Source organism: Pelobates fuscus, chromosome 11, assembly GCF_036172605.1.
Source record: "Pelobates fuscus isolate aPelFus1 chromosome 11, aPelFus1.pri, whole genome shotgun sequence".
In the NCBI taxonomy this organism is placed as follows: Eukaryota; Metazoa; Chordata; class Amphibia; order Anura; family Pelobatidae; genus Pelobates; species Pelobates fuscus.
Window position 1 is genome coordinate 98980871 of NC_086327.1, and position 238202 is coordinate 99219072.

The window sequence follows — 238202 nt, forward strand, 5'->3', positions numbered from 1 at the left end:
TCCAGGAGAGGACATTCTGATCCCTGGTGGCCCAATGTGCTGGGTGTCATAGTGTAGGGAGCCTCTGGTCTGCACCACCACCGGTAACATGGTATCAAACAGTATTGCTCTGAATGGCAGAGGTGCAGAGGCCAGGAATCTCTCCAACTGTCATCACTACAGGACAGCATGAGTGGAGGGGCACAGCATCTGATGGCAAACTGGCCATGCCACCCCTCCTCCTCCCTTTGTTGGACCCTTTGTCCATAACTGAGTCCCCAATATTTCATTGCACTCCTGACCAGCCCCACCAGCCCCACTTAGTGTTGCCCATGCAACACTACACAAAGTTTTGTTTGTTTGTTTTTTGCCAGAACAATTACCTGGGTCACTTGGGCAGCTCTTCACAGATATTGTTAAAGCAGAAGCAATATATCAATTTGGTCCAGCTTTGGATGAAATTCATTGACTGAGGAGTTTCAGGTCACACTCACAAATGCAGAAACAGGTTTCAGTAATATCTGTGAATATGGGCTTGACTGCAAATTCCCAGTGGACCCAGGTAAGTTTCAGATCTTTTCAAAACGGTTGGCTGCTAATGTAACACACTATAGTGGTTATGGTTATTTAAGTGTCCCTTTAATTTAAAAAAAAAAAACCTTTAAAAAATAGTACAGCACTTGTAAGTATACCATAAAGGAAGCATATGGAAGCACGCAACATTAGAAGCCTTACATACATGCAATACAGGAGGGACCTTTAATTATACAAAATATTAGTGACACTTTACATCACTTTACTCCACAGCCTGCAGTGATGCTAGTAAGTGGTACTATTTCACAACAAAAGTAGTAGATACATGGAAGAGCCTTCCAGCTGCCATCCAGACATTTAACATCATTAAGGACCATTGAATGCATTTAATTTAGACATGGCTGTCCTGAACACCAATTCATATTACAAACATCTTGTATAGTCTGTCCCTAATAAACCTGTCATATAACAGTTTTCAATGCATGGTGTGTGGAATCCCAGGTGTGTTCTGTATTTCTGCCTGCCTGGAATAGGCTGTACCAGGATTAATGAAAGGACCATAAAGACTAGCTCAGCAGACACCCATCATCAGACTGGCAAGGAAGACAGTGCAGTGATGTCAGCAGCACACATACCTCCCCCACCACTACACAGCCAGAAGGAAAGAGATGTGTATGCAAGCTAGATGGGAAGGATGCAGCAGTATCTGCCTGGGGAACCCTGCTTAGCCTTATCCATGCAGTAACTGATCACATGGACAGAATGCCCCTTCATCTAAAGTCACAGGTAAAATATAACTGTATGTGTTCCAGCCTCCCTTCCATCCTGGGATTTATTCATCAGGTACTTGTTTACCCATAATATGAATGATTGGTGTTTTTATTGTCTATTGTCTATTGTTCTCTTTCATTTATATGACAAGCATCCTGCTACAATATTACAGATAATGTATACAATGTACCATCTGGCTGAAGCATTGTCTGTTTGGAGGGGTTGTAGACAGAGAAACTGTGCATGTGTTTCTGTTAGTGTCAATGCAGCAGAGGCAGGTTAAACAATGTATATACTGAGTGTGATGCATGCTGTAACAGAGGATGTCTGGATATGTTACCTCTAACATGAAATCTGCCATGTGCTCAGAATTAGGTGTAATTCACATCATGTATGATTGTATTATTAGTGTTACTGAAATATGACCAAGGTTACACATTACATATTACATAACAGTGTGGATTTTATTTTCCATTTTATATTTATTCACAGGCCAGCAATCAGTTTTTATGGCAATGCATAATGCATTATAAGATATTAATTATATACAGTATATCAGAAATAATAATGTGAGTTATATATTTTTTTTATATATATATATATATATATATATATATATATATATATATATATATATATATATATATATATATAAATTGTGTCCTTAGCTTGCAGCCCAAAGACTATTTTCCTCAGTTTTATTTCTGCAATGCAGTAGGACCATCACATCTTTGATACTTTTAGTTCCTCTCCATTCTGATATCTGGCTATAAAAATAAAGATTCTTTATTTGTATTGGGCCGGTTGATTTATTTAAGCATTATCATTGACCGTAAATTCATGCATACTGACAAAAGGCCCAATTTTTCATGATGGGTTTTGAAGTCAGGCCTAGGTGTACTTGTGTTTGCTGACTCAGCTTGTGGTTGATCATGAGATGAATGTTTTATTGATTGAAGTCGGATGTAGTCAACTAAATTCATCCTCAGTTTGCAGAACCTACCATTTAACATCCTACTTATTTGTGGGTTAGCTTCCTATTAATGCTGATAATATAGTTTTTCACAGTTTACGTATGGAAGCACATAGAACAATTGTTACATTTTATTAATGTCATTCTGTGCAAATACATTTTTAATCATATTAATGAACAAGAATATACCTATTTCTTTGTTGGTAATCAGGGCTGTGAGGGGTTATTTTTTGAAAGCCAATGGTCATATTGGTGGAACAGGGCAGATTGTAGAAAACAATGTGTATATTGGATATGAGTAATACGATGGTGTCAAAGCTTTAATCAAAAATAAGAACAAGAAACATTCTAATAAGTGAAATCAGGTTATCGTAATGTCCAGACAAAAATGGACAATGTAGATATCCTGGCAAGTGCACAGAGACCTTGCTTCTAGTTACACTGTTGAGGAACAGAGAATAAATTAAAAGTTAGTCATCAGGTCAGATGGGTTTAAGCAGTGTCCACCAAAAGTCCACATTTTAAAAGTAAACCATTGAAACAAAATTGAGTAAACCCAAATTCTCTATATATGTGTTAGCTTTGAGAATTGGCCTTGAGAACCTTGGGTTAGAGTGTGTGAGTGGTGATTTAGAGGAAAGATGAAAATGTGAAAGGAATTGAAATACACTGGAAATTGTAATTCTTATTTTTCTTATTATTTTTACCCTATGTGTTTGTGGTCCCATGCAAATGTAATATGCTACAATAGGTATTTTTAGGGCCAAGTGGCACAATAGATATTTTTAAGAATTAGATGGACACGCTTTCCATTTCACAATCTCTGCTTTCTTATAAACTTTTGACTGTACTGAGGGAGGTGGGAATTAATCACAGATTTTAGATACATTTACTCATTAAGTATTCTCATGGGATCTGTTGAGCACTCTTGAAAATTCTATTTGGGTCACATATGGACCATGACTTGGTCGACTTTGGTCTAAATAGGTCAACATTTTAAGTTTTGTATTATTTACGTAAATAATTTTATTTGTAAAAAAAATACCAGTATAGTAATTGTATTTATTTTTCATTACAGGATTAAAAGTACTATTCATAATGTCTTCATCTGTAATGTCCCCACCTACGGAAACTTTACTTCCTAACTTGGTTTCTCAAGAGTTCTGGAGATCCCAAGTATGTGGCTACAGTACATCTGTTGCGGGGCATATCAGTCACCGGGCAAACAATTTCAAAAGACATCCAAAGAGAAGGAAATTAATTCGTCCATCCCCTCCCCCACCACCAAATACTCCATGTCCTCTTGATTTGATCGATTTTGTGGATCTTTATCCTCGGAGATCATTCTTGGAACTTCTGTTTAATGGCTGCATCTTGTTTGGGATTGAATTTTGTTATGCAATGGAAACCGCTTATGTTACTCCAGTATTGCTGCAGATGGGTCTTCCAGACGAGTTCTATAGTATGGTGTGGTTTATCAGCCCAATTTTAGGTAATTTGTTTTATACAACTTTTTCCAAATACATTGTATTATAAGATGTAATTTAGTTTAAAACATTGTCAATTTCATCTGCATTGTGGTTTGTTCATATGGTGTTTTGGAGAATGGCCAGACTTGCCCACCGGGATACAAGGAATTTCTTGGTGGGCCATGGCACCTGGGGCTGGCAGTGCAGCACATTACATGTAACCATATGTTGGGGGGCTGGTACAATGCAGACAGTTAACTATGTAGCCACATTGAGGATACCAGCAGCCTGTATACCGGCAAAAGAAGGAGCAGTGGGGAGGAGTGAGAGAGCACTGTAAGTTTTTTTTCACAAATGCTTCTTCACCTTTTCCAGTGTAGCATGGCCACATGGCTCTGGCAGTAGCCAACCCTTGCACTGGAGCTCTGCCCACCAGCCTTAAACATCTGACTTTGCAGATAATAAGTGACAGTAATTTGCAGGTTTGCCCAGCATCACTGATGTGGTTGTGTGTATGTGTGTGCTTACCTCTAGGAGTGGTAGAAGCAATAAAGGTATCTACAGGACAGAACTATTAGGGGGTAACCCTTAGAGATAAATTGGAAACAGGAAGAAGATATTCTGTCCGAAGGCCTATAATAAAATGTAAATGTAACTTTTAATAAATAGTTTAAGAGGCTAGAATGTCACGACTAGTAATGTGGTCCAGCACGCAGAAACTATGTAAACATATACATAAGTAAGAAAAGGAAAATAATAGGATAGAGCGTAAACCGGACCTTAGAATGGCCGGACTAATACGCTAGAGACAGAGAATGGTCAAAGGGAAAGCCGAGGTCAAGGAAGCCAGAAAATACTCAATACCGATTAAACAAGCCAAGTCAGGGAAACCAGAGATCAGAATAACCAGGGAAACGCCAAGGATCAGGATACCAGGAAATCAGAAACACAGAATTAGCACTTTCAGGAAACCAGGAAACTGAAACCACGACATGGCAAAGTAATGGGGAAAGCTAGGGGTTTATATACCCCTCTCTAGGCTATGATTGGTCAGAGGGCGACCTCTGACCCCAAAACGTGCGTGTGCGTTGACGTCGTGACGTCACGCACACGTTAGTATAATTTTCGGGGGCGGAGCTACTCTTAGGCGCGACCACGTGGTCGGCGCCATGTTTGATGCCCGGAAGAACGGAAGGAGCGGTTCCCGGCTCGCCGACGAGCAGGTAAGCTCGTGTTGTCGGCGTGGCCGTGCCGGTCGGGCACGGCCGTGAGGCTCGGCGGGCCGGTAACCGCAACATAGAAAGGAATCTAGCTTTAATAAGATCACACAAAGAAAAGTCAAAACCAAACAAGGGGTGAGGGGGTGGGGGGGAGGGTATTGGTAGCTAAATACGGGATAGAGGTAAGGAAAAATCCGTACACAATATAACAGCTGGTAATTCATCTGAGAAATTACCTACAACAGAAGTATAAAAGCTGGTGATTCGTCAAAAGTATTAACTAGAACAGGGGTAGGCAACCTTTTAGCAGCACTGTGCCGATATAGGATTGTGATGTCCCGTAGTGTGCCGATCCTATTTTTTTTTAATTGAGGTCTGTATGCTGCCGTATTCTGTTTGTGTTATTTATACTGTAATTGCTTTGTATCATTGTATTTGTGCGTATATGAGCTATTATATTGTATATGTTCAGGAGTAGTTTATGGTATCATGATACATATGAATGTGGGCTGTGTATGAGGGCTGCTTGTGAAATTGTGTGTGGATGGATATGTCAAATTGTGTGTTTGGTAGTGTGTGGGGGCTGTTTGGGGTATTGCATGTGAGAGGCTGCATGTGGGGTTGTGTGCTTGTATGTGGATTGTTAATGGTGTTGCATTTGTGGGGATTGCATGTGTGTGTGGGCTGTTCATATTATTTGTATGAGGGGAGGGTTATTCTGCATGTCTGTGTATTTTTGTTCCAGTGGGGACCAGGCTGGCCAGGTACAGGTCAAGAACAGGAGTTGTGATAGCTGTCGAGGGCTGCTCTACTACAGTGTGGATTCCCATTCACAAGTGCTGGGAGGAAGTGATCTGAGATCACTTCCTCTATGTGCTACAATGCATAAATTGAGGATTGTCCTTCACCACCTCTTCGTATTAGCAGATATCTGAAGTTTTACTGGGACTCCTGATAGGCCAGAGTGTGTTTGGCTCTAGCAGCCTTGAGTGCCGTGCAAAGACACCTCGAGTGCCGTGCATGGCACTAGTGCCGTAGGTTGCCTACCCCTGAACTAGAACAAGCTCTGGTTTAACTGTAACAATGTTACCACAGACATGTTAGGTGGCAGCTGGTAGAAAAATGAGGTACAATGTTGCAGTCACTCCACTGAACTAGTCAAGTGGAGACAGAGTATCTCTATAGTCTGCTATTGCAGAGAGCCTGAAGTCTCTCAATAGTGTTGAATGAAAATGCCACAGTGAGGAGACCACTTGCCACAATGCTATCTATAGTACCGATAGCTAAAGGATACTACTGTGGGCTACCCAAGGGTACAAGAGCCGAGGGAGCCAGAGTATAGTATTGTAATAGAATGTCACTGAACTGTACCTCAAAATCACATAATAATAGGAACCCAGAGAATTAACCAAAATATAGCTAGTGCCAGTGCATAGATCCTAAGTGTCTACTGATGCACCTAACATTACTGAAAAGGATCTGTGCCTTCAAGGGCACCTAAGCCAAAGTACAAGATCTCTAGTCCTAGCTAAAAAATAAAAAGGACAATTACTAGTGATAAATAACAGTGCCCGGTGGTTAGACCATAGAATCTTGCCGGAATATCACTGTAGGTTGCGTATATAAAATATCACTATATCAACTGCAGCAAAATAGCTAAAGGGGATGCAGAGAGCCTAAGTGCCTACACAAGCATCTAGCCTAGATGAGCGAAGCTGTGCCTTCAAGGGCACCTAAGTCATCTGCTACACTCACTAAAGGTACCCCCGAAGAGCCGTACACACTGGCAAAAAGCGCGTTGGGGCTCGTCTATGTAGCTGTAAACTGCATACATCTGATCAGTTGACTTTAATCGAGACTGGGCTATTATGTCAGGGTACCTGTAGTCTCTACCCCTGAGACGGGTAGAGACTTAGACGTTTTTCCATCCAGACGGCATGATTCTCCCGTTCCTCGCGGTCCCCTCGCGCATGTAAACGCCGGCCGCGAGAGAGCTATGCCTTTTTGTAACGTGACGCTCAATAGTCGACGTCATGACGCTATTCTAGCCCGACCTGTCAGTCAAATCCCGGACACGAATCAGGTCTCGGCGGAGGCGTGATTAGTCTCTAGAACCAGGGTATTTAAGGGAGCTCTCAGCATTTGCTCATTGCCCTGTCGTGGTTCTAGCCAGCCTAGTCACACAGTGCTCTTGTATTCTCTTGTCTTTTGGTTCTGACCCGGCTTTGTTATTACTTACCTGTCTTCTCTGTTATCCTTGACCCGGCTTGTCTCTCGCTTACCTGTCTTCTCGTTCCCTCGACCTCGGCTTGTCCCTGACCATCCTATACGTAGTATTACGTTAAGTCCGGCCATTCTAAGGTCCGGTATACGTATCTGCTACTCTTTGTACTCTGCGTGTTGGATCCCTGTCCCGATCCTGACATTACGACAGGGCCAATGGATCATGCAGGTACAAACTGTCAGCTTGGTTCTCCTGATCCTAGGTTTGACGCCATGGAGCATAGAATGGATCAGATGGCACTAGCACTACAGGCGTTACTATCACGTCCTAATAATCCACCTGAGGAGATGCGTAATACTTCTATTCCTCCTGTGAGTTCAGGGCTAGAGGTAGCCACTGTAGGTGCTTCTTCCCGAGTTACCCCACCTGTACGTTATGCTGGTTCTCCTGAAAGGTGTCGTGTCTTTTTGAACCAGATCAGTATCCATTTCGAGCTACAACCCCGTTCCTACCCTACTGATAGGGCAAAGGTGGGATTTATTATCACCTTACTCATTGAGAAGGCTCTGAGATGGGCTAATCCGTTGTGGGAGAATGATAATCCATTAGTCTATAACTATAATGCCTTTGTAGCTGCTTTTAAAAGAACTTTTGACCCCCCTGGCAGAAAGGTCAATGCAGCTAGATCACTGTTGCGCCTTAGACAAGAGAACCGAACACTTGTGGATTACGCACTAGAGTTCAGGTCTTTGGCGGCAGAGGTTAAGTGGAATGAACAGGCTTATATAGACGTATTTTTAAACGGATTATACGAGGTGATACTTGACGAGGTAGCGACGAGAGAGCTTCCCGAGAATTTGGAGGACTTAATTTCCTTTATCTCTCGCATTGACGAACGTCTAAGAGAGAGGCAGAACACTCGAGATAGAACCGCTAGACCTTCCTTTAGACTAGCTCCATCATTTCAAAGCCCTGAAACCAAAACGCCACGGTTTCCAGAACCTATGCAGATAGGCCTTACTCACCTCTCAGAAGAGGAGAGACAGTACAGGAGAAGGGAGGGACTGTGTATGTATTGTGGAGTCAGAGGTCACTTACGTTTGAATTGTCCCAATCGCCCGGGAAACGCTCGCACCTAAGTTTCTCTAGAGGACAGGCCTTGGGTGTTTCTATTTTGTCCTCTACTCTTAACTACAAAGAACACAGGCTTCTATTACCCGTCTCTTTAACTTGGGAGAAGGGAACTTTAGAGACTATGGCATTGATAGACACCGGAGCTGCTGAGAGCTTTATCGACCAAGTTTTTCTCACCAAACACGCTATCCCATCCCAGTTAAGGAAGACACCCTTGGCTGTTGAGGCCATAGATGGTAGACCTTTAGTTGAGCCTGTGATTTTCCGGGAAACCACACCTCTTAACTTAACTACTGGTATTCTACACAAGGAGGAGATATCTCTACTACTCATTTCATCTCCTTCTGTTCCCATAGTCCTGGGATACTCCTGGCTGAAGAGACATAACCCCATTATAGATTGGAAGTCAGGGGAAATAGTCTCGTGGGGTCAGGGTTGTCAAGAGAGATGTTTAAAGAGAGTGTCACCCCTTTGTATTGTTAACACACTTAATAACTCTACCGACTCTACTAAAGTACAGATACCATCCTTGTATCTAAATTTAAAGGCGGTATTTGACAAAGGAAAGGCTGATACCTTACCACCACACAGGCCTTTTGATTGCAAAATTAATTTACTTCCTGGTACTATGCCTCCCAGGGGCCATGTATACCCTTTGTCTACGAATGAGAACTTAGTCTTAGAAGAGTATATTCGGGAAAACCTAGATAAAGGGTTCATCAGGAGATCCTCCTCTCCTGCTGGGGCTGGATTTTTTTTTGTTAAAAAGAAGGATGGTTCTTTAAGACCTTGCATTGACTACCGAGGTTTGAACAAGATAACCATTAGGAATGCCTATCCGATCCCCTTGATCACCGAGCTTTTTGATCGATTAAAGGGTTCCAAGATTTTCACTAAGTTAGACCTCAGAGGTGCTTATAACTTGGTGAGAATTCAGCGGGGACACGAGTGGATGACTGCGTTCAATACTCGTTATGGGCACTATGAGTATACTGTAATGCCTTTTGGTCTCTGTAATGCCCCGGCGGTATTTCAGGATCTAATTAATGAAGTTCTTAGGGAGTTTCAACATGACTGTGTTATTGTATACCTCGATGATATACTTATACATTCCAGGGATATTGAGACTCACCACGGACAGGTCGGAAGGGTTTTGCACAAACTTCTTCAACATGGCTTGTACTGCAAATTAGAGAAATGTAGCTTTGACCAATCCCAGACTATCTTTCTTGGTTACGTGATTTCTGGAGAGGGGTTTGAAATGGATCCGGAGAAACTCCAATCCAATTTAGATTGGCCTTTACCTAAAGGTCTTCAGAGATTTATTGGTTTCTCTAATTATTACAGACGTTTCATTAAGGGTTACTCCTCTATTATTGCTCCTATCACCAATATGACCAGACAAGGGGCTGACACTAAGAATTGGTCTACTGAAGCACTTCTGGCTTTTAAGACTCTCAAGGAGCTGTTTGCTTCCGCACCAATTTTAGTTCACCCTGATACTACTCTGCCTTTCCTACTCGAAGTTGACGCTTCTGAGACGGGTATAGGTGCCATCCTGTCCCAAAGGTTGGGTGTGGATAAACCATTACATCCATGTGGGTATTTTTCCAAAAAATTATCGGGTACTGAGAGCAGATATGATATTGGTGACAGGGAACTCCTAGCGGTTATCATGGCTTTAAAGGAGTGGAGACATCTATTGGAGGGGACTTTTCATCCTGTTACCATTTTGACGGATCATAAAAACTTATCCTATATTGGGGAGGCTAAACGATTATCATCGAGACAGGCCCGTTGGTCTATATTCCTCACTCACTTCAATTACATACTCACATATAGGCCTGGTTCTAAGAATTCTAAAGCTGATGCCTTGTCTCGCCAATATGAACCTTCTGCCATATCTGAGCCGGTTTTATCCTCTATAGTACCTAAGTGTAATATTATCGCTAACACAACTCTCAAAATCCATTCTCCGCTTCTTGATCAGATCAGGAGGTTGCAGCATCTGGCACCTAGACTGACTCCTGCGTCTAGACACTTCGTTCCTCCTGAACTCCAACTGGAGCTCTTACAGTGTCTTCACGAGAGTAAGGTGGCTGGCCATCCGGGCGTTCGCAAAACATATTCCTTGATCTCTAAGGATTTCTGGTGGCCTTCTTTACGGAAGGATGTTAAGGATTTTATCGGAGCTTGTGAGGTCTGTACTAAGACTAAACTACCTCATTCGCTTCCTTGTGGTCTCTTACATCCCCTGGAAGTTCCAGAGAAACCTTGGTCCTGTCTGGCGATGGATTTTATTGTGGATTTGCCTGTTTCGAAAAAGCACACTGTTATTCTCACAGTGGTGGATAGGTTTACCAAGATGGCTCATTTCGTGCCTTTACCTAAACTTCCGACTTCACCTGAATTAGCGGAGATTTTTGCTAAAGAGATCTTTCGCTTACATGGGATACCTTCCGAGATTACCTCTGATAGAGGTTCCCAGTTTGTTTCACGTTTCTGGAGATCATTCTGTTCTCAACTAGGCATTAAACTGAATTTTTCTTCTGCTTATCACCCTCAGTCTAACGGAGCCGCTGAACGTACCAATCAAAAGATTGAGCAATATCTGCGTTGTTTTGTTTCTGAACACCAGGACGATTGGGTCGGTCTGATTCCTTGGGCAGAGTTCGCACACAATAATCTTGTTTGCGATTCAACTCGCTCTAGCCCCTTTTTCATGAATTATGGTTTTCATCCTTCCATTCTTCCCTCGGTTCCTTCTTCCCAGGGGGTACCGTCGGTTGATACTCATGTTGCCAATCTGAAGAAGTTGTGGGATCAGACTCGACAAATTCTCCTACATAATTCTATACTGTATAAAAAACACGCTGACAAACGCAGAAGGCCGGCTCCTAGTTTTGTACCTGGTGATAGGGTATGGTTGAGTACTAGAAACATTCGTTTGAAAGTACCATCTATGAAATTCGCTCCTCGCTACATTGGACCCTATAGGATTCTGAATCGAATTAATCCTGTTGCGTATCGCCTAGCGCTTCCCTCTGCCTTACGTATTCCTAATTCCTTTCATGTTTCATTGCTAAAACCCCTGATCTGTAACAGATTCTCCTCCAAGGTCTCCTCTCCTCACTCTGTTCAGGTTGAGGGTCAGGAGGAGTACGAAATCAACTCCATCATCGATTCTCGAATCTCCCGGGGGAAAATCCAATACCTGGTTGACTGGAAGGGATATGGTCCAGAAGAGAGGACCTGGGTACCACAGGAGGATGTCCATGCTCCTCGTCTTCGCAGGGCTTTTCATTCCCGCTTTCCATCTCGTCCCGGTTCCTTCCGCCCGGTGGGCGTTTCTGAGAGGGGGGTACTGTCAGGGTACCTGTAGTCTCTACCCCTGAGACGGGTAGAGACTTAGACGTTTTTCCATCCAGACGGCATGATTCTCCCGTTCCTCGCGGTCCCCTCGCGCATGTAAACGCCGGCCGCGAGAGAGCTATGCCTTTTTGTAACGTGACGCTCAATAGTCGACGTCATGACGCTATTCTAGCCCGACCTGTCAGTCAAATCCCAGACACGAATCAGGTCTCGGCGGAGGCGTGATTAGTCTCTAGAACCAGGGTATTTAAGGGAGCTCTCAGCATTTGCTCATTGCCCTGTCGTGGTTCTAGCCAGCCTAGTCACACAGTGCTCTTGTATTCTCTTGTCTTTTGGTTCTGACCCGGCTTTGTTATTACTTACCTGTCTTCTCTGTTATCCTTGACCCGGCTTGTCTCTCGCTTACCTGTCTTCTCGTTCCCTCGACCTCGGCTTGTCCCTGACCATCCTATACGTAGTATTACGTTAAGTCCGGCCATTCTAAGGTCCGGTATACGTATCTGCTACTCTTTGTACTCTGCGTGTTGGATCCCTGTCCCGATCCTGACATATTAGACCCTACTACTTATGCAGTACTCTACTTAGACTTATTGTCCGGTTGGATTCCAATAATCTAACTACCGGATGACGTTTATCACTATTTTCATCGTTCCTGTCATCACCTTTAGGGAGTATAGCAGATTACGTTTTGGCTTAGGTGCCCTTGAAGGCACAGCTTCGCCCATCTAGGCTAGATGCTACCAATACACTCCCCCGCCCAGCCCCCCCTTGTTTGGTTTTGACTTTTCTTTGTGTGATCTTATTAGAGCTAGATTCCTTTCTAGCCTATTAAACTATTTATTAAAAGTTACACTTAAATTTTATTATAGGCCTTCAGACACAATATCTCCTTCCTGTTTCCTGCTTACTACTAAGCATGTCTGTAGTGAGCTTGTTTGTCTTTGTGTCACTGAGTCTGTCTGTAGTAAGCTTGTGTGTTTTTATGTCAGTGAAGTAGTCTGTAGAGACATTGTGTGAGTCTGTGTGGCAGTGAGTTTGTCTGTAGTCAGATTGTATGTGTTTGTGTAAGTGATTTTGTCTGTAGTGAACTTGTGTGTGTGTCGGTGATCGTGTGTGTCAGTAAACTTGCCTATAGTGAGCTTGTGTGTGCTTGTGTCATTAAGCATGTTTGTGTCTGTGAGCTTGTCTGAAGTGAACTTGTATATGTTTTCAAATGAGTTTGTATGTAGAAAACCTGTGTGTATGTGTGTCAGTGAACTTGTCTGTAGTGAGCTTGTGCATGTGTTTATCAGTGAGCTAGTCTGAAGTGAGCTTTTATGTATGTGTCGGTGAGCTTGTGTGGGTCAGAGAGCTTATGTGTGTTAGGGAACTTGCCTGTAGTCAGCTTGTGTGTGTATACCATTGGAGTTTGTCTGTGAGTCAGAGAGCTTGGCTGTAATAAGTTTGTGTGTGAGCGCCAGGGAACTTGCCTGTGTGTGTCAGTGAGCTTGTGTGATTTACTCTTGGGGGACATGCTTTTATATATATATATATATATATATATATGCGGCAATGATACCATTGGCGCACTGATGCCGATATGCTGTCGGCATGAGCATGGAGTATTGCCCTGTTTAGGGAAGTCCCCCCGAGCAAGACCAATCACAAAAAAAAAGTGGGTGCATATAAAAAGCATATAAATAGCAAGACATACACACTATGTGACACGATGAATTATAGGGCTGGAATAAAAAAAATTCCATGCCTTGTTTGTGATGTCAGTCCGGCCCTGTTTTGCAGTTAATGAATTCAAATGATTCACAGATCTTTCAAAATTCAGGCAAATTTTGATTTATTGGAAGCCACATGCACAGCCTAGTTTTTACTTTAAGGGATTCTATAGTGCCAGGAAAACAATGCAGTTTTTCTGGCACTATAGATTTCTAAGGTGCTCCCTCCCTCGCACCCCCTCTCCCACCCACCCCCTCTCACCCCCTCTTCTCACACCTCCCCTCCTGCAGCGGTGAAGGGGTTAAAACCCCTTCAGTAACTTATCTGAATCCAGTGCCAATGTCCCTCATTGCTTGGTCAGGCTCTGTCCACGCTCATCCCCCGCCGGCGTCAGCCAGCGCGGGAGACCTAATGCGCATAAGCGGCAATCGGTGCGCTCATATTATGATTTCCCCATAATCAATATAGGAAAAAATCTGACACTGGAGGTCCTCATACAGAGCGTGAGGATGTCCAGCGTCAGATAATGGACCAAAGGTCCATTTCGATTCCGGAAACTGTGGCTGTCTGGTAGTGCTTTACATTGCAGCACTAAGTGAAAGAGGGATACAGCACCCAGACGACTTCAATAAGCTAAAGTGGTCTGGGAGCCTATAGTGTCCCTTTAATAGCAAGTTTTGGTGAATTGTCAACTGACTTCTTAAGTGCAAACCAAATAGACCAGGTGAAAGAAAGTTTCGAATTCACGACTTGAAGACTATGCCAACGCAACAATTATGTTCTACTTTTTCTAAGATGGATGTCAACTCACCAAAACTCTATTCGTAGTTAAAAAAAATATTTTAAGTGATACTTAAAATGCCTATAGCTGTTTCAGAGTTTGAAAAATATACATGAATGAAAATTTCATATTATTGCAGCGTTCAGCAATTTTAAGCATGATGGGAGTTGCAAGGCACGGCAGAAGATATTTAAAATGTGTTTTATAAAACCTTCTATAACCATAATGTTGATTCCTGGCTTATATGTCAAACTCATTTTTTAAACTGTTGTTGCATACCATTTTTATTTGTATAAGATAAATGTTTATTTTTTGTTTTTGTTTTTCAGGTTTTATGTTTCAGCCTTTATTGGGGGCATGGAGTGACACTTGTTCATCACGATTTGGGAGAAGGCGTCCATTTATACTTGTGCTAGCCATAGGTGGGTTTACGAACTGAACTCAATTCATATGTCACAAATTCTAAAGTTTCCATTTTTTATATAAAATCATATTGTTAGAAATATTCAGAGTCTCAAAACTTCCCCGAACATAGTTGTTTTACTCGTGAATGGAATACCGCAAATCTGGTTTATTTTCTGGGGATGTCTTACTTTCGGGGAAACACGGTCGCAAACCCACTTGACTTCTTCTGTTCTCTTAAGCAGTTCCGAGTCAGCTAAATAATGAAATATTCACCTGGGGTTCTAGCCATTCCCACGTGCAGAGTGGCTGCAAATGTTATCATCTCATCTTACCCCGTGCAGAAGCATGAATTGCTCAATGTATACAGTGTTGCTGGATAGCAGCCAATAGTTGAAGGTACTAGAAATGCTTTAGGTACCATGTAGGAGAAAAAATGGTCTTTGCATATTATAAAATACCATACACCATATACTACCTCTTGCTTTATATGTGACAATATGTCTGCACACGACAAATTAATAAATGGAAAAGATAACTACTTAGAATTCACATAATTGTAAATTACATTCTCCTCACAAATATGCAGGCTCTGGTATATCAGATACAATGGGTACTGACATATATGTTGTTTGTTGCTGAGTTCCAATTCAGTTCCATTGTACTATACGATACTTAAAAACATCTCTTTCACAGATTATTAAACAAAAAATCTCAAGTAAAAACATTATCCAAACCTCTGGAAAATATATACATGGCTAATAAAGTGCTCAGAATCTCTATGTGCAGAGATATTAATTGATGCTAGTGAAGGTTTAACTCAACCTTCCGCAGCTTCAAAATGTACAGCCCGAAAGTAGTGATCTTGTGTGCCCAGCTACCCAATCATCTGGATATATCAAAAATGTCCAGACCCCCTTGTTCTCATTGTTTCCTTTAATACTTATTCCCCTTCTTTTTGTTTTGTTTTTTGCCCAACCTCCTTGTTAAATTTTCCTTTTCTCCATTTTCATGTTTCTCTTCCTGCAACAAAGCTTTTTTTTACACCATCTTATTCTCAATATAGAGTTAGTCCCCTAAATATTAATCTTCACTCTCAGTCCCTCCTCCAGATCTTCTAAACCTCCCTGTAGAAGCTCATTCCACACACCCCCATTTCAGTTCTCTTTATGTTCCCACACCATCTAATTACTCTCTGCCCCTCTCTGTTTAATCTCTAATTGGGAAAATCCCTAAGTATTAAAAACCATTGTTTGAGGAATATTTGTTTTCATTCTAGGAGCCTTATTGGGACTAACATTTCTACTCAATGGACGAGATATCGGGCTGTCCGCCACTGACACAGTCAATGATCACAAATGGGGACTTATCCTCACAATCTGTGGAGTTGTACTCATGGATTTCAGCGCAGATTCCGCAGATAATCCTAGCCATGCTTATATGATGGATGTATGCACTCCAGAAGATCAAGATCGTGGCCTGAATATCCATGCCCTGCTTGCAGGTAGCTGTTTCTTTGTTAACATGAGTTTAATGATTCCCATCATCATTCTTAATCGATAAAGAAGAAGTCAGCATCATAGATAAAAAAAAAAAGAAAAGAAAATGATCAAGGGTGCTCAAGAAATATTAGTGCAACATTATACATTGGGGGGACATTGTTAGCACTATAACCATTTCATCTCATTAAATTGGTTATAGTGCCTGGAGTCCCCTGTAACTCCATTCAGTGTAAAACCATTATCAGCGAGCAGTCTGCAAATGAATAAGGTCCCTGGCTTTCCATAGCTCCGCCTCTACTGGAGGTGTAGCTAATGCAGAGATCACACACTTCCTTCTTGACATACAAGTTCATATTTGAAAAGGTGCTGTGATAGGCTGAAAGCAGTCAGCTGACACTCTCAGCCAATTACCCATTGTGGCTCAAGCTAATGCTTCCTCATAAACCTAAGCAGCACGGAGGATATGAGATGCTGGGGACTCGTATATAGTGCATAGCTTCAAAATTTTTTAAATATTTACGCAATGAATTGAGTATGGCAACAGGGGACTCAATACACTGTAGTCACTTCAATAAGAAGCCGTTTAAGCCTGGTGGTTTGATTCCCCTTGTAACAGAGTACAAAATTAAGCGCAAGCTTGCATTCATAAAGTATTTAAGTACATTAAAAAGGAGTTTGAATGTGTTTTATCAATATGTTGGATAATTAGTGCAACCCAAAATATCCTTATATATAATGCAAGTAGTGAAGTCATAAACAAGTAATAATAGTTACTAATGTGCCACATGTACCTATCACAGTCAGTGACATTCAGTAAGTAAATAAAACTATATATTCAAAAGAGCACCATAACATTGGAAATCAATGATATCCAAAAGGCAGATTTTGGCTGAGATTATTGCTATATAAATGTATGGGCTATATAAAATCAAGGTGTCTTTTAAGGTTGTCAATTGGCATCTCCCACTGTGTAAGTCCTGCACTGCTAGACATGCTTAAAGGTTATTCACCACTGCAAGTCTTGAGGGTTAATGTCACACTCACAGGGTAGACATTTCACTCGCCAATAGTTAGTGGGCGAGTGGACATTTTGAGTGCTGGCTGAGGGTTTTCTTCACATTACTCATATTGAGTTTACAGAATGTAGGCCAATAAGAAAAAGTCCTAATCTGAAACAGTAATAACTACACAACAAGACAAATTACAAATACATTTTAAAATAGCAAAAGCAAAATATAAACAGAAGTTAATAAGTAATTGTGTTATGATAGAAACACAATTGACAGTATGAGTTTAAATAAGAGTCTGGCTGCCATTTAATTTGTTTTGTTATATTTTGATTTATTTGCTATCATGCAAGCAATGATCCTATGTTCTTGTAATTCCACAGGACTTGGAGGTGGTTTTGGTTATGTTGTTGGTGGAATTAACTGGAATAAGACACGTTTTGGAAAATCTATGGGAGGACAGCTGAGAGTCATCTATTTCTTCACTTCGGTAACATTGACCATAACAACTATCTTAACCCTGATTAGTATTCCAGAAAGGCCTATCCAATCATTCAACAAGAAGAAGAAAGTCATGAAAAGTCCAAGTCTACCTCTGCCTCCATCCCCTCCTGTATTTTTTGAAGAAACCGAGAATCGAACTCATAATACCCATAACTCAAATCACTTATATGCTAGCTTTACTAGCCCAATATCCCCTTTCAGTCCACTCACCCCAAAGTATGGCAGTTTAATCAGTAGGGACAATTCCTTAACAGGAATTAATGAATTTGCTTCTTCGTTTGGAACCACAAATATTGACAGTGTTCTCATAGACTGTTTCACGGGAGGTAATGAGAATTTTTCTGCTCCCTCTAGCAGCTTGTCAAGACAAGCTAGTAGTCTTCCTCGAGTACCCGAAAGCCTATATTGTGGTGGACACAGAGACTCAGCAGAAAATATTACAAGTCCTGGAGCTGAAAGGAATCATTTAAGAGTTGGATCTCTTGATGCATCGAAGGCAAGAGCTTCAGGAATTCTGAAAAGGCCTCAGACGTTAGCTATTCCGGATATTGTTACAGCAACTTGCCCTGAGAGCAGCAGAAGAAGAAATGTGACATTCAGCCAACAGGTAAATGTAAACATTAATATAATTCACATTGTTCTATTGCGACTGTTAATGGGGTTTTATTTCCAAATGCATGTTTATGTTTTGGAGTAATATACATTCACCTTTTTGTGAAAGATATTGCACAATAAAGCAGAATTAAAAACTTATATCCACTCCTGAAATTAATAAAATACTAAGTGAAAAACGTATGTAAAATATGCAGATAAATTATCTTACCTCGAACAATATTTGGGTAAGTAGAGTTATTCACCAGTATAACATGACAAATACAAACAGAGAGGACACATAGCGCAGTTTTTTTTTCGGAGTGGCATATTTAAAATAATATTAGAAATCCACTCACATTAGATTAGAGCCTGCAATTATTGTTCAGTTAGTTGCACAGTTGTGCTCTCTAGGCAGCACCACACCTTGCTTCTGGGAGATTCGTATCTCAAGATGAATAAAAGTAAAGCACAAATAGTGTAATATGTAAAGCTAGGGCAAAATAAGTGGGCATATGTTGTTGAGCTCACGTTATTCAGAGCACCATAATTCCCTGGCTCTGAGGTTTTAAAGGCTTGGTGTCAAATATGGGGTGACACTCACCCACAGACAACTTCCTGGAACTGGAAATCAGTGTGGACACAAGTAATGCTAAATTAACATTTATTTAATTTGAAGCAGTGACCTAAAACAATAAATAATTAATAATATTGCACAAGCATCCCATATAGTTCTATGTGTCAAGCTTTAAGTAGCTTCCTCAATCGACCGACACTCTGTGATTTGTGTCAGTGATAATTTTGAAGGCAAATTTCCAGTTAGTTATAGTGATAGTCTTTTAACTAAAAAGCCGTTTTAGTTTTAGTCGTATATTAGTTATCTTAATTGTTTTAGTTTTAGTCGTCTAAATTTCCAGCAGATTTTAGTTGACACAACTAAAATCTAATGGGTTTAGTTATAGCCTCTATCAGTCTCTTTTGCCCTTCCTGAGCCCCTCTGTGTCTCTTTGTGTCCTCCAAGCCCCTTTCGGTGTCTCCCGCCCCAAGCCCATGTCTGTCTCTTTTGCCCCTTCCCTAGCCCCTTTGTGTGTCTCTTTCTCTCAACAGCCCCATTTGTGTGGCTCCCGCCTCAAGCTCCTCTCTGTCTCTTTTGCCCCTTCCCTAGCCACTCTGTTTGTCTCTTTCTCTCAACAGCCCCATTTGTGTTGTTTCTCTTCCCCATCAGCACCTTGTCTCTTTCTCCCCCAGTCGCTCTATGTCGCGTTGTGTCCCCCAGCCCCTCCATGCATCTCATCTCTCCCACATGTTTCATTCCCCTCAGCCCCTATTCCTCCCTCGGACCCTCCACATGTGCCATTCCCACCAGTCCCCTCCAACGTCTCATTCCCCCAACCACCCCATGTGTCTCAATCCCCCAGCTTCCCATGTGTCTCATTCCCTCAGCCCCACATATGTGTCATTTTCTCTCCTCCCTCCCCATGTGTCTTACCTGCGAGGGTTAATTTTGGTGGCAAATTTATATTTAGTTTTAGTCATAGTCTTTTGACTACAAAGCCATTTTAGTTTAAGTCACCTGAATAGTTTTAAATTTAGATTAAATCTGATGAAAATTGTCAACGAAATAACACTATTACTTGTTCAACTGGACTATTTTCCAAAATAGGAATGATTTTGCTATACATGGGATTTACAGGAGGTATGCTATCTTCTATAATAATTTATGGATGTTTCTTGGTGGATTGTCCACAAACGAAGGCCTTAATTTCATATATTTTGATAAGCGTTTCAATTTAATATTATTTGAAATTCTGTAATATTTTGAATAATATTTTAATAATTTTATATTTATTGATTCATTTTTTAACAAATATATTTATTTTTTAGTTTTATTTTGAAAAAAAATGTTACATTTAATGCTAAGAATTTGTTCACAGATTTTCATGTAAATTGTCTAATAGACTGGTATTTTTTTCTGTTATGGAATCTGGAATTTGGGAATATATTTTTTAAGCTGTCAGTTGTGATGCATTCACAACTACATTCAAAAAGCTTGCCAAAATCTGTTAGGTAGAGAAATTGTTGCAAATCTGCTACTTTTACCTTCATTCTGCACATAATATTTAATGCAATCCACTGTTTAGTGAATGACCCGATTGGAAATGTTAAAAGGACACTCCATACCCCTAAAGGATTTCAGCTGGCTGAAGTTCTTTATGTGTGAATAGTGTGTCTCCCTTTTTTTTTGCAGATTTCAACAGAAACTGGAACTGTTACATATTAACCCTGTTACACCCCTCTGGCTGTCAATCAGACAACCGGTCCTTTTACTTCCTAGTTTGGTTATCTCAATGGAGCTAAACTGAAGAGGGAGGCAATTTCCCAAAGCACCTGCCCTGCAAGGACTTCTCATTGAGTTGCATTGGGAAGTCTGTGATTGGATAGCCACAAGTCTGGGATGGGGAAGAACGGGAAGGCTGCAAAGGCTGTAGAAAAGACAACTGCAGCTTTTTTCAAGATATTTTTAGATATATCCCCAATAGAAAAATGCATAAATGCATTCATGTGTTCATTGGAGGTATATCTACTAAATGTTGATTTTTATGTATTTTTTTTTTGGTCAGTGGAGTGTCCCTTTAACACAAGAATGGAAAGGTGCATGTTGCAGTTACTGAAGAGCATTCTGTAACATTGCAATTGCTTTTCTTGCCATTTTCATTCTGTGAAGGTAATTCTGCATGACCTAATGTTACATGGTTTGATTTCTAGGGTTTCTGTATTGTATGCTGATATGGAGTTCTTGTGGTGCAGGTGGCTAATATTTTGCTGAATGGTGTAAAGTATGAGAGCGAACTCAATGGATCCACCGAGATGTGCCATCAACCACTTTCAATGAAGTTGCTGTGTTCATCCATCTGGCACATGCCTAAGGCACTGCGCAACCTCTGTATCAATCACTTTCTAGGTAACGTCTCTGTTCTGTTTACTTATGTTTTCACATCTAATGCTAAATTTGCGTAGTATTGGGTCAGGGGTTATGATGCTAAGAGGGAGTCTTTGTGTCTAGACACCTAAAATGCAATAATGCATCAGATCACCAAGAGGTTTATTCACAAAATTGATTTGCTCTGAACTTAAATCTAAATAGCACCATTTAGAAAAAATAACTGATCTGGAAAAAATTCAAGGTTTGCTGGTAAAGTCACAACTTATTTTTGCCTGAATGTCGCCATGTGGATTTCAGTTTGCTGTAATGTATGTTTAGTAAATAGATTCCTATGTCACATGATGACTTATTTACACAAAAAATACCAAAACATATAAAGGGACCCTATAGGCTCCCAGACCAATTGATGTTATTGCAGTGGTCTGGGTGCAGTGTTCCTGTCCCCTTAACCCTGCAATTTTAGAGAAACTGCAATGTTTACATTGCAGGGTTAAAGGGAAACTCCAGTGCCAGGAAAACAATCTGTTTTCCTGGCACTGGATGGTCCCTCTCCCTCCTACCCCCCAATCCCCAGTTACTGAAGGGGTAAAAACCCCTTCAGTCACTTACATGAGGCAGCGGCGATGTCCCTCGTCGCTGTCTCCTCCTCCGCCACCGCTCCTCCCTGTGACTCTGTCGGCCGGTGGGCGAGACTGATCCCGCCCACCGGCCGAGGAGACCTAATGCGCATGACAGAACTCGGGCACCCCCTAATTTACATTTGCCCCACCCCTTCCTGTGAATAACACACCTCTTCCTGTTAAAGACTAAGACACACACTTAGACTGACAAACACACACTCTCAGATACACTGACATACACACACACACACACTGATTTGACAAAATCTGACAGGCACACATAATCACTGACTCACTCACAGACACACACTGACAGACACACACAATCACTGACATACACACACAATAACGCAGACACACACACTCACTCACAGACACACACACACTCACAGACACACACACTGACAGGCATACACAATCACTCAGACACACACACATTCACTGACAGACACACACAATCACTCAGACACACAGGCTCCCTCACAGACACACACATTCACAGACACACTTACAGACAGACACACACACACACACACACAAGCACCCTCACAGACACACAAAATCACTCAGACACATGGGCTCCCTCACAGACACACTCACTCACAGACGCAAACACTCACTCACAGACACACACAATCACTCAGACACACACTGACAGACATATACTCACTCACAGAAACACACTGACAGACATACAGACACACTGACAGCCACACACACACACACACACACTGCCAGCCAGCCAGATACAGACACACACATTATCGCCCCCTCCCCCCCAACACTGACAGATTATTTTTTTATTTTAATTTAAATCCACACAGCTTCCCAACCTTTTGGAGAGCTGGGTGGATTTTTTTACCTGGGATCCAGTGGGGGTGCTGGCCGGGCTGCTTCGACAAGGAGGGAGGCAGTTGGGCGGCTAGCTGAATTCCAAGGCGGAGCCAAGCGGAGGGAGCGCTGATTTGTGAGCTCGCTCTGCTCAGCGCGCCGCAGATTGATGCCAGGAGCCGGAATATGACATCAGGCTAACAAGGTAAGCCAGGCTAACAAGGTAATTGCCTGGGCATTTGGGGGCGGCTTTTTTTGCTCCCCCATGGAAAGTGCTGCCCAAGGCAAATGCCTTGTTTGCCTCGTGGCAAATACGTCACTGGTTATACTATAGTGTTCATTTAGTTTGCTCTTTTTTTTGCATTTTACAAAAAGTGCAGATTTCAATACAAAATTTACACTTTTATAAATTAACCTGGTTACACCCGTACCTCCCCCTGGCAACAGATCCTGCTACTTCCTGGTTGTTTAGCTCAGTGGAGCTAAGTTCAAGAGGCAAACAAATGCTCAGAGCACCTGCCTTGCAAAGACTTTGGAAGTCTGTGATTGGATAGCCACAGAAAGTCTGGGTGGGGTTAGAAAGGGAGGGATTGCAAAGGTTGCTGACAAGAGAAGCTTTTGTAAACTGGTTTTAGATATTCCACCAATGAACAAAAATGCATAATTTAATTAATGCCTGTCTTCACTGGGGGCTCTATTCACTAAATAGTGATTTTTTTTTGTATGTATTTATTTTTTATTTGAGCATGTTTCTTTAATCCTTAGTGGCACTTGCAGTCCTTGCATTCACTGTTAAACAGTTTTTAATGTTTTAATTCTAAACGAGAGTCCCCACCAGCTTATATAATCTAATAATATAATGAGGAGCAGCAGTGGGTGGCTGTGATTGGCTAAAGGTATTACTTGACCACTTTTAGTCTTTCACAGCGCCCATTGCAGGTATTAGTTGGTACGGCTAGCAGGAAGTGTGTAATCTCTGCCTTAGTCACGCCTCCAGTAGGGGCTGGGCTGTGGGTGGCCTGGGAACATTATTTAGTTTTAAACTGCTTGAAAATGTCTTAATACTGAATGGAGGGAATGCACCAAGAGACTTCAGGCACTATAACCAATTCGATTAGATGAAATATAGTGCCTACAGTGTCACTGTTACATCTTTCACTTCTTTAAGAATGTATCATCTATTTATTTTATTTATTTATTATTGCCATTTATATAGCGCCAACAGATTCCGTAGCGCTTTACAATATTATGAGAGGGGGATTTAACTATAAATAGGACAATTACAAATAAACTTACAGGAACAATAGGTTGAAGAGGACCCTGCTCAAACGAGCTTACATTCTATAGGAGGTGGGGTGTAAAACACATTAGGACAGGAATTTACAATCAAATAAGGTGGGCTGCCCTTTAGGAGAGGGCAAGAGACAGGTATGTGAGGTAAGGGTTAGTCTTGGAGGCCATAAGCTTTCCTAAAGAGATGGGTTTTAAGGCACTTCTTAAAAGATGCAAGACTAGGGGAGAGTCTGATGGCGGTAGGCAGGCTATTCCATAGGAAGGGAGCCGCCCGCGAGAAGTCCTGCAAGCGCGAGTTGGCCGTACGAGTGCGGACAACGGACAGGAGGTGGTCACGGGCAGAACGGAGAGACCGAGAAGGGACATACCTATGGATCTGTGAGGAGATATAAGAGGGGCTAGAGTTGTTCAGTGCTTTATAGGTGTGAGTTAGTACCTTGAATTGACTCCTATAGCATACAGGAAGCCAATGTAAGGACTGGCAGAGGGGTGAGGTGTGAGAGAAACGACTAGAGAGGAAAATCAATCTAGCAGCAGCATTCATTACGGACTGTAAGGGTGCAGTACGGCTATTGGGGAGACCAATCAGGAGAGGGTTACAATAATCCATGCGGGAAATTACTAGAGCATGGACAAGCTCCTTGGTAGTATCTGGTGCAAGAAAGGGGCGGATGCGGGCTATGTTTTTAAGATGGAATCTACAGGATTTGGCAACATGCTGGATGTGAGGCTCAAAGGTGAGACCAGAGTCAAGTATGACGCCAAGACAGCGCGCTTGCAAGGATGGACTGATGTTGGTACCACAAACTTGGAGGGAGAGCGAAAGAGGATGATCAGTATTAGGAGGAGGAAAGACAAGGAGCTCAGTTTTTGAGAGATTGAGTTTCAGAAAGCGGGAGGACATCCAGTCAGAGATGGAAGAAAGGCAAGCAGTGACACGTTGCAGGACGGCAGGGGAGAGGTCCGGGGAGGAGAGATATAGCTGGGTGTCATCAGCGTACAGGTGGTAGTGAAATCCAAAAGAGGTAATAAGTTTGCCAAGAGAGGCAGTATAAAGAGAAAATAGAAGGGGACCAAGGACGGAGCCTTGGGGAACTCCAACTGAGACAGGGCAAGGGGAGGAGGTATCATTAGAAAAGGAGACACTGAATGAGCGTTGGGAGAGATAAGAGGAAAACCATGAGAGGACAGAGTCACAGAGACCAAGCGATTGAAGAGTTTGAAGAAGGAGAGCATGATCAACGGTGTCAAAGGCCGCTGAGAGGTCAAGAAGAATTAGTATGGAGTAGTGGCCTTTGGATTTAGCTGCGATTAGGTCGTTAGTAACTTTGATAAGGGCAGTCTCTGTAGAGTGGAGAGGGCGGAAGCCAGATTGAAGAGGGTCAAGGAGAGAGTTGGAATTGAGGAAATGAGACACACGGGTAAAGACAAGTCTTTCCAGAAGCTTTGAGGAAAAAGGGAGCAGGGATATGGGACGGTAGTTAGAGGGGGTGGATGGGTCGAGGGATGGTTTTTTTAGTATAGGTACTACAGTGGCATGTTTAAGGTCAGCAGGGACGATGCCAGAGGAAAGCGAGCAGTTGAAGATGTGTGTTAGAGAAGGCACGAGACAAGTGGAGAGAGATCTAATAAGGTGAGATGGGACAGGATCGAGCGGGCAAGTGGTGGGGCGAGAGGAGCAAAGAAGAGCAGCCACCTCTTGGTCAGTAGCTGGGGAGAATGTCTGAAGGGTAGGAAAGGCATGATCTATGTGTGATTGAGAAACAGAAAGGCAAGGAGGGGAGAATTCTTTCCTTAGCTGTTCAATCTTGTCAGTGAAGTAACATGCGAAGTTATCAGCAGTAAGGTTAGTTTTGGGGGTGGCCACAGCAGGGCGAAGAAGAGAATTAAAGGTGTGAAAGAGACGCCTGGGGTTGCAGGAACATGAACTAATGAGAGTGGAAAAATAGGACTGTTTGGCAAGGGCAAGGGCTGCACTGTATGAACACAATATGAATCTATAATGGAGAAAGTCTGATTGTGTACGAGACTTCCTCCAGGAGCGTTCAGCACAACGGGAGCATCTTTGCAGGTAGCGCGTTGATCTAGACATGCCAGGTGATGGTATTGCTTATTATTATATTAATGGAATGAATTTAAACAAAAAATAAATCCGCAACTGATTTAAGTGTTCTCGTGTCTTACAGGATGGCTGTCATTTGAAGGGATGCTGCTATTCTATACTGATTTCATGGGAGAAGTAGTATTTCAGGGGGATCCAAAAGCCCCACACAATTCTGAAGAATATCATAAATATAATGCTGGAGTGACCATGGGATGCTGGGGCATGTGTATATATGCATTCAGTGCGGCCTTTTATTCTGGTAACTTCATGGTTTTTGTTTGCGTTGATAGGGTACAGACGACACCGACAATTAGTATCCATTTAAAAAGGTGCCATCTAAATAACATGGTTAAAATGTCATACTTTCTAAGAGTAGTAAAATTAGAGGGGCTGAAGGAACATGTGCTCTAGGCGTTGGTTAAAGAGGGGGGCCACCACTCCAGAAGAAGCACAGAGCTTCAATGGGCTGATCAGGAGATCAAAAATCTCATCTGATCGGCCCCACACTCCTCACACAGTGTTCCCTCATTTTAGATAAATAAAAGGGGCTCGTGTTGGATCCATGCTGCACTGCAGGATATTCTAGCTTGCAACAGTCATCCCCTTCTGAAGCTGAACCACTGCCGTGCACCGGAGGGAGAGGTTTATAGGCCAGAAAGTATGTACAGAGTCGAAGAGAGTGGTGTACTGAGGATGGCAAGGGGTTAGAGAATTATATAATAAGCATGGGAGAGGTAGAGATCATGGGTCTGAGTGTAGGAAGAGGGAGAGAGTGGGTTAATTAACATGGGAGGGGAGAGAGAACGTAGTAATGATCTTAGTGGGAGAAAGAATGGGGTAATGATCATGGGGAAGAGAGAGAATGGGGTAATGATCATGGGGGAGAGAGAGGATGTAGTAATGATCATAGTGGGAGAAAGAATGGGGTAGTGATCATAGTGGGAGAAAGAATGGGGTAATGATCATGGGGAGAGAGAGAATGGGATAATTATCATGGGGAGAGAGAGAATGGGATAATTATCATGGGGAGAGAGAGAATGGGGTAATGATCATGGGGGAGAGAGAGAATGGGGTAATGATCATGAGGGAAAAAGAGAATGGGGTAATCATCATGGGGAGAGAGAGAATGGGATAATGGTTATGAGGGAGATAGAAAATGGGGTAATGATCAGGGGAAAGAGAGAGAATGGGTTAATGATCAGGGGGAAAGAGAGAGAACGGGTTAATGATCAGGGGGAAAGAGAGAGAATGGTGTAATGATCATGGGGAGAGAGAGTATGGGTTAATGATCAGGGGAAAGAGAGAGAATGGGTTAATGATCAGGGGGAAAGAGAGAGAACGGGTTAATGATCAGGGGGAAAGAGAGAGAATGGTGTAATGATCATGGGGAGAGAGAGTATGGGTTAATGATCAGGGGAAAGAGAGAGAATGGGTTAATGATCAGGGGGAAAGAGAGAGAATGGGGTAATGGTTATGAGGGAGATAGAAAATGGGGTAATGATCAGGGGAAAGAGAGAGAATGGTGTAATGATCAGGGGGAAAGAGAGAGAATGGTGTAATGATCAGGGGGAAAGAGAGAGAATGGTGTAATGATCATGGGGAGAGAGATAATGGTGTAAGGATCATGGGGAGAGAGAGAATGGGGTAATGATCATGATCATGATCATGGGGGAGAGAGAATGGGGTAATGATCATGGGGAGAGAGAGAATTGGGTAATGGTCATGGGAGGGAGGGAGAGAATGTAGTACTGATCATGGCAAGGGGGAGAGAGAATGGAGTAATGATCATGGGAGGAAAGAGAATGGGGTAATTATCATGGGGAGAGAGAGAATGGATTAATGAGAGAGAGAATGGAGTAATGGTCATGGGGAGAGAGATAATGGACTAATGATGATGGGAGAGGGAGTGAGAATTGATTAATGACACAGGATGGCAGGGGGAGAAAGAATAGATTAATGATCATGGCAGGGGGAGAGAGAATGGAGTAATGATCATGGCAGGGGGAGAGAGAATGGAGTAATGATCATGGCAGGGGGAGAGAGAATGGAGTAATGATCATGGCAGGGGGAGAGAGAATGGAGTAATGATCATGGCAGGGGGAGAGAGAATGGAGTAATGATCATGGCAGGGGGAGAGAGAATGGAGTAATGATCATGGCAGGGGGAGAGAGAAGGGAGTAATGATCATGGCAAGGGGAGAGAGAATGAAGTAATGATCATGGCAGGGGGAGAGAGAAGGGAGTAATGATCATGGCAGGGGGAGAGAGAAGGGAGTAATGATCATGGCAGGGGGAGAGAGAACGGAGTAATGATCATGGCAGGGGGAGAAAGAATAGAGTAATGATCATGGCAGGGGGAGAGAGAATGGAGTAATGATCATGGCAGGGGGAGAGAGAATGGAGTAATGATCATGGCAGGGGGAGAGAGAATGGAGTAATGATCATGGCAGGGGAGAGAGAGAATGGAGTAATGATCATGGCAGGGGGAGAAAGAATAGAGTAATGATCATGGCAGGGGGGGAGAGAATGGAGTAATGATCATGGCAGGGGGAGAGAGAATGGAGTAATGATCATGGCAGGGGGAGAGAGAATGGAGTAATGATCATGGCAGGGGGAGAGAGAATGGAGTAATGATCATGGCAGGGGAGAGAGAGAATGGAGTAATGATCATGGCAGGGGGAGAGAGAATGGAGTAATGATCATGGCAGGGGAGAGAGAGAAGGGAGTAATGATCATGGCAGGGGGAGAGAGAATGGAGTAATGATCATGGCAGGGGAGAGAGAGAATGGAGTAATGATCATGGCAGGGGGAGAGAGAATGGAGTAATGATCATGGCAGGGGGAGAGAGAAGGGAGTAATGATCATGGCAGGGGGAGAGAGAAGGGAGTAATGATCATGGCAGGGGGAGAGAGAAGGGAGTAATGATCATGGCAGGGGGAGAGATAAGGGAGTAATGATCATGGCAGGGGGAGAGAGAATGGAGTAATGATCATGGCAGGGGAGAGAGAAGGGAGTAATTATCATCGCAGGGGGGGAGAGAATGGAGTAATGATCATGGCAGGGGGAGAGAGAATGGAGTAATGATCATGGCAGGGGGAGAGAGAATTCAGTAATGATCATGAGAGTAATAGCCCAGTACGTGATGCTGGGAACTCACTGATCCCAGCATGTACCTGCTGGCTGCTGCTGATAGGCTAGGCTAAAAGCAATCGCTTTAGAAGCTGCTAGCGAGTGAAATTTATCCCTTGACGAGAAGGAATTCACCCCTGAAGTGTACACTATGGTTTGCAGTGGCGAATAACTTTTGAAGCCTGACTACAATTGTAAGCCCTGCCATATTGATAGTGAATCCTGGAATGTATGTGTGTTCTATGATAAAAAATATGGAGAAATTCGTAACGGACAATCTAACATTTTTATTTTCTTAATTTAGCTATTCTAGAAAAGTTGGAGGATTATTTTAGCATCCGGACACTATTCTTCATTGCATACCTTGCATTTGGCTTGGGCACCGGTTTGGCTACACTATCCAGCAATTTGTATATTATTTTATCCCTGTGTGTTACACATGGCATCCTGTTTTCCACTCTTTGCATATTGCCATACTCACTACTCTGTGACTACTATCAGAACAAAAAGGTAAGTCAACTTCATGTAGGCATCAACTTACCCGCGTAATACATTTTTGTTCAGCTACATACTGATTTTATAGAACTGTTTTTGTTTTAACTCTATATCAATGTAAGCAAAAATATAAATGGTAAAAACATTTTGATTTTGTTTTTCTAGACATACTGTTAAAAAAAAAAGACATTGGATTTTTTTATTAAAATCAAATTAATTTACATACTTTTGTCTGCTAGTTTAGTTGCTTAATTAATGTATTTACTTTAATCAGGAAGGAAACTGAACTAGGGTACCACACAATTGTGTCTGCCAGTTTTTTTTAACAAAAGTGTAAAAGGAGCTGTCAGTATGCTGATAGCAGCTTTGGTAGCATCGCTATCAGCTAATGCAGTCAGTAGTTCCATTCTGCTCCACTGAAAATGAGAGAATCCGAACGATTGAGTAACTTCCTGAGCTGGGTAGAGCTCACTGCAGAGGCTGCAAATCCTGGAGATTAAATGTTGGTAATCTGTGATCTATATGATTAAAATAGTGGTCACATCCAGCCTAATTTCACTCCTGTGACCTATTAATGATATATACTGTTGAGAGTGCTCTACATTAAGTATCCATATGTGTCTTGCAAAAACATGACCATCTGGCAATCCTGGAGATGGGGGATAAAAGGGTTATGGATTCACTCACAAATGCAATCAATAGTGTACATGTGACTTTTAAACGTAAAATAAGCAAATGACTCAGGAAAGGTTAATTGACAAAATGCTGGCCCCTGAAACAGTTGAATATAATGTTGTATGTATAAAGCCAAAATAAACTCTTAGACAACGTTCACCACGGAAACCAATGCAATATCCATGTGATTGCTGATCCATTGCATTTATTGGTCTTGGGCAAATGTAGGCATTGACCACTGTTGCTAAGAAATACCAACATGTATCGTTTTTATTCAGACCACAGATTTTTCAATATAATTTCTTTTTTTTATCAGTTTATAGGTTCCAGTTCAGATGGCACTAAACGTGGAATGGGAGTTGATATCTCTCTCCTGAGTTGTCAGTATTTTCTTGCACAGATCATTGTATCTATTGTAATGGGACCTTTAACTTCAGCTGTTGGAAGTGCCAATGGCGTGATGTACTTTTCCAGCGTCATGTCATTTGTTGGCTGTTTTTATTCATCCTTGTTTGTTATCTACGACATGCCACCAAGTGGAGACTACGAAGAAGAACAGCAACCCCTTTTGCTCAACATCTAGAGTAATGATCCACTTTGTAATGTGCAATTTTAATTCTATTACTTTTATTTGGCCAGAAGTTCTGATAAAACACCTTGAAATCTGAATTTGTGACACAATGGCTCAAAATAAAGAATTATTAATACCACTAAATTTGCCTTGAACTGTAAGTGTAATATGCACAAATAAGGGAACGAAGGCAGGAAAAAAGGCCTGTATGGAAGGCCATCAAGAAGTAAGGCAGGAAGGAAAGAAGGTAATATTAATGTATGAGTAGGTTTAATGGAACACTAAAGTATAGTCAAATTTACGATGAGCGATATACAAACATCTAATAAACAACTAGCAGCACTCAGATGGTGAATACAATATCAATACTAAAGATCAGTGGTTCCCAAACTAGTCCTCATGGCCCACCAACAATCCAGTATTTCCCTGTTTTATTCCAATGGAGATACTGCCAAAACCTGGACTGTTGATGAGTCTTGAGGACTGATTTGAGAAACAATGCTGAAGATTAATTGTAAAAACTCAACAAACATATATTTAATTCAGAAACAGTATTACTTATAAGGATACTGGTACCAACAACCACTGATACAATTTGTAACAGAGTTTATAAAATTCCTGCATGCAGATAGTCCACTATATACTGTGATCCCTAAGAGCAATATTGGCACACTTCAAAGTGACTCCCCTCAGATTTACAGTACAAATGCCTGTAAGTGACCCATGCAACACTACATAGTGTAAAACCATAGATTTATTATTTCAATAAGGTGAAAATAAGGTGAAAATAAAATACTTACACTGTGAGATGGTGAGGCTAATTCACAGACTCACTAATATCGCCCAAAACATAAGAAGTCTGTTACTACTCGTCTACGGCCCTCCCCGTTCTCCGAGCGCACTGACCACCAGCGGGCATCCAGACAGATGTGTTTGTTTCATGATTTGATAAGACACACATTGTGTTGAAACATTGCCTGTCCTTTAGGTTGGCTGAAGAACACACGTTGCATCTGAAATTACAGAGTGCTGGGCCTTTATTTCTTTGAGTTACGTCTGGAACCTTAAAGCAGGAACCTTTCTCACAGCACAGCTACCTAAAATCTTGGAGCTTGGGTAGTGCCCCTCCTATGTACTTAGTATTTCAAGGGAAGTGCTTTTTCTGGTTTGTGCAGCTTTCATTTTTTATACATATTCATTGTATTTACTAAGTTAATTATTTATATTTTATTGCACTTTCTATTTCCTTTTTAGATTTCAATGTACAAAAATCTTGTTAACTTTCCATTTCTTGTGAGGCATTGCCACAAGTCCATAGTTTGTGTGTCATTTCACGCCATGAGCACCATTAAAGGGATTCCTTGCTATTATCATGGATAGTGCGTCACATGGGTTCAGGGGCGGACTGAGAACCCTCAGTGCCCACGTGCAAAATAAATCAAGGGCCCCCTTACAGGCCCCACCCATGCTCCGCAGCAAGCCCCACTGTTGTCCCGCCTCCAGCCACACCCTACACAATCTTTAGACACAAGGAACAAAAGTGCAATAATTCCCTCGAGGCCCCAGTAGAGACTACAATTGAGGGCTAATGGGCTTGGAAGGGGGTCTTTCTAGCAGAGGCCATCTCAGCGTCCATTAGATAGCCTCTGCTGGAAACAGTCGCCTCCAGGCTCCAGTAGAGACTACAATTGAGGGCTAATGGGCCATGGAGGGGAGGTCTTTCTAGAAGAGGCTATCTCAGTGTCCTTTAGAGAGTGTTAGAAAGAATCTACTCCAGGCCCCATTAGAGACTACAATTGAGACTAATGGGGGCCTGGAGGGGGTCTCTCTAACACTCTGGTTCCTATTTACAATATAGCAACACAACATAGCTTTTTGATACCTAGGCCAAGTTGGCTCCTCTTACCTTAATTACTGTTGCTGGCTGGCAGTCTGTGGGCTTGCTGGCTGCGGCTGGCAGGCTGTGGCTTCCCGGCAGGCTGTGGGCATGCTGGCTACTGCCGGCAGGCTGTGGGCTTGCTGGCTACTGCCTGCAGGCTGTGGGCTTGCTGGCTACTGCCGGCAGGCTGTGGGCTTGCTGGCTACTGCCGGCAGGCTGTGGGCTTGCTGGCTACTGCCGGCAGGCTGTGGGCTTGCTGGCTACTGCCGGCAGGCTGTGGGCTTGCTGGCTGCGTCTGGCAGGCTGTGGGCTTGCTGGCTACGACTGGCAGGCTGTGGGCTTGCTGGCTGTAAGCCTGTGGCCTGCTGTTGGTCTGTGGGCTGGCTACTGGCCTGGCTGGCCATTGGGCTGGCTAACTGGTGGCCTATGGGCCAACTGGTGGCCTGGTTGGCCTGTGGGCTGGCTGGCCGGCCTGTGGGCTGGCTGGCTGGCTCGGGGGCACTTTTAAAGAAATAATCCATGCACAATAACCACTGCTGCTCTGTGTAGTGGTTATGGTGCCAGGAGGGCCGGGACCCCCTCCCAGAGTAAGTAGTCAAACCGTTTAAGAAAAGTTTGAAAACTTACCTTGGTCTGCGGGGATATGGGGCTGTAGTAGGGTATAGGAGCAGTGGTGCAATGTGTGAGGGGTGCAGTGTGTGTGAAAGGTTCAGTGTGTGTGTGTGTGAGGGGGGGTGTAGTGTGTGAATGTGTAGGGTGTGTGTGGCAATGTTAGTATGGGGGCTGTGTATGGGGGTCTGTGTGTGTATGGGGGTCTGTGTGTGTATGGGTGGGCAGTGTATGTGTGTGTGTGAGACAATGTGTGTAAATGTGTATGGTGTGTGTGGGGACAGTGTGTGTGTATGGGGGGCAGTGAGTGAATGTGTATGGTGTGTGTGTGGGGCGGTGTGTGTGTGTGGGGGCAGTGTGTGTATGGGGCTAGAGTTCACTCTCACTTCTGCGACCACCAGGAATCCCTGGTGGTCGCAGTGTTGAGAGTGAACTCTAGCCCATAGCTCCAGGGCTAGAGCTCACTCTTGCGAGAGCCGGAGTGTTGCCGTGGTAACCTCAACGCTCTGTGCTCGCGTAAGAAGAACCTAGAGGAGCTAAGCTCCCGGGTCCTCTCTTCTTCCCTCCCCTGCCGGCTGCCCGCAAGGTGCCTGCAGACCGGGGAGAGAGATTGGCTGGGGGGACCCACCAATGATATCTACAGCCCCTCTGTGTGCCTTTTTGTCTCCCCCAGTCCCTCTGTATGTTTCTTTCTCCCCCTCACTGCTCCTCTGTGTCCATGTCTCCCCTCTCCTTCCCAGTCTCTCATCCCCTCTGCCTCTTTCTCCCCCTCCCCTTGTGTGTCTCTCTCCTTTCTCCCTGTGTCTCTCGTCCCCTCTGTCTCTTTCTCCCCCCTTTCCCTGTGTCTCTCTCTACCCCACATCTCTCGTCCCCTCTGTCTCTTTCTCCCCCTTTCCCTGTGTCTCTCTCTACCCCACATCTGTCGTCCCCTCTGTCTCTTTCTCCCCCTTTCCCTGTGTCTCTCTCTACCCCACATCTCTCGTCCCTTCTGTCTCTTTCTCCCCCCTTTCCCTGTGTCTCTCTCTACCCCATATCTCTCTTCCCCTCTGTCTCTTTCTCCCCCTTTTCCCTGTGTCTCTCTCTACCCCCCTGTCTCTTTCTCCCTCCTTTCCCTGTGTCTCTCTCTACCCCACATCTCTCTTCCCCCCTGTCTCTTTCTCCCTCCTTTCCCTGTGTCTCTCTCTACCCCACATCTCTCTTCCCCTCTGTCTCTTTCTCCCCCCTCCACCATCTCTCTATTCCCCTTCTTTCTCCCCCTGTGTCTCACTCTTCCCCCCTGTCTCTTTCTCCCTCCTTTCCCTGTGTCACTCTCTCCCCCACTCTGTCTCTTTCCTTCCCCTCCCCCTGTCTCTCTATTTTCCCACTGTCTGTTTCTTCCCCTGCCTCTATCTATTCCCCCTCTCTGTTTTATTCCCCCCCTCCCATTTACCGCTTGAAGACAAGTAACTGCTATTCAATCTATAACAGTGAAAAAAGTTTTTTGGTTTTAAATGCACGCTATTGTGACACCAGATATGAGTGGCAATGTGCACTTGCAGAGGTTGGCAGAGTACACGCTGTAGTCCTGACATACCCGCTTGAAGACAAGTAGCTGTTATTCAATCTATAACAGTGAAAAAAGTTTTGGGGTTTTAAAATCACGCTATTGTGACACCAGATATGAGTGGCAATGTGCACTTGCAGAGGTTGGCAGTGTACACGCTGTAGGCCTGACACACCCGCTTGAAGACAAGTAACTGCTATTCAATCTATAACATTGAAAAAAGTTTTTGGGTTTTAAATGCACACTATTGTGACACCCGATATTAGTGGCAATGTGCACTTGCAGAGGTTGGCAGAGTACATGCGGTAGGCCTGACACACCCGCTTGAAGACAACTAACTGCTATTCAATCTATAACAGTGAAAACGTTTTTGGGTTTTAAATGCACGCTATTGTGACACCAGATATGAGTGGCAATGTGCACTTGCAGAGGTTGGAAGAGTACACGCTGTAGGCCTGACACCCGCTTGAAGACATTTAACTGCTATTCAATCTATAACAGTGAAAAAAGTTTTTTGGTTTTAAATGCACGCTATTGTGACACCAGATATGAGTGGCAATGTGCACTTGCAGAGGTTGGCAGAGTACACGCTGTAGGTCTGACACACCCGCTTGAAGACAACTAACTGCTATTCAATCTATAACAGTGAAAAAAGTTTTTTGGTTTTAAATGCACGCTATTGTGACACCAGATATGAGTTGCACTGTGCACTGGCAGAGGTTGGCTGAGTACACGCTGTAGGCCTGACACACAGACGCTTGTAGACAATAACTGCTATTCAATCTATTACAGTGGAAAAAAAATGTTTTGTTTTTTAAATGCAAGCTATTGTGACACCAGATATGAGTGGTGGCACTGGGCAAGTGGGCACAGTATCCACTGTGAGCCTGACACAGAAGCTGGCAGGCAGGCAACTGCAATTAGATTACACACAAAAAAAAGAAAAAAAAAAGCAGACTGATGTTCTAGCCCTAAAAAGGGCTTTTTGGGGTGCTGTCCTTACAGCAGAGATCAGATGAGTCCTTCAGGGCTGTAGTGGACAGGGGCGGGCTGGGCCGGGGGGCAGGGAGGCAATTGCCCCCCAGGCCGCCCCAAACCATTTTAAGACCGGCTGCTGCAGGGCCGGCCCTTTAACCCCTTAAGGACACATGACATGTGTGACATGTCATGATTCCCTTTTATTCCAGAAGTTTGGTCCTTAAGGGGTTAAATGCTGCAGCCGCTTGAGCGCTCTGTTAAGAGGCTCAGGCGGCTGCAGCACATCTTCTCCCCTCCCCTGTAGCGTGGCCGAGCTCCTCTCCGGTGCGGTGGCCGGCCGGAGTGATAGGAAATTGCACACTTAGTGTGCACCTTCCTGTCAGTCCGGCCGGTTACAGGAAACAGAAACTCCTGTTCCGCGCGGAACAGGAGTTTCTGTTTCCTGTAACCGGCCGGACTGACAGGAAGGTGCACACTGAGTGTGCACCTTCCTATGACTCCGGCCGGCCACCGCACCGGAGGGGAGGTGGGGGGAGAATTAAGAAGAAGGGGGAGGGGTGGGGAATTAAGAAGAAGGAGGGAGGGTGGGGGATTAATAAGAAGAGGGGGGGAATTAAGAAGAAAGAGGGAGGGGTGGGGAATTAAGAAGAAGGAGGGAGGGTGGGGGATTAATAAGAAGGGGGGGGGAATTAAGAAGAAGGAGGGAGGGTTGGGGAATTAAGAAGAAGGAGGGAGGGTGGGGGATTAATAAGAAGAGGGGGGAATTAAGAAGAAGGGGGGAGGGGTGGGGAATTAAGAAGAAGGAGGGAGGGGTGGGGAATTAAGAAGAAGGAGGGAGGGTGGGGGATTAATAAGAAGAGGGGGGAATTAAGAAGAAGGAGGGAGGGGTGGGGAATTAAGAAGAAGGAGGGAGGGTGGGGGATTAATAAGAAGAGGGGGGGAATTAAGAAGAAGGAGGGAGGGTTGGGGAATTAAGAAGAAGGAGGGAGGGTGGGGGATTAATAAGAAGAGGGGGGAATTAAGAAGAAGGGGGAGGGGTGGGGGATTAAGAAGAAGGGGGAGGGATTAAGAAGAAGGGGGAGGGGTGGGGAATTAGAAGAAGGAGGGAGAGTGGGGGATTAATAAGAAGAAGGGGGAGGGTGGGGGATTAAGAAGAAGAGGGGGGAATTAAGAAGAAGGGGGAGAGATTAAGAAGAAGGGGGAGGGGTGGGAGATTAAGAAGAAGGGTGATTAAGAAGAAGGGGGAGGGTGGGGGATTAATAAGAAAAGGGGGGAATTAAGAAGAAGGGGGAGAGGTGGGGGATTAAGAAGGGGGAGGGTGGGGGATTAAGAAGAAGGGGGGAGGGTGGGGGATTAAGAAGAAGGGGGAGGGGTGGGAGATTAATAAGAAGAGGGGTGATTAAGAAGGAGGGGTGGGTGGGATTAAGAAGAAGGAGGGTTGGGGGTATTAAGAAGAACAGTGGGGGAGGGTGGGGGGATTAAGAAGAACAGGGGGATCAAGAAGAACGGGGGGTGATTAAGAAGAACAGGGAGGGGTGATTAAGAAGAACAGGGAGGGGTGATTAAGAAGAACAGGGGGGGTGGGGGGATTAAGACGAACAGGGGGAGTGGGGAGATTAAGAAGAACAGGGGGAGTGGGGAGATTAAGAAGAACAGGGGAGTGGGGAGATTAAGAAGAAGAACAGGGGGTGGGGGATTAAGAAGAACAGGGGGGAATTAAGAAGAACAGGGGGATTAAGAAGAATGGGGGGAGTAAGAAGAACACAGGGGGTAAGAAGAACACAGAGAGGAGGGGGGAGAGTAAGAAGAACACAGGGAGGATGGGGGAGTGAGAAGAACACAGGGAGGGTGGGGGAGTAGGAGGGAACACAGGGAGGTTGGGGGAGTGAGAAGAACACAGGGAGGGTGGGGGGAGTGAGTAGAAAACTGGGGGGGAGTGAGTAAGATCACATGGGGGGAGGTGAGGAGAACGGGAGGGGAGTGAGGAGAACACATGGAGGGGGGGAGTGAGAAGAACACAGGGAGGGAGGGGGTGAAAAGAACACCGGAGGTTTGGGGGGGGGGTGAGAAGAGCACAGGGAGGGTGGATGAGTGTGAGAAGTGACTGCTAGGGGAGAGGGGGGGGTGGAGAGACCACTAAGGGGCAGGGGAGAGCTCTATAGGACAGGGGGCAGGACAGGGAGCTCTTTCACACTACGCGCACACACACACACAATGCATCCCTATACGTACACAGAAACACACAATGCATCCCTACACACACAGAAACACAACATGCTTCCCTTACACACAGAGAAACACAATGCATCCATTACACACAAAGACAATGCATCCTTTGCACACATACACAGAAACACACAATGCAAACCCTTACACACACATGCAAACACACACACTGCTTCTCTTACATATACACAGAAACACAATGCATTTCTTACACACACTCAATGCACACACTTACAGACACACACCTTGCATCCCTTATGCATACAAACACAGATTCACACAATACATCCCTTATATACAAATACACACTGCTTCCACTACAAACAAATACACTGCATTACCTACACAAACTGGTATCCCTATACACTACCTACCATAAGCACACACATTAGATCCTCTACAATAACACATAACACATCCCCTACACACTCCACTCCCTGTGAGCGAACTCATGGGTGGAACATGTAGGTGGGCCTTATGGGCATACTCATAGTCAGGCCCTGGGGCCCAGACCTTGAGCTGTGTAAGGGGCCCAAAAAAAATGGAGCTGCTTCCCATTCTACTAGAACTTTGAATTTTGTGACTACAGTTACAAGCAGCCACCAGAGATCCTGTTCTACACCAGACCAGTGGAGCCAAACTGCAGCCCATCACCATCCTCATCTGATTGTAAGTAGGCAATCCAGGATATTATTAGTGACACTAATCTATAATTTACCTCACATTAAAGGGACACTATAGTCCCCAGAACCACTTCAGCTTAATGAAGTGGTTCTGGTGTCTAAAGCCTGTCCCTGCAGGCTTTTTAATGTAAACACACACTGTGTGCAGCATTGGCATTAGTTCATATGGCAGATCATATAGGTGGGGCATTGTGATGTCACATGGGGGGGGCGGCAAATTTTTCTTTTGCCTAGGGCGGCAAAAATCCTGGGCAGGTGCATCAGTCTACTGGCGACCCACAGGAGGGGAGTGCACTGATTGCACAGCACTCTCTTCCTGCCCAGATCCGTTTTTACCGCAGTACAAGTGCCCTCTGCCCCTAATTTACAGTGGCTCAAACTCACAGCAAGCAGTGCCTGGAGCCCTTTGCATAGACGGGAACCAGGCCCGGACTGGCCATCGGGCACACCGGGCAAATGCCCGGTGGGCCGCGGTGGCCATGGGCCGAGGCCGGCAGGGGAAGTCCCAGGATCTCCCCTGCCGGTCTATGCAGGGCCGGCACTATCTGAGCGCCGGCCCCGCTGTTTTCAATGAAGGGCCGGTGAGGAGATCAAAGATCTCCCTCACCGGCCCACTTGGAGAGACATGCGGCTGGGGAGGGAGGGAGAGGACCCGGCGGAGCTCTATCTTGCAGCTCCGCCGGGTTCCTCTCGCGAGATCCGGCGCGTTGCCATGGCAACGACCGGATCTCGCGAGAGTGAACTCTAGCCTCGCAGGCTAGAGTTCACTCACCCACTGGACCGCCAGGGAAGATACCAGCATGCCGGTCCCCCCCTCTCACTCACCAGCGTGCCGGTCCCCCCTCTCACTCACCAGCGTGCCGGTACCCCCCACCTCCCAGGCTACAGGTAAGAAGGGAGGGGGGGGCATAATGCTACATTTTATTTTACCCCCCCAACACTCAATCCCTTCTAACATTCACACACAGTACACACAGCACTCTCACTCCCATCACACACAGCACTCTCACTCCCATCACACACAGCACTCTCACTCCCATCACTCTCACTCCCATCACTCTCACTCCCATCACACACAGCACTCTCACTCCCATCACTCTCACTCCCATCACACACAGCACTCTCACTCCCATCACACACAGCACTCTCACTCCCATCACTCTCACACACTGCACTCCCACTCCCATCCCTCTCACTCCCATCACTCTCACTCCCATCACACACAGCACTCTCACTCCCATCACTCTCACTCCCATCACACACAGCACTCTCAAACCCATCACAGCACTTTCACACACAGCACTCTCACACACATTACACTCAGCACTCACACACATCATCCACAGCACTATCACACTCAGCACTCTCACACACAGCACTCTCACACACATCACTCTCAGGACTCACACACACATCACACTCAGCACTATCACAAAACACATCACACTCAGCACTATCACAAAACACATCATACACAGCACTATCACACACATCACACTCAGCACTCACGCACATCATACACAGCACTATCACACTCAGCACTCTCACACACATCACACTCAGGACTCACACACACATCACACTCAGCACTCTCACACACATCACACTCAGGACTCACACACACATCACACTCAGCACTATCACAAAACACATCATACACAGCACTCTCACACACATCACACTCAGCACTTACGCACATCATCCACAGCACTATCACACTCGGCACTCTCACACGCATTACCCTCAACACTCACACACATCATCCACAGCACGATCACACTCGGCACTCTCACACGCATTACCCTCAGCACTCACACACATCATCCACAGCACTATCACACTCAGGACTCACACACATCACACTCAGCACCCTCACACACATCATACACAGCATCCATCACACACACATACTGCACCCCTCACATACACACAGAACCTCCCCCAACACACATACACAATACTTCCAAACATACACACACACACACACACATATATATATATATATATATATATATATATATATATATATATATATATATATACACACACACACACACACACTCTGGATCCCCTATACACACACTAGATTCCTTGTAAGCAAACGCATACTACACCCCTAAACACACACTCTCTACAAACACTACATCACATATATACACACACTATAGCCTGTATGCACACACTTGCTACATCCCCTATACACACATTCTCTACAGCCCCTAGCCACATATGCATTACATTACACCACAAACACAACACGACTAAAACCGACCTTATTACACAATACCACACCACAATCAGCTCACACTATACACACACACAATCCCACAAGCAAGCTCCAAACACATGCACAATACTCTTTACTGGCATTTTTGTCTCCTGGTATCCATTTATAGAGACACCAGAGACAAGTTGCAAGGAAACACAGTGCAAGCATGTTATTAAATTTGCTTGCACTGTGCAGAACAAATACAGGGCTTTTTTCTCATGCTAGAGATCTTTAGCAGAGCTCTGCGCATGGTCTGCCCTGGCCTGCACTTTGAGAAGGGGGCGTGTTTGTCGTTAGTGACGACAAAACACACCCTCTCTGCCCCGCCCCTTCTTAGTGGGCCGCTCTGATAAAAAAATGCCCGGGCCGAAATTTTTATCCCAGTCCGGCCCTGACGGGAACTAAGAGGTTCTGCAGCAGCTGGCCGTCCTGCAAGCATTACATTAAACAGCTGTTCCCCATACAGCCACAGGTGACGTTGTGCTGGGAGACTGTGATTACTCTTCACTTCCTCCCAGCCTACAGAGCAGCGCATGGGAGAGAGTGAGGAGGAGGCAAGATTTAATCTTACAATAAATCCTCTAAGAAAAACCTTTATAAATTTGGAGGGATCAGCTCTGTTTCCACAGTTTATTGGTGTTTACTCTGATGTCTGTATTAATATTGAGGGATGTCTAAGTAGTAACGTCAGTGTGTGTCAGCAGGGCCAGCCGTTGGGGTGGGCAAGCTGTGCGGTCACGCAGGGTGCCATGACAACAGAGGCGCCCGGTAGCCAACACAGCTCACAAGTTGGGTACACCAGCATATTCAATTGAAACGATTCGCTGGTGGTCCACTGGTGCGCACCAGCAGTAGGTGCAGTCAGATCATATCCTCTCCCTCGTGGTTCCGGCGCTCAGTTAATAAGTCAGAGCACAGGCTCAGAGATTCTCAGCCTGTGCTCTGACAACATTGAAAGTCAGAGCCGTGAAGGAGTGGGTATGGCAAAGAGCTACTGATTAGCATAACATCAATATCCGTTATAAAACCAGGAAAAGGTGGGCATGGATGGTGAACTGATTTGGTGGTGCAATGGGCCACTTGACTGGTTTTGCCCCCCAGGTCTAAGGCTGCCAGCCCTCCTCTGGTAGTGGACACCGAATACACTAGCCTAGCTATACATTTCCCTATCAAATGAGCAGCAGCTACACTTTCCCTCCTCTATCTAAGAATGCAGCTTCAGAATGAATATAAAATGGATGCTGTACAGGAGGTGGGAGGGTCTGGAAGGGAGGGTCTGCTGCTGATTGGCTGGAATGTGTCTGCTGACTGTGAGGCACAGGGTAAAAGTTTAGTCAATGATGACGAATAGGGGGCGGATCGAACCGCGCATGTGTTCGCCCGCAGTGGCGAACGCGAACACGCTATGTTCGCCAGGAACTATTCGCCAGCGAACAGTTCGGTACATCCCTAGTTGTCATTAGCCAACCCAGAACAAGAGTTCCAGGCTGGCTAGTGTACATTCTGTGTATTTTGGACATCTGTCGTCAGCACACTAAACATTCTGTCTCCAAATGACCAATGACGGCAAGACCACCACCTCTGTGCTGCTAAAGTCTTCACCTCAGTCTGTCCTTACTGACATCCTTCCACCTCCAGCAAGGAGTGATGTAATGAGAGGAGGATAGGGTTGCGGAGAGAACTTGGTTTTAGCACAGCAAGCAAGTTTTCCATTTATTCTTTATTTTTTTCTTAGTGAGGGGGGATTTAAGACAGTAAGAGTTATTGTGACCCAAAACAGTATTTAGCCTTTAACATTTTTATTATACATTTTACTGGGAATATATCTAATGTAATGTGTCTTGTGAGCCACAAGGTGGTGCTCTTGAGAAACATTAAAATAAGGAATATGTATTTTATTTAAACCAATGCAATAAAAACTAAATACGAAAAATTTAATATAAATTAGTTTCTATAGCCAGTACTTTCAATACCATGAAATTCTTAGCTTATGTCCAAGAAATTGGCTTCTAAAATAAAAAAAAAGGCTTATTACTAATAAATACAGGCGCGTATGAAAATAATTCAAACCCCATTGTGTGAGGCCAGTGGCGGGGCTGTTCTGAGACATTTTAGGTGACTTACTATTAACAATTTATAGAACTACAATGTAATATAGAACAAGAGCAATATATCTATTTACACAGACTGATTTCTTCTTTTTTTTTATTTTTTTTATTTATTTTTTTTTTGCATAAAATAAGTATTTATTCCAGTAAATATTTGTATTACAATTCAAAACCTTTTGGTCCTATTAGGGAAGCAATAGACTAAAACTCCAAAAACATGCCCCCTTCTCCCTCCAAAGTATGAGAAACCTGTGAGGTTGATTAGGAACCTCTGAAGGATGCTATACCTGAATGAAAAAATTAATTCTAGGATTATTAACCCCTTTTGCCATAGTTACATTGTTATTTTTATTTTTTAGGGACGTACTATAACACTGGATCATTGCTTGCAGCATTTCATTTCTACTGAGTTGGTTAAGGATGTTGTCTGTGACACAGACTGATTTCTAAACACGTTTATTATAGTTTAAAGACACATTACTTGGAGTATTATTGTTGTGGAGCTCTGTTATACACTCAAACACACCAGTTTATGGAGCTTCTAGAAAACAGAGACATTAGAAAAGCGGGATAGAGGAATTTGGTGCCAAAATAGGGACTGTCTCCTAAATCAAAGCCTTCGTGATATGATATAGTATATTATTGAATACAAGGGACACAAGGGAGGTATGTAGAAAGGCTATATGTGTATTCCTCAAAGACTTCCATGTCTCATTGTTTCACATCCTGATAAGTTGGATGAAACGTAAAGAGTGAAATTAATACAGCATTGCATGGAGTTTACAAATAGGAGTTTATTTAAAACACAGACTCATTTCGAGATTTGCTGTCACTGTGTTTCATGTACCATGATGGAACACATCTCATTCAGAGCAGTACAGTGTTAAACATGTACAGTTTGCATTTTACCAAACCTTGGATTCATGCCAGATCTTCTCTGGAACCAAGCAAATCTATAAAATAGATTCCCAAGGTTTTTTCAGGTGAATCTATTAAAATCTGGACAATTTGCCTGCAGCACTACCAGTCAGCAGGCATATAATGAATTCCGAGTCCAGACATTGATTAATAGTGTGGCCAATGTCTGGGTTTTGGTAGTTTAAATGTGAATAGGAATAGGAATAAATGTAGCTTATAGTTCAGTTTCCAATAAATGTTCACTTTTTATTTAAACAACGTGTGCACACCCTCATAAAACCTCTGTACATGCCTATGTATTTGATGCTTTAACCACTATCTCACTATTCCCAGAAATAATAAATAGTAACTTTGTCATATACAAAATATGCCACAGGCAGCATCAGGTGGAGATACATATTGGATTTATACACTGTAACGGTGAAATCACCGGCAAAAATATACATTAACCATTTAATCTCATTGAATTGGTTAGAGCCACTGAAGGTGTGGCTAAGGATTACACACTTCCTTCTAATCACACTTTGTAGTCATACCCATTCATACTCTCTCAGCCTATTACAGACGCCCATTGTTGTCAGCCAATCACAGACGCCCATTGTTGCTCGGACTAATGCTTCTTCATTAGTACAAACAGCACAAAGGTATTAACTTCTGGGAACTCACATGTAACATTAAAACATTAAAAGTTATTTAACACTGAGTGGAAAGACAGCGCTAGGGCTCTCCAAACACTGTAACCACTTCAATGAGACAAAGCCATTGTGGTGTTTATAGTGGTTTACTTTTGTAAACTTCACAATTGTCTCCATCAAGATGGCCTTCACAATGGAATCCGAGAAGACATATGTGCTCCCAACCAAAGCAGCCATATATGTGTTCCTAATACCACAAATTTGCTGAAAACTGAAATGGCAGTAATAATATGACAGTATTGTAACAGTTATATTTACTGTCATATAATTAACCATGTCCATTTAGCAGAAAGCTCTATTTACATAAACAAATTAGATAATGAAATTGTTCTTAGAATAGGACTCTTCTGACATTATGACAGAAAAATGGGGCAGAGGTGTAGCAGACTCTGGTTAACGTGACTGGTTACCTCCGCTAGTTCTCCTCTCAGCCAGACTGGAACCGTTTTGTGATTAAGCTCACTCCTCCCCCCCCCCCCCCCCCCCCAACCCCCCCTCCCCTGTAACTAGACGAGACATAGTTCTGGGAGTCATCTGGTTTATTCAGGCCAAACTCTCTCAATTAATACACAGACCCCCAGCAGGTAGTCTCCATACAGAAATATAGCAAGCCACTCCCTGGCATCCCTGTGTCTGGGAGATAATTGAGTCAGAAACTATAACTCAGTTATGTCTCAGTTACAGGGAAACATACATAATATTTATACAATACCCCAAAAGTACTCCCAATGTTAACAGGAACCCCACAAGTCATATCCCCAGATAGCCCTGATCTGACCGCCCAACTTGGCCAAATAGGGCTCAAATCCATTTGGTAGAATAGAATCGCCACCAGGGTAAAGTTCTGACCGGCCAGCCTCGAGGTGAAAGCCCAAAGCAGTTCCAGGAAAATGGGTGCAACGGCCAGTCTCCATTCCGGTGTTCCTGTACGAACACCATATTTCCTTGGTTAGATATTCTCAAGATATTCCCTTGGTTTCAGGGAGCGAATGCTCCCCCCAGTTGGCAGTTCCTATGTCCTGAATGTTGTTCATATAGCTGGTCGGGAAGTGGGACAGGCAGCGGTACAATCTGTGCCGTGGTTTGTGCGAGTGCATAGCCGTAAAGAGTTCCAGGCACTCGACGACCAAGTACCGCTGCCTGCGTTCGGGAGACAAAAAGGCCGCCATCCTTTTGTCGACCATGTGCGTTCGGTTACACAAAATGGCGACCACCCAGGGGAAGCACTCATTAATTATTTCCCTTCGGTTTCGCACTTATGTTAACTGATGTTAAGGTTCTAATGAGGTACAGGGGTGGTCCTCGTTCGGGAGTAAAACAAAGTGGGTTTGAGTACAATAACTCCCGATCGTATAAAAGGAGAAAATAGTGAAAAGGAATGGTACATTCCGCCACAAGAGGAATTTGAATTACAAAATAGGGACTGTCCCTCCTAAATAGGGACACTTGGGTGGTAAAGAATTATGCATAGACAGGCTTTGTTTATGTAATTTTAGTGACTTGTATCTTTACGTTTACATGCATGCATTTATATACAAATTCTCCATTGTAATGACAAAGATGTTCAATTGTGAATTGTTATGGATTTTAAAGTGAATATCAAATGCTAGGCCGAAATAGCTGAACTGTAACTAAAGCTGACTTAGAGATTTTTCCACGTCTGCTGTAAAGTTTGGAATTCACTTTGACTTAAAGGAGCACACCAGACACGTGCAGAAGTGTTTTATGTGTCTGTACTATGTCATGTTTGTGACAGTTTCTAAAATTGCAGATTTCAATATAAATAAGCACTTTTTATAGATGTTGGTAGAAACGCCTCCCTGGCTGTCACTCAGACAACCAGGGAGGTTTTATTCCTCTTCCCACAGAACTAACTGAAGTGGACAGCACACTGTGCTAGATCCCGCTGCCTTCCCCCCTTCTCCACGAGGTCCGCTACAGCTCTTAGAGAAGGTCAGCAAAGCCATCATTGCGTGACTCTGCACTCGCTGCTCAAGCACAGAGGGTTCTAAATGAGAAGCCTCTGATTGGTATATTCTCCAGAATACAGCTAAAGGAGCCACGTGCACACACAAAAAAAATAAAGTTTGACATTTTACAAGGCTACTCAAAATCACCTATCTTAGCAAACAAATATGGGGATTCAGTTCCACCGGGGCATGCATGCCAAGTAGCAATGCTTACAGCTTACACTACTTCCAGGGACTCCTCAATGCATGCTTGTCTGTGATCACCTCTAAAGGGGAAATGATAGTGTATAGGTGGGATACTCAGCCAAATAGAAATCTGGTCTGGATTCCAAGTCTATAGATTTCTATTGGGCTGAGCACCCCACCTATCCACTAGTGGTGTCCCTTTGGAGGTGAGATTTTATCTTTATGAAATACTCACTTTGCAGGGGGGGCTGACCGCGCTGCTTTAAAAGCAGTGGATTCCAATTAAAAATAGAACAGTAATTCAAGACTTCAGGACACATGGATACAAATACGAGTTTTACATTGCATACCATGTTTGTTTGTTTTTGTTTCTGTGAAAAAAAGGTGAAAAATTATTTGTTTCAAAATGTAAAGAAAATTTCAGATTTGTATTTCTTAGTAGAATTCTTACTTCCATGCATGAATGAATGAATGACTGTTTTTTAAGTCAAAAGTACTTAACATGAAGATTTAACATTAATTAAAGTAACATACTAACTGGACAAGCATTACAATGCACATATCATTAACATGTTGATGAGAAAAAAGTACTCTTTATATCCCCATTACCATGTTAAAAAAAGTCCAGAGTTCAATTAAACATCTGCTCCACTACAGTAAATAGCTCAGTACCAAGGTTTTTTTTTATGATGAAGGAGTGTCTATTGCCTCCCTAAAGAGGAAGAGTTGCCTGAAGCAGACTCCCAAGTGAGAGAAACAAAAGATTTTTCAAAGACAGAACTGAGATGATAGATCAGTCTTCTTGGATTACCCAGCCTTACTTGTTTGGCTCTAGGCTCTATTTTAGAGGAAGGGCAATACTAAAACACAATTCAGTCTCTTAAACCTCAGATTATGCATGACTATTCTGAGGACTAAAAATTTGCAGTTTGTATTTTATTTTTTTTCGCGTCAAATTAATTCTAACTCGACATTGTAAACTCGTTCGAGCAGGATCCTCACCAATCTATCGTTCCTGTCAATATCTATTTTAGTTTGTCTTATTTGTTACTAAAATCCCCCACTGAAATATTGTAAAGTGCTGTGGAATAAATTGGCGCCAAATTAATAACAATAATAATTATAATGACCCGTGATCATGTGATAAGACTTGCAAAGTTTTCTTACTACAGATTAGACTGGTGCAAATATTTGTTCTAGCCAATCGAGTAAAACAGAACAGGTAGGCGGAAAGTGGTGCGACAAACATGCAGGCAAGCCTCTATATAGGGATTACTCCCCAAATCACCCAATACAAAAGTGTTCAAGTATAATCACACAGGATATACATAAAATAGGGCACCACAATCACAATGGTGTGACAATAGTTACCACTCAGATGATGAATCCATATATAAAAGGAAATGAAAAGAATATAATCATAGTATAGTAATTTATTAACAACAAATAGTCTTGTAAAATAGTTAAAATCACACTCACAAAAGACATAGCACAATTAGAAATACTCATAAATTGAGCAAAAGAGCTTGCAAGCCACTAAATGGGCTAAGATCCCTGGTGTAGCCTATGGTACCTCATGACACAAACAGTCTCACTTTCTTAGATGTCCAATTTATACTTGGGGGTCCATAAAAGTTCCTCTGATGGAGGTAAAGGCTGTATAAATCCTTTCGGGGAACAGCTCTTATGGTTGCCGCTGAGCTATGTCTTTTGTGAGTGTGATTTTAACTAATTTATAAGATTATTTGTTGTTAATAAAATACTTTTCCTTTTATATATTGATTCATCATCTGAGTGGTAACTATTGTCACACCATTGTCGCCCCATTTTTTGTATATCCTGTGTGATTATAGTTGAACACTAGCCAATCGAGACATATCAAATGCCTTTAATCCACATCCATGATGTAAATCTTGGACATTTGTTCAGTCTGGATGGGCCGGAACAATTTTTTGCCCAAGTCTTCTACAGAAGTGACAAAAAAAAAAATAACCTAAAACAAGTATGTGGAGCTCTGTTCGTACAACTCTATTATATTTAACACTTTTAAACTAAATACAGTATTACACTACAGTCCGCTGTGAGTGAATAGTCAAAATATTTCAGACAGGTCCAAAATGGTTTGAAAATTCCTTTGGTAGGGAGCCAGAGCAATAACGGACCCACAACCACTACAGAAGGCTGTAGTTGTTATGGTGCCTGGAGTGCTTCGTTAAAGGGACCTTCAAGGATACATTTAATTGAGCTGATTATTTCAGAATTCTTTTCAAGAAAAGACCAATAGGAATATTCACTAAACTGTAAATTGTCATGAATTATAAAAAATAACCCTAAATAAACGTATGCTGGATATAAATGTTTAGTGACGACAGTAAAACATTTAATTTTAAAGGACCACTAAAGTCTCTCAGACCACTTCATCTAAATGCCAAGTCAAACTTAGTCCTGCAATCAAATGCTTACTCGTAGTAGCATTTGATCGGAGGAGCACAGCGTTTGGATGCGCATGTATATCTTGTCCACCAATGCTTCTCATAGAGAAGCATTCAATTGGACAATTTAATGAAAGACCAGTATCAGAAAGAGAATCCAGGCACTCCAAGGTCTTCAGGCACGTTTATTGGAACATGTTGGACACCGCAACATTTCTACCCCAGACAGCGTTGTCGCCAACCTTGACAAAGACGCTATCTGCGGTAGAAACGTTGCAGTGTCCCACATGTTCCGATAAACGTGCCTGAAGTCATTGGAGTGCCTGGATCCCTTTTTCTGCTACTGGTATCTATTTCTCTTGGGCTAGTGCTGGTCCATGGTCCAGTTAAGCACCCTTTACTTTATGCAAATTAAGTGCAGTTCCCTTTTCCATTTTTGCAATATCATGGAAGACAGCAGCAGGTATGCTGATGTCTTTGGAGGCAGAGTCTCAGTGCTGAAAAGAATTGAGTAATCTTTACTTAACTTTAATTTGTATTAGCTTAATTATCACATGGTGGTCCTATCCATGTACTCCCCATGGCTCTAACAAGACCCTTAGTGCCGATGCCACCCTGGTGAAATATTTTCTAAAAATGTGCATTCATAGAAACATAGAATGTGACGGCAGATAAGAACCATTCGGCCAGTCTAGTCTGCCCAATTTTCTAAATACTTTCATTAGTCCCTGGCCTTATCTTATAGTTAGGATAGCCTTATGCCTATCCCACGCATGTGTCAGGATCGGGACAGGGATCCAACACGCAGAGTACAAACAGGTACAGGATATGTATACCGGACCTTAGAATGGCCGGATTAACGTACGGAGAATATAGAGAATGGTCAGAGACAAGCCGAGGTCGAGGGAACGAGAGGACAGGTAAGCGAGGAACAAGCCGGGTCAAGGATAACAGAGGTAAACAGAGTAAGTCAAACAAGCCGGGTCGGAACCAAAGGGATAACTGAAAATACCAGAGCACTGTGTGACTAGGCAGGCTAGAACCACGACAGGGCAATGAGCAAATGAGAGAAGCACTGTTAAATACCCTGGCTCAGAAGGGTAGACATGCCTCCGACGAGTCCTGATTAGTCTCCAAACAATTGAGTGACAGGTCGTTCCGGGTTGGCGTCATGACGTCGACTTCCGGACGTCATGCTACAAAAGGAAGTGACTCCCTCGCGGCCGGCGTTTATGTGACCGGGTGGACCGCGAGGAACATGGGAAACAGACCGTCCGGATGGATAGACGTCTAAGTCTCTACCTCTCCCAGAGGTAGAGACCTCAGGTACCCTGACAGTACCCCCCCTCTCAGATACGCCCACCGGGCGGAATGAACCGGGACGAGATGGGAAGCGGAAGTGAAACGCCCTGCGGAGACGAGGAGCATGAACATCCTCTTGAGGCACCCAACTCCTCTCCTCAGGACCATATCCCTTCCAATCGACCAGATATTGTACTCTCCCCCGGGAGATTCGAGAATCGATGATAGCGTTAACCTCATACTCCTCCTGACCCTCCACCTGAACAGGGCGAGGGGAGGAGACCGTGGAGGAAAATCTGTTACAGACTAGTGGTTTCAGCAATGAAACATGAAATGAGTTAGGGATGCGTAAGGCAGATGGAAGAGCTAGACGATTCGCAACTGGGTTAATTCGAGTCAGCACCCTGTAAGGTCCAATATAACGAGGAGCGAACTTCATGGAAGGTACTTTTAAACGAATGTTTCTTGTACTCAACCATACTCTATCACCTGGAACAAACACCGGAGCCGCCCTTCTACGTTTATCAGCGTGTTTCTTAACCAGCATAGAATTGTGCAGAAGAATTTGTCGAGTCTGATCCCACAACTTCCTCAAATTGGCAACATGAACATCAACCGACGGTAACCCTTGGGAAGGAGAAGCCGAGGGAAGAATAGATGGATGAAAGCCATAATTCATGAAGAAGGGGCTTGAATGAGTAGAATCACAAACGAGATTGTTGTGTGCAAACTCCGCCCAAGGAATCAAACCAACCCAATCGTCCTGGTGTTCAGAAACAAAACAACGTAAATATTGTTCAATCTTTTGGTTGGTGCGTTCAGCAGCTCCGTTAGACTGAGGATGATAGGCAGAAGAGAAATTCAAATTGATACCCAGTTGAGAGCAGAAGGACCTCCAAAAACGGGAAACAAATTGGGAACCTCTGTCAGACACAATTTGGGAGGGTATCCCATGTAAACGAAAAATCTCCCTTGCGAATATCTCTGCCAATTCGGGGGAAGACGGGAGTTTAGGCAGAGGAACGAAGTGAGCCATCTTGGTGAATCTGTCAACCACGGTGAGGATAACAGTTTGTTTTTTAGAGATAGGTAAATCGACAATGAAGTCCATAGCCAAACAGGACCATGGCTTCTCTGGAACCTCTAAGGGATGCAAAAATCCACATGGGAGCGTATGAGGTTGCTTAGTCTTAGTACATGTCAGGATCGGGACAGGGATCCAACACGCAGAGTACAAAGAGTGGAAAGGTACGTATACCGGGCCTTAGAATGGCCGGACTAACGTACCGAGAGTAATAGAGAATAGTCAGAGACAAGCCGAGGTCGAGGGAACGGGAAGACAGATAAGCGAGAGACAAGCCGGGTCAAGGGAGAACAGAGAAGCAGGGTAGTACAACAAGCCGAGTCAAAACCAAATAGAGTAAACTAGAATACCAGAGCACTGAGTGACTAGACAAGCTAGAACCACGACAGGGCAATGAGCTGAAGTAAGGAGTAAGCTTAAATACCCTGGCTCTGGATGGAAATCACGCCTCTGACAAGTACCGATTGGATATCGGACAGTTGAGTGACAGATTGCTCGTGCTAGCGTCATGACGTCACGTATTGAGCGTCCTGCTAGAAAAGGACGTGGATTCCTCGCGGCCGGTGTTTAAGTGACTGGATGAACCGCGAGGAACGGAGGAAACAGCTCGCCTGGACGGATACACCACCAAGTCTCTACCTCCCTTAGAGGTAGAGGCCTCAGGTACCCTGACAGTACCCCCCCTCTCAGATACGCCCACCGGGCGGAATGAACCGGGGCGAGATGGGAAGCGAAGGTGAAATGCTCTGCGAAGGCGAGAAGCATGGACATCCTCCTGAGGTACCCAACTCCTCTCCTCAGGACCATATCCCTTCCAGTTGACCAGATATTGCAATTTTCCCCTTGAAATTCTGGAGTCAATGATGGAGTTGACCTCGTACTCCTCCCGACCCTCCACCTGAACAGGACGAGGCGAGGGGACCTTAGAGGAGAATTTGTTGCAAATGAGGGGTTTCAACAAGGAGACATGAAAAGAGTTAGGAATGCGTAAGGCAGGTGGCAGAGCAAGGCGATACGCAACCGGATTGATACGAGTGAGAATCCTGTAAGGACCTATGTAACGAGGAGCAAATTTCATGGACGGAACTTTTAGGCGAATATTCTTAGTACTCAACCATACCCTATCCCCAGGAACAAAAACAGGAGCCGCTCTTCTATGTTTGTCAGCGTGTTTCTTGAACAGCGAGGAACTATGTAATAGAATTTGTCGAGTCTGATCCCATAATTTCTTCAGGTTGGCGACATGATCATCAACCGACGGTATCCCCTGAGAAGAGGAAACCGAAGGAAAAATCGAAGGATGAAAGCCATAATTCATGAAGAAAGGGCTAGAGCGAGTTGAATCGCAAACAAGGTTATTGTGTGCAAACTCCGCCCAAGGAATCAGACCGACCCAATCGTCCTGGTGTTCGGAAACAAAGCAACGCAGATACTGTTCGATCTTTTGATTAGTACGTTCAGCAGCTCCGTTAGACTGAGGGTGATAGGCAGAGGAAAAGTTCAATTTGATGCCCATTTGAGAACAAAAGGATCTCCAGAAACGTGAGACAAATTGAGAACCTCTATCAGAAACAATCTCTGAAGGGATCCCATGTAGACGAAAAACTTCTCTCGCAAAAATCTCCGCCAATTCAGGAGAAGTCGGAAGTTTAGGTAATGGCACGAAATGGGCCATCTTGGTAAATCTATCCACCACCGTGAGAATAACAGTCTGTCTTTTGGAAGCAGGCAAATCAACGATAAAGTCAATGGACAAACAGGACCAAGGTTTCTCAGGAATGTCCAAGGGGTGTAACAGGCCACATGGGGATGCATGAGATAGTTTAGTCTTGGCACAAGTCTCACAAGCTGCGACGAACTCCTCAATATCCTTACGAAGTGAAGGCCACCAGAAATCCTTGGATATCAGAGAGTACGTCTTGCGAATACCAGGATGACCAGCTATTTTACTTTCATGAAAACATTGTAAGAGCTCCAGTTGAAGTTCAGGGGGAACAAAGTTTCTTCCCTCAGGAGTGTTTCCGGGAGCTAGATGTTGTGACTTCAAGATCTGGTCAAGTAGCGGGGAATGAATTTTGAGACTGGTATTAGCAATAATATTGCATTTGGGTACAATGGAAGACAAAAGTGGTTCAACTGAAGCAGAGGGTTCATATTGGCGGGATAGCGCATCGGCTTTGGAATTCTTTGACCCAGGTCTGTAAGTCAGAACGTAATTGAAATGGGTAAGAAACAACGACCAACGAGCCTGCCTGGAGGACAGACGCTTGGCCTCTCCGATATAGGACAAGTTTTTGTGGTCTGTCAGGATGGTAACAGGATGTAATGTACCTTCCAATAAATGTCTCCATTCTTTCAAAGCCTTGATAACCGCTAGTAATTCTCTGTCACCAATGTCATACCTGCTTTCAGTACCGGTCAATTTTTTAGAGAAAAATCCACATGGATGTAATGGTTTATCAACACCCAACCTTTGAGATAGAACAGCACCTAAACCAGTCTCTGATGCGTCTACCTCGAGCAAAAATGGCAGAGAAGTGTCAGGGTGAACTAAAATTGGAGCGGAAGCGAAAAGCTCCTTGAGAGTCTTGAACGCAAGGAGAGCTTCAGTAGTCCAATTCTTAGTGTCAGCCCCCTGTTTGGTCATGTTAGTGATGGGTGCAATAATGGAAGAGTAGCCCTTAATAAAGCGCCTATAATAATTGGAAAAACCAATAAATCTCTGTATGGCTTTAAGACCTGTGGGTAAAGGCCACTCTAGAATGGATTGGAGCTTATCCGGATCCATCTTAAATCCCTCCCCAGAGATCACATAGCCGAGAAAGGTTACCTGGGTTTGATCAAAGCTACATTTCTCCAACTTGCAGTACAAGCCATGCTGGAGAAGCTTGTGCAAAACCCTCCTGACTTGTTTGTGATGAATCTCAATGTCACTAGAATGAATGAGTATATCATCTAGGTATACAATGACGCACTCTTGCTGAAATTCCCTAAGAACCTCATTGATCAGATCTTGGAATACTGCTGGCGCATTGCATAGCCCAAAAGGCATGACAGTATATTCATAGTGGCCATATCGAATATTGAATGCCGTCATCCACTCATGTCCCTGCTGGATTCTCACCAAGTTATATGCCCCTCTGAGGTCTAACTTGGTGAAAATTGTAGAGCCCTTCAAACGATCGAAGAGTTCGGTGATCAAGGGAATCGGGTAGGCATTTTTAATGGTTATCTTATTCAAACCTCGATAATCAATACAAGGTCTCAAAGAACCATCTTTCTTTTTAACAAAAAAAAATCCAGCCCCGGCAGGGGAGGAGGACCTCCTGATGAATCCCTTGTCTAAATTTTCGTGAATATATTCCTCTAGGACTGAGTTCTCCTTTATAGATAATGGGTATACATGACCTCTGGGAGGCATGGTACCAGGGAGTAGGTTAATTTTGCAATCAAAGGGCCTGTGTGGGGGTAAGGTATCGGCTTTCTTTTTGTCAAATACTGCCTTTAAATCTAGATACTGAGACGGAATTTGTGTCTCTGTAGGATTGTCAGAGGTATTCGATGTATTAGTTAATCCAAGAGGTAAGACCTTCCGCAAGCATTTTTCTTGACAATTCTCTCCCCACGAAACTATCTCCCCTGATTCCCAATTAATAATAGGGTTGTGTCTCCTCAGCCAGGAGTACCCCAGAACTATGGGAATAGACGGAGAAGAAATGAGCATCAAGGATATATCCTCTTTATGCAAGATGCCAACAGTCAAGTTAATCGGTATGGTCTCATGAAAAATAACAGGCTCAAGTAACGGTCTACCATCGATGGCCTCAACAGCCAGAGGTGTCTCTTTTAACTGGGATGGAATAGAATGCTTGGCAGCAAAACCCTGATCTATAAAGCTCTCAGCAGCTCCAGAATCGATTAGTGCCATAGTCTTAACTACTCCCTTCTCCCACTCTAAAGAAACGGGTAACACAAGCCTGAGCTCCTTGTAGTTGTGAATAGAGGACAAAGTAGAAACACCCAAGGCCTGTCCTCTAGAGGAACTTAGGTGCGAGCGTTTCCCGAACGATTGGGACAATTTAGGCGTAAATGACCCCTGACTCCACAATACATACATAAACCCTCCCTTCTCCTGTACTGTCTCTCCCTTTCAGTGAGATGAGTACTGCCTATCTGCATAGGTTCAGGAATACGTAAGTCTTCGAACTCAGAGATTTGAAAGGTAGGCGCTAGTTTAAAGGAGGGTCTACGGGTCCTATCTCGAGTGTTCTGCCTCTCTCTTAAGCGTTCATCAATACGAGATATAAAAGAAATTAAATCCTCCAAATTTTCAGGGAGTTCTCTAGTAGCGACCTCGTCAAGAATTACATCTGATAACCCATTCAGAAACACATCTATATAAGCCTGTTCGTTCCACTTAACTTCTGCCGCCAAGGATCTGAACTCTAGTGCATAATCCACAAGTGTTCGATTGTCCTGTTTAAGGCGCAACATTAATCTAGCTGCATTGACCTTTCTGCCAGGAGGGTCAAAAGTTCTTCTAAACGCAGCTACAAAGGCATTATAATTATAGACGAGTGGATTATCATTCTCCCATAAAGGATTGGCCCATCTCAAAGCTTTTTCAATGAGCAGAGTAATAATAAATCCAACCTTTGCTCTATCTGTAGGATAAGAGCGGGGTTGTAGTTCGAAATGGATGCTAATCTGGTTTAGAAAGCCACGACACTTCTCCGGTGACCCGCCATAACGTACTGGTGGGGTAATACGGGAAGAAGCACCTACAGTGGCTACCTCTAGACCTGAGACTGCAGGAGAGATAGAAGGAGTACGTGTCTCCTCAGGTGGATTACTAGCACGAGACAAAAGTGCCTGTAGTGCCAAAGCCATCTGATCCATCCTATGTTCCATGGCGTCAAACCTGGGATCCGAAGAACCAAGCTGACTGTTTGTACCTGCAGGATCCATTGGCCCTGTCGTAATGTCAGGATCGGGACAGGGATCCAACACGCAGAGTACAAAGAGTGGAAAGGTACGTATACCGGGCCTTAGAATGGCCGGACTAACGTACCGAGAGTAATAGAGAATAGTCAGAGACAAGCCGAGGTCGAGGGAACGGGAAGACAGATAAGCGAGAGACAAGCCGGGTCAAGGGAGAACAGAGAAGCAGGGTAGTACAACAAGCCGAGTCAAAACCAAATAGAGTAAACTAGAATACCAGAGCACTGAGTGACTAGACAAGCTAGAACCACGACAGGGCAATGAGCTGAAGTAAGGAGTAAGCTTAAATACCCTGGCTCTGGATGGAAATCACGCCTCTGACAAGTACCGATTGGATATCGGACAGTTGAGTGACAGATTGCTCGTGCTAGCGTCATGACGTCACGTATTGAGCGTCCTGCTAGAAAAGGACGTGGATTCCTCGCGGCCGGTGTTTAAGTGACTGGATGAACCGCGAGGAACGGAGGAAACAGCTCGCCTGGACGGATACACCACCAAGTCTCTACCTCCCTTAGAGGTAGAGGCCTCAGGTACCCTGACAGTACAGACCTCACACGTACCGATGAAATCCTTAACATCCTTACGTAAAGCAGGCCACCAGAAATCTTTGGAGATTAAAGCATACGTCTTGCGAATGCCAGGATGCCCAGCTACCTTGCTGTTGTGGAAACACCGTAACACTTCCAGTTGGAGAGCAGGAGGAACGAAGTGTCTATCCCCAGGAGTCTGTTTAGGAGCTAGATGTTGTAACTTCATGATCTCAGCAAGCAACGGAGAATGAATCCTGAGATTCGTGTTAGCGATGATATTACATTTAGGAACTATCGAGGAAAGAACTGGCTCAGCTATAGTGGACGGTTCATATTGGCGAGATAAAGCATCGGCTTTAGAGTTCTTAGAACCAGGTCTATAAGTAAGCACATAATTGAAGTGAGTCAGGAATAAGGACCAGCGAGCTTGCCTGGCGGATAGGCGCTTAGCCTCCCCAATATAGGACAAGTTCTTGTGGTCCGTTAGAATCGTAACAGGATGTAAGGTCCCTTCTAATAAATGTCTCCACTCCTTTAGAGCCATAATGACCGCTAACAGTTCCCTGTCACCGATGTCATATCTGCTTTCAGGGCCAGATAGTTTCTTAGAGAAAAAACCACAAGGGTGTAACGGTTTGTCCACCCCTAACCTTTGTGACAGAACAGCACCTACTCCCGTCTCAGAGGCATCGACCTCGAGTAGGAACGGCAGAGTCGTATCAGGATGGACTAAAATTGGGGCAGAAGCAAAAAGTTCTTTGAGAGTCTTGAAAGCAACAAGGACCTCAGTAGACCAGGTCTTAGTATCAGCCCCTTGTTTGGTCATATTGGTAATAGGCGCAATAATAGAAGAGTATCCCTTAATAAAGCGCCTATAATAATTAGAGAAACCAATAAACCTCTGAATCGCCTTGAGTCCCTTAGGCAATGGCCAATCTAAAATAGATTGGAGTTTGTCAGGATCCATCTTAAAGCCTTCCCCAGAAATCACGTAACCAAGAAAGTCTATCTGAGACTGGTCAAAACTGCATTTCTCCAATTTACAGTATAAGCCATGTTGCAGAAGTTTGTGCAATACCTTTCTGACTTGTCTGTGGTGGGTCTCAATGTCCCTAGAGTGTATAAGTATGTCATCCAGGTATACAATAACACAATCATGTTGAAACTCCCTAAGAACTTCATTAATCAAATCCTGAAATACTGCCGGAGCATTACAAAGACCAAATGGCATAACCGTGTATTCATAGTGACCATAACGGGTATTGAACGCTGTCATCCACTCGTGTCCATGCTGGATTCTCACCAAGTTATACGCCCCTCTGAGATCTAACTTGGTGAAAATTTTAGAGCCCTTTAAACGATCAAACAGCTCGGTAATCAAAGGAATCGGATAGGCATTTCTGATGGTTATCTTATTCAAACCTCGGTAATCAATACAAGGTCTGAGAGTACCATCCTTCTTTTTAACGAAAAAAAAACCAGCCCCGGCGGGAGAAGAGGATCTCCTAATGAATCCTTTTTCTAGATTCTCACGAATATATTCCTCTAGAACTGAGTTCTCCTGAGTGGATAGAGGATATACATTGCCCCTCGGAGGCATAGTACCAGGTAGAAGCTTAATTTTACAATCAAATGACCTGTGTGGAGGTAAGGTATCAGCATTCTTCTTGTCGAATACTGCTTTTAAGTCCTGGTAGAGAGACGGTATCTGTCTCTCTGTAGACTGAGTGGAAGTACCTGGTGTGTTTATTACAGCCAATGGAGAAACCCTGCGTAAACACCTCTCCTGGCAGCCCTGACCCCATGAGAGTATCTCCCCTAACTCCCAATCGATAATAGGGTTATGTCTTTTTAACCAAGGGTACCCCAGGACTATGGGGACAGAAGGGGACGAAATGAGCATAAGTGATAACTTTTCCTCGTGTAAGATACCAACAGTTAAGTTAACGGGTATGGTCTCATGGGAGATAACAGGCTCAAGTAAAGGTCTACCATCTATGGCCTCAACGGCCAAGGGTGTATCCCTTAACTGGGATGGGATAGTGTGTTTAGTAGCAAAGGCTTGGTCGATAAAATTCTCAGCAGCTCCGGAATCTATCAAAGCCATAGTCTTTAGTACTCCCTTCTCCCAAGTTAAAGAAACTGGTAGCAGAAGCCTGTGATCTTTATAATTATGAGTAGAGGACAAAATAGAAACACCCAAGGCCTGTCCTCTAGAGAAACTTAGGTGCGAGTGTTTCCCGAGCGATTAGGACAATTCAGGCGTAAGTGACCTCTGACTCCACAATACATGCATAATCCCTCTCTTCTCCTGTACTGTCTCTCTTCTTCTGAGAGGCGAGTATTGCCTATCTGCATAGGTTCAGGAAACAGTGAGGTAGTGGAATCAGGACTTTGAAATGCGGGAGCTAATTTAAAGGAAGGTCTAAGGTTCCTCTCTCGAGTGTTTTGTCTCTCTCTTAAACGCTCATCAATACGAGAAATGAACGAAATTAAATCCTCCAAATTTTCAGGGAGTTCTCTAGTAGCAACCTCATCAAGGATTACGTCTGATAGCCCGTTCAAAAATACATCTATATAAGCCTGCTCATTCCACTTAACTTCTGACGCCAGAGACCTGAACTCTAGTGCATAATCCACAAGTGTTCGGTTCTCCTGTCTCAGGTGCAACAGTAATCTGGCTGCATTGACCTTTCTACCAGGGGGGTCAAAAGTTCTTCTAAAGGCAGCTACAAAGGCATTATAATTATATACTAACGGGTTATCGTTCTCCCATAGTGGGTTGGCCCATCTCAGAGCTTTCTCAATGAGTAAGGTGATAATAAATCCAACCTTTGCCCTATCTGTAGGATAGGAACGAGGTTGCAATTCAAAGTGGATACTAATCTGGTTTAAAAAACCACGACACTTCTCAGGTGAACCACCATAACGTACTGGTGGGGTAATGCGGGAGGAGGCACCTACAGTGGCTACCTCTAGGCCAGAACTTACAGGGGAGATAGAAGTAGTACGTGTCTCCTCTGGTGGATTATTGGCACGAGATAATAACGCCTGTAGCGCTAGGGCCATTTGATCCATTCTGTGTTCCATGGCTTCGAACCTAGGATCAGAGGGACCAAGCTGACTGTTTGTACTTGCAGGATCCATTGGCCCTGTCGTAATGTCAGGATCGGGACAGGGATCCAACACGCAGAGTACAAACAGGTACAGGATACGTATACCGGACCTTAGAATGGCCGGACTAACGTACGGAGAATATAGAGAATGGTCAGAGACAAGCCGAGGTCGAGGGAACGAGAGGACAGGTAAGCGAGGAACAAGCCGGGTCAAGGATAACAGAGGTAAACAGAGTAAGTCAAACAAGCCGGGTCGGAACCAAAGGGATAACTGAAAATACCAGAGCACTGTGTGACTAGGCAGGCTAGAACCACGACAGGGCAATGAGCAAATGAGAGAAGCACTGTTAAATACCCTGGCTCAGAAGGGTAGACACGCCTCCGACGAGTCCTGATTAGTCTCCAAACAATTGAGTGACAGGTCGTTCCGGGTTGGCGTCATGACGTCGACTTCCGGACGTCATGCTACAAAAGGAAGTGACTCCCTCGCGGCCGGCGTTTATGTGACCGGGTGGACCCGCGAGGAACATGGGAAACAGACCGTCCGGATGGATAGACGTCTAAGTCTCTACCTCTCCCAGAGGTAGAGACCTCAGGTACCCTGACAGCATGCTTAAACTCCTTTGCTGTGTTAACCTCTACCACTTCAGCTAGAAGGCTATTGCATGCATCCACTACCCTCTCAGTAAAAAAAATTATATAAATAAATACACTCATCTACTTTGGTAAGCGGGCAAGATCTAATCTGTGCACTTTTCCCCATTGTGTGTCTTATACCTCCTTTGTGTATCTCTTACAATCCTCCTTTGTGTGTCTTACTCCCCCCAGACCCTTTGTGTGTCTCCTTCTCTCCCAGCCCCTTTATGTCTTTTACTCTTTTCAGCTCCTTTGTGTATTTCTCTTTCACCACCAGCCCATCTTTTTCCCCCCAACCCCTGTGTCTCTTTTCCCGCTTCTCCAGCCCCTCTGTGTCTCTTTCACCCCCAGCCTCTTTGTATCTCCGTCCCCAGGCCCTTCTGTGTGTCGCTTTCATCCCCAACCCCACTATGCATCTTTCTCATCCCAAGGCCCATCTGTGTGTCTTTCTCCCCCCTCATGTCCCTCTGCGTGTCTTTCTCCCCACTCAGGTCCCCCTGTGTGCCACTCTCCCCTCTATGTCCCTTAGGGTTCCTCTCTCCTCCATGTCCATTAGTTGTTCTCTCCCCTCCCCTTCCTGTCCATTAGTGGGCCTCTTCCCTGTCCCTTAGTGTTCCTCTCCCCTCCATGTCCTTCTCCCCTCCCTTCCCTGTACCTTAGTGTTCCTCTCCAGTCCCTCCCCTGTCCCTTAGTGTTCTTCTCCCCTCCCCTGTCCCTTAGTGTTCTTCTCCCCTCCCCTGTCCCTTAGTGTTCTTCTCCCCTCCCCTGTCCCTTAGTGTTCCTCTCCCCTCCATGTCCTTCTCTTCTCCCTTAGTGTTCCTCTCCCCTCCCCTGTCCCTTAGTAATCCTATCCATGTCTTTTAGTTTTAATCTCTCCTCCCTTCCCTGCCCCTTAGTGTTCCTCTCCCCCCCCCCCCCCTTGCCCCTCTCCTCCCTTACCTGTCTCTGGATGCCATGCACTGCCCCTATCCTGTAAAGCCTCCAGGCTGCTTTTGCTTGTTTCCGAGTTTCAGTGTGGGCTGAACATATCAACCTACACATTGCCTGCCAACAATATTCCCTACCCCTGTCTCTCATTTATGCTGAATATTTGCTTTATGCACAGGTTACTTTTACCTGATCTGTAATAGAGGAAAGCACCTGAGTTACGATTTCGCAGTTATACTTATGATGTGTTTCCATTCTTGCTCAGCCATTACGACTATTAGAGTTTATTCTGCATAGTTAACTATTGTTGTAATATATAAAATGAGGCTGTTCTACGCACGAGTTTATGTACCGGCGCTGTCTACTCCATACCATATGTACCATGTCATAACTTCCTGCTTTACATTCTGTATTGATTTATCTCGTCTCAATAAAATAAAGATTGACATATAAATAAAAGTTATTCTGTCATAGCATATTTAAAAATTTCGCACCCAGGCTTCTGAAATTCAGATCAATAACTCAATGTGTGTTTGAAAAAATATATATTTTACTGGTAATATTAACAAACGGTAGTAAATTCAATATGGATTTGGCTGATGAGCCCAAAAGGAGAGATGTAGAACAAGTAAATCAGTCTGAGAAAGACTACAGTCCTAAATGCTGAAATTGTCAGGTCTCTTTTGGCGCTGCAACTTACCCCCCAAATCTATAGATGGGTGTACTGCTGTACATACGTTGTACAAATGTAATACATTGTTTTGTAAAGCAGTTTTGTATTGGGTGAGCTGAAGTGCATCTATAACTGCCAGAAAAATTATTGAGAAACCCAGACATGTGAGGCAATCCCATAATCAGGACAATCAGGTTTGAGCTATTACTCGTTACAAATTATTCTAAAAACTGAAAAGTATTTTGTTTTTATATTGCAGCTGCTATAATTTTACCCATAGCTGTTTCACTGGTTAGTAGACCAGTCGTGGTACACAGAGTTGAACAAAATTTACATCAGGCAACATGAACAGCTGCCTAATTGACAGCTCTGAGTTGAAGCTGTGTAATTTCTACAAATTGCTGCAGGTCTACGCCAGTCCCAGGATTAGGAGTAGATGCACAGTGCTTTAGACACATTTTTACAATAATGCAATCACAATGGTGCATAGAATGGCCCTTTAAGCAATTAGCATTTAAATTACAAATCATAGAAAACAACGTTATTGGGTCCAGCCTCAAGGGGGCAGTAGTGAGTTTGAATTTTAATATGTAGGCACCACCTAGGCTTGTTAAAGAAAACCAGAAAATCTGTATGCATCTCACACAATTGTTTATGGCAAGACGTAACACTACTGCTCTAATGTTTTAGCATCACTATCATATTGGATATTGAGAAAGAGTTAAGCAAGCATCATAGGAAAAAAAAAAATCAACATTGGGAAATAGCCAACATAAAAACCTTACTGACTGGCATGATTTTAACTCATAAATAAATACAAAAGGTAGTGTGCATAAATATCATCAACCCCACGCCCTAAAAAGATAATAAAATGAATACTTCTACATAGCCAAGCAGATTCTTCTATCTCATTTATCAATTTTGAACATGATAAATAAATGTGCGTACTGTATACTGTGTTGCATCACACAATAATACCAAAAAACAGTCCTTCGGTCTTTTGTGCATTGTATTGCATAACAAAGTAGAAATGCATTTTTATTATAGACGTGTGGAAGAATAATCTTTTGGGGCAAAATATTTAAGCCCAAATCCATGTGTTTTTTGTGAGTATGTTAGAGCACAATGTATTAATTGCAGAATTTGACACTGATGATTTGTTCATATGAGCCCCAAACTGCACCTTTTACATGAACTTAACCCATCCCTACCTAAAAACAGGTGAATGTACAGGCAGTTATTAGTTTTGTGTCACTTAAAGGGACACTATAGTCACCAGAACAACTACAGCTTAATGTAGTTGTTCTGGTGAGTACAATAGCTCCCATCAGGCATTTTCATGTAAACACTGCCTTTTTAGAGAAAGGGCAGTGTTTACATTGCCCATAGGGACACCTCCAAGTGACTTCCTGGCTCAGGGCTGCACAGTAAGCAGCCCTGCCGTTCAGCGTCCCCACACTCTGCGTGAAGATGCTGAATTTTCCCTCATAGAGATGCATTGAGTCAATGCATCTCTATGAGGTCCTGATTGACCAAAACGGCATTTGGCCCTGCCCCCCGTGCCGATTTGAGCCAATCCAATGCAATCGGCCATTTTGATGATGTCACTAAGGGGACGGAGAGCCAGCACCAGCAGACCCGCTCTGCAAATAAGGCCAGTTTTAAACTTTTATTGGGAGGCTAAGGGGGAGAGGGGGCAAGCCACCTATATGGTGGGTTTAGCACTATAGGGTCAGGAATAAATGTTAGTGTTCATGACCCTATAATGATCCTTTAACTAACTACAATCTTAGAACAGGGGACCCAAGTGTTCAGGTGAAGCAGCAAAATCCCTAAACTAGCATGCACCCACACCCTATTTGAAAAGAGGAGGAAGCAATCTTCATGTATGTGTAACTTTTATGTGCAAAGATTGGATAAATAGGTACCTGCAAGGTGAAAGGTCATTCTACACAATTTGTGGATGACAGGTTCTTATTAACAGACCTTATTAGGGTTTAGGCTATCACGTTATTTTAAAGCCTGCAGCTACATGGATCATTCTGTGCAGACAATTCCAAAATACTCATCGCATAAATTCTCAAGTTATTTCTTGCACAGCTAAAATGCACTTCACATTTTCAAGGAAAAAAAAAAAAACACTTTATCTTTTGATAGCTATTGTGGCTCAATAATAAATGCCTACCACTTTATTGAAGGTAATAAACTGGATTGATTTATGGCGCTATATACTTGTTAGAGATCTACGGCATAACAGACTGTAGATGCTTTGTGTTTACTCCTGCTGGTAACTTTTTATAACAGGTTGGATTTCAAGATAGCTGCAGGCACACACATGCTATGTGCAATGTAGTTATAGTTTGAGACTTTTATTAAGTTGGCCCTTTTTCTATGAATTTTGCTCCATAAGCCCACCCTTTCCGTCTCTCAAACAGCAATAAATACTCTGCAGTACATGTCATGCATTTCAATGTGAATGTTCATCTAGAACAGACAATAGGTCTGCCAATTTTAAAATGATGTGGTTAATTTATATGAAGCTACATGTCTCACTATGATGTACATGTATGCATTGTGCAAATAACCAAAGATTTTCACGTTTTATAGAGAATAATAATAAAATAAAAAATATTAAGGACGTCATTTGCAATGTCACAGAAGAAAATGTAAAAGCAGTGCATATGTTATTGGTGAAATAAGCACAAAATTAGTCATTTTTTTTATAAAAGAAAGATTTATTTATAGTACTTAACCTGAATATACAAAGTAGTGCTCGAGCATCAACTAATGAGGTATAGTTTGTATAACCTAGTCATAAAATGGTATGGAGACTAACCCTCAATGCCTCAAAATTTCAGCAGAATAACACACTTTGACAGCACATTAGAGATAGAGAAATTTACACATTGAACCTTGCAATTTTCAAACTTTGCCTGCACCACAACTATATTCTCAACAGCAACAAATTTGAATCCAAAGATCTATACAGAATGCCCCAGGTAAGGTTATTCCCTGGCTAAATAAGACCCACATCTTTGGCCTTCATTGCATATGAACTTTCCTATCCTAACACCATTATATTACAGGAAGGTAGCTTTACTTTAGAATACACACGGCTGCACTAGCATGAGTGCCCTGTGTTTCAAAGATGTACAAAAGCAAAGCTAAACCGCCATAAAACAAAAGTTAAGATCTTTTATTGTAGCAGTCAAACCAGTACAAACAAGCACCAATAAATAACATTTTACAAAAAAACCTTAGCTATCTTGTTGTGATGTTACAGGTCTCTAGTGCATGTGGGTTTTACATTATATAAAAAGTCGTTCTGTAAAATGTACAGATATAAAGCACATTCTCTACAATTTAAAGTCAACCATGTCACTTAAGCTATAAAATGTCCGGAAAGGGATTTAGGCAGATTCTTTAACTTCTGTGGATTCTCCATTTTCTGTTTTTTGCTTTTTAGTTTCCGTTTTTGTTTCAGATTCCTCCTGAAAAACAAGAAACACGTTGACTTTGTCAGATCAGGGTTTTAAATGTATCCTATCATGTAAAGATACTGTACTTGTTAATATCTCAGCTAAAAAAAAAAAGAAAACAAAACGTCTATCATCAAGACCCATGAGAGAATTTCAGAATGTCTAAGATGGGTGGTAACCATTGTACAATGTGTGACATAGGCGAATACTTGCAATGCTAATAAGTATAATGCCAATAGAATGTCAACATAGGAGATAAATCACCCCTGTGTATCTGTGTTAGATTTACAGTAAGCTTAACTCACCTCATCCTCTACTGGGCGCTTTACAGGATGGTCATCTTTTTCAGTCTCTTCTGCTTTACCTTTCTCCTCCTCTTCTTCATCTTCACCCTCTCCTTCTCCCTCACCCTCTACTATTAAAAAGAATCATTAGGTTAAGGAAACTGAGAATTAAGTAACAATGAAAAAAAAATGCATTGCTGTTTTTCATTCAAATACCTTCATCCTCCTCTTCAGGGTCTTCTGTGTTTTCCTCACTGTGGTCTGCACCATTTTCCTCCTTTGGAAAAAAAAAAAGAGCTTTAGTAGGTCTAATCACCTGTAAGAATGGGGTAAACTAGGCTACAGAAAAGGATTATTAATAAGCCACAAGCAATACGTACTGTTCCATTAGATGGAGCATCTCCTTTTCCATTCTCAGCCTTCTCTGCTTTCTCTACTTTTTCTACTTTCTCTTCTACAACTTCTTTCTTTTCCTTAAGATCCTAAAATATAAAAAAAGAAAGAAGAAAATTCAAATATAACATCGTTGCACGTGTATAGTAATATATTCAAATACACACGCTTGCTTTTGTCATTTCTATATAACTAGTATGTGTGTGTACGTGTACAAGCATTGTCTCCAGTAGCCTCTTTTTATTTGTAAAAACTTTTTTAATTTATAATAAATGTTTTTAATATACACAACAATCCACATCGTAAGAACACAAACACGAGATAAAAATTAATATTTGTAGTAAAAGAATAAAGTAATATTATTCTATAGTATCGTGTTAATTAGCATTCAGTAATACAGTAAGGTTATGGAGGAATAATAAGCCACTCTGTGAAATGATTGGGGTAATAAGGTCGGGGAAAAAAAAACATCGCTGACTAAAGCGCGTGAACGGGCGCACATCGAACATCTGCCATGCGCGCTCCCGCTAGCGACGAGCGCGCGAAGGACAAAGGAAAGTCCCCGCGCCCTTTCCTCCCGCCGTGCACTAGCAGCTGGCCGCGCGCCCACTCTCCCCCCCCCCCCATCGGCTCGCGCTGTCTCCAGAGTCTCCCGCACTTTCTATGGGCTGCTCGCGCGCGCCCCCTTCCCGCCGATTCCCCCGATGCGTTTGAACTGAGCGCTTCACAGGAGGAAGGAAAAGAATAAATAGCTCGGTTTGGACGGCAGCCAGCGCAGGTGGCAGGACTCCGGGAGGAGGGGGGGAAAGGGGACACGGCGAGATTTATCCCCCACACACAGTCTGACTACCGAACCCCACACATAACGACACAGCGAGATGTATCACCACACGATATCAGACTACCAAAACAGACATAGCGGGATGTATCACCACACGATATCAGACTACCGAAACACACACAGCGAGATATATCACCACACGATATCAGACTACCGAAACAGACACAGCGAGATATATCACCACACGATACCAGACTACCAAAACAGACATAGCGGGATGTATCACCACACGATATCAGACTACCGAAACACACACAGCGAGATATATCACCACACGATATCAGACTACCGAAACAGACACAGCGAGATATATCACCACACGATATCAGACTACCGAAACAGACATAGCGAGATGTATCACCACACGATATCAGACTACCGAAACAGACATGGCGAGATGTATCACCACATGATATCGAGAATAGCGAATCCCACACATACGGACACAGCGAGATATATCACCACACGGTTTTAAACTACCGAAACCCACACATACAGACGCGGTAAGGTATCTCCGACAGAGCCCCGGCCGGCTCACTCACTACAATAGACCCGGCATCTCCGCACGGACCCGGCTACAGACTGAACATGGACCGAGCGGGCGATACGTGAGGCGAGTCCTAGGCAGCATAGAAAGGACCCCTCCAGGTATAACCGGGTCCGCGGACATCACACAGTGAGAACCGCGCATCCCCTGAGGTAAACCTGCAGCAGACACCAATAACAATGACTAATACCGGGTGCCTCGGTAATTACTAACATATCGCGGGGGAAGGAGGGGGGCAGCTCACAACATCGCCAGGACCCCCCCATTGAAAGTTCTCACAGAGTCCCCAAGTGCTCCCCCGATAAATCCGTCAGACCGCGTGTTCACCGAGGACAACAAAGAAACCCGCCACTAACAATAGCACCCAGCGTGCGGGGGGGCCGCGATTACCTTGGCAACGGGGACCTCGGTGCTGGTGGTGTCAACGACATCTGCCATCTTCGTGAGAGAAAGAGAGGATTCCTAGAGCTGGAGAATGGAATAAAGGGGCTTACGGTCTGAAGGGGAGAGAGAATAATACACAGGAGGATGGAGGAGGCAGACAGACGGTGTGGAGAGGAATGAAACAACTGGACCACAAGCAGAGAATTAAATACGAACTACTGCTGGGCGGGAGCACAGTTCTTCAAGCTTTCTTACTGGTTGAAAGGGCAGCCCTGGTGGCTTCTCATTGGTCCCGAACCCTGTCTATTATCAGTCAAAGCCACGCCCACTACTGTTGCCAAGGTTCCCTTGTTGTTATTGGTTGAAGATGCAGCGCTATGGCCAGCCCTTTAATATGCTAATAGCGCATGCTGAGGTTGCACAGATGCTGACGAGAGTCTATTGGTCGGTGCTGCAAAAGGCACAAACCTAGCTCCCTCCACCCCCTCTTTGTCATTATATGGATGATTGTTAGTGGCTGGTACAGCCGTCCGTCCTTGTTTCCAGGATCTGGGCTACCATTGGTTTTAGCCTAGGAGTGTTATTGGACCAGTAGGCTGGGTTTTGCACAGGGGGGGGGGGGGGGGGGCTTGCTTTTTGTTTTCTTGGGGAAACCAGGAGTTTTAAAACTAATGTTTCCGGTGTTGCCATGTGTGGGTTGTTACAGTCAGGATTTTTCACAGGATAATGTGGCTCAAAGCCATATTTTGCACTTGGTTGTCATTTATTTCTTGGGAGTTTTGAGTTCTCCACGTAGAAATCCAGCTGTTCTGATCTAGGTTTCCTTTGATGTTCAGTCTCCTTTTGAATTATGCGATGCATCTTGGGACACGTAGTCCACAGCAAACAGAAGTGCATTGATCGAATGAGTCAGAAGTTAGGCATGGTTGCACCATGCTTAGGTTTTACCTGTGTCAGTGGTGCATAACCTTTGCAGCTTAAAAATATATATAAATTAACTTAATTTCCAGTGATGACCTGTACACCAAGTTTGAGTACCAAGGTTAGCAGTCACTGACCTGTGTCACTTTAGTGGGCAATTATCATTATGAGTGAAACTGGGGCTTTTAGTATCATGTAGCCAGTATGATAATTTAAGTATAATGCTTTGTTTATGCCGTTTGGTTATCTGATAAATGACTCACTGATGGCATATTGGTGATTTGAATACTCACCAATAATTTCAGTATATATTTACAAGAATATAGATGTGCTATTTTTTTGTTACAAAGTTCAGTGTACTTGGTACTCAGTACAGCAAGGAAACATAACTTACTAACCAAACCTACACAACACATGTTCTGTGCAGCTATTCAAAATGCAGATTTCTGAGGTCTGGCAGCATTGCTTCAATTTCCAAAGCAGTATAGCCACCACCAATGTAGGTGTTACAGTCTAAAGACTAAATCCTTGACATTCTGAACGTATTATAGTGGAAACTGCTGGAGATAGAACTGAAAACATGAAAATAATTAACAGCTCTATCAAAAAAACACACACATCTGAAGTTTTATGCTCACGATATCTAAATGGCCAACTTTAAACCGGTAAAACATGTTACATGTAAAACAAACAAATTAAACCTAGTTAATTAATTTACCCTAAGTTTGTCAGAGTAGATCAGGAATTGATCAGTACATTAACTGCTGAACTAGCTTCAAAAAATAAATAATTTGTCTCCTTTTCACCTGAGGTCGTGGTAGGCACTATTAGTGCCTGGTGTTCTGGCCCCTTTTTTGGCACTTTATCTTAGAAATATTAGCACTATTCGTGACAAAGTTTGTAAGTACTGCCTTGGCAATGTACTTGAGGATGAGCTCCTAATGCATTGGAGGTGAAACCTATCTTCAGAACATATATATATATATAAAGTGCATCCTTTCCATTAGGTTACCCACCCTCTATTTATGATGTATGTAGGTTTTTGGCTGCCTTAGGCCCAACCACGTATGTTTAAAATATATCCATATATACAACTAGCCATTCACCTTGCATTCCTCACACGTACATCAACACAAGTAATCACATATACAGGCACACATTCACATGCATAAACACACAATAACATACATACACAGTCACACATTGTCACACAGAGATAGACAGTCATGTATACATACACACACATATTGCCACATACATAGGTATAGTGTTTCATAAAACACAAATTTTTGTTGTAGTAACCCCCCCCCCCATGACCAAACACCAAAATTTGTTTTAAAAATGCATCCACATCAGCCCTCAGAGCCAGGCCCCCTCCCAGGCATCCAATGCTGAAGCAGCGCAAGGGCGCTTCAATTGCTCGATCTCGCCTCTTCCCCTGTACGTGGGGGCAAGTGGGCAGAAGGGTGGGGTTGAGACAGGAAGTGATGGGCCACCAGGCGCAGGCAACCTAGGAACAGCAATGGAGGTAAGATGTGTGTTAGAGAATGTGTGTTAGTTTGCTTCAGTCAGTATCTTTGTGTATGTCAGTCTGTATGGGTCGGTGTGTGTACTTATGGGTTGGTGTGTGTCTGTATAGGTCATTGTGTGTCTGCATGGGTCAGTGTCTGTCTGCATGGGTCATTGTGTGTGTGTATGGGTTATTGTATGTCTGCATGGGTCACTGTGTGTCCTTTTGGGTCAGTGTCTGTCTGTGTAGGTCATCGTGTGTCTGCATGTGTCATTGTGTGTGTCTGCATGGGTTAGTGTGTGTTTGCATGGATCAGTGTGTGTCTGTATAGGTCATTGTGTGTCTGCATGGGTCAGTGTATGTGTCTGCATGGGTCAGTGTGTGTTTGCATGGATCAGTGTGTGTCTGGATAGGTCATTGTGTGTCTGCATGGGTCAGTGTATGTGTCTGCATGGGTCAGTGTATGTGTCTGCATGGGTCAGTGTGTGTGTTTGCATGGGTCAGTGTTTGTGTCTGCATTTCTTCATGGTGTGTGTCTGCATGGGTCAGTTTGTGTCTATATGTGTGTCACTGCATGGATCAGTGTGTGTATATGGGTCAATATGTGTGCGTTAGTTTGCATGGATCAGTGTTTGTTTATACCTGAGTCAGCGTGTGGGTTAGTCTGCATGAATGGAGGCGGCAAAAATGCTTGCACTGGCCCTGCCACACCCAGTAACGCCACACCCAGTATAGCACTTAAACCAGGTCCTGGGACAGCAAGCTGTTAATTAGCTGCCCAGGACCTGAATTAAGTACTGGGGCATTGTGGATGTAGGCATGGTAGAACAGGGCAGTAGTAAAATACACCATTGTAATTTTTCCATACTTTTAAATTTCTAATAGTTTTCAAATTGGGCCACACCCTGCATTGTTCATTGATTGCTATGCTAGGTCTAGTCCTTAATACATTTCTGCAGTGTATAGTTCAGGGCAACTTCCCCTATAGTTTCCATTAGGATTGGAACAGAATATAGTGAAATGTACTTGTCAAATCTTCCCCACAAATTGAATGTGCTTTGTGCTGAAATGTTTATTTTTCAGCAGACACAATTTGCCACAAATCAAATATATACATTTGGTTCCATTACCCAAGTTCTACCTCTACCTCAGCGCTGAGTGTAAGCTCTCCCTGCAGTGATACCGGGAGCCGGAATATGACGTAATTTCGGCTAACAGCATCACTGCGGCGCGCAAAGGAGCTGAGCAGGGAGAGCTTACACCCAGCGCTCCCTCACTGCCTGTCCGCCCCCTGCCTCCCAGCAGCCCCCCAGGTAAGAAACCAACCCAGGCTGTGTGTATGGCTATGTGTGTGTGTGTCTGTCTGTGTGTATAGGTGTATGGCTTTCTGTGTGTATAGGTGTATGGCTGTCTGTGTGTATAGGTTTATGGCTGTGTATGTGTCTGAGTGTATAAGTGTATGGCTATGGGTGTATGGCTGTCTGCGTGTATAGGTGTCTGTCTGCGTGCATGGCTGTGTGTGTGTGTGTCTGTCAGTGAGTCTGTGTGTCTGTCAGTGAATGTGTGTGTCGGAGTGATTCTGTGTGTCTGTCAGTGTGTGTGTATGTCTGTCAGTGAGTGTGTGTGTGTGAGGGTTTCAAGGAGTAACCAGAGGATCCTCTTTTCTAAGGTGCGAATGGGGCCATTGGTGATAAGGCAGAGGCCGGACTCCGGACACTGCTTGTTGGCAGTTTTTTTTATTTTATTTATTATTTATTTATTTTTAAACAGCGGCAGTGTTTAGTAGACGGGGGGGGGGGGGGGGGGGGCTTAGGCTTGAATTTAGTAGATATTGGGGGGGGCTGGGGTTTAGTAGGGGGGGGGGTGAAAATTTACGTTTGTTTTTTTTTTTGCATCCCACATAAACTTAAAGCTTGTTTATTTGGCCCTTGCTAGCCTTTGAGTTGACATGCTTGTTCTACATGGATTGCTATTTATTTATTGACTGATTTTTATCCAATTTGACTACCTATAGCACAATTTCCAGTGTATGTACTAATAAAGATCTTATCCCTTCAAATATTAATCTAATAGTCCACTATTGATTCCAGTGATATTATCAAAATTAAAGGACCACTAAAGTTACCCCATTCACTTCATCTCAATGAAGTGGTCTGGGTGCAGGGGTCCTGTACTTTTAAACTGTTAATGTAAAATATTGCCGTTATGCATGTCTCCCTGACAGCCACCAGAGGCTTTTCCATCTCCATAATTTATTCAAACTTGGTCCTGAAATCAAATGCTGCTGAAAGTATTTGACCGGACAAGCATTGCCTTTTGCCCTCTCCTATCCAATGCTTCTCTAAGAGGAAATGTCTGCACTGCACAAATGAAATGCTCTCTAAGATCAACATTTGACCAAGACTTGAGCATGACTCAGTTCTCACAGGCGAAGCGCCTCTATTGGCTGCCAGGAAGACAGTCACTAGAGGCGTCCTTAACCCTGCAACAGAAACATTGCAGTTCCTACAAAACTGGGAGCTTTGCAGGGAAGCATTAGGATGCATAATTTATGTGGAATAATTGCCAATCTGGGCTTTCAGTGCTCCTTGTAGAAAAGCATTGAACCCAGTGCTTCTGTATGAAAAACGTCAAAATAGCAACCACTGGTTGTTTGATTGACAGCATGGAGAGTGCAATCCAGAAGCTCTACAAAAGTGCCAATTTCTATGGAAATCAGCATGCTTTAGAGGCTTGGAGTGTTAATTTACACCAAGCTTTGCTTTTTATATAGAAAATGCTGTTCTGTAGAGTGTTGTCTTTGTTCCTGTTAAAGGGCTATTCCAAGCACCATAACCCCTTCAGTGATTTGAAATGGTCTTGGTGCCTGATGTCTGTATATGTAGCATTTCACCTGCATTGGGATGTCATCAGTCAGCCTGAAACAAGAATGCCAGGCTGGCTAATGTCAATTTTGTGCATGTTTCTATGCACAGATTCTCATTCACTGGCTGAGTGATCAGAAGACAATCTCAGCCAATGAATGAGTGGCAGGATCAGTGTATGGCTTCTGCAGCTCTACGGAAGCCAATGTCATAAACCTGCCTACAGAGGAGATCTGGTGGCCCAGGTAAGAGTGCAAACAGTGGGCAAACTACAGTTGGCTGTAGTGTTTATGATGGTTGGAGATACCCTTCCTTTCGTACAAGAATTCAGTAAACTACACTGTCAAGATGTATTCCCTCATTTTAATATGACACCATGCCTTTGTTTTTTAAGTACTGATTTTAATTTTATTTGAGTCTCTCTCTTGTGTTTAGAATATATCAATGAATATCCCCAAACTGCACTTCCTGATTGGCTGCTCTTGCAGAATCTATTTAAAATCACTGTAACTTGTTTTGTAACTACTGCAGGCATCAGAAGAGGTTAGATATCCACCCACATTGCCTCCAGCATATAGAGATGTGTGTCAACCAGGCAGGTGGAAATGTATTACTAGAAATATCTTCAAAATTGTTCAACCGGTTCAAAATCTGTTTACATAACACAAGGAGAGTTGTTTTATTCTCAATTGATTATTGCAAAGTATTATTTTGGTTAATGAAAGTTCTTTCTTAAAGGGGAAGTAGAGCCAATGTTTGCTAGTCATTATGGAAATTTTAAAGAAAAGGCTTATAGCAAAAATGCCTCAGACCAGAGCATGTGTCCAATCACTGTCTCTTACATCCAAGGCGTGAGGCAATAGAGTAGAGCTAGGCCATTCTCTCTCTCTCTCTTTGTGTTTTATATTGCTGGAAATGGACAACATTGCATATTAAATAAAACTCAAGCATGTTGTATTGCCATGAGATATGACATGTAATTAATCTTTCCAGGTGCCTGGATTCAGGTGTAATTGATTAACTTGCTCTTACTTATTCTGTTTAGTAAATGATCAATGGTGATGAATGCCCAATGCCTGATAATATAATGGTTTTAGAATGAATCTGAATAAGTTGGACTTACCAGATGTTCATAAAGAGGAGTTTAACCCCTTAAGGACCAAACTTCTGGAATAAAAGGGAATCATGACATGTCATCATGACAGGGGTTAATGTTTGCTTTTTGAATAAGAGTTCTCGGTTTTGGATCTCGCAAGTGTTAGTAGGGTATGTATGATATATTTAGAGTGAATAGAATTTGTGACCTGTACATAGGCTTCATAGGCAGCATTAAAAAATCAGAACCCATGATATGATCACATACCACCTTGTTTACCAATCAATGCACCGAAACTAAGATTTCCTTTGTGTCACTGGCAATGTAAAATTGACGCAATGTACACTTATACCCTGTTTTGACTTTATAAAAATGATATATGGAAGAAAAAAAAAATCAGAACCCATTAGGAGTCAGTAATGGAATGTGCCTGCAGGTTCCACTGGTTACCATAGTGATTGTCCTACGTTTAATATTTTAAATCTCTTTTTAGAACAGAACACTGTGATATCTCTCTTTGTTTACAGGTTAAACTCATCTTCTTGCTCATCACCTCTTTAAGCTTATCACCTCACTCATCATCTCTTTTTCAGTTCTAGGCAAATTCTTTTGTTGAAGTTATTTGTATGCTTTGTTAAAGGTACATAGGCACCCAGACCACATCACCTCATTGAAATGGTCTGGGTGCAGTTTCTGTATCCCATTAATCCTACATTGTAAAATATTGCAGTTTCAGAGAAACTACAAGGTTTCTATTGCAGGGTGAAGACACCAGTAGAGGCGTTTCCTGCATTCTCATGGTGTTTAACTCTGTGAAATGATGGGGAATATCCTCAGGCTTTTCATGAAGATGTCCAGTGTCTTTAAATCTCCATAGGATAGGCTGCCCCATTGGCTTGATGACACTGAAGGAAGAAACTGATCCAGCGCCAAGAGACCTAGACGCTAGAAAGTGGTAAAGGAAAAATGGGGTTTTAAGGTGGGGGCAGTAAATGCACAAAGGACACTATAGCATTAAGAATACTCTTTTGTATTCCTAACTCTTGTTGTTCAACTCTATACCTCCCAACTCCACACAGATTTGGTATGGTATGGGAGTTGTACTAGTGATGTGTGCTGCATCAAGAGAATCATAACAGCACTATTTCACTGACTTAATGGGGGCATTGAAAATATGCTTTTAAACTTGAAAAGGAAAATGTAAAATTTCCAATCAAAATAGATGAAAAGCAAAAGTCAGTGACATTTATACACTAAACCAGCAGTTCCCAAACTGTGTGCCGCGGCACCCCTGGGGCACACAGGCACACAGGAGCGCTGTGAGATAATTTCCCAGGCTGGCTCTGCAGGACCGGAGGGGAGATCAGAGATAGCACTCTGCTGACATCCTGCAGGGGAGGGAGAGAGGACCTGGGGGAGCTCTAACATGCAGCTCCGCCGGGTTCTCCTCTCGCAAGCTCGGAGTGTTGATGCGGTTACCACGGCAACACTCCAAATCTCGCGAGTGAACTCTAGCAGGCTGCTAGAGTTCACTGTCACCACTAGCACCCCCAGGGCTTCCCCACCGGACCACCAGGAATTGCAGGAAGTGTCCCCACTCCCAGGCAAAGATAAGCAGGGAGGGGGGGGATATAATTTTTATTTTTAATAAAAAAATGAAAGTATATATTTATTAATTTGCCCTCCTACTCCCACAGACCCCAAACCACACAATAACTCCCCCCATGCGCACACTGCACCCCCATACACACACACTACCCGCCATACACACACTGCCCGCCATACACACAATTATCCCCTTATACACACACACTGCCCCATACACACAATTACCCCCATACACACTGCCCCCATACACACTGCCCCCCATACACACACACTGTACCCCTCACACATTCCACCCCCCACACACACCGCACCCTCGCACACACACTGCACCCCCCACACAAACATTGTTCCTCTCACACAACCTGCCCCCCCACACACACTGTACCCCTCATGTGTAAACTGCCCCACACACATACACAATCCAACCCTCACACACACACACACACACGCACACATATTGCACGCCTCACATACACACACACACAAAACAGCCCCTATCCCGGCAGACCCCAGGTAAGTTGTCAAACTGTTCTTAAACAGTTTGACTACTTACCCTAGGAGGGCATTACGGCACTACTGGAACCATAACCACTACAACGTAACGTAGTGGTTATTGTACCTGGATTGTTTCTTTAAAAAATCAGTTCCACTCTCAAGATTAGATTAGATTAGCAGATTCTCTGTCTGTGCCTGAACGGCAAGCATTTCTGCCAAACAGGGGCCCAGCATATGCCGCAGCGCTGTACATATATACAACCTAGAAAATTGTTTTGACTTGAGGTGCCTTAGAAAAATATTAAAATATTAAGGGCGTCTTGAACCCAAAAAGTTTGGGAACCAATGCACTTAACTAAACTACAAACTGTTGCAAATTAAATATAAACTGCAAAATCCAGAGGTGCCTAGAGCTGAGTTGGAGGCAGAGTTTTTCCAGATCAAGATAAAAGTTGCTATTTGGATTCCTATTTGCTGCAATTCATAGTATAGTGATATGCTGAATGAGTTTGATGATTTCCAATTCAGGTGATTTGGGATTAAATTTGCTATTTTGTCAATTCTCCTTTTAGTTAACCCATAAGAACCATAATAATTAAGGATAAAGACAATGATACTAGTCCATTATTCTAATTCATGAGTAAAATGTAAAAATACAGTCTGATCAGATTGCCTTCCTACTTTCTGTCCTCTCGGGGGAGCTCCAAGGGATATTCCTTTCATTTACTGTTCTGAGTTCTGAATCCAAACAAAAGCCATACACATTCACATGGTTATTTACTGAAGTGAGAATTCAAAATTTATTTCAAATTTTAACTGAAAACAAAATTGAAATTTTCTTGTTCGGCTAGTCCAACCTTAAATTTTAAATCCACTTAGAATTCTCTTAGATCCACAAATTTTAAATCCACTTAGAATGCTATTTATAAAGCGCCAACAAATTCTGTAGCGCATCACATTATGAGAGGGGGATTTAACTATAAATAGGACAATTACAAGAAAACTTACAGGAACGATAGGTTGAAGAGGACCCTGCTCAAATGAGCTTACAGTCTATAGGAGGTGGGGTATAAAACACATTAGGACAGGAAAGTGAATTTTCAAAAGTTTAGGCATAATTAGCTGAATCAGAAATATTCTCCACGTCAGTTCAATTTTCCATTTGTCCCTATATATGGAAATCAATTTGAATTCTCAGCAATTCTCACTTCAGTGAATAGTCCAGTTTGTATTGCATAACACTGAACACTGTTATTACAATAATAGTTTGTTTTATTTCTAAAATGTTTTATATTGTGTGCTATGCTGCTTAGTGTAGTTAATAACAGAATAACAGAATTGCAAAAATTGGCGAGCAGTGACTACAGCTGAATTTTAGAATATTTCCAAAATGTTCTCTTTTCATTTCACTACAATTATTCTACCTTATAGTTAGACATAATTAACTTTCTTTTTACAATTTGCTTTAAAATTTCTTAGAATTCTGTATTTAGTAAAAAAACAAAAAACAAAAAAAAAAAAACCTGATTTATTCACTAACCTAAAAATCACAGAGAACTGGCAAGAAAATTGTAAAGATGCCAAAATAGTCAAAGAAAATACTCCAGTTTGACATTTTTTGGCTTAAAAGTTGCAACTTTCTTGTCAACATTCCATGATTCCTTTTAATAGAATACATTCCTGTACTGTATCCAATGCTGGCCTGGAGTAATATTATAAATAATAATAAAAATATATTTAATATACCATATACACATTTATAAATAATGAATTAATAAGCTTGGTAGTCACCCTAAACAGCATTGGTGCATGTACATTTTGAATACATTGCTACATATGTATATATTCCTGTTTGTAATATGACAAGACTTCCCCTTTTTAGGCTGTGAGATTGTGCAGTGGCAATGTGTCCCTTAAAATATATTTGAGTGCACACACACCTACTGTACTATAATGCATCCCCCACTTTCATTCATTCACTCCAGGTCCTGTGTACAGCAGTTCAGTGCCCCTTGTATTATCCAACAATAACGTGTCAAATGAATTTTACTGTTATGGGAACAGGTTTCTTGCACAACAAAACCATCATGCAGAGTAAATCCTTGCTCATTCTCCTCAGTCTTGTATTCTAAATGAGATATTGGTCCATTTTTCTTGCCTTTGGCCTTTTTTTTTAATTCCCTTTGAAAAAAAAATTCTCATTGTATATGCATCCTCCAACCCCCACTGTTGTCTCATCTGCTGTCCATCCCCCACAAAGACACAGGCAAATCCTTCCCCCTCCACAGCATACCTTACAATCATTCTACATGCAAAGCCCAATTCACAAATACATCTGCCATTTCAACTGTCCATTCATTGTTTCAATTTTCAGTGGCTGGTGTTATGCCATCAACCAGGGTGGCTTAATGGCTTATAGGCATTCAGATGTGAGATTTCACTTTATACACACCCTTCCCTTTTTATAATGATCATTTAATACTAAAACAAAGTATAGACAATTTGTTTATTTTGTTTACATAAAAGTCTACTTATATGATATAAACAAAACACTCCACCCATCCCATCACAGACATGTACAGCGCTACGGAACTTGCTGGCGCTATATAAATAATAAAATAATAGTAATAATAATAATGTAAACACTAATCCAAAGACATGGCCACACTTATGGATATAGCGACATACTCACAGACACTTATATAACAAGATACAAAAAAAAAAAGGTGTAAATTAACAGGGTTATTATTTCTTTAAAGGGAACGTCTAAACTTCCTCTCAATTTAATTTTCAAATGGTATAACACTAAATGAGGGTCTTGACATCTCCATCCTCACTGGAGGTATGGCTAATGTGGTTAGACCGAGCAGAGCATTAGTCATACCCAGCCATGCCAGCAATATGCACCAGTAATAGGCTAGGAGCAGTCAGTTGATGTTCCCAGCCTATCACTGATGTTCATCGCTTACCAGAATCATTGCCAAATGTGGACGAATTAGATTGCACAGCATAGAAGACTCCATTTTCCATAACCCTTCAAGGAGGTGAAATGTTTTGGAGCCTAGATTGTGTTTTTAATGTCCCAGGCTTCCTTCTTGCATTGGTTCATAACAGGGAAATTGTCAAGTTGACCACGTTATTTAATCAGGACGTGCTGTATATATTGGCATGTTAGGAGAGCTATCTAGATAATCTAAAGAACCCACCGATGAATACATCTATTATCATTATGTGCTATTTATAAACAAGCTCACAAAAGTTTTTTTGTCCCGCTCTACATAAATAAATATTTCAGTTGTGATATAGTCTGTTCGTTTACAAACGTGTTAATTTTAGTTCAACAAATTTGTCAAATTCTGATTCTGATCATTTTTAAAAGCAGGTTTAAAGTCAACATAATTCTCAATTAGGTTTATTAATTAAAATGGAAATAGCTGAGAATTGGCCAAGGATCTTGTAAAATATACCAAAATAGTCATGCTGGCAATAATAGCAAAGATGGAAAATGTTTACAATATGGAAATGTTTCCTCAATTTTCAATTTAGTCTGTAACCTAAACCTAACAGATTTTGTAGCTCTTTACCATTTGTGGCCAGTAGATGGCCCTGCTGAACATACTAATGTACGTGTTATTGAATACAATCACCTCTTTCAAACTGTAGAACAAACACAAAACCACCTAAATAATCTTTGCAAACTGCCTCAGATAATTTAGTGGTTAATGAATCACGGTGGTATTGCTTTTCACTTTGGCAGATTTGGTTCTAGATCATTCATTTTTTTTCTTCATGTACAATTTATGTTGAATCACACTGTGCACCTTTGTGATTTTTCAAATATTTTTGCTCCTGTATACAGAAGCATGTGTGGCAAAAATGAGTGCTCGGTCTAGAAAGGCCTGTAGGTTGACTCAATCTAGAGTTGGGTCAAGTGATGTTCCATAACAATCTGAAAATTATCATCACTGGTCTTCAATACAGTGAGCTCTGATACGGAGTGTTTCTGAACTCACTGATATCAATAGAAAATTAAGGATATTATGTTTGCTGATAGTTAGTAACATGTTCAGCCTGAAGCTTAATATTAAGGATAGGGTAAATTCAGCTGAGCAATTTTCTGGAGTTGATGTAAAATTCTGAGAACAATCGAACTCTAATACGTGATTTGTGTCCTAATAGCATATGCTTTCTCTAACATAATCCCTTATTTCTTAGTGGTAGTTTATCCTGCAGAACAGAAGTGATTTGGGACAGGGGTATTGCAAGGTTCTGGAAACGCCTGGTGTTTGAGATCAAAAGAAAACTTGGTGACCCCTCCACTAACAGTGAGGCAGGAATTTGTCATGACATATTATCGCCGTTTCTATGTTATGCCACCTCCTGTCTAATCATGAACAATGTATTGCTAATTCTCTCCAGGATCTCACTGAAAACAGACCAAAAAAGCACATACTGCACAGTCAGGAATTCAATTTGATCCCACCATGCTACCTAATTAATAGAGGGGTGTGCAAAGCTCTGTTCTCCAACGTCCCCTCCTGATAGTCAAATGGGGCACAACACCCTCCCACTAATTAGCCAAATAGAGCACTATACTACCGATTTTTCTTTTTATAATAAGTAAACTTGTGCAGAGTGGAAACATAAGCTGAATTGATTCGTACAAAAAAATTACATTTGTTTGACTAGACCGATATTCGTACATTTGTCAGTTCAGCTCGTCTGGACATTGCCTATGCAAAATATTCAGGAAAATGCTTTAAACAGAAATAGGCCAATCAGTGTACTGCAATATATAAATATTCTGTATATAATTTCAAGCACACCAATAGGCACATTTCCACACCGTTTGATTCACAGATGAAATGAGAAAAGTTAAAGTAACACTATAGGGTCAGGAACACAAACATGTATTTCTGACCCTATAGTGTTAAACCACCATCTAGCCCCCCTGACCCTCTTTTTCCTCCCTAAATATAGTAAAATCTTACTTGTATACACGTCTGCAGGTGCTGCCTCTGACTCTGCCTCTGACCTGCTTGCTCTCTGCTGACATCATCAGAAGGGTTGTTCTGAGTCAATCATTATGCTTCCCCATAGGATTGGCTGAGACTGTCAAGGAGGCAGATCAGGGCAGAGCCAGCACAAGTCAAACACAGCCCTGGCCAATCTGCATCTCCTCATAGAGATGAATTGAATCAATGCATCTCTATGAGGAAAGTTCAGTGTCTGCATGCAGATGGTGGACACCATGATTTGCAGTGCTGCACACTAGGAAGCACTGCACCAGGAAGCACCTCTATCAGTCATCTGAGGAGGGGCCAGTGGAGTCATCACTAGGCTGTAATGTAAACACTGCATTTGCTCTGAAAATACATTGTTTACAGAAAAAAGCCTGAAGGGAATGATTTTACTCACCAGAACAAATACAATAAGCTGTAGTTGTTCTCGTGACTATAGTGTCCCTTTAACTAATAGAGGGGAAAATGGCGGAACAGTAAAGAAATTTGTACTTATATGCCTATATATTTATTAAATATATAATTTAAAAATAAATACACATATATATATATATATATATTACTGCTCATTTCTTCTGTCTATTAGTCACTTCACATTTGATTTGTGAATAAAACCTCAGCTCTTTTGAAACCAAATGCACAAGCATAATAATAGGCAGCTGCTTTAAAGGACCACTCTAGGCACCCAGACCACTTCAGCTTAATGAAGTGGTCTGGGTGCCAGGTCCTTCTAGGGTTAACCCATTTTTTCATAAACATAGCAGTTTCAGAGAAACTGCTATGTTTATGAATGGGTTAAGCCTTCCCCCTATGTCCTCTAGTGGCTGTCTCATTGACAGCCGCTAGAGGCGCTTGCGTGATTCTCACTGTGAAAATCACAGTGAGAGCACGCAAGCGTCCATAGGAAAGCATTATGAATGCTTTCCTATGTGACCGGCTGAATGCGCGCGCAGCTCTTGCTGCGCGTGCGCATTCAGCCGACGGGGAGGAGAAGAGGAGGATCGGAGGAGGAGAGCAGGAGGAGATCTCTCCGCCCAGCGCTGGAAAAAGGTAAGATTTAACCCCTTTCCCCTTTCCAGAGCCGGGCGGGAGTGGGTCCCTGAGGGTGGGGGCACCCTCAGGGCACTCTAGTGCCAGGAAAACGAGTATGTTTTCCTGGCACTAGAGTGGTCCTTTAAGAAGCAGCTGCCTGATGTAAAATTATAAATAAAAACTAATTGTAATAAACACACACTAGTATCCTTCTGTTCTGATCTACACCAACTGTGTAGATCCAGAGCTAAAGAGCCCCCCAAGTACGTCCATTGGAATGTCTACGGGAATGAGCAGTCGCTTGGTTCTACCCATAGGGCCAGAATGTACCCAATTCTTCTAGCCTAATTCTAAATTTAAACCCTCTATGTCAACCCCTCTTAAAATGCACTTTCCAACCACAAAATGCAAAATCAACCAAACACATTGCAGTATCAGGTCCTTTGCTAGAGTTGCCTTCTCCCCTCTCCCCATGATCCAGATGGTGGGATTTCACTGCTCTAAAACATATTTTACTTTATGTTTTAAAATGTATTTTATCCTTTCAGCTCCACTAAAGAAACAATATAGTTGTCTGACTGTGGGTGCTGTGTTTCCCAAAAATCTGGAAGAAGGCTGTACATATGGCATGGATGCATATAGGAGAACCTACCTCCTGCCAGAGAATGTTTCTGACCTTTCAGAGGAAGAGGGTGAATCTGACCTCTATGAAGAACCTGTTCACACCAGAGGGTGTTCATAAAGGGGGGGTACTGTCACGGTTCTCACCGTGACATCCAGACAAGGTCACCCCAGAAGGGCCCAACAGGGGATTTGAACCTGAGGCCTTATGCATCCCAAGTCTGCATTACTATTCAGTTCATGTTGCTGCCTATGTCCTATCCTACCTTGTCTGCAGCACTAGGGGGCTGGACTTCACCAGTGACTCTCACCTGAAGCTGATGGCCCAATTAGCCAGGTATAAGACACTGTCTCTCCCTGTCTGGTTCCTGTTTTTGTGTATCTAGATCGTTTTTTGCTCCTGACCTTGGCTTATTTGCATTGTGTATCCTGACTTTGGCTTACCCTCAACGATTCTTCTGCTTGAGTCCTTACCTGTACTGCGACTTGGAGCAATATCCTGCACAGCCCCCGTGCACAGACTCACAGGCCAGGTGAATTCTTTCCTGACCACCTCTGCCTGTGTTTAATTGCAAGGGTGAGCATTAATCTCTGCCTACCGGACTCCCAACTAAGGTAAGCCATGGCAACCATTCAAGTGGTATCCCTCAATGTTCGGGGACTGAATTCCCCTGAAAAAAGAACACCAGCGCTGTCAGAAATTCACAAATTAAAAGCAGACACGGCTTTCTTCCAAAAAAACACTTTTGGGGAGGGTCAGCCCTAACACTCCGAAACCACAGATTCCCAGAGGGTTACTTTAATAACTACACCGACTCCAAATCCAGAGGTGTGCCATACTGCTTGCAGTACACTTACCCTGCACCTACAAAGCTCATGAATCTGATGACACGGGCAGATTTTATTATGGTTCTGGGTCAAGTTAGAAGGACAATGGTTACCCTATATTTACCAAATAGAAAACAATGCAGGTCCTTACGCAAATATCTCAGTCGAGTGGACGAGTTTGCCGAAGGGATACTAATACTAGCGGGCGACTTAAATACCACACTGGACACTGCTCTCGACTTGACCTCTCCAACACACTCCTATCAATCATCTACAAGGAGGCGACTCAATGATCTACTTAATAAAGCGCAACTATATGATAGTTGGCGCCCGCTGCACCCCTCCAAGCGAGACTATTCTTTTTATTCCCCGGCAGCAAACTCCTAATTGCGTATCGATATGCTATTTATGCCCCACAGATTTTTACATTTGATAGAATCTAGCTCATATGGACCAATTATGTGGTCTGATCATGCACCCCTGTCTCTTGCTGTTTTCATCCTGACCCTGCTGACTACATTGATTCAGTGGAAGCTGAATGACACGCTCCTCAATGACCCAGATGTTCTGAGCTCACTTAGAGACACTAGTCACCACTACATCACAGACAACTCTACTTCCTCCACCACTCCTACCATAACTTGGGAAGCACATAAATGCGTTGTGCAGGGAGTCCTGGTAGCATTAGCATCCAAAAAGACAAAAACAGAGTAGCTGAAGTAAAACGGCTCCATATGCAGGGGTTGTGGCAGCAGGCATACAGCAGGACCCAGGTAAATTGCTATACTGTGCTAAAACAGTTTGACATTTTACCATGGTATAGTGCCATGGCATCTTGGTGCCATAAATACTACAGTTGTCTGTAGTGGTTATGGTGCTTGGAGGGCTCACTTAAGTACTTGATTTGCAACAATATGTAGTGATTATAAAAGTTTTCATAAAACAAACAATTTCTCCTAATATATCAACTCACAAAGGACACACTGACTAAATCCATGTATTGATGTATTGTCTTCATATGAAAAGACGGAAGCTCATTTGTTGAAAGAGTACGATCATGAGTTTAATTCACTATGTAGTGAGTTATGGCACATTACCAACAGATTTATAAAATATACTGCAAATAGATAAGTTGTAAATTATTTTCCAGCTCAGCGATTTTAGTCTATAGTTTGGAAATTATGTCTTAATATGTCAGAAGTCACTATTCATAGTGGAGAATGTACCCCAGAGGAGAATGTATATTTTAAGAACACATGGAGAAAACAAAATCAAGGTAGCATAAAGACAAGATTGCACAATATGCAAAAAAATAAAACATGTATATCCTCAGAGGATATATATCCAGCTATGTTATATGTTTATATGAGTAAGCAGCATTTATCAGTTACTATATAGCACATGAAGCAAAAGTCACATTTAAAATAAAACAAACACATAAAATATCTAAGGACATAAGTGGAGTTAAAATGTAATAATTAATCATTTTGACAAATGGAAAAAAAAAAACACATCTTTGTGCGCTGACTGTCCACTGTGAAATTTTTGCCAACATTTTTGGCATGTAGAACTAATCTCAATTCTCTACTGAAACACATGATCCCAATCACCATCCTCCTTGCTTACAGCTAATGAAAATTTTTGCAAAAATACTGTGTTAGCTCAAAGACACAACAGGGCTAGAACATCCTATCCTGAAAAATGGGGGTGCCATTATTATTATATTATTTATAGAGCGCCATTAAATTCCGCAGCGCTTTACAATGGGTGGACGAACAGACATGTAGTTGTAACCAGACAAGTTGGACACACAGGAACAGAGGGGTTGAGGGCCCTGCTCAATGAGCTTACATGCTAGAGGGAGTGGGGTGAAATGACACAAAAGGTAAGGATAGTATTAGACTAGTGACAGTTGCAGAAGAGGAATCAGTTGGGAGCTATTAAGAGTTTAATTGATACGCTTTTATGAAGAAGTGGGGTTTTAATGATTTTTTGAAGGAGTGGAGGAGGGAAGCGAGTTCCACAGGAACGGTGCAGCCCTCGAGAAGTCTTGAAGGCTAACATCAGAGGTGGGAGTACAGACAGAAGATGTAAGACGTAAGTAAGTCTTCAGCAGATCGTAAGGGCCTAGACGGGACATACTTGTGAATAAGGGAGGATAGATAGGTGGGAGCAGCATTATGTAGACATTTGAAAGCAAGAACCAGAATTTTAAATTGAGCTCTATATTTTATAGGAAGCCAATGTAGGGACTGACAGAAGGGTGAGGCATGGGAGGTGCGGGCGGACAGGAAGATGAGCTTTGCCGCCGCATTCATTATGGACTGTAACGGCGCAAGTTGGGAGCACGTAAGACCACTGAGAAGCGGATTACAGTAGTCAAGGCGAGAAAGTACAGTGGAATGGACCAACACCTTAGTCGCATCTGGCGTTAAGTAGGGGCGGATGCGCGCAATGTTTTTGAGATGGAAATGACAGGATTTGGGATAGAGTGAACATGAGGCTTGAAGGAGAGGTCGGAGTCAAAGAGAACACCTAGGCAGCGAGCCTGCGTGGTGGAGCTGATGGTAGCACCATTGACTTGGAGGGAGACAGACACAGGAGTAACAACACTTGAGGGAGGAAAGACCAGAATTTCAGTTTTGGTCAAGTTTAGTTTAAGGAAGTGGGCAGCCATCCAGTTAGAAACAGCAGAGAGGCAGTCAGAGACACTAGTCAAGAGGGACGGGGAGAGATCAGGAGAAGACAGGTAGATTTGAGTGTCATCTGCATAGAAATGATATTGGAAGCCAAAGGAGCTAATGAGTTTACCAAGGGAGGCAGTATAGATGGAGAACAGTAGGGGACCAAGGACTGAACCTTGAGGGACACCAACAGAGAGGAGTTGGGGAGAAGAAGCAGAGCCAGAGAAAGAAACACTGAAAGAGCGCTGGGAGAGGTAGGAGGAGCACCAGGAGAGAGCAATATCTTGTAGGCCATTTAACGTACACAAACACCCCATACTAATGAATATATTTCAACCCCAGGCTTCCACACCCCAAACGGCAACGTCACCTTTGAAGGTCTTTGGAAAAATGCAAAAACTCCTGAAGGTTACGGAGTTGCTTTTACTCCTGATCCAATTAGATAATGCTCACTGTTTAACAGCATAACCTATAGCTATACATATTTAGGAAATATCATCACTTTAAAGTGATCGAACTCCCCTTCCTGATGTTTAAATCAATGATATCCTAGTAGGAAGGACAATAGGCAAGCTTGTCTTTTAGGACATCCAGGATCTAAAGGCCCAAGGCAAAACCAAAAGTTGATGTCAGAAATATTATGAGAAGACTGTCAGGATTGGGACAGGGATCCAACACGCAGAGTACAGACAGTAGAGAGGTACGTATACTGGACCTTAGAATGGCCGGACTAACGTACGGAGATAGAGAGAATGGTCAAAGGCAAGCCGAGGTCGAGGGAACGAGAAGACAGGTAAGCGAGGAACAAGCCGAGTCAAAGGGTAACAGAGATAAGCAGAGAAATACAAACAAGCCGGGACGGAACCAAAAGGATAACTGGAATACAAGAGCACTGAGTGACTAGACAGGCTAGAACCACGACAGGGCAATGAGCAAATGGAAGAAGCACTGTTAAATACCCAGGCTCAGGAGAGTAGACACGCCTCCGACGAGTCCTGATTAGTTTCCAGACAACTGAGTGACAGGTCGGTCCGGGTTGGCGTCATGACGTCGACTGTTGAGCGTCGTGTTACAAAAGGAAGTGGATCCCTCGCGGCCGGCGTGTAAATGACCGGAAGGACCGCGAGGGACGGAGGAAACAGCCCTTCTGGACGGATAAACTTCTAAGTCTCTACCTCTCTCAGAGGTAGAGACTTCAGGTACCCTGACAGTACCCCCCCTCTCAGATACGCCCACCGGGCGGAAGGAACCGGGGCGAGATGGGAAGCGGGAGTGAAACGCCCTGCGGAGGCGAGGAGCATGAACATCCTCTTGAGGTACCCAACTCCTCTCTTCAGGGCCATATCCTTTCCAGTCGACCAGATATTGTACTCTCCCCCGGGAGATTCGAGAATCGATGATAGAGTTGACCTCATACTCCTCCTGACCCTCCACCTGAACAGAGCGGGGAGAGGATACCGTGGAGGAAAATCTGTTGCAGACTAGCGGTTTCAGCAATGAAACATGAAAGGAGTTAGGGATGCGTAAGGCAGATGGAAGAGCTAGACGATACGCAACTGGATTAATTCGAGTCAGAACCCTGTAAGGTCCAATATATCGAGGAGCGAACTTCATGGAAGGCACTTTTAAACGAATGTTTCTAGTACTCAACCATACTCTATCGCCTGGAACAAAAACTGGAGCCGACCTTCTACGTTTATCAGCGTGTTTCTTAACCAGCATAGAATTGTGCAGAAGAATTTGTCGAGTCTGATCCCACAACTTCCTCAAATTGGCAACATGAACATCAACCGACGGTACCCCTTGGGAAGGAGAAACCGAGGGAAGAATGGATGGATGAAAGCCATAATTCATGAAGAAGGGGCTTGAATGAGTAGAATCACAAACGAGATTGTTGTGCGCGAACTCCGCCCAAGGAATCAAACCGACCCAATCGTCCTGGTGTTCGGAAACAAAACAACGTAAATATTGTTCAATCTTTTGGTTGGTGCGTTCAGCAGCTCCGTTAGACTGAGGATGATAGGCGGAAGAGAAATTCAATTTGATGCCCAGTTGAGAACAGAAGGATCTCCAAAAACGAGAAACAAATTGGGAACCTCTGTCAGATACAATTTGGGAGGGTATCCCATGTAAACGAAAAATCTCCCTAGCGAATATCTCTGCCAACTCGGGAGAAGATGGAAGTTTAGGCAGGGGAACGAAGTGAGCCATCTTGGTGAATCTGTCAACCACGGTGAGGATAACAGTTTGTTTCTTAGATATAGGCAAATCGACAATAAAGTCCATAGCCAAACAGGACCATGGCTTTTCTGGAACCTCTAAGGGATGCAGAAATCCACATGGAAGCGTATGAGGTTGCTTGGTCTTAGTACAAACCTCACACGCACCGATGAAATCTTTAATATCCCTACGTAAAGCAGGCCACCAGAAGTCTTTAGAGATCAAAGCGCACGTCTTGCGAATGCCAGGATGTCCAGCCACCTTGCTGTTGTGGAAACATCGTAACAGTTCCAGTTGAAGAGCAGGAGGAACGAAATGTCGACCCCCGGGAGTCTGTTTAGGGGCTAGATGTTGCAGCTTTAAGATCTCGGCAAGTAACGGAGAGTGAATCCTGAGATTCGTGTTAGCGATAATATTGCATTTCGGAACTATAGAGGAAAGAACAGGTTCAGATATAGTAGAAGGTTCATATTGGCGAGACAAAGCATCGGCTTTAGAGTTCTTAGAACCAGGTCTATAAGTAAGCACATAATTGAAGTGGGTCAGGAACAAGGACCAACAAGCTTGTCTGGCGGACAGTCGCTTAGCCTCCCCAATATAGGACAAGTTCTTGTGATCCGTTAAAATGGTAACAGGATGTAAGGTCCCCTCCAATAAATGTCTCCACTCTTTTAAAGCCATAATGACCGTTAATAATTCCCTGTCACCGATGTCATATCTGCTCTCAGGCCCAGACAGTTTCTTGGAAAAAAAACCACAAGGGTGTAGTGGTTTGTCCACCCCTAACCTTTGTGACAGAATAGCACCTACGCCTGTCTCAGAGGCATCGACCTCGAGTAGGAACGGCAAAGTCGTATCAGGATGGACTAAAATTGGAGCAGAAGCAGAAAGTTCTTTGAGAGTCTTGAAAGCAAGGAGAGCTTCAGTAGACCAAGTCTTAGTGTCAGCCCCCTGTCTGGTCATATTGGTAATAGGCGCAATAATAGAAGAGTATCCCTTAATGAAGCGCCTATAATAATTGGAGAAACCAATAAACCTCTGAATAGCCTTGAGTCCCTTAGGCAATGGCCAATCTAAAATAGACTGGAGTTTGTCAGGGTCCATCTTAAAGCCTTCCCCAGAAATCACGTAACCAAGAAAGTCTATCTGAGACTGGTCAAAACTACATTTCTCCAATTTGCAGTATAAGCCATGTTGAAGAAGTTTGTGTAATACCTTTCTGACTTGTCTGTGGTGGGTCTCAATCTCTCTAGAGTGTATAAGTATGTCGTCCAGGTACACAATAACACAATCATGTTGAAATTCCCTAAGAACTTCATTAATCAAATCCTGAAATACTGCCGGTGCGTTACAAAGACCAAAAGGCATGACCGTGTATTCATAATGCCCATAACGGGTATTGAACGCTGTCATCCACTCGTGTCCTTGCTGGATTCTCACCAAGTTATATGCCCCTCTGAGATCCAACTTGGTGAAAATTTTAGAGCCCTTTATCAAACAGCTCGGTAATCAAGGGGATAGGATAGGCATTTCTGATGGTTATTTTATTCAAACCTCGGTAATCAATGCAAGGTCTTAGGGAACCATCCTTCTTTTTAACAAAAAAAAAACCAGCCCCGGCAGGAGAAGAAGATCTCCTAATGAATCCTTTGTCTAGATTCTCCCGAATATATTCCTCTAGAACTGAATTCTCTTTGGTGGATAGAGGATATACATTGCCCCTCGGAGGCATGGTACCAGGTAGTAGATTAATTTTACAATCAAAAGTCCTGTGTGGAGGTAGAGTATCAGCATTCCTTTTGTCGAATACTGCTTTTAAATCCAGGTACAGAGGCGGTATCCGTATATCTGTAGACTGGGTAGAACTACCTGGTGTGTTAATTACACCCAATGGAGAAACCCTCTGTAAACACTTTTCCTGGCAACCCTGGCCCCATGAGAGTATCTCCCCTAACTCCCAATCAATAATAGGGTTATGTCTCTTTAACCATGGGTAACCCAGGACTATGGGAACAGAAGGGGACGAAATAAGCATAAGCGATAAGTTTTCCTTGTGTAAGATACCAACAGTTAAGTTAACGGGTATGGTTTCACGAAAGATAACAGGCTCAAGTAAAGGTCTACCATCTATGGCCTCAACGGCCAAGGGTGTATCCCTTAACTGGGATGGGATAGTGTGTTTAGTAGCAAAGGGCTGGTCGATAAAATTCTCAGCAGCTCCGGAATCTATCAAAGCCATGGTCTTTAGTACTCCCTTCTCCCAAGTTAAAGAAACTGGTAGCAGAAGCCTGTGATCTTTATAATTATGAGTAGAGGACAAAATAGAAACACCCAAGGCCTGTCCTCTAAAGAAACTTAGGTGCGGGCGTTTCCCGAGCGATTAGGACAATTCAGGCGTAAGTGACCTCTGACTCCACAATACATACACAATCCCTCCCTTCTCCTGTACTGTCTTTCCTCTTCTGAGAGGCGAGTATTGCCTATCTGCATAGGTTCAGGAAACAGTGAGGTAGTGGAATCAGGACTTTGAAATGCGGGAGCTAATTTAAAGGAAGGTCTAAAGTTCCTCTCTCGAATGTTCTGTCTCTCTCTTAGACGCTCATCAATACGAGAAATGAACGTAATTAAATCCTCCAAACTTTCAGGAAGCTCTCTAGTAGCAACCTCGTCAAGGATTACATCTGATAGCCCGTTCAAAAAGACATCTATATAAGCCTGCTCATTCCATTTAACTTCTGCCGCCAAAGACCTGAACTCTAGTGCATAATCCACAAATGTTCGGTTCTCTTGTCTCAGGCGCAAAAGTAATCTAGCTGCATTGACCCTTCTACCAGGAGGGTCGAAAGTTCTTCTAAAGGCAGCTACAAAGGCATTATAATTATATACTAACGGGTTATCATTCTCCCATAATGGGTTGGCCCATCTCAGAGCTCTCTCAATGAGTAAGGTGATAATAAATCCAACCTTCGCCCTATCTGTAGGATAGGAGCGAGGTTGTAATTCAAAGTGGATACTGATCTGGTTTAAAAAACCACGACACTTCTCAGGTGAACCACCATAACGTACTGGTGGGGTAATACGGGAAGAGGCACCTACAGTGGCTACCTCTAGGCCTGGACTCACAGGGGAAATAGAAGTAGTACGCGTCTCCTCTGGTGGGTTATTAGCACGAGATAATAACGCCTGTAGTGCTAGGACCATCTGATCCATTCTGTGTTCCATGGCTTCAAACCTAGGATCGGAAGGACCAAGCTGACTGTTTGTACTTGCAGGATCCATTGGCCCTGTCGTAATGTCAGGATCGGGACAGGGATCCAACACGCAGAGTACAGACAGTAGAGAGGTACGTATACCGGACCTTAGAATGGCCGGACTAACGTACGGAGATAGAGAGAATGGTCAAAGGCAAGCCGAGGTCGAGGGAACGAGAAGACAGGTAATCGAGGAACAAGCCGAGTCAAAGGGTAACAGAGATAAGCAGAGAAATACAAACAAGCCGGGACGGAACCAAAAGGATAACGGGAATACAAGAGCACTGAGTGACTAGACAGGCTAGAACCATGACAGGGCAATGAGCAAATGGAAGAAGCACTGTTAAATACCCTGGCTCAGGAGAGTAGACACGAGTCCTGATTAGTTTCCAGACAACTTAGTGACAGGTCGGTCCCGGTTGGCGTCATGATGTCGACTGTTGAGCGTCGTGTTACAAAAGGAAGTGGATCCCTCGCGGCCGGCGTGTAAATGACCGGAAGGACCGCGAGGGACGGAGAAAACAGCCCTTCTGGACGGATAAACTTCTAAGTCTCTACCTCTCTCAGAGGTAGAGACTTCAGGTACCCTGACAAAGACTAGGCATGGCCTCAAAATCTTGGTGTAATTGGTAGCTCAGCCTCTCAGCAGCATCTCCAATCATGCAGGGTTTGGGTCGAAGAAACTGCAGAACAAATCATGGTAGACTCAGGTTTCCATGCTAACCATTCTAATAGATTTTCTTTTTAATAAGATCAAAAACAGTGTGTGGGAGGTGGGTTACCCCACTTGCACTTGGGTTAGACTACATTAATGCCTGTCCAAAAGCTTGTACCAGGTATCTACTCACACAGTTGAATGCCTATCCTTTGACACACTGATACATGCACTTGTACCTGCATTGAACCCTCTGATATGCCCACAAATAAATATGTAAAGGTTCCATTGCACCTTCCACACATTGACATCCAGTTACCCACCTTCTCCTTCTGACAGTGACATCTTCTTCTATACATATTTGCAAAAAGAAAAATATATCTTCTATACATAAACTTATTCAAACACTTTACACATTCTGACACATAGGCACACAGTTGGATGCTTACAAAGAATTATGGTACAACATTTCCCATGGCTTCTCTTAACTCTCATACAGCACCGTGGAGCATGGATCATCAAAAAAGACATGGATGGAGAGCAACACAGTCCCCTGCCAAGGTCTACACTCCAGATAAGGAGGGGCCAATTGTGAGACTCACAAATGGTAGGGGAATGGTGTGGAAAAACACATTAGAGACAGAGCAGGCATTGGGAGGCACATTAAAGATGGGGTATGAAGAAACACATGGGGACATACTAGAGGACTGTTAATGAAAAATGTGGGTGTAGAATGTAGAAGCAGCTGCAGAGAAGCACAATTTGGAAAGATAGAACTCCTCAATGTCTCATGGCACAACATACCATTAAGGAAATGCAGGCTCTAGAGTAAAACTCTCCTACTCCATGTTGCCATGTTATTAGGTATATTAGACGTTTGCCTTAACTGCACTACTACCACTCAACACTTTTACCTGAATTCAATAACCTCCTCAAATTCTACCATCTACTAAGAAAAAACCAAACAATTATCACTACAAGTCAGTTGGGTAAACTTTCATCTTGACTACCATGTGTCTTTCTATGGCAACTACCCTCTACCACATTGTCCTCTCAAGTAAACTACATACGATATGTATTCTAAATGCCCACCCTGTCCATCAGATGAAAGGCCTACCCTGGCATACCAAATAACCACAATACCTCCAAAAGTGCTAGATGGTGGCAAAACATTACAGGAGCAAGTCTTGTAGTATGGTCTTCCCGGGCCAAACATTTATGTTATGTTCATACACCTGCTCCCTTTATGACCAAAAAAACTTCAACTCCCTTGTCTCTACCTTCTTGCATGACCCAAATGCCACTTGTAAACTTTCAATTCACTAATACACCCCATATCACCTCTGACAACTACTATTCTCACTGCTGTCAATTTTGCATCCCACCTCACATAAAAACTCAACATCTGAAAAGAAAAGGCTTGTCTCACTACTTCTCTCTACTGTCCAACACTTCCTATTGCCTTCTCCTCTACATTTAGTTTCTTCCCTCCTGTTTCTAGAAAGAAGGTTTCAGCATTTTTTCTTTCTACCTGACCTACCAAGTTCCCAGTTGACCCAATTCCCTCACACCATACTCACACTCTCTCATCTGCAACTGCCCCATCCTTGACTAAAATCTTTTATCTCTCACTTTCCTCTGGCATTTCCCCTTATCCTTGAAATATGCACTGGTCATGCCCATACTAAAAAAGCAATTTCTTGACCCAGATGCTGTCTAGCTTTTGTCCTATCTCTTTCATTTACTTTGCCTGCAAGCTCCTTGAAAGACTTGTTTACACTTGTCTTAAGGACTATCTGAACTCCAGTTCTTTATTCGACCCTCTACTGTCTGGCTTCCACTCCCAACAGAGACTGCCCTGACCAAGGTGACTTATAATTTATTGAAGGCTAAATCCAAAGGCTGTTTGTCACGGTTCTCGCCGCGACATCCAGACTGCAAGACGAGGTCGCCCCAGAAGTGCCCAACAAGGGATTTGCTCCAAGTCTGGTACCATAAAATCCCAGGACGTAAAAGGACTCGGCTCTGGATACCTGAATTATAAAGACTACCTCAGTGATACTGAGACCAAAGATGAGGAGTATGATTTTCAAGCAGAGCCTGTTCATGCCTGGAGGTCGTTCTTGACGGGAGGGTACTGTCACGGTTCTCACCGCGACATCCAGACTGCAAGACGAGGTCGCCCCAGAAGTGCCCAACAAGAGATTTGAACCTGGGTACTTTGCGGTCCTGGGCCTGTTGTTTCTCCTCAGAGCCACCTTACAGTTCTAGTATTGCCCATAGTCCAATCTTGCCTTGTATCCAGCACTGGGGGCTGGCCGTTATCTGTGGCTGCTCCAATATTCTCGCACACCTGAAGCTGATGGCCGTTAGCCAGGTATATAACACTGCCTCTCCCAGAAGGCAGTGTCAGTTCATTGACTCTGGTTCCTGTTATTTCGAGTTCCTGTTGTCCTGTTAGTTTTCGACTTCTGACCTGGGCTTTGTTCTTGTTTATCCTGAATTCTGGCATCCTCTGACCACTGGCTTACCCACGACTATTCTCCTGCTCTAGTCCTTGTCTGTACTTCGACCTGGTTATCCTGAACAGCCCCCGTGCACAGACTCACAGGCCAGGTGAGTTCTTCCCTGACCACCTTGGCCTGTGTTTAATTGCAAGGGTGAGCATATCTCTGCACACTGGACTCCCACCAAGGTAAGCCGTGACACTGTTATTCACTACTTATTATTCTTGATCTTTCTGCTGCTTTCAACACTGTTGGCAACCCACTTCTCATGCTTACCCTTCACAACCTCAACCTATCTTTCCTGTTCTCTTCCTCTCTGACAGTTACTTCCATGTTTCCTTCTCTTTTTTTTTTTTTCGCCTCCTTTTCTGTACCTCTCAGTTGGTGTTAGTTTGGAGTTTGTTCTACATTGCCACTCCTGGAGACCTAATATCAGGGGGTGACAACCATGATGGTTGTCATGAGCCGGTGACCCTGGGGTGCCTCGCTGCCTGGGCCCCACATTCCCCATCTGTAGCAGCGGAACTTCCGCCAGTGCAGCTAAACCAGGGCCTGCAGCTGATGAGGTCCATCGGGTGGCCCATGCACTTAGGGCAGCCCAATGGGCACGTGTTCAGGGGCCCGGTGAGCGCTGCGGCAGTGCATAGTGTGACCAGGCCCCTTTAAAAATGCCAGATGCAAGTACTGCTGGGAGGAAATGACGACCTGTCTATCTGTATGTCAGTATGTGTGTATGTCTCTGTGTGTATTTATGTGTATGTCTGTCCATCTGCATGTCTGTATGTCAGTATGTACGTCTGTCTGTATGTCAGTAGGTACGTGTGTCTGCATGTATGTCAGTATGTGTGTATTTGTGTGTCAGTATGTATGTCAGGAATGTGTGTGTGTATTGTGTCAATGTGTATGAGTGTCTGTATCTGTGTTGGTATATGTGTGTGTGTAACTAGGTGTCATTGTGTGTTTGTGTGTCTGTATCTGTGTGTAAGTGTATACACTGCACACAAATGCATGCCTATATTCAAACTCCAACCACACACATATGTTATGGTACTTTTTGAAAGTAAACCAAAATGTTCAAAAGTCTATCTGTTCCTGTCCAAATCAATAAAATTAAATTGCGTATATACGCTGAAGTAATTAAGTCTGACACACAAGGTTCAGGTTAAAATAACTTCGAGAAAGTTTATTGGCAAGTGAAGAAAAAGCGGGCGCGCAGGCCCTTTTAAGAGGCATTTTACGTCATCATTGATTATTAGAATATCAGCAAATAAACATCATCAATTGGATTAATTGTTAAGTGTCGGTGTTAGTGTCTTACCTATTGGTTCAAAAAATTAAGAGGTTAGTCCCGTGTCCACCCACCAGAGGTGGGATTATTCTGGACACGGGTGGGGACAAGGGGGTCCTAAGCGTCATTTTACACGGTCAATGATATCAGACTTCATGTCCAGGTGCAAGGTCTCTTATGAATAGAACATTTCATTACTACTGTGTTCTGTGGCCTTCAAACTATACTATCTTACGAATTCTAAGGAGTAGCCAGCAAGTCTTAAGGAGTAGCCAGCACCTCCTGGTACTTGTCCTTGCAGGAAAACACAGTCTTTGTCTATTGTGCTAATTGGGTTGAGAAGTTCAGTCACGTAATGTAGTTTTAAAACGGACAAGTTAAGTCATGAGGACAAAATGGAGGATTGAAGAAGTTAGGTTAGGAGGACAAAATGGAGGATCATCACAGTATAAGGTTAAAATGGAGTTAATACAATAATTCAATACAAATACAATAAGGATTTTTAATAATCCCACATCAGTCCCCCCTATGAAATGTTAGATTCTAAGAGATAAAAAAAACTTTATTATGTTAGTATTAGAAGACGTGTTAGCCCAAAGGCACAGAAACCCCGTGGCCGCTAGCTAGGTGTTAATGCAAAGTGCAAGTCTGTCCCTAGAGCTGACCCTAATAGGCTAACTCATCCATCAGTATGGCTCTCGAACACTTCACACCCATGGGTGTCCCATGGCAGCTAACCCACCACTTCTCCGCACGGGGCCTTTACCATTCACTGACAGATGCTGTCCCTAAGCTAGTCCCTTCCTAGAATTCCTGCACTTTATCAACAAAAGGGATTGTTTGCAGCGGCAGACAGGGTGAGTTGACGTCTTGGAAATCTTGGTCATCAACTTCGAGATGGGTGAAAGTGGGTGCCGCTTGGTCAACAGTCTTCATGAGGGATTTTCTCAGACATGGGAGGATACAACAAAAGAGAAGAGCAAAAATAAAAAGAAATTAGTATAGCCATACCAATCTGCATTAAAGCCTTTTGCCATCCTGTCATCCAACCAAACCATCTTTCCCAGGGATCTTTCACCCCAGAATTCCTCTTTAATTCTTCAGACAGGTCATTTAATTTTTCTATGGCTAATGTAACTTTACCATTAGGGCCTGTGTTTTCTGGGATATAGGTACAACATGTCATGGTGTCGGGTAAAATTTTACAAACCCCTCCTTTTTCGGCTAAGATCATATCTAGGGCCATTCTATTCTGGAAAGCCATTTGGGATGTGGCCTGCAGCTGTTCGGCCAACCCCTGGAGGGCGTCTCTGGTGTAATTAACAAAACGCTGTTGATTATAATAAATGTAATTTATCCAATTTAAATTCTTATTTGCGGTAACTATGGTAAAAATTGACTCAAATCCTGCGGCAACTTCATCCCTTGCTTTAAACTCGTTGGGCACCCCCCTAGGCACTCCAATGGCATCAATATACACATGAGGATCAAAACTTCCTTTCACTGGGGCGTCACGCTTAACCTTAGTGTGTTTGGACCCATGGGTGACGAGGTGTGTGTCAGAGATGATATGTATAGGCATAATAGCTTTAGCCAAAGTACACTCCCCCCACCACTGTTTGTCCATTCTGGATCTTAGCTGTAAATCCCCACACAACCAGTAAATATCCCCTAATGACCTGGTGTGAAACTGCAACAAGTCCATAGAGACATTTCTGTAGGTAGCACAATACCCCTTGGAGAAGTTACCCAAGAATTTACCTATTCCATCGTAATTAGCATAACAAGTGTAATTACCTTTATACACGGTAATACCATCTGGGGGTTTGACATCCTGGGTTAGGAGAGGATACTCCTTTGTCCATGCAATACATATGGACCTGTTAAAATTATAGTGATAGGCAAAAAGGCTTAAAACACATTCTTCTATGTCTACTGGTAGGATTAAAGGTACGGTACCCAGGTGAGGCCGGGCACCGCCACACACATAACATGCAGTTCTATTATGCTTATTAGCATTATATTTCATCCATTCTAACCATAGATTTACATCATTAAACCCTGTTTCAGCGGCCATGGTATCTTCAAAAGTGGGGTTAGCAATGGCCATCATGTCTTGAAAGGTCTGGATATGAGGTTTTAATGGGTTAGGGACCATATGGGTGGCCCCTTGCCACTCAGAAGAGTTGCACATATCTTTAAGGTAGAAATGCCCTAACTTTTTATAGGAACCCTTTTTCCAATACATTCCCATCACATACTGGTCCGCATCTGTTGGGCTTGGATGCTCAATGTTAAGAATTAATTTCATTGGTGTACTCCCCCCAGGCTTTCTCAAAGTCATTCTCTGGAGGAGGGATCTACCATGATCATCTACTTTAGATACGGCACTTCTTGGTTTGTAACCCCAGGCAGGCCCGGCATTCCATCCCGCCGCCCCCCAATGGTCACAATTGTGCCCCCATTGCTTGTCAACTACACAAACATATGGGTCTTTCGAATGAGGGATATCTCTATAGATGCTCTGGATTTGTGGTGTGGGAAATGGGCATTCTACAATATCACAGTAGTCAAAGGTATAAGTAGCCACCTGGGTGCACGATGAATTATACCAGAAGGTGTACCCACTAATATCTTTGGTAATGGCTACTTGCTGGGCCTTTATAAGGCTAATTAGGGAGAAGATGTACCAGAGATACATGTTTGTGCGATATTCGCTTCCTCTGGGGCAGGAGATTTCTTGCAGTGGGAAGCGTGGATCCAATTTGGCCTACCGGCCAATTTGACGGAGGTTGCGGTAATCAGGAGAACTTGGAATGGACCGTCAAATCTCGGTTCTAGGGTATTTTTCCGCACAAACTTCTTGACCAGGACCCAATCTCCGGGAAGTAGGTTATGGGAACCTGTATCCAATTCGGGATCTGGAATTGAAGAGAAAACTTGGGCATGTATTTTGTTTAGGACACTTGCAAGTTCAGTTACATAGTCTACTAAAACATCTGATTGGAGTTGCAACTGCTGCGGATAATAACAACCTAGCCTGGGTGCTGTCCCAAATAGAACCTCATATGGGGACAGTGAATGCTTCCCTCTAGGTGTGTGCCTAACACTAAATAAAGCTATTGGTAGGCTTTCTGGCCAGGGCATCTTTGTTTCTTGTGACATTTTTAACATTCTGGTTTTTAGAGTGCCATTCATGCGCTCCACTTTACCACTACTTTGTGGGTGGTAAGGGGTATGGAAGGCTAGAGTCACCCCTAGAGCAGTCCAAATTTCTTTAGTCACTGTTGCTGTAAAGGCTGGGCCTTGATCACTCTCAATGACTTCTAGGAGTCCGAATCTACATACAATATCTGTAAGTAGGCGCCTTGCGGTTGTTTTTGCAGTGATATTGGCCACTGGGTAGGCTTCTGGCCAGCCTGAGAACATGTCCACTATTACTAGTGCATATTCATGGGGCCCACTCTTGGGCATTTGGATGTGGTCAATTTGAATTCGCTGGAAGGGGTACATGGGCTTTGCCAGGTGTTTCGCAGGCACCTTAATTGGTCTTCCTGGATTGCATTTTGCACAAATGACACAGGCTTTGCAGAAGTTATTGATCAATGTTGTGATTCCAGGTGCTTCATAATACTTCTGTATGAGGGCGGCCATCAGTTCTTTTGACAGGTGTGCAGGCCCATGTGCCCATTGGACAACTGCTGGATATAGATTTCTGGGAAGACAAAATTTGAAGTTGTTGTAATATATTCCGTCCTTTTGGACAGCTCCTTTCTTTTTCCATTTCTGGATTTCTTCAGGAGTGACTGCAGCTTGCTGTTCTTGTAAAATTCGCAAATCAGTAGGAAGAGTTTGCAGAGCAAAAATAGGGACTTCTTCTTCTTCTTGTCCGGACACTTCTTCATCCACTTCCTGCAGATCCCTGGCAGCTAGCTTAGCAGCCTGATCAGCTAAATGGTTGCCCTTTGCTTCATCTGTATCCAATTTCCCATGGGCCTTGACTTTCAAAACGGCCACTTCTTCGGGAAGTAGGAGGGCATCCATTAGCTCCTTGATTGCAGTGCTGTGTTTGACTGGTGTACCGGCGGTGGTAAGAAATCCTCTTGTCTTCCAAATTAGGCCGAAGTCATGTGCCACACCCAGAGCATATCTTGAATCTGTATAGATGTTGGCACGTTTTCCTTTGGAAATTTTGCATGCTGAAGTCAGAGCCTGTAATTCAGCTTCTTGCGCAGACATTGCTGGCGGTAAGGATGATGATTTGATGACTTCGTCTGTTGTGGTTACGGCATATCCTGTGTGATATGTTCCTCCTTCATCGGCATATCTTGATCCGTCCACAAACAGGGTAAAATCCGGATCTGGTAATGGATTCTCATGCACAGTTGGTAAGTGCACTGTTTCCATTTTCATCTGTTCAAAACAGTCATGAGGTGTTTCTGGGTCATAATCATTCTTTATGACCAAGTCTTGAAATTCCTTTTCCAGGAAATGGCGTGGCCATGCTTCTAGAAGGTCAGTTGTTGAGTATTTGGCAATACCATTTTCCTGTAGCTGTTCTTCATTCATGGTGGCCCATAGTTTTGCCATGGGCCCAAGGTCATTCCATGACCTTGTCTTCAACTTGGTAACAGGAATATGTGGGATAGCGGTATCCCAATGGCGGTAGAGGTAGTTGAGTTGTTGAGGTAGCTGGACCAAGACCATGCTATTACCTTCAGAGTCACAATAGAAGTTTTGTGCAGTGAGCTTTACATCGGTCCAGTGGTAAAGCTCATCTTCATAGCAAGGTTCGGGGGAAATGTTTGGCTTGTACCACATGGTGCAGAAGGCGTAATCCGGGCCTTCACAAAGAGGTGTCTCATCTTCATAAAATGACAAGTGTGGATGCATGACTTTCTTGATACATCCACAGAGCAGGTAGATGTAGGTTTAATCTGTGATAAATCCATAATAGATACCCCCCTCAGGGAGTGGAAGAAGAGTGGACGGATTAAGCACTTGACATCTTTGGATGGAAATGTTGTCAGGCAAAAGAAGATGACACTGTAGGCGCAGGTGTCTGGCTGGAGACACGTGCTTGAGCTGGACTTGGTTGATAATAGCAGAAATGTCATGAGGGCCCAAAACAACCAGAGGGTGGCCAAGGACCAGGTCCGAGGTTCTTTCTATGAGCTCTCTTGCAGCAAAAACAGCCCTGAGACAGGAAGGAGTCCCTCTGGCCACAATGTCTAGTTGACATGAGAAATATCCAATAGGCCTCTGGCGGCCTCTTAAGTCATTCGTTTGGGTGAGAACTCCTGTTGCGTGGCCTTGTCTTTCAGAGACAAATAATTTGAAGGGTTTGGAGTAGTCAGGTAGGCCCAAGGCAGGAGCAGAAGCGATGGCACGTTTTAGAGCATCGAAATTGTCCAGAGCTTCATTGGTCAGACAGAACGGGTATGATTTAAGGGTATCATAGAGAGGTTGCATAAGCAGAGAGGCTTCTGGGATCCATGCTCTGCAATAGGAAATGAGGCCTAGGAAGGCATGAAGAGACTTTGAAGTCCTTGGGGGTGGAATGTCCAGAACAGCTCTTACCCGGTCTCGAGTAAGATGTCTGGTACCTTGAGATAGGCAATGTCCAAGGAAGATCACTGAAGATTGACAGAATTGTAGCTTGATGAGTGAAGCTTTGCATCCCTGTTCTGCCAAATAGGAAAGAAGACTAATTGAACACCTTTCAGTAGTGGGTATATCATCTCCACACAGCAGTAGATCATCCACATACTGAAGCAAGACAACTTCTGGGTGCTCAGCTTGCCATGGGTCAAGGATGGTACCCATGGCCTTTGCAAATTGACTTGGAGAATTTTGTGCCCCTTGGGGCATGACAGTCCAGGTATACTGTTGCATCTCATGAGTGAAAGCAAACAGGTATTGACAGGATGGGTCCAGTGGGACACTGAAAAAGGCATTGGCCAGGTCAATAACTGTGAAGAATTTTGCAGATGGTGGGACTCCAGAGAGCAGAGTATGGGGATTTGGTACAAGAGGGGTGTCCAGGACGGTAGCTTCATTGACAGCACGGAGATCCTGAACCATCCTGTACTTCTCTGGCTCACCCTTTGGAGTTTTCTTTTTCACAGGGAATAACGGGGTGTTGCATTCAGATTTACATTTTACCAGGGCACCCTTCTCCAAGAGTGCCTTGATGTGGACAGAAATTGCAGCAGACTGTGCTGGTTTTAATGGATATTGTGGTTTTCTTGGTAACTTAGCTCCTGGAATAAGCTTTACCACCACAGGGGGAACATTTAGGTGACCTATATCCTCTGGGCCTGAGGACCATAACTTGGCGGGCACCTGTGTTTTTAATTCCTCTGGGAAATTGGACCTTAATTCTGCTGCTTCCTCACGGGGCTTTTCTAAATGCAACATCAGAGGCAAGGAGCACAGGGCTGAGGTGTCTGATACAGATAGAGGTGTGAACATTTCTACTTGCCCGTCTGGGGTGAAGGTGATGGATGCTTGCAGGCGTGAGAGGACATCAGCACCTAACAGGTTAATTGGGCATGTGGAGGATACCACAAAGCGAGCGAGCAGGCTAGAACCAACTCGTAGTGGAGTTGTTAGAGGGCTATGTCTCGGCTGGCCATCCAATCCAACACAAGAGACATCAATATTTGACAGAAAAGATGGGTCTGGCAGGTCTTGTTCTCGCAGAACACTACGGGCTGCACCTGTGTCAACAAGGAATGTGGTAGGGTGGCCTTCAATGGGCAAAGTCACTGTGGCAAGTGGCCCCCCTTTATCCCCTGTAGACACTGCCATTACAGGGGTTACAGACACAGGCTTGCCAGTTTCCTAATCATCTGGTTCTTCAACAATTGGAACCTTTTTCACGGTCTTGGGGCCTGGGGCAGGCTTGGAGAACTTTTTGGGTGCCCCTGGTTCCCTTTTAGGTTCCGGACAATCACTTCTGTAGTGTCCCTGAGCCCCACAATTAAAACAAAGTACATCCTCTAATTTGACTCCCTTGGTGCCAGAGGTGATGGGGGTAGCGCGGGCCACCATGAGGGGAGCTGGATTGGGTCTCCTTGGGGTTTGAACAGATTCCAAACCTCTAGCAACTAAAAGCAGGGTATCCAAGGGAACAACCTTATATTCAGGGCGTGCAGCAATGATTCCCTTACGTATAGAGTCTTTAACACCTTGGACAAACGCACCTGACAGCATTTGTGAATGAATTTTGTCAGTAAGATCAAATCCTAAATCTGTGAACATTTGATACAGTCTTGCATGGAATCTTTCTACTGATTCTCCTTTATCTTGAATAACATCAGTGAGGCCAGCAGCCTGATCTGCAAGTTTGTCTTTAGCCCATTCTCTTAATTGGGTGCAAAAGGTTACCCCGGAGGGGTAATCAACATCACTGGAAAGCAGATCTGTACTGAGGTGACGGGCCATGCTCGGCCAGTATGCATCCCCTGCTTTAATAGCACAAATGCTCAGCAAATCACGCCATGCGGCGGAATAGGTCTTTTGTATTTGAACTATCCCTCGGTAAAAAGGCATAGGCTGTTTTTCTGGGTCGGGGAGCGATTTCATTAATGCACTAGCTTGAGTGGGGTTAAAAGCAACATATTTAGGAGGGGCCCGCTCTCCCCGACCCTTGTGTCCAAAGGGGTCATCAATAGAACGATGGGTTGAGGCTCCTGCAGCGGCTCCTGCAGCCTCCAACGAGTCCTGGGATAACCTATCCTCTTCGCCCTCATCTAGTTCTATGATCTGAGCTCTTTTACGGGCAGGGCCCGAGTAAGGTGACAGGACCGGGGGATGAGAGGGGGTCCCAGATGCAGGGGTGGCTAGCGGATCATAACCAGATAGGTAGTCACCGGGAATTACCGGCATCAGGGCTGTACTGGGGGCCGCCATATTGGTGGCCGGAAAAGGTACTGCATTAGGATTAAGGGAAGAAGTGGCGGCCATATTGGGTGAGGGCACATCCGGGGCAGACTGTGCCGGACTGGGCATGACCGGAACCTGGGGAGTGGCTTGGGGAAGGGGTAGTGGATATCCGGGATAGGGCAGGGTCATGGGATATGGGAAGGGGTAGGGCCAGGCTGGGGAGGGGAAGGAGGTGGGGTATTGGACTGGGGTGGAGATGGGAGGGGACGGAGAGGGATTGGTAGGGGTGGGTGTAGAGGGAGGAGCCGGGGCAAGGGTGGAAGAGGTGGTTAGCTGGGCGGATGAAGAGGGGAGGGGATCATTAACGGAGAGAGAGCGTAGGGAAGGAATGGCAGATGAAATGTTAGGGAGAGGTACAGCAGGTAGCGTAGGGATGGATGAGGATGATGGGAATGTTAGGGACGGGGAGGGGGAAAAGAAAGATCCATCAGAATTCAGGACCGGGCAGACAGGGGAGGTGACGGGATGGGTGTTAGGAGGATTGGGAGTGGGGAACATTGTCAGCTGGCTATCACCTACTGCTGACTGAACCTTGGGGATAGACGTCCCCTGGGCGCCACTTTGGGGCGCTGGCTGAGGGTAAACCCCAGTAACACAATTATTATGATACACAAACAATTTCACACCTTTGTGATTTATTTCTTCCTCAACCCAACCTTCTAACTGAATAGCCTTCGCTACTCTGTACCATGCTTCAGCAGTCTTTAATAAACCATTATCTGTAAGCTTGCCTTTCATTTCTGCCAGTAACTTACGCCAACTTTCTGGTTGCAATCTTCCACCCGTTGGTACAGTAATTTTACATACTTTTGCAATCTTTACAACACCTTTAACCATCTCCTCACCCTCTCTGTTTTCTACCAAATCACATGCTAACCAGCCCTTACTGGGCTTACCTAAATCCTGCCCCATAATCCCCCTATCCCTATACCAGCGTCCTAGATATAGAGAGAGAGAGAGAGAGAGAACTGAACAAGAACGTCTACAATGCTGGACTGCCACCTGAGAACCGTGGGACTTTCTCAGATGCGTCTTCCCAAAACGTAGACTAGTCACTGAATCCGCCTACCCGGGGTGGTAGACACGGATTGGAGCGAGGTGAGAAGTGTGTGACCAATCACTTCTCTTTTAAGAGGAATGGGAGTGGATAGTATAATAATATAGGAAGTACAGAAAAGATGAAAGGCAGGGAAAATCCTTAGAGACAGACACAGGAGTTCATGAGACTCCTAATTAAACAAACAAGACAACAATACAATTGAAATACAGTGCATGCATCACAGTTCGAATGAAATCAACAATAATCCCTTTCCTTTTACATGTGCTTACTCCAAAGTCACCTCCCTCAACCTCGTAGTGTCCCCGCTCGGAGAATGACTTCCTCAAGTCTCACTACCACATTAAATAATCAGTGGACCTTCAACTCAACTAGAGCCGAAGGGTCCGGGTCAGGACGTCCCCAACTCAACTAGAGCTGGATGGTCCGGGTCAGGCGGGTCAGGACGTCCCCAACTCAACTAGAGCTGGGTGGTCCGGGTCAGGCGGGTCAGGACGTCCCCAACTCAACTAGAGCTGGGTGGTCCGGGTCAGGACGTCCCCAACTCAACTAGAGCTGGATGGTCCGGGTCAGGACGTCCCCAACTCAACTAGAGCTGGATGGTCCGGGTCAGGACGTCCCCAACTCAACTAGAGCTGGATGGTCCGAAAGCGCACAGTGAAGCTAGCTAGGCTATCAAAGTGACACAAAATTGGATCACAGGAAACTATGATTCTACACAGATCCCACAGTTCCACAAACTTCTTTTTCCCTACAGCCCCAGCCACGAGGCTCCTAAAAGAGTTAAACAGGAAAAGATGACCCCCAGGAACACATCCACAGGTCAACCCCCCTTTTTCCCTACAACCACAGCACCGTGGTTCCTAAAAGGAGTAAAACAGGTAACAGAAGACCCAGGCAAATCCCCTCAGGTCCACCCCCCTTTTATCTCAAAATGGGGAAACAGGCAAACAATTCAAACACACCCAGGCAACAGACTAAAATGCAGGTAAACAAGTGAGTAACGAGGCACCGGGCAAGATATTACCTGTCTTTGATGTCCTCCCGGGAAGCAGTCACAGACACGTGGATGGGTCAATCAAAGGGGCCGGAACATACCGGTGGCTCTGCAGAAGTCTCTACCGTGTACCTGGAGGTGATCAATCTCCTTTCCTTCCCCCCGGATTCCTCCGTCCACCCTTGTCTTCCTTAGGACGGCTCACCGGCCGGACATAGCCCGATGCCCCACGTTGGGCGCCAAGTTGTTATGGTACTTTTTGAAAGTAAACCAAAATGTTCAAAAGTCTATCTGTTCCTGTCCAAATCAATAAAATTAAATTGCGTATATACGCTGAAGTAATTAAGTCTGACACACAAGGTTCAGGTTAAAATAACTTCGAGAAAGTTTATTGGCAAGTGAAGAAAAAGCGGGCGCGCAGGCCCTTTTAAGAGGCATTTTACGTCATCATTGATTATTAGAATATCAGCAAATAAACATCATCAATTGGATTAATTGTTAAGTGTCGGTGTTAGTGTCTTACCTATTGGTTCAAAAAATTAAGAGGTTAGTCCCGTGTCCACCCACCAGAGGTGGGATTATTCTGGACACGGGTGGGGACAAGGGGGTCCTAAGCGTCATTTTACACGGTCAATGATATCAGACTTCATGTCCAGGTGCAAGGTCTCTTATGAATAGAACATTTCATTACTACTGTGTTCTGTGGCCTTCAAACTATACTATCTTACGAATTCTAAGGAGTAGCCAGCAAGTCTTAAGGAGTAGCCAGCACCTCCTGGTACTTGTCCTTGCAGGAAAACACAGTCTTTGTCTATTGTGCTAATTGGGTTGAGAAGTTCAGTCACGTAATGTAGTTTTAAAACGGACAAGTTAAGTCATGAGGACAAAATGGAGGATTGAAGAAGTTAGGTTAGGAGGACAAAATGGAGGATCATCACAGTATAAGGTTAAAATGGAGTTAATACAATAATTCAATACAAATACAATAAGGATTTTTAATAATCCCACATCACATACTCCATACAAAAACATGCTTACATTCAAACACAAATTGTGTTTGTATACATATATACGCATACACACACTGCATCCACTACACATGCAGTAACACACACCGTGTCCACTTTACACACACTGCATCCAATACACAAACACACCCTATATCCACTTTACACACACTGCATCCCTGTGAGTGGGCTTGGAGGTGAGCCCTGAGGGATTGCTCAACATCATCAGCAAATAACAGCATCTGTCAGCCTTGCAGCTACAAATATTTGAAGGAATCTCTTTTAGTTTTTCTTGAACTATATATTTTTTGCAGATTTTCCATGCATTATCTATTCTATATAGTTCATTAAGAATAGGCAGACATAATTGTAACAATAGTTTTCATTTAAACCTGGCATCAACATTAACCTTGTCACTGATGAGGCACTTCGTTCATTTTAGAGGTCCCAACAAGCTATTTTTGTTAGCACTAATGCATTGGAAAGATACATTAGACTAGCATCTGTTTCAGGAGGGAAAACAAACAAACAAACAAAAAAGATTTTTTGGGGGGAACTTTCCCTTTAATATACGAATGTCTAGACTACAGTCAGACCGTTGTCAAATAATACATCTCATTCTACTTTGGCTTCACAGAAGAATTAAGTTAATAGTCATGTTGTGAGCAGAATTCCATTTTTTCAAGCAGACATCACGAGAACTTGTGCTTCAGAGTGAACCGGTTATAATTTAAGGAGTGGCTTCGGCAGTCATTGCTTGATAAGACTGCTTAAACTACACCTCCTTTCCCCTGTGTCTGTTACACTGCTCATCTTACTCCTCAGTGACAGGTCAGCTAAGGAGGCTTTTGCCCCAACATGGCTTTTCCCAAATTCTTCGATTTTTTCAAATCAATTCGTCAACGAGACAGTCCGGTGGCTCAGGTAATGGTTTGTTTACATGAAACCGGATATGGAATGTACTGTTGGCAAATGTCTTGTATGTTTTGGGAGAGTGTCTGGAGTCCCTTGTTTTCATACAGACTGCATATTCTAAAATATGTGTGTATAAATATATAGATTTAGAAAGAATGGTTAACAATTTTTGAGAACTGCTTTTTTTAGTTTGTTAGTTTTGTTAAAATTGTGTGTAGCAAATACTAGAAGTAACAGTTTCTTAATGGATCGTTTTCAGGTTCATTTTGACCATTCCCTTTTAATGCTTACATTGAAATCTATCGTTAACTTTTTTGATTTTTTTTTCCCCACTTCCTACAAATACCCATGAATTGCAGTGGGTCTAAACAGTCAATCTTGATCTGTCTGTTATTTTCAATTGGGGATTGTGGTCCTGCTGTTGAGAAGGCTTTCATTCATAGAACAATTATGCATGCAGATAATTTGGCAGGTTCCTTAATTGTAATTTTTGAAATTTTTATTCTGGCTTAAGTTATTTATTTTATGTTTCAGAGATTTTATTCAGAAATAAAGAATACAAATACTAAAGTAAAAATGGAGTACATAGAGCTGTGATTAATTCGAGGGATACATTGTTAGTTATATGAAAGGATGCCCACATCATGAATTGTGTTACTAGGGTAAATATACAGTGTTGCACTATCTAGTGCCAGTTTTGCCACTAGTCAGAGTAGGCAGCTGCCTATGGGTGTCTTTTAGGAGTGTCTACCCTGTTTGCCAATGTACTGTTTTCCATTTTAGTTATGTTTTGATATACGTTTTCATGTTGCGGCATGATAATTGCATTTTTATTTTAAATTTGCCGAAGGAGGGCATGAAGCATACATTTCCCACGTCTCTCGTGCAAACTCCAAATCATAGAGCCGGCTTCCCCAAACTCTGGCCCTCCAGATGTTGCTGAACTACAACTCCCATGATTCTATGAATGAAATAGGCTGAGAATCATTGGAGTTGTAGTTCATCAACATCTGGAGGGCCGGAGTTTGGGGAAGCCTGTCATAGAGAGAGCAATGGTATTGGACTGCATATTTTTTCAACTTTTATTAAAGAAACAGTCAAAGCACCATAACCACTACAGCAGTCTGCAGTGTTTATGGTGCCAGGAGTGTCCTAGCCCCCTTCCATATTTAGATGCCAAATTGTTTTTAGCGTGATTTGACAACTTACGTGGGTCCCATCTGATACTCGCAATGAATCCAGCATAGATGATAGACCGTGCTCATTGCTCGAGAGCGCTCATCTGATGCTCTGAGTCCTGAGTGTGGTCCTGCATTATTCTGCTTTGTCGTATGGAGCTGTAAAGAACAGCGATCGGCGGGATTCAGGCAAGTTGTCAAACCATGTTAAAATGGTTTGTCTTATAAAAGAAGATCCTGCGCACTCCTTTATCCACTAAACAGCAACTTCAGTGCTGACAGATTTTGTTAGTTGGTTTGTCTTCTCATGGGATGGAGCCAGGGAATTCCTGTTTAATGTCTTTAATATGTAATGTTTCCAGGTTTTTTTGTTTATTTTTTCCTCCCTTATTACGGTCTACGAGACCTAGTTTATCTTTATTTTCTCTCATTCTTTTCTGTCTGTATCAACCTCTTGGCCACCATAATTTCACGTATCTCTCTTTCAGTTTCCATTTTATGTCTCTCTCATGGTCTTTCTGAGCTCACATCATTTCTTACTCTCCGTGTGCCTGTTGTTAAATCCCTCGACAGTCTCCCTCATTCTACTTGACTATTTATTTCTCCCCCGCCAAATAAATAAGTCAGCCTTTCTATACAGCTATTAAGAAATCCTATATATTTTACTTTGAAAAAGCCCCCTCCTACTTGTCTAGAACTGGGTCAGGTAATATAGCTACAGGTGAAATCAAATTCTCATCAAAGGATACTTCCCCCTCAGTGGCTTTATTTAATTGAGAGTAATATTATGTGTTTATATTAAATCTCTGTGTAGCCAGGATCTGGTCGTTTTGATTTTTGTGTTTTTGTTTTTATTGTGCTTATTGTTGTGGTTATAGTGTTACTGATTTTTGTCAAACCAGTTTTAATCTGTTTGACATGAACTACAGTAATCTTCTAAAACCCAAAGCCCACCCAGTTAATGTGCAACACCATAATGTAGAAGTCTAATTACTTCTTTACATGTCCAAATTAGGAGTGGTTCTGGGTTAAATGATGACTTCAATATCCTGAATCATGACCATCTTTTTAGTAAAGGAAACTGTTCAAATCATGGTAAAACTGCCCAAGTCAGTTTGCCCATGTTAAAATTGCTTTGGCCATTGGTTTATATTCCACCACATAGGCATTACATAGGCTGAAACTTAGGATGTGGGGCTCTTTAGCTGTAGATCTCTACTGTTGGAGGCAGGAGCTTGGGAACAGTAGTATTATTTAGGAGAAGGAAGCTGCTGCCCCCAGTAGACTTTCAGGAAGGGCTGATGAGGAACAGAGCTTTGCTGACACCCATCTATTAGATAGGTAGTGTGGCAGGATTGCATTGAATACCTGAATCTGTAGCATGTGCTTGTGCATGGCTATGCTCTGGCACCATATCCACTAAAATCAGCTAGAGTAATTATGATGCTTGGCATGTCCCTTTTAAATAGGGACCAATCCTTCATTCCTCATCCCAGTAAATGCATTTGCAGTATATTCCAAAGTAAATAAACAAGATCTTTCTGTAATGTAGTATCTGGTATTTCCAAAGAGAAAAACACAATAATAGGTGCACTATATAACAAAAAATGTAAATGGTTTATACTGGTATGATAAAGGCACACTCACACTTTTCTGAGCTACTAAGAGCTCTGCTGTATTTAGTGTGGACTGTACAATCCCCCTCTAAAGATATATGATCTCAGCAGTAGTGGTTGTATGTTCTCCAAAGAGTCAAGTATGTAGGAACTAGAATGGAAACTATCCAACGGTACAGTATGCAAAGTACAGTAACTATATGCAGAGTAGAAGTAGGAATCCCACTAACATGAAGCAGAGCGTGGACCTGCTCTGGTATTGTAGAGCCTTGGTGGTACAATTCCCAACTAGGACGTATGTGACCAGGAAGCCAAAGTAGTATAAAGTAAAATTCAAAATACACTAAATTTAAAAGGATGAAATTAATTGCAATAGTAAGCTAAAATATAAAACAATCCAAATAGGCTATAAAAAAAAACCTTAACGCGTTTCACCTTGGAGTTTTATCATTAGTGTGTTGTAGTGCAGCTTAGCATCTGTTTTTATATAGGTAACATACTCAAGTAATTAACAATAACCGATAATCAATAAAGTTTTGGGCTTACGGTTTTCGAACGCTGACTGGAAGTAACATCATAGGGGTCAACATCGATACAGTATAGTGATTGGTGGGTATTGAAGTATTTTATCAGCAGGTGTAGCCTTCCTGGTGACGTCTATGCCGGCGCCATTTTCAGGACCATAATGGGCTTCACTTGCTGATATGGTGACGTTCGCAAGGACTATAGAGTTGTAAAAGACTTTAAGACCCACCTATTACATGTATCGATATTAACCCCTATGACATTACTTCGGGTCACTGTTCGAAAACCGGATGTTATGTGACTTCCCTTAGGGGTCTAATTCTTTTAGGCGCTGTTCTCTATTGTTTGTTTTCTCTGTATTTTCACAATGTTAGGGATTCCTTGTAGATTTACTGCTGCCTCCTTTATACTGAGTACTTATATTTGTATCTAGTTTTTAATATTTTTGCATATCATAACTGAAATGCTGATACAATATTGAATTGTAACCTTGCTGCATTTATGTGATGGAGCTAAAAACTAAGTATGGGTCATGCGTGACCCTCTGTTCTTTTATAGTTCTCTCACATGTGGGAAAAAAACGTTCTAAATAAAAACGATATTTTGGGGAAAAAAACTAATTTACGTTGGGTGCAAGACAGGGCTTCTAAATAAAAAAAACTCCTGTATAAGGACATCCAGCATCGTGTAAAACCCCATGGGAAAGCATTATACATGCTTTTCTTTGAGGGATATACTAATGCATTGCTGAGCATGCGCATTAGGTCTCCCCTGCAGGCTGACGCCAGCGGGGGGGAGGAGCTGAGGCAGTGTCCGAACCAGTGCCAAGGGACATCAGCATTGAAACAAGGTAAGTGACACAGGGTAGACTTCTGATGGAGGGGGGCACTAAAGGAAGCTATAGTGCCAGGAAAACAGCTTGGTTTAAAGGACCACTATAGGCACCCAGACCACTTCAGCTTAATACTCATTGACAGCTGTCTCATTGACAGCCGCTAGAGGCGCTTGCGTGCTTCTCACTGTGAAAATCACAGTGAGAAGACGCCAGCGTCCATTGGAAAGCATTGTAAATGCTCTTGCCGCGCATGCGCATTCAGCCGAGGAGGAGGAGAGCTCCCCGCCCGGTGCTGGAGAAAGAGGTAAGTTTAACCCCTTCCTCTCCATCCAGCCCGGCGGGAGGGAGACCCTGAGGTTGGGGGCACCCTCAGGGCACTATAGTGCCAGGAAAACTATAGTGGTCCTTTAATGGCACTATAGTTTCGCTTTAAGTATTTGATTGTACCAATATCTCTCTAGCAACAATTCCCCTATAAGAAGAAAACGCCTATGTTATATTTTTCCTTTTAATTATTGTTCATGTATTTTGCTCAGTGTCTCTCATAACATATTTTTTTTTATTTTATTTTTTTTGTGTAATCATTTCATGAGGGACTAAATCAGGCAAATGTTAAATTTGATTATGGTGATTGTATTATTTTTCTATGAGCAACGAATTATGAGATTGTTACAAAAGGTTGATTCTAGGTCACGGAACATTTGTTATTTCCTTGCATGTAAACAGTGTACAGATATTCCAGTAAGTTACACCAAAGCGCTTAACCCATCAAACCCTACATGTCTATGATGGCATTTTGTAAATATGTATGACTAAAACATTATTTCATGTTTTAAGTTCTTAAGCTAAAAGTGTACCAACCACAGACAGTGGGTGTATAGCACAGTTAGTTTTCCAAACAAACCTATTTTTCGCAACTTTAATATTGCATCATTCGTGTTTTTCCAGGCCATACTTTTTCTAACCTGTACTTATGTGATCCTGATTTTAAAACTATTGAGGAAAGAACATTTGGGAGAAAAATACCTAACTGCCTAATTTCCATTTTATTAATGTACCAGAGAACTTATTGAATACCATGTGGTTTGTATGAAGGCATCTCTCGTTTTTGAAAAATCCGGTAATTCTTAATTCTTCAAATATTACTTTGTCATTTCTTTTCTTTCTTTTTTTTTTTTTTTTTTTCTTCTTTTTCAGGAGAAAGAGTCCACAAAGAAAACGGATGAGCAGAAGTGCCTTTGGGATTTAGATGCAATTTTTGAGGTAAGATCATTAATATTATGGTAAAATTTAATAAAGGCAACTAGCCATTTGCTGGTGAAATGGCCCACTATCCATTCGCTGGTGAAAAGTCAGCCTTGGGACATAGAAATTCATCCTGGGAAAGAGTGCCATGAACCCTACAGGATTACAGGATATGGTTGTTTTATGCCTGTCTAGTAGCATAGGACTTGAAATGTTGAACCTGACGTAAACTGTCAACTTGACGTAAACTATGCCCCCAATGCACCTCCTTGACTGAAATAATCATATTACTAATTCAGCAAGTCCAATTCTTTCCTATAGTAAAGCACTGGGAGGCTATCGTGCATGCCACGGCAAAACACTGCCTGCAACAATCAGCATCTCCTCATAGAGATGCATTAAGTCAATGCACTTGTATGGGGAGAGTTCAGTGTCTCCATGCAGAGTGTGGAGACACGGAACGTCAGACCCAGGAAGCACCTCTAGTGGCCGCCTCATTGCCTGCCACTAGAGGTGTTCCTAGGCTGTAATGTAAACACTGCCTTTTCTCTGAAAAGACAGCGTTTACATTAAAATGCCTGCAGGGACAGGCTATATGCACCAGAACAGCTACATTAAGCTGTAGTTGTTCTTGTGACTATAGTGTCTCTTTAGTTAAGCTGTTTTTGCTAATAGATTATGCTTCTGCAATTTGACTGCTCGATTCTTTGCCACTTGGGCTTTAAATCACTTTTGTTTCTGTTTATGCAGCCGTAGGCCCATCTACCCTGGCTGTGACTGACACAGCCTGCATAGAAAATTGTTTCATTTCAATCAGATGTTCAGTTAGTTTACAAGTTGTATCTCCTGCTCTGTAAATTGAACTTTAATCACACACAGGACGTTCCTGTATAGTCTATCAGGCTATTGACCGTGCAAGAGATACAAAATTGTAAATTAAACAGACTGTGCATTAAATGAAGTTTTAACATTAGATCTCACTTTACATGAAGTATTAAGGAAGGCTGTGTAAGTCACATGCATGGAGGTGTGACTAGGGCTGCATAAACAAAGTGATCTAACTCCTAAATGGCAGAGAATTGAGCAGCAAGACTACAGAAGCATGATCTATACACCATAACTGCTTCATTAAGCTACATTATTTTGGTGACTATAGAGTCCCTTTATTAGTTAAAGCACCTGTGCAGTGACAACACTAAGGTAGAGCGGGTCCTGGCGCAAGAAAGTTTTTGGGCCCCCCTCTAATGCAGGGGTGGCTAAAAAGTAGATCCACATCTGTCATACAAGTCCCACAATTCCATGCCAGCTGAGAATTTACCATTTGCCCATCCTTGCAGGGTTGTGGTTGTGCGTTTGAATGTAAGCATGTTTTATATAGAGTATGTGTGTGCAAGTAGGGATGTATTTGTATGTACTGTTACCATTGTAATGTAGTGGTGTACTTGTGCGTAGCATTTGAATGCAAGGGTGTGTTTTGTATCCAATATTGGCTTTTAAATGCGGATTTACATTTCTGTGCAGTATTGGAGTTTGAATGCGAGGGTGTTTTTTTATGTAATGAGTGTGTTTGCATGTTGTATTGGTATTTGTTGGGCTGTATGCACATGGATACTTTCTTACATAGATATACGTACTTATTAATACACATGTCCTAAACTGTTGACATTTCTATGCTTCCCTCCAACCAGAACAGTTCTAAATGATAAAAAATAGAACTAAGTTCAAAAGCAGTAAACAACAGAATGGTAGCTGCAAGAAAAAAGTAGTTGTAAATATCCGTGAGAGTAAATTCGGAATTTCCCAGGTCTGAGTTACTTCATTAAACAAACACAAATGTCTTAGTAAGTCATTCTACAAAAAATTCAAAGGTGCTTAACTAGACATTAGAGAATTCTTCGACGTGTTTCCTACAATATTTTTTTGTTCACCTGTCCCCATTCTCCTCGTCGCTCTTATTTGGCGACTCTTCTCCTGTTTTCACTTCCTCTTATTTGATTTTCTTCCTCTTTCTAGTTGTAAAATAACTAAATGTATGTCCAAGATTATCTACAGAAACAAAAACAAAGTTTCTTTTAATTTAGAGTAAATGTCAAAATAATGTACGCATGGAGATTTTCTGTTCCTATACTTTTGTACTGGACACAAATAAAACAACTCCCTCCCTATATTATTTAGGTATCCTCAGTGCTCATTTGTATTTTAAATTGCACTGTTTTCAGTTATGTTAAACATCACAGCAGTTATTCTCTTTTGTTATGGAGGGACGAATCTTAGATGACCAGATTAATGAATGTCTTAAGAGTGTGTGTATGCACAATTTTCTATGTCTCACCTACATATTACAATTCAGAGAAATCCTGCTTCAACAATTCTCTCAGGATGCACTTGTAGTTGAGAACCAATAGACATCATGCTTCAGAATTCATACTTTATTTCTGCAGGCACCCTTAGCAATGGAGCACACTTCTAATCACGCCTTTTAAAAAAAAAAAAAAAAAAAAATGTTTTATTTATTAAGTTAACAATACAAAGTTGAGAGGAATGGGGAGAAAAAGGGAAGGGAGACAATACTTAAAGTCTTGGAACCCTCAACAGCAGTGAGTTGGCATAAGCCAATTAAATAATTGAGTGTCATTGACCATGCCATCATTCCATGGAACATATACTCTCTGGTAAGAACAAAGTGAAGGTGCTGGGTCAGCAGCTATAAAAATATTCCTTAACTCTGATATCAAGCATAAGAGGTTGACTGAATCACAGAGAACACTGGCCAAGACTCTCTCCTTACCAGCCCACCTACGTTTCTAGAATGCACATTATTAGTGTTGTAAATAGATGCCCCCTTACAGGGCAGATGTCTGCTTTGAACATAGAAAACCCCCACATTGTCGTTGGTGTAAATGAACATTTGCATGTATATTTGATGGCTTCTTCATGTGTATGTGTTGCTGATGTATCTCGCTGAACAGAGAAGAGCTTTTTTAGTGCAAAAATAGTGTAACCAGATGATAGTGTCTCGGGAGAGGGGCTCCATAGTCAGTGCAGGGCATCTGTAAAGCTCAATATATTTTGTCTTATCTGCCATTTTTCCCTCAGTTAAGCTAGGAAGATTTTTTTTATTTTTTTTTATATTCTAACTACTGTGACCAATAAGGTATCTGTCTGTAGTAGCCCATCTTGGTTCTTTGTCAATCATGGTATTTTGTCTAATCTTTGAAATTTGAATGTAGATATTTTTTAGTTTCTCCACCTCTATTGCAATATGTGACCTAGCTGTGCCTTGACTGAACTGCATTGTGATGTTAGTAAATTTTTAAATTTACTTTGAAAAGAAAATATAATGCCTATCAATTAAAGCATAACATTTAACATTTAAGTTAAAGGTAAATGTCAATGTTTATTGTATTTTGGGTAAAAAACGAAGGACAGGTAATAACCTTTGTAATACAAGATGTATAAATGTAATAATTGGACTCCACTCAAGTCATTTAGACTTACCCAATCTCTTTTGAACAAGCCTAATACAGAAGTGGTGACCTCCTGTAACCACCAATACATTTGCATAGAATATAGAGAAAACATATGAAAGACTATATAACTCCCTAATAGGAGATGTTGAACTTGCTCACAAGAGCTTGCAATCTTTGAATACTTTGGAAAATGTATTGTCCCATTTTACAATCTTATTATCCTGTGGAATAAGAAAGATATTCTATTGTTTTCTCCACTATTACTTGGATAGTTTAAATAGCTAATTTTGCAGATGTTGAGGTCCCTTAGAAAGATATTTTTTATTTAGGTAAATTAAATAAAATGCATTTTAATGTATTTTTCCATTGATAGATATACATATGCTCAGTGGCGGAACTAAAGAAGAGAGGTCCCCGGTGCAAGAATTTTTTTGAATCCAGTCAGCTGGGAGATGGCTGAGAGTCTGAAGCTCTCCTTGACCGCGCCCCCTCCTCTCTGCCTCTACCATGCAGTTCTGTGTTGGAATGAAGTGACCGGATGTCACTTCCTCCCAGCAGTGCAATCATTAAAGAAGCAAAGTCACGTTGTTTAACAGTCGCAGTGCAGACCGGGTCCCTAAAGACACATTACCAGGTTGCCCACATTATCAGGCATGGGCCAACTTAGCGGTAGTTTCGCTGCTGCATATCCCAAAGAAAAAAAATAGTTCATTTTATTCTCTTATTCCAGAATTTTGTGTGTAAATTTTTTTTCTGTTGTATTGAATATGAAACAAGTTTTATCTATTTATTTAAAAAGTAACCCTTTCCTTTAATCTATTAATGCTGCAGAAAAAGGATGAAGAAGACGTGAAATGTGTAAACGTTCTCATTGTGGGTGCCGGAAGTCGTGGAAGTTGCTACACATTTTATGCCGTGCAATTCCCGAAACGGATGAAGGCAAGCAATTTTAAATGGTTTATGTATGTCTGTCTGTTTTTCTGTCTGTTTAATAAGTGTAAGTGAGATAATGGGGTGACAAAGGAACAAGTGGGGGGGGGGGGGGAAGAAGAAACTCTATAAAAGTAAATGTGGATTTATTGATAGACAGGACTGTGGGGTGCATGGTATATATTAGTCTTTCTGCCATTCCCCCAAATTCCGGTTAATAATTGGGGTGACGTAATTGTAGTTTGGTCTGGGTGTGCCATGACCAAAGTAATCTGTTGATCTAATAGAGGACAAAAAAAATGTAAGTATTTTTCCATGTATAATTTTTTTTTCCAAAGTGTTTTTTTTTTTTTTTTTTAGCTTTTTAGTCTAAAATTAGGGGTCATCTTATACACGGAATGTTACTGCAGGGGTTTAAAAACAAAAAAAAAAAACACTTGTGCTCGGGGCTTGACAACCAACCAAGCTACTAGCAAATGGCTGGGGCTTCTTCAAAAATCGAATTATTAAGCCAAATACTTACTTCGGCACCAAAGATGGCTACTCCCTGACAGAACACTCCGCTGACTGTTAGGTTCACTACTGCCAGGTTCCTGCGAGCATAGGCTGTGTTGTACACCTCTGCGACTTGCTGACCTACTTGAAGCAGAGGAAGCGCTTCTTCATGAATTTGATCTGTTGTGTGCCTGGGTTTGGGAAATCTTGCACATCCGCATGCTTCCTCGCGTCACTCTGGACCACGCCAAGACCTCACAGCTTCAGACTACAGATAGACGCTACAGGGTGAGACCTTGTCCTGACATCCCCTGTAGGGTACCGCGGGCAGAGGGCATTGTTACTGCCAACATTAGGATGTCGGTCCAGGGAACCAGTATCCGTACGTGGACGAACCTCTGCGAGTGGCTGGAGTGTGAGGGGGTCCAGGACCGGTGGGCGATACTGATCAGCAAAACTGGACTTCAATGCTGTAGATGTTTAAAATATGTATTTCTTAATTATTATTTTTTTTTAAATTCTTTATTTTTGCGTGCATAATGATGACAAACATTCCGGCACTGCCACAACAGCAGGTACCGGTCATTAATCGGCATAGGTTACATCTGCACATTTTTTGGTATGAGATTCAGGCTTGGTTCCAGGTTAATCAGCAGCTATGTCAGTATAAGGGACAATATAAAGCATGGAAGAGCAGTGTGTAAACTGACATGAAGGTTAAGTGATAAAATAATACAATAATACAAGTACTTGCTGAACAAGCTAGCATTAAACGTTTAGGTTAACAAAACTTGGTAAAGTTACATTAGGCATGGCTAACTGACCCTGAAAATGGCTATAATACCTACTGTACATTAATAACAGTAAGGTTAGTTCTAAACAGGCTAGGTAGGGAGGCAGTTAGGAATCACATGCTTCAGGAGTAGGTATTAGTAACAGATTTCTGTGAGCTTAGTTAATTTTATCCACCAGGGCATAACTTAATCGGGGAGATCAATAGAACATGCTCACAAACTACTTTTAGAAACGGGGTACCACAACCTAACATAATATGAGGTATGCATTGAGAGGTCAGAAAGTCATACAGTGCTAGGTGAGGTGGCCGCTGGAGAACGGTATGGTAATTGCGGTATGGTGTAGCTTTAGGGCAAGACAGCGTCCATCATCATCATGGCGGGCTCTGGGTTTAGCTGCAGTGTCCGCTGTGCAAAGAGTGTCTCTGATTCAGCCAATCCCTCGGTTCGGAAATCTCGCCGGGCATGTAAAGCGGTAAGCAGCCTTTCTGGCCCCCTACATGGGGTGTCTCTTCGCTTGACGTGTGGTCCATTCATGAGAATGGTCGCTCGGGTCTCTCCGTTTGGTCTCCACTTGGTATGGAGGATCAGAGCCGGGTCGGCTCCCATGCTGGTTGTATCCGTTCCTTCCCCATCTCCTCCCAGTTGTTCGCTGCTTTGTGCGGCGCCGCTTAGCGGATTTAGATGTCGCAGGTCTTCGTCTTTTGGGTATCTGGCTCCCGGAGTTCTGCGTCTTGCGGGGAGCCTTCCGGTTGGAAGCGTGGCGGAGTGGGTGCTCACCCGCGTGGGTCCTCTGCCTGGAGTGGGACAGGCGGACTGCCGCTGGTGCGATCTCTCGTTTTGCTTGAGGGTATTGGGGCCTATGTTGTAGGCTGCTCCAAAATGCTTCGCAGATCTGATCGAACCGGATCAAAGTGCGATCTCCATTGCTGGAGCCTCAGATCCGTTGTGTGTTGCCCGATAAGGTGCATGGCGGCCATCTTGGGCGCCTCGTGTAGCTTGCCGTCAGACGGTGTCTCTCCCCGTGGCGGGTGAGTATGAGTTTCCAGTGGGGACCGGGATGACCCCCACTGGTCCATAGGGGGGGGGGGTAGCAGGGGAACAGGAGAGCTGTCATGCTTAGCCGTCCCTGTGTCGGGGGATCGGCCGCCTCCCCCGGCATTCAGGTTGCTTGCCGTGCTAGGCCTTGAATGCGACTCACGGTAATCCGGCTGTGGTAGCTTCATGTCTGGTATCAGAACGTTCAGCGTAGCTTTACCCGTCTGCTGGTGGCCCGTTTTATAACGTTTCTGGGCTATTTCGTGCAGTTTAGTCGCTTTGAGCGCCCTGCAGAGCGGGAGCTGTGCCTGCATGCGTCCGCTCAGCTCTGCGCTCAGACCCCGCCCCCCAAAATATGTATTTCTTAATTTTGAGCTAAAAATATAGGGGTCGACTTATACATTGGGGCATCTTATACACAGAAAGATACTGTAATTAGTCATTACAAGTTTTTACATATTAGACATATTTCATACTTCAGTTTAACCCCTTAAGGACCAAACTTCTGGAATAAAAGGGAATCATGACATGTCACACATGTCATGTGTCCTTAAGGGGTTAAACTGTACTGTTTTCACAAAACCATACATACAATAATTAGCTACAGCATTAAAAACACTGACAGGTGAAGTGAATAACATTGATTATATCATTACAATGGCACCTGTCAAGGGGTGCGATACATTGGGCAGCAAGTGAACAGTCAGTTCTTCAATTTCGTGTGTTAGAACCAGGAAATATGGGCAAGAGAAAAAATCTGAGGTACTTTGACCAGGGCCAAATAGTGATGGCTTCACGACTGGATCAGAGCATCTCCAAAAGGTTAAGTCTTGCACGATGTTCCCAGTATGTAGTGGTTAGCACATACCAAAAGTGGTGCAAGGAAAGCCAACCAGTAAACTAGTGTCAGTGTCATGGGTGCCCAAGGCTCATTGAAAGCAAAAGAGAAGTGAAGGCTACCCTGTCTGGTCTGATCAAGCTGAAGAGCTACTGTAACTCGAATTTCTAAAACACCTTAATGCTGGCCTTGATAGAAAGGTGTCAGAAAACACAGTGCATTGCACTTTGCTGTGTATGGGGTTGTCAGGAAGTCCACCACCAAAATCACCTTCAATGGGGAAGTGTGCATCCCAACTTGACCATGGTGCAATAGAAAAATGTTGCCTAATCTGATGAATCACATTTTCTTTAAGATCAGTTGGATGGCCAGATGCATGTGCGTCGTATACCTGTGGTAGAGATAGTAGTAGGATTCACTGTGAGAAGAAGGCAGGCTGGCAGAGGCAATGTTATGCTCTGGACCAGCGGTTCCCAAAGTGTGGGTCGCGACCCACTGGTGGGTCGCAGGGCGATTCCTAGTGGGTCGCGCTGACCCACACATCCAGGGCCGCCGGCAGTCAGGCAGACTGACACCAGGAGTGAGCCCGGCGGCCTGCCCTGTATGCCGCCGGGCTCCCTCCAATCAATCTGCCCAGCAGCTCCGGTCTGAGCTCCGCCGGGTGCAGAGCTGCAGACTGTGTGATAGAAATCTCGCGAGCTCCCAGAGCGTTACCATGGCAACACTCAGGGAGCTCGCAAGATTTTTATTACACTGTCTGCAGCTCTGCACCCGGCGGAGCTGCAGACCGGAGAGTTACCCCACTGGACCACCAGGGAGACACTGGACCACCAGGGAATTAAATTAAGGTAGGACACAGCCCCCAAATCCTGCCCCCTAATGTAAATAATTTTCTCCCTACCCCCCCCCCAAACTGTAACCCCTTCACTCCCTGCCCCTTCCCCTCCCCACCCTGTAACCCCTTCACTCCCTGCCCCCTCCCCACCCTGTAACCCCTTCACTCCCTGCCCCCCTCCCCACCCTGTAACCCCTTCACTCCCTGCCCCCCTCCCCACCCTGTAACCCCTTCACTCCCTGCCCCCCCAACTGTAACCCCTTCACTCCCTGCCCCCTCCCCACCCTGTAACCCCTTCACTCCCTGCCCCTTCCCCATCAACTGTAACCCCTTCACTCACTGCCCCTCTCCCCACCCTGTAACCCCTTCACTCCCTGCCCCCTCCCCACCCTGTAACCCCTTCACTCACTGCCCCCCTCCCCACCCTGTAACCCCTTCACTCCCTGCCCCCTCCCCACCCTGTAACCCCTTCAATCCCTGCCCCTTCCCCTCCCCACCCTGTAACCCCTTCACTCCCTGCCCCTTCCCCTCCCCACCCTGTAACCCCTTCACTCCCTGCCCCTTCCCCACCCTGTAACCCCTTCACTCCCTGCCCCCCTCTCCCCACTGTAACCCCTGCCCCCCCACACTGTAACGCCTGCTCTCCCTGCTCCCCCACTGTAACCCATTTTCTTCCTGCCCCCCCACTGTAGCCTTCTCTCCCCCTGCCCCCCCCCCACTGTAGCCCTCTCTCCCCCTGCCCCCCACTGTAGCACTCTCTCCCCCTGCCCCGCCCTGTAGCCCTCTCTCCCCCTGCCCCGCCCTGTAGCCCTCTCTCCCCCTGCCCCGCCCTGTAGCCCTCTCTCCCCCTGCCCCGCCCTGTAGCCCTCTCTCCCCCTGCCCCCCACTGTAGCCCTCTCTCCCCCTGCCCCCCCACTGTAGCCCCCTCTGCCCCCACTGTAGCCCTTTCTCCCCCTGCCCCTTACACTATAGCCCTTTCTCTCCCCTGCCCACCCACTGTAACACTTTCTCCCCCTGCCCGCCGCCCACTGTAACCCTTTTTCACCCTGCCCCCCTACACTGTTACCTGCACACACACTCCCTACCACACGGTCACCCTCACCTGTCTCTGCGTGTATGTGTATGAGTCTCCTTTTGTGTCAGTGTGTGTGTATTTGTGTGTCAGTGTGTATCTGTTTACATGAGTGTATGTGTATCTGTGTGTAGGAAAATAAGTGTCATTGTGTGTGTATCGCTGTGTCAGTATGTGTATGTGTGTGTCTCTGTATGTGTATACACTGCACACATACTCTATGCAAAAAACATGCTTACATCCAAACACACATTGTGTATATGTATATTTTATATACACAATATACACACACTGCATCCACTACACACGCACTGCAATCAAACGCAAACATTACATACAAACACACCCATGTATTAAAACACCAAAATGATATACGAACACCCCTTCATTCAAACACCGACACTACACACAAAAAGCACACCTACATTTAAAGTCCAGCACTACATTCAAACACCCCTGCGTTCAGACGCAAACATTACAAACAAGTACACCACTACATTCCAATGGCAACAGTACATACAAACACTCCCATACATGCACACACATACTTAAAGGACCACTTCAGCTTAATTAAGTGGTCTGGGTGCCAGGTCCATCTAGGATTAACCCTGCCTGCTGTAAACATAGCAGTTTCAGATAAATTGCTATGTTTACAAATGGGTTAATCAAGCCTCTAGTGGCTGACTCATTGACAGCTGCTAGAGGCGCTTCAGCGCTTCTTACTGTGATTTTCACAGTGAGAAGACACCAGCGTCCATAGGAAAGCATTGAAAATGCTTTCCTATGGACTGGCTATATGCGCGCACGGCTCTTGCCGCGCATGCGCATTCAGCCGATGACGGCTAAAGGAGGAGAGTCCCCAGCGCCAAGGGAGCCCGGCGCTGGAGAAAGGTGAGTTTTTAACCCCCTTTCTCTCCCTTCAGCCTGGCGGGAATGGGACCCTGAGGGTGGGGGCACCCTCGGGGCACTTTAGTGCCAGGAAAACGAGTTTGTTTTCCTGGCACTATAGTGGTCCTTTAATACACAAACATGCTTACATTTAAACGCTCAAACACTGCTCACAAATATAACCCTGCAACGATGGACAAATGGTAGATTCCCAGCAGGCATAGCATTGTTGAAGTTCTCCGACAGGTGGAGATCTACCTTTTGGCCACAATTGCACTAGAGGGGGCCCCAGAAAGCATACTTGCACCAGGGCTCTCTCTACATTAGTTCCACCACTGGGATAATCAATGTGAGGGGCCTGGATGAGCAGGACACAACGTCTGATTCTGACTGAGTCTGTGAGTAAGCAGTTGTATGCCTCTAAAACTGATTGCCATGATATGCAAAGTTTCTGCCTCTAAAACTGCCATGATATATCAACATTATGCCTCTAAAACTGCCATGATATGCCAAATTATGCCTCTAAAACTGCTATGATATGCCAATTTTATGCATCTAAAGCTGATTGCCATGGTGTGCCAATTGTATGCTTTTAAAGCTGATTGCCATGGAGTGCCAATTTAATGCATCTGACTGTTTGCCAATTGTATGCCTCTGAAGCTGATTGCCATGATGTGCCAAGTTTGTGCATCTAAAAGTGATTGCCATGATATGCCAAGTGTATGCATCTAAAGCTGATTGCCATGGTGTGCCAAGTTTATGCATCTAAAGCTGATTGCCATGGTGTGCCAAGTTTATGTACCGTATTTATCGGCGTATAACACGCACTTTTTCCCCCTGAAATTACTTACCTGTCCTGAAGCGTGGGCCGGCTTCACAGCGCGCACCGCGGTACAGGAACTTTAATTTAAGGTTCCGGTTTCCGGCGGGACTGAAAGGAAGTGTGCACAATAGTGTGCACACTTCCTTTCAGTCCCGCCGGAAACCGGAACCTTAAATTAAAGTTCCTGTACCGCGGTGCGCGCTGTGAAGCCGGCCCACGCTTCAGGACAGGTAAGTAATTATGGGAGGGGAGGAAAGTACACTATGGGAGGGGAGGGGAGGAAAGTACACGATGGGAGGGGAGGGGGAGGAAAGTACACTATGGGAGGGGGAGGAAAGTACACTATGGGAGGGGAGGGGGAGGAAAGTACACTATGGGAGGGGAGGGGGAGGAAAGTACACTATGGGAGGGGAGGGGGGGAAAGTACACTATGGGAGGGGAGGGGAGGGGGGGGAAAGTACACTATGGGAGGGGAGGGGAGGGGGGGGAAAGTACACTATGGGAGGGGAGGGGGGGAAAGTACACTATGGGAGGGTAGGGGGGGAAAGTACACTATGGGAGGGGAGGGGGGGAAAGTACACTATGGGAGGGTAGGGGGGGAAAGTACACTATGGGAGGGGAGGGGGGGAAAGTACACTATGGGAGGGTAGGGGGGGAAAGTACACTATGGGAGGGGAGGGGGGGGGGAAGTACACTATGGGAGGGGAGGGGGGGGGAAGTACACTATGGGAGGGGAGGGGGGGGAAGTACACTATGGGAGGGGAGGGGGGGAGAATACTATGGGAGGGGAGGGGGGGAGAATACTATGGGAGGGGAGGGGGGGAGAATACTATGGGAGGGGGGGAGAATACTATGGGAGGGGAGGGGTGGAGAATACTATGGGAGGGGAGGGGGGGAGAATACTATGGGGGGGGAGACTACTATGGGAGGAGGGGGGGAATACTATGGGAGGGGGGAGAATACTATGGGAGGGGGGGAGAATACTATGGAAAGGGGGGGAATACTATGGGATGAGGGGGGGAATACTATGGGATGAGGGGGGGGGAATACTATGGGATGAGGGGGGGGGAATACTATGGGATGAGGGGGGGAGAATACTATGGGAGGGGAGGGGGGGGAGAATACTATGGGAGGGGAGGGGGGATAATACTATGGGAGGGGAGGGGGGATAATACTATGGGAGGGGAGGGGGGGAGAATACTATGGGAGGGGAGGGGGGGAGAATACTATGGGAGGGGAGGGGGGGAGAATACTATGGGAGGGGAGGGGGGGAGAATACTATGGGAGGGGGGGGAGAATACTATGGGAGGGGAGGGGGGAGAATACTATGGGAGGGAGGGGGGGAGAATACTATGGGAGGGAGGGGGGGAGAATACTATGGGAGGGGAGGGGGGAGAATACTATGGGAGGGGAGGGGGGGAGAATACTATGGGGGGGGAGACTACTATGGGAGGAGGGGGGGAATACTATGGGAGGGGGGAGAATACTATGGGAGGGGGGGAGAATACTATGGAAAGGGGGGGAATACTATGGGATGAGGGGGGGAATACTATGGGATGAGGGGGGGGGAATACTATGGGATGAGGGGGGGGGAATACTATGGGATGAGGGGGGGGAATACTATGGGATGAGGGGGGGAGAATACTATGGGAGGGGAGGGGGGGAGAATACTATGGGAGGGGAGAATACTATGGGAGGGGAGGGGGGATAATACTATGGGAGGGGAGGGGGGATAATACTATGGGAGGGGAGGGGGGGAGAATACTATGGGAGGGGAGGGGGGGAGAATACTATGGGAGGAGAGGGGGGAGAATACTATGGGAGGGGAGGGGGGGAGAATACTATGGGAGGAGGGGGGAATACTATGGGAGGAGGGGGGAATACTATGGGAGGAGGGGGGAATACTATGGGGGGGGGGGGAGAATACTATGGGAGGGGGGGGAGAATACTGTGGGATGAGGGGGGAATACTATGGGATGAGGGGGGGGAATACTATGGCATGAGGGGGGAAATTTCCTGGAATTTCTTTCTAAAAATGAGGTGCGTGTTATACGCCTGTGCGTGTTATACGCCGATAAATACGGTATTTAAAGCTGCCCTGATGTTCCAATTGTATGCCTCTAAACCTGGTTGCCATAGTGTTCCATTTGTAAGCCTCTAAAACTGATTGCACGGGTGTGCCAATTTTATGCACCTAAAGTTTCCATGATGTGCCAAGTTTATACATGTAAAACTGATTGCCATAATGTACCAATTTTATGCATCTAAAGCTGCCATAATGTTCCAATTGTATGCCTGTAAAGCTGATTGCCATGGTGTGCCAATTGTAAGCCTCTAAAGCTGATTGCCATGGTATGCCAACTGTATGCCTCTAAAGCGGATTGCTATAGTGTGCCAATTGTATGCCTCTTAAGCTGTTTGCCATGGTGTGCCAGATTTATGCCTCTAAAAGCAATTGCCATGGTGTACATCTAAAGCGGATTGCTATGGTGTGCCAATCGTATGCCTCTAAAGCGGATTGTCTTGGTGTTCACTTTTTAAAATATGCATTAAAAAAAGCAAGTGGGTCTCGAAAAATTACCATTTTGAAAAGTGGGTCTCGGGCCATTTTTGTTTGGGAAGCCCTGCTCTGGACAATGCCCTGATGGGAAACCGTGGGTTCTGGCATTCATGTGGATGTTACTTTGAAACATACCACCTACCAAGAGATTGTTGCAGACCACATACACCCCTTCATGGCAATAGTGTTCCATGGTGGCATTGGCCTCTTTCAGCAGGATAGTGCACCATACCACAATGCAAAAAAATTTCAGGAATGGGTTGAGAAACACGACAGAGTTCAAGATGTTGCCTTGACCTGTAAATTCCAAATCTCAATCCAATTGAGCATCTGTGTGATATACTGGAACAACAAATCTGGTCCATGGTGGCCCCATCTCGCAGTTTGCAGGACTTGAGGATCTACTGATGTTACACAATATTAGGCAGGTGATTTTAATTTTATGGCTTTTCAGTATATAATAATAATTAATGGGGTTAGAGGATGCCAAGTCCTTTAGATATATATGAAACCGTTAGAGCCAGAGGATATGCTGTTTAGGCCAGAGGACTGAATAGTGCATTGGACTTTGCATCAACAGTTAGCAGCTGTAGTATGGCTTCTCTCGGTTCATGTATGCTGATTAGAATTGCTCTTTTTGGACCTTAACGAGGTCAGGAGTGCTGTAATAGAATGCACTACTTTACATGAACTAGAAGTGATGTTATCAATTGCAGTTCTCTTTCTGGCAAGTAAGGCTACGTAAAATGTGAAGAGTTGGGCAACAAAAAATAAAATGTCATAACTTATGGTTCTCAAGGTTGGCTCATTCAGCTGTAAAATAAAACAATTGAAGATCATGTATAAAATAAAACCATATCCTTTTTTTAATTACAAATAAATTAAAGGGGCACTGTAGGCACCCAGACCACTTCAGCTAATTAAAGTGGTCTGGGTGCTGTGACCTTTTTGCACTTAGTGCTGCAATGTAAAACACTGCAGTTCCAGAGAAACTGCAATGTTTACATTGCAGCTCTAAGTCTGCCCTCTGTGGCTGTCTAACAGCCAGCCACTAGAGGGCTTCCGAGATTCCAATCAGACTTTTGTTCCGTTATCTGACGCTGGAAAACTTTTGGTCCGTTATCTAATGCTTTCCTGTGGGGAGTTTTAATGCACGCGCGGCCATTGCCGCGCATGCGCACTAGGACTCCCCTGCCAGCTGATGGCGGGGGAGGAGCATGGGCGTTGCCTGACCCAGCGCCGAGGGACATCGGCACTGAAATCAGGTAAGTGGCTGAAGGGAGGACTTATTAACCCTATAGTGCCACAAAATGGCTTTGTTTTCCTGGCACTTTAGGATCCCTTTAAATAAAATGCACCAAAGAAGTAGTAATAACAAAATACATATTATGTTCGGTTTTTATGTATACACAGACAAGATATCTATCTATACACAATGTAATGTGTATATTCTAATCGGATATGTTTTATACCACCTGATATCCCCAGTAGCAGAGTGCAGGTATATTATCAGATATCTGCTATGCCTATTTAAAACCTTAGTAGCTCATTCAGCTGGAGAAGGACAGTGACTTGATAACTAATTCTTTGAGGTGTTTGCTTGATTTTTGGCAATATAATGATGTGTAGACCATGCCTCCAAATCCAAATCAGTTAATAATTAGGTCTAGCTGCTCTTAAAGGAATACCATAGGCACTTGGACCCCTTCCTGTGGGAAAGTATTGGATTGGCTGAGATCATTGATCTTGATGATCTCAGCCAAAGATTCTGGACTTGAGTGATGAGAGAGGCGCTCTAAGGGAAAAAGTGAAGTGTGATGTCTCTCCAGCACCCTCTGTTGTTGAAACTGAAAAATGCATTGATTTTGTATAATTACAATATGCAAATTAGTCAATTGCAAACCAGTGACATATGCATATCTCTGTTTTTCCACAAGTTAGAAAGTTGTGATTTTATTATATATTTATTTATATATATTTTATTAGATATTTGATATATTTGATATTTTAGTATGCTGTTTGTTCTTAAAGTTATTCATATTTCTATGGATTTCACCACATCTTTAAGGACAAGCCACCAAAGTTAAGTAGTGTGTGTCAGTTCCATTGGGAATTGTGTCCTGTCTGGTTTGTTCAGGGATCCCAGTGACAGTTTTTTGGACCTGTTGGCTGGCTGCATTGTTCCCTGATTCCTGGGACAAGTTAAGAAAGACCTAGGCCTGCGAACCAGAAGTGCCTTTTGTAAAGGCAGAGGTGTCGATACTTGCCTTGGAGAGGAACAGAAGAGATAAAGACAGAGGGAACAATACCTGCCTGTAAGTAGAGAACTACAGCCTGGTCCAGTGGAAGAGATACTCAGAATCCCCGCTCAAGCTTCATTGACTGCCTCTGAAGCACTCCAGAGTGGCAGCAAGGAAGTTGACTTGGCGGAAGAACTCGGACTACAGGAGCTACATTTTGTGCCAGCTGCGGCATCTGATGCTCCTCATGAGACATTTTCAAACCACCACCAGGATCTCCACAGATATATCGGCTGTTACCCTGCCCCAGTCAAAAAAACTGTGGATGGAACCTGCTATCCTTGAATGAGTTGCTTTCTGACTTGGCATAAAGACCTGTCCGGCCAGAACACCAGCTGTTGCACTTTTTTTTTTTTTTAATTCTTTATTTTTGTTTTGCGTGAAATAAACAGGATATCAGTAATCATGACGTTGCTTAGTGACATGAGAAGTATCCAGTATTACATGTCTAAAAGATAAACTGCACAGATTTTTGTAATAAAGACAGACATACGTCATATGTCTAAAGTGATTAGTGAGTACTATGTTAGCATGCAAGCGAGACAATCTAGATATGAAGATTAAGAACAAGCAAATAGTTAATGCAACCTGCTTAACTATGCAGAGTTTGTAAAATAATACATTAGTGTGCATATAAGTTACGGGGCATCTGTAGTATAAATGTAAGATAAAGTACTTACTATAAGGGAGCAAGCTTGCTCAGATTTGGCAGGCCAGTTGTGGCATGTTCAGGTAGATCAGTCAATGTAAGTTTGGTTAACAGTGTGAAATACATTAACTGTCTGCCAGACAAGAGATGTAAGACAGGAGGAGCAACGGGTACTGTGTGGGTGCAGGATTGTTTAGTTCTAGCAAGCTAGGCTTGTCTGGTGAATCATTCAGCCTGGTTCTGTTGGCCCATTATACTAAAAATAAAGAGCTTGGTAGGCAAGACAATAAGGGTTAAGTTAGTATATGCTTAAGGCATGCCTGGTTGCGCGCCAAGTAACTATGGGGATCAAAAGGCGAGTAACTATGTCTGCCTGCATGTCAGTGTGTCAGGTATATATGAGGCATCAAAGTCACGATGTGAGACATAAGCTATGGGTAAAAATTGAAAGAATTAAACATGCTAAACTGACTATATAATATCGCTGGTGTTGGACAGTCCTTCAGTGGGGCGTTCAAAATAAAATAAAAAATAGTTAATAGAACATTGGTGACTGGAACTTCCTCCATTCTCAGAGGTGAGCACAAAGTCAGCCGAATGCAGTAGCTGGCCGGCTCAGAGAATACTCGCAAAGTCCGCCATGGAGACCAGCTCAACTGCGCCTAGGAGAGGTATCCCTCCAGCCCCTGGCTTGTCTGGAGGTCGACACCTCTAAGCCACGGACTTGGGGGCTCCTTGAGTCCAAGTCCTTCCCTTGAGGGGGATTGTGTGAGGACCTGGTGTTCTTCTGCCGGATCCAAATGGTGGTCGTCCGCTTGCATGGGCGGTGTATTGGGGGGAAGCCCTCAGCCCAGACAAGCAGCCAGAGTGGGAGTAAGCGGAACGTTGATGTTTGGAGGAGGCCCTCCTGGCAACCTTTGCAGACTTTGGGATGGGGGTCTTTGAATGCTTGCGAAGCTTGGCCCAGAAATTTGCAAAGATAGCCTCCATTGAAGCCATCGAATAGCCCCAGGAGCCGTGTAGGTCAGTATGTTGCTCTGCTAGGCCTTGAGCTTCAGGTGTGGGTGCGCCCGCCATTTTGGTTGTCGCGGAGCCGGCCTCACGAGGTTGTTGGAGCAGGCCTCTGTGTTCTGAAGGATTATACGGGCTGAGCCAGTAGAGACCGGGATATCCCCCACTGGTGCAAAAGGGGGTGGGGGGTAGGAGCCCGAAGTGTCTCCAGAGTGAGGAGAGCAGCCGTTTCACCTCAGCTCCTTCACCAGTAGGCCCAGTCCGTCTGTGCAGGCGGCAGTTTGCGAGTTGTTTTGGGAGAGGTATCTCTCAACTCAGCTTTCCACTCTTAGCAAGGTAAGTACACATTAGAACGTTTGCAAGCTGATTAGCCAGAATATCACTATATTTTGGGCTGAAAATGCAGGAGCCCACTTGGCATGCATCAGATCGGCCCAGCGGTCAATCTCCGCCCCCACCAGCTGTTACTTCAATCGTGATACAGATGTGCAATTCCTATGTATCCTGGCCAGTGAAGCCTGATATCCAGTGCTACAGGTATAAGGATTTTGGACACGTGGTCCCAGTGCACCAGGCCGCTGTAGCTACGGAATCTGTTGGCACTATATAAATGGCAATAATAATAAAATAATAGTGGGAATTATACAAAAGGACACAAGTAAACCTACTTCCACCTTGCATACCAGGACTGAGTAGCCATTTGAAAGCATTTATGCTGGATGATCACCCCTTCGTGGGACTTTGAAACTTGGAGGTTACAATCACTTTGGTCCAGTCCAAGTGCCCCGCACTGCCATGTGTTACCCAACAGAGTGACCATCAAAACAGCAGGAGGAGCCTACCGCACTATTTTTACATCTTACATTGATTAAAGAGCGTTAAAAGGAGATGTCACATTAGCCATTATGGATGGGTTATCTGCAGATGTTTTGTTGGGTAATGACCTGAGGTTGAAGGTGAGCCAGTACATTCTCTGTAATGAAATCACTCGCAACCAGTTTTAAGAGACCTATTGTAGTTTGCAATTTTCCCCAGGACCCAGATATTATTTTAGATTTTTTTTTTTCACTTGATAAAGCCTTAATAGGTGAAACGTGTTATGGATGTTAATTATATGTACTAATAAATACATTTTGGTCACTCTATTTGTTTATTGATCCAATTACCTTTTATTCATTTTTTAAGTTAATCATCTTCTGGCTTTTTTTAATTTTCAACTCCAAAGAAATACTAGGTGGGGATTATTCCACCAGTGCCTTATTCAAAGAGCAGTTGGTCTGCTCTACCTTTTGTGAGAATTATTTTTAATATCCTATTTAAATATATTTTATTCTATAGAGCGCACTACCTGTTGCCTTTTATTCTTGTTTTTTGGATTCCTGCAATTTCCCAAATTTTTAAGTCATCTTTCATATCCTGTTAGTGTCGATTACACCACTGAGAGACCTACATACTAGAGCTGGCTAGAGCTTTACTAAATGTAAGTAACCAATTGTTATCTCACTATACCCACACTGGTTACATTAATATATTGCACCATTGGAGTTGTCCCGCTGTTTGCTGTTTCATATCCTACATGGAATTTTAAGAATTTGCACACTTCTTGAAAAAAGGACTCCTCTGCTCCATCTAGAACTTCACCACTTGGTTTTATCTACTACCTAAAGGCTACCATTTATTTAAGGACAATTGTTTTGTACTATTTTTGTACAATCTATATTTATTGTTCATATGTTTTATTATTGCTCTTATTTTACAGTAAAACCTTCTTCACAGCAGCAGGGTATTACTTTCGGAGCTGTGAGGATAGCAACCCTCCATTGCATGGTCTCCTGTAGGAAGGCAATGGAGGTTATAAACTGTGGTCTCTGGTTAAAACATCCCAGTCTCACCTCTTCTGTTATGGGTAGAAATGTGGTGACTCTCCAGCGCCCTCTATTGATGAAATTGAAAAAATGCATTGATTAATTACAATATGCAAATTGGGAAATTGCAAACAACTAACCAGTTACATCTGTAGATTTGTCTTTTCATAGGTTAGAAAGTTGTGATTGTATTATATATTTTTAATGCCTTATTATGCTTGTTCTTCAAGTTATGTATGTGTTTTTTCTTTTTTTTTTTTTTTTAATCTATATGGATTTCACCACATATTTAAGGACAAGTCACCAAAGGCTAGTCCACGTCCAAAATAAAGTAGTGTGTTTGTTCTATTGGGAACTGTGTGTCCTGTCTGGATTGTTCAGGGATCCCAGTAGCAGTGTTTTCTGACCTTTTGGTAGTCAGTTGGAATGCAGGAGCTCCTCTACACCTAGTAAAAGACCAATTTTATATATTATTTTAACCCTTGCAGCATTGGCCCAGTCACCTAAATGGTGACTAGAACACTATAGCTTTTAGTATACCGGTTTTTTTATTGCCAATGCTATAGTACAGCTTTTTAGGTAGAGCCTAATTTTGGAGTGAGTTTCAAAATTGCATTTGGAAAATATATTTTTGGATAGTGTTTCTGTTTATTATGTTTATGGTTGGAAATCAGACTTACCAATATTTGTCAAGATTTCTTTTCTTGTTTATTTTGTATGGTCGCTATCCCTCAGTACAAAGTAATACTTATAAAACCTCTAACCAGTGTCTGAAGGACTCAGAGCTTTGAAACTGTGTGTTTGGATCCAATTCCTGTGGCAATGCGTTGGGAATTTCATCACTGCAGAAAATGAAACTGGCACCAGTGAAGGAAATTCTACAACTGCCCATTCGATGAAATAAAATGATACCTTTATTGCAAACTTCTGTAAAATCTCCAACATACAGTGGTTAAATATGTTCCTAGGAAGTAGGAACCATGGTGATCTACATGTTTCTTGCCCAAGGCACTTAATTAAGATCAAGATTTGTTACAGTGGCTAAAGAATGTTCTGTAGACACATCATCATAACCTCGTACGCCACTGAACAGTACTATACAAAGTAACAACATTCTTTGATTTCTTATATACGAATCACTAATGACCCCTTGTGGAAGCAGGCAGTTCTTGCTTATAGATCAGCACAGTGTCTCCAATGTACGTCTATGAGACGTTTATATAGTTTACATATAACTTACTGTTGCCACTCGGCTATATTATTAATAGAATTATTTTGCATAAAATGGCAACATATTCTGCAGAGCTGTTTAATAGATAAATTAAGTATAGGCATAAAACTAGTCACTATTTTAATTGAGCCTACAGCCGGAAGGGTTTATTCACTAAACTCTGAGTTGTAGGGAATTGAAATGGGAATGGCAAAATTTAGGCTACAACAGCTGACCTGTATACATTCTCCTACTCCATTATAGTCTCTGCTTGGCTATTTTAGTCTTTATTTTGCAATTCAAATTTTCATTTTCTACAGTTCAGTGGATAGACCCCTAAATGTTGTGGGATATAGCTATGCAACGAAAACGTGCCATATGTTCTTAGAAAACATTGATGTACTAACAATATACAGTACTATGTATAAAGCAATAAGGGCAGTAAAGGCAATGCCAGGGATGGAAGTGAGTGCTACAGGAAGAGAATTGTACTGGTTAATTGAGATATGTATATCTCAGAATTATTGTTTATTAAGGGATTTCCTAAAAAACTAGGGGCAAGGAAGGGTATCTTTATGATAATGGGAATCTATAGGCCATTTAAGAAAAGCTTTTGTTAGGAAAGCACAGATATTAAATCAAACCCCAAAGGATCTAGTGTAAAGATTGACAGAAGGGGTCTGTCTGAGAATACCCAAAAGTAAGAAAGATACAGCTTATTGGCAGTGTCTTACTATGCTGCCTACGTTCTTAAAGGAATATTCTACATTTAAATAGAAACCTTTTTATTTTCAAAGTTAGTGTTCCCTACATAGCCCCAACCTTTTCAAAGAGAGAAAAAAAAATCGTGCTAAAATCTGCCTTAAAGATGTGACCTTAGTATGCAACACCTTGTCTATTCAGCATCCATACAGCTTTCTGTAGAGGCTAACATTTAGGGACTTATTCACTAAACAGTTAAAGAAGTTACATGGCCAATAGAAGTGGCAGATTTAGACAAAGTTAACAAGATTGAAAAAAATCTTAAAACTCCATAAATTGACATGAATTTGGGCAAAACTTTGTCTCATCTTTGTCCATTTAAGCACGTTTTGCTGTATCCTATATTTGCATATAATTGGACAAACTACACTGCTTGTTTTTAAGTTTCCCTAGCTACATATAGCCTGTGCCTTTTATCTTACAATCTGTCAGATTGTTTTAGAGCAAAACAGCCTAATTATTAAGCCCATTTCATTGTTGCTCACTCTAAGGCAGTCGGAACAATGAAAGCATGCTTTTAGTAAATCTTTCTACAACTTGAGAAATAGAACCTTGGCAAAGACTTCAAACCGAATGTGAAAAGAAGTGATTAAAATATCCAGAGAGCACTCCCAAAGAGCTAGTAATATAGCTGGTATTCTAGCAAAACACCTTTAATAAAGCACCGAGGCACTTGCTGTGAAGCATTTGCTTTGTGCATTAAATCACAATTGTGCTTGCCTATAGAAAAACACAACTTATTCATATTCGTCTGAAATGCCATTTTTCTTGTTTGCGCTTTTTATTTTAAATGCATTTTGTATTTCGACTTCAATAAAATAACATGGCATGCTTTAGGGTTTACCTCTATGCCAGCGTAAGATTCTACAAATGTATCTACGAGCAGCAGTGCACGTAGTCGGATACCCATAAATGACTTGTGTCATTTATGCGTGTGACAGTTGCAACCATACTATCCATTATGTCCCCAATCTTGGAGAATTGGAAAGCGATCAACAATTATGCATAATGTTTAATATACCTAGGGCCTTCTTCACTTCTTGAGTTTGTCAACATTATGTTTGTATTTTAATTACTTATGTTAGAATATGTATATTAATTACTTGCTGTCAAATATTCCCATTTTATAATTGTAAAGTGCTGCAAAATATGTTGGGGCTATGTAAATACTAATAATATATATAATTAGAATGAATTCATATGCAGGTGATTTCCTTGTTCCGTGTACAGTTTCAATGTATACTTCCCTGAAGGTGACCTTGTCATCCTTATCTCATGTGGATAATCGCTCCACATGTATTCACAAATCAGAATCTTTACATCAAGTAAGTGCCCAGTGCGTTAACCCCTTCAGGGCAATGGCTAGGCAAATCCCTTGTTATTAAGATCATAAACTTAATAATTAGTGTCTGTCAGTTTAGTGTATCTGGGGAAAACCCAAAATAGAACAAAAACAAAAATAGATTTGTTAATATTGTGTTTCTTATTAAGCTTGCATAGGGTAATTCTCCCAGAATTAAGACTTATTGGAAACAAAACTCATTTATTCCTACAGCAACCAAGACAAAGAGGAGAATTAGTTGTGTATATGCAATTGTTATTATTATCAAACATTCAACTTTAAATGGAGATAGAGAAGAGAGAGTCTGCTGCATGTCTGACTGTGCCGGGATGATATACCTGGCAATAAGAAATTGTGATGCATTGCCTGTTGCACACCTTATCAAAAGTGAGACAACCTTCCTCACTGGCACTTAAACATACAGGGTATTCCTCCAGCTTCCTCCCTCCCTTCCTTACAAGTGTAATCTCTTCTTTTCAAAATGTATATCTCCTAGTGTTGAGAGATATATAATTCCCAGGTGCTTAGAATTCCAGTTATAATTATCTTTAACTAGGAAGTGGCTAAGACTGCTCTGCCAATCCTGTTTCTCTATCTCTTTCAACAGGGAAGGTAGATTTTTTTTCCCTACAAACCACCTTGTAGCAGAGTTCATGGAACGTATAGTGAAGCGGTGTCCATGCCAGTCTCATTAACAGTAATTGAACACTGATTGCACAAATAAATGGAGGTTGTGTTTTTTTTTTTTTTTGTTAACCTGTGCAGTTTTATTTATTAATAATTATAGAACTAACTATCTTTTATAGGATCCAATGAAGCATAAACATATACACTTATACTAAAATTAGAGATAAACAAAAGCTACATCTTGTCCGAGTGACTTTTTTTTCAACTTATTGTATTGTCACTTTTAAAAAAAGAAATTCAAAATTTTCTCTAGCAAGGGAGATTATTACTAGTGAACTGAAATCCAAATGATGGTAACGTTGAGACTAAAAGAGTGAAGCTGTGACACTAGCCATGTTAGAGAAATGTCCAAAACTGCTATTTTGTCGTACATTTTTCAGTTTGAATTTCAGTTCAACATTTAGTGAATAATTCCCAATATGAAATGATGACCGTTTTGTTTATAATATGAAAGGCTAACTGAATAGACAAAATAAAATAAAGTTGATGATTAGGTTAAGAGTGCACACACTGCCAAATGAGGGTTGAATCTGTACATTATTTGAATGAATTTGATTAAATCTGAACACTAAAATGAGAGAATTTGCCTTCACAGCACATCAACTGACCTCAGATTTACCCCAAAGAAAATCGCCTGTTCCTGTTTGATTTCCCTTGGCGGTTTTCTTGTTTGTATGATGTCATGTTTTGTGATAACCGAACAATCTTATTGTTGAAAAAAAAGTTAAGAGAGAGCTAACCGCTAACAGAAATGTATAGCCATAAATGGCCACTTCACGCATATTACAACCATTTTGCTTAATCTTATAAAGTGTAAACTAGTAATTTATCATGGAAAAAGAACGCACACCGTTGTATAATATAATTAATCAAAAGACTAGTGCACTCTGAAAGAAATCTGAAGTTAAGAAATAATTTCACCATAAGTATCTACAGCACACTGGCAAATCAACAAAGGGAATTCATAAAAAAAAAAAAAAATATTAGAATTAATTTGCTATGAATTCTAATTTAAAATATGAATGTGTGTGTGTGTGTATATATATATATATATATATATATATATATATATATATATATAAGAAATAAGTCTTCTGTAAGTTCCCAGTGAGAGATCTCCTTAATTCTATAGATAACCAAAAACTGACATAAGGAAGGGTGTACATGAGACGTGTCCACCCACTTACAAAATTTCAAAATCAAGATGTCGACAAACAGACTTACTGCTGTTGCCAAAGCGAAAGGTTCTTCCCCAAATATTAGCTAAATGGTGTGCACAAGTATGCACCCTTAGCCTTGATGTTTTTTTTAATGTCTGTTAGATTTTTTTTTTTGATACATATCCATTTTCATTTTCTCCTTAAGACTCCGTAACCTAAAATGTTTAAAATGTAAAAAGATCTGACATGTTGTTTTTTTTTATATACATATATCATGCATTTACACTCAAAATACATTAACATACTTGGCAAATAAAAAGGGGTTTTCTTAATTTTTTTTAAATACATAATTGGACCATTAAGCGGAATAAATGATAGTCAGAAAGTGGTGTTTTCATATTTTATTATAGAATAGTGTTACGTTTAAGTGTACTTTATTTTAGCATGCATCATTTAAAACATATATATTTGTCATTTTTAATCAGTGATTGCAATCAAATCTGTTCTTAGGCAGTAGATGCTTTTTGTTATAAAACTGTCCTGCAAATGTATTTGCTATGAATTCATAAGTAAAATAATATATTTAGCAATTGTCTAATAGTAAGTAAAACCTAAACATGACAAATCTGCCTGCCAATGTAAATTCTTCAAGAAATGGCTACACTTGTATTTTTTTTAATTTTTTTAAATAATGTGTTACTTTTGTATGTCAGTAATAACTTTTTGTCATATCTACTAAAAGCATACACCAGATATGTAATGTCACTTTACGTGTACAATATATGTTAATGTTTTGTTCATGAAAATGACAAAGAATATTTCTTTGTTATATATTTGAAAACATGATGGAACAAAGCATATATTTGCTTTAAAATGAAGCAATTTTAGCATAATTTCTACAAAATATTAAATAAAATTAAATAAAATCACCTTTTACATGCGCCTCAAAATACCATGCCTATTGTACTTCAAATGTCCACCAAGAATAAATGTATCCTTTAACTTGAGTCTTGAAACATGTTATTCTTCATTGGTTTTCTTCTTAAATCGTTTTCTGAGGAAAAATGTAGAAATTGTATGGCTTTGTTTTGTCTGATCCTTCCCCTTAAAGGTCTGCCATTTCTCTGCATGCCCTTAAAACTCTTGCTGAATTCTCTGCAGTGCTTAAATACGTGTCTTGCCACAAAGCTGTAATGGATCCTGCTGCAGTATTCTACTCAGCCAGAGGGAGGGAGGGAGGATAAACGAAGCAAATGGAGCTTTTATTTAACATGCTGCCTGGAGGGGGGGACACAACGTTTGAGATTCATTTGAACACAACCTCCCCAGCCACCCACCACCCCATAGAATTTTTTTTAAAACACCCTCCTTCTTTTTGTTGTTTTTTTTTTTTTTTAGTACATAAGCAAGGTTTAGAAAATAAAATTATTATTCTTTATAAAGCGCCAACTAATTCCATAGCACTGTACAATAGGTGGACTATCAAACATTTTATTTGCAACAAAACGAGCTGGAGGCACAGGAATTAAGGGTGTTCGGGGCCCTGCTCAAACCAGCTGACAATCACTTGTAACTGATAGGATTATTATTGTTGAGTAGCCCCAACAAACTATCCTATAGCATTATTTAGAATGTAGTAAAAGAGTATTGTTGAGCTAAAATCATTTTATTAGCTGGCGGAGAATTATGGGAAGTGTAGTCCAATAGGAACTGGAAGCCAGATTTAGAAATGCCACTGTTACATGATTTAGTCGGACTGTCAAAAGTCTCAGATAAGACTTTAATTTTCAATCACTTGTTTTCTTATAATCTATGTACTTTAACCTCTGGCTGCACTAAGAAAAAAAAAAAAAACAACCAACCCTTGTTTTATTTTTGTGATGTTTTCATTGTAGCTTAGAGACGCCATCACTTGTGTTATAGTTTACCAGGAAAATAAACATTCCCTGCCCTTAGATAGGGAAAATGAAGGCGGTAGCAAAGTGTCAAATTGCTGTTCATTGTTTGAGAATGTAAGTAATGATTAATTGGCATAGGGACTGTAGAATGTGCTGAAAATTCATAACCTGTCTGTATGCCTGTGAAATTGAGTATTCTGCATAGTAGGCAAGCACATTAAGGGTGGTCTTATTCAGACCCTGTAGAACCTCCTCTGCAGCAGTAAAACATAATTAGAAAATGAAAGTAAGAGAAGGGAACCATTTAGATTAGATGAGCTTGTTCCTGCCTTTTGCAAAAACATAACATTTATTAAAGGAGCAGTATAGTGCAAGGAAAACACTCGTTTTCCTGGCACTATAGGGTCATTAGGTCCTCCCCCACCCTCAGGGCTCCCTCCCACTGGGCTGAAGGGGTTAAAACCTCTTTAGCCACTTACCTTAATCCAGCGCCAGGCTCCCTCGTCGCTGGTGACCTCCCCCTGCCGACGTCCGCTCCAAATGCGCGGGAAGTGGCGCACGCGCATTGAAACCGCCCATAGGTAAGTTTTATTTAATGCTTTCCTATGGACGTCCAGCGTCTTCTCACAGTGAGAATCGCGGAAGCGCCTCTAGTGGCTGTCAGTGAAACAGCCACTAGAGGCTGGATTAACCTTTAGTGAAACATAGCAGTTTCTCTGAAATTGCTATGTTTTCAGCTGCAGGATTAAAACTAGAGGGACCTGCCACCCAGACCACTTTATTGAGCTGAAGTGGTCTGGGTGCCTATAGTGGTCCTTTAAATACAGTGTTTGACAAAGTTAGCCACTAGCTATTGTGGCAACTCCCATGAAGCTTTGTCAGATTAATATTTGGAGGGTTGTGCCTGTCTGCCATTTCTAGTGTAATACTTCCATCGTGGAAATTATTGAGGGGAAAAAGGGACCAGAACAGTGCTTAATATAAAGCTCCTCATCTCCTACCCCACAACACATAAGCACATGTATTTAACAGAGGCCAGAATTCTTGAAACACAGTGTAAAACACCCGATTAGATCCGATTTATAAATAATAGCTATAGCTCCAAATTTAGAAAAAATGGATAACCGCGCCTTAAAATGCAGTAATGTAGAAAAATGAACAAAAATTAAGTAAACATAAATCATGTGTGCATACTTTTTTGTTAAAAGTCTATGAAGTCTTTGGCTGTTATACAGAACATGGTATCTCAAATAAAAAGGAAAGAGAGAGACATTAATAGTGCAGTATGTCTTTAACACAGTGAAGCAAAAACTCACTCACAATTTATAGAGCTACAGCGAGCTCTGCTGTGTAGGGCGTAGACGGTACAATCCCCGTCACTGGATATATTTTCAGCTACAGTGGTGGTAGACTTTATCTGTCTCTCCAATACTGCTGTACTGCTGTGCCCGGCGCCTGTGGCCTTGGGAGGGGGGCGCCCGGCGCGAGTTCTGGTGCGGTGCAGCATGCGCCTTTGTCAGGACGAGGGTGCGTGGGACATTGCACCAACTCTCCTTGAGTTGTGGGCGCTGGGCGCGGCACCTGTCGTATTTCAATTTACAACAAATTGTAGGTAGTTTTGACATACCTTAGTATGCAATTCAAATTCCACCATACCATCATTATTTGTACTCCTCCCATGAATGTGAATGTGCAATCATATGAATTAATTGAAAATTGAGTAAGCTGATAGCACACAGAACATTCATTTTTCGTATGGATGGTGGAGTACCATCAAAAGAACCATTTTTTTTTTGTTTAATCATTTACATGATCATTTCTCTTTAGTAACGATTTTGTCTTTATTGTTTTGTTTCTTACTTTGCTTGTGTCTCCTCTTCCATTGTCATTGTACCTTGTATGCCTTCTGCAGTGATAGGCACGGTTGTATTGCACTTCATTATACAAGTAAACTTTATTAAACAAATATTGCTTTCTTTGGTGAAAGCAGATTCTGAGCTGCGTCTTCTGGCAATCTCTCCAGGCAACTCCAGGACAAGGATATGAATTAGTAATCCAGTTTTTGACGCCCATGCCACCCAGCTCTGCTTGGTTTAATAAAACTTTGGGAAGGTTTCCAAATAAGCAAACACTGAAAAAAATATAAACCTTTTCTAATGACTCATAAGCAAGATTTCTGTTTCTGTTGCCAAGAATTTCCAGTACTCTTCCATGCAGAAATCATTACTATACATGTTGCTGTTGTCTCTATAATCTGTTACCTAGTGGCATACATTCAGAAGTGCTTTGCATTTTTACCAAGACAACTTAATACAGCAAATAGTTGAGAAGTAAAAGTACGTAAGCTTTTTTTTAAATATGCAGAATTATAAAGTGGCGTGGAATATGTTTTGGAGTTTCCTCAAGGAACTGTATGTTATTTGATTGCTGTATGTCATGATTAAAGGGACACTATAGGCACCATAACCACTGCAACTGATTTAAGTGGTGATGGTGCCTGAATCGGTGGATACGAGGTCCCGCATCACTTGTAAATGGCTTGCTCACCATTTAGCAGAAATTATTTGTCTCCTGCTGCCCGGCCTATGAAAACATTTCTGACTCCCTGCACGCCATACCAGGGGTAGCTGGCAGTGAAACTGCCTCAGCTGGCTGGTCTCTGCCAATCACTGCCCAAATCGGTGGCATGAATTGATATAGCACAAGGCAGAAGCATAGTTCTGTGTCTAATAAAAAACAAAGATAAAAGATGGCGCTAAAACTATTAAAATATCATATGTAAAACCAGTGCAGGATATAGAAAATTACCAAAGTGTATAGCCACTGAATAACACTTACGGAAATTGGAAAAAAAGGACTATGGTGATTGCGCACACAGTAGATGATATCCTTGTATTAAGTGAAATCCCTAGGTTAATATTTAGAGCCTTTCTAAATTGGCTCTAAACTTTAGAAGCAGATACATCAATCAGATGTGGGTTTGAGGATTTGGGTCCCTTGGAAAATATCAGAAGTCTTCTTTCTTTTGAAAATCAGGAACAAAGTTGCAAAATGGATAAAAGGTAAGGACTTTTATTGAAACAGTATAAAATAAAAATAAAGCAAAGCACAACGCATTTCGACCTAATGCAATAGGTCTTCCTCAGGTGCGTGTGCATATGTTCTCTGCACAAAGAAAAACAAAGAATTAAAAAAAAAAAAGATGGACGATTCTCTAAACTTTGTGGCCATTAGAATCTACCCTTTCACTCCGAAAGATACATTTCAAAGAGTCATCGCGGGCACACCCATGTATTATTGACACTGTGTATGTTAGGTTACAGTTAATTATGTCTTCTATCTATTGAATTTAATTTTTAAATAATTATTTAAAAATAACACCTTCTGGTGGAATAAGATATGCATATACCTATATTGGAGCGCTAAAGTGCAGAGAGTAAATGGGGTAACTTACCCCACATATGTATTTATATATACAAGGGAATATTTCCAGTACATAAAAGACCAAAAAACAAAAATATAGTGCAAATCGTAATTATAAACATATAATATATCCCTAGATGGTCAGATCACTCACATGTGTATGTGGATGTGTATACCTATATATACACTGCTCAAAAAAAAAATAAAGGGAACACAAAAATAACATCCTAGATCTGAATGAATGAAATATTCTTCTGAAATACTTTTGTTCTTTACATAGTTGAATGTGCTGATAACAAAATCACAAAAATAAAAAAATAGCAATCAAATTATTCAACCCATGGAGGTCTGGATTTGGATTCACACTCAAAATTAAAGTGGAAAAACACACTACAGGCTGATCCAACTTTGATGTAATGTCCTTAAAACAAGTCAAAATGAGCCTCAGTAGTGTGTGTGTGGCCTCCAAGTGCCTGTATGACCTCCCTACAATGCCTGTGCATGCTCCTGATGAGGTGGCGGATGGTCTCCTGAGGGATCTCCTCCCAGACCTGGACTTAAAGCATCTACCAACTCCTGGACAGTCTGTGGTGCAACGTGACATTGGTGGATGGAACGAGACATGATGTCCCAGATGTGCTCAATTGGATTCAGGTCTGGGGAACGGGCGGGCCAGTCCATAGCATCAATGCCTTCGTCTTGCATGAACTATTGACACACTCCAGTCACATGAGGTCTAGCATTGTCTTGCATTAGGAGGAACCCAGGGCCAACCGTACCAGCATATGGTCTCAAAAGGGGTCTGAGGATCTCATCTCTGTACCTAATGGCAGTCAGGCTACCTTTGGCGAGCACATGGAGGGCTGTGCAGCCCCCCAAAGAAAGGCCACCCCACACCATTACTGACCCATTGCCAAACCGGTCATGCTGGAGGATGTTGCAGGAAGCAGAACGTTCTCCACAGCGTCTCCAGACTCTGTCACGTCTGTCACATGTGCTCAGTGTGAACCTACTTTCATCTGTGAAGAGCACAAGGCGCCAGTGGCGAATTTGCCAATCTTGGTGTTCTCTGGCAAATGCCAAACGTCTTGCACGGTGTTGGGGTGTAAGCACAACCCCCACCTGTGGACATCGGGCCCTCATACCACCCTCATGGAGTCTGTTTCTGACCGTTTGAGCAGACACATGCACATTTGTGGCCTGCTGGAGGTCATTTTGCAGGGCTCTGGCAGTGCTCCTCCTGTTCCTCCCTGCACAAAAGCAGAGGTAGCGGTCCTGCTGCTGGGTTGTTTCCCTCCTATGGCCTCCTCCACGTCTCCTGATGTACTGGCCTGTCTCCTGGTAGCGCCTCCATGCTCTGGACGTAGTGAGCTGATGCAAGAAGGTTTGCTGTGTCTGTCAGCGTAGTGCTGACAGACACAGCAAACCTTCTTGCATCAGCTCACATTGATGTGCCATCCTGGATGAGCTGCACTACTTGAGCCACTTGTGTGGGTTGTAGACTTTGTCTCATGCTACCACTAGAGTGAAAGCACCACCAGCATTCAAAAGTGACCAAAACATCAGCCAGGAAGCATAGGAACTGAGAAGTGGTCTGTGGTCACCACCTACAGAACCACTCCTTTATTAGGGGTGTCTTGCTAATTGCCTATAATTGCCACCTGTTGCCTATCCCATTTGCACAACAGCTTGTGAAATTGATTGTCACTCAGTGTTGCTTCCTAAGTGGACAGTTTGATTTCACAGAAGTGTGATTGACTTGGAGTTACATTGTGTTGTTTAAGTGTTCCCTTTATTTTTTTGAGCAGTGTATATTGGCTCTGTATATATTGCTGTTATTGCCCTAGGGCAGCATCACACCACTCCTTCAATGGAATATATCCTCCAAAAAAAGAGAAGAAAGAGAGGCCGCCAATGTGTAATATCACCAGTATAAAATAATAAAATGTTGAGTTTGGTATTGAGCTCACCTTGTATAGAGCCTAAGTTCTGGTTCTAAGGTATGTTGGTATAGTGACATTATAGAGGGGATGGCACTTTCCCAATGAGGATTCCTGAGGCTTTAGAGGACTTTTAATATACTATTACATCTATTAACCAAAAAAACCCAATAAAACAGTAATACTAAAAACAAAAGTGTAAAATACTGTCCACACTTGTAAAAGAGATCCTTGTCAGGCAAAACATGTTTCACTCCTTCCTGAGCTTCTTCAGTCAGGTGTAAATCAGTCCCAGGAATCTTCCATCTTTATTAATATTATTAATTATTAGTTTTGCTTCTCAAGCCAACCATTTCTGTCCTTCTCAATGTACACTGCTTCTTTTTTGCAGCAAAATTCTCCTGTGTAGGATGTGATGATTTTTCTAGAGTTTTAACTTTAGTGAACATTATGATTGGCCAGATCACATTTTAGTTTGCTGGGCGCTTACTTTAGAAGTTACACAGAATTAAGATTTGCTACATTTGTAGGATCTCATAAGTGTGTTTTTTTTTAAACTTCTATGTAATTTATTTTATTTGTAAATCATTTATTTCTTGTTTAGACTATACTCCTGAAGCATCATTTTAAATAAGGCAACAAAGTAGCAAGGTGGTTACATCTACACAAGAAAAACATACAGGGTTATACAGTAAAGTGAGACTTGCAGGGAATTCAAAGTAAACTTCAAATTGAAGGTCAAATGAACCAAACTGAAAGCATAGCCGACTGGGACATTTTTGCCGGTTTGACTATTTTCATGATACATTTGAAATTCACTTGGAATTCCTGGCAATTCTCGCTCTAGTGAATAGCCCCGATATTCTTTTTGGAACAATTACAAGTATATCTAATATTTTGCTTTGATGAAAACAGGATGTTGAATATTGTTTTTTTTTATTTATTTTGTGCTAAGGTCAGAGGAAAGTTTACATTCTGATATCAGGACCACTTTACATGAAATAACGTTTTATTACTAAATTTCAGGTAGTTGGTGTGGCAGATCCTCGTTCTTGTGCTAGGGAAAAGATCAGAGATATGTTTAACATTGATGAAGACAAACTTTTTGAAGGTGAGTAAAAAAATCCCTCCTACATAGATAATGCAGTTATAGTATAATAATGAATAGAACTACAGTGAGTACGGAGCATGCATTGTCTATATCCCTGTGGACAGCTTTGGAGCCCTGTGAGTGGTACCTGAAGATCACATACTCTTAAATGGAGACTAATAATGAAAAATACAATGTTCTGGCTGGTGGTCAAATGATTTTTGGAGGAGACAGGAGCTGATTAATGAAAAATACATCTTCACATCAGGGTACATTTTAGCTGGGCTAAATAGAGGACAAGCACAGATCTTGAGCCTCCCTCTGCCAGAAAACAGTGAACGGTTCATCTTCGACCTTATTTTCCTGAATAGTTAGGAAATTAGATTGCATCCTCTGGCTAGTTATATTTCTGGCGTAAGCAACCTTCGGCACTAAAGATGCTCTGAACTACGTCTTGCATAATGCTTTGCCAGCATTATGGCAGTAAGTGCATTCTGGGAGATGTAGTCCACAACATCTGGAATGCCGAAGGTTGCCAACCTCTCTTATATGTCATAGGGATAACAATGGTTAAGGGGAAAGAGGGACTGCGTGAGAAGAAGGCTTGGACCACACAATGTTGCATGGAAAAATGTTAGGAGGGGAAAACAAGGTTACAGGGATAGGGTTATTCACTAAAATGTGAACGGTAATGAATTTAAAGTGAATTATTATTATTAATATTGGTATTTATATAGTGCCAACTAACTCCACAGTGCTTTACAATATTATGTATGAGGTATATTTACAATAAATGAGACAATTACACAGTGACACAGGAATAATAGGCAGATGAGGGCCCTGCTCAAACGAGCCTACAGTCTAGAGATTCTAGAGAATTCAAAATTAAGTTCAAATTTTAGGAAAAAGCAGCGGAACTGAAACCATAGGTGACGTGGAGATATTTTTTTCAGCGCCGCTATTTTGGTGTAACATTTGTAACACACTGAAATCCTGGCAATTGCCAGTTTGGCACATTATTATTATTATTTTTATTACTACCATTTACATAAACCAAAATATTTTGGTTGGAGGAATAGAGAAAAAAGGTTGGGTGGAGATAAGAAAGGAGATAAGAAAGGGTGAGATAATACCATGATAATTCATTACACAAATTTTAGACATCAACTAAAATTATCATGGTATTAATTTTAAGATGTAAATTTTTTTATTGTGTCAACTATTGCCTTTGTGACTATATAGAATTTATATTATGCACATTGTCAATGGTTTAGAATCTTTCGCTTGATATTTACTAAATATATTGATTTGATAAAGTTTTATAGATTAAAAGAACATGCCAAGCATCAAAACCATTATTAGTCTGCTGTAGTGGTTATAGTGTTAAGAATGCCCTGGCTCTTAATCTTGCCTCGGTCCTGTGGCCTCTGTCTGTAGTGGTTATGGTGCTTGGAGTGTTTCTTTAACATGATTTAATTCTTACCCTAAAGGACGCTTTTTAAACTAATTTGTCAAATGTTTTTTTTCCCACTTGATATATCTAGTAGCAAATTCTGGACTATTAACATCACATGAAATTGTCTTTCTGCAGACTGGACAGTTGCAGTTGAGAGAGAAAAATTTGCAGATGCCGTGATAATAGCGACTCCAGATAGGGCACACAAGGTATTGGATCTGTACAGACTTTTGTAGCAATTCATTAATCAGGTCTATGTTGCAGCTGCATGACAGGTGCAAGATGAGTAAGGAAGGCTGAGCCCTACTAGTATCCTTCAGTTTTTTTTCTTTTAACAGCTCATTGATCTCGCTGCAAGAGCACCTCAAGCATATGACTTGAACTCTGAATACACTCTTCTGTCTGTTTGATGACCATGTAATGTCTGCAGGCCTAGATTTCACACTCAATGAGCTCAGAATCTTTGACAATACAAACTTCAACGTATCTACATTCATTTTTATATGCCCTGAGTGAATTTTTTTTTTTTTTTTTTTAAAACAACTCACAGGAATTATATATATATATTTTTTCAATTCACAACATGTACCCATTAAAAAGCTAAGACTCATGCTGGCAGAGTTCTGAGAGTTATTGAAAAATATAAAAAATAACTGCCGTTCAACAACATCCAAGTTATTTACTAAAGTGAGAATTCAAAGTGAATTATAAATTTAAAGGGACAATCTACTGCCCAAATACAATATTAAAAAAATCACTGTTTAGTTGAAATACCCAAATGAAAACGTGCCTGCATTTTTTCATTTGCGCTATATCTAAATACCGCTTGCAAAACCTGCAGTTTCTTGTCTGCTGCCTTTGCAAAAACCTCCCCTTTTAACCCCGCCCAGACTTTTTTTTTTTTTTAAGGTTTTATTGAGCGGTAAACGATACAGTAAAAAGAGAGGTACAGGGTTTACCGATAAGTTTAGGAACATTGTGAGTTAGACATTGTTTCATACATGGTATCAGCTTACACGTAGCATCTCAATGTACTGCTCTGTTGCTCAGGTAACAGAGTCAACACTTCTCATGGCAATTCTGTATCTCAAACAATAATAAAAGGCAACTATATACATTTGAAATAAAATTAACGAAAGGACAATTAAGCAAGCGTGTGTGTCTCGCGTAGTTGTAGGAGAGTTTCGTTAAGTTTTCAGAACCGGTTAATCGGTTGCTAAACGTCTAGTTGTAATGTCAGAGTGATAAGGGCATGGTCAGACCAAAGGATGGGACATATGTTAGAGTCTTTCAGCATATGTAAGTGTCTGTGCGATAATAAGAGCAGGTCTATACGGGAGTAGGAGTTTTGTGACTGCGAGTAAAACGAGTAGTCTCGTGTTGTCGGATTTAATATCCGCCAACCATGGATCAGTGCCCTTATCTTGTGTTTGTGTCTAGAGTCCCTATTTAAATTTGTGGTGGTGTTTTCCAGTCGAGGATCTAAGGTGATATTGAAGTCGCCCCCTACCACCTTATACTATCTATATACACCCTATTGATGTTTGCAAAGGTAAATAACTGTCCTGCTAGACCCCCTTTGACAAATGTGAATCTACCCCCCGCACCTAAGAGGTGAACCATATGATCAAATGCTAGATTTCCTGAAAATAGGATTGCAGTCCCCCTCTTTTTTTTTTTTTCTTTTCTCTGCTAAGTTGAAGAAATCAAGTGGGAATCTGTGGTCCCTAAGTATTGGAGCTACAGTGCCTCTGAAATGGGTTTCCTGCACAAAAGCTACTGAGGCCTTTGCCATGTGGAATTGGCGCAGTGCACTTGCCCTTTTTTTCTGGGCTATTTAACCCTTTAGCATTAACTGATACGACCTTTAGCTGTGTCATTTGCATCATTGTGGTAAGTAACCTTCTGTGGTCTTGCCTGTAATTATATGTCCGAAGCAATTAAAAAAGAAACAGAAGTGCAGGTAACTAACTGTACACTTATCTAACTATTTACAAAAAACAAAATAGGTATCGGGGAGAGTTTTCTCCAACAGTCACAGTCAAACTGTACATACGACAAACTGCATCAAAAGCAAAAACCGGCATCATTCATAATCACCACCGTTCAGCCAGAGAGTCCCGCAACTGATAAATGCTCCAGAGATCAAGTGAGAAAGTACGAGCAGTTCCAATTCCAGAACCTCAATCTGGGCCTCTGTCAGAGGGGCTTCGCATGCCTTGATTTGGTCTTCGCCGTGGGCTGATTTGGCCTGGGTGCGATGGTGCCATGCCATGGCGGTATTTCCGGGATGTGTAAGACTAGCTTCTTAGTGTCAGGGCCTGTTATAGTGTGGTTAAGGCCATCGTGACTAACTGTCAGGCTGAGGGGGAAACCCCAAAGGTATTTCACACCTTTAGCTGTTAGTGCCTCTGTGAGGGATTTAAGTATTCTATGGGCTTGCAGTGTCGACCAGGGCAAGTCCTGGTAAATTGTGATAGTGTGATGGTGGTATTTAATTGGGGCTGCCTAGCACACCTTCCGCAAGAGATCTTCTTTGAAAGCAAAATAGTGCAGCCTGCATATGTTATCTCTTGGTGTGTCCGAGGAGATCGATCAAGGCAGCAGTCCACGGTGCGCACAATCAAAGGCCACCACTGTGTCTTCAGGCCTTCCCATTACCATCCGTGTGCTTATAAGATTTTCAGTGCCTTCAGGTTCAGACATCCCCCTGATTCGCAGGTTGTTACTGCGGCCCCTATTGTCAATATCTTTGATGTATCTGTGCAGGTGGCATATATGTTCCTGCTGCTGTTTGACCTGCTGTTTGTGTTGTAGGACTTCTCCCAGTGCGGTCTTCCTCTCCTCTTCCAGGTCAAAAACTTTGGTCTCAATCTTTTCCAGTTCGCCTCGTATGGAGGTGATGTCTCTCTGGATTGTTGTTTCCACTTTGCAGAGCATGTCAATGATATCCGCTTTTGTGGGCAAATGTTGTAGTAGTGCTCTTATATCAGGAGGCGCCTCCAGGTTCGTGTCTTGACCTGCAAGGGCCGGAATTGATTCTTCCTCTGTGCTCGCATTATCAGTCAGCGCCATTTTGGCCTTCTGTGTGGTCCGCAGGAGTTCCGAGAGAAACTGCTTAATTTCCGCGTGTTCACGAGTCTCCATGCCTGGCAATTCGACATCTTTTGCGGCGCGGGTTTTAGGCATTCGCTTAGGGGGCATATCCTGCGAAGGATGCCATGTTTAAGTTATTTTAGTGCCTCGTGGAGCGGAACTCGGAGCTCAAGCGGCCATTTTGGTTTCCTGTCACCCCCCTCCCCCCCACCCAGACTTTCTGTTGCTGTCCAATCACAGACTTCACAATACAGCTCAATGAGAAGGCAGGTGCTGCTTCTTGAGTTTAGCTCCACTCGGCTAACAAAACCAGGAAGTAACAGGACCTGTTATCTGATTTACAGCCAGAAGGTGTAACAAGGTTAAATCATAAAAGTTTAGATTTCTAGTGAAAACTGCACTTTTTGAAAAATGAAAAAAATAGGACACGCTCTTCACACATAAAGCTTTTCAGCAAGATAATGTGCTTTAGGGGTTTGGCGTGTCCCTTTAAGGCCAGAGTAGCTAAACAAAAAGCATAACTGACTTAGAGAATTTTTCCAGTGTGGCTATTTTTAACCTTAAATTTGAAATTCACCCTGAGTTCTCACTATAGTGAATAACCATGCTTGTTTTAAAGCATGTGAAATTACCTCCTATAGCAACACTGTCCTGTACTGTCCAGTATATACTCCTTAGTTCATAAGGTCTGAGTTAATTTTATCAACTAATTATATATACCTAAAGTAAAATAAACTCTACCAGATTAGCTTTTTTTCAAAATGCTGTTATATCGTGGGAGAAGTGTCTAATAGTTTCACATGCTCATGTTCTCACGGCCCACAAAAGCGATCTTCATGATTAAGAATTTTGTTGCAGATATGTTCTATAAAAATAGTCTTTGAAATACATTATATAATTTGATCATTATTTATTTTATTGTTTTATTTTTGTGCAAGTCTGTATCTGCCTTTGCCAGTACCAAATAATTTTTTTCAAGGGTGGTCAAAGTGAATTGAAAGTAAACTTTTTCAAGGTGCTGCCATCTTCCCATTACTGGCAGTGACGTACTGTCGGTGCCGTCATCTGCTGATAGTATGCGATAAAATCTAAATCCATTGCTCGAAAATGAAGACAAAGGACCACGCAACACTAAGAAGGAGAGACGTGATTGAAAGGTGAGTATCATGGGAAAATTATACTTGACAAAGGCAGTGGAGCTACCTTAAGCTCCATACTTTGTCAAGCTTTATCAAATGTAGGAAATACTCATAAGACAAAGTAGACCCTACTTTGTCTTGTGTTTTAAAGAGAAGTAGATCAGAAAAGAAAACCGATTGGGAAAGAGGAAGAGAAGAGGAAACCTTTGAAAAAATGTAAGTTTGGGGTGAGTTTAAAACACCTTTCTCTTAGCACCAGTCTATTTTTCATCACCTTGTTCTTCACCGAGATCCCACACCTTCAATTTGTTTTTCGCTAAATTGCAGTGAACACCTTTTAACATTATACTGTATTGAAATGAGAAGTTGAGGCAAGTGTAAAGTATACTTGTATCCACTGAATACATGCCTGGTTGCCAACATATCTTGGTGGTAGGCTGACTTACGTGTCTTTCTTTTTAACAGGATGTTCTATATGCCTGTTTAGAACTTCATGAGGTTCCAGGGAAACATGGGGTTACAGTGTAAAAATAAAACCTAGCACAAGTCAGAATACTTTCAGTAATATATTTGTTTGTGCAAAATTCTCAGAGTGATAGTTCCTCTTTAAAAAAACCTCCATTCTATTGCAACTAACCACAAACGCAACCATTTGTTCAGGTGCATCCGGTTACTGCTTACATCTAAACCACCTGCAGCAACGGTAGTAGTCTACATGACTCCCCAGGCATGAAACGCCTCTTAAGCCCATCTCACCCTAACATTTTGAGTACTTGAATTGGAAATAAATATTTTGTTTGGAAGCGTAAATGTTAATAAAGATTTAGTTTAAGTACCCGTTGAATGTATACCTCTGGTTTATTGTGTTTGAAAATAATTGATAGACTCATGGGTGATTTTTTTTTTTTTTTTTTTTTTACACATAGAAGATACCGACTCTGTACTACCTGCCCTCCATCAATAGTACTGCCTCATTTTGTGAGCTTTAAAAATGTTTAATTCTCCTCTTATTCACCCAGAGAATCTGTCACTTATCCTGCAGTACCAACATCAGTTCCCCATCCATTCGTACACTTACTGCTGCCTCCAGATTCCAACCAAACCCCAAGCTAGACAATTAACACACAAACATCCCTACTTACTATTTCTTCCTAATATACCCCTAAACCAGCCAATGGTACCCAAACTAAACTCTGCACTAGACAAGCTTTTAGAAGCCAGGTACACACCAGCCATGACCCGGGACCTTCTCATCATCAGTCACTGCCACATACCTGCTTCTGACCCTCCAACCACCAGCCCTTCACACCAGCCACCAACCCACAAATAATCTTGCCACCAGCCACCAGAACCCAGCGTATCCCCATACCAGCTACTGAACCACACCAGCTGCTGATCCTTCCAAATCTGCACACTGGATGATGGTCAGTTAATTGTGCCTGAAAGGGGTAGTTAAAAAAAATAAAATAATAATTTGGATTGTGAGAGCTGCTTAATGAATGACATTTCCAATATACCACTTGTCTCTGTGGTTCAGATGTCACGCACAATAAGCCTTATGACCAGGATGAAGTGACAATTAAAAAAACCAAAAACTTTTGTGCCCCATCTTATCATCATAGACAAATTGCATGGACCTTTCTACCTATTGTCTGCTCTGTGTCTTTTAATAATAATATCGCTGCTAAATTGTCTCTAATATGTTTTGTTTGTATTTCCAGGATCCTGCAATAGCATTTGCTAGAAGAGGTTACCATATTTTATTGGAAAAACCCATGGCTGTAAGTCAATTTTAGTAAAGTAACAGCTTCCTGCAACTCACTAATATAAAGGGAAAAACCACCAAAACAACTTTAGTTTAAAAAAAAAAAAACAGTTTTAGCACTGCATACTAACTGATGAATTCTCTGCTATTTAGGAGTGAAATTACTTTGTTTATGCAGACCTAGTCACACCTCCCTGCATGTGACTTACACAGTCTCACTACAATTTTCCTGTAAAGAGAGATCCAATGTTGAAACGTTTTATTGCAGTCAGTTTAATTTAGAATTTCTCATCTCCTGCTCTGTTAATAGCCTACAGGAGCCTCCTGTGCGTGAATAAAGTTCAAATGACAGAGCAGGAGATAAAAACGTCTAAACTTTGCTGCCATGTCTGATTGAAAATTAAAACTTTTCTTCATCTTGTCTCTGTCCGTGACAGCCAGGAGATGGTGTGCCTAGGGCTGCATACATCGTACAAAAGCGATTTAACTCCTAATTGGCAGAGAATTGAAAGGTGACATTGTAGGGTCATGATCTATACACCAGAACTGCTTAATTAGGCTAAAATTATATTGTTGCTTAGAGTATCCTTATAATGTATTTATTTCTGTTTAATCAAATGTATCTCTTTTCATGTTAAGACTGTGTATGGTGTTAAATACCTTTAAAATGTGAAGAATGTCTCACTACAGTTGTATGTTTTGCTTGTTTTGTTACAACATTGCTATCATCTGATATTTAGTGGCAAAATTCCCAGATTTTACTAATAACATTATTATGCATAACTCTTTCTTTATTTCCTCAGCAGCAAAGATAGAGGAATATAAATATTATCAAAAATGAAAGAAAAAACTGTATAGGCACAACAGGCAACCAATCACATAATAGAGGGAGTCACTATATAAGTCCTGTGTCTCCCACAATCCCCCTCTTTCTTGCGAAACCGAAGACCAGGTAAGATGAACGATGTCCCACTTGACCGGAACAGGAAAACGGGAACAATGCGATAACTTCAAGCTAAAAAAGACAGATAAATATGGTAATTCCCAAACTCAAAACTGTAGACTTACCAAATACATTCTTCGAGAATCATATACAAAATCGAATTCTGCTCTCCTCCTCCGGCCGCGGCAGAGAACACAGTGCCGGGTCCCGTGTGGAAGCACGAGGAGGCAGGGGAGGGCAGGGAAAGGAAAACACCCCAGGGGTCCCAGAGGGAACACTAACGGCAATGGTAAATAAAAGCAAATAGTACAATATGCAAACAAGGCAATATAAAGGAAAAGGCAATACAATTAAATGCAAACCAAAAACGGATTATAGAGAGAAGAGCAAACACTTATCTGTCTGAGGAAGCAGCAAAGAAAGAGGGGGATTGTGGGAGACACAGGACTTATATAGTGACTCCCTCTATTATGTGATTGGCTGCCTGTTATGCCTATATAGTTTTTTCTTTCATTTTTGATAATATTTATATTCCTATATCTTTGCTGCTGAGGAAATAAAGAAAGAGTTATGCATAATATGAGCCTCCGTGTCTTTTACAAAATTAATAGGCTTCATAGAGAGCAGTCATCTTCCAGTAGTTACATTTGATGCAGCTTATGTGACTCTGTTACATATTTAAATGTATGCAGTTGTTTACTAAGTCAGGGTTTAACAATAAATGGAAAAAACTAAAAACTAAAAAAAAAAAAAACCCAAAGCTGGAATGGGGTTGGCAATTGTATATATTTTTGGCTAGTAATCACTGAACTCTTTGCAGCTAACACTCTCTAGTCACACTTCAAAGCATGTGTTTATCATACCCCTCCATTAAAAAGTAACATTTACAACATGCTTATGACACCTTCAAAATGTGCCGACAATTAATGTGCTTAATGGTTTCATTGTCATTAAAACTGTGAAGGAGAGAACTAAAGAAATGTATTATTTTGGGATAATACACTTGACATTATTATTGTTCATGTAGTAAGTAGTTCATTAATAAGTGTAAACTATAAAAAAAATAGCCAAAAACAACTAATCCAAAACTATAAAAAGATAAAAAAGATACTTTTAAAGTTCTTTCAATTTGTGCAAATTCACATGTACTACACCATCGGTTGACTATTTAGTAAATTATACCCCCAATGACAACACGCAGGCTATGCATTTTTTTTAATTGGGGTATATTTTAAAAACAGCTTGCCTAAGATTGCCTAAGATCTCTTGACTGCAGCTTTTGCAGGCACTCCTCTTCTTCCCAGCCCAGACTTTCTGTGGCTGTCTAATCAAACAGACAGTAACAGGAACACGGTGGATTGATGGACAGCCAGGAGGGTGTTACAAAGTTAATTTATAAATGTACCAATTTATATTACAATCTGCACTTTTTGTGAAATGGAATTTTGTGAAAATAAGTGTTTGGAGTGTAAATGTAAAAGAAACCTAAAAAAAATAAAATGAACTGAATTTGTTAGCAGTTGTCCTTTAAATAGCAGGGCTCAGGGGGGCTTTTAGACCTGGAAGAGATATATGGGAATTGTAGGACAACCACATCTTTACTGCCACAGCTCATCAACTCCTGAATGACCTACTTATGTATGCAGTCTCATATTTCAATATGTGAATAAAATGTTGTTTATTAATCATTTCAAGGTAACTCCTGAAGATTGCTGTGAAATTGTATCTACGTGCAAAGAGAACGGCGTCATGCTTGCAGTTGGTCATGTTATGCGATATCATCCAGTCTCACAGAAAATAAAGGTAAGTGCATGCCTTACTATTGTCTTTTTAATTGGCTTGTATTATAACACAAGAACACAATACAATATGTTTAATTCCAAATGCTGAAACATGCAGATTTTTGTATAAGAATACATTTTGGCATTTCCTGTATATAAATTACAGAAGCTCTCTAAGTAACATAACCATTACACCTCTTTGGATGACCGTTCTACACTGTGAACACCTTTATTTACATCTAAAGTAAACTTCCTCATTAGCTGTACCACCACACAGAGGTCTTGCCATAGGTGCTGGGAGAGCCCAATTGTTTTTGCAAACAACTCAAACATTTTATGACATGAACTCTAGCGCCCATGAACTTTTTTTTTTTAAATTCTTTATTTTTGTTGTGCGTAAGCTTATAACATTCGCTTGGGAGGTACCCCAAAGGCATATCCTCCAGCGCATTAAAACAGTTAAAACATAGAGGAACACGATAGAACGAGCACATTTTTGGTTTATAAACTTCAGCATGGCTAAACCGTTTTGTCAGTAGAATAGAGTGCAAAGATAAATTCAAGGATAAGCTTGGACAGGCTTAGCAAAATAAGAGTAACAGTCTGGCTATACATGCTGTTCGAAACAATTTAGCTGAAGATCCTATGACTGTTGTTGGTCATACATTGCAAGCGATCAATATTGAGGTAAGTAGGCTAGTTATGTCTCACTACCCGGCGACAGGCCAGCTGAGCCTACAAGGCATCTAAACAGGGTGGGGGCACTTAATGAGGTTTGCACAATTGTACATTAATAGTTACTCATGAGTTAACTTTAGATAAACATTATACATAAGAGATGAATCACAGGCTAAGCCAACATGTCTGTGCAATATTCCGATGCTTTGCATGCTATACCCTAGCGTGCATAAATGTAAATTGTAGCATGGCTCATTGGTTAGTTTTAGGTATTTGTCGTAGGGCCCAGAAAAAGTAACAAAAAACAAAAACAATAATAATCACTGGGTTGCTAGTCATATCACTAGGTTGCTGTTTCAACATATGGGTACCGCAAGCATTGTTTGCGTGTCCTGAGCGTCTTTGAGGGCTGCTTAGCCGATGCCAAGAGCTTGGAGGCTGCAGGTACATAACAGCCAAAGTCTGTTTAGCCCCGTGTGGATGCCCCTCCAGTTACTGGTACCGCTGTACCCTCGTGTTGTTCTGCTCGGGTTTCGGTTCCTGTCTTCGCCGGGCTTGTGGCTTCTTGATCTCTGCAGTGTTTGCGGCTGATATCTCTGAGCAGGAGCCCTCCTGTGGCGCGATCTGCGCTTGGAGCAGCGGTGCCCACCAGATTGCCATCTTTCGTTGCTACTGTGGAGAGACTTATTGGGCTGTCGGCGTTGCCGCTTTGGTCGTTGGACCGGTGGCGCCCTCTTCTCTGTCTGGGCTCTGCGTGAGGTTTGTGTCGGGTGCTTCCTTTGGTCTTTGCTGCCTTTAGGCCTGAGTTGGGCCTGAGCGTGTGGGTCCCATGGTGTGGTATCCACTTGTCTCCTCCCCATCTTGGCCCAGAATCGAGCGCAGATTTTATCAAATTTTATTAGCCATGGCTCTGCATACATAGGTTCCTGGCGGGGAGCCCGCGTGGGGGTGTTTACTCGTAAAGTAGGCAGCTTGCCTAGTAGGCCGCAACCACTGGAGTTACTGATGCTTGTTAAAGTTCGCCTGAGCGAGTCAAAGGGCTCCAGTGGGCAGTGGAGTAGGGACCGGGATGTCCCCCTGGTCCAGGGAGGGGGAACGAAGCACTGTGTGGTCCTGCTGGGAGAGGGAGTCCGGGACAGGAGACACTCCCGCCCATAACCCTCGCTAGGCCGCAACCGCTCTTTAGTGCTTTTGGCAGCCGGCATTCCGGTTTTCCGAACCGGAACACTCCAGTTGTCGTCTGTGGCGAGTAGAACCCTTTTTGGGTCTGGTTAGCCGCAGGAGTCTTGATTCGTCGCTTGGGTGATCATTGTGCTTGAGAGCTCCTGTGAGTTGCGACCATCCGCCATGCTGGCCAGGCCCCAACCCCTGCCCATGAACTTTTTGCACCATAACTTCTACAATGAGCTCTGGTGGTTATGGTGGATAGAGTGCCCCTACAAAGTATTTAGTGCTTTTTTTCACTAAAAATAAATACTTCAAGCTCCATAAACATTACAGTGTGCCTTAGTGGTTATGGTGCCAGGAGTGGCCTTGTCCCCTGCAAAGTAAGTAGTCAAACCATTTTAAAATGGTTGGACTTCTTACCTTGGTCTATCAATCACCTCTCTCTGCCTCCACTACAGCTTACACAGAGCCGTATGCTCCCTGTGTGACCTGGAGCTGGCAATGCGGCACTTAGTTCCTTGGCTGAGAGTGATTCACTGACACTCTCAACTAACTAGCTAGCCCTGCATTGCAGGGCTTTGCTCAGGATAGCTAACAAAACTCCTGAAGACTGTAGTGGTGGCAGGGTGTGGCGTCCATCTGACCACAGGTAAGAATTCAAAACGATTCAAAACAGTTTGACTCCTTGCAATGGTGGGGCAACAAGGGCACTCCTGGCGCCATAACCTCTATAGAGCATTATAGTGGTTATAATGTTTTTTGTTTTTTTTTAGTTATCCTTAAACTCTTAGTTCCCTCTCTTCGTGTTATCTAACTCAATAATTGATATATAATTGATATATGGTCTCATTTCTCATCTCAATTATTCTCATTTTATCAGTTTGACCAAATGAGCTCTCTCAGCAGTGGGTATATATATATATATATATATATATATATATATATATATATTTACTTTATGGAATCTGTATGAACCAATGAATTGTGGCTCCTGATGTCCAATCTTACTCTATCTGTTAATAAGTAGCAAGTAATAGATTATTTATTTCTGGCTGTTGTAGCTAGGTTTCTAGTAGGTAATTATTTATTAGCAATATTGTATGTTCACTCGTGCGTAATCTAACAGAAAACTAACATATTAACTATCATGGAATCTTCTGCACTAGAATGTTTACATGTTCTGAACGTTACAGCAACATAATGAGTGTTGAACTCTTGGACAACAAGCTGTCAGGGCACCACACAGCATGTCCTTAAAATCTTATAATTTAATGGTATGGCACCACCAAATTCCATCAAGCTGGATACTTTAAAGGTATTATTTGACAGAAAACAATACAGGACGTTTTGAGTGCCTGGGCCAAATACTTATTAAAGGGACACTATAGTCACCAAAACAACTTTAGCTTAATGAAGGAGTTTTGGTGTATAGATCATGCCCCTGCAGTCTCACTGCTCAATTCTCTGCCATTTAGGAGTTAAATCACTTTGCTTATGAACCCTAGTCACACCTCCCTGCATTTGACTTGCACAGCCTTCCATAAACACTTCCTGTAAAAAGTCATCTAAAGTTTATCCTTTCTTTATAGCAAATTCTGTTAAATTTAGATTTTCTTATCCCCTGCTATGTTAATAGCTTGCTAGACACTGCAAGAGCCTACTATATGTGATTAAAGTTCAATTTACAGAGCAAGAGATACAATTGTTTAAGGTAAATTACATCTGATTGAAAGTGAAACCAATTTGTTTTCATGCAGGCTGTGTCAATCAGAGCCAGGGGAGGTGTGGCAATGGCTTAACCGAAACAAAGTGATTTAACTCCTAAATGGCAGTGTATTGAGCAGTGAAACCCGAGAGGCATGATCTATGCACTAAAACTGCTTCATTAAGCTAAAGTTGTTTAGGTGACTATAGTGTCCCTTTAACCCCTTAAGGACACATGACATGTGTGACATGTCATGATTCCCTTTTATTCCAGAAGTTTTGTCCTTAAGGGGTTAAGTATGTATGTGGTAAATGTATTGGATGTTTTTAGGTATGCAATAAAGTCATCACCAGAAACTGATTCTTTGGCCATCTGTTGCATTTAAAGAATTCTGGGAGCTCTTGACATGTGGGTTTTTGACATCTCTGCACTAAAACATGGTGGGCTAACAGGTAGCCCAATGCAGAAATACAGCCATCATCATTCTTTTACATCATTTAGGCAGGCAAATCATCATGGATATTGCAGTTGTACCTCCACTTCAGGCTACAACAAATGGAGAACAACAGTTAGGGTTCTGGTAATATTGGCATTTTGGATTATTTGAATAATATTAATGTAGAAATGTGCATAGCGTTAACATTGTTCAGTAAATAGCCAGGAGATTATCATAACACCTTCATCACAAAAAAAGTTACATTATTTCTCCATACTTATGTGTAATTTTCAAAGTTTTGCAATCATCTAATGGTCATATTACTATATACGGTAATTCAATTATTATCTGACAAAGATCTACGCTGGAGTTAACTCCTAACTGCTATGGGTTTAGTATATAGGCTCCCATATTTTTGGACCATTAAAAAGACCATTCGTTAGTCAAAATTCTATTTGATGTCTTTATGTATTAAACGTGACTTTTTAATAATGCTGGATCATTCTATTAGACTAGAATATATGTTAGTGAGACATCTAATGAATTTACCGCTACATTTTATATGAATGGCTGCTGAGTCTTCTCTTATCCAGCGTGTTTCTTTGTAGCAAATCATAAGATATTGTCATAAAACATGCAGAAGTAGACCATTTAGCTTCTTGCATGTCCACGGAGAAGTTTTTTCATGGTGTCATCTTCTAGAAATATTTTCTATCTACAGCTTTATTGTCTTTATCTTTTCAGGAGCTTATGGATTCTGGTGCCATTGGGGACATTGTGCACATTCAACATATGGAGCCTGTAAGTGTCCATGCAGGGTAAAAAAAATGGCTCTTTGTTGGGTGAGGGAGAGCCATGGACCATTTACCAGTGTGTTACAAAGTTTGACAAGGCTATGTTATATGTGTAATAAACCAGAGTTCACAATGCATCAGTTCATAATTCTTATTATTTTCATGGATAGGGGAAAACAGGTTTAGTTCAATATTTCTATTGTCTTAATGGGAATCCTATTTTCTGAGATATTATCTGGTATATGACAAGGCACATGGGACAACACCACTGATGATTGACTGCCTATGTTTCTAGTTTAAAGTTGTTGTTGTAAATACGTGCGACTTAAGGATACTTTGCTGTTGTTCTCAATCATGAAAACTAATGTATACATACAGTCACAACAGATTAAACTGGGAGACTGATAGTATAGCTAGAAAACAGCAAAGTATCTTAATCATGAAAATTATTGTATACAAACACAAATACACACCATGTGTTACTGTGATGTTTATTGCTGTGGAACTTTTTGAAACATGAATGCACACCGCACATTACTAGGAGTGTAACTGTTGAGGAACTCTTTGATACATTCACATACTTTGCACATTAATGAAGATATACCGAAGAGCTCGGTAATACTCTTGTGTATATATAACATATACATTACCCAATTACCCACTTAGGTTGGACACTGGCATTTTGCACACTCCTTTGTCAGAGGGAACTGGAGAAATGAAAAGGAAAGCACGTTTTCTCTGCTAGCCAAGTCATGTCATGATATCGATCTAATATGTTACTGGATGGGAAAGAAAAGGTATGATTATATGTTTTTTTGTTTTTTTTTAATTAATACGATCCAGTCTCATACTAATAAAGTAGATGTGTTTTAGCTTCTTCGTTGTGGGAAAATAAATTTGGTGGTCACTATCCTTACAAAACTGGGATAAAAAAAAATGTCAGTAGTTTTTTCAATGTTTTAAAGTATATTTAAAATTCGGATTTACCAAGTATGTTATCACTTATGGTAAGGAAAAAGCCCAGTCAGAAAATATCCTTCTTCACTCAGAATACATTCACTGCAGAGATAACATTGCTTCCTAGTAATATTCTAAAAAAAGTGGAAGGTAAGTATATTTTTAGCAAAAAAAGTATACACCTTATACACAATGTACCAGTGGATAATCACAAGTGGGTATATATACGATAAAAGAAATTACCCAAATATTATAAGGGAGTATGAAGATTCCTCAACATCTTCAGAAGAAACACAAATGTATAATACAAAATCTCCCAGTATAATCACATTGAGCGTAGACAGGAGGATCAATGGAATTCTCTTTTTCCCAAGGATTTCGCTTAAAGGGAAAAATAAAAGAACATAGTGTACCACTTTAAGGATAGAGGAAACACTTTATTGTATGCACTTACAAAATGCCAGAAAGTTAAAAGCCCATCAAATATCGTTGCCAACTTCTCAATGGATCCCAAGGTGGAAATTCAGGAACTCAGGTGGAAGAAGCACGAACAAAATAAAACTTTAAAATACAAATTAAAAGTCCGTAATGTAAAGTATTCCTGCCGCCCTACGCGTTTCGTCCTTAGACTTCGTCAGGGGCAACCAGCCGGATGCCCCTGACGAAGTCTAAGGACGAAACGCGTAGGGCGGCAGGAATACTTTACATTACGGACTTTTAATTTGTATTTTAAAGTTTTATTTTGTTCGTGCTTCTTCCACCTGAGTTCCTGAATTTCCACCTTGGGATCCATTGAGAAGTTGGCAACGATATTTGATGGGCTTTTAACTTTCTGGCATTTTGTAAGTGCATACAATAAAGTGTTTCCTCTATCCTTTAAGTATATTTTTAGGTATTTTTATTATTTATTGTAAATTTATGTTTTTAAATGTCACAAGGTATCATGGATAATGATGTTCACAACAGCTGTAATATCAAAGGTTTGACAAATTTTTTTCAATTCCTTCTTGTTCACCTTTTAGCATCATTGTGGCCGCCTCAGCAATACAATTGTTGGTCAGGAAGGAAGCCTTAGATTTTTAAGACATGACATGAATTATTTTAAGAATGTCTTCAAGACTCAACTCCTTATTCAGGCTTATATCACTTACATATTCCTTTACAGGATGGCCTGCATATTTTACAAGATCTGACAGAGATCGAGTTAAAATAGATATTTCTTTTGGGGGGTGTGGGGGATCGTGTTCTGGCAGCCAACCTTGATGGCCGTATAGCTTGAGGACTCCCGTGCATCCACAGGCAATCAAGCACCTGTAAACAGCATCGCAGCTCACAAACACAACAGCTGTATTTATCAATGTCCTACCTAAGCTCCGTAGCTAAGAGGAGGGCGGCAGGATTTATTCCAAAACGTCGCCGACATCTTCGCGGCATCCGATCCTCACAGGCTGCGCAAGATGGTCGCTGGGCAGACTCACTACGTTCAGGGTCTCCAGCTTCCACGGCAGAGAATGACATGATAGACTCAAAACCTGGAGATACTACCCAGATACTCAACAAACTATCGGAGGTAAACTCTTACCTGGCAGGCGAAATTACCCTCAACTCTCAGGAGATTCAGGCCCTGGGGAAGCGCACAGCTGACCTAGAACACAGAGTTGAAACAGCAGTAAATGCACACAACTCTGTAGTACAGCACTGAAACAACAGCTCTGCAACCTGAAGATGTTAATAGAGGATTTATCCAACCGATCGAGGCGCAATAACTTGCGCATAAGAGGCCTACCGGAAACGCCTAATGCTGCAGAAAATGGAGGGCTACTTCTAGCACCTGCTGCCTGACATCCCAAAAGAAAGAATGGTGATAAACTGAGCGCACAGAGCCCTAAGAGCACGGAGAACAGAGGGCCAAGCACCACGGGACATTATCCTGTGCTTCCATTACTATACCACCAAGGAAGCCATCTTGCGATACAACAGAGACCATGACATCACATATCAAGGTACCACAATCACTCTGTACCAATATCTCTCTCTAGGCACCTTACAACGTAGACGCTACTGGAAACCGATGGCAGATGTACTGCGCCACATTGGGATACGGTTTACCTGGGGACACCCATTCCAAATAGTGGCCTTTAAGGTGGCAGAACGTATACCAACCTACCAGGGAACCCGATGAAATTCCTCCACGTACTCTCCATTACACCACCGGTGGATTTCACTTTCCGGGACCAACCAGAATGGGCCCACAGGCACTCCCGAGAGAGTGGTACGAGGCAGGTGAACTGGCCCACAGGCACTCCCGAGAGAGTGGTACGAGGCAGGTGAACCGGCGCGAACCAACTGACCCAACAGTGGAGATCACTCAGCGCACAGCTGTCAACGTTTGCTGACCCAAGAGAGACTCTAATACCACTTGGCCAGCTAAGTCCAAGGCAGCTAAGTCATACTAGGGGGGCTACTGTAACGGATCGCCTGGCACCCCGACTGGGTACCTCCGTTAATGGATGCTCCTAGCGCTTCCTGAGGACTCCAAGCACTCTGGCAGACACCACAATCACCGTATCAGAGAAGCATACGAATATTCTCAAGCATAGGAATGCTGTAGACCGTTGAATAGGAACCATACGAATAGGCTTACACTCCTAGCAGTCAACTGGAACAGCATGCAATAAATCCTTCCCCCAATAATGAGACGACACTTCACTTTGAGGGTAAAACAGGAACTCCGGACTGGCACATCCAGCCTGGCTTTTATTACAATGATACACTTACAGGCCACACCCAGGGGGAAGCATAAAATAACCAATAGCATAGATGTTACCTCCCACACATCTCCTCCCCTTAGATTAACACTTAACACAATTATACAGTACACACTTTTCCCCAATTCCTGGATGTACCCCAAATACATATGATACACCCCTAAAACAGGTATCCTGCAACATACTCAAAAATCACCCAGATCGGACCAGGGGTTCGGGAGTTAGGAGCAGGCAAAGTTTTGACCGACCGCATGGGTAAAGTATCCGAAAACAGTTCCATGCATTTTGGCCCTGCGGTCGGTCACAGAAAAGGGAATGAAACAACCGAATTGCCTGGGTTATGGAGCCTAAGGGGGGTTCGCATGAATCCCCTAGTTCGTGGGTTTCTTTCTACCGAACGGCGGGCTGTTCGGTAGTTTCCCCACGAAATCCTGGAAGTCTGGAGGTCTTAGCGGTGCTTGCCTAGTCGAGTGTCCGATTTTAGTTCCAGACACTCGACGGCAAAACACCGCTGTTCGGGAGTTTAAGATGGCCGCCGCCACGTGTTCGTTTCCCGAATGGCGGCCACCCAGAGGACAAAGACCACACTGCACGGATTGCCAATTACCCGTTTGCAACATTGTTGCAAACGGTAATTGGAGGCACACTTATTCCTGGGTGGTCTGGTTGTTCGGTAGTTTCACTCAATATAATGAATGGAGTGATTCTACCGAACAATCAGGTGAATGCTGCATACATATAACCCAGGTTAACTGAACACATTATAACATATGTAATATTAAAGGCATTATACTGGAATATGCTCCACAGTCTTAAAGGGACAGTAGTCCCAATATGTCCATAGATGATTTTAAAAGGGCCAGCAGCAGCAATATAAAGTACAACATGCCCAAATATAGTTCTTTAAATGTACCAATTTTCCAGGGGCCATAGTCAGCAGGTAAGAGGCAGGCAGCCAGGCCCCTCCAATGCCCAGTGGCGAGGTGGGTTCCGCCACATTTCTCCCCTTTCCCATTTAGACTATCCAGACTCCAGACCTCCAGTCGGTCTGGGGCTCTGATAGTCGGCTGGCCTTTCTCACAGGGTGTAGTTGTCCAGATGGCCCCCTGCCACTTGTGCCCAGTTGTAGGTCCATGGCTTGGGGAAAAAGTAACCAGGGTGTCCTCTCCCCTGGTTGAACAAAGCTGTTGTTGGGGAAAAACATATGTAATATTAAAGGCATTATACTGGAATATGCTCCACAGTCTTAAAGGGACAGTAGTCCCAATATGTCCATAGATGATTTTAAAAGGGCCAGCAGCAGCATTATAAAGTACAACATGCCCAAATATAGTTCTTTAAATGTACCAATTTTCCAGGGGCCATAGTCAGCAGGTAAGAGGCAGGCAGCCAGGCCCCTCCAATGCCCAGTGGCGAGGTGGGTTCCGCCACAGCTACTTTGATGGGTCTGTGTGGAGAGGCGGGGGAGAAGGCATGTGGGACCACCGCTTTCACTCAGGGGATGGTAAGAGGAAACGGATAAATATGTTTGTATGTCACGAGGCACTTGGTAAAAGAAAACCTTCTGCAGCTCATAGACAGAACATACCAAATGCCCAAAACAAAAAATATTGACGATGAACATTGGGGCGAGTATTAGCCTTTTACAGGCACCAACTTACCCTGATCACTCCAACGCAGGGATATAGTCCCCTATAGGATCTGAGTTAACCGTTAAGCCCTTGGGAGTGCAGAGGTCGGAGAAGACAAGAGTTCATCCCGATAGACACCTATGACTACTTCTGACTGTACTACCCGTAACGGTATAGCCTCCTCCCCCCACTCGGGACCCCCGGGAGTCAACCACTAACTGGCCCCATACTTCGCCACTAAGCCTTCAATAACTAGGCTGACCTTACTGACAACGCTGCACACAAGACGTAGCGGGACCCTTACAGGCACTATTACTCAGGTTCAATGTTCAATTCAGTTACTTTTAATTACAAAAAAAAATCAAGAAACCTCCCCCAAATATATATATGCACTGGTGTTGAACAAGCTCGCATCATATTCGTACATAAAAATGAGGCGTGCCCGGGAATATCTCTTCCACACCAACTTACCAAAAAAGCTACCCTTCCTATCAAATACTTATAGCTAGATGAGGGTCCCCTAGGAGACTGCCCAATTGTTGACTGCAGACTGCTCCTGAGAGATGTAAAAGCTAAAAAAGTTGATATTGCACTACTGCAGGAGACACACCACCCCAGGTCAGCTCCCATCAGATTGACTGACAAGACATACACAACAGTGTATGAGGCAAGAATGATCCGCAAGCAAGCGAGCGGGGGTGGCAATCCTGGTTCAGAAATGGTGCCCATTCTAAATAACTGTCACCCAGGCTGATCCGGACTGGCGATACCTCTACATCAGAGGCACCCTCTATAATACTAAAATACACATCCTTAACGTATATGCCCGCAACAAGCCAGATTTAATGTTCCAGGCAAATTTAGAGACACTGAGAGAACTTAATGCCCTTAGACACTCAATAAAAGACCTCTCACTTGAACATGTATCCCATTCGATCTTATAGTCCAAACAATTATTCTATGAGAAAGCAAACAAAATGGACACCCTCCTAGCTAGAGTATTGTGACCAAGAACAGGATGCAACAAAACCAATAATGTAGTTGCAACACCAGATGCTATTTATGAGGTGTTCACAACATGCTACTCAGGCCTATACAACCACTCACCCCACCTTACAAACGACTGTACAACATACACTACGGACCTACATAAGTTCCTCTCGGAACTGACCATGCCAAGAGTGACAGCTGAGGAGGCAGCACCCAATCACACAAGAGGAGATGGAGATGGCCATAGCGTCTCTTAAGAGAAACAAAGCCCCGGGACTGGACTGCTTTGACATTAGCTACTACAAACTATTTAGAGACAAACTAGCCCCACACTTCACGACTCTATGTAATCACTTTATGCAGGAAGGAAAACCTGACACAGACATGGCCGTGGCTAACATCATACTGCTACCAAAACCAGGAAAAGACGATACCCTAGTCCCAAGTTACAGACCGATATCACTCCTCAACACCGACCTCAAAGTATTGGCAAACATTTTGGCATCCAGAATCACAACCCTCCTTCCACGACTGATCCACCCAGACCAGGTGGGCTTTATATCTGTGTGACAACCGTATGAAAATACCCAACTGGGGAGTGTACCTGATGTGGTGCATGGTGGAGTCTAAGGTGCCTTCTCTGGACACACAGAGAAGGCATTTGACAGGGTGCTGTGGCCGTACCTATTCAACCTGCTCCAATTTCAGGGGTTCCCAGAACCCTTTGTGACAGCAATAAAGGCCTGTACACAGACTTAAGAGCCCAGACACTCATAACCAGAGCAACAAGAATTCTCCTTAGGTAACAGGACAAGACAGGGGTGCCCATTATCCCCACTATTGTTTGCACTGACGTTAGAGCCACTCTTACAAGCTACACAGCAACCAAGTATCCAGGGGGTGGAAGTGATGGGAAAATCATTTATAGTGTCTGCCTATGCCGATGATGTACTTCTAACCCTCCAGAACCCATTGGAATCATTACATAATTTAACTACACTACTAGACAGTTTCAGATATTTGGCAGGCTACAAAGTTAACTGCAATAAATTGGTGGCCATGCCCTTTTACCTGACAACCCCGGACAGGGTACTCATGCTCAGCCAATACCACCTCAAAATAAACATGGAGGAATTTACGTATCTGGGGGTTCGCCTAACAGCGGACCCCAAGACCTTGTTTGCTCGCAATTATACCCCCATGTTCCAAACACTGTCCAGAGAGTTAAGCCTGTGGACAGATATACCTATTTCATGGCTGGGGTGCATACATTTAATTAAAATAAACATCCTACCACGACTATTATTTTTATTTCAATCACTACCAGTGAGGGTTACCCGGGGAGACCTAGCTGGCATACAAAGGGTGATTTGATACATCTATATGGCAAAACAAACGCCCAGCCTCTTGTACCCCCCAAAACCAAGAGGGGGATTGGGATTACCCCACCTCTATCAGTATAACCTGGCGGCACAACTAACCCAGATTCTACAGTGGCACACAATCCCCGATAGACGCTGGGGATGGATCTTCCCGAGTTCTACATCGGGTTCCAAGGAACCAACGAGCCATCCTGAGAACCACAAACCCAGCTATCCTCAACTCCATACAATTATGGGATCAATCACAACAGAAATACTCCCTGAGTGACCTCCCGTCGCCTGTAACTCCGGTGTTTAGGAACAGAGCTTTCCTGCCAGGGATGAGGGCTAGAGATTATGGAGGGATAGAGACAACGGGATTACAAAGATATGTTCACCTGTATGTAAATCAGGATATAGTCACTTATGAACATCTGAACACTCTAGCCCCACTCAAAAAGCACGATTACTTTCGATACTTACAAATTCAAGACTTTGCACAGAGCACAGAAGTTAGGGCAGCAGCTTCAGCACAAATGACCTTCTTTGAAAAACTGTGTTTTAATTAAACCATACAAACCAAACTAATTACATTACTTTACACATTAGCACAGCAACCGACAAAGAAGGGGAACTACGCTTTGCAGATCAATGGGAGGCCGATCTGGGAGAGGTGTTGGAGGTCACAGATTGGCAAAAGATCTGGGAGGCATGTGCAAAAACAACAATACAAGAGCAGTCGTATAAAACACTATTCTGATGGTATACGACCCCAGTAAAACAATATCAGATGAAACTGAACTCCACAGATGCATGTTGGCACCTGTGTGGTGGAAAGGGCACATATATACGCATGTGGTGGGAATGCCCTGAGGTAACAGAATACTGGCGTAAAATTATGGAATTAAGTTCACAGATCTTACAGAGGAAAATAACTTTGGACCCTTGGGCATGCCTGCTGTCTAGACCCACAGACGGCCTGACCAAACACGAACAAAAACTCCTTAACATGATCAAACTTGCGGTCTGCAGTATATTAATGCTTATTTGCTTATTCACTAACATATCCAATATATATATATGTATTTATTTTTCCTATAGTCAGTAATAAAAGTTTAATGCATGTAACCTTTACTTACAGATGTGTAAAGGTATCGTCATTTGGATCATTATCCCATTTTACTAAAGAAAACAAGGTATACATATACAGGGCTTTAAAAGAAGCACCTATAACTTGCTATACCATACAAACTTGAAGTGTAGGTTATGACACTGTCAACGTCTGTTCACACGTCAGGTTTGCAGGTTTGGTTAATATTATATTGTGTCATGTTGTTATTGGTTAATTACATCTATTCTTCAAGGCATATATGAACATTAGAAAACTGTTACTGTATATTTCTCAGTAATATTTTATTATTGTTAAAGGTCCTGGTAGGCCTTATTATTAAAGTAGGCCTTACGTCTAAAAAGGTCACTCTAACCAACAATTAACTTTAGGTTAGTAAAGTAGTTTTGGTGTATTCCTCATGCACCTGCAGTCTCACTGCTTAATTCTCTGCCATTTATCTCTTCTCAGCATTTCAAAAATGTATAAACTTTTTATGAAATACTGACACTGTCTGTCCAATACAAAGATCCTGTAAGACAAACTAGGTACTATTTTGTCTTATGGTAAAGCCTGAAGTTGGCAAAAGATGGAGCTCTGCTGTCAAATTTCCGTACAATCCTTGCAGCCCCCACAAGTGGAGATGTGAGAAGTGATTTATGGAAGCTCCCGAAGTCTTGCAGGATACTTTATAGACCTCTGTGTAAACCTACCTTCCACTCGACCTCACAGTCCCTGCACCCTAACCTGAGATGCCACCTTTGGGGTCTTTGCAAACCATATTCATGCAGCTTTAGCCCTAACTGAGACTCACAAAGCCTCCCTACACATTTTCAGAAAAGGAGTCTACATTTTCTAACCTCCCTTATTGAATAATGTTCTTAATGTAGAATGTCATATCTCCTGTTTTGTTAATAGCCTGCAGGAGCTTAATGTATGTGATTAAAATTAAATTAACTAAGAAAGAGATATTAACTTCTAATGTAAACACACTATGCTGTAAGATATGATTGAAAAAAAAATCTTTTTTTTCATATTGGTTGTGTGAATTATAGCCATGAGGGTGTGGCCAGTGCTACATAAATGGAAACAAACTGAATAAAATTTCTAAATATCAGAGAAGTGAGCAGTGAGGCTGCAGAGACATGATCTATACACCAAACTACTTTGTTATGCTAGCTAGGCTAAAATAACCCCATTGGAAATATTCTCCAATCAACTATTTTTTCAGATTGGCTGTGTCAGTCTAAACTGTCAATTTTACTTTGGATATCTTTGCTTTAACGTTTTTTGTTTCCCAATGTTTGTTGCCTTGTGCCCCGCTCATTACTAGTTGTTTCTTTTTTTTCTCTCCTATCCTGATGTGCTTCTCTTTTGCCTCTCTCTGTGTCTACTTACGTTCCCCTCATCTTTCCCCTTGTAGTTTTGCTACCTATACTCCTTTTCCCTGTCCTTCCCTTTCTAATGTTAATCCCTTATGTGTTTTCAGATCACCTCTCTTGACCCCACATACATTACATTAATTGATCTCTTATTTTCTTTTTGTTTGCATCTGTACATAGCCCAAAGATGCAGGCAGCCGCTGCTTAGATTGTTCCGTTGAGGAGACTTGTCCATATTCTGCAAAGAAGATTTATCTGGAGAAAGCTGAATCGGTTTGTACACTTTGGCATTCTTTATTTCTTATGTTTAATTAAACATGCCAGAAGTACATATCTGATTCTGTGTCATAAGGTGGCAAACAGCAGAAGAAAATAATCCGCATAAAGAGCAGACAACAGCCAATTCATTTTTTTAAGGCTTCATATACAGATGGACCATATAATACAAGTCCATGCCTTCAAGAGTTGCAGCCGTAAAAGTAATCCCATATTCTAAAATGTGGGAAAAGGGAAAACCTATATTGGGTTCAGTGGAGGCTTCTGAAGAATCCTGAACTGAAGCTGCTTGTGCAAACAGAGTAATTGTAGATGAAAGGATGGACCCCCTGTGCAGTCCATAAGCATGAGTATGCATGTCAGAAAGAAGTTCTAGCTTTTAAAGCAAGCAGCATCTATCATGCCTGAAATCCTGAGCACATATCTCTTATGCTAAACAGGGAAGAGGCATGTGATAACCCAGTGGTAAGACACTTTCCGGTTTAGCAGTAACTGTGCGAGGGGCAATCGTGGGCAGGAAATTGTCTCAAAGCAATGTTACTCTGAGTTGAATCGAAAAAAGTTAAACTTTTTTAAAAAAAAAAAAGTGTCTTCTCTTTCTGACCAATACCTTATGTAAACATATTGTTTTTTTTTTCAATTTTTGTTATATGCCAGACCTTCGTATGGACATAACCCGTTTGCAATACCTTGGGTTGTCCACTTTTGCAAATGGTATGATGTCATCATGGGGGTTAACGTTCTTCAAGGCCATCTAAGTGTAGAGACATCTCCTTCTGTATTCACTGAAGGTCCAGAACAGTGTGCTTCAAGGCAGCCTTCTTCCATATCTCAGAAGTCATCCTCAAGTGCTATGAGCATTTGTGTAACTTGAATAATTCTTCCTGTAACAAGGAAATGCTCGTGGCAATATGGCTTAATAAATGAGCCAGTAGGGGCTTAAAGATTTTAAGCAGCCTTGTAAAATTGAAAACTATATTTTTGTGTGTGCGCTGTTCTTTAATCTATTATTTGTATAAATTTTGATCTCTACGACAGCACCATTGCTAAAAAAAAAAAAAAAAATAGCATGGTCCTGGGGTCCCCAATTCCCTTTTTTTCAATGAAGGTTTCCTCATGTCACAGACAATAATCTTCTGATGTAAGGAAACACTCTCCATGATGTCTTCTGAAGTATTCAGAGGCTGATCTTTTTTTTTTTATTTGACAATTTTTATTGATTTTCTTGGGGTACAGAATAAAAAAGAGGGGAAGTGCGCTTGTCGCTTGTAACAGTATCGGTGGTAACAGTATCCACAACTTGCATAATAAGGACATTTTATTCATGACCTTGAAATGATTGACAGTAATTTGGTTTTCAGCATATCACCTTCAATACTTAAGCTAGACTTTGGCAAGAAGGGGTTGGCAGACCAGCTGCTATTGTCACCCGGTCCCCTGGGTAACTCCGTCATGGTAGTTTTCCGTCTTGTACCGTTACTTGGAGTTTATGAGCTACTTCGTTCCTGTCATTATGCAAGGTTTGCGTCTGTGCAAAACTATGTACTTATGGGTGGGCGCCTCAGCATGGTAATGGTGTGGAAGAGACTTGTGTATTAGACAGTATTTAGTAGAAAAGAGGCATCCTGGTTTCGTTAATGGAGCTAACTATCCCTGGGTAGTCCTAGCCACGTGCACGGTCTCATTGGAGACCTTCATTTGGGGTGAGAGGCTGCTGTCGACCCTTCCGTGGTGGGACCCGCGCAGGCGGACAGGCATTGTGTGCAGCAAGTTGCCTTGGTTTTTGGATATGCGTTGGGGTGTCCTCAGATGTATTGTATGTGTACTATTTATGAAGCTTGGTTCGTACCCTTCCAGGACTCACCTTGTCCCCTCTGATCTCCCCGATGCTTCCAAGTCTGTGGTGTCATCGGTCCTATAGGTGTCTAGTCTGGCAATACATCTTTGGATTTCTTGGTGGGAACGTGAGCTAGTCCTAGCCATATTCTCATAGTCTAGGTTAGTGGTGAGTTGTTGGAGGAGGGCCTTCCTGGAGGTAATATATGTGGATTTCCATGCTCTGGCTATGAGCGTGAGTGCTGCAATAAGCGCGTGGTATATTAGGGTGGCGTCATCTTTGGGGAAGTCATTAAGGTCTAAAAAGAACAATGCTAACGTGGGGCTGAGCTTCATATGCGTGTGCATTAGCTCTGACAGTGTGTTCTCAACCATCGCCCAAAAGGGTTGTATGCAGAGACATGTCCACCATATGTGGTACATAGTGCCGGGTTCTGCGTGGCATCACCAACAATTGTTTGATGTCCCTGGGTATATGTGAGCGAGTCTCGATGGTACCATGTACTACCTGTAGTAGATTTTTCTCATGAGTTCTAGATGGGATGTACATAGAGGCTGATCTTCATCGGAGGTTGAGGAAACCTCATTGATACCTATGATTTTTGTCAAGCAATAATAAACATTGTCTCGCAATTTTAGGACTGTCAGGAGGTTTATCTGACCTCTGATTTGTAGACTTGCATTCTATAATATCCAGAAGCTCCACAAAATGTGATCTATGGTTTCTGAGCTCCAGGTGTAAGCAGCCACTAACTTCTCATTGTTGGATGATACCATTTACAATTATTTGTAGGAAGTACACACAGATATATTCTTTGTTTTAATTTGAAGGTACTGCAATACGTTCTGGGAAACGTGGCCTGGTAGAGTAAAACTTTAGGATGGCCTTTTCAGGACTTCTGTGACATCTACTCTTTGATTTATGCTGGTGTTTACCAGGCCCCCTATCTAGGCTGTAAATATAAGCTTCTGCTAACAGAACTGCTGTCATCTTTAAACCTTGATTCTGATATTTTTATTGCAAGTGTTAGTCTATAACAATTGATATAGGATTGATACCGGAGAAACTGACGGAAGCGAAGCACAGAGAGATGGACACAGGTTTCTTCAGGAAGGAAGAGATTCTTTATTGGATCACCGATCGGGACTCAGAGGGACTAGCGTCACCAAAATACCACAAGTTCTGAGCCCCGGACAATAGTGCAGGCTCCTTATATAGGCACATAACTCCCATATTAAGCTCCACCCGCACATTCTCTTGACCAATCAATACAAATAAGAATTAACTTCCTGCTTGACCGCATGGCTTGTCCAGCACAATGGAGGAGGGGAATACTACATCCTGTATTCTTGCACATGCTCCGTACACTACTGATCGTATCTTGCCTCGTGCAACCAACTGATCGATACGTCAGCATATGCACGTACACATGCCACGTGGTAATCTCGGCCTACTAAATTTATTTTTACCGAGATTCCACCACATTCCCCCCTTTGATGCCTCTTGATGTTTCACAATTACTTGAGGCATCACTTAACCTTAGTTTGCATACACCGCAAGTTACCTTGAACCAGACCAGACTTAACTTATGATGTGAATCTTCAACACTCATCTTCCTGCATTGGTTCTCCTTGATCTAGAGCCTTATATTTATAAATTGCCATTATCTGTGCAGCAGCCTTCCTTTCTGCTATATTTTCTATCAGGCTTTGCACAGACCTAACTACTAAGGGTATAAGACACGGCAGGAGTAGACACAACATTAAAATCAGTAGGACTCCACCTACCACTGCCTTAAGCCCTCCAAACCACTCATACCAGCTACCAAACCAACTACTTGGATTATACCCTTTCCATACCTGAGTAGGCACATGCGCTAGTTTAACCATATGGCTAGTAAGCTCAGCTATTGCTTGCCCTTCGTCATCTATTTGAAGACAGCAATTGCTCAGGTTAAACTTCCCACATACACCTCCCTCTACTGCCAATAGGTAATCCAAGGCTAATCTATTTTGGTAGACTGCTGTCCTCATCCTGGTATTATGCTTCGCTAGAAGATTGAGCGCTTGTGATGTTTCGTTAGTAATAATCTCAACCACCGCCTGTAATCTTATAATACGGTTGAGCATATAAATAGGGGTTCTATAACCAAAGGTACCATCCTCTGCCCACGTGGCTGGCCCATAATAATCTATGATACGCTGGGGAGGCCATTCATCATCTTCCCAGGCGCCTATCTCTATGGGTCCCCTTTTCTTCCTATGATTCACATCATACACTTTAACACCTAAAGTCTCACCTGTTTCAATCGGTAACAAGAAGAAGGATGGTTTGAGCATACCCAACACACATGCCCCTTCCCAGTCCTGTGGCAACTCCGAATAGGCTTTCTTACCACAGATCCAGTACAAATTTGCTGGGGCTCTCCAGGTAGATGTGATGGATAAATCAAACCACACATCCTTTAAATTGGCGTATCTAGCAAACGGGTTAGATGGTTCTGAGACATTTGAAGCCGACCACCAAGTTGTGTTCTTTGTATCATCATCATAAGCTTTTTGCCCTAGACAAGTTAATTCTCCTACAGAAGTATTATACATTATTCCTTTCCTTGCTATGCAAACATAACCTATGATGGAGGTCTTTAATCTCCACTCAGATTTACCTCTAACACTCATATGATAATCGGCTTGTGTAGATATTAGTTGGTCAACTGCCTCAGAACCGGACATTACCTCCTTTGCTTCCCAAGGCCATTGGTCTCCCATGTTAGTACCTCCACACACATAGCAGTTGGTAACATTAAGACTACCGGCAATACTTTCAGCTAAGTCAATGAACAGGTTTTTAGCATTATGGTGGATCTTATTATCTATGCTCATCTCTTCATAAAAGGAATGGTATACTTGATGAGTTTGGGAGGATACCGTATCAGTCTCTATCCCTATAAACAATACTGTCCCAGGATCTAAACCCGTCCCGTATATCTGAAACCCAAATAAATTGCCATATTTGTCTAAGAACTTATCGGGGTTATTTATAAGTATATGGACTGGGTTGCATTCCATAGACTTACAATATGGGCTGGTAGGCAACTTAGTCACTATCATGTCTTTGTCTACTGTCTGTCCCCAAGTTGCCCACCCCACACAAGACCAATATGGGCAAAAGTTATAGTCTTTATTTGGGCATCTAGGACTCACATATTTATTTTTACTACTGGGACAAATATATTTATCATTAGACCCATACGTCCTCTCCCATCTAAGATCCCCACATACATTCCACGTCTTTCTACCACTTGATATCGCCTTACACGCATCAAATAGCAGAACACCCGAAGAATGTACGGATTCTAACACCGTCTTATTAATTAGGGTCCCCTGAGGATCTCCATTCCTGAGAGTCAACCAAATTGTACGGGGTTGATACTCTGGACTGAAGCACTTAGGTTCTCCTACTCCTAAATGGCACACACTATAGTCTATATTTAGGTATCTACATCTCGATACATCTCCTTTACACTCGTATTGTGAATGCCAAATTAGGGTTTGGGAAATATGGTTACCTGTTCTTGTAGTCTTAATGCATACCTCACAGCTAGGAGTGTCGGTACCTCTACCTTCCTGAATATAAAAATACACATAAATAAACATTATCATCAACACATCTTTCGCCGTCATCCTCAGTCTTCGTCCGTGCGAAGGCACCTCAGCTTCCAGGATGTAAGGGCTGCAGGGAATGGAGTTCTGCTCGTCTTCACAGGAGTCCCTTCAAGACTTTCCCTGGCTTATAAACTATACGTCGGTGGGCGGACAGGCTTTATTATGGCCTTCTCACTCACGCACCAAATCCCAAAAATAATAAAATTTGTAATCCACAATAGTTCCTCGTTACTCCGACTGAGTCGTGCGTTTTAACCGGATCTTGCAGGGATTCTCTGGATCTGCTGTAACTTGCCAAGAATCGACTGCTGCTGGTTTAACCCTGGAGTGATGTATCCACGGAGTCACTTCGGCTACTTTTATTGCTGTAGGGGTAGACAAAAGAACAACATAAGGGCCCTAACGGTACATTATTCCACTCTTTAATCCACACTTGATCTCCTGGATGATAACTATGAACTGGGGGATAAATATTCACAGGTAATCTATCTTGTACCCATTTCTGTACCTCCTCCATAGTCTTACCCAACTCTACAACCTGCTGCCGGGTAATTCCTTCTCCCAACTGACTCAAGTCCCCCCTTAAGTTACCAAGTACGGGAGGTGGTCGCCCATACATGATTTCAAAAGGAGAGAGGCCCATCCTTCTGGTAGGGGTACTGCGGATTCGCAATAGAGCTATGGGTAAGAGAACGTTCCACTTAAGTTGGGTTTCCTGACACATTTTAGCCAACTGATTCTTAATAGTTCTATTCATTCTCTCTACCTTACCAGAACTCTGGGGTCTATATGCTGTATGAAGCCTCCACTTTATACCAAGCATATGAGTCAGTTGTTGTAGGCACTGATGAACAAAAGCTGGACCATTGTCCGATCCTATAGAACAGGGTAGTCCATATCGGGGTATTATTTCTCGTAGCAGGAATCTCACAACTTCTCCTGCTTTCTCTGTACGAGTAGGACATGCTTCTACCCAGCCTGAATAGGTGCACACAATTACCAGCAGGTAACGATGTCCACCCGATTTAGGCATCACTGTAAAGTCAATTTGTAAATTGGACATGGGGAGTCCCCCCATAAACTGGACTCCTGGTGGCTTTACTGGTCCTTGTCTTGCATTATTTTTAGCACACGTTACACATCTTCGTACAATGGCCTGAGTCAAGTTGGACAATCTTGGTATGTAGAAATGTTTTCTGAGAGATTCTTCTGTGCTGTCTCTCCCAGAATGTGTCCCGTTGTGATAATTTTGGACAATTTCTACCGCTAGTGATGCTGGTATGACTATTCTTCCATCTTCTAGCTGATACCACTTGTTCTCCAAATACTTTCCTGGTTCAGTCTTTAACCACTCCTCTTCTTGAGCTGTATAAACTGGAGTCCATTGGGACAGTGGAGTTGGTATAAGAGCAGCTATATGCCCCACATATTCCTGTCTTCCTGATTCAGCGGCACGCTTAGCTGCACTATCTGCCATCCGATTTCCTTTGGTTACATCACCATCTCCTCTCAGATGCGCTCGACAATGTATGATACCGACTTCTTTCGGCTCCCACACTGCTTCCAATAGTTGTAGGATTTCAGCTGCGTATTTGATTTCTTTGCCTTCTGAATTCAGTAGTCCTCTTTCTTTATACAAAGCTCCGTGGGCATGAGTGGTTAAAAACGCATATTTGGAGTCCGTGTAGATGTTCACTCTTAAACCTTCAGCCAATTGTAACGCTCGTGTCAGTGCTATCAATTCTGCCTTTTGTGCTGATGTTCCTTTCGCCAGTGGCCGAGCTTCTATCACCTTGTCTATTGTTGTCACTGCATATCCTGCATAGCGGATCCCTTCTTTCACATAACTACTGCCGTCGGTATAATATTGAACATCGGGGTTCTGGATGGGAAAATCACGAAGATCTGGTCTACTTGAAAATACTTCATCCATTACTTCCAAACAATCATGTTGACTTTCAGTAGGTTGTGGCAAAAGGGTAGCTGGATTTAAGGTGTTTACAGTCTCTAAATGCACTCTTGGGTTTTCACACAACATTGCTTGATACTTGGTCATACGGCTGTTACTAAACCAATGATTTCCTTTGTAATCCAACAACGTCTGTACTGCATGTGGGACTCGTACATAAAGTTCTTGACCCAGAGTGAGTTTATCAGCTTCAGCTACTAGCAGGGCGGCTGCAGCTACAGCTCTTAGACAAGGTGGAAGTCCGCTGGCCACTGCATCCAATTGCTTAGACATGTAGGCAACAGGTCTTTGCCATGATCCCAAGTACTGTGTCAATACTCCCACAGCCATTCTTCTTTGCTCATGTACATACAGGTAGAATGGTCGTGTGTGATCAGGTAGACCTAATGCTGGGGCACTCATCAAAGCCTTCTTCACATCTTCAAATGCCGTTTGCTGTTCTTGGGTCCACAAGAAGGGGTCGTGCTCTGTACCTTTGATAGCTGCGTACAGAGGTTTTGCCAGTATCGCGTAGCTGGGAATCCATATCCTACAGAAGCCTGCTGCCCCCAAGAATTCTCGCACTTGTCTTCTATTCTTGGGTATCGGTATTTGGCACACAGCTTCTTTTCTCTCTGGCCCCATAATTCTTTGACCTTCAGAGATATGGAATCCCAGATATTTGACAGTTGGCAAACACAACTGAGCCTTCTTTCTAGACACCTTGTATCCTGCCTTCCAGAGAATGTGTAGTAGATCGTGCGTTGCTTGCTGACAGATTTCTTTTGTAACTGCTGCTATCAACAAGTCATCTACATATTGTAACAATACACACTCTCCTGGGATGGACTCGAAATCCAGTAGATCTTGACTTAGAGCTGAACCAAATAGGGTAGGTGAATTTTTAAACCCTTGGGGCAGTCTTGTCCAGGTCATTTGGCGTTTCGAGCCCGTTACAGCGTTCTCCCATTGGAAAGCGAAAATACATTGACTTTCTGCGGCAATTCGGAGGCAAAAGAAGGCATCTTTGAGGTCTAAGACTGTAAAGTAAGTAGCCCCGCCCGGAATTAAAGCAAGCAGGTTATATGGATTGGGTACAACTGGATGTATACTAACAACCGCATCATTGACTGCTCTCAAGTCCTGCACAGGTCGATACTCATCTGTACCGGGCTTTTGAACAGGCAGCAATGGGGTGTTCCAGGGGGAAGTACAGAATTTTAGGATACCATACCGTATGAACTTATCCAGATAAGATTGGATGTTCTTCTTAGCCTTCTGCGGGATGTGATATTGTCTTAGGCTCACTGGATAAACCCCAAGTTTTAGTTCAATTTTTATAGGTGGAATATTGCGGGCCAGTCCTGGTGGGTTGTTCTCTGCCCAAACTCCTGGTATGTTGAATAAGGACTCATCACTCCTGGGGTTTTGGTTAGTCAACGCTGTATAAAGTCGCCACTCTTCTTCCTTTGGTACAGATAATGTCATAATACCTGAAGGTCCATTAAACTTTAAGGATGTTGTTCCATTTGGTAGGAACGTAATCTGCGCTTGTAATTTTGATAGCATATCACGTCCCAGCAATTGGACTGGACATTCAGGCATATAAAGGAATTGATGTTTTACTACGTGGCCTCCCAATGTACAGAGTCGACTTTTAAGAACCGGTTTTTCAGCACTTCTTCCAGTTGCTCCTATTACAGTAATAGTCCTTCCAGATGGAGGAGCAACTAGATTAGTCACCACTGAATGTTCAGCACCAGTGTCGATCATGAACGCACTCCTTTTTCCCCCTATTGATACATCGACCATAGGCTCCGCTCGACCAAGGGGGATGGAGCCCGGTCGGTATCAATAGTCCTCCATGACCGTGTCAGCCAATCCTACAAAGTCCCTGCCTTCTCTATCGCGGGACCTTTGCGCTGCTGGGATATACCTATCTTCCCTAACACTTCCTCTGTTCCCATTGCTCCCTCTATTACCATTACTCCCTCCGGGGCCTCCTCTACCTCTCGCTCTGCCTCTAAAGTTTCCGTAACCTGCCCTGGGTTGGTCTCTCTCATACTGCTCTCTTTGTGGACATTCGTTCCTCCAATGCCCTTCTTCCTTGCAATACGCGCACTGATTCCTACTCAAAGGCTCCCTATTCCATCTACTATCGCCTCTATCTGGGCCCCGTCTATCTACGCCTGCGATCGCTACCGCTAGCATGTCTGCCTTTCTACGCATCTTGCGCTCTTCCTCTTTCTTACTTTCTGTTTCCCTATTCATATATACCTTATTCGCTACCTCCATTAGTTGGGTGATGGACATACCTGCAAACCCTTCTAACTTCTGTAGCTTGCGCTTAATATCTCCGTAAGCTTGGCTGACAAAGGCGGAGTTCACCATTCGGGAATTATCTGCGTCTTCCGGATTAAAGGGGGTATACAAGCGGTATGCCTCCAATAATCGGTCATAAAAGACACTGGGCGCTTCATCACTTTTCTGAATCACCTCAACTGTCTTCGACATATTAATGGCTTTCTTTCCTCCGGCTTTCATGCCAGCAATTATAGCGTCTCTATAGGCTCTGAGTTGAACCATATCAGCACCATTTACATTCCAATCGGGATCGGTGTTGGGATAATGTGTTGCGGCCCATGCTGATGGATTGGCTTGGTTTAAAGTACGGGCTTTATCCTCTAGTGCTTTAATGGCCGCTTGATTAATTCTTGTCCTTTCCTCATTGTTGAACAAAGTCATTAATAACTGCTGGCCATCAGCCCATGTCGGGTTATGTGTCTGTACTATTGAGGTGAACAGATCAGTCATAGCTTGTGGTTTCTCAGTATACGAGGAATTGTGGGTCTTCCAATTTAAGAGATCGGTTGTCGTGAACGGGACATATACGAAGACTGGGTCAGCATGTGCCATTTGGCCTGCGGCATCGATATAGGCTGGCCCAGGATTCAGACGAAGAGGCATCTGATAGTGTTTTAATTGTTGGGCACCGGTCAGTTGTCGGGTCTGTATGGGGCTACGTGGAGGGGCGTCAGTCATAGGTTCCAGTCGGGGAGAAATAGGGTATGTCGATGTGGGAGCTTGGTTTTGGGAAAAGGTTGTAAATAAAACACTTCGAGTCGAGCTAGATGAAGCTTGACCGGAAGTCTGAAGTGGCGCCAAATCAGGATATTCGGATTTAATGGGGGTTGGTTCTGATTCCGGAAGGGGAGATTTAGTACGAGAGGGGGTGGATTCTGTACTGGAGGAGGAAGCGGAAGTGGATGGGGGTAATGAGGGGAGGGTTGCAGGACTTCCTGCATTTGCGTCACTTCCTCTTAACGGAAAGTAAGGGGGCGGCAAAGGGATCTCGGACTCAGGGGGCGTGTCCAAAATGGGCCTAACACCAGTCCTAGTGGACAAACAAGTCCTAGCTACCATGAGGCGACATTGCTCCTCGTGGCATGTCTGAAGCCATTTTGGCGAGTCATTTACGGCCTGTCTCCAACAATCAATTTAAGGAAACTGGCCGTAAAGTTCAGGCCTACCCGATACAGCCACGTGTAAGCGCTGTACCAGAGTTGGATCCAAACTGCCACGTGGCGGCCATGCCGCAACCAAAGTAGGCCACTCCCTAGTACACAAAGTGACCAAACGTACAGGAGACATTTTAACCCCAAAATCACATGTTTTGAATCCCTTTTTAAAATTCTTCACCATACAACCTAAGGGATCCGGAATCGTTGACTGCGACGCACCCATACTTATCAATGGAACGTCGTTGACAACGAATACTATGCACGCGTACTATTCAACAGTCACACCCGTTTCCTCTGGCAACAGCACCACGTGGTACAGTTACCAAGTGAAACGTATACAATAACACAATAAACACTCAAGGAATTCCCGTACACACACAGCTGTTACACCAGTCACTAAATAATCAATATTATGCCCTTTGGCGAAACTATACAGTCACCCACGCTATAATTCTCTATATACGAATTACCCGTCTATAACACACCCCAGTAACATCGTCTTTTACAAATAGCGGTTACAGTACGGTTAGCATAGGTCAAAGCACAAGTTAAGGTCACAATACAATTATTAGTGGTTATGGTGTTAAACATGCAATGGACGACAGTGATTAGTACTTATATACAGTGTCAGTAAATATACAGGGTTATGGTACCGTGCACTATAATACAGCAACACACTATTAACACTCTCGCTAGACGGCTGAGCTCGCGCTATCTAACAAGATATACACTTTACTAAACAATCTTTATCACATTTACAATTCCCAACTAAACTATTGGCCAGTACCTTGATGGACTACCTAAAACTATATACACCCGTTTTGGTTAGCCACACTGCCCAAGCACCACATATAGCGAGCTAGAGGACCGAATTTACACAGGCGCCTCTTAGTCGATTACTATCAAAAATCTAGTGGGTTCCAAATTTACACGCCTTCCCACTTAGCCAAGATAGGTTGAGAGCTAGCGAACCGAATTTACACAGGCGCCGCTTAGTCTCCCGGTCCCTCGACCTAGCGAACGTAATATACACCCTAGAACGCTAGTCTAGACAAGACACCGGTGTCCGGCTAGGGCTATTTACACAGGACCCCGCCTGACTAACCAAATCAAACGGTCTGACTAAAGAGCGTTCGATTGAGCGGTGCGCCTTCGCTCCTTCCCTCCGACAGAGGGGGCAGATTCCATACACAAATAACCCCTTATGGGCCTACCGCACAATCGGTATACCCCTAGTGGGTCTGCCGTCTAAAACAGCAGTTGTCTTACCTCCTCGTTCCTGCACCTGAGTTCACACTCATCGACGGGGACACCCCAGCACTTCTCACGTAGAGGCCGATGATCTCCTGGACAACAGACCAGTGGCGCCGAGACGAAGGGAGGTCCACGCAGAAGTTCAGGGGTGCAGCCGTAGAGAACGTGGGCAAAGATAGACCGTCTCACGCCTCTGCCTCTCAGCTACCGTTGAACGATGAGCTTCCCGGCCAATGCACCAAATGATACCGGAGAAACTGACGGAAGCGAAGCACAGAGAGATGGACACAGGTTTCTTCAGGAAGGAAGAGATTCTTTATTGGATCACCGATCGGGACTCAGAGGGACTAGCGTCACCAAAATACCACAAGTTCTGAGCCCCGGACAATAGTGCAGGCTCCTTATATAGGCACATAACTCCTCCCATATTAAGCTCCACCCGCACATTCTCTTGACCAATCAATACAAATAAGAATTAACTTCCTGCTTGACCGCATGGCTTGTCCAGCACAATGGAGGAGGGGAATACTACATCCTGTATTCTTGCACATGCTCCGTACACTACTGATCGTATCTTGCCTCGTGCAACCAACTGATCGATACGTCAGCATATGCACGTACACATGCCACGTGGTAATCTCGGCCTACTAAATTTATTTTTACCGAGATTCCACCACAGGATGTGTCCATATACAACTCTGTGGCTTAATAGATTAGGATTACTGTGGATTTAACGGATTCCCTGGAGAGCTTAGAAAACACTGTCCCTGCTCTCTGTGACTACATTCACCACCAATACCACGTTTCTATCCCTGATGTATGTTTTAACTTTTTTTCATTTGGTATAGGTTCAGTGCCATTGTTTGAAACCATTGGTTCATAAATTTTTTAAATGTGTGTCATGCTCTTGGCTGTTCAAGGTGTCTGCTACACATCCTCATGCCAATATAAGTCTGGGATGTTTTGGCATCATTCTTTCCTTTACTGATCTTTTCAAAATACACCACATTGCGACGTTGGATTGCATCCTGCAACAAGTATCCATACATGACAATGCATGCCACAGGTGCTCAGATAAATATACCAGGCATGAGAAAATAATCAATATTACATACAACAACATCAGTAAGGCCCATATAAACCATACTCTCCAATTCCACTTTGTACTTGTGTGACATTGTGTTTGTTGATCAGTTCCATTTAATTCATGTGCTCTGGTTTGACTTTGGCTTTGGCTTATTTTTCTTTTTCTTTCATTTGTTTTCCTTTCTTGACATGCATCAGTTAGGAAGTATTTTTATAGACTTCCTGGAGGATTTGTCCGGGTCTATCCTCACTCTAAAAAAAACTATTTTACAATTTGTCAATATGTTAATTTGCATTTGTGCATTGAAATAAATGTAAAATGTTGTTAGATTTTTGGTTTGTTTTTAATTACCATGGATAGTTTTTTTTTGAGCTGTAGAAAATGATGCTGTTTTAGACATCATGGGCAATATAACTGATAGCAGAAGACCTTCTTGAAAGAACAATCTAAAACATTACCATGCTGATCTTCATGGCTTATTTTGATACAACAGTTCTTAGGGTTTTTTTCTGGACACCTGCATTACAAAGTAGTTGGGTAGAGCTAAAGACTAATTTAGAGCAATGGCATGCAGTATATGTCTTCACTTTCATCCATGGGATGAAAGGACTGTCTAAAATGTGGTAAAAGGTGTTAAGTAATTTATCGACTTCCACTGTCCACTTGGATAATTGATTACATTGGTCCTTAGTATTGATTATGAACCTAAAGGCAGTAATGTCAAATGTATTTCTCTTAACGTGAAAAGAGAGAGCTCAAAATTTCAAGTCTTACATTACTAGACTGGCCTAAAAGTTACTCACTACTGCAAGACATATATTCATGACAGACTCACCAGAGGTGAATTTTTACTCTCTGGCTCTTATTTTACACTCGCCAATGCCTATATGGGGCGAGTGGAAATTTTGAGCCCTGGTGGAGCTATTCACTAATAAATGTTTAAAGGCAATTTCACCTTCAAGTATGCTACATCCAATGACAAAAACATCAGCAAATGCATTTCTGAAAATATATACTTTTCTGAAAATACCTGCCTTCATCTTCTAAGATGACTTCTGAAATAGATATGGCAACTGCACATAAAACCAGTGCCCTGTAAAGTGGAGCAATATTTAACAATAGGAATACAGGTCAGGTAATTGGGGGTGGGGAGGAGGGGGGGGTGGGGGGGCAGGGTGGTTATGTGTGCAGCTGCCAGCATTGGCATATTTGTAGTCTATAATCTCTATGCCATCTGCATAACATTAACTCCTAGGGAGATTTAAAAAAATATAGGAATAGTGTTTTAAGAATATATTTGTTCATCACTTCCATAAAACTAAAAAAAAAAAAAATATGTTTGAAAAAGTATTCCAGGCAATTTTTTCAAAACCATTACAGATTAAAAAAACATCATGGGTGTTAAAACATTGTAGCTACTCCTTCTACTGGCTATAAACCTTCGCTCTTCTCAGCCCTCTTTGGCTTCTTTAATGCACCATAACAGTCATGTTAGTTTTTTTTTTTGGTGCACATGATTTTGATTGTGCTGGAACCTTTTCATAAAATGACGCAGATAAAAAAAAAAAACATTCTTCTAGGTTCCACTGCCATCAGTCAGTGTGTTCTGCGTGAAATGTTGTGTACCAGTTGAATAAGCATGATAATCGTTTGTTTCACTTTTCTTTCCCCCAATGCCAAATCTTACAGAAATTATTAACCTATCAAAAGATAATGCATAGCTTTATTGAATTTAAAGATGGTCTGGATGAGTGCAATGTTTGAAAAATGTATAATTATTCATCAGCAGTTCATTGTTGTTCCTCCTTGCATTTCCACGATGGCATTGTACCATCTTCATCAAAAAGCAGTGTTTTCATAATGTGCCAGTTCTAACATTAAAAATATTATTTTAACAATAAACCGCTGGAATTACAAATCTCTTTGTATCAACAACAGTTAAATAAATAAAAAACACAATTTACAAGTAGCAAGGAAACAAAAAGCTGTCCTGAATGCATCTGCCAGCCTGGAACCGAGGAAGGCAGAGCCTTTTTATAACTGCTAATAAATAAGGGTGGGCTATTAAGGAGTCCATTGTTCAGAGCTGGCTATTTAGAAAGTAACCATCTGTTCATTAAAGCAGAGCCAAACCTACGTCATAAGTATTCTAGACAAATGGACCTGAAATTAAATGGGAAAGTGGAAGGGGCACAGTCTTCGTCAGACCAGATACAAAAGCCCTGTGCCTTCTGCCGTCAGCCAAATGTAGAATATAACACATCTGCTCAGCAGATTGTGTTATCCTTTTTTGCTAGAGAGAAAAATCTGACATCTGTTCAGAATCCCTTGGTTAAATAGAAATCAAAATCTGAGTTTGGCGAAGAAAAACTCTTACTCTAAGGTATAAGTATCATTGAAAGTGACTTGAGGTCATAGAGAGGTTCAAACATTACAGACGTTAGAGTTCAAATTAAGGATAAAAATAGAAATTGGTGATGATTTTTGAAATTTTATAGGTGTAGAATTGCTATTATCAGGATAAGAACACTATATAAAGACTGTTATATAAATAAACACATCTGACTTGAGCCTAGGAAAGAAAAATCACTTCACTGTGGCTAATCTTTAAAACAAAGCTCCTTGCTGTTTCTTAAGAAGGCAGCAGTAACCCACCCCCGTGTCGTAATTTGGAATACAAAACATTGTATTCCATTTGATTATTCTTAAGTTCTTTAAATAGCCTGTTAAAAATACTGGTTTTGAACAATATTTAACAATAATTAAAGGGACACTGTATTCACCAAAACAACTTTTAACTTAATAAAGAAGTTTGTGTTTAGATCATCCCCATTACAGTCTCACTGCTCAATTCTCTGCCATGTAATCACGGTTTATGCAGCCCTAGCCACACCTCCCTGCATGTAAGATGCACAGCCTTCCTAAATACTTCCTATAAAGTGACATCTAATGTTTACACTTCCTTTATTGCACAGTCTGCCAATACAATCTTTTGACACACACCTTTTATTATATTTTGGGGTGTTTTTTTGTACTATTATGAATCAAAGAAAAATCAAAAACTCATGTAATTCTATGATATAGAATGTACAATTGAATAAACTTAAACATTTGTCTATGTGCATGTCCTTATCCCATTAGAGGGTATTCTAGTGGGAAAAACTTGCAACCTCTGAAGTTTTAGTCCTTTCTGTGTAACCTTCGGTATAACCTTAACTCCTTAAGGACTACATGTATATCCTCTTAAAGATGTCAATCTGGTCTCTAAAGACCCTGTGCTAGCATGAAGTGCCTTGTTGTTGCGTATATTGCATTTGCAACTATATGCAGCCCTGTGTTCATGAAATTAGTGGCACATTCCATTCTTGTCTATAGCTTCTTTAAAGCTAGCTGTTTTTATGTATATGTAGATTATTATAAATCCATACATCCAGCACTGCAAAATTTGTTTGTGATGTAATTATGTAATGTAGAATTACATTCTAATTATGGGAAATGTCCACTCAAGAGTGCTACATCTTTAATTCCTAGGAGAACAGAACATGTTACCATGTTACACATTTTGTTTTCCCAGGGGATGTTCTGTTGGCCTATAACTGTCGTGTGCAATGATGGGATCTATGATATTGAATCACTGACTAAAGCCTTAAAGACCGGTCCATATGGAAGATGTGTCTATGAGTGCGATAATGATGTTGTCTCAAACCAGGTAAACTCACTTTACCATTGCAGGTTACCCACATGATAGTCTCTTGGATTCTCTAAAGAAAAGTTTACAAACATCTGAAGTTGCTAGCTTAGCCATAATTGGAAACTCGTTGCATTTAGTTAGCCACCATTTGAGGTAAGTGTGTAGATATGTTACTGTCAACTTTGTGGGTTGCACCACCATATATGTTGCAAATGTACTTGGAGTACCTGTAGTATTTGTTACCTAGGATAATCGGAAATGTCAATCCCTGGGTCTTTTAGCTCTTCTTTTATATGTTAAACGTTTAGGCATGTGATAGATCTTTTTGGTCGTTCTTACTTTAACAGGGTTATTCACTAAAGTGAGAATGCAAGATGAATTCAAAGTTAATTTATAATTTAAGGTGAAAATAGCCCAACTGGTTAAATTCTCTAAGTCAACTTTGCTTTTATTTCAGATACTCGGTCCTTAGATTTTAAATTCACTTTGAATTTACACGTTAGTGAATAATCATGTAACTTTGCACTGATCCACAAGCGGAAGTTCCAGGACAGTGATTAAACGCAGTTTTAGTATTTATCCTTCATTAAACTTTTATTCAATAGCAGTCACCATTCTCTGTGGTCTCTTTACTGACCCATTTAAAAAGGGGTTAGTGGTCATTTAGAAAACATTCAGAGCCCATTGAAAGCAGAAAAGACCCATTGAACCTGGATAATTATTGACATGTTTCTTTGCCCAGGAGAATGTTAGACTGGCCTTTGTAATTTAGGGCACTTTTAACAGGTTGAGCCTGAATTCACTGACTTGTTCTCCAGAGACGTTATTACTAAGGCTTAAATTTGCAAACCATTGTAGATCTGGAGACTAGGTGGGGGTGGTGGTAAAAGTGGACAGGAGCTAGCACATTTGGTGTACAATACTTCACACTTATTTTGGAGTGACGGTCTCTACTGCAAACCCAAACTTCAAATTATTTTCAGCTCTAAAACTCACAATATTCTGTCCTTAACATTAAACACCTTAACAACTTATGCTCATACACATATTCTGGTGCAAAGAAATCTCCTGTCCAATCACCCTTGCACACAGTTGCTTATAACTGGAACAATTTGTAAAAATCGATGCAAGTATATGCCTATCCATTTTGTACAATCAAATATTTTTACAGCAGCACTTGTTTAGTGCATGCAAGCACCACAAGACCCTAATCCAAAGGCTTGGAGAGGTAATCTTAGTTTCCATACGTGCACAATTAGGTGCTCGTAGTGTATTCAAAGAAAACAAAGGGGTCAATAAGCTGCTAGTATGTACAAACCCTACAGACCTGAATGAGTGATTTCTGATTGAGGTATTTACTCAATGGAGCTGACAGGTTAAGGTGGCGGTCAATCTGCAGGTCTTTAGGTAGCAGGAGATCACATTTTTTTTGTCAAACTACTGCAAACTGATTTGGTATAAAATGAGAGGGTGGCACCAAAGACTTTGCACCATAGCCGTCATAACAAGCTGTAGTGATTATGGTGCTTAGTGTCCCTTTAAAGAATGTTCCAAACACTAGTAGTGCTTTATATGGGAAGTTTGTCCTTTTTTTTTCATTTTCCAAAATGTACAGATTTCATTAGAAATTGACACATTCCTAAATTGACCTGTTACACCCACCAGGCTGTCAATCACAGCCAGTTCTGTCACTCTCTGATTTTCGTTTTAGCTCAATTGGATATTGCCCAGAGCACCTGCCTTTTGAGTGGAGTATATCTACTAAATAGGGATTATTTTTTTGTAAGTTTTTTTTCATTTTTTTTTTAATTAAGCAGTGGATTGTTCTTTTAATGTATTGAAAAATAATGCATTCTAAATGTAATAAAAGAAAACGGGGAAAAAGCAAAAGATACTGAACTTACTTAAGTACACGCTCTTACACTCGTACAGGTGAGCGGCTACAGCATATAACCCTGCCCTCCCCAATCAGGAAGAAGTTTCACTAAATGGGACCCTCTTATTCTGATTAATGTGTTCTGCTGCTTTCATAGGTATATCCTTGCATTATCTCTGCAACCACACACATAGATCTTCCATTAACACACTTATTTTTGAAATCAGACCTTAAAAAGATGATCCAAGAAAACCTAGCAGCCCTTGACCAGCAGACAGAACTATCAAAGATCACTGGAAAGACAGTATGCTAGCTGCAATTAATGAAGCACTGTCCACAATCTCAACCCGCACCATCACAGAGACCAACAGGCTCATATATGCATTAGTGGTCCTCCAGATACTTGACTACAAGATCACCCTCAAAGAAAAGCAATGCCCACCATGTAGAGTACAACTGGAAGCCAAGATAAAGGCAACATGAAAGGAAGTTAGTAAGCTGGATCAACTTCACAGACGTGGACATATCAAGGATAGAACCTGGCTGGAAACCGCAAATCACATACTGACCGCACTGGCAACCAGACCAAGCAGATACAGCAGAGTCTAAGAGAACACATTACCTGTTTACCAAAGAACCATTCAAGGTGTATGCACAGCTGCAGGGTATTCATGTAGGTTACTCTTTGCTGGATACCACTGACTGTGAGTGTGACTGGTTCCTGTTCTGGGAGCATGCAGTGGTCTGCTTTCAGGTCTATTAGCCACTGGACCTTGCTTTGATGCTTCTTTCTCCCAGATGTTCTTCCAGTACTGTTCAGTCTCTGCTCTTCCAGTACTGTTCAGTTGGGTGGGTCTGAGGAAAGAGGCCTCCGATACAAGGCAGCACATGGCATTACATGTCTCACAGTGTGCCAGATGTTAGCATGGACAGCAACCAAGTTGCTGGGATTATATACTGGAACATCTGCACAGAATATGGGAGATACCACAAAGGGTAGCTGAAAAAATCAAAATGCTAAATCAAGTGGGACTTTCAGATCCAGACAGACAAGCAAGTAACCCAAAGTTACTTCAACAAATTCCATGTGGAACATATGAGATCGCTGTCCAGAAGAACAGCTAAGATACTGCGCAGAACTCTGACTCCCTTGCCTCTGGTAGAGGACCCGAGAATGAGGACTATATACCACCCAGGAGGGGTGAGAAAATCAATTTTATTGATATGTACTTTGCCTTTTTGTCCAACAAATCTCAGAACATGTTCTGGGTAAAGACTGGCTAGCAGGGGCTGTGTTTTCCTCCGATCCTGTCTCTTCTGAGTTCGGATTTCCGGCGCATGCGCAGTATCGTCGGCGTCCGGCGCCGTTCTGCGCATGCGCTGGATAGTTGCGCGCTTAACCCCTTAAGGACACATGACATGTCTGACACGTCATGATTCCCTTTTATTCCAGAAGTTTGGTCCTTAAGGGGTTAAAGGTATATCGCGCCAAAAAATCGAAAATTCTAAAATCACTCAGAATTGATCCTTGCTTCTTCCCTGATCATCTGGTAACAAGGAAAGCTGCCTTTTTCCTCCAGAATCTGTTTTTTTAAGGTAAAAATCCTAATTTATTTTATCTTTACTTTTTTCAAAAATTTTCTTTAAAATTGGTTCTGCAATAAGCGTATTATTTTCTAGATGGCTTCTCCCTCTGCCTCAAGATCTCGCTCTAGAAGACATAGGTGAGCCGCATATATTCTTTTATATTAAAGGGGGGAAAAGAGTGCCATTACAGGCCTATAATATATTTCATATTGGCCTCTATTTCAGCCCAGAAAAATCTCAAGAAAATTCTCCCAGAAAATATCGAGAGAAATCTAACCGATGTGCAAACTGCACCCAAGTGGCTCCTCCAGGGAATAATTTGTGCAGATCTTGCCTGACGGAAGCAGCGAAAGACAGTTCCCCACAGACTGACTTAAAGAAATGGATATCTGAAGCGATTGCTGAAGGGTTTAAAGCCTCTAGTAAGATGACTATCTCTAAGCGTCCCAGAGTGGAAAGCTATGTGGAATCAGAAGAGGAATCTGATATGATGGAAGACTATTCTGAGGAAGAGGAGGATGAGTGTGACTCAAAATCACTGGACTCCAGGTCTGTAGATAAACTGGTTTATCTTATCAGAGACACGTTAAGAATTCCTGAAGAAAGCAGGGAGAAGAAGGAGTCCGACAGATACTTTGGAGATCTGAAGCCTAACAGACCCTCTTTTCCAGTACATTCGGCCATCAAGTAGGTCATCGGTGAAGAATGGAATAGACCTGAGAGGAAGGTAACTTTAAAGAACAAAATTCCTAGATTATACCCATATGCTCCTGAGGACTGCAAATCATGGATGTCGGTTCCGAAAATTGATGCAGCGGTCATTCACATGGCAAAAAGAACGACTCTTCCCATAGATTCAATGGCATATTTAAGGGAGCCAATGGAAAAGCGATTGGACGCTGACCTGATTAAGGCATACCTGGCCTTGGGATCAGCATTACACCCAGCCATTGCCCTTACCACCTTGTCCAGAGCTCTTAAAATATGGGTGAATAAGCTTGGGTATTACCCATAAGTGATGCTGCCATGATTAGCCAGGAATACGGAAAATTTTATCATACTTACCGTAATTTTCTTTTCCTGGCTATTATTCATGGCAGCATCAGCAACCCTCCCTTATTATTTTAGCTTTGGGACTAGACTGTGGGATAGAAGGAGGAGGGACCTTTTATACCCAGTCTGGCCTGGATTAATTGATTTTGTCCTGTCCTGTTCCTGATTGGGGCGGAGCTACCCATAAGTGATGCTGCCATGAATAATAGCCAGGAAAAGAAAATTACGGTAAGTATGATAAAATTTTCCGTATTAACTCACATTTACTTTTAAGATAAAATATCTTCTTCTGTTCTGTCCACAAGTTAACCAAGAAACATGGGACTGCTGGATACTACTAGGCATTAAGTAACTCACCACATTACAAGAAGTTCCTTATTTTCCCTAGCACTCAGGAGTTACCTTGAAAAACATAATTCCCTACCTGCCCCTTGACCATTAATACAACATAGACAGAGTTGGTTTGTTTTCTATAGGTTTTTCCTTGTAATTTTAAAAGAATTTAATTCACCAAATCCACAGAAATCAAACACCTGTGCATCTACAGCTTCTTCACTTGTGCATTGTGGAGGGTATTAAGATTGTCATAAATATCAAACTTCTTATACTTTTTCATGTTGATATTTCAATAGAGCTTTTTGGCAGACACTGAATTCCTCTGAATTGTAATTGCGTTTTGATGCTAATCTCATTCAGACCTTAGTGAAAAACACCAGGAACACATTATGAAAAAGTTGTAAATAAAAATGTGCATGTCTTTCACTTTACAGGTTGTTAACATGGAATTTGAAGGTGGATTGACTGCTGCTTTTACAATGATGGCTTTTACCCATGCCCTTGGTGCCAGAGTTACAACTGTCTATGGATCTAAGGTAAGTGAGCAAAATACATTTTACTTTATCCAGTCTGTTTGCTAAACTTCTAACCGTGGGAATTTCTTAAAATTGAGGTAATAAGGTGAGCGGGTGATGTGAGGTCATACCAGCAATGCACTACAATCGTTATGTGTCGGGTGGCATCTAAATTTGGCATTTGCTGCCAAATTTAACACTGGCGGGTAAGACACATGGGAGTGGAAGGAGAGAAAATGAGAGGACATGGGAGGACTGGGAGAATGTGACACATGGGAGGGCTGGGAGAATTGACACATGGGAGGGCTGGGAGAATGTGACACATAGGAGGGCTGGGAGAATGTGACACATAGGAGGGCTGGGAGAATGTGACACATAGGAGGGCTGGGAGAATGAGACACATGGGAGGGCTGGGAGAATGTGACACATAGGAGGGCTGGGAGAATGAGACACATGGGGGGGCTGGGAGAATGTGACACATAGGGGGGCTGGGAGAATGTGACACATGGGGGGGCTGGGAGAATGTGACATGGGAGGGCTGGGAGAATGTGACATGGAAGGGCTGGGAGAATGTGACACATAGGAGGGCTGGGAGAATGTGACACATAGGAGGGCTAGGAGAATGTGACACATGGGAGGGCTGGGAGAATGAGACACATGGGAGGGCTGGGAGAATGTGACACATAGGAGGGCTGGGAGAATGAGACACATGGGGGGGCTGGGAGAATGTGACATGGGAGGGCTGGGAGAATGTGACATGGAAGGGCTGGGAGAATGTGACACATAGGAGGGCTGGGAGAATGTGACACATAGGAGGGCTGGGAGAATGTGACACATAGGAGGGCTAGGAGAATGTGACACATGGGAGGGCTGGGAGAATGAGACACATGTGGGGGCTGGGAGAATGAGACACATGGGGGGACTGGGAGAATGAGACACATGAGGGGGTTGGGGGAATGAGACCCAGGAGGGGGTTGGGGAGAATGAGACCCAGGAGGGGGTTGGGGGCGGAATGAGACCCAGGAGAGGGTTGAGGGGGGGGGGGATGAGACCCAGAAAAAGAGTTTGGGGGGAGGGAAATGAGACCCAGAAAGGGGTTGGGGGGGGGGGGAGGGGGAATGAGACCCAGAAAGGGGTTGGGGGGGAATGAGACCCAGGAGGGGGCTGGGGATGGGGAATGAGAGCCAGGAGGGGGCTGGGGATGGGGAATGAGACCCAGGAGGTGGCTTGGGGGGAATGAGACATGGAGTGACTTGGGGGAGATGATCACATGAAGGGGCCTGGAATGAATGGTACTATGACAGGGTCTCGCCCAGCTGGTCGTGGGTCAGCTCTGCTTTGCTGTGTGTCAAGGTGGTGTGAAGCCACGGCATTAGTGCTCTGTGGTTGTCGCTTGTTTCGAATAGGTGAGGCAGTATGGCTTGATCGTCAGGCTATATGAGCCCAAAAGATTTGTCACAGCTCGTCAAATCTTGTCTCAAAATGTTGTACCCAATCCAGGGTCTCTGGGCCTACTGTACTCAGTAGAATTTTTTGGTGCTGCGGCCATCTTGGGGTCACCAAGTGGTTTCAGGCACAGCCAGGAATAAAGTGGCTACCGCAGTGTAGATAATGTTCCCAGTGGAGGCTGGGATAAACCCCATCGGTCCAGGGGGGGGGGGAGGAGGGGAGGGGTAACAGAGCCTGAGAAGATTTGTGTCGGGATGCACGGTCCCAGGTGGGAGATCGGCCATCTCACCCTGCCACTGGGCCAGCTGTCCCTGTATGTCTCAGGGCCAAACTTCAGAGTATGCTTACAGAAGCGATTATTTCGGAACCTGTATGGTCCCCTTTGTGAAGTTAAGTGAATATGTATGTGCTTTTGGGAACACGGGTTGTAAATTCAAATCAATAAAGACAGCCATTGCTATTTTATACATATCAGGATAGCTAATTGAAATATTTTCTCTATTGTTTTAATTTTTAAAATGTTTAAATGTATTATAATTCTAAAATTATGTGAACATCTTTTCCTGTAGAGTCATCTGTCTGTATTTTTTTTTTTTTAACAACATTGCCGAAGGGCTCATGGCTTCACTACTGCATTTATTTGTTTATCTTTTATAACATTTTCCAGTCCTGACATTGGTAACCTCTCCTTATCTCATTATTGTGCCAGCCCTGGCCGATTTGTTTAACAAAAGCCCCATTCTAATGGCAGCTGGGGGATCACCAGATAGCCAGGTTTCCAGCTGTCAGATCTGTTCACATGATAAGTTTGATGTAAAGCACTCACTCTAAGGGAGTGCTCGTTCAGCCCTCTCCAATGTTTTATTCCCCCACTGGGTTGAGCCTTAAAATTATAAGCTTTAGATTTTTTATGGTCCCCCTTTATTTATGATAAATTTATACAGACATACAACTTAAAAATTGAAAACATGATTTTCAGTTTCGTAAAACATACATTATGAATTTTAAGGTAACATAATATACAGAGGAGATCTATAGTTTCTTTAATGCATTGTTTAGATATGTCATTAATTATATGCAAAAACAATTAATTTAAAAATAATAAAAAGTAAAAAAAAAAAAATCTAATTTAATCTTTTTCTTACATTTGCTGTAAATGATCATGCTTTGCAGCCTGTGCATGGAGCTCCATTCAAACCAGGAAGTGACTCAGCCAATAACAATGCTACCTTAAGTTTCTGTAGAGCTGTTGAGCTCATTCCATGAACTCTTCACATCAGCGCTATATGGGAATACCAGTAGAAATGTAACCGCAAACATACTCCCCTCAGAAATGCAAATGGTGGCATCCTGTACTGACATATTATTGGACCAAAACACTTTTAGTGAACCGTGGGCTTGTGGAGGAAAACAATCGTTTGTAGAGCAGCAGGAAATGCTAGCAGAATGCTTGGTTGTATAGAGAGAGGTATTAGCAGTAGAAAGAGGGAAGTGCTCATGCCATTGTACAGAACACTGGTGAGACCTCACTTGGAGTATTGTACACAGTACTGGAGACCGTATCTTTAGAAGGATATTGATACTTTAGAGCGAGTTCAGAGAAGGGCTACTAAACTAATTCATGGATTGCAGGATAAAACTTACCAGGAAAGGTTAAAGGATCTTAACATGTATAGCTTGGAGGAAAGATGAGACAGGGGGGATATGATAGAAACATTTAAATACATAAAGGGAATCAACACAGTAAAGGAGGAGACTATATTTAAAAGAAGAAAAACTACCACAACAAGAGGACATAGTCTTAAATTAGAGGGACAAAGGTTTAAAAATAATATCAGGAAGTATTACTTTACTGAGAGGGTAGTGGATGCATGGAATAGCCTTCCAGCTGAAGTGGTAGAGGTTAACACAGTAAAGGAGTTTAAGCATGCGTGGGATAGGCATAAGGCTATCCTAACTATAAGATAAGACCAGGGACTAATGAAAGTAAGTAGAAAACTGGGCAGACTAGATGGGCCGAATGGTTCTTATCTGCCGTCACATTCTATGTTTCTATGTTTCTTTGTTTTTAATGAAAAAATATTTAAAAAACAAACAACACCGTATAATGAACTTCAACCAAGTCTACACTTTGCAACCATCATATGGATGCTCATTGTATCTTTATATGCCTAGAAATTATGCTTGTGAGTCTAAATTCTGTTCTATGTTACATTTTGTATATATTGGGGGCGGGGCCTGGCCAGCATGGCGGATGGTCGCAACTCACAGGAGCTCTCAAGCACAATGATCACCCAAGCGACGAATCGAGACTCCTGCGGCTCACAACCGGACCCAAAAAGGGTTCTACTCGCCACAGACGACAGCTGGAGTGTTCCGTTCCGGAAAACCGGAATGCCGGCTGCCAAAAGCATTAAAGAGCGGTTGCAGCCTAGCGAGGGTTACGGGCGGGAGTGGCGGCCGACCTCCTGTCCCGGACTCCCTCTCCCAGCAGGACCACACAGAGCTCCGTTCCCCCCCCCCTGGACCGGGGGGGACATCCCGGTCCGTACTCCACTGCCCACTGGAGCCCTTTGACTCGCTCAGGCGAACTTTAACAAGCACCAGGAACTCCAGTGGTTGCGGCCTACCAGGCAAGCTGCCTACTCTACGAGTAAACACCCCCACGTGGGCTCCCCGCCAGGAACCTATGGATGCAGAGCCATGGCTAATAAAATTTGATAAAAGCTGCGCCCGATTCTGGGCCAAGATGGCGAGGAGACAAGCGAATACCACACCATGGGACCCACACGCCCAGGCCCAACTCAGGCCTAAGGGCAGCAAAGACCAATGGAAGCACCCGACACAAACCTCACGCAGAGCCCAGACAGAGAAGAGGCCGCATCGGTCCAACGACCAAAGCGGCAACGCCGACAGCCCAATAAGTCTCTCCACAGTAGCAACGAAAGATGGCACTCTGGTGAGCACCGCTGCTCCAAGCGCAGATCGCGCCACAGGAGGGCTCCTGCTCAGAGATATCAGCCGCAAACATTGCAGAGATCAAGAAGCCACAAGCCCGGCGAAGACAGGAACCGAAACCCGAGCAGAACAACACGAGGGTACAGAGGTACCAGTAACTGGAGGGGCATCCACACGGTACTGTACCTGCAGCCTCCAAGCTCTTGGCATCGGCTAAGCAGCCCTCAAATACGCTCAGGACACGCAAACAATGCTTGCGGTACCCATATGTTGAAACAGCAACCTAGTGATATGACTAGCAACCCAGTGATTATTATTGTTTTTGTTTTTTGTTACTTTTTCTGGGCCCTACGGCAAATACCTAAAACTAACCAATGAGCCATGCTATAATTTATGTTTATGCACGCTAGGGTATAGCATGCAAAGCATCGGAATATTGCACAGACATGTTGGCTTAACCTGTGATTACTGGTTCATCTCTTATATATAATGTTTATCTAAAGTTAACTCATGAGTAACTATTAATGTACAATTGTGCAAACCTCATTAAGTGCCCCCACCCTGTTTAGATGCCTTGTAGGCTCAGCTGGCCTGTCGCCGGGTAGTGAGACATAACTAGCCTACTTATCTCAATATTGATCGCTTGCAATGTATGACCAACAACAGTCATAGGATCTTCAGCTAAATTGTTTCAAGCAGCATGTATAGCCAGACTGTTACTCTTATTTTGCTAAGCCTGTCCAAGCTTACCCATGAATTTATCTTTGCACTCTATTTTAATGACAAAACGGTTTAGCCATGCTGACGTTTATAAACCAAAAAAGTGCTCGTTGTATCGTGTACCTCTATGTTTTAACTGTTTTAATGCGCTGGAGGATTGCCTTTGGGGTACCTCCTAAGCGAATGTTATAAGCTTACGCACAACAAAAATAAAGAATAAAAAAAAAATAATAATTGTATATATTGTGTATTTAATATTGTTTTTGTATTTTATTGTACCATAATGTATCAATGCAATGTTTTGTGGACCCAGGACATACTTGAAAACGAGAGAAATCTCAATGTATCTTTCCTGGTAAAATATTTTATAAATAAATAATAAATTCTAGAATCAATGAATAACAAATCGAGTGAGGCAGCCCAAGAACTTGCAATCTACAGGAGGTGGTGGGGGATGAGGTCAAAGGTAGTTACAAACAGTCTCTTAGTGTGCTGTGTTTAGTAAAATTATAAAAGTCAAAAACTGCCTAGAAGTCCTAATGGTAAGATTTTTTTTTTTTTTTTTTAAAGTTGTTAAAGGCAAGTTTAAATTTGCCATGCACCCTTCAATCTGATAGGCAAGCCATGGTGTATATGCTTCCAGCTAATTATGCCAATAATACATACATACTAATACTCTTCATCACAAGGTCTGCTGGTATGGTAAATCTAGATAGAAATCACTGTATATTATGTTTTACCCTACCCTAGTGTTCTGATGTGGAACTGCACATTTCAGTTGGCAAAAACAAAAATGCAATCAAAAAAAGTGGCAGAGTAGGAGAAAGGGTATGTCAGGTATCATATATTGAATATCTACTATGATCTAATCACAAGATATAGGTCATGAAAGTGTAAATATGCCAATTAAAATTGTTAGAAACATTTCTAGAACATTTGGAAAATGTCAGGTCAACATAGTAACTCTGGGGATTTTTTTAGCTGAGAACCCGGCTTTTAAAGTACGACCTTTCCAGACCTGATTTTTTTTTTCCTCTCTCTCTCTTTCAACATCAGAAAGTCTAATAGGTGTTAAAGGTTGTAAGCTGATCCTACGCATTCCTCATACACCTAGTGGCAGCAAATTTAATTGCTAAAAAGAAAAGAGAAAAGGTGCGTTTGACAATAGCTTCTCATTTCTTCTTTTACTTTATTTAGAGTTCCAGAAATATGCACATCATGTAATTCCCAAATAAATTGATCTTAACTAAACAGCGAAGGGTGGAGAATTAAAAAGCAAATCAATTAAAATTAGGGCTAAAATAGCCAAGCCATGAACATATACGATTTGGATACATTTTCAAATTCAGCACTTTATTTGTTAATTCATAAAAAATTTTGTTTTAAGTTTTGAAATTCTGTTTTTCAGTTGACCACAGTTTGGTATTTAGTAAATAAAGCCCTTTCTGTGGTGGATTCCTAGGCCACTTCCTCTTAAGTTAAAAACTGAAACAGTGTCTGTCTGGAAACTGGTTTCACCACTTCTTAAATGTTTTTGAGAATCTGCAATTTCAAGCTCATGTTTAGACAAGGCAGATAACCTGATTAAATGGCTCCAGAGTCCATACCAGTAGGAAGACTATTTTTAAATCACAGGCCTTTAAATATAGTTTTCTCTCCTTTCTGTGTATGTTTTAAGAACACTATATCGTTAGGAATTCAAACCTGTTTTCAGTATAGCGTTCTTTATGTAGATTCATGGCTCCCTAAATCAAAATTGTGGGAAAAACATTTTTCTAAAAATAAATTTTCCGGGTGACGAGAACTAATCCCTGAAGCCGTGCAGGCTCTTCTAAATCCAATCCAATGATCCTTACAGAGACTAAAAGCACATGCGAGGTAGCGCTGAGCTTCCATTGAAGGTTAGCAAGTTTGACTCCGTTCTCACAGTGGAAGCGTCTCTAGTGCCTTTCAGGTAGACAGCTACTCCAGGTGTATTAAACACTACAATGTAAGTGGCGCTATATCTACTAAACGGTGATGTTTTACGATGCAGGGTTAAAACTAAAGGACCACTGCACCCAGACAACTTAATTGAGATTAAGTAGTTTGGGTATCTTAATGGACATTTAACTACTTAGCAAATAGCCACCAGGTGCGTAAAATTACTTTACCTCTGTTTTCTTTATCTTAATGTGTAACCCAAAAGAAACAGGTTCCTAGGCGTATCCAAATTATATGCCCAGACACACCTAAAAGCAGAAGTGATTAGGCCTTTCTGTTCCCTTTACAGGTTGAAGATAAAATGAAATGAAAATTCACTTTATCTTTTGTAAATATCTTGCTATAGGCTGAGAAGTATATTACGATTTGTGTCTCATTTCAGAGTGACACTTTATTGTGAAGAATACATCTTTGTATTCCTAACACTAAAGTATTCCTTTAACCCCTTAAGGACACATGACATGTGTGACATGTCATGATTCCCTTTTATTCCAGAAGTTTGGTCCTTAAGGAGTTAAAGAAGAAATCAGTTGTCATGGAAAACTGCATTCTATATTTTTACTTTTATAATACATTTATAATATTTTATATTTTTATTGTAATTTAAAAACAACAATTGAATAACACGGATACACAACTGTAGTGAGGACGCAGTAGGGAAGACAGGAGAAAGGAAACAACTGAATGTTTCTATGAGAATAGCTTCAAGGGCACAGTAGTTCTGTTTTATGAGAATTGTAGTTCCGTTTATCGGCGTTCTGCTGTAGAAAGTCAACAAATGAACTACAACTCCCATAAGCATACATCACAAGTTTCCCTCTTTAGAAGGGACAGTCCCTATTTAGGGTCCAAATCCCTCTCTATCTCTTTTCTGTCCTAATGTCCCTCTTTTCTAGGAGCTCTGTAATTCAGGTGTATCTGAGTGTTTAACAGAGCTCCACAGCAGTAATACTCACAGTAACGTTTCCTTAAACTACAGTAAATGTATTTAGAAATCAGTCTGTGTAAATTAGATTTACATTACATTTTAGTTGAATAAATTGCTATTAGTAAGTCACCTAAAATACCTCAGAACAGCCCTGACCGTGGCCGCACCCCCACTCACACCCCCAAAAATGAAAGTGTCCCTGTTTTCAAGTTAAAATGTTGGGAGATATGTAGCACTTTGGAGCAAAAAATATAAAATAAAAAGATGCAAGATGTAAAGGTCAAAACCTGCTTATGGAGCAAAACTAGCGTTTTGTTATATTAATTCATATTAATTAGTTAAATCGATTTGAGAAAAGTACCCAGTGTAACTATACCTTAGCCTACATAAACTGCACCAAACGTGTGTCCAGAAATCTTATTTGTAAGCTCATTCTAGTGCAATTGTGACCCCTACTGGATGTATGTGGAAGTGGGTTTTTGCAGAAGCATTTGCAAATCTGCTCTCTGTTTCCACAAATCCTGGTTTGTAAAATGGATGATTCCCAGTTGCAACTGCAAAACCCATGATGTTTTCAGCCTGAGGAATTAAAAAGCATCCTGGGGATTGTAGTTCTACAAAGGTTTGCAATCCAACTTATGAGCATCACTATATAATTTATTTAAGATAGGTCAGGGGTGGGGAACCTTCGGCCCTCCGGATGTTTTGGACTACATCTCCCATAATGCTCTTACAGGCATAATGCTAGCAAAGCATCAAGGGAGATGTAGTCCAAAACATCTGGAGAGCCGAAGGTTCCCCACCCCTGGTCTAGGATGATAATAATTTGTCCATCACTGGGCAGACAACAGAAAAATACATTGTTTCGGTGGCTGAAAACATGGCGGCGGTGACAAACGCAAGTGCAGCAAAATATTATGTTATCATTAAACAGGAAAACGCGGCCACTGTTTATTCCAGAAATAAACAGATTGGCACCGCTGATTCTGTTGATTTCCTTACGTAAACATCTGTGTAGGAGTTCCTTTTTAAGAACTCCCTTGTGGGAAGATTTGCTAGAGCAGTAGAGATACTGTGTGTAACTTGATATGCTTTGTGCTCTGTGTTTTGATCTCTCAGATTTTTTTTTTTCTTTTGTTTATTCAAATCTATGTAGTAAGTTTGTATAACGGTCCTTTAATATTTAATAACAGCAAAAGTCTGAGATCCAACGAGCGTTCATAAGATAAAAACAGCAACAAAAAAAACAGATCAACAAACAGACGCTACCCAGTGCTGCACTAGGGACACCAGTAAAAAAATAAATGCAGTTCCTTAAAGATGTCTAAATGTTTAATTAAACGATTTCCCTTCTTCAGTTTATACATGACTCATACTACAGGGTAGCTTTTCTTTTGTGCCTCCATGAAGTATGTAAAAATGATATTTAGACAGGTAAAACAAGGTGGTTCTGTAAAGCACAACTGCAAGATTGGAGACCTATCGGATCTACTTGCATGAGATGTCTCTTCTAAGGTCCCATGATTAAAGAGGCTATTTGGTTGCAATAGTTTTTTCTTTTTTAAATCTCAATTTGTCATCCTGAATATGAACTATTTTTATAGAGAAAGCTAATTTTCTTTAGGCGACACTGCTGTTTTTGCTTTTTACTCTTTCTTAGAGTCAAGACTGAAATTCGACATTCCTTGCAAATCTTAACACAACCTCAGTCTGTCATATTCTGCTGTCAATCATTGCTAATAGGGGTCACTTTCCCATCAAATGGAAGCCATAAACAGATAGTACACTGACATTTTTCAATGCAGTTTTCTCTTTCCATATATATTTTTTTTTTCCCCATGAAGTTGGTACTACAGCACTCAAAAGGTTAAACCACTCTGTTTGAGCATGTGCTCCTGTTCATGGTGTGTCTCCTATTTAGACTGGCCAATTGTTGCCTGATTCTTTTTGAATGTAAACAGTGTATTGATTGGCTGCCTAAATCACCTTGTAAACTGATACTGATTGCATGGTGTAGTCAAAGAAAGAGGAATGTGAGTTTTTCTTTACACCTTCAGGCTATGAGACTCCATAGAGACTGATCGGTCCCCCAGCTTTTTTTTTTTTTTTCTTTCTTCTTTTCCCAGCAACTCTTTAAAATGGATTGTTTTATTTATCCTATTTATTTATTTTCTTCCCCTTATTTGAACATGCAAGCAATTTGTCATCCCGAATTTCTGTATAATTATACCAATAAATGTATAAAGATTTAAAATAATAATTAAAAAAAAAGTATTGTCTTGCAACATTTCGTGCATAGTGAGTTTTATATAGAAATATAAATTCTTTAAAAGGTCCTTTCTTTCCCAATGTTTTTGTATATTTATGAAAAAGTCCTATATCACTTTTTAGTGCATTATAATTACATTGATTTTGTGCTGTGATTTTACCCATGGTAATCATCACAAAAAGAGACTGCACTCTCTTGGAAAACGATGAAGTAGATGCTCCGTGTTCCAGGGCAGCTAAACCCCGAAGAGGACTAAGATACATATAGTAGCAATTATTGGGACACTCCACCCCACATCTTAACATACCTCTTGGCAGGCTCCGTTAGTAACAAATACACATACATAGATGGGCAATCACAGACATGCACAAGCACAGGCACAAAGGCAAACACAGACAGGCGCCGATAGATACTTACAGGCACACACCGATACACACAAGCACAGAATCTTACAGTAATGTGCACACACATTACACATAGTGTATAACAGAACTCCACAACTATATAGGTGCTGTAGTGTGTGTTTATTGCGGATGCAGCACGTGTGTGTGAAATTTAGTGGATGCAGTGTGTGCAGAATGTAGTGTATTTTTGATGATGCATTATATGGGTAGGGAAGGCATTGTGTGTGTGTGTGTGTGTGTGTGCTGGAGATATTATGGCCTTGCTCTGATATATATATATATATATATATATATATATATATATATATATATATATATCATGCAGTCCAGCGCTCATGTTAGCAATATATCCGATCAGATCCAGACAAAGGGAGAGACCAGAGGCTCTCTGGGTTCCTCTTTCTGCACTCCAGTCCATAAAGTCACCTCTCTGCATAGACTGGTGGTTAATGGTAAGGTTGTGCTGTTCCTGCAGATATGGGGGAAAATATCTGGGGCTTTAGGGCCACACATTCAGGGCTCAAACTCCCTCTGTTGTCAACCCTAGACACCCACCATAATTTCACCTGATACAGCAGCCTTTCTCAAGCCCAACATTTATTCCTCGATGAGTAAAGTGCACGTGAGAGCTCAAGCAACATTTGAAAGACTTCTATATCCAAGCTCCTCATGTAGGATGGAATTCTTCCAAACTGAATGTTGAAACATTTCTTACCATAGTTTGTATCATAGTGATTGCTCCAGACGACCAATATATTTCATATAAACTATGGCTTTCGGAATGATTAAAGCATTATAACCCAGATAGCAGAGGCTTGCTTTCAGATAATTTGATTATAAAATAAATTGAATACTTTGATCTTGCTGATAGCAAAGACGTTGGTATGGTGCTGTTTTTCTTAGATTAGCTCTATTGCGTATCATTTTAGATAGCCTTATCATTTCTTTTTATTGCCCCTAGACTTTATTTTCATCCTGCTCACTATGTCACAGGCATTAGATTACAAAGTTTCTAGAATATGGTTCTGTGGTTATATGTCCTGTCTCTAAATAAAAACTGTTTGGTTACAAGGATTGACTAAACCAGGAATTGTGGGGAAGTGACCAGAGTATTTCAAACTTTAGGGAAAATACTGGATTGGAGATTTTGTTTTTCTGTGTCTGCTATGTCAAATATTAAATTCTCTGGTCATTCTAAAGGATTCACAGTCTAATGAATAATCCTGCGTAGGAGGAATCTAGAATCTGGTACAAATTAAAAGGGAACTGGTAATTTTATTTACATACAGTGCTTGTGAGTGGGTGCTTTAAGGGTGCATGCATACATCACTTTTGAAGGAATACCCAACGCATGTAGTCCTATATCGTTTTCTAAGCATATAGTCCTATATCTTTTTCTATAACAAAACAAAATAGCATTTTTGAGATTTACACTTTATACATGGGAAATATTTCGGATACCGTTTTATCCTCCACCATAGATTTTAGTATTTATAGTAGGTCATTGAGCTTGGTAGCTCATGTCTGCTTGTCGCATTAGTATAAGTCAGGACATATTGTGACCTCAGTGTCCCCCAAGGTAGTGATAGTTCACAGGTGTGTTCAGTGCCAAACTTAGACATCATTGCCCTAGGAGTCAGAATGAAGATTAGTGGGATTCCTGTATTTCTGCCACTGTCTCCAGGCAAGCTTCCATACATAATATTGTATGTATATTTAATTATATATAGCGCCATTAGGTGCACTTAGCTAATTACAGTGAAAGAAAGGTACAGGAGGTATACAGTGAATGTGTCTATATTTTATTTATGTTTTGCCAAGAGGTTTTGTAGTACTTCCCAGGGTATATTACAGTAGAGGTGGTTGTTCTAGTTAGAAAGTCTCTATTTATATATCACTAAAACACTTGGCACTTCACACGTTGCTTTACAGTAACATGGTACATTAAAGGGTTATTCTTCCCCCCAAAAAAGTGTTTTAACAAAACAATGGGTTTGGTTAGAGTAATCCTTTCCGAGGTGGTCCGCTCCTCCAAAGTAAAAAAAAAACAAAAAAAAAACTCATTCTCACCTCCTTTACATTGCCGAGTCCAAGTTACAACTAACCGGCAGAAAGGGGGTTAATCTCTGTATGTGCAGAATTTCAAAGCAAAACGCTGCACATACAGACCACTTCAAATTAATGATGTGACTTCAGCAAGTATGGATGCCAGGGGCTCCATGCCAAATATTTGTAAAAGTTTGAAAAAAGCTATATATGGCACTTTACAGTACAGGGGATGTGTGAGCTGTTTCTGTGTGCACCTTATATAAAACATACATGCTTAGCACATTGTAAACTGCATTATAGGAGTAGAGAGGAAAAACCATCCTGGTGGTTTTTATAGTTGTATTTAATGGTGTAAATTGCAGATAAATGAAGCTTCCTTTCTAAACCTCACTTCCTTTAGAATGTGAGCTTGTTTAAGCTTATTTGTGTGCGTACATGTGTATATACATGTGCATAAAATTGTCTTAATCAATTTATCAGTATAAAGTTCCCGGCAATTGTTGGATGCAAACGTTTGGTTAGTTTGTGAACTAACTGGATTTTCGGAATAATTTCTTCTGAAATTTGCTAGGAATATTATTCTGACGAATCGCTTACAACAAATTTTTGCACATGTTTAATATGTATATATGCCTGTTTCTATATATGTGCATATCAACTATTCACCTGCATGCCTGCGAAAGATGTCAAAGGTGGGGTTTTGTGAAGTGTGTGCCCAGAAATATGTCTGAACGCAGTACAAATATTAGCACAGTCAAACAAGGAGGTATAGATTTGTCCTTGAATGTCAGAGGTCAAGGGGTTTGCATACAGCTGCAGACACTTCTGCAACTTCTGCAAATCACTGCAGGTTTATAATCTGTATATTCATATATATCTATGTCTCATTATTTAAAAATTAGATGGCTCCACAATGCGTACAGGTTTATTCACTCTTTCCATGTCTCCTATGAGCATGCCTGCAAGCTAAAATAGGTGCATACATGTTCACAGCAAGTTGCTACATGCAGGTGAATGTAAAAATGTCTTGTTCAACATTTTTTGTGTGTTGATTTAGTGCGAGAGGAGAATGAGTGAAAGTTCTAAAAGCAGATAAATGAAAACACAATGTTTTTCTTTTCTTTTTGTGTTTGTTTTAATTGCATATCTACTTGTATATTTAAAACAATATGCAACCAAACATATTTATGCAAGGCACCAGAAAAGTGTGCACAATCTAATTTAAAACAGAATGTACAACATTTAAAAGAAGGGCGATTTTTAACAAAGCAAAGACAGTATAGGTCAATCTTCATAGAAGGATCTTATTGTATCTCTGGTTATATCTGTCTACATATCAATTAGCATATTACATGCAATAATATGTAAGATTTCAGAGAACTTAAAAAATGCACAACTCTTGGATTCTACCATCCCGTACGAAACGCTCTCTAATGGTGATCACAACGTTTCCAGTGGAGGTTAGTGGAGAAGGTCCCTATGTAAAGTTGAGTAACTGGAGAGGGAAACTATCATTTTCGGATCCTGTAACATTGTTATGGCAATCACACCAGTGTAGAAGCTTTAAAAGTTGCTTTTGCCAGTTGGTTCCCTTGGCCTCTTCACCTTTCCTTTCCGTGCCTTTCCAATTAGCTATATAGGCCATTGAACCTAAATAAGTGTGTATATATATATAGGAAGAGTGAGGGCTCCTTTCTTGATCTCTCCTGTGACTTCAATGAATAGTTGAGAAACTCTCTGGAGATCAACATCCTTTTTATATCTAAAATCATCTGCCCTAATGTTTTGGGGGAAATGGTAGGTTCATCAAAATGAGCATGAAATGGTATTACAAATGCTATGTTTCGCTGCCTCGGAATGAAATGGAACATAGCATACTAGGTCAGTTGGACTTCTAAACTAAAACCATGGAAGATGGAAGACTTATGTAATTTCTAGATGTACTTTCTATCTGGTTTTTTTTTCCCTCCAGAATCTTGGACACTACGGTAACATAATATATTTTTAAACAGCACTGTTACCATCTGGCGACTTTGCATAGTTTGCAAAGATCTCCAACGGTGACATTACTATTGATGGCTGATTGGCCAGAGGGGGAGAGAAAGGGGCAGGTAACATTTACTTACCTGAAACTGTCCCTCGCGGGCACTGCCATCTTCTTCCAGGTGGTCCTCTTCTAATTCCGGCAGTGCCAGGACCAGACATCGCAGCATTGAGGTCTATGGAGGATCCTGCAAGACCGCGGGTTACTTCATTGACACAGCTAATATCACTGGTGACAGCTGTAAGATTGAGACTTCTAGACGGCGGTATCTCCGCCCAGTGTCTAGAAGTGTCAGTTGTAGGGAATATAAAGAGACAAAGAAATATATCTTTTCACTTAGTTGCAATTTCAATGGAATTCCAACATAGTATAAGTATTTCCTAAAGATTCTATCTTTTTTGAAATATTAATTTTGCCGCTTTAAGACACAGCATTACCAGTCATCCCAGAGATTCTGGTCGGTCTAGTATTTCCTTAGCCACCCTGTGCCTATAGGTTGCTTAAATAAAACTATCATATATATATATATATATATATATATATATATATAATATCAAACAGAAACATAATTACCCTCATCCCATATCAAACATGACAAACACTGCCATTCATTACACTGGACTCATTACATTTTATAAACATGCATACTAAATGGCACTTACATTATTTAAGATGCACTTTCATGATAATTTAAACATAGTGCTCTCACATACAAAACCTGCATTGTCCCCTGGACCTCTAGTTGCTGTTTACCCCCATTTGCTGTGAGGACTGAAGGGAAGAAAGGAGAAGGATTCCAGTGTATAGTGCTAGCCTTGGTGTCAGGGGAGAAGAGAGTGGTGTACCCTGATGCACACACTCTTTCTGCTTTCTTTAGCCTCTTTAAGACTGACAAGCAAGAGATCCCATGGATTTGAATTCTAACTATGGCATTTTGTGCCTACAACCTACAACAGTGTTAACTACCTGGTAGTGTACTTTGTAGCATTGGTGTAGGGACCAAAGAGAATCCTGGGGTCACCTTTTGATGCCAAATAGGAGTCCCCTCAGGAGCACTTGTTAAAGTAAACCTGTCATCCGTTTTTTAAGTTTACCTTAATTGTCCCCAAATGTATTAAATACATTGTATCACAGAGGTAAATTATATTTTCACTATAGAATTTTTAGAAATGCTTACCTTACCTCCGATCCAGCGCCGCTATTTTCTCAGCTTTATTATTATTATTTATAAAGCTCCAACAAATTCCACAGCACTGTGCAATAGGTATATGGGTGTTACTCTTCTGAAACATACATCTTTGGGGCACAGGGTGTCCGCCAGGGGGGATGATTGCATGCAGGGACAGTGGGGATGCCATTCACCCATTACAATGTGCTTCTCAAAGCTGTATAGTGGATAAACCCTCCCTGTGTATATGCAGAGTAAACTCATGATGTTTTTTTTGGATGAATTGTATGTAGTAGGTGTAATCCCTAGTAAAAAGAGTTATTAGAGTTTATGGGTCAGCTGTGAAAGTAAATCAAATTTCTGCCTCTTTCTCTGTATCTCTCTATTTCTCTGCTCAGTAAACTACAGTCAGCTGAAAACCAAATTGTGCCATTTATGACAAAATGATGAAGTGTCTCTAATCAGCACCGGTTAAAAGAACTAACTGTTTATTTTTTTAATTTTTTTTTTAAAGTTGTGGTTTCTGTGTTTTGTTACTTTATAACTTTACTATTTCCTGTGTAGCTAGACCCACTAATGTTCATTTTGAAATCACATCTAATGATCTCAGCAGGGACCTTCCAGAATGTGCCTCGAAGGTGGGCCACTTAATTGTCAATGCTCTAGAAATAAAGAACAAACCATAATCTTTGGGTGCTTCTGCTCATCTTTACTCACCAACAGCATTCTAAAAGCTTGTTGATATTTGATATGTTTACTTTCCTTCCCCCATAGTAAGAGGAAATCCTGGGTAGATAGGTCAGGCGAATCCAAATGTTCCCAAGAATACTAATTATTGGAACTAGTGGAGCCTTCAGGTGTTTACTTGATTTAATCAGGAACCTCACTGGCTAATCTCTAATTTAAACAGCTATTTAGCAGACTTAAGGGGAAATTGATAAATCTCCCCATTAGTTTCACTTTTCTGATATAACCGATTTTATGAAAGTATAGCAGACACTTGCTCTCAAAGACAGTTTTTTGGCTTTTTTTATTTTGGTGCAAATTTTTAATCCTCTTGAGTTTTTCATCTGTTGGTTCTTCTATGCCCTATCCATCATTTTTACCAGTTATGCCATGTTTTACCCTCAACACAATGGATTTATCTTCCTCATCCTCCAGAAAACTGTTCTGTTTTGCTTTTTTATTTTACTGCTGCTTTAAATTGGGCAGAATTTTTCGAACAATTAGATAAACATGAACAGATTTGAGATCACAAATAAGAGACTTTTTTTTCAGAACACTTTGCTAAATCTCGGGGACAAATGTAATAGGCAGTTACTTTCCATATATGTGCAATCGCCTGTTTTCTTTTAGCGACACTTTCAGAAATGTCCCCTACTGTTCCTATCAGAAAAAGACATTATTAACATTTTTTGTAGTTAATTAAAAACTGAATTGCACAATTTTACCCAAAACTGGTGATTTGGAATTATTCTCTAACTAGGGTATATCAAACTAGGGTAAAATAGCTTGGCTATTTTAGTTGAAAGTTTGCAATAAAATTTTCAGGTCATGGTAGTTCAGTATTTAGTAAATAAACTCTCCAAATAATTTATAGGAGTCTTCAGTCTACTGCCTGGTGATATAATTCCAAAGCGATAATCATCACCATCTAAATATATTATTTCATGCGAAAAAAATATTATATTGCTAGGTTTTACAGCATATTTGTATTCAAATTGTGTGGTAACATTTTTATTTAACCCCTTAAGGATACATGACATGTGTGACATGTCATGATTCCCTTTTATTCCAGAAGTTTGGTCCTTAAGGGGTTAATCAAAGCAAGATACAACTAAAAATGTATTTTTGATCTATTTAAAAAAAATATATATATTTTATTATTTTTCTTTCTTTTGTGCAACAGTTGCTATTCTTATCCTTGTTTTTCAAGATCTTGACCACGGAGAGGAGTCATTAATATGTGAATGAGTGATTACGCTAAAGAGAATAATGGATTCTATCCAAAATAGACAGCATCACTAAAGTATTTTAAAGATTATGCAACATCATTTCCTTTTATTGTAAGGACTGGCTCTTCTGTTCATAACTGATAAGAGCAGTGAATGGGTTTTGGTGTGCAAAACATACAGAAACCAAAAATAATAAATAGGAAAGCTGTATTCAGGGGAAATGCCATAGTTGAAGATATTGGCTAATTAGCAAATGGATTGTCTTTTTCTTTTTTCTTTAATGCAATGCTTTTTTATTGTTTTTATGACACCAAAATACAAGTAAATAAAATGGTCTTTTATGCATGATAGTGGTGATAAGTGTTTAGAGAGCAGCAACTCTGGAGCAGTGATAGCCAAGACGGGAACTGCAGAAGTAATTGGACTACATTTCCATAGTGCTTAGCCAATCTTCATGTCAGCAGGGTATCATGGATAATATAGTTAACACACATTTAATGTATCAAATTAAGTCACCATTGTTCTAGACCAGTGTTCCGCAACCCAGTCCTCATGGACCACCAACAGTCGAGGATTTATGTATTTCCCTGTATATTACAATGGAGATAGTGCCAAAACCTGGACTGTTGGTGGTCCATGAGGACTGGGTTTAGGAACACTGCTCTAGACTCTAGAGAAAGGTGATCTGAACAGCAGATTTACAGCTGTCGATGCTTTGCCAGTGTAATGACTTGTAAAGCATCATGGGTATTTGAGTTCTACAGGATATAGGCCATTCAGAAACCCCCTGCTCTAGAGCAGTGTTCCTCAACCCAGTCCTCAAGGCCCACCAACAGTCCAGGTTTTGTCATTATCTCCATTGGAAAAAAACAGGGAAATACATAAGTCCTGGACTGTTAGTGGTCCACGAGCACTGGGTTGGGGAACACTGCTGTAGAGCACACTGAAAGGCGCATTAATAATATGTGAACTTATAAAGGAACATAACAAGCACCAAAGTCAAGACAGTCGCTAATGGGTTTAGTTTCTATTATTGAATATATTTAAGTCCAATGAGTGCATGCATACTGGGCTTATGCTGGACGCTGTACCTGTACAATGCTACTCTATGAGAAACGTTGCATTAAATACTTCTCTGTGAGAAGCATTGGATAGGGAGATGCAGTAACGGTTACCACACATGTGACATGTATGCTAGGGATCCCCCACGAGAAGCGTCTGATTGAACATAAGCTATGAAGATTGATGACTTTACGGAAGGTGAATCAGGCTCAGAAGAGGAGTATAACCAGGCTCTGAATTACAGATACATTTAATGGCTTTTCATTTGTATTTTTTTATTTTTAAATTTAGATTTCTTTTGTTTCAATGTTACATCTTGTTGGAAGGCTCACAGATCTTAGGAGAAAACCAAACAAATTTTCCTTCCCCCCCCAAAAAATGTGGTGTGCCATCACCCAAAAATTATACTTAAATGTATAGTTACAATGTATTTAAGACTACAGCGGGCTAGTAAAAGTAAAGTTTATATCCCGATTTAACCTACCGTGATTCATTAAACAATGGAACAGCAAGAGTCAGTTGAGTGTGCATTTTTTTTTTACAAAAGGCCTGCAGTAGAGGGTGTGGTGATTGAGGTCTGGAATGCTGGTTTGAAAAGGTGATATATAGAAAAGCTTTGAAGGTGTTGAGAGAAGGTTCTTGACACTTTTAAAGGTTGAGAGTTTTAGAGAATTGAAAATAGGAGCAGAAAGGTGCATATACATTAGATCAGCTCTGTAATTGATGAGATGACAAGTTACGTCAAATGTTCGAGAATGGTTTATGTTATTGCTGATCAGGGCCGGTGCTTGGATTTTTAGGTACATAGGCGAAGATGCATTTTTCCGCCCCCCCCCAAAAAAACATCTTCACCTATGTGCCTCTTAACCAGCCCCGCTCCCCTCCCCGACCAATAGTGGTCCCTTCCTGCCCCTTAGTGTTCTTCTCCCCTCCCCCCTCTTTTCCCTGTCTCTTGGTGTTTCTCTCCCATTCCCTCCCTGTCCCTTGGTGCACCCCACACCCCATTAGTGGTTACACTCCCCTTCCTGGTGTGCCTTCTACCTCTATTGTTGCATTGCCTAGCGGAGCAGATCCCCTAAAGGAGCTTCAGTTTTCTGTACCCGGCCGAACTGACAGGGAGTGCTCTCTCTGTGAGCACCTCCTGTCAGTCTGGCCAGGTACAGGAAACAGAAGCTCCTGTACTGCGCTCTGCTCCGCTACACTCTGTACACACTGACAGTCACACGCTCAATGACAAACACACAGACGTCACTGACAGACACAGACTCATTGACACTCATTGACAGACACACGGATAGTCACACACATACTCAATGACAAACATACTCTCACTGACTTGACAGACACACACTCATACACTGACAAACACACTCATCATACACTGACAGACACACTCCTAAACTCACATGCACACACACAGACGCACTCACTCACACACGCTGTCACTCATAGACGCACAATGTCACTCACAGACGCACACTCTGTCACTCACAGACGCACACACTGTCACTCACAGACGCACACGCTGTCACTCACAGACGCACACGCTGTCACTCACAGATGCACACGCTGTCACTCACAGACGCACACGCTGTCACTCACAGACGCACACGCTGTCACTCACAGACACACACACAGACACTCACACACACACATGCTGTCACTCACAGACACACACACAGACACTCACAGACACACACACTGTCACTCACAGACACACACACTGTCACTCACAGACACACACACACACACACAGACACTCACAGACACACACACGGTCACTCACATACACACACACAGACACTCACAGACACACACACTGTCACTCACAGACACAGACACTCACAGACACACACACAGACACTCACAGACACACACAAATACACTCACAGACACACACACTGTCACTCAGACACACTCACAGACACACACACTGTCACTCACAGACACACACACTGTCACTCACAGACACACACACAGACACTCACAGACACACACAGACACTCACAGACACACACACTGTCACTCACAGACACACACACAGACACTCACAGACACACACAGACACTCACAGACACACACACTGTCAATCACAGACACACACACTGTCAATCACAGACACACACACAGACACTCACAGACACACATCACATACATTCACTAATTATTTTAATAAATATACATTTCCCACCCAGCCTCCTTACCTGGAGAGCTGGTGTGGATGATGCATCCTTCCATGGGGTCCTGCTGAGCGGCGTGCGGCTGTGCTGTGCGGAGATCAGACGCGGCGAGGGAGCTCTAATCTCACCGCTCTGCTCCCTTGCACGCTGTCTGCTGATACCGCGGGAGCCGGAATATGACGTCATATTTCGGCTCCCGCGGTATCAGCAGACAGCGCGCGAGGGAGCAGAGCGGTGAGATTAGAGCTCCCTCGCCGCGTCTGATCTCCGCACAGCACAGCCGCGCCGGGGGCCGAGATGGTGGCTGGCAGGAGGGAGAGCTTCCCTCCTGCCGGTCACTGAAATTTTGCGCCCCCAGAGCCCGTGCGCCCTAAGGCGGCCGCCTGTGCCGCCTTATGGACGCGCCGGCCCTGTTGCTGATATAAGGTGTGGTATTGAAAACTGTTTCAAAAGTATATGAAACATTGGTGACATTTAGTGAATACATATCTCACGCAAATCTATCCAAAGCACAATTCTTTAACTAGAAAATTATTGCTCCTTCCAAGCTTATTTAACCCCTTAAGGACACACGACATGTGTGACATGTCATGATTCCCTTTTATTCCAGAAGTTTGGTTCTTAAAGGGAAACTCCAGTGCCAGAAAAACGATCCGTTTTTCTGGCACTGGAGGGTCCCTCTCCCTCCCACCCACCAATCCCCGGTTACTGAAGGGGTGAAAACCCCTTCAGTCACTTACCTGGGACAGCGGCGATGTCCCTCGCCGCTGTCTCCGCCTCCGCGACGCTCCTCCTAGTGATTACGTCGGCCGGTGGGCGAGACTAATCTCGCTCACCGGCCGAGGAGACCTAATGCGCATGCACGGAAATGCCGCGCATGCGCATTACGTCTCCCCATAGGAAAGCATTGAAAAATCATTTCAATGCTTTCCTATGGGGTTTTGAGCGACGCTGGAGGTCCTCACACAGCGTGAGGACGTCCAGCGACGCTCTAGCACAGGAAACCTAATAGACAGCCACTAGAGGTGGAGTTAACCCTGCAATGTAAATATTGCAGTTTATGAAAAACTGCAATAATTACACTTGCAGGGTTAAGGGTAGTGGGAGTTGGCACCCAGACCACTCCAATGAGCAGAAGTGGTCTGGGTGCCTGGAGTGTCCCTTTAAGGGGTTAAAGCTGCATTCTATCTTCTTTGCATTTGCGTGTGCTTCTTTACATTGTATACTGAAATCCACTGATCCACCCAGACTTTCTTCAGAGCCCAGTATTGCATTGGGCAGAGTCTAGCACCTTACCACCCCACCATCCTTAAACTTCATTGGTTCTAACTGCAGAATGCACAGTGAAAATCTCTGCTGTATACCGGTAGTTCTAGATATCACTTATTCATTCACTTGAACAATAACTGAAAAATAATACATAAAGTATTGGAAGTTCTCAAATGCATACATAACTCTTCACTGTAACGTCAGCTAAATATAAAATATTTGGTTATATTTGTGAAAACTCTCTTAAAGGGAAACTGTCACTTCTCTGGAATGTACACCATACAATAAAACCTTGAAAACTACCTATAACGTGTGTTAACCTTTTTCTCGTGAGAAGTTCAACTTTCTTTTAAATTTTATAATTTAAAGATTTAGCAAATGACATCATAATCCAGTTGAGACCAGGCAAACACTGCAAATTAGGAGCTGAAATAGAATCATTGTTTCATTTCTCCTCCTCTCCGTTTGCTTTGCCCATGCTGATTGCCAGGTGCTTATAACACTTCTTACCAGGGAGCTAAGATGGAGGCGCCCATCTTGAAATGTGAATTTCTACATTTATTTTATTTCTTCACAACGTTTTAATTTTTTTTAAAACATTTTTTATTAGCAGTTTATTGTAGGTACACAGTATAAAATATATCATAAAGTAAAAGTTATACAATAAGCAGTTGTCCTCGGAGATGTGTACAGAAGGGTCACAGGTAAACATAATATTGCTCGTCAACTGTGAGAGATACACATTTTCTCAGCAGCCTCTTTCCAACATAAAATGAACATTTCACATTGTGTACATGTTACTATTTTATTAAATTAACAGAAAGTAAAGTAACCTGAATAACTGGGACAGGGGGGTGAGGAGGGGAGGGTGGAGGGGGAGACAGGGGAGAGGTTAAGTCTCACAGCTGTTTGAGGTGGTCACCTGAGGTTATTAGAGATGATAGCATAGGTAGGTCCCCACCATGATTTAACTGGTCGGTTTAGGTTACCCTAATAGCAGGTTATGGGTGGGTATGGCTCTGGATGAGGGATCTCTCTTCCTCATGGAACCTCGTCTCTGATCAAAGTTTAGAGGCTCCTTCATGCCTATCAGTAACGAGAACTTTGCAGAGGTCATTACATAGGTCTATGAATATTTTACAATGAACATTGAACCAACATTCCTTTTGTGTGCCCTCCATGGCAACCATTAACACATAATAGTGTAATTGCATCATTTCTAGGGATCATTCATTTGTGCCTATGGGTGCATCCATCTGGACTGGAGACGTAGCAGGAGTGGGCTTATTTAGGGTAGGCCTATTTCCCTCCCACACGTTCCAGACTTCTCTCCAAAAATTCTTTTTTTCACAACTTTTTGATACAAATTCACATTTGTTACATTTTGGAATAACAGAACTTTAAAAAGGGACAGTACTCCTTCAAAACATGCCGTAAACTCATTTTGTTTATCATAGACAAATGTGTAATGTATATGTACTGAAAGACTGCGTCTGGTAAATTGGCCACGCCTATAGCCTACACTTGCAGCAAGTATCATGGTATAATTTACACTCCTGTCTGAACCTGCCTGCAGCAGGGTAAGCAGCAATAACTAGAAACCTCTTTAACTAGTTAACCCCTTAAGGACACAACTTTAGAAGTAAAAGACGGAAATGTTAATAAGGGGTTAAAGGAAAGTTTAAAAATCAGGGTCTGCAGGGAATTATAGAGAGATTTTTAAATTCTCAAACAAAATAACAAAGTTTCAATAGACTTGTATTTAGACAGACAATCACAATATTTGCTCCTTTCCCACTTTGGGGGCACCAGACCTCCATAACGTGCAGTGTGAGCACATCATTATACGCTCTGCGCAAATCACTCTGAAAATTAGCAATTTCCTTGTTTGTTGTCACACTTCCCAAATTGGTGGATATAATATTCTATGTATATTATTTTCAAGTACATGGACCAGGGATCTAGTTTCACCTACAGCAGAAGAAGTTAAAAAAGACCAAGGTTTTCATTTAAAAAATACAACAATTTAGATGCTATGCATACCTCATATTGCATTTATGAGATCAGTTTATCAAATAACTTCATTCAGTTTGCCGAAATATTTATATTCTGTCCAGCATTTTCCTCAGAAGTCCCTTTAGCGCCTGGGATGAGAGAGACCTCGACCTGATACCCCATGCAAATCTTGAATACAATTACTGGCATCTTTGCTTGCTGTTTGCTTCTTTCATTATCAAATTCTTGAGTAAGGACAAACCTAGTGTATAGACCTCATCTACTCAGGGCATGTGGTCCATTTAGAACTCTCATACACATGTACACGTGCAAGTTTTTTACCATTGTATAGCTAATATAAATCATGACAGCATATGTGTATTATGTTAGCTGCCATTAATACTATGTCAAATAATGATTGTTAATAAAAACAAGATTTGTTAAAAAAAAACAACAACAAAAAACCCTTCCTAATAAAACTCTCTCACATTTGAACTTCCTGTTTCTGCAGTGAGCCATACTTAGACCGAGAGTTGGCTCAGCCAATAATGATGTTCCATACATTTTCTATAGCAGTACTGATCATATACAATGTATCCATACAGTGCAGTACTCTGGGGACATGTATATAGGAGTTGTAATTTTATTTTCAGCTTTATACCGCTGGCTGCTAATCACGAAACCGTAGCCACCAAGGAACCTATGTGCTATTTTTGTTATTGTAGAAAAAAATGGTGAGAGCAATTACTCTCTCTGGTACAGGAAGAGCACATTCAGAAGTTGTGAAATCCAAACAGCAATTTCTCTGATCTATGTATAATTAATTCAAATGTAGGTGTCAACTCAAGCTTGTAGTGCCCTTTTAATATATAATTATATACTACTGCCTTAACTGTAGGGAGTAAACATACAATATCCTACTATAAATCTACATATTATTTTAAGGCACAGTGTAGAATGGTAAAATGTTCCATGTTTTTTCCTACAATTTTTATCTGGTTTTATATATATATATGTGATTGAAAAATGAGAGAAATCTCACTGTATCCTTCCTGGTAAAATATTGTATAAATAAATAATATATTATGTGATGATATAGATATACTACGTGTCTTTTAGAAGAATTATTAAATGCCATTTGCAATCCATACATCTTGCCAGCACATCTTGCTGTGTGCAGGCAGCCTCATCAGGAATGACTGATGAATCCAAGACACACGGAACCTTAGGAAATAGAATTGTGAGTGACAGATGATAAAATCCTGGAGGAGGTTCCATGATACTATAATGAGAGAAGGAAAAAAGCCTTTGTAGATTCAAATTAGTGTGTAGTCAAGGAAACTGCTAGTACCGTGTGCACCACTGTTTTGCACTCAGCCTTTGTTCGAGTTCAGATTTGACAATAGTGAGGATCAAATTTCACCACAACGGCTCAATCTGCTCTGTATCTCTGTGCAGTGGATGAACCTGGCTAATCCTTCTTGTAGTAAGTGTGTGTGCAGGGAAACAGCCAATTTTCAAACGTCTATTATTATTTAAACAGAGCCAGCATTTGTCAAAGCCCTCAAACAATGGGTTTTGTCATTTGTTTTCTTTGTCTTTGATTGTGGAATGTGGATAAGTATATTAAACTCTTTAGTCATTTAGACACAACTTGTACGTTTATTATTGTGCATTATATATATGCAAAACAAACAAGCAAAAAATATATATATACTGATATATTGCACCGTGACATCAGCCAGCTTCTTCCCCGACATGTCAGTAATGGGAAAAGGGCTAAATTAAAGGGACATTCCGGGTGCCATAAAAACTTAAGTGCATTGAAATTGTTATGGTGCCAGAAGGTGCCTGGCACAATCTTACCTTCTGGGATTAAACATTTATATAAATATTTACCCCTAAACTCAGGAAGACGGCAAGACTTCACATATTCTGATGGAATGAGGCTACAATCCAGAAGCCTCGACTGAGAGATGCTTTAAGCCCATCAGTAACTCCCCAATCATTAAACAGAACAAAAAAAAGATACACACTTTTGCTCAATGGTGAGTTATAAGCAGCTGATGCCTATCAGCTTTAGCCTATCAGCATGAGCGGACACTCATAATCTATGAGCAATGCCCAGTTAGAGGCTCCCTGATTGAATCCTGGGACCATCAGATGTAGTGTAGGGGCAGTGTGATCAAGGGCCATATTTAAGAGTTTGCGGTAAAACTGTTCATTAATGGTTTAACTAGCTAGCTAAGCACTTTGTATAAAAGAGCTTCAATGGCTAGATCTCGGCTTACGGACAGGGCTATCTCTACCTTTTGTATTTGTCTGTGGATATTGTACGTTCTCAACTAATTGTACAGCGCTGTGACATATGTTGATTTATAAATACCAGCAATAATAATAATAACAATAATAAGAATAAGGATCCTCCTTGCACCATAACAACCTAATTGTGATGAAATTGTTATGGTGTGATAATGTCTGGAGTGGTCCTTTTAGGAAAAGGTAAATGGCATGTAGAATGTGTAGAGTGACAAGGGCAAAACAAATAAAATGAATAATACATAAATAAATATATATTGCTTTGTAATATCCTTATTTGCTGACCTGCAGAAGTTGGGAGTGCAGACTCACACCAGTTGCCTTCACTGCCCCCATTTAAAGCGTTAGGAATTCAAAGTTGTATTCCTAAATCTATAGTGTCCTTGTCCCTAATCTTGTAGGTGTCGATTCCCCCCATCCGCTTCTTGAATGAAGGGTTAAAAAACCTTTTTTGTTTACCTTAATTCTAGCACAGAGGCTTTGCTGGTACTGGCTAGGTCACCTTCTGAATCAACGCTTTCCAGTGGGGATTTTGAAGATGTTGGACGGCCTCGTGCATGTTTCGCTCTGTGACTTTGGTGTTTAGTCTAATTTGTAAAATATAAAAAATAAGTAAGCTTCATCAGTTCTAATTGGTCTGTGTGAGCCAAACCATCCACAGTGGGATCAGTGAGTTCCAAGTGCAGACAAAAAGGCCATTCATTTGTACTTGTCCCCCAGGCCAAAAGCTACCAACCTTTCCCAGATCTGGAAACTTTTATTTCTAAAGATGCAATTTACATACATCTATGTTCTCATGATGAATATTATTTTAAAGATTGTGATGATGACACAGTGGTGGGTACAAATTTCTCAATTGTTCATTCCAGAGGAATCTGGTGTTTATATGGGATCAGATATCAAACAGATGGCAAAACATACCTAGAAATTAGAATGTCCCATAAATAGGTTATGCTGTACTATGATATATAACCAGAATATAATATTGATATCTAACATAAAGATTAGGATATGTTTATTTTTTATTTTTTAATTTTTTAGATGGTACATTGTATTTAGGTAAAATATAGGTAATTCATTAATTAAAGTGTAATTACTGGAAGAATCTCCTTTGTCTCCTTAGAAGCTATTCATGGTTATCAATGGAATGCCACAACAAAGCAATCCTGTTTTAATATGTAAATGATAAAAAAGGAGCATAACAAAACTACGTTGGTCGCCCACCAGATGAAACCGTTGGATCCTATTCCTCTATTGTTTATATTAATTAGAATTGCTTATGAGCTGAAATTCAGATCAAATAATCTTCCTGTGTTGATGCTAATTTGGAGAACATGTCTTTTAAAAAGAAAGGTTAAGTATTCTACTCTGCAAATGAAATTAAAAAAGTATCCATAAAACAAATCATTATTTTTGTTGCCACTTACAGAGCGGAATCCAATTACACAGAGACCAGGGTAGGGATTATCTATTTAATTTAATGGTTTCCACTGATAAATTAGTTATCTGGAAATGTGGACAGAGCATCTTTTTCGTCCTATGATGGGTTGGATGTTTTAAACTGTCCTATCTTTAAAAAATGTTTTTCTTAATTTAAGAAAAATGCTCATTGAGTTATTTACCAAGTACGAGAATTTATTCGCTAAACAATGAATTGTCGTGAATTGAAAATTGAGCGGTAAATTCCTGGACATTTTGGAGAAGGTGCAATGAATTGGATAAGTGTTCTGGGCATACAATTTTCCATTATATTGACCATTATCTAAGCTTCCCAATTTGATCACGGAACAATGCTAGACATAATCAGAGAAAAATATAATTGTACAATATGTCATGGCAGGCATTAGCATTTTGTTTGTTTGTTTACCTTTTTATATTATTTTTTTTCTCCTTATTTGAATTTATTAGCACAACATGGCAAGGTGTCAACATTAAAAATCTAAAATGTGTACATTAACAAACCGTTTTTTCTTAAATTTATTATCAATGATGGGGGTGATGATGATCTTTTGCTTATAAAATAGCGTAGTGTAGATGACTCTAGTGTAGCAGTGAAAATTAAGTGTCTATCTTTACTTTCAAGCCACAGGTGTTCTGGTATTCATCTTCACCTGTTGTAGCTGTCAACATTCATTTGTCTGTCAATTTTTCTCTTTGATATATCCCCACCGTATAACTGTAAAGTGTTGCAGAATATCTTAGAGCTACATAAAAATGTGATTATTAAAGAATGTTCGAAACAATGAATAATAAATGAGTGTGAATATAATATAGCATTATAGTACAAAAAAAAAAAAAATTGCGGGTCTGCCTGTGAACAATACCAGTCTTTAAAAGTAGCTGTTCTGTTCATTATGCATAAACAAAGCTCCATTTGTTTATAATGGAATTTAATATATAGTGAATATATGAGAAAATGAACAATCGGCAGTAAGAAAGTTACTTTTTCAATACTTGTGTTAATAATTATTCTTTCAAAAATTACTGACAGCCCACTTCTTCAACAAGGCATATCCATCATGTTGGTACTATATAAAACATAATTAAACTGTTAACAGCTTTCACTGTCCATAACTCTTTAACCAATTTGCTTCTTCTCTTGGAACTGTGTCATCTAAAAATCTAAGCCCTCATTGTAAACTTTTCTAGCAACTCACTTGTTAAGGGTAGATGAAGTACCTCTTGTGTCATTTTACCCCACTCCCGTTAGAATGTGAGCTCATTTGAGTTGGGCCCTCTGTACGTTTTGTTCCGGTACATGCAACTTGTCTTGTTGCAACTACTTGTTTGTTAGTCCACCTATTGTGCAATGCTGCAGAAAATGTTGTTGCTTTATAAATTATAATATATAACCACTATTCACAGTCTGCCTGATAGTAATGAATACGAAGGTAGCCCTGGATCAACAACCTATTTCCTTCACTTGGGTTCAAGTGTGGATGGTTTTATTACTGTAATTGGAGCTTGTAGTCATGCTCTTGTCTGTGCAGTTTACCCTGTGTTTTGGGGATTTTGGGGGGGTTTATATATATTTTTTTCTTTTTACTTTTCTTTTCTTTTCTTTTCTTGTCTTTTTTTTCTTTTTCTTTTGCAGCTGTCTCACAAAGATATTGGATGCAAAGTCCATCATGCCGGATTTAACATATAAGTGGCCCTGAATAATTGTTGCACTTCTTCCATTCATCGTGATAACTCCCTTAGATTGTATTCTGACATCATTCGGTCCCCCTAACAATCACAATACTTTAGAATGTTTCTCACTCTCTCCGTTGTAACAATCGTTCACAAAAAGAATTTGTTTGTTGGATTTGGTTCAAACTATCATTGTTGAGCAGGCATTACTGTCAAGTTAACCCCTTAAGGACACATGACATGTGTGACATGTCATGATTCCCTTTTATTCCAGAAGTTTGGTCCTTAAGGGGTTAAAGGAATAGTCTAAGCCAGCGGTTCCCAAACTGTGTGCCAGGGCGCCACGAAGTGCACACAAGGGTGCCGCGGAATGTTTCCCTGATGCTATGATTATAGCATTGGAGAAACATTACTGCTCAACAGGGACCCGGTCGAGTGCCTCAGTCCTTTAAGACTGCGACCGGGCCCCTGTAATGTCTGCGATTGGGAGGAAGTGACAGCCTTTCACTTCCTCCCAGTGTCATGCAGAGAGATGGTGCAGGAGGGAGAGGAGGCATGAGGGGAGAGGAGCACGAAGAGCTCCAGACTCCTTCACTACCCCCAGCAGGACCAGGACTCCAAGCCACCCTCCTGGACACACAAGGTAAGCTAACAGGAGGGTGGCTGGAGATATAAAAAATCACTTGTGTGTGACTGTTTGTATGAGTTTGAGTGTGTGTATTAGTGTAAGTGTGTATATTAGTGTGAGTATGAGTGTGTGTATGTGTATGAGTGTATATGTAAGAGTGTGTGTATGTGTATGAGAGTTTGTATGTGTGTGAGTATGTGTATATATGTGTGAGTGAGTATGAGGGTGTGTGTGTCAGGGTGTGCATCTGTGTGTGTGTATATATGTCAGTGTGCGTCTGTGTGTGCGCACACATCTGTGTATGTGCCTCTGTGTGTCAGGGTGTGTGTTTTTATGTCAGTGTGTGGATCTGTGTCATGGTGTGGCATGTATCAATGTTTGTGTGTGTCAGGGTGCATGTGTGTATCTATGTGTGTGTATGTGTCGGTGTTTATATGAATTTGTGTGAATGTGTTGGTGTATTTATATGCATATGTGTGTTAATGTGCATGTATATCTGTGTAAGGTATGTATGTATGTATGTATGTATGTAGTAGCGTATGTGCATACATCCAATCAGTTAAACACCAGCACAACATACAAGCATACTCCTGCAATCTAACACAAATATTACATACAAACACACCCCTGCATTCAAACTAAAGAAATATATATACAAACACACCCCTTCACTCAAACACAAATACTTCACACAAATGTACATCCACATTTAAAAGTGAACATTACATTCAGACACACCCCTGCAATCAAACGCAAACATTACATACAAACACACCCCTGTATTAAAACACAATAACTATATACAAGCACCCCTTCAAACACCAACATTGTACATTACACTATAGCGCCAGTAAATACCGCAGTGCTGTACAGATATACAACCTAGAAATTTTGACTTGGGGTGCCTTGGAAAAATACTGAAATATTAAGGGCGCCTTGAACCTTAAATGTTTGGGGACCACTGGTCTAAGCACTAAAATCACTTAATCTGAAAGCAACACTGATGGTATACAGGCCACTTAATCTCAATGAAGTAGTCTTGGTGCCATGTCCCTGTAGTTTTAATCATGGAACTGAAAACATTGCTGTTCTGCATGAATGGCTATGTTTACATTGCAGGGTTAAAATGCCTCTGTTGGTTGTCACACTGAGGCGCTTTAACCAAAATAGATGGTCAGATGGTCTCAGGGACCATTTGTTTGGTGCACCACTATGTTTTCATGCCCATGTATACTAACCTATCAATGCTTATGGAAAAGCTTTGGATTGGCAGTACCGACCCAGGAACAAGTCATCTAAGAACCCGGAAGTCCCACTAGTGGCTGTCTGGTAGACAGCAACTAGAGAAGGACTTAACCCTAGCAGGTAATTATTGCAGTTTATAAAAACTGCAATAATTAAATGCTCAGGTTTAAGGGTGATGGGAGTTTGCACCCAGACCACTTCAATGAGCTGAAGTGGTCGGCTGCCTACAGTGTCCCTTTAAGTGGTAAAGGAAAACAATGAATTAAAAATGAACATGAATATTTGTTTAAAGTGTTCCATAAATGTGAAACAAAGTCATGATATGCATTTGCTTAATGTTCATGTAGAGATTGCTTAATGTGTTATTGTGTGTATTTACAGTGACATCTAGTGGCTAAATTTATTTCTTTCACTGAAAAAAAATACCAACCATAATTTTATAATTTTCTTATTAAGTACACAGCTTTCAAATTATGAACTATAATTTACGTTGGGGCTAGCTAAAGGAAAAAAAATAGGTAACTACATGCAGCTAAACATAGTCTCCCAACCTGTATTCAGCTACATCTCACCAATAAGCAACATGTATAGTTTGTCATATATGTTTTTACATATTGCACTTACCAGTCTACAGTGGACCTATGCATCATTCAGGGTCAATTTATCTTCGGAAATAAAATTTAATTAGATCTTGCAGCGCGGTGTGTTTACTTTAGAAGTTATAATCTTTTACCCTGTTAATTGAACTTACACACAAGAAGCTGTTGCGGGCCCTACCAGTCTATTAATAGAGCAGGAGATAAGACATTCTAAATTAAACCCAATGTGCAGTAAGAGAAACAAAAAATAAATAGACTTCTTTATCAGGAAGTTTATAGGGAGGCTGTGTGAGTCTCAGCTAGGGCTGGATGAACAAAGTGATTTAAAAGGACACTATAGTCAGCAGAACAACTACAGCTTAAGATAATCGTTTTGGTGAGTATAGTTAGTCCCTGCAAGCATTTCAATGTAAACTCTGCCTTTTCAGAGAAAAGACAGTGTTTACATTGCTACCTGTGAATACCCAGTAGGCTGTCTGGCTCCGCCCCTGCCCCACCTCCTTGGCTAAGATCATTAGAATTTACTATCTCAGCCAATCCGATGCTTTCCCACAGGAAAGCATCGGATTGGCTGATATCAATTCTGACATTCAGTGTAATAAAGCATTTCATTGGCTGAGATCGTCAATTCTGATGATCTCAGCCAAGGAGGCAAATAGGGGGAAGGACCAGCGCTGATGGACTTGCGCAACACTGAAAGAAAGGTATGTTTATTATCTTTTTAAGGGGAGTCGGCACCCTACATTATTGGGTCAGTAATACACGTTTGGATCCCTTACCTATAGTGTTCCTTTAACTTCAAAATGCTTGAGATTTGTGCAATGAGAATGCAGGGGCATGATCTATGTATTAAAACCACGTTTTTGGAGCTTAGATTGTCCTTTTAAGAAAGGCAATTTCCCAATATCTCATCAAAAGAAATATAAAATATTTTAAGAAAAGGAATAGTAAACAGTAATAAAAGCACAAGTTACTGTAGTGCTTTCTTGTTAACTGTAATATAAACCCCCCAAAGAAAATGTATTTATCAGAAACAGGTTTTGGAATAAATGGGGGCATTTTGCTAACATGGTTGTCCACTAAACTTCTTATTTTAGTAACTTAATATGAATTGCTACATTGAGGCTAAAATAGTTGATTTTTAAAACTTCTGAAAAACTCGACTCTAGTTAGTTTGACTACTTTAGCCTCAGATTTACAATTGTAATTTAATCAGCTAAAATTAAATTTAGGGAATAGACTTGTAAGTGTATTTTTTTAATTTATAATGCGCCAACTTGTTTCACCTCTGTCTTTCCACCTCACGATTTGCTATTTGCAAACGTTGGGTTTATCATACGACCATATCCCCATATGTGATTCAATGCAAGTTGCAACCCATCAGCTACTTTGAGTGACGTTGGCATCATGGGGAATGCAATCTAAAAGAGCTGGAGTGCCAGAGGTTACCAGTCATTCTTTTTAGTAAATTAAGCTCAGATGAGCAACGTCCTTCGTAGTTTTTATTTATTGAAATGTGGGGGTGGGGGCCTCTATTTAAATTTGAATTCTTTGTTCAATTTGACTGCAACATTCTACACCATTTTATCACTTTTTAAATGAAGTGTAACTGTAATTGCAATTTAGCATTTTTGTATCAATTTCTAAAGGGAGAAATACGCTGCAAAGGATCAACAATTGAAGTTTGTGACTTTGTGACAAAAACGACCTACACCGTTCCAGCTATGCACCGTGTAATGATCCCTATGCAACTCATGGCACATAGTGGAGCAGACTATTACCTCATCAGCAGTTTTATTTCAGCAGTCGCAGTAAGTGTTACAAATTCTAAAAATCTATTTTCTACTGCCACAAAGTCTTAAAAAGGAGCCACTTGATCAGTTATATTCATTTATTGTTGACATCATGTTTAAAGTTTCTTCACATTACAGACACAAGCAGTTTTGTATATTTAGAGAAAAACCTTTTGGTGTGTATTGGTTCTACTGTAATTTCACATTTTTTTGTTTAACCCCTTAAGGACACATGACATGTGTGACATGTCATGATTCCATTTTAATCCAGAAGTTTGGTCCTTAAGGGGTTAAAGGGACACTATAGTCACCAGAACAACTACACCTTATTGAATTTGTTCTGTTGAGTAGAATCATTACCTTCAGGCTTTTTGCTGTAAACACGGTCTTTTCAGAGAAAATGCAGTGTTTACATTACAGCCTAGTGATAACTTCACTGGCCACTCCTCAGATGGCTGCTAGAGGTGCTTCCTGGGTCATGGCTGCCTAAAATGCATCCAAACATTCAGTGTCTCCTCCCTCTGCATGCAGACACTGAACTTTCCTCATAGAGATTCATTGCTTCAATTCATCTCTATGAGGAGACGCTGATTGGCCAGGGCTGTGTTTGAATTGTGCTGGCTCTGCCCCTGATCTCCCTCTTTGTCAGTCTCAGCCAATCCTATGGGGAAAAATTGGATCTGGTGAATAACGGACGTCGGCAAAACTACCGAATTTCATTCGAACAGAATATGAACAGTTTCTCCATTCATGTTGGGACGCAATTCGGGACTTTGTTCAAATCGGAATTTCATTTGAATTAATGGAATTCCGATCCGATTCATGCCATGGCTGCATCTTGCAGCCACTTAGCAGATAACTCCCTAATTCCCACGGCATTAAGGAGCTATCTACCAAAAGACTAAAGATTACTTAGTATTAGTAAATTCTGCACTTACTCGCTATATCGCGAGTAGGGGCATGTCTAGTAACCCCCCCCCTCAAAAAAATACCTAGTGTCCCCCCTTTCGAGCCTCCACTGGTGCCACGCGAGTGGGGGCTATTAAATTAAAGGGGGAGCTAACCCCTCACCCGGGCACCACCCATGAGCGGCAGGTGGGGGCCCTAAATAACAATATGGCAGCAGTTAAAAAAAATAGATGTAAATAAAGCTCCGGGACCTGGCGGTATTCACCCATGAGTACTTAAGAAGCTAAGTGGGGAAATAAGTGAACCTCTGTATTTAATCTTTCAAGATGCTTTTGTTTCAGGTATTGTACCGGAGGATTGGAGGAAGGCAGATGTCATTCCTATATTTAAAAAGGCTTCAAAATTCTTGCCTGGAAATTATAGACCTGTGAGCTTAACTTCTGTGACTGGGGAAATATTTGAAGGGCTATTAGGGGATAATATTCAGGAATTCATTGGGAAGAACTTTGTTATTAGCAATAATCAGCATGGTTTTATGAAACATAGGTCATGCCAAACTAACCTGTTTGCATTCTACGATTAAGTAAATAGAAGTATAGATCAGGGTGTTGGAGTGGATGTGATCTACTTGGATTTTGCCAAGTTATTTGATACGGTTCCTCACAATAAGTTAGTCTTCAAACTAGAAGAAATTGGTATTGACGAATATTCTTGTTCTTGGGTAGTACATTGGCTTAAGGATAGAGTACAACGAGTTGTCATTAATGGTAAATTTTCAAGCTGGACAAAAGTGGCAAGTGGTGTCCCTCAGGGTTCTGTTTTGGGACTGCTTCTGTTTAACATATTTATAAATGGTCTTGCAATAAGCATTACAAAACTTAGTAAAGTAATAAAATGTGAGTAGGATATTGCTTTGCTGCAGAGGGATTTAGATAGATTGGGGAACTGGGCACTAAAATAGCAGATGAAATTTAATATAGAGAAATGCAAAGTTATGCACTTCGGGGTCAAGAATGCACAAGCAAGGGATAACCACACAAGAGAAGGATTTGGTAATTGTTATAGACATCTGCAGTAAGGTTTTGTCATGTATAAATAGGGGCATAAATTCTCAGAATGAAAATATAATTTTGCCTCTTTATAAATTGCTGGTAAGACCACACCTTGAATATGCTGTGCAATTTTGGGCACCTGTTCTAAAGAAGGATATCATGGCACAAGAAAAAGTGCAGAGACGAGCTACAAAATTGTTTAAAGGAATGGAGCACTTTAGTTACGAAGAAAGGTTAAAATTTGTTAATATCTTTAGTTGGGAAAAACGGCACCTCTGAGGGGATATGATAACATTATACAAATATATTCGGGGCCAGTACAAACCATTATCTGGAAACCTATTCATAAACAGGTCTATACATAGGACATGAGGTCACACATTTAGGCTGGAAGAAAGGAGACTTAATCTAAGGCAAATATTTTTTTTTTTACAGTAAGAGCAATAAGGATGTGGAATTCTCTGCCTGAAGAGGTCGTTTTATCAGAGTCCATACAGATGTTTAAACAGCAATTGGAGAAATACTTTCAAAAACATAACATAAATAGATATAATTTCTAATTAGGGGGTAATAACTACCGTATTTATCGGCGTATAACACGCCCCGGCGTATAACACGCACCTCATTTTCAGAAGGAAATTCAAGGAAATTTCCACCCCTCCCATAGTATTCCCCCCCCTCATCCCATAGTGTTCCCCCCCTTTCCATAGTAATCTCCCCCCCCCATAGTATTCTCCCCCCATAGTATTCTCCCCCCTCCCATAGTATTCTCCCCCCTCCCATAGTATTCTCCCCCCCTCCCATAGTGTTCTCCCCCTCTCCCATAGTGTTCCCCCCCTCATCCCATAGTGTTCCCCCCCTCATCCCATAGTGTTCCCCCCCTTCCATAGTATTCTTCCCCCCCTCCCATAGTGTCCCCCCCTTCCATAGTATTCTTCCCCCCCTCCCATAGTATTCTCCACCCCCTCCCATAGTGTCCCCCCCTTTCCATAGTATTCTTCCCCCCCTCCCATAGTATTCTCCACCCCCTCCCATAGTGTCCCCCCTTTCCATAGTATTCTTTCCCCCCTCCCATAGTATTCTCCACCCCCCATAGTGTGTCCCCCCCCTCCCATAGTGTCCCCCCCTCCCATAGTGTCCCCTAGTGCACTTTCCCTCTGTCCCATATTTACTTACCTGTCTTGAAGCGTGGGCCGGCTTCACAGCGCGCACCGCGGAACTGGAACTTAAATTTCAGGTTCAGGTTTCCGGCGGGACTGAAAGGAAGTGTGCACACTTCCTTTCAGTCCCGCCGGAAACCGGAACCTGAAATTTAAGTTCCAGTACCGCGGTGCGCGCTGTGAAGCCGGCCCACGCTTCAAGACAGGTAAGTAAATGTGGGATATCGGCGTATAACACAGACCCATGATTTTCTCCCTATTTTCAGGGAGAAAAAGTGCGTGTTATACGCCGATAAATACGGTACTTGGTCCAAGGAAATATCTGACTGCCATTTTGGGGTCAAAAAGGAATTTTTTCCTAGTGTGTTGCAAAATTGGAAACTCTTCTGTTTGTATGGCTTTATTTTGTGTGGGATAATGATGAGAATTTACTATGGCACACATAAAAGGTAACATAGAAGAGGTTATACATTTAGTCACATAAATAAAAGAGCAAAAAATAATTCTTCACTCAAGAGTCCCTGACCTTTGACATCCCTGAGCAATAGCTTAGGGCGGGTAAGTGTTTTTTTTTCCAATAATTATCTATGTAATTCATAAATAGGGTGGAACATATATACATTTGAAATCCTTCAAGTGTAATTGACTTCTAAAGCAGAACATTGCATCGAATAAAAGACTCAAAGGCATTCCATATTTGTTCTATACAAAAAACCCATAATTTCTATTCATATAGCAATTCTGCATTATATTGTAACATGGAAAATAAGGGGGTATAGCCTACCGCATTGATACCCTGCACATTATGGTATCTAAAACCTTGGTAGTAAATTAATAATGTTGTTTCATTTCACAAGATGACTGTTTTATTTAGTGAGTAATTTGAATTAACCACAAGCAGGAACATGCTTAGATATTAATTAATAATCATGATTATACAGTAAACCTAACGTAAGATTAAAATCATGCTGGTTTCTCTCATTGTTTTTTAACAGAAAGACGATCCATCTCTCATTCAGACCGGCCCAGATGAAACTCTTAGAAGCCACCTTCTTGTGTTTGAAGCTGAGCGATCCCGGAGAGAGAGTTGTGTTGTGCAATTCAACGACGACGACAACGACAAGGAATAAATAGTAGAAATGTATTATGAAAAGTAACTTTCTATGTTTACAATTTAGATCACTACACAATGAATATGCTTATACCAAAATGAATGTCTTAATATATTCAACAAAACACAATATGAAATGACTGATTCCATCAAGGGTTCTCAATTGGTTTTAAAAGGAATGTTTGACTGTTTTCAGTCTTTAATGAGATTCAGCAGGAGTCCTTGAATGGTTTCGACAGGAGTCCTGGCTTTCCCCAGCACCCATAGCCTTAAGCTACTTAGACAATGCAGAACTCACACTTCTGCATTATCAGCTTTGAATCTATCAAACTGTGGATGTCAATTTATTAAGCCCACCAACCTCCCCCCCTCCAGGTTGGATGGAGTCACATTCGATAATGAAGAAGTGTAATATGTGTATTATCAATATGGCTTCGGAGAAGGCAGATTTTTGGTGGCAGGGAGAGTTTTATTTTTGTCAAACCACTCCAGAACAACTTGACAGGAAATTGTGACTGCACCAATAGATTCATACAACCATAACCACTACAATGAGCTTTGGTAGTTGTGGTGCAACTTGCGCCTGTTTAATTATAATTGCACTATGTATAAGAAGATGATTACAAAATTCTAAACAAAAACTGTTTAATCATGTTTTTTTTTAAAATATGTATCTGTGTCAATTTACACTATATGGCCAAAAGCATGTGAATACCAGGCAATCACACCTTATCACATGAGCTTGTTGGACATACCATTCCAAAACCACAGGCATTAATATGGAGTTGCTCACCCACCTTTCTGGCTATACCAGCCACCATTCTTCTTGGAAGGCTTTCCATAAAATTTAGGACAACATTTTTTGTGCCTGTAGGAATTTGTGAGAGAACATTTGTAGGGCCGAGATCTAGTATTGAAAAAGTTGCTCTCTTTTCTTGTCGGAGCCCAGGCAGAGGATACTGTTACTTTAAATTTCCTTAAATTTTCCTTTTTATTTTCACCCGTTGTTGGTGTAAATAAGGTAGTTTTGTTTTCAGTTTTTTATGTATGAACGGTGACTATTGTTTTGTTTATAATAAATATTCCTTAATTAAGTAACACTATATTCACCAGAACCACAAAAGCTTAATGTAGTGGTGTTGGTGACAATAGCATGTCCCTGCAGGCTTTTTTAATGTAATTTAAACAATGCATTTTCAGAGAAAAGGCAATGTTTAAATTGTTGCCTAGTAACACCCTTTAGTGTCAACCACTAGAGTTGCTTCCTATACCTGTGTGCGGCACCTATGTTGATTCAATGCATCTCTATGAGAAGATGCTGATTGGCGCAGCTCTTTACCTCGCATGTGCATTAGCTTCCTAATGTTTTTTTATAGGAAAGCGTTAGATTGTCTTAGATCATCAAGACTGATGATCTCAGCCGTGGAGGCAGGGCCTGCTGTGGTGAGACAGGCGCGGCAATGGAGCTAAAAAAAACCTCTTTACTCCACAGAGAGGGGACAGACACCTAAACAGCCACCCCAGCACTATAGTGTTAGGAGTACATGTTTGTATTCCTAACAATATAATGTAAATTGTCTTGGCAGTGTAGCATTATGATATTATTTATTATTAAGTGTAAGTGGTGTTAAGGAGGATTTTTTTCAGTATTTCTGGTCTAGTTCAGACAAATTGAATTTTAACACTTTCAACTTCAGAACTAAGACATGCGCATGCTCGGAGTAGGGTGCGTTCGTGAAGTCAGATACTGATGTGTTCTATTCCATCACAAAGGTGTTCATTGGGAGTAAGGCTTTGTCCTGGCCACTCAAGTTCCTTCACATCAAACCATGTCTTCATCAACTTCACTTTGAGCACTGGGGCACAGACATGCTTGATCAGTAAATGGCCTTACCCCAACTGTTGCCAAAATGTTGGAAGCACCTAATTGTCTACAATTATTTTGTATCCTAAAGCATTAAGATGACTCTTAACTGGAACTATAGGGCCTAGTCCAAACCCTGAAAAACAGTCCCAGACTATAATCCCTTTTCCACCAAACTTTACAGTAGGCACTGTGCATCCAGGTTGGCATCTGCCACACGTATAATGTTCCACCAGACCATCAGATAGTGAAGCACAACTTAAAACTCGACAGAATTTAAATCCATTGCTCCAGGTTTCAGCGGCGATGGGCTTTACGTTACTCCATCTGGTGATTGGCATTGCATTTGTTACTTTGAGAAATGTGTACAACTGCTGTTGTTGCTTCCAGGGGTAGTTTAATATTATGTAGTGAGCGATGCTACAGATGATGTGAATTTTTATGTGCTGCTTCTTGAACGCTTTTATTTCATAATCACCGGGCCAAATCTAGTAAGCAGAAATTGAGGTTTGGCAAAGGTGGTATCCTATAACAGAGACACAATGAAAGTCACTGAGTTCTTCATCCAGTCCATCGCACTGCCAATGGTTATATGTGGAGATGTTGAGATATGAGCTGTAATTTATACACCTGTTAGTAACGGGTGATACTGACGATACAGCTTGATGGTTTAATGTGGAGGAACTCAATAACATACTTTTGACCATAAAATGTATGTATGTATGCATAATATATATGTGTGAATAAATATCTATATATATCAGTGAAAATCTCAGTAACATGTTATGGGTCTGGTTATGTGGTTATTAAGTGTTATTAATAAAATTACTACTGTAACACTTGTCATTTCTTATCTGAACATATCATAATGCAGTAGTAAGCTGTAGAAATCGCATAGGTTCTGCCTGTAAAACAATGATAGTACAAGCACTTACAAGAAGTCCAGCCTCGGCTCTATGATAAACAGACTTTCAAGGGTAATCCAGGATGCCAAAACACACCAAACAAATCCCTGTAATCAGAACAAGGACAGACCAGTGATGAAAGTATCCAATATGGAGAAGCTAATCAGGAGAAGACATTGTATACGTGTTACATGTCCTTGTATAAAAATTTACAAATTAGCAGGCTTCGGCATACTACTATGGTGTATTGACCCCAGTCATTTTCTTTATACAGTTATGCCTTATATTTGTTTATTTAGGTTATAATTGGTATGCATAAATATTTCCAATTTACCACTTAAAGATCTATGATACTTTATTGATATGCACTATATTTATGTATGTATATTATTTTTTTAATATGATAAATAACATTTATTTAGAGCACCACTATTTTGTTTAGTTCGATAATTTAGTATTTTTTTTTTTAACAGTTTTGAGATGGTTCAACTAAATGTTGTTTTGGTGCTACCTGCCTTTTCACTGCTATTAGAGGGTCTTTGTTTCAATTTCACATAGTTTTGTGATTTCCACTGAAGCCAAATAATTTTTTTTTCCTCGACCAAAAAGGAAGAGGTTACAATATTTTCATGCTTTTTTGGTGTTTCTTCAGGAACAAGAACATTGAAACAAGTTTTATTAAGCGTTAAGCCAGAATCTTTTATCCAAAGTCACAGGTCCGAGTCCGCCTATTCTGGATTACGAAGCATTCTCATAGGCAGTACCAGAAGTCTGCATTACCTGGATTACATTGAAGACCTATATGGAGAAAGATCAATCTTACATTCCGACAAGGGTACACAATAAGTTCTCTCCAATAACTGATGCCATTTCTATAGAATTTCTATAGAATTTCATGTTGGCATTGAGTAACTAATGGAAAACAATGGTGTGGAAATGTTTGATCTATGCCACTAGACCTACCTTTTGTTTGTCTGGGGTAAATATAGAGTTAGAATTAGCATATTTCAACTCCTGGTAGAATCGGAGGTTAAAGCTGCTGTGTCAGCAGGTGAAAGGGCTGTTAGCACATTCGTTATAAGGTGAAAGTTCAGAGTGTGACAAGGGAGATGAGGTAGGAATTTGGTAATGCTTGTGAATGGAGTTGGACATTGCATGGAAGAAGCGTTGAATAAGAGGTTTGGTACTATAGCATGGCATCTTGAAAACACACAGGGTTATTCACTTAACACTAGATTTTGCCTGGATGGACAATATCCATAATAAAATCAGTGCTTTCGCATGTGAATCCTGTATAAAGTGTAGTATTCTGATAATTCAAAAAGCATTGGTTTTGATCAAATTTGGAACCAGGATACACATTTGCAAATTGTTTACCATTTGTTTTTATTCAAAGTAATAATTATTTGAAGTACTATTTGCCTACTGGCAGCGTGAGAGTTAATTATGGGGCAGCACTTGCTTGCCAGACACCACATTGAAAAATGTAATAAATAAATATCCTATGGGGTCAATAGATGTCTGAAACTAGCGACTGGGCGGAACTTTGTGTGGAAGGCTTAAAAAATAAATTATGGGGGGTGGATCAGTATTTAATAAAAAAACAAGGGGGAACCTAGTGTAGTCACCTCGGCCTCCACCCATTGGCGACAATACATGCCATTGTCCACATACGCCCAAATAGTGTCATAGCCACCTCCTTCCCTAGTTAACTGG

General features: G+C 42.0%; 3 protein-coding genes across 6 annotated transcripts; 2 read left to right on the forward strand and 1 right to left on the reverse strand.

Moving 5' to 3' along the window:
- The first annotated feature begins 1119 nt into the window (after window positions 1–1119).
- On the forward strand, window positions 1120–30962 carry SLC45A1 (solute carrier family 45 member 1). 3 transcript variants are annotated; one of them, XM_063436872.1, is made up of 9 exons: window positions 1120–1312; window positions 3336–3749; window positions 14497–14589; window positions 15849–16073; window positions 17462–18189; window positions 20982–21135; window positions 26048–26224; window positions 29398–29603; window positions 30580–30962. In XM_063436872.1, the coding sequence occupies exons 2-9, from the start codon at window positions 3356–3358 to the stop codon at window positions 30844–30846; spliced, it is 2244 nt and encodes a 747-aa protein (XP_063292942.1). In that variant the 5' UTR covers window positions 1120–1312; window positions 3336–3355; the 3' UTR covers window positions 30847–30962. The 3 variants fall into 3 exon arrangements, with proteins under 3 accessions (XP_063292942.1, XP_063292940.1, XP_063292941.1); XM_063436870.1 differs by having other exon boundaries at window positions 1120–1299; XM_063436871.1 differs by lacking the exon at window positions 1120–1312 and adding an exon at window positions 1314–1356.
- A 34351-nt stretch (window positions 30963–65313) lies between these two features.
- LOC134577391 (parathymosin-like) lies at window positions 65314–68714 on the reverse strand. Of its 2 annotated transcripts, none has more exons than XM_063436105.1 (5): window positions 68534–68714; window positions 66743–66844; window positions 66579–66639; window positions 66384–66493; window positions 65314–66090 (listed from the first exon to the last, which is right to left on the reverse strand). In XM_063436105.1, exons 1-5 carry the CDS (start codon window positions 68579–68581, stop codon window positions 66010–66012), a joined length of 402 nt encoding a protein of 133 aa, XP_063292175.1. In that variant the 5' UTR covers window positions 68582–68714; the 3' UTR covers window positions 65314–66009. The 2 variants fall into 2 exon arrangements, with proteins under 2 accessions (XP_063292175.1, XP_063292176.1); XM_063436106.1 differs by having other exon boundaries at window positions 66384–66475; window positions 68534–68713.
- Window positions 68715–108879: 40165 nt separating this feature from the next.
- Window positions 108880–234384, forward strand: LOC134578072 (uncharacterized). Its single transcript, XM_063437046.1, has 15 exons — window positions 108880–109063; window positions 114406–114471; window positions 118755–118862; window positions 147470–147554; window positions 149125–149198; window positions 154946–155005; window positions 157628–157735; window positions 162444–162500; window positions 163160–163290; window positions 171342–171396; window positions 172871–172963; window positions 189853–189987; window positions 195256–195357; window positions 229342–229503; window positions 233602–234384. The coding sequence occupies exons 1-15, from the start codon at window positions 108998–109000 to the stop codon at window positions 233734–233736; spliced, it is 1437 nt and encodes a 478-aa protein (XP_063293116.1). The 5' UTR covers window positions 108880–108997; the 3' UTR covers window positions 233737–234384.
- Window positions 234385–238202: the final 3818 nt, after the last annotated feature.

Coding starts and splice junctions, on each gene's coding strand:
- SLC45A1 (XM_063436872.1), top strand. CDS start 3,356: ATGTCTTCATCTGTAATGTCCCCACCTACGGAAACTTTACTTCCTAAC. Junction 3,750..14,496: donor GTTTATCAGCCCAATTTTAG/GTAATTTGTTTT, acceptor TTTGTTTTTCAG/GTTTTATGTTTCAGCCTTTA. Junction 21,136..26,047: donor CTGTATCAATCACTTTCTAG/GTAACGTCTCTG, acceptor CGTGTCTTACAG/GATGGCTGTCATTTGAAGGG.
- LOC134577391 (XM_063436105.1), bottom strand. CDS start 68,581: ATGGCAGATGTCGTTGACACCACCAGCACCGAGGTCCCCGTTGCCAAG. Junction 66,640..66,742: donor ATGCTCCATCTAATGGAACA/GTACGTATTGCT, acceptor TTTTTTCCAAAG/GAGGAAAATGGTGCAGACCA. Junction 66,494..66,578: donor CCCTGAAGAGGAGGATGAAG/GTATTTGAATGA, acceptor TCTTTTTAATAG/TAGAGGGTGAGGGAGAAGGA.
- LOC134578072 (XM_063437046.1), top strand. CDS start 108,998: ATGGCTTTTCCCAAATTCTTCGATTTTTTCAAATCAATTCGTCAACGA. Junction 147,555..149,124: donor TGAAGACAAACTTTTTGAAG/GTGAGTAAAAAA, acceptor GTCTTTCTGCAG/ACTGGACAGTTGCAGTTGAG. Junction 229,504..233,601: donor GTTTTATTTCAGCAGTCGCA/GTAAGTGTTACA, acceptor GTTTTTTAACAG/AAAGACGATCCATCTCTCAT.